The 288,358-nt window shown below is 35.3% G+C and overlaps 6 protein-coding genes across 10 annotated transcripts; 2 read left to right on the forward strand and 4 right to left on the reverse strand.

Annotated features, from left to right (window-relative positions):
- Positions 1-12,053: 12,053 nt before the first annotated feature.
- On the reverse strand, positions 12,054-56,022 carry NHLRC2 (NHL repeat containing 2). The gene is made up of 11 exons (XM_026670371.2): positions 55,608-56,022; positions 51,043-51,195; positions 46,705-47,160; positions 45,830-45,951; positions 43,602-43,731; positions 27,768-27,861; positions 26,782-27,013; positions 22,923-23,045; positions 19,674-19,883; positions 16,633-16,858; positions 12,054-16,036 (listed from the first exon to the last, which is right to left on the reverse strand). The coding sequence occupies exons 1-11, from the start codon at positions 55,771-55,773 to the stop codon at positions 15,780-15,782; spliced, it is 2,169 nt and encodes a 722-aa protein (XP_026526156.2). The 5' UTR covers positions 55,774-56,022; the 3' UTR covers positions 12,054-15,779.
- A 58-nt stretch (positions 56,023-56,080) lies between these two features.
- Positions 56,081-73,621, forward strand: DCLRE1A (DNA cross-link repair 1A). The gene is made up of 10 exons (XM_026670392.2): positions 56,081-56,356; positions 58,355-59,130; positions 59,915-61,459; positions 62,360-62,493; positions 62,966-63,084; positions 63,196-63,339; positions 64,191-64,336; positions 65,295-65,449; positions 72,446-72,587; positions 73,232-73,621. The coding sequence occupies exons 2-10, from the start codon at positions 58,671-58,673 to the stop codon at positions 73,396-73,398; spliced, it is 3,012 nt and encodes a 1,003-aa protein (XP_026526177.2). The 5' UTR covers positions 56,081-56,356; positions 58,355-58,670; the 3' UTR covers positions 73,399-73,621.
- A 2-nt stretch (positions 73,622-73,623) lies between these two features.
- Positions 73,624-104,580, reverse strand: PLEKHS1 (pleckstrin homology domain containing S1). Of its 3 annotated transcripts, none has more exons than XM_087964522.1 (15): positions 104,437-104,580; positions 99,490-99,536; positions 96,999-97,072; positions 96,799-96,905; positions 95,855-95,989; positions 94,887-94,941; positions 93,074-93,178; positions 92,492-92,602; positions 90,188-90,274; positions 89,099-89,199; positions 86,365-86,556; positions 85,659-85,760; positions 81,945-82,080; positions 79,259-79,344; positions 73,624-76,494 (listed from the first exon to the last, which is right to left on the reverse strand). In XM_087964522.1, exons 2-14 carry the CDS (start codon positions 99,515-99,517, stop codon positions 79,276-79,278), a joined length of 1,302 nt encoding a protein of 433 aa, XP_087820648.1. In that variant the 5' UTR covers positions 99,518-99,536; positions 104,437-104,580; the 3' UTR covers positions 73,624-76,494; positions 79,259-79,275. The 3 variants fall into 3 exon arrangements, with proteins under 3 accessions (XP_087820648.1, XP_087820649.1, XP_087820650.1); XM_087964523.1 differs by having other exon boundaries at positions 73,624-76,497; XM_087964524.1 differs by lacking the exon at positions 99,490-99,536 and having other exon boundaries at positions 104,437-104,534.
- Positions 104,581-113,368: 8,788 nt separating this feature from the next.
- Positions 113,369-132,555, reverse strand: CASP7 (caspase 7). The gene is made up of 7 exons (XM_026670474.2): positions 132,504-132,555; positions 128,437-128,543; positions 120,154-120,302; positions 118,849-118,977; positions 117,558-117,733; positions 116,517-116,655; positions 113,369-114,513 (listed from the first exon to the last, which is right to left on the reverse strand). The coding sequence occupies exons 2-7, from the start codon at positions 128,514-128,516 to the stop codon at positions 114,260-114,262; spliced, it is 927 nt and encodes a 308-aa protein (XP_026526259.1). The 5' UTR covers positions 128,517-128,543; positions 132,504-132,555; the 3' UTR covers positions 113,369-114,259.
- Positions 132,556-133,677: 1,122 nt separating this feature from the next.
- On the forward strand, positions 133,678-200,573 carry NRAP (nebulin related anchoring protein). 3 transcript variants are annotated; one of them, XM_087964525.1, is made up of 42 exons: positions 133,678-134,010; positions 134,337-134,431; positions 137,236-137,323; positions 139,576-139,677; positions 141,433-141,537; positions 143,584-143,691; positions 145,786-145,890; positions 146,121-146,228; positions 147,081-147,173; positions 148,021-148,125; positions 149,534-149,650; positions 150,256-150,360; positions 150,900-151,004; positions 151,751-151,855; positions 154,936-155,034; positions 156,788-156,892; positions 158,314-158,421; positions 159,127-159,228; positions 165,518-165,712; positions 167,040-167,144; positions 169,060-169,158; positions 171,017-171,121; positions 171,752-171,859; positions 172,088-172,399; positions 173,702-173,806; positions 175,407-175,505; positions 176,878-176,982; positions 179,007-179,114; positions 179,780-179,890; positions 181,182-181,379; positions 183,547-183,651; positions 185,127-185,225; positions 187,612-187,716; positions 188,593-188,700; positions 190,594-190,905; positions 192,260-192,364; positions 192,635-192,733; positions 193,568-193,672; positions 196,696-196,803; positions 197,943-198,254; positions 199,422-199,574; positions 200,107-200,573. In XM_087964525.1, the coding sequence occupies exons 1-42, from the start codon at positions 133,939-133,941 to the stop codon at positions 200,203-200,205; spliced, it is 5,187 nt and encodes a 1,728-aa protein (XP_087820651.1). In that variant the 5' UTR covers positions 133,678-133,938; the 3' UTR covers positions 200,206-200,573. The 3 variants fall into 3 exon arrangements, with proteins under 3 accessions (XP_087820651.1, XP_087820653.1, XP_087820652.1); XM_087964527.1 differs by lacking the exon at positions 179,780-179,890; XM_087964526.1 differs by lacking the exon at positions 139,576-139,677 and having other exon boundaries at positions 133,822-134,010.
- Positions 198,104-227,222, reverse strand: HABP2 (hyaluronan binding protein 2). The gene is made up of 14 exons (XM_026670455.2): positions 227,126-227,222; positions 217,909-217,948; positions 213,846-213,962; positions 213,511-213,621; positions 210,384-210,500; positions 209,642-209,761; positions 209,128-209,299; positions 208,227-208,321; positions 204,770-205,016; positions 204,099-204,241; positions 203,509-203,643; positions 202,432-202,577; positions 201,347-201,544; positions 198,104-200,163 (listed from the first exon to the last, which is right to left on the reverse strand). Exons 1-13 carry the CDS (start codon positions 227,189-227,191, stop codon positions 201,368-201,370), a joined length of 1,686 nt encoding a protein of 561 aa, XP_026526240.2. The 5' UTR covers positions 227,192-227,222; the 3' UTR covers positions 198,104-200,163; positions 201,347-201,367.
- Between the last annotated feature and the right edge of the window lie 61,136 nt (positions 227,223-288,358).

Raw genomic sequence — 288,358 nt, forward strand, 5'->3', positions numbered from 1 at the left:
TAGTGTATTCCCCTTTATGTGCCGTTTGCAAATAAGTTGTTGGCAACAGGCTAGTAGGACATAAATGAGAAGAAATGGCATTCATTCTTCTTCCTGTTTTGAAAAAAAAATGCAGTTAAGTTGAAAAAAGTCAAAGAGCCACCATAGAGACCTGCTTAATGGGACATATACTATACTACAGGACAAAACCTATGGCAACCAATTTAGAAATGTGTTTGTTTTACTATAATAATCCCAATTATTTATATTTATTGAAAGCTACGTTGGGGCCATTACTAAACTGAAAGCAGAATATAAATAATTATAATAAAGAACTGAATAGCAAGCAAGTAGTGGGAAGAAATTAATTTATTCAAGTTGTCAGAGCCATTTTAACTGTATTACTGTTTGAAGACATAGAAAACTAGCTGGTTCTAAGAGCTTTGATTCTGTCTCATCAGTGATGTTTAGATTGTGATCCCGCATATTGTTTGTGGGGGTAACCCTATGAAATCTCATGTTTGACTATGCACCTAATATAATTATACATTGCACCTAATTAAAGTGTTCCAATCTATTTGAAGAACTGATCTGGTGTACATTCTTTAAAGAGTGACCAAGAAATTGTGCATTTATGGAGATTTTGTCTAGGGAGGCATAGTCAACTAATGAATATTCTTGTTATGAACACAGGAATTCTCATTAGCATTAGTTTTAAGATAACAAGCATGTTATGAAATGTCAGTAAAACAGAGGGAAAAGGTAAAACAACTTTGCTTGGAAAAAACAATAAAAGGTTACCTTAATATTTCACAGAATATTGCCCTGTTGAAGTTAATATTAATTGGGAAATGTGATTTAAAAAGAACACTACTGTGTAGGAAAACAAAACACTGCCAAGCAGGGGTGGGATTCAAAATTTTTAACAACTGGTTCTGTGGGCGTGGCTTAGGTGGTGGGCATGGCTTGGTGGTCATGTGACTTGGTGGACATGGCTTGGTGGCCATGTTATTAGCTGGGTGTGGCCAACTCAATATCACATTGAGGCACGCATCTCCTTGCCTGGCCTCTCATGACTGTGGGGATGCTGCAACAGTCATAAGTGTGAAAAATGGTCATAAGTCACTTTTTTCAGTGCCATTGTAACTTTAAATGGTCACTCCACACAAGCAAAGTACCAGCAAAGGAGGGGGAAAAAACTCCAGAGAGGTTCCTGAGACAGGAAATCTAGTCCTGCCAAGAATGTAATAAGGGTTAACGGAGAGGCAGTTTCTGTAAGCAACTCCAGAATGTTTCCTTCCTGCCTTCCTTACCGGATTAGGCCAGTAATTTCTTCTAATAACTGGTTCTCCGAACTGCTTAGAATGTTAACAACCAGTTCTAGCGAATAGGTGCAAACTGGTAGAATCCCACCCCTGTTGCTAAGTTGTGCATATCAGCCCCATACTTTTTTTGCTTTACAACAAGGGGTATTATCTATTTTTTTCCAGCACATTTTATTGTGATCAGCCAGGATTCAATTCACTGGGTATATCAGTCATGAAACAGAATAGTAAAGCAAGATCAAAGACAAAACTATTTTTAGCATCTGCTATTTTGTTGACATGATGTTTATTTTTCAGCTATTATGTGATATTAAGCAGTTGGTTTATTGAAAGGTTGCACTGAAACAGACATAAACAGCTTTGCTGCAAAGTATACACCTGGGATTTTTTGGTCTGATTGTCGAAAACAAAGAACTGCTAAAAAGCTGTCAGGTACAATCTCTATAGATTATTGTTTTTATTTAACACATAAGCAGAAAATAGCTGTGTTTTTTCCAAGAAATTTCAAAGTTCTCTATACAAGGGGAAAAAAATCTACTACTAGGCTAGATGCGGAGTGAGCCAAAATATTAAAGCCATTTCCAAAATTACTAAATTAACATATCAGTTTTGCATAAATCGAATGCAGATGGATGAAAGAAGAAAATGAGAGTAAAATCATCTGTTTATTCTCAAACCATATTTTGAATCTCGTCAATGCTTCTTCTGCTATAATGTACTGATATTGCAGGGAGAACAACATTTTAAAGTTTACTCATACCTCAGCTAAGGGGAAAATCCAATTCATATCCTAATTAATTATGCTTTACATAATTACATATGATGCAAAACAACAGTTTGGGGGGAGGGAGTTCAAACGTGACATGAGGATATGCAAAATATACTAAGCCATCCACATTTATAGCTTGGCTTTTTTTAAAAAAAATGTCCATTTTGGCAGAGTGGATAGGGAAAGTCTTTGATTACAAATAACCTAATGCCATACTTGTTCCCAAACATTCAATATTCAATGCATGGATATTGGAATTCTTCTGGAAGATTTCAACCACTGAGGAAATGTGGCAACGAAAATGTGAGCAATACTTATTACAATTTTTACTATCCTAAGGGAAAGTTGATTCAATTTCTTTAATTATGCCAGTGAATGTCAGAGACCGAAACATAAAAGTTCATCTTCAATCTTCTTCTAGAGCAGGTGAGTCAAACTCATGTTGTCATGGCAGCGTCATGTGATGTATCGGGACTTTCCCTCCCCTTCGCTAAACTGAGCAGGAGCAGGGCCAGCACAGGTGCCGTGAGTTTGACACCCCTATTCTAGAGTGTATCCTACTTATTTGGAGGGCTAACCCAAAGTGCACCTCAGATTTAATAACAAGTTCCTAAACTTTTAAGTATAATGTTTTGCTTTACATAATTATCAAATGCTGTTTTATGAACACAAAACTCTGTTTTGTGAGCAGTAGTAGATCCTGAGATTTCACAGGCAAGTCGTAGAGATAAGAAAGTCATTTCCTGGTCTGAAATGTAAAAGTCCGGAAACATTTTGTTATTTTCTGTCATATTACTTTTTAATACAAATTAAAAAACAAGAGCATGCCTTGAGCCAGTCTTTAGTATTAGGAAGTATAATTATAAGAAGTATTTGGGACGAAATGATCAAGTTGATGAGCTGTATCTCAAACAATTATATATCTAAGTATTTCTTTATTCCAGTGTTAAGAGGGACCTTGTTGTCACAAAAGGCTCTAGGAAATTGTAGTAGAAACTGATTCAATACCTCAGATGGATAATGTGCAAAAAGAAACATTATTCAATAGTTTTAATCAACCTCTCAACATGTTGCATTCTTGCTAGCTGAGACTGTACATCATAAACATCTAGATATTTTGTATGATATAATCGTTCCCTCCTAAAGAACTGATAAATTGTTCCAATGCCAGAGGTCTGAATGAATGAAATGTATTGTTAAGACATATCTAAAGGTCCACTGAAGGAATAACTACTTTATGTCCCATTTTTCTTGGTTGTCCAGTTAAGTCCAAATCGAGCTGAAAATAAGAATGTAAGAAACAAGACCATTGGGTGATTTTGAAATTATCCATCAATTGCCCAAGCACAGAGTTCTCAATTTTTTCAGAGTAGAAAGACACATGATCTTTTCATCCAAATTTTACTAATCACTTCTAATTTACATGCACATGTGCAAGCATGTGCGCATGTACACAAGTACATAAACACATTCATACACATGTTTTATGCAGAAATCTGTTGTCTTGTAAAAATAATTTTATTTATTTAATAAATGTATATGATGACCCAACTCATTCTCAGAAGGTTTACCATAGTAAAAATCCACTATAAAAACAATAAAAACAATAAAAACAATAATTCCCACCCACCCCTATTATGCCTGGGAAATAGTTATGGACCAGAATTTATAGGCATTAGTAATGTTTTCAATTGTTTCCATTGATCTTTGTGTGTTTAGCACTGGTATAGGTTTGTTCATGTGAGTAAAAAGAGGTAAAAGAATCTGGAAAATTCTAGAAGATTTCTGTTATTTTACCTCCACTTCACATCAGCAGCTGTCCTGGGATAGGCTGGCAGAAGATAACTGTGCTTCAGTTTTTATAAATTAATATCAGCTCTGGAACTAAAAGCCCTTGTCCTTCACCTTCCATTTTTCTCATGTTGGTATCCTTGACATTTATTAGTTTCAAACCAAGTAGCCCTTTCAAGATTATTTGGTGCCTCATCATCTGTTCCTGATCTTCTGACTTTAATTTGAGGCCTGCTCATTTAATAAACTTAATTTAATAAACTCATTTAATAAACTCATTTAATAAATCTTTTCAGCACAATACTGTAGGTCAAAGAAAATGGATTTATATTTGAAATGTAATTATCATACATAGTTAAATGGTAGCCAAATGGAAAAAAATATAAATATTTGGGAATATGTAAGAAATCTGAATGCTTAAGAAGAATTCTTAATAAGATGTGCCATCGTGCTAAGATTTTTTTAAAAAATGAAAACAGATTCATAAAGTAACAATAATTTTTAAAACTCACATGCAAAATCAGTTCTTTTTGAAAGTTTCCCTGCTGCTGTAAAAGGAATTATGAATCATTACCATTCTAAAAATGAGCTTCAAAATTATTAGGTCAAATTTATAGCAAACTTAATTAAAATCAACAATCTAATTTATTGCATTATTTTCATGAAACATCATTGTCTCAAAGCTTTATTTTTTTTGAGGGGGGGGGAGGGATATAATTTGTCTGGGTTAAGCAATAAGAAGAAATCAATCACATTATTAAGAAATATTGACCTTGAACATATGTCAGTATATCCTTATAAAGTCAAATGCATATAAAAGAGTGTGTTGACCTATTTTATGTCACTGCAGTATTTACAATTATGCACGGTTAGAATATTATTTGTAAGGTTCAGCAAATGTACAGATATTCCTCAATTTACAACTACAATAGAGCCCAACATTTCTGTTGTTAAGTGCTACATTTCTTAAGTGGAGTTTCCCCCCATTTTATAATCTTTCTTGCCACAATTGTTAAGTGAACCACTGCAGTTGTTAAATTAGTAACACAGTTGTTAAGTGAATCTGGTTTCTCCATTGCGTGTCAGAAGGTCACAAAAGCTGATCATTTGACCCCATGACATTTCAACTGTCATAAATATGAGTCAGTTCCCAAGTGGCTGAATTTTGGTCATGTGACTGTGGGCATGCTGCAATTGTAAATGTGAAAAATTATCATGTTACTTTTTTCACTTTATTTAGAATGGTCACTAAATGAACTGTTGTAAATCGAGGACTACCTGTAATTGTAAGCTTCATTTGGTATCTTCATGTTGCCATCAAGTCTGTACATGTATACACATTTATAAATATCCCAGAAGGAAATGGTAACTGAATCCTGGAATTAGTTCGATTGTTTTACATATAGGTGAAACTCGAAAAATTAGAATATTGTGCAAAAGTTCATTTATTTCAGTAATGCAACTTAAAAGGTGAAATTAATATATGAGATAGACTCATTACATGCAAAGCAAGATAGTTCAATAATTGAGATGATTATGTCTTACAACTCATGAAAACCTCAAATCCACAATCTCAGAAAATTAGAATATTGTGAAAAGGTTCAATATTCTAGGCTCAAAGTGTCCCACTCTAATCAGCTAATTAAGCCATAAAACCTGCAAAGGGTTCCTGAGCCTTTAAATGGTCTCTCAGTCTGGTTCAGTAGGAATCACAATCATGGGAAAGACTGCTGACCTGACAGTTGTGCAGAAAACCATCATTGACACCCTCCATAAGGAGGAAAAAAACCTCAAAAGGTAGTTGCAAAAGAAGTTGGATGTTCCCAAAGTGCTGTATCAAAGCACATTAATAGAAAGTTATGTGGAATGGCAAAGTGTGGAAGAAAAAGGTGCACAAGCAGCAGGGATGATCGCAGCCTGGAAAGGATTGTCAGCAAAAGGCCATTCAAAAGTGTTGGGGACTTTCACAAGGAGTGGACTGAGGCTTGAGTCAGTGCATCAAGAGCCACCACACAGACGGATCCTGGACATGGGCTTCAAATGTTGTATTCCTCTTGTCAAGCCTCTCCTGAACAACAAACGTCAGAAGTGTCTTACTTGGGCCAAAGAAAAACAGACCTGGTCTGTTGCTCAGTGGTCCAAAGTCTTCTTTTCTGATGAGAGCAACTTTTGCATCTCATTTGGAAACCAAGGACCCAGAGTCTGGAGGAAGAATGGAGAGGCACACACTGCAAGATGCTTGAAGTCCAGTGTGAAGTTTCCACAGTTTGTGTTGATTTGGGGAGCCATGTCATCTGCTGGTGTTGGTCTACTGTGCTTCATTAAGTCCAGGGTCAACGCAGCCGTCTACCAGGAGATTTATTTATTTATTTATTTATTTATTTGATTTGCCAATTGTTTACAAGATAATAAGTATAAATGTATACATAGTTGTGAATACATGAAATGGTTACATATAAGAAAAATAAAAGAATAAGAGAAACAATAGGACAGGGATGGTAGGCACGTTGGTGCGCTTATGCACCAACTTCATTTATTTATTAATAAACTTTATTAATATTTATTTATTAATAAACTTCATTTTTATTCATTCATTTATGCCACTTCATGCTTCCTTCTGCAGATGAGGATAGGGATGCTGACTTCATTTTCCAGCAGGACTTGGCACCTGCCCACACTGCCAAAAGCACAAAAACCTGGTTCAATGACCGTGGGATTACTGTGCTTGATTGGCCAGCAAACTCGCCTGACCTGAACCCCATAGAGAATCTATGGGGCATTGCCAAGAGAGAGACCGAACAATGCAGAAGAGCTGCTATTGAAGCATCCTGGTCTTCCATAACACTTCAGCAGTGCCACAGACTGATAGCTTCCATGCCACGCCGCATTGAGGCAGTAATTGCTGTAAAAGGGGCCCAAACCAAGTACTGAGTACATATGCATGCTTATACTTTTCAGAGGTCCGATATTGTTCTATGTACAATCCTTGTTTTATTGATTACATGTGGTTTTCATGAGCTGTAAGCCATAATCATCTCAATTATGACAAATCACAGCTTGAACTATCTTGCTTTGCATGTAATGAATCTATCTCATATGTTAGTTTCACCTTTTAAGTTGCATTACTGAAATAAATGAACTTTTGCACAATATTCTAATTTTTCGAGTTTCACCTGCAATTCAGTATCAAAAGAGGCCAGTATTGTAGATAGTGAAAATAGTGTTAAGTAGAGAGCAAGATTGGACTATCCCATAAGATTTTCCTCTTACCCCTTACTGCTTGTTCCTCTTACCACCTGATCCTTAGAAATAGGAAAAAAATTCTCCCCTGCCACTGGCCCTTCATTGTGCTGGGGAGTTTGATATCGAAGCTAATTGGGAAGTTAGTTAGTGCTTACTTTATTGATAGTATGTGGCCACATGAAAGATGGGCAGAGAAATTCTCTTTTGTAAGATTTTTAAAGAGACTGCTGTACTGAGGTGCAAAATATGCAACATAATGACAGATTTGATTAAACATAAAAATCATATTCAGCATGCTTCTGGCCTCCGCTCATTAGCCATGATCTTGAATAAACCCATACTGATCTTTGTTTATCTACTTACTCATAAAGACACTGAATTGGCAACTAGCACATATTTTGTTCAGACTTAAAGCTAATGCTTTTATGTGTTTTTCAGGTCCCTGTAGTGTTGGATATCCCACATGAGAGAACATCTCTTGTGTTAAGTGTCCATTGATAAATACATTTGCCTGATACAAATACCAATATTATCCATGTTAAAATTCTTTGAAAAATCAATTTGTGCTCAGAGAATAAACAGTTAAGAGGTGCTCAGCAAGAAACTGTAAAAGTGAAAACAACTTAGTTTTGAGGTTTATAATGCAAATGAAGCTGGAAAAGGGAGAAAGTGTGTCCTCTGAGAGAATGTGAAGTCGCACAGGTATTAGAGCAAGTAGACAGAAATGTCAGAGTCAACAGCTTAGCATTCTAAGTTTATTTTTAATAAAGAGTGTTTAAAGTTTTTAAAGTGCTGTGACATTTTACAGTGAAGTTGTATTGTTGAAAAGATGTCTGGAGTGAAGCTAGCAGAAAAATTGAAAAGAAATACAATTATACACAGTACAAGCTTAAAATCAAGTCTATTCTGTATCTGTAAATGCAGCAAAACAGGTTTCATTCTCTTACTAAATCTACAAACATTCACAGAATGTTAACCCAGTATATTATTTAGAATATCCCATATCATATTAAGGAAGGGTGGACTGAAAATGTAATTAAACTGTAATAATCCAGTGCAACATGTCATGGATAAAATTACTAGGTAATTACTGATCTACCTTCAGTACAGGGCACACTAGAGATTATAGACCAATGGAGCTCATAACAATCTGCACTCAGGTCTGGAAAATATAAAAACCACATTGGTCATTCTAAGGAATAACCTGTGGAAAGATTTGGATGATGGAATCATGATTATACTTAATTTTTAAATGTCAGTCATAATATCCCTCTATGAAGGTTAGGAATTGGAGATTTGGTTTTGCTGTGATTCTTACCTGAATAGTCTCAGGAAGAGAGGATTGGCCTTTGATCATTCCATTCTGGAATACTCAAAGGCTTGGTTCTTTTTTCTATTCTGCTTAATATTTTTATTTAGCTTCTGGGATAGATTATTGAGAGTTTGGAATGAGTTATCATCCACATACACATAATGCCCCTTATATACCATCTGGCTCACCCAAAATGCAGAAGTCTGCATGCCTACTGGGCAGTCTAGGTAACATTGTATTATACCACTGCTGCAGGAAATATATTAACAATGTACTTCCAAGTGTAATTGAAAGTGTTGGTCTCTACTTACAAAAATGTGTAGCTCAGAGCTTGGACACCAGGCCTTTCTTGATACATTCTGCCCACCCAGTTTGGGTGACCAGGGCATGTTGAGAAATTCTTATCAAGAAGTATAACAGGAAGTGGCTTGAATTGGGTGTTTGTTATGGGAGCTGCCCACCTTTGGAATAGTGTCACAAGGCAAGGGTAGCTTTCGTTTTTAATATATTCTGTTAAAACTTGGCTTTTCCAGAAAGCCTTTGGAGAATGATTACTGTGGAACTACTTACAAGGGCACTGCATTATTAATTTTGGATGATATACATTACTTAACTATAACTGGCAATGAAAATATCGAAGTGGTGAGTAGTTTCTGTCTTTTAGATGAACCATTAAGAGTAAAGGGAACCGGTAGTCCAGAAATTTGCTGCATGAATGCCTTGGAAAAGTTATTCAAATGCCATGATGTGTCTATGGCTGTACAGATCAGAAATGTGCAAGCCACGATAATACCTTGACACTCTATGGAAACAAACAACGGACTTGAGGAACCAAGCTAGGAAGAATATTGATGCTTTTCAACTTTGATGTTGGAGAAGACTCCTAAAAATACTGTAGAGAGCCAAGAAAACAAACAAATGGATCATTGAACAAATAAACTTGAGGCACAAGTTATTTTACTTTGGACACATTATGTGAAAACCCAGCTTTGCGGATATGGCTTTAATGCTGGGAAGGTGAAAGAAAAGAGGGGAAATGGATGACCAGCAGCATGGTGGATCGATTCAGTTACAGTGGTGCCGAATGCACCATTTGAGGATCTGAAAAACTAGCTAAGGGTAGATCATCATGGACAAAATCTATGTGGTTTCTAGGAATAGAAAGTGACTTGATCCAGTCAAAAACATTACTTTTGCTGTTCTAATCAATAGTTCCTGAAATAAGGTGATAATGCCTCCTGAAATAAATAAAGAACCTTAAAAAATTCAGATAGGAGACAATGCAGGAGAATGTAAATTTTAGTAGGCTTTTTCCTTTCCTGTATTTTAAGTGGCTAAGGACTGTTTTAATAGGTCATAAACATAGCCATATTTAAGGCCTGTGAAAGAATTAAACTGCTCATATTTTCTTTCTTCTCATTCTTTTGCAATGAATTATTTCGGAATCAATAGCCTTAAATTGAAACGTTAAATTGAAATTCACTGTACACAAATGAATCTATTACTGGCATTCATTTTATTTCTATTGTAATTGCATCTTAAAAGCTTACTCCTTTAGACTGAGTGGCATAAATTAACATTAAATACATATATTTTCCCAAACCCCAATTGTTTTGTTTTCCTTTTATTGAATATTGTGACAATATCATAATGGGAAGCATGTAGGATAGATTTTAAAAATGAGGTATGACCTGGTGTGCTGCTACTATATATTGCAATAGTAACTATAAATTAATCCTCTCCTGTAATTCTTTATACAAAATAGTTAACACAAGTTATTCACTGCATTTAGTGCATGCAGAATCTTTCTGCAGAATGGACTGCTGTGATGATTTTCTCAGGTGTAGCTGTGCTATTTTTTAATCAACAACTAATGGAGCAAGAGCTGAACATAACACCAGCTTAAAGGGAACCTTGGTAGCTGAATGGCAGGGTCAGGTCATAAACACTATGACTTGACCCTGCCATTATATATCAAGCACTCTTAGAGAAAACCACAGCTTTGCTTTCTTAAATTTATGTAACATCACATGTTGAGTGGAAAACTGTGGGGCAATCATGCAGCCAACAACTAGAGCAATGTATCTTAAGCTTGGCATCTTTAATATGCCTGGACTTCAAGTCCCCAAAATTCCCCATCCATCCATCCATCCATCCATCCATCAACACTAGTATACAAAAGGGAATCTCAGACAGATTTAAATAGTTATCTACACTTTGGTTATAATCTGCCTTGAGTACAACCATCTGTTCCATGTGTTGTACAAATGTGGCAGTTAGGCTGATAATCAATGGTAGCTGCATTGCAATTAATATAATACCCATGTTAAAAGATTTGCATTGCTTGCCAATAGCTTATTGCATACAATTTAAGATCTTTATGTTGGCAACTTAGGGCCCAAGAACCATATCCCTTCCTACAAACCAGCCCAGGCATTTGGATCATTAAGAACCGGCGGATGATCAGGACATCTAATGCTATTTTGAAGGGGGTACTTTTGGTACCGAAACTCCACTATTAAGAAAATGATAAATATCTCTTTCCCCAAACTTTTAACTTAATGGAGTTTAATGGTGGTTATTTTAATCTTGATTTCTATTGTATTGACATTATTCTTCTGTTTATATTTAGATGCATTGTTATGAATCACATTGAATGCTTATATAAGATGGGCTCTACATTCAATATAAATAAATCTAATGGAAAATAAGAAACATTACAGGAAGCCTTGGCTATGAGTTACACATTTTAAAATGATCTGGTTTTTATACGGGAACAGATTTTAAACTAACCGGCCAAAAATAGTTATGCAAATTAAAAACCCATGAAATATTTTTGTTTGGTGAAGTGAGAAAGAAATGAATAATGGGAAGAAATGAATAATCTTTATATTGCAATGGTGTATAAAACACTAGCTCCAAGAACAGCATAATCCTGTCCATCAATTTAGCAAATTGATTCTATTTTGTACTGCCCTAGAAATTATAACTGATAAATAATATTCTGTATTTCTTGCAGTCTCAAGTTCTCTGCCTATGAAATTCTCCTTGAGGATTTTAAGGTTCAGGACAAAGATATAAACAGCCACTCTGCATTGGAAACACTGTCCTTCAGAAAGAGGGCATTAAGATAAAATGATTAAGAAATGCCAACACTGAAGAAAATGTGTTGTTGTTTAAATAGTGTCCCACATTCAAATCTATTGTAATAGGTTTGTCTTTCATATTTACCTTGATAAAGTTACCATTGCCAGATCTACTTTTTATTTCAAATTTGTTTTAAAGGAAGTTTTTTTTTTGCAGATGTATTCTAAATGTAGGGTATCAAAATACAAAACACGTGGATATTTCTCCATAGATTTCCAATTCCAGTCTACATCACCCAGAGATCTTCACCAAAACAAAATACTCATACAATCTAATTGTTTTTCCTAAGGCCATCCAGTATCTGTGTGGGCATGCTATGATTTAGGCTTCCAAGTATAGCTTGAAATTGAATGTATCTCTTCAAAATTGAAGTAACTATCTGTGTTCACTGAATTAGGACTACAATCCTTGACATTTAGTAGACATTTCTGGTTAAGAATGCTTAACAGTGAAAAATCAATTGGAATGATGCCAAATTTGCAATGTAAAAGTTTAAAAATGGAAAGAGTTTATTGCCACACATTTGTTAATATAACAGACCATGGTACCATTGTCTGGAACAAACTGGACTATTTGATATAGGAATAGGTCCTGCAAGATGCGAAGTGCTTCCCAAACTGATAATAGCTCCAGTCTATTCATGTGTTATGAATTCCTCCAATATGAACCAAGTGTACAGGCCTAAGAGCACTCCTCATCCGCAAAACAATCAAAGGTGCAATCTCAATTCAAATCAAGGTCATGTCAATAGTTAGGAAGAACTGTAGAAGCCTCTGGAAAGATTTCCTGCAGTGATTTTTCAGAAGAACTCAGATATGCAGTGAGATTATGATGCAGAACTAAAGAATCTAAATGTGTTGGATAAAGTGGAAGCCTCATGTGGCAAGCAAAAATAAAGTATACTAAATGAAATGGAATAAAGAAAGTTAAGAAAAAGGATAACGTCCACAGAAACCAAGGAGCTCCATGAAAAAATGTTTGATCTGTGTGAAGGAATTCATACCTACTGATTTTTTTTATCCACAAGGAAGGTTTCTTTAGAAAATTTAGAATGAGTTTTGCACAGATGCACAACTCATATATATAAATCACAGAAAGCATGTTTATCTTGATTTACAAAGACAACAATTTTTAAAGAAACATATAAAAATAGAATGAAGATCTAAGTTTAGATAAATAGGATACGTATTTGAATAAAATATCACCAAAAATGTGAAGTAAGAGATATCAAAGGCAACTGAGCAAAATTTGATTATCTTTCATGAAGTTAGAAAAGAGCTGTTATTTAAAAGGAAGAGTAATAACAGAGCTCCGCAACAAACTGTACAAAAAGGATATAATGGGAATATGTATGAAATAATATCTATTATCTGCACTGGGTAAAATTATAGACACTCACAGGCTAAATCATATTTCCAGTAGAATGACCATGGAGTTTGTGAAAACTGAAAGCTTTTCTATGAACACAAATGTTTACTGAATAATTATCTTATATAAAGGAACATACACTTTGATCTGCCTACATATTATTATCAAAAATCCATTGCTATAGTTCCAGTAAGTCCTTTTTGAGGCCAAGCATAGAACTCATATGCAATGGATATTTTGAATCCAATATATGCTTTTCTTCTGCACTAATAGTTAACCTGAAAAATCAGGGAAGCTACAGAGTTTTCAGTAAAAACTAACACTAATTTAAACCAGAATTTGAAGTAGTAGAGGTTCATGTAAAACTCTTTTCTCTAGATATGAGGAAGGGAAAAGGGAGAAACATACCTGGGGTAAAAAGATCATTATGAGAATTGCCAGTAACAGTTTTATAAACTATCCTATAATTTAGAAACAAGTGAATCTGAAATATTTAAAGAAAGCTAAACTATTGAAATCAACATGCATCCAGTTTAAATACACTAACCTACTGGACAAAGACTATATTTTACAAGTGAAACAATTATGCATCATACCTGATCCAAATACTTACATTTATTCAGTGAAGAATGATAATCTATGCTATGAGATTAGAATCTCATAGAATGATTTATAGTGACAAATTGTAGTTTTTCCTTTGCTTTCACATTATGCACAATTTATTAACTTCTAATCCTGACATAACAAGAACACTGAAAGAAACCACTTAAACACTATATGGTATTTGAATACGTGTTTAAAGGTTTCTCATCTTGGATCTAAACCTATTCTCCTATATTATCCTGTCCTGATAAAGCAAATAGGATAAAATCATGAATCATTTAGAAGGCTTCCAAGCCGCTTTGTCAGTGTCTAAATACAGATGTTATAACAGTAAGACATATAATGTATGAAATCAAATATAAAATCTAACTTTAACTTTTAAAGGTTATCATGCAGTAACTTCCATTCTGCTTAACTGCCAGTGAAACTTTTAAAAATGAATTCATAGCATAGGTTAAATCAACATCTTTACTCTCAGTCTGGTGGGAATAGAGAAAGTCTATTAATTTCCTGACCTAAAAGAGTGGTTCTGTTATTTTACTTCTATGTAAAATAAGATTTTTTTTAAAAAAAAATCAGTGATTGAAAATGTATGAGTAAGTTTCTGGTTTTTATCTAAGATGGCATTAAAAATAATGTAAAACATATTATTTGAAGAGGTGCTATTGATTCCAAGTATTATTCTACTGATTTTTTTCTCTTTGACTGCATAAAAAACCTATAAGGGGAATAAACTTTTCATAAAGCAAAGAATAACACCATGCCTGCTATTTTTTATCACACACAATTGCACTTTTAAGAGTTCTTACAAATAGTTTGCATGATAGGACAGATTGTTAGTGAAGTATTAAATTCTATACAATGTTGACAATTGTATTATTTTTGGAATGTAATATGTTTTATATCTTTTCTTTATGATAGTAAATATTATTTAAAACTTTTACTATACCATACCCCATACTACACCATACCCTACAATACCCTCCCACTACACTCCCCCATACTAGTGTCTTTCAAAACAAGCCTTGACAAGCAGTAAGAAATTAGAATGTAGAATTGTTTTAAAAAAAAAACTAATTATTTCAACCTTTTAATTGTTTAGATTTTATTTAAAATATTGTTTTTAGCTATAAATATCAATTCACTTAGCTTTTGCATAGAAATTACTCTGTATAAGTCATTAGCAAATATATGTAGAATGTGTGGTTTAAATGTCATTATTTTTTTAAAAAAACGTAAGTTTATGTTAAAAACTATTTTTCACTGCATATTTTACTTGTCATTATTTTGCTTTTATTTGAAACAAAAAGCTGAAGACTTATTTATAAAACCTATAAGGCAATCTTTCTTATATATAAAAATCCTAGCAACTAACCAACTCTCACCACCATGTAGTCAACCACACTGCTGCAACATTCATAAACTTACATTTGCTGGCTTACTTCTATCCTAGCCAAAAGTCTGAGTGAAGAGCTAGGTCTTCAAAGCCCTTCAGAAGTTAAAGGGTAAATCTCAAGGGACAGGCTGTTCCAAAGGGTCAGGGCAGCTACTGTGTCTTAAAAGTCCCACCAGAGGTAATATTTAAGAAAAGGGACTTAGACAAACCATGTTATCTGATCTGGTAGGATGAACAGAAACCTTGAGGTGGTCCTACAGCCATTTAAGGCTGGAAAGTAGTAATCAACATTGAATTGCACCCAGAAAACAACAAGAAGTTAGTACAGCTTGTGCAGCAATGGTAAAACATAGGCAAAGCTCAAGCACACACTGCTGCATGCTGGACCAGTTGTAACTTCTGGGTGATCTTCAAAGGTAGGTCCATATAGAGCACACTGCAGTAATCCAACAGATAGGTGATTAAGGCATGAGTGACAGCGAGCAAGGCCTCCTGGTCCAGAACACATGTGATGACAAATGTTTATATAACACAGGGAAAAAAATCAAACAAATGTGAATTTCCAACATTAAGACTGTGCTCTGAAGATAGAAATTGATCTTTTCTATGTTTAGATTTTTCCCCCCACAGTGATTCCAACTCTTTAGTATTTATTGCTTATACAATAAGTTAACAAGGTACTAAGTTTTAAATAGTTTCATGATTTCTCACATTCCATTTATGCAAACATGTTTTTGCAAGGTTTGCTTTAAGTTCATACATGTAATAACACATATAGTATTGCGGTAAAAATTAGGCAATAGTAAATATGCCTATAAATGTTTTTCTGCTTTGCTGTGCTTAAAATTAAAATGTATATGTGAGCTCAATTGGAGCTATACTTTTTTGGTTTACATTTGCTATATGGAAAGGCTGGTTGAATGAGATTCCTTTCATCGTGCAGGCATTACTGTCTTTGCTACAGTAATAGAGGCACACATTGATTGACAATAAAGCGTCGGCTGACAGGCAGTTAGTGGGTAGCTGAAATGGGATTATAGGCTGTTCAAATATGTCTGCAATTGTCCCAGATCTATGAGGATCACAAAGTAGCCATTCATTACCTAGAAAAGAAAATGTAGTCTATTACAATTTGATGAGTTCATCTAATCATAAAACATTATTATTAAGGTTTGTACTAAAACAACTATAGAGGAACTAGTGGAAGACTTTCAACAAGACAGAATCAGATTAATGCAGGAATAAACTACAATGTGAAGTATATAATTGTTCAAGTGCTTCAAAGTTTTATAAAAATGTATATGTAAATGAAAAAACTTGGTATTTACATACAGGTCATTTAAAAAAAATTAATCCTTTTTGGTTACCCTAAAAGCAGCCTCCTTCTCAATGCAATAAACGTTTCATTAGTTCAATCAGCTTCATTTTTTCCCAATTGACTAAAAGATTGTAATTAAATGTAGGTTACAAAAATTGTTATAATAAAATGTTTTAATTGTGGGCTGTACATTCTATTTAAAATTGATGTTACAAAGTCAGGAATAGGTTTAAATGAAAATTCTGTAAGATAATAAGGATATATCTATCCGTAAGGTTTTTATTTTTTTTAAACCAGGCCTCTACCACCTAAGTATTTGGATAACAGAGAAGCAGAAATTTAGCATGTATCTCCTATAAACAGGAACATGGACTCTTTTACCTTCTGCAGTAAAAAACCAGGAGCTAGGTGCTTCTTCAGTCAGTTTGGCATTTGGAGGCAAGTTGAGCATCAGCACGAACTGAAGAGCTTGGCCTGGACTTACAGTCAATGAAGGTAGCTGTAAATGTGAAGCCGATTTAGGGAGCCTTGGTAGTTCTGCTTTATCAGTCATTTTAATACTCCCTGTAGTTATAGTGTCTACTGTGTCAACGTGTAGAAGGGGAAGCTATCAAAGCAATAGAGAACATGTTAATTTTTCAGATATAATTTCATATTCTAAAATTTGAAAAAACAAATGTCATTATCATGCTGATTCAGATGGGATTTTAAGAGCAAGTATTGCAAATTGAATTACTGACAACCTCAGCAAAGACCAAGGGAATGATGCATGGGCTGGTTTCTTGGATCCTTTCTAGATAAGGAAAGGATGGGATATCACCCACATGTGGTCCAGACGGCTGCTCCTCATGAGGCAATGCGGGACAGTGGTGATGGCTGTGATCTGGAATGTTCTCTATGCTCATTATGATGATACATTTTAGACCCTTGTTAATAAGTCTCCACGTTTACTGTATTTACCGGACTATAGAGCGCATTGGAATATACACCACACCCACTAAATTTTAAATTGAAAAAATATTTTTACATATATTAGCCGCACCAGACTATAAGCCGCAGATATATACATTGTGAAATGAGATATTTACACAGAATCTTTGCATGTGGCCAGACATCTCCAACGTCTCACCATTGATTCATTAACGCCAAGCTTACGTGCAGCAGCTCTATTTCCTTCCTGGATAGACAGATTGATTCTTTCAACTTAAAAGCTGCATCATATGCTTTTCTTCGTGTACTTTCCATGATGAGGGTATGAAAAATATTTTGGGTTTGTGCGTGTCGTGCTGCTTGCGTCGAGTGCGCCAAAAACTACCAGTAGCGTCTTCTTCTTTGCATTGACCTCTTGCGTCTGTCACGTTTTTGCACCCCCTGATGGCAGTTAGCGAAGAAAAATCTATAGATAAGCCGCATTGTTGTACAAGCCACAGGGTTCAAAGCGTGGGAAAAAAGTAGCGGCTTATAGTCTGGTAAATACGGTATTCTATTTATTTATTTATTTATTTTTATTTATTTGTCAATTGCTTACAAGATAATAGGTATAAGTAAAAAAAAGTTATGAATACATGGATACATATAAGAAAAATAAAAAGAAAAGAAAAGAAACAATAGGACAGGGATGGTAGGCACGTTGGTGCGCTTATGCACGCCCCCTACAGACCTCTTAGGAAAAGGGTGAGGTCAATAGTAGACAGTCTAAAGTTAAAGTTGTTGGGGTTTGGGGAAAAAACCACAGGGTCAGGTAGAGTATTCCAGACATTGACCACTCTGTTGCTGAAGTCGTATTTCCAGCAATCAAGTTTGGTGTGATTAATCTTGAGTTTGTAGCTATTGTTTGCTCTAGTGTTGTTATGGTTGAAGCTGAAGTATTCATTGACAGGTAGGACATTGCAATGTATGATTTTATATACTATACTTAGATCGGACCAAAGGCGGTGTAGTTCTAGGTTTGCTAGGTTTAGAATTTCGAGTTTGGTGGTATAAGATATTCTGCAACGAGTAGAGGAGTGGAGAACTCTTGTGAAATATTTCTGGACTTTCTCAACTGTGTTAATATCAGATACGTAATGTGGGTTCCAGACTGATGAGCTGTATTCAGTATTGGTCTAGCAAATGTTTTGTATGCTCTAGTTAGTAGTGTAATATTACCAGAGAAAAAGCTACGTAAGATTAGGTTAACAACTCTTAATGCCTTTTTGTCTATGCAGTGGGCTCTAGCACTTAGGTCATTTGAGATGAGTACTCCAAGATCCTTGACAGAGTTTGGATCATCAACAAGGTCTTGACTATTCAGCCTGTATTTTATTTTCTGATTTTTTTTTGCCAATATGTAGGACAGAGCATTTATTTGTTGAGATTTGAAGTTGCCATTTGTTTGACCATTCTGATACATAGTGAAGGTCTTTTTGAAGGGTAGCAGTATTGTCTGTGGTGTCAGTATTGTCCTCACTTCCTGAGGGCCTTCTTAGTATGAATGTTGGAAGAAAGCTTTCTCCCCTTTCCCCCTCATTTTTAATCAATATATATTTGTATTGAATAAAATGTACTGTTTATGTTGTGTAATATAAAATTTTATTATGTATTCATTTAAGTTTTTATTGTAAATTGCCTCAAGATGCTTTGACAATGGAAGCACTCTTCAAATATTTTAAGCAAATTACATTTTAAAAATCGATTTCAATGCATTGAAATAATGAAATGAAATAATGTTGTTCAGGATAATGAAATACTTCGTTTCTAAATGCCATGAAAGGTGATTTCCATGACATGGCCAAAGCTACAGAAGCAGCACTGTAGAATATTCTTTGAAGTACATTGGGAATAGGCAGGATTGTAATCCTTTCTGAACATCGTACAAGCAAGTCTTAGAGTGGTATCGATAATATGAATTGAAAGAGTATCTGCTGGATAACATCTTCTGCCCCATCCCTTCTCACTCTTTTCCTAATAGTCTATTTCTGTTGCAGAGGTTCTTAATTTAGTAGAGTACAGGCTGATATTAAAAAAAATCCAAATATTTACTTCATTTGCATTCAAATGATTCAATAATATGGGCCTTATTTCCAGTTTATGGGGAAATGAACCGAAGGAACATGTGGTTCTTAAAGAAGCTCAAAAGAGCAAGATGAGATTAAATCATATCTCCAATATCTATGTCAAAATAAGTTCTGAAAGCAGAGGTTTTTCTATTTCAACTTATTCTAATGGCACTAGTGTCCTTTCTAACCTCTTAAAACAGATGGAACATTTATTTTAAGCTTAACAGGATATCCTTAACACAAAAGCAATTCTGTTTGCCAGGCCATTATAAAACACTGCAATAATGCATGTATAATGCAATCCAGGTATTAGAATTAAATTTAGTTCTAATAATTTATTTTCAAATAGAAAATTCTATCCATATTTTTTATATAGTAACTTACCAGTGAAACAGTACGGGTTTCTAAATCTATCACTTTAATTTTATGGTTGTTGGTATCTGCAATATAAAGGAACTGTCCTCCATCTTCAACACATAGCCCTCCTGGTTCATTAAAAGTTGATGTGGTAATGCTGGACCCAATTATGTTGCTTGCTTCTCCTGTACCTGCTAAAGTGGCACAATTCTTCATTTTGGGATCTACAAATTTAATCTAGAACAAAACAAACAAGACATTGTAGAACATAAAGTAATATTATACTATTTTTGAATTTTAATATGAATGTCCTTATAAATCATAGTCCTATCCATATTTAAAATGACTACAAAGAGATTATATTGTTAGGTTGATCCAGAAATTTACAAAATACTTTAAAAAAACATATAGGAACAAAGATTGACTAATATCAAAATAATTACTAATGGCAACCCAGTGATATTAGCCTTTGTAGTGCTTCATAACTCAAATTAATAATAGTTCCCACTTTTTTGTACATGCATAACCACCACACTATTCTCTTTTCAGTTGAGTAACTTTATAATGTACATAAAAATAGTAAAAAGTAGTAAATAAAACAAATTAAAGACACAGAACAATAAAAAATAAAAGGAAATCTAAACTCAGTTTTCACCAGCAATATTCATTATCCTCTTTAGCATATTTCTGTTCTTGAAACAATGCTAGTTTCTACATCCGTGCACTAATTCATACATTGCTTCAGTATTTTACTTTTAAAATATTGTTATTTATGATTTAGGTTCTACTTTAAATATCCTGCTATATGAACTTACTATACTATAGTAAATGTCATTTGCACTCTTACTGGTATCTTAGAAATTGTTTAGAGCAGGGGTTGCCAACCTTTTGGACCTCAGGGACCACCAAACTCATAATTTTAAATCCCGCGGACCACTAATATGAATTTTGACTGACGATTTGCTGAAGTTGGTGGGAAAGTCGGTCCCATATTCCAGAGCTGCAGTAGTCACAGGACTGTCCCTTTGGTCATCCTGGAACATCTGCTCCTCCACCTGAGTGCATTGGCCTGCCATGAATTGGAAGAGCTGCTCCAGGATGACCAAAGGACCAGTCTTGTGACTACTGCAGCCCTGGAATATGGGATTGACTTTTCCACCAATGTCAGCAAGCCACCCTGGGGCAGATTTCCCTCCTCCACTGTTGGTCTTACCTTCCAGTTCCAGCTTGCGTGGCTCTAGGTAAGGCTCAAGGTAAGGTTTGCACTTGGCCAGCGGGTGAGGGCCAGCGGGTGGGCGGGCCATGTGGGTTGAAGAGGAGTTATGTTCCCGCACAGTCTGGATTAATTGCTTTGGGGAAGTGCTTTGGGGGTGACATTTCTTTGAGCACCACCAAAATTTTCTCGTGGACTACCAGTGGTCCCCGGCCCACCGGTTGGCGACCACTGGTTTAGAGTTCACAGTGTTTTTATTGTCCTTTTGCTTTCTTTCCTATCTTATGGCCTTCTATGCTTTGTCCTTTTATTTTTTGTGTGTGAAACTGGTTGTTTTATTTGAGACCAGTGATTGTAGTAAAGATTATCACTCAATCAACCAATCAATCATATATTCTTTTGTTTTTTAAACTTCTCAATTGATACGTTGAGAAGATATTCTTTAATGATATTTAGGATTGGCCGTGGGAGATGGGGGACAAAGAGATGCTACCTAGGAAACCATCAGGTAAGAGAGTGCACAGTCCACAGCTGGACAATGGAGGGCAAGAGGCTCATTTTTCTTGTGCTGTAAAGGAAGATCTGTACTTTCAGGCTTGTAAGATTCTGTTAATGTGGCCTTACAAGAAAATAGAATTAGCTCATCAAGTTGTGTTTCCCGTCTGGTCTACCTGGTAAGGCTCATATAACCCTCTCTTTTTAAGGATTCCATCAATTCTGTTGAACAATAGCTTTCTCAGTCTTGCCCTTCCTCTTGACTATCATTTTTCTGTTATATATATTAGGTTTTGAGATTCCAATAAAGGAGAATATTTGTAGCTCGGGGTTGAAATGAAGGGTCCCAGGATCTCTCTGAGTTTGGATTTTTTTTGTTGCAGACATTTCAGTACCCAAATTAGATAACATTATTAGTCCTAAGTTGATGGGTTTTACCTAGTTTGGGTAATGAAATGTCTGTTAGAAAAGAACTAAGATCAGATAGCTCTAAGGATCCCTCAGTTTTGAGATGGTATCACATCAGTTTTAACATGTTCCTTTGTCTGAAATCTCATTTCTATGTTCAATCCACATTAATTCAGCACCTATACATTAATGATCTTATATTTTCTTATTTTACCACACATGTTTCTTAAGTAACCCATTCCCATTTCATTTAGCATTTATTTATTCTCATACCAACTCTCACTTCTGTATAATAAAGCAGGAAGAACATTCTTATGTACAATCTTTCTTCTTTTTTTTATCAACATTAATTTCCTTTGACAGATCATATTATCCCCTTCTTTTCTAACATTATTTTGACATCTTAAAGTATCTCCATCCATTTCCATATATTTAATAACATTTTACCAAGGAACACAAATTCATCAACTTGCTGTAATGTTTATGGGTTAGATTCATAAACGTGACTAGTATAACATTTACAAAGCGGGGATTAAATCATAAAGTAATGGAGACTTTAACCTCTAAGAGTAGGAGCTAGGTTTAGGAGGCTAGATTTTTGCAAGTCAGAAACTTTGGCTATTTCAACAATCAACAGCTGCCAAGATTCAAGGCTGCAAAACACAAGGCTGCAGGAAAGGCGGGAAAGAGAAACACAGATGTTAACCATTGGGCTACAAGAACAGTCTTCTTCTGAAGCTGACAGAAGATAATCAACTGTTTATCGTCATTTCATCCTAGTATGCAATTAAAAGTCCTGTCTAGCTCTGAATGTGCTGTGGATCTGGCTAGGCTTTTAGTAAGTTGAATCATGGGAGTCTGACACTAACCTTTTTTCAGTTTGTTGGGTAAAAAAAAAAGAAATATTTTTATCATTTTGACTCCATGTTTAGTACTCTTTACCTGTTATTCATCAATTGTTAGAATTCATTTGTTTGATTTCAATCTAAGAAACTTTCCTGAGGTACTTTATACAAATTCAAAATATGAAATATAAAAAGGAACTGCAATAATACATGCAAATATACAAAGAGATGTACCATTGTATTCTGCAATACAAAGTTTTGTATTACTGAATAATAAACTAGATTTTCTAGTGAAAATGAAGTGTGCAACATCACCTTATGATTATAGGAATCTGCAACATAAAGGAGGCTTCTTTTCTTGTCCCAAGCTACTCCTAGTGGGTGCTGTAGTTTTGCATTCGTCCCAGCTCCATCAACATCACCAAAAGCAAATAAATTCTTAAAAAAATATTTGGGAAGTATTGTAATTATTATTAAATTACATTTTTAATCAAACTTAGTAATAATCAGTGTGACTTGTTAAAACATTAACTTGAATTAAAAGTAGACTCATAAAAATCATTTTTTTCTTGACAATAAACGATAATTTGGCATTAATCTCAGAACTAACCTACATATATCTATTGGGTTATCGCTAGAACTATGAAAAGTATTACTGTTTCAGGCCAGAAGGCTATGCAGAGAATGATGAGGACAGCAGAAAAGGTTATTGTGAACTTCCTTCAATGTAGGACATGGCATATAAGCGATGCTTGATCCGGGTCTGCAGTATTGTCAGGGATTCTACATATCCTGTCCATGACTGGTTTTCCTTGTTATCTTCTGGGAGAAGACTTTGCAATATCAGAAGCAGAACAACCAAACTCTGTAACAGCTTTATACCATATAGTATCAATCTTGTTAACTATATATTCAAAATTGGCTATGATTTACATATGAACACACACATGTTTTGGTGTAATTTTTGTATAATTTGGCATTTTTTGATGCTGCTGCTGTCAGTATGTATGTATGTATGTATGTATGTATGTGTATGTATGTATGTATGGTATTCAGCTTTGTTTGGGTATTTTCCCATGTCATTATAGTTGTGCTTTTAAAGTTGTAGCAACATTTCGGCAGAATCTCATCTGCCATCATCAGGCTTCTGTATAGTGTTCGTCTATGAGCCAGACTTTTACAGTTGTTTCAGTTTTAAATTTGGGGCTAGCCTACTGCTGTGCCAGAATGGTTTTTTCTTCATCCTGATTGGTTGGGAGTCTTGGTCTGTGTTTATTGGTCTTGGAGTTTGCTGTGGTCTGCTTGATTGGTGTTTCTAATATCTTCTGTCTGTTTTGTGGCTTTTTTTTGTCTTGATTGGCTGGCAACATTGTGTTTCCTGTATTGGAGGCTTTTAGTGCGGCTTGGCTCCGAGTAAATGGACGGCTATCATTTATTAGGAAGCTAGGTTTCATCTGGGTGCCTGGATGGGGTGTGTTTGAACTGGAGGTATCAGGGGGAGTCTGTTTGCCTGGCTTGTGTTTGCCAGGCAGGTGTTTGCCTGGCTTGTGGTGTGGAGATTTTTTTATTTGAGAGTGCAGGTTTCCAGACAATTGAGAGTCTGGTGGAGTCATCTCTTCTGTTCATGCTTTCATATACAAAGGACAAAGATACAAGCAAATTGAAAGAGCCCCCATGGGATCACCACTGTCACCTGTCATTGCAAACCTGTTCATGGAAGAATTCGAATCCAGAGCCCTAGCCAATGCCACCCACAAACCCAAACTATGGCTAAGGTACATCGATGACGCATTTGTTATTTGGCCCCATGGAAAAGAAAACCTAAACAATTTCCTAACACACCTAAACAGCACACACCCAAAAATCAAATTCACCATAGAAACGGAAACAAACAAACAACTACCATTCCTAGATATACTAATCTACAAAAAAACAGATGACACACTAGGACACACCATATACCAGAAGAAAACACACACCAACCGCTACCTCAATACCCAATCCCACCACCACCCAGCACAGATAAACTCCGTGGCCAAAACACTAATTGCCAGAACCAAACACCTGGCAGAAAAGACACACATAAAGACTGAACTATGCACCCTGACTAAAGTACTGACAGCCAATGGCTTCCACAAAAGCAAAATCACCGGCTTGATCCACAAAAACACACTGAGACATAATGGAGACCTAGAAGATGAACAGACGTATAGAACAGCTGTCCTGCCCTACATAAGAGGTACTAAAGACAAAATCAGTAAGATACTACACAGGCATCACATCAAGACTGCCTTCAAAACAGACAGAAAAATAGCAGCCATCCTAAGAAACCCCAAAGATAAAATTGACCTGGAAAACCAAGGCATATATGAAGTCCCCTGTGCATCATGCCTGGTCACATACATTGGACAGACCAATAGAAGAATAAGTACCCGCCTGGATGAACACAAAAATGCAGTAAAAAAGCTGGAACACACTTCCTCACTAGTCCAACACATGAAAGCAACAGGTCATAGCATCAACTTCAATGGCACCAAAACCCTAGCCACTATAGAAAACCCCAGCTACAGAATTATCAGAGAAGCCCTAGAGATTGAAAAAAGACCTGAAAGCATGAATAGAAGAGATGACTCCACCGGACTGTCAATTATCTGGAAGCCTGCACTCTCACCACAAACACCTGGCACAAACAGACTCCCCGATACCTCCAGCTCAAACACACCCTAACCAGGCACCCAGATGAAACCTAGCTTCCTAATAAATGATAGCTGTCCGTTTACGCGGAGCCAAGCCACACTAAAAGCCTCCAATACAGGAAACACAATGTTGCCAGCCAATCAAGACAAACAAAGCTACAAAACAGACAGAAGATATTAGAAACACCAATCAAGCAGAACACAGCAAACTCCAAGACCAATAAACACAGACCAAGACTCCCAACCAATCAGGATGAAGAAAAAACCATTCTGGCACAGCGTTATTATCATTTTCCTGTATACACAATGACACACATTAAAATAAAATTCCTATGAACTGCTCTCTCTCTCTCTCTCTCTTTCTCTTTCTCCATATATTATATATATCATCAGGCTTCTGTATTTGGCTAGAACCAAAATTAAAACAGAAACGGCTGTGAAAGCCTGACTCACAGACGAACACAATAAAGAAGCCTGATGATGGCAAATGAGATTCTGCCGAAACGTTGCTACAACTTTAAAAGCAGAACTATAATGACGTGGGAAAATACCCGAACAAAGCTGAATACCATACATATAAATATCCGTGAAAACTTAAGAAAACAAATCTATTTATCTATCTATCTATCTACCTCTAAATGTATGTATGTATGTATGTATGTATGTATGTATGTATGTATGTATATGTTCTATTTCAAAGAGGAGGGGTTTGGTTGATCTTGGAAATGTGGAATATTCCTAAACTAGCTCTCATGTATCTGTTTTTATGCAACAGAACAATAAAAGCTCTTCCAATACCTATGTTTTGCTGATGTAGGGTGAATTGTGCCACTAATCATGATTTTCTTTTTAAATTATTGTGGTTAGTTTTTTAAAAAAATATTCATTTTAATTTGTCTTCATTGGCTTGTTTTTATCTGTTATGAGTTGCCCAGAATCACTTAAAGATGGGCAGATAATAAAATAAAATAAAATCTCAAAAAAATGAGTTTGTTTTTTCTTCTGAATCAGTAAATGATGCAGACTAGTCCTCGCCATTTTTTGATTAACCTTTTTAAAAAACTTATGTCTACCTTCATTTCAAAATATTAATGGCTATTTTAAAATATTTCGATTAAAGGATGTGAATGGCAAAATTCAACTTTTTGTTAACCACTAATAAGAGAAGATTGTTTATTATTTAATATTGCAACTATTTTTTCCTAAAACAAAATTTGAAAACAAATCTTCATTGTCCCTTCTGGTTTCACAGCAGATATATCTGCTTACTGGCATGAATCTGAAGATTATTAGCAGACTAATTCAACTGTGCTGAAAGTTAATCTTTTTTTAATGATCTCAATTAACTATTGTAATAAGTAACAAATAAAATGTGACCAACTGGCATTTAAAATAAGCTTTTATCCATGGGGATCAGAGATTTTCTGATCTGGCTGTGTAGGATCAATGGAAAACAGAGAAATACAGATTTAGATTACCATTGGATCTCTCTCGCCTCCTACAAGGAGTTTCACACTGCCATCTTTTAGACAAATTATTCGCACAGTACTACTCTCACTATCTGCAACAAAAAGGCAATTCCATGGATCTTCAGCAGCAACAGAGAGACCAGAAGGTTGAGCAAAGCCTGCTTTGTGGGGATATGCATTGTTTCGGTTCTCTTCATTTCCACTTCCAGCAAATCGAAGACAAGTTCCTTTCTTCAAATCACTTTTAAAAAAGGATAGGAGTGAGATTTACATAGGCTCTACACGCACTTGAACCTACAATTTATACAACAAGTTACATTCAACGTGTTTGATGCTATGAACAAAAATAAGCTTTCTTTTCCATATTTTTTAAACTATGAAATAATTCAAAAAGTATTTTATGCAATGTTCAGTGATATAATACAGACAGAGAGGGAGACAGAGATCTCTATATTGTATGTAACACTTGCTAATCTTTTTAAAAGTTATTTCTTTTATAACTTATTTTTCTCCAAGAACTCAATTAGCTTACAAGATAGATTTAGTTCATTTTACCTCCACAATAGCAACCCTTTCCTAGCAACCTTAATCAAGAAGACAACTTGATTACAGCAATGATAAATGTACTGTTGGAAGATTTGAAGGGGCAGGTCAGGATAGATCACCCAGGATAAGGTCCATCTACATGGTCATTAAGAATTGACATCAATTTGTCGGTGCATCATCATCAATGAATCAACATTGCTTTAATAAAAACAGAACATGCCCATTCAAATCCTGATTATTCCAAATAGTTTGCATTTCTTTCTGAATAGTTGGATAAACTAGACTGACCTAGACTGAGAAGGTATGTATAACAATATTTAGTAGTGCAATCAGATTATCATCACCTATTCTTAGGCGAATTGGGTAGCAAACAAGTCTAATAAATAAATACTGTAAACAAATAATATGATCATAGGATGATGGTAAGGCAGTCTAATATTCTGACTTACCTTCCTTTAGGTAGTTTTCCACATTCCAACATAAGCGCCCAGATTTGATGTGTGCCTGCCATGGCAATCCAAAGAACACCATCTTCGTGAGTTGCTGAAACAATAAGAACACATGAGTAAAAGTGACAATAAATGACCTTTTGGTAGCAAATTGCTTCATTCCTTATATAACAATAACTTCAAATTGCTCTGTAGACATCTTTTCATTCTGCATTTGGATAATTAAAATGCTCTATATAATTCTATTTTTATAATACTGTACAAAATTTATCCCCACCAGCAGTTGTGCCTGCGTTTTGCAAGTTAAAGTAGTCTAGGCTTTAAATACTTGACAGGTACTTATGAAACAGGTGATTTCTAAGTATATGCAAAAAAAAAAAAAATCCAGAACAAAAAATGCCATTAAACATTTACCATTTCCGGAGTCCGGTTTCGCGCGGCTTCGGTGGCAGCAGGAATTCGCGACTGTCCGCGATTCCTGCTGCGCTTGCTGCCAAGGTGCCCCCGATCCAAATGGGTCAGGGGGATATGGCTGCCCTGTAGAGGCAGCCGAAGAGAGAGGGGAGCCAGACAGGGGGTTGGGGGGTGTCGCAGACCCCCTCCCCGTCCGGAAAAACCCCTTTTTCCCGAGGTGGTGGAGCAGCGGTCAGTAATGGCCGCCATGAAGAAGCCTGCAGCCGGGTAAGATTGTGCTGGAGGAAGCAGGAAAAGTGAAAGTGCTGTCAATCAACAACTTTTAAACACCCTGGAAACTGAATCGTTTGAATTGCTGGAAGATACATTGTATCCCTAAGAAGCGGAAAGCGGCGGAGAAAGCTGTCAAGGGGAAAAAAACCTTTTTTTTCTCTTCACTCTCCCACCCCATAGAAACAGCAGATGAAGATTTGGAAAATTTATCTGGGCACTGAAGGTAAATTATCTTGAAAGTTAAAGCCAAGGGATAAAGGATTCCTGGACATTGGATTTAATAACTTAAGAAATCGGAAAACCCTTATTGGAGGTATGGATTTCTGAATACTTAAAAGAAAATTGTTGTTGTAAGTGGGAAGGGAGAGGAAAAAAAATTGGAGCAGAAGTTGAAAAAGGAGGAGATTGCCTAGAATTTTAAAGAAAGATATATTGTAATTGGATCTCTTTGATCAAACAGTAACCCCAGAAAGAGAAATAGAAGAAAGAACTTTGGTAACTTTGGAATTTTTTGCAATTATTTTTGATTAAAAATACTTGGGTGGTTGTTTTGGAAAAAGTTTTTCTCTTCACGATGGCATCGCTTGTGGATGAACTAAAAATTGAATATCAAAAATATAAAAAAGAAAAACAAGATGGAAAAGATACTTTGGGCACTCTATTTCAATTTCTAGAAATGGCGGTATGCACTTATGAAAAGTTGACTACGCAGCAGGATGATTGGGACAAAGAAGAAGAAGAAGCCATCTTTGATGAACAATGGGTTCTTTTTGGGGAGGAGGAGAAAGAGGAAAAGAAAAAGGGGATTTTAAGGTTTGAAAAAACAACCAAAAAAGAGAAAAATGAGATGAAAGGTGGATACAAGGTTAGAAAACAACAGAAAGGGAGTAAGAAAAGGGAGGAGGAGAGACAAAGGGGTAAAAAGGGCAAGGAGAAGAATAAGCAAGAGAGAAAGGAGGGGATGAGAAGCCTTAATGGTGGGAAGCAAGACTTAAAGAAACAAAGCTTATTTAGAGACAATGGGTAAATCTAATTGAAAAAAGGGATTCTGGAAGGTACATAAGATTGTGTTTTTATATGTGTATTTAGAGTAAAATGCTTAAGATATAAATGAGTATCAATATATATGGTTAGCTTTTTAATGATATGGATAGTGGTTATATATGATTTTACTTAGTTATTGTTATGTTTTTACCCCTTTCATAAAATTTATTGTGTAACTTTAGAATGTACTAAACAGAATCCCAATATAAATTAAGTGTTATATTAATTAATTTTAAGCTAGGGGAATGAGTCAAAGGCGTCATTCCAATCAGTGTACAGGAGAAGTATATTAAAAGAGAAAAGATGAATGGATAATGGAAATAGAACAGACAAAGAATGATAAGTATTATGAACTGAATTGAGATAAGATAAATAAAACAAAATTAAGAAAGATAAACGAGGGAAGAAGCTATATAGAAAGTTGAAAATGGTAATAAGATATGGAACGATATATAAAGTGAATATGATTTTTGAACTTGTGTCTGTGCGAAGAGTCTTTAGCCCGGGATCAAACAGCCTTCACAAAAGATGTTTTATGTGGTTTTTTTTATGTTTTATGTTTTGTATGTTTGTGTATTGTTTATGAAAGGCAATAAAACTTTAATTAGCAAGAAATATAATTTGGATAATAGAATGAAAAGGAGAAGTTGGGATAAGATACGAAGTTGAATAGATAACGTAAATATCTATATTACAATTTGGAACTATTTTGTACGTTCTATTGGTTTTTTTAGAAAGGATTTTTTATGTTATTATGCCTTGATTGTTTGTGTATTGTTTTTGTAAAACTAATAAAATTTGTTGAAAAAAAAAACATTTACCATTTCCTAAAATGGGAAATGTTTGTAATAATTGTGCAACTAATGATACATCAGTGGTGAGTATTGTAGGATGGAAGCTCATTAACAATTTCAACTGATATGAAAACTAGCAAAGGACTAATATTAATTCTAACTATGAATAGAAATATTTTGTGGCACTGGACTGCTTAACACTGTAGCAGTTAACAGTAATATTTAATTGTGTTTATTGTTGTTCTAAGACTCTAATTCAGCAAAGGCTTCTGTACTACAATATTAAAAATATTTTTGGTAACTTCTACCTCTTTGATTCAGAATTTTGTGGTAATCTCAGAAAAAAGAGTCGCTTTGAACCCTGAGATGAACAACAAATAAATTCAATACAAATCATCATCATCATTAAACATCAACATCTGCCAGGTCCTGACTTACTAGATAGATAAAAACGTGAAATCCAGTCTAAACATCTGGCTGAATGTACAACAAAGAACAACAACAACACAAAGGTAATTAACACTTGGGCAGTGCCTGTAATATAATACTCAGCTGGGATAATTGATTGGACTCAGCTAGAACTTGATAACCTGGATTGAAAGACAAGAAAACTAATGACAATGCACCATGATCTGCATCCAAAAAGTGACGTTGATGGATTGTACTTGTCAAGATCTCAGGGTGGCAGAATTCTCTTACAGGTAAAAACAAACTGTGGAAGAGGAAATACATGGCTTAAATGACTACTTTAAAAAAAGAAAAAGAACCTCTGCTGAAGGAGATGAACAAGGGTAAACTCTTGAAACAAGACTGAAAGCAGAATATCGAAAGGAAATAATTGAGCATTGGGTTTTTAACTGGAAAAAGAAGTCTATGCGCAGTCAATACCTGAACATCATTGAAGGAAAGGTAGATAGAAAACTAACATGGAGTTTGAGATTAGGTATGCTGAAAAAAGAAACTGAAGGCTTCATTTTGGCTGCCCAAGAACATAACTTGCAGACCAATTCCATGAAAGTAAAAATTCAAAAATGTCAGCAACAACAGCAAATGTTGCTTATGCAATGAGAAAGATGAAATAGTGTATCACCTTATCAATGGCTGTAGCGTCTCACAGCCTGATTATCTACATAGTCATGATAGAGCTGTCAAAATTATACATTGGAAGCTGTGGATTGAATGTAGCAAAAATGACTGGAAACACCAAATTGACAAAGTCAAGATCCTATGGGACTGTCAGATCCAAACATATGGCCCACAATACCATGACATCACTATTGTGGAAAAGAAAAAAGTCTGATTCATTGGTATTGCAATACCATATGATGCATGAATTGAAGAGAAACAGCTAAAAAAAATAACAAAATATCGTGATTTGCAAATTGAAATTGAGTGACTATGGAGAAAGAAATGAATGGTTGTTCCAACAGTAATAGGAGCACTTAGAGCAATACCCAAAGGGCTGCCTAGATAGATGGAAATTTTGAACTTATTAGGCCTGAATATTCTGACTTTGCAAAAAAACCATCCTACATGGAACTGCTATATATTCAGACACTACCTTAATAGCTCTTAGGTCCTTGGTTAGAACTTTTTATTTTATTGAATTGAATTTTATTTATTGAATTGAAGATTAAATCTTAAAAAATAATACAAGAGTTAGCAAAGAGAGATAGAAAAGAATTTAAAAATTAGAAAACATTGATTTAATATAGTAGTCTAATGCCAATACTAATGTCATTGCAAAGGTTACCCAAATCATAAGCGCTAGTGATGTCTTACAAAGGCATATGCTGTGTATCATTAGATTATACCATACACTTTCTTGCATTACTCAATCCAGTAAGGTCATGAGAAGGACTATTTAGACTTCCCACACTTGAAATCAGGGCTAAAGATCAACAGTCCTTCCCTGCTGTTTCTCCTGTATTTCAGAACACTTTGCCCCCAGAGGTTTTTGAAGGCCCTTCCCTCTAGGCATTTTATAAAGCTGTTAAAACACAATTCCATCATGCTTTTAACTACTACAAATAGTTCTCAATTTATGGCCATAGTTGGGACCAGAACTTCTATAGCTAAACAATGCAGTTGTTAAGCGAGTCATTCTTGATTTTACCTTTTTGCCATAGTCATTAAGTGATTAACCATGGTCATTACTTGAATCACATAGTTAAGTGAACCTGGCTTCTTCCATTGACTTGCTTGTTGGAAGGTCACAAATTGTGACGTTAGGATGCTGCAACCATCATAAATACTTCCTAGTTGCCAAATGTCAAAATTTTGACCATGTGACAATGCTGTGATAGTTACTGTAAAGACCAGTCATCTTTTTCAGTGCTGTTGTAACTTTGAATATCATTAAACAAATGATTACTGAGCACAGTTGCCATCTTGAGGATTTCTATAATTCTAGGTCTTTTTTTTTGATGCAGAAATCTTTGCGGTCGTGCAGTATATTTCAGCAACTTAAATATCTGATTATATCTTATCAATTTAAGAATTCCAAAAAGATAAAAATGAGCTTTGATCAGAAATGGCATATTCTATTAAGGTGGCCAAGTTTGTGATTTTAAAATCAGAATGAAGTATATTTCTAAGCAGAAAGCTATTTCTTAGAAATATAATTTCCTATTTGCTTTTCCCATGTCATGAGTTCAGGCAAAGGAAAGGGAAGAAATCATTTTAATTTCTTTTGTGGAAGTAGCCTTAATTTCCAAAGGCTGTGTTGTCCAATAAAAGCAACAAGATCAGGGGTATGGATGGAAAATGATACTGTATTGACGCAATACCATTGTGTGCGTGACTTGAATCTTTTAAGAGCTGATGGGTTTCCCTTGTTCGTCCTAAATTATTATAGAGGAAAATATGTATTAATTATATAATACCACACATCTGAGCTTCTAAATTTCCTTTTGGAATTTATTTACACTGTACAATTAATAGCTCTGAGAAACCTTTGTGACCTCAGTGCTTCCCAAGGGATTCATCATTTCCTGAAAAATAATAATTCTTTTTCTGGGAAAATATTTTAATACATTTAATAGATATAAGTGAACAGTATAAAAGTAGAGCGCATTCTTGTGGACACTATTATGAACTGGTACTTGGTCTTATAACCAAATATTATAACAAAAAGTTCTTATTATGATACAAATATTGGGGATTTCCAAGTCATCCCTGGTGAATTTTTGTCATGAACAAAATGTCATTTGTCATTCCTTAAAAATAAAACAAAATACATGAACTAATCAATAATGAAATAATAACAAGGTGATTTAAACAGAAATGCCATTATCATCCAATCAACCCTCTAAAACACCACATATCATGACCAAGGAAAGAACCAGATCCTGACAGACTTTCTGAAAGGACAGGGCCAACTTTGTGGCAAGAACAAAGTTGTTCATAAGAACTAGCATTGAAAAGGCATTCCTCCTGGAAAGTTCTGGAACATGCCTATCCTGTCAAATTTTGTGGACAGGCAGATACCATAGGGAGAAGGCAATCCTATAAAGTCAGCAGTCACCAACCGGTGGTCCACAGCCCACTGGTGGTTTGCAGAGAAATGTCACCCCAGAACACCCCCCAAAGCAATTAATTCACTGAGCAGGAACACAAGGCTGTGCCGCCCACATGGCCCGCTCTTCCCACCCACTTACTCTTTATCTGGCAAACATGCCTGCTAAATTGCTATTTTTCCTTTTTCCGGCATCAGCTTTTCTGCTGTGCCGGGAAATTTAGATTAGCTAGAAAGCAGGAAATCATTGGATTTCTTGCTTTTTAGCTAATCTTTAGATCTTTGGCTTAAGCAGAGCCAAACCTTCCTTAGACCGAAGCAGTGCAGACTAGCTAGCTGATGGCAGAAACACAGATCTCTAAGTGAATCTGTGATTCAATCTGCCTGCCTGATTTTGGATAAAAGTTGCTTTTTTTAATAAAAAAAAATCAATATTTACATACATGGTGTGTTGTGAATTAATTTTGTGAGTTTGCTTGCAAGCAAATTTTATGCGACAGGCTCAGGTAGTCAATCTCACAGATCTCTGAATGAATCTGATTCTGTGAGCAACTCAATCCGCCTGCATGCTTGGTGTGATTTTGAGTAAAAGTTGCTCTTTTCTTAATAATAAATTCAATATTTATATAAATATTTATAATATTTACATACAAGCCATGCACAGCGAGTCACATTACCACCAAGCCACACCCACAAATTAGGCCACGCCCACAGAACCAGTTGTTAAGAAATTTGAATCCCACCCCTGCCTGTGTGTGTGTGTGTGTGTGACTGAGAGAGAGAGAGAGAGAGAGAGAGAGAGAGAGAAGATCAGATCTGTCTCTTTCTCTCTCTCTCTCTCTCTCCCGCCAACGTCAGCAAGGCACCATCAGTCAAAATTCATATTATTGGTTCCCGGAATTTAAAATTATGAGTTTGGTGGTCTCCGAGGTCCAAAAGGTTGGTGACCCCTGCTGTAAGTAACCCAATTGTGTGCCATGTGGGTCTTTAAAGATGATATATAGTATCTTGAATTGCACTCAGAAACCAATTGAGAGATCATGTGAATTCCTCAATAACAACCATCTGGTCCTGAGGTTACAACAGTATAGGATCGCTGGGATTGCAATCGCTACTTAATGCAGTCGTATGATGTCACATTTTACGAATACATCGCTTAGCAATAGAAATTAGACTCCCAATTGCAATCATAACCTGAGAATTACCTTTAGTAGCTATGCCACAGTCTTTGTTTAGAAAAGTTCAAATGCAAATAGAATGAAATGGTACCATCAGAGAAGAAAAAAGAAATATTGCTACTGAATTCCTCAGGGTGTTCAAAGAAACTGGCAATGTGAGTATGTTCCTTTCATAAATACTACTGCATAATAAAGGAAGTAGGAACCTGCTGTATTTTTAAAAATCCTTTATGATAATACACAAAATGTATTATCATAGCTAACCTGAAATGAGCTTTCCTTAAAGAAATGGACCAATGGCTGTTCTAAAACCACTATTATCTGCAATAATATTAACACATTATCTGTGGTTAAGGCATTGGTTAGAATCTGGGAGACTATGAGTTTAGGCACAAAACTAGTTGTGTGACTTGGCCAATCACTTTTTCTCAGTCCTAAGAAGAAGCAAACCATTTGTGAAAAACCTTGCCAAGAACAGACAGCAAGAACTGAATATTACTGAACAGGAAAAAATGTGGAATATATTGGTCCATTGGCCAATGTTGGTTGCTAGAAATCTTTCTTTTTAAAATAATATCAATAAAGTTGGCAAACATTGACCCAAGATATATCTATATTAAACTCCTTAATGATTTATACTGTATCTGATAGTTTCTGCTATGGAACATCTGATTTTATTTTTAAATAAAAATGAGAAACTATTGCCAATAAACCATTGTTAGAAGTAATTGTAGAAGATTCTGCAATAATATCTATTTATTTTTGGAAAATAAGAAAAAAAGATCAATTGAATTGAGTTTAGTTGCAGAATCAGGCATGTTATGCATCTAAGTCCATGAATGTGAAGAGTGATGTTTAAATCACAAACTGTCTTTTAACTAGGACAACTATACATTAAAAACAGTTGTCATTTTTTTTTTTTACAAAACACTTAAATACTGTCGTATGTTGTGTAGTATTATATACACTTGCCCTTCACCAGGACTTTTTCTCATATATGCATATATGCTGCATATTTCAAAATTATTTATTTAAAATCCTTATTTTATGGGGCATTATAGTGACTTTTGCTAGCTATACACACAAAAGTGTGAATCATAGCTACCCTTATAGATCATAACACTAAGGTCTTAGATCTGTGTCTTTCAGAAAGAATGCAGCTATCAAGAACACTTCACACTTCAACCAAAAATGCGTTTAGCACTGCTTGATTTCAATAGCACTGAATAAAAATAGATGAGAATGGAAAGAACATCCTCTGCATGTACATGTCGAAAAGCACATGGTCAGTAATAAAGTAATAAGATGTCAATGCTATTCAAAAGCACTAGAGCAGGAAAATTTATTATTTTAAAAGTTAACATATAAGTATTTCTATTAAATTCAAAAAAAGATTAAACTATTTACATTTAAATTGTATTTGTTGTTACAAAATGAATGCATGTTCCTAAAAAAAATAATAATTGCTTGTCTTGATCTCTCGAATGAATATACATATGTCGTCATGTAATATAATTGGAGACAGATTTTTGTCCTTATGACCATGTAATGTATATTTTGTACTACCATTTTGTTTAATCTTACTGAAAAAAGCAATGTAAATATACATTTGACTGATTCCAATTCTGCAGTCAGGTTTTACGTATTTGCTATTGAAAAGAACATTTTACTCTTTAGGATTAAACTCCATTAATTAAAATGGATCTGTAACCTTTCTCAAAAAATTTTCCCCTTTCACTTACATATCTGAGAACAAAATATTTTGCATTAATATACATGAATCAAATGAGTAGCAAACCATTTTAGAACATTAGTCTTAAACACGAACTCTCATGAATAAACTGTATTTAATATTAAAACATGAACAATATTCTACATTTTAAACTTTATAATAAATGTAGCAAAATTATTTTAGAATCCAATCTGAATTGGTCATTGGGACTAAATGTTTGTTCTTCCAAGCTTTTGGACTCATACTTAAGCCTATTCCCAGCAACTTCTGTTTCCAGGATGTGTTTATTGATCTGTTCTATGCATAGTATTTATATGGTGCCTTATTGTATGTGGCTGTTAGTTGTTGAGTGGGTTGTTGATAGTTGGCTTTAAAATCTGCATGATACAAAGATTATTTGGAGGTAGGAAAAACTTCTAATGTAATTTACCAGATTCCCTGCATGGACTGTCACTGTAGAGGAAGTTAACTACCAGATCACAAGAATACAAATGAGCGATTAGACGAGAAGACCTGAATTCACTGGTAGTCTTACATTGCAATGAATAAGGACATACATTCAATTTCACAGCTACTAAGATTGTTGGCTGAGCAGGTATAAAAAGAGTCAAAGAAATGATTGGAACCTGGGGAAACAGGCTTCTTGACTGTCAACAGGAGTGTTGATTTACCACCATCTTACCAGGTACGTAAAACCAAGATCCCAGCAGCACAAAGAAACAACAATCAACGACTTAATACTGGCCATCATCATCCCAATCAACAACTAAAAGCCATACACAACCAAGCACCATTTAAATACACTGCTCAAAAAAATAAAGGGAACACTTAAACAACACAATGTAAATCCAAGTCAATCACACTTCTGTAAATCAAACTGTCCACTTAGGGAGCAACACTGATTGACAATCAATTTCACATGCAGTTGTGCAAATGGAATAGACAACAAGTGGAAAGCATAGGCAGTTAGCAAGACATCCCCAATAAAGGAGTGGTTCTGCAGGTGGTGACCACAGACCACTTCTCAGTTCCTATGCTTTCTGGCTGATGGTTTTGTCACTTTTGAATGCTGGTGGTGCTTTCACTCTAGTGGTAGCATGAGACGGAGTCTACAACCCACACAAGTGGCTCAGGAAGTGCAGCTCATCCAGGATGGCACATCAATGCAAGCTGTGGCAAGAAGGTTTGCTGTGGAACTTCCGGTGGCAAGGCAAGGACGGTCAGAGGGGCAGAAATCCGCTCGTGATTCTAGCCATCCTTTTCTTGAGTTTGGTGCGATCTTTCGGGGTGCTCGAGTCTTGGAGAGACCCGTGCCGGTGTGGGGGAACCTTGGGCCCGAAATTAGGAAAGTTATTTACCACACCAGCAGATGAGGAGAAAAAGAAGGGAATCGCAGTATATGTGAAAGAGGATTTGAAATCTGAGCTAATATGGTCAGACTTAGAAGGAAGGATTCTGGGTTTGCAGATCTGGATTAATGATATTCCAATTCTTTTAGTAGTAATATATGCCCCAAATGGAGACCAAAAAGAGTTTTTTAAACACCTATATAGAAAACTGGTTGAATTGCAAAAAAGAAATATTTGCATAGTAGGGGACTTCAACTCCATTGCTGATTTCCAAAATGATCACAGTAATGCCGGGAAGAATAAAAAGGGGAAGAGAGAGCTCCCCAAGATTTGTAGGGAAATGATGAAAGAGCTAAATCTGACAGATATATGGAGAAGATTACATCCTGAAAAATGACAATTTACATTTTATTCAAATCCCCACCAAACATGGACACGGATCGATATGGCATGGATGAATGGGGAAATAGCAAACGAGACAAAAGAAGTGGAAATTTTGCCTAATGAATGGGCAGACCATAATCCAATACAGGTAATATGGAAGGGCAGGGTAAAACCAAAGAAAAGATGGACCTTAAACACTCAATTAATAAGAGAGAAAGAATACATTAATAAATTAAAGGAGGAATTGAATTTTTTTATAAAAGAAAATGATAATGGAGAAACCACGAAACAAAATGTCTAGGATACGATGAAGGCGGTTATAAGAGGCATAACAATCTCTTGTAACGCCAAGTGAAACAAGGAAAAATATTCCCAACAAAACAAATTACAACAAAGAATTAAGGAGCTAGAAACCCTTCTACAAAATAACCCAAAAGAACCCAAAATCAGATAAGTATAGCTGCAAAATCAGATAAGTATAGCCAAACACAAACTGAATTTAATTGATCAAGAGAAAATGACTATGAATTTGAACTTAACCAGACAAACCTATTTTGAACATGCCAACAAGCCAGGAAGATGGCTATCTTATAAATTAAAAAGAAAGAAAGAGAAGAGATTGATATACCAGTTAATAGATAGCAAAGGAGATACATACCAGGAAATAGAACAGAAAAAAGAAATCATTCATAATTACTTTGAAGATTTATACAAAAGAGAGGACGTCAGTGAAGATAGAATAAGGAATTATCTAGATGAAGTAAAGGATAAGGCAATTGGGGAAGAAATGGCTGAACTATTAAATAAAGACATTACTGAATTGGAATTGAAATCAGCAATAGAGAGCCAGAAAAATAATAAAACCCCGGGCCCAGACGGGATCCCAGGGGAGCTGTACAAGGCAATAGCAGATCAAATCAGACCACTTATGGTGGAAGTCTTTAATGACGTTTTACTGGCAGCCAGGATGCCGGACTCATGGAGGGGGGCGTTGATCTCGCTGATCCCGAAGGAGGATACAGATCCCAGATATATAAATAATTACAGGCCGGTTTCACTTTTAAATACTGATTACAAAATATTCACACTTATTATAGCAAACAAATTAAAAAGGATCTTAAACTTGTATGTACATGTAGACCAAAACGGATTTCTCCCAACTAGGCAAATAAAGAACAATTTAAAAATAGTATTAGACGTACTAGAATTTTACGAAGCTCACCCCGAGAAACAAGTAGCACTTATGTTCCTAGACGCAGAGAAGGCTTTCGACAATCTAAATTGGCAATTTTTAATTCAAAAAATTTATAATTTGAATTTGGGCACCAAATTTGAAAATATTATAACAACTATATATGATACACAACAAGCTAATATAATAGTGAATGGGGAATGCACCCGCCCAATAAAGATAGAAAAAGGAGTGAGACAGGGTTGTCCACTCTCTCCCCTGCTCTTCATATTAGCATTAGAGACATTATTAACATGAATTAGGCGGAATTCAGATATAAAGGGATTAACAGTTAAGAAAGAGGAATATAAATTGCAAGCATTTGCGGACGACATGATTTTCTTCATTGAAGAACCAAAAGACAGGGGACCAAAATTGATGAGTGAATTAGAGAAATTTGGAGCAGTAGCTGGCCTTAAAATAAACAAAAAAACCAAAACCAAATTAATGACCAAAAACCTAACAGAAAAACAGAAAATAGAACTAGAAGAAATAATGCATATACAAGTGGCAAAGAAAGTGAAATACTTAGGAATTTGGCTAACCCCACACTGTAAGACACTTAAAGAAAACAATTATGATAAACTGATACACCAGGTAAAGAAAGATTTAGAATCGTGGGGGAAACTTCAAATCTCATTACTAGGCCGAATTGCTACTATTAAAATGAACATTCTCCCCAAATTCTTGTACCAATTCCAAACGATCCCAATTAAATTACATAAAAAGTTTTTTGAAGAACTCAATAGAATAACCCTGAAATTTATTTGGCAAGAGAAAAAACCCAGAATAAATGTAAAAGCAATGCAGGATATGAAGAGCAGGGGAGGGTTAGCATTTCCAAACTGGGAGTTATACCATATGGCCACCTCGTTAGTTTGGTTGAAGGATTGGGTGAATTTAACCAATAAAAGAATACTATTTCTAGAAGGCCACGATTTACAAAGGGGGTGGCACGCTTTTCTATGGGACGTAGGGAAAACCAGTCAAAAATATTTCCATAGACATTTAATTAGAGACGCACTATTAACAATTTGGAGGAAAATAAGGAAAAAACATTATACAAAAGTACCAGTATGGATTTCAACAATGGAGGCAATGATTCACTCAAATAATCTGGAGCTTACCAAAATGATTAAATACAAAGACTTATTAGACCCACAAGGAAATTTGAAACCGAGGCCGGATCTTCAGGAGCAAGGACATAAAATTGATCAATGGGTTTACCTTCAGATTCAAAGCAGATACAAACAAGACAAAAAAGAATTTGGAATTAATAACAAACTGCAACAATTAGATAAAATTTTATTAGGATCAAATAAAAAAAACATAACAAAATTTTATAACTACTTATTAGAAACAGAACTAGAAGAAGAAATTGTAAAAGGAAATATGATTGCTTGGAGTAAGAACATAGGGCGCAGCATCACATTAGCGGAATGGGAGAAAGTTTGGGGCAGAAACAATAAGATTACCAAATCGGCAGCTTACAAGGAAAATCTTTATAAAATGTTTTGTAGATGGCATCTCCCCCCTTCGAGGTTAGCGAAGATGCACCCCAACATGAATCCGCATTGCTGGAAGTGTAGGAAAAAAGAAGGAACCTTTTTCCATATGTGATGGTCTTGTGCAGAAACCCAAAAGTATTGGAAGAAAATAAAAACTTGGTTGGAAGAAATCAGCAAAGAGCAGATCGAATACAAACTAGAGTCCTTCCTACTAGGGATTTTTGATAAGCAAATTTCCAAAAAAGCCAAATACACAACAATACACATTTTAACAGCGGCCAGATTAGCCTTCGCTCAACACTGGAAACAACATCAAATTCCATCAGAAGAAATGATTATTGAAAAAAACTCAAAATGCGCAGAAATGGATAAATTGACTTTGGCGCTAAAAAACAAAGACACTTCACTATACTACGATAGCTAGAATTGTTGGTATAATTGGATTGACCAAAGATAAATTATATATCATAAGTCATAAAAGAAAAGTATCAACCCATAATAACGAGGTAGCGATATAAGTTAAAAACAGGTGTGGTTATATGACACAAGTTAAGGTTATGAAAACAAAAGACCTTGCAAACTGTTAAAATAAGAATACTTTTAACCTCTTTTTTTCTTTCTTCCCCCTTTCTTTTTCTTTCTTTTCTCAAAATTCTTTCCCTCTCTTCCTCTCCTCTCTTCTTTCTTTTTCTTTCTTTTGCTTATTTGTGTATGTATTGTGACTGGTTTTAATTGTAAAAATTAATAAACTATATTTTTTTAAAAAAAGGTTTGCTGTGTCTGTCAGCGTAGTGTCCAGAGCATGGAGGCGCTACCAGGAGACAGGCCAGTACATCAGGAGATATGGAGGAGGGCATAGTAGGGCAACAACCCAGCATCAGGACCGCTACCTCTGCCTTTGTGCAAAGAGGGGCAGGAGGAGCACTGCCAGAGCCCTGCAAAATGACCTCCAGCGGGCCACAAATGTGCATGTGGCTGCTCAAACGGTCAGAAACAGACTCCATGAGGGTGGTATGAAGGCCTGACATCCACAGGTAGGGGTTGTGCTTACAGCCCAACACTATGCAGGACGGTTAGCATTTGCCGGAGAACACCAAGATTGGCAAATTCGCCACTGGCACCCTATGCTCTTCACAGGTGAAAGCAGGTTCACACTGAGCACATGTGACAGACGTGCCAGGGTCTGGAGATGCCATGGAGAATGTTCTGCTGCCTGCAACATCTTCCAGCATGACCGGTTTGGCAGTGAGTCAGTAATGATGTGGGATGGCATTTCTTTAGGGGGCCGCACAGCCCTATATGTGCTCGCCAGAGGTAGCCTGACTGCCATTAGGTACCGAGATGAGATCCTCAGACCCCTTGTGAGACCATATGCTGGTGCGGTTGGCCCTGGGTTCCTCCTAATACAAGACAATTCTAGACCTCATGTGGCTGGAGTGTGTCAGCAGTTCCTGCAAGACGAAGGCATTGATGCTATGGACTGGCCCGCCCGTTCCCCAGACTTGAATCCAATTGAGCACATCTGGGACATCATGTCTCGCTCCATCCAGCAACGCCATGTTGCACCACAGACTGTCTAGGAGTTGGGGGGATGCTTTAGTCCAGGTGTGGGAGAAGATCCCTCAGGAAACCATCCACCACCTCATCAGGAGCATGCCCAGGCATTGTAGGGAGGTCATACAGGCATGTGGAGGCCACACACACTACTGAGCCTCATTTTGACTTGTTTTAAGGACATTACATCAAAGCTGGATCAGCCTGTAGTGTTTTTTTCCACTTTAATTTTGAGTGTAACTCCAAATCCAGACCTCCATAGGTTGCTAAATTTGATTTCCATTGATAATTTTTGTGTGATTTTGTTGTCAGTACATTCAACTATGTAATGAACAAAGTATTTAATAAGAATATTTCATTCATTCAGATCTAGGATGTCTTATTTTTGTGTTCCCTTTATTTTTTTGAGCAGTGTATTATGCATAGAACAGCTCAGTGCATATATCCTGGAGATTCTCTCAAGATGGGCTTCCAGCATGAGTCCAAAAGCTTTGAAGAACAAACCTTCTGTCTGGATGATCAACTCAGATTGGATCCTGCAACAATAGCCTGGGACATGTATATTTGCCTTCATTTGCAAAGTTATTTTGCTGCAAGATACACAATTATATATTTAATATACAGGTTCTATGTATCTGGGCATATAACTGAGCACATGAGTAAAAATGTGATTGCCTTCAACACATAGAATTTATTGTAAATAATGATGACTCATAATCTTCTGTGCTCATGAGATAAGGGAAGGGGTAAGTAGAAGGAAAAAATTAGGTGGTAATCTACCGGCAGTGGTATTAAGCAGACTACAATCTTTGAAAAAAGCATAATAAATATAAAATATAAACATCATAAAAAATACCTAAGCTTCCAAAAGTTATATCCCATGGTGAACTAATAGGCTGCTCATCTCCTTTGGCTCCTCCTTCCTTATCAGTGCCTTGTATTCCAACTCCTGCAACAGTGCTCACTAACTCCAACCGCAGGTCAATCTAGAATCAATTATTGATTTATTTTAATAAAAGAGAATATGTGTAATTCAGGGTTGATCTGTGGAATTCTTGGCATTTTTCTGAGCTTCTTACTAATTACAAACAAACAAACTCAAAAAGCACAAAGAATTCATATTAATTTAGTTTTCTAGTAAACTTATAAAATGGCACATCTTTTTATACTGTTAACCATTTTTAGCAAAATATCTTTAATACTGTAATATTTATTTGGAATATACTATACTTGTGAAAGCAGGGAGTTAGTTTGTGCCCTGCTTTATAGTTAGTATCAGAGTAGCACATATCTTTAATTTTGAAATAGTTTATATCTTTAGTGAAGAATTTATATCTGTCTGTCAGGGATAACAATGGTTTTCTTCACTCAAAACATTGTATGTCAAAGTATAGTCAGGGGACCCTGGGGGTCCTGAGATCTTTTCAGGGAGTCCCTAAATCAAAGATACAAATACTTTAAATGTTATAAATCTTAAATTTATAATATGCTAATCCAGAAATATAAACCAAACTCTTTGATATCCTCCATCATTTTTAAGAATGATTGGTATCCTCAATCATTTTTAAGAGGTCCTGAAATAAAAATGTTTGAGAACCACTAACTTGCGAGATCAAAATATATAATGCAAATGACTTCTATGAAATGAGAAAATAAAGTTCATTAATTAATCCTAATTCAGTATCTATAGGACTAATCCACAATATAAATTAATGACAATTTATTATGTACAAAAATATAGAGCAGTATAAATGAAAAGCTGGCTTTTTAAATCTTAACTCTAAGAGTAGTGAGTAGGCATGGTAATCATTTCAGATGTTACAACATGGAAAGTTTGGAACGTATGACAATTAGAGATGATTTCATATATGCAGGATCCATTGGTTGGATGTGATTATCAATCAGCACCAAGATACTGAAATTTTGCGATGCCAATGAAAATAAGGTTTGAAATGGAACATATTAAAAAGTTACAAAATGGTTTCCAATGGAAAGAATATGAATGAGATACAATGGACATATGCACACATTGTTCTGTGCAGAGTACAACTGGTATCTAATGGCCCGTGCTCTTGTTTAGCAACTGCTTCAGACAGTGATTGTTCGCAGTTATGTTAACAATAATAAAAAATAGCTTTTGAGACCAGTGTCTTCATTTATGAATAAAAATATATGAAAAAGAGATTTTGCAGCATCTCTTGGTCAAGTGTATTAAAATCAGCTCATATGTGTTGTCCTATGCCTGACCTGTTTTCTTTCCCCATCCCACCTCTTTGCAGAGTGAAGAGATTGCCTGAACATGCTCCTTCTTCCCGAGTTGCTTTTGTCTGCAGTGCAGCTCTTTCATGAAAGGTGCTAACTGCAAGTTAACAAACTCAGATCTGTGATTTTAATTAGTTGATTAGAACCCTCCTGCCGTCTGCCGCTGACAAGAATGTAATCAATTTCACAATGAAGGCTTTTTGGCTCCTAAGTGGCTCACAGATGTAAGTGTGCAGTGGGTGCTTATTGACTAATAATTTTTTCCTTTCCACTGAATGTAAACGCAAACATTAATTTCCTTCTTGCTAATTATTCTAACATTTTGGGAGTGTGTTCTAAAAGGTGGGAGAGTGGGGAAAAAAGACTGTTAGATTTTCCCTTTTACTCAGCTTCCTTGTGTGTGAACATTCTTCACTGTGGGGACTTGCTCCATTGTTTGGAGCCATATCCCTCTGATGCCATAACGCAAAGGAAAGTTGAAGTAAAATCATAACCACACTGCAGTCATGTGATTTTTCATTTAGTGACCACTTCATGTAATGACAAGGTAGTTGATCCCAACTGCAGTTGCTAAATGAAAATTACCTGCATTTGGTAAATTGCTTTCAAAGCTTAATACAAAAATAAAAATAATACTTTTTTTATCTACGTGGAATAAAAATATACTTAGAAATACTATTGCTGGTCACATTGCATAGCCCTTTGTGTTGGCATTGTTTTTTATCCATAAAAAAATTCAAGGTAAGGACCAGGTTAGGGACACATTGTCTATGTTGTTGCTAAATTGGTACTGACATGATAGAACATAATCAATCAATTTACCTTTCTAATTAGATGGTTTTCTGTATCTGCTACATAAATAATACTGTTCTTTATGGCAACTCCTTGTGGAGAACTGAATGATGCTTCTGAAAATTTTCCATCATTTCTTCCTCTGTCTGGTCCTTGAACAAAAATAACATAAAACAAGAGTATAACTTTTTCTAGAGGTCAACAATGGATACACAGACATGTCAGATTTAGGTCGCAAAGAATTTTATTTTACATTAATTAGAATAGCAACAGCTGTGGACCTAATCAAATCAATATTAGTCAATATGTTTAATATTCTTCCACAAAAAAGTGTAGATTCTTTTTAGAAAAGCAGAATTTTTAAACTTGTAGAATGCCTAGCAATATAATCTATTAATCTTTAAACATTATCACATATTTATTGCATCTACAATAATTTCCTTTAAAGATTCAGCTTTCAAACACAAGGAATTATATAATACAATACAAAATGGAACACAGTGCCAAGAAAACATGCAGTCAGCTACGAGCTAAAATAAACAACTGAATTTCATAGAATCTACTGCTCAAGTTATTTTTAGAATACCAGTTTCAAGTCTGAAAAATGTGGTATCATTTTCATGACTTACTAAATTTTGTATGGTTATTAGAACTCAGAATTAGATAATTATTTATTTGCAGCTCCATATACACTCAAAGAAGCATTTTGTAGGACTGGAAACTAATTTTAATATAGTTTTCTATGCAATATTGAAGAATTGTAGAAGACAGATAGAATTAGGATTTGCCATGAGAGTTGTCAAGGTAAAATGCAAGGTTTTAAAACAATTATTATATTTTAATCATTAATCAACAAAACAAAACAATACAGTATAAGATCTTTAAATATATTTGATTACCCTTACCTCCAATGATGTGCAGAATGTGACCATTTTTTTTCACAACCAAAATCCTATGATGTCCAGTATCTGCTATTACCAAGGTGTTTTCCGAACTATCTACTGCAATTTTTCCAGGGAACAGCAAAGGTGAAGGTGACAAAGAGTCTCTATATAACTGTGTTCTAATTCTATTACTATTAATTTCCTTTTGTTCCTTGTAGTATTTTAAAGCTATAGATGTAAATAGAAATAGTTTGTCCTTGTGCCCTTCACCAATCAGACTGAACAAGATATTGCCACGAGGTCCAACAATTACCAAGGTTGGCCAGCAGGACACTTCTAGCTCATGCCAGAGGGTTGCATTAACATCATTTACCACAGGATGAGTGATGTTATATCTAAGAACAGCACTTTTGATGTTATCCAAAACTTTTTCATTTGGAAATTTTGCTGAGTGAACACCAATAACAAGGACACCATCTGAAAGCATAGATAAGAAACAAATAATGAGATTTAAACCTAGTTGGAATGCTGTACTGTTGCTGGGATATATGGGATAAGCTAGATAGTTGTACTATGTATGTGGTTTTCAGCAAGAGCGAACATATAAAGTACTTTATTGTAAAAATATATAGGCCTCTACTACCAGTGTTATAAAATGTGGTAGAGATTTATTGCTCTTATTAGATCAAAACGCAGCTCTTCCCTGTTGGCTAACCCCTCTAATTCTAATAGATAACTTTTCTTCACCCTGGAAGCAGACAATATAGCATAAGCTGACTTGGTATGGGTTATCTCTATTACAATATGTATGATCAAAGTAAGCAATTAAGTATTTAGAGAATAAGGGGCAAGTAATTCCAGATGAAAGTTAATAGGCTATTCCAACATAATAGAATTTAAAACTAGATTCAACATATTTCCATCTGCATTTCTATAAGGCAGGTACAGCAAAATCCCTGTAGCTAAGCGCATTTGCTCATGTGGGGATGGGGACTGTAACTTTCTCAGACTTATTATATTGAAAATTTTATGGGGGTCCACCCACATTTGTAAATAGTAAGAATAATATTTTTTTTATATTGAGTTAAATTGATTTACAACACCATTTGATCTAGCTCAACGCTGTCTATCTAGATGGCAATGAAAACTTTTAAGTTTCATACACAAGTTTTTTTTTTACTCAATCAGGAATTAATCATGGCCTTTTTGCATGTAAAATAAAGGGCTTACCAATGGTATTCACAGAGGTTGGTGATGTCAAAAGAACAAGATGAAAGCATTCTGTTCAGAGTGATGCCTTTGTTGTGTGTTGATGTTGTACACACCAAAGAATAGGGCTGTGACCGTAATGCTTTAGCTGCCATCTTTCCCCACCCTGCCTCTCAAAGCCGTTGTCTGCTACTGAGCTATCACTTTTTCCTTCATCACAGAAACAGTACTGTAGTGATGTTCTGTGAGACTAACAATGAAATCTAGAGGCAGTCTTTTGCAATCGAGACTAAAGACAAATTGATACACTTAGCCAGGATTTGGATCCTATAATTGTTTTAGATCTGTTTAATTATAATTTTGGGTTTTTTAATCTTTATTTTTATTATTGCTACCTGCTTAGAGCAATTTCAAAAGAAAACCTGGATGTATATCTAATTAAAAATGTGTATTTTCCTGTTTTTTCTTTAAATATGTAACAGCACTTGGGCTCAGATTGCCCCTCCCTAGTATATATTCTGGGGGTAACACAGAAGAGATCAAGGATTGTCAAAACAGATTTCTAAAATTCATAATAAAGCATTAAAACAAGAAAGGCCAAAGCTACAACCTCAGCATCAAGATTTAAGATAAGAAAGAGAATAGGCTTAATCAAGACAAAGCAACAAATAAAATTTGGAGTCTTGCTTAAACACTGAACATTCTATAACACACCTTTATGGTGGTTAACATACTAGACAGCTTATATAATCAACTTCAAAATGACCCCATACAGTACTTTTTTAAATGAAACTTTACAAACCAGAAGACTGGATAACAACTCTGGACAGTTCAGCGGGATGTCTGAGGCTATGGTTCTTTATCCTATCTCTCAAGGTTATTCTTGCAGGCCATTTTATAAGACAGGATGAGACAGATACAGAGAGGAACTGTTCTAATGACATTCTGAGAAAAAGAAGTCCCAGAAATCTTGTTCATTTTTCTATTATGCAGAGTTGACACAATATCACCGTAAATAACCTTGTGCTCTGTAAAGAGACAGAATCCTAGATCAAAAGGACTGAGGAAACGATAGGTCTGATTTCAGTATCCTTTCCCACATGCTTAAGTGACTTTTATATTGTATTTAATTTATTACCAAGTAGAACAAAGGCTTTTAACAGTTTATTTGGTTAGAATTCAATTGTATTTTTCTGTTATAAAAACAACCTGATAAAAGAGAGTATCAAGGGTACTGCAATAAAACATTTCATGCACTATCTTTTCATTTAAATTTAGAATAAGAGTTCAAAAAGTGATACAAGGATTTAATAGGAATAAGGATAATGCTGCACTCTGCTTATCATTTTGAAGACATACAGAAGTCTGCAAGAATTTATAAATTATTCTTCCTTCCTCTTCCTATTTTAAGAATTGAAGATAAGCAGCAGAATTAATGCAGAGACCTGGCTTCTAGAGCTGCTAGCATCTATACTAAGCAGAATTTAATCTTACTCCACAAGTGAGAGTTGTTATTATTATGTTTCCTTTCACTAAATAGCCAAAAGTGAGTGCTATTTGGTTATGAGTACATAAGCATTGAAATGAAGGAATAATAGCAATAGCAATAATATACTGGTTCACAGTGCTATACATCCCTCTCTAAGCTGTGTACAGAATTAGTATATTGCCCCCTACAATCTAGGTCCTCATTTCGACTTCAGAAGAATGAGTCAACCTTGAGCTGGTCAGGATCAAACTGCTGGCAGTCGGCAGAGTTAGCCTGAAACATTGCATTGTAACTACTGTACTACTGTACCATAACATAATAACAATAACAATGACACTAAATATATCTATTAAAATCTGAACAGAAATATCAATGAGATATCATAAAATACCAAATTTTGTCATCTCTATAAATAAAAATACAACATAAAATATAGTACATACGTTATTAATGAATATGCAATGCATTCTGTTTTAAACTGCTGCTATACAAATATAATTTTGCTACTGAAATGGGATCTGCCAGTTCTATCCCTATTTCCCTGGCTCGTAATTTCATCTAAAAGATAAACAAAACTTCACAATTGCTTCAATGCATAGTGAAGCAGTAGACAAAAAGAGAACGAATGAAAAATCATAGAACATAACCTGTTGTGTGTTCTGATTTTGTATAGATCAAAGCAATAATCCACTAGCAATTTGTATTTAGGCAAATCAATTTGATTAGAATAATATGTTTTCTGTTTAAAAGAAAAGTAATCTATATTTTAAGACAATTTCATTGACAACAGAACAAAAAGAATAAAATATTGCACAGTAAAATTCTAGGATCAGGCTAGATTTAAAACTGCATTAAAAAAGAACTGGCTCTATCCCAAAGTATTTCTGTCAAGAAGCATTTCCTCATACAGCAGTCCAACAGGTCATTTCCAGACTGTCAATGTGATAAGAATGTGCATTAGGGTTTAAAATAACCTTGTGAATACCATTATGAACTCAGAAATAGTCCTAGCAAGGATAAGACAGGAAAGCATTAGACAAATGTTAGTTGACATTAATTCATGCATGTATCAATAGAAACCTGCAATTTTTAGGTATGGCATAATAGTTAAAAGATATGCACTAATATTGGCAATGTCATGAAACAATTCTCTATATTTAAGCATATTGGCATTGGATTTGAAACAACTACATTTGAGGACTAATGTGGCATTTTGTGAAATGTATATTTCAGGGCATAGCATTGTACTTGAACTCTTAGACATTTTTCAGACTTTCTGCAATCACAAACTACAAGATAATAATAGGATTTTTGGAAAAGGCACACACCACCCAATCAAATCTCCAGGTACTCCCTACATTTTCATCTTTAAAAGGAACATTTTTTTTGCAACTGAGAAAACAATTATATTTATGTATAGTTCCTATCTTCATTGTTAAAGGATTTAGAAAGGAAGGAGCAGCTAAGGAAGGAAGGCCAAAGTTTTAAGGCTGACACATCAAGCTGGCTCTAGTTCATGAATGTGAAGAGTATAGTCAAAGGAGAGACAGAGCCAAGAAGGGAATCCACCTGGAGTTGTTATGTTCCCACAACAAGTCAAAGTCCAAGCCCTCTTGAAGTCTGTTATCTATCTTTGAACAAAGTATTGACTGGTTTAATACCTTTATCAGAGTACTTCTCCTCTAAATCGTGAAGATCAGGTAAAATATGGATGCAATTGATGCAGCAGTAGGTGAAGAAATCTAATACCACTACTTTTCCACAAAGATGTTCATATAAAGAAAGTGAACCTTCAGTGTTCAGCCATTGTAAATCTGAAATCAAAGCTCTAATTAGTACTTTATTTTAAGACATTAAAAGAACTAAGCGTATTCTGAAATAACAACTAGTGATTGTATTTTTTTTAAAAAAAACAATTCATGAATTTCTAACACAAAAATATTCTTAATATTCAAAATCTGTAATTCTTCATAGCTCAGTTAATCTAAAAATATACTTTTTATCATTCTATTTAATATATAAAAGGATAAAATAAAACTATTCAAGTTAATGTTAAAATAATATAATTATTTGAAGATAAACAAGAATCCATTTACAAAGTTTCTAATTATAAAGCATAGCACAGATGACATATGTTACAACAATATCAATGTTTTGTTTTCCTATCTGCTTCATCAAATGTAATTCAATATAATGAGATTAGGCAGAGAACCATCATTAATACCTTTGTTGAAATAACAAAAGAAGTCTCAAGCGTTTTCAAAAACAATTTTTTTGAAATACATGCAATAAGGTCTATGCAACATAACTTCTAATACAAAAGAAATACACTGAAATGATTTCAGTGTTTAGGGAAAAAGTATAAGGAGTGAATTATAAAACAGTGTACGAAAGAAGAGTGAATGATTGAGATGAAGGGAGAGACTTAAAAAGGAGGTGGCTTGATGGAGTTGATGCATTATTTAGAGAAAGATACCAGAAAAATTTAAAGCACGAGTAATGGGTAAATCAATAAGGCAGAAGCAAGGACAGTATGTGAGTAGAAATTTTTATGCAAATAATAAATTCTTGTTGCTGAAACTATTGCTTTGCTCTGTATGTATAGAAGAGCAAACAGCTTACTCTCTTGACATCTCCTTTCTCTCCAATCTCTCCATCCTTTGATGGAGTAGGGAGGAAAAAAATAAGCAATTTCTGTTGGCAATTTCTCCTTTGCCTGACCCTTTCCTGCTTCCAGGAGAATTACACTACTCTTGATGTACAGAAAATCAAACATCTTAGAGGTAATTCTTAATTTATGACAGCCATTGTGATTGTCTTTGCTAAGTGATCAGATCAAAAATAGCAATAGCACTTAGAACAGCCTCTCTAAGTGGTTTACAAAGTCAACATATTGCCTTCAACAATCTGGGTTCTCATTTTACCCACTCTAGGAAGGATGGACAGCTGAACCAACCTTGAGCCTGGTGAGATTCAAACTGCCAAACTGCTGGCAGCGGGCAGAAGTAGCCTGCAGTACTGCATCCTAACCACTGTGCCACTTTCCTTAGTGATCGCAATCTTGGCAGTGGCAGTTCTCACCATACCAAAACATGTGGGTCATTAAGCAAGAAGTGAAGAATGTTCTAGAGAAGGAGTATAAGAGTGCTACATGGTACAGGAGAGGGGAAACACAGTGCAGGCTATGCACAGGTTGGGGAGGAGAGCTCAGGAAGGCTGGGAAAGAGGGTGTGGAGTTCATGAAAGTTTGAGTGAAAGGCAGAGAAGATTAGAGAAACAAGATGTGGAAGGTACTAGTGGGTACAAACTAGCAAAGAATGGCTGGGGTGTGTGTGAAGACTTATCCAAGGGATTTCTTACCTTCTCTGCTGGCTCACCCACTGACTTTGCTTGTGGGAAATCAGAAGAGAAGGTCAGCAGTCACATGACTGTGGGATGCTGCAACCAAATGTGCATACCGCTTACTAACACCCAAATTTTGTTCACATGACTGCAGGGATGCTGCAACCAAATATGCATGCTGCTTACTAACACCCAAATTTTGTTCACATGACTGCAGGGGTGCTGCAACCAAATGTGCATACCACTTACTAACACCCAAATTTTGTTCACATGACTGCAGGGGTGCTGCAACCAAATGTGCATGCTGCTTACTAACACCCAAATTTTGTTCACATGACTGCAGGGGTGCTGCAACCAAATGTGCATACCGCTTACTAACACCCAAATTTTGTTCACATGACTGCAGAGGTGCTGCAACCAAATATTCATGCTGCTTACTAACACCCAAATTTTGTTCACATGACTGCAGGGGTGCTGCAACCAAATGTGCATGGCGCTTACTAACACCCAAATTTTGTTCACATGACTGCAGGGATGCTGCCACAGCTGGAACTTTGAGGACTGTTCATAAGACTCCATGTTCAGTACCATCATTTCAAACAGTCATTCAATAAATGGTCATAACTTGAGGAATACTTGTACTCTCTTGAAATTTCTTCCTCTCTAATCTCTTCATTCTGGGGGAGGGAAGAAGGATGGGTCAAGCAAAGGAGTTTTTTTTTACAGAAATTGCTTTGTTTCTGCCCTCTTCTTGCAGAGTGAGGAGATTAAAGAGATTTCAAAGGAATATTATAATCTGTTTGCATAATGCACCTGTGGTTCTCAGAGTGATGATGTGGCTACATTGATTTCACTATGCATAAGAGCAGTTTATTCTCTTGAAATCTCTTTCTCTCCAATCTCAGCTCTGCAGGGGGGAGGCTTCAGAAGTGATTTCAGTAAGCAATGTCTCCTTTGCCTGACCTTTTCCCCATCCAAGAAAAGAGCAGAAGGATTGGAGAGGAAGAGATTGCAAGAAAGTTGTTTGCTCATATACACACTGAAAGCAATGAATTGCTTGCTTCCCCCTTACCGGCAGAACTTATAAATTAATGAGAGGGATATCAAAAGAATAAGTTGTCTATGTAACAAGCCCTTGGCTCTCAGCCCAAGCTGCTGGCTTGATCAAATTGTTTTTTATGTGTACAAGACACTAAACAGGTACTCAATATTACAAAGCGTAGGGGAATGGTTAGGAGGCAACAAAAACAAAGGTGTAAAACTAAGTACTCTTGTCTTTTTCTAGCCCACAAGAATTGTCAAATCATCCATCTATGTGATAGATCAGAAGGTCTCAACCTGTGGTTCCCAGATTCCTTGGGGTAGGGTGGGATCGTAATTTCATCACATAAGGTCTGCGAAGGCTTGAAATTTATAACATTAAATGTTATAAATCTTGAGTTAAGTATTGGATCCATGGTGAAGAAAAGGTTGAGAATCACTAGGATAGATGATATGACAAATAAAACAGAGGGTTCAAAATCATACAAAAATGCTTATCAATGTTTTTCCATTTAACTGAAGAAATAAGCAGAATGCTATAAATTTCAGTCCTTCATCTCAAACTTTTCAACGTTTTATTAATATACACATACTTAAGAAAACGTAAGTTTTCACAGGTATTTATATGTATGGTATTCAGCTTTTTTCGGGTATTTTCCCATGTCATTATAGTTGTTTTGTGAGACAAACACTATACAGAAGCCTGATGATGGCAGATAAGATTCTGCCGAAACGTTGCTACAACTTTAAAAGCACAACTATAATGATGTGGGAAAATACCCGAACAAAGCTGAATACCATACACACACACACATATATATATGTTAATGTTAAATTTATTTGATCACTTTTTTCTCTTTTTATACAGTTTTTTTTCTTTTTGTTATTGTTACTGTTTAATATATGCTTTTGTTTCATTTTGGGTTTTTTTCTGTTTTGTATTTTACTTTTTATGATAAAACAATAAATGTATAAAACATTTTATTTATCATTTGAATGCTGAGACTGAGACACTGCTTATGTAACAAATAGTGTAAGACCACTAATTCTGCAGAAGAAAAAATGATATTCAAAACAGTATTGATAGGCTGCTAAAATAAGCTTAAAATAATTGATTGCAAATTAATAGAGAAAAGTAGTTTCCAAATTGTGGTGTTTACTAAACATAATTCTGAAGGATCCTTGGTACTCTGAGTTGGTTGTTTTCTTGTAGAGGTTTCATTACTCAAACTAGGTAACATCATCAATGTTAGTAAGGAATGGGGTTTGCTCTCAATTTATATTATAGTCAGTGTTGGTGATGGTGGTCTTAAAGGTTCTTTGGTTGGGCTGTTTACTATTAGCTAAGGTACTGTTTACTTCTTGATTGTTGGGACCATTCCTTACTAGCACAGATGTTACCTAGTAGTTTATGTAATGAAACATCTGCAAGAAAACAAGCGGGTTCAGGGAGTACCAATCATCTTTCAGAATTATGCTTAGTGAGCAACATAAATCTATTATTTATGGTATTATTTATTATTTGTGGTATTATTTACCACAATTTGGAAATTACTTCCGTAGCTCAGAGAGCACCAAGTACCCCTCATTTTCAACCCAAGCTACAAATATTCTCCTTTGTCAAACAGGATTCTTTAAAAGAAACGATTCAGAGAAGATCAGGGATCATATGATGCTTTTTAAAATCCCAATAAAGTCGCGCGGGAGAAGAGCAAAGTTATTAGTTGACAACCAGGACAAATCTGAAGACTGGAAAAGTTTGGACGGCTCCTGCAAAGAGATCAGACACCCGTGGACGCCCAACTACTTAGGGTAGCTGAGCCGGTGGACAGGGTCTGCTCACCTGCTCCAAACTCGGGCACTTTCAAATCCCGTTCCCATCCGTCCACCTTTTTCACGTGCTGATACACCAAGTTTTCCTTCTCTTGAAGCGCGGTGGCATCCTCCAGCGCGTAATCCAACTGGCTCTGCCAAGGCAAAAGAGCCGGCAAGCCGCCAGTCGCCGCCATCGCTTTTCCCCTCCCTGCCCGCCAGAGCACAAAAAAACGGGCGTAACTCTAACTGCTCTTCCGTTTGGCTTCCAGCACTTTCCAAACTCAGCTCGGTGCGGTCATGTAGCGAACTCCAACCCGATCCCCCATATCCCGAATATTTAAAATCCCGTCGCCCCATATTTTCATGCCCAATAAAAACTTTGGACCAAAGATGGATTATTATTCCTTTGTATCGCTACGATGCTTCCCACCCCCCAAAATAGCGCAAGAATTCGCACATTCGACAACGGATACCCGGCCGGTATTTTTGTTTCCTTTTCACAGATTCGCCAGAAACAAATCTGAGTTTGCAGGCCAAACAAGTGTAGGAGTGGTTTTCTGGCCCCGAAAGATATTAAAATAGTATTTTTAAAAAAAAATTAAGGAAAAGCAGGGAGGTTAGTTGTTATGAAAGTGCGGAACTCATCGCAATGATACAGGAGGACGAAGGGAAGAGCCGCCAACAAGGGATGAAATCAGTGGCGGCGACTGGAGCTCTCGAAGGCGTGAGGGATTTGGAATGGAGCTGCTGCTTCCTAAGGGGAAGAAACCTGCTGAGGTAACGTGCGCAATTATCCCCCTCTCTTGGATGGAGAAGCCATTCATTTCGATGCGGATATTGTCCAAAGGTCAAGATCATAGTTAACAGAATTACAGAGTTGGAAAGGAGCTTGGAGGTATTATAGTCCAAGCCACTGCTCAGGCAGGAAACTCTATATACCATTTCAGACAAATGGTTGTCCAATCTCTTAAAAACTTCCAGTGTTGGAGCATTCACAACTTCTGGAGGCAAATTATCCCACTGATTAATAGTTCTCACTGTCAGGAAATAGTTCCTTAGTTCTAGGTTGCTTCTCTCCTTGATTAGTTTCTGCCCATTGCTGCTTCTTGTCCTACATTCAGGTGGTTTGCAGAATATCCAAGGATTACCGAAATGTAACACCTAATAATCCTTGAAGCTAAAATTCTGCCCACATATACTGGGGTTAAAACTAAACAGAATGAACTATGGGAACACACCATAGAGCTAAATGTTTTGCTGAATGCAATGTGATTTAATTTCAAGTAAGATTTGCATGCAACTCTGAGGGAGAAACTTGGAATACAGCCACCTTAGCTCTAAGATGGCTGCCAAGGACATGTCCTCACTCAAGAACCTAGATCAAAGAGATTGAGTAGGAAAATAGTGTTTGCTAGTGCAAAAATATAACTTTCTCCCATATTAAACTTCTGATTAGCATGGATGCAGAGCTGGAGACGGGTCAGCACTGCAGGAATTTAGCTGCTCTACTGCAGGACTAACCACTCTGCATCCAGCCACAGGAATTGTTATTTCTGTGGCCATTTCTTTTGGTTGCTGGAGAGCAGAGAGACTTATTGGGCAGTTAACTGATTCTTTTCTCAACTCATTGAAGGTGTACAGGTAGCCCTTGACTTTCAACAGTTCATTTAGTGGCCATTCAAAGTTACAACGGCATTGGGAGGAAAGTGAATTATGTGATCAAAATTCAGATGTTTGGCAACTGACTCATATAACGGTTGCAGTGTCCCGGAGTCATGTGATCCCCTTTTGCGACCTTCTGACAAGCAAAGTCAATGGGGAACCATTCACTTAACAACCATGGTACTAATTTAAGAACTGCAGTGATTCACTTAAGTGTGGTGGGGAAAGTTGTAAAATGGGACAAAACTCACTTAGCAACATAAATTTTGGGCTCAATTGTGGTCGTAAGTTGAGGACTAGCTATACCACAAATTTGTTTCCCACTGGTAACGTCTGTCATCTTCCACAATGATGACTGGAGGACTGCAAGTGCAGGGATTGCTATGGTGAGCAAAGGCATGCTATTCACACTTGAAGAATTAGAGAAAGAGGCAGGCAGTGGAAAAGGGAAATGTTTCACCTGTTTCTTGCATCTTACTTCCCCAGCACAACAGAGGAAATTGTCCCTTGCAACAGCTTGTGCGGCCTTATTTTCAAGGCAAGACAAGGCAGAACCATTGGGATAGCAGCTGTTTTCTACTTTCTTTCTGTCTTGAAGGGAGGGAAGAGCCCTTGGTGTTCTCCCCAGCATAAGGAAGTTTTTCAAAACAAAAATATTGTAGATCAGGAGTGTCAAACCCATGTTATCACAGCAGCATCACGTGACATATCGGGACTTTTTTCCCCTTCATTAAACCGGCCAGGGCCAGCACATGACACATCTGGCCCACTGGCCACAAGTTTGACACCCCTGCTGTGAATGGTATTACATTTATGTCAGGCTTATATTGAAAGAACATGGGGAGAAAGCAGAAAGAGGGAAAATACTATTTTGCTTTTCTGAGACCAACTCTTAAACCTAAAGTGTGCTTGGAGATATTATCTATTGTAAAATGTTATAAAATGAAGTAACAATGCAGGGTTTATTGAAAGGTATTTGAAATTTAGCTACTGTTTTTCAGTTCAGATGATCAATAGGAGACATGATTCTTTGTGTTTTTAGAATATTTAGAATAATTTCTAAATGAAGAATTGTTACAGGAATTTTGTTTTATTTTATTATTTGTATTTCAGGATCACACAGGAAGAAAAGAAGTCTGTGGAACAGTTCTAAGATTTTCTAGTCAAATTTCTCAAAAATAAGAGGGTTAAAAACTGGCCTCATTGTTAGAATTGTAGATTCTAATCTAAGTGCACCTTAATATTTGAAATGTCAATTATTGCACTTGAACGTTAAACTATATATTTGTAACATTTATATGAGTGGGATAGCATGATGTATAATACGGCAATTGATACTTATTATTTTATAAGTATAGTAAAATAATGTAACTGAATTCGATGAAGTATTTTTTCCTAAAGAAGATATTTCCTTCATTGATGGATTGTGATGGGTGAAGATGGCTTTTTGGAGGAAGACATTTGGGAATATAAATCTATCAGGAAGCAAAAGCCTACAAGCCAACATTCAGAAGTAATTGCTACTGAAGAACAAAAAGTAAAGTTTGAAAATGGTAAATCACAAAGAAATGACAACAGAAATGGTGGGAAAGCACCCAAAGGAAAAGGTGTCCCTAAGAAGACAAAGCAAAGGCCAAGACAAAGACGTAGTCAGACCCCCGTAAAGCCAAGAGTTTGCAGTGGTGATCCTATTGAATCATCACAGGAAGATCTGTCAACAACTTCGGCGAAAGAAACAAAAATCTGCAAGAGGCAAAACTCTGCAAAAGCTAGACCAGTTTTTGAGGGGTACTGTCCAAGTTGTCAAATGCCATTCTCTTTATTGTTGATCCAGACACCTCAGTGGCATGTTACCGAATGTTTGGATGTCTCAGGGACTGCTGAAAAAGGTACAGTTTTAATGGGAAGCAAGGGCCCTTCTACTTTGTTTTTGAAAACAGGCTATGTTCCTTTAAGAAGTGCAAACAATATAATCTCGCCACGCAACTCAGTATCTGAAAAACATTGACTAGATTTTGATTAATCAGAGGCCAGAGCTAAGAAAATGGCAACCATATATTGAAACAAATCTTGGTAGTCTTTAAATTAATTCTTTAAAAAGCTAGATTTTTGAAATTGTATTAGGAAACTATAGTTTTAAGGCATGAATTAAAAAGCATGTACTAAATTTTAAAGAACAAAATCCTGTACAAGAGATCTGGTGAGTAAAGAAAGTCTGTGATGCATTTTTTTTACAGAGAGTAGCTTACCAAATTAAAAACAATTGCAGATAATTCAGTAAAATAAAACAATTCTGTTCCAACCACCATTATTTGAATTTGAAAATTGTCATTAAAAAATCCCCCATAGCCTATTGAAGTTTATTAGAAAAGACTGGTTAACCATTATGTATTTAGTTAAGTAATTCAGAAAAAGTAGACATTTATACCTGCACTGAACTCTTTTTGCTACAAATCATGTTATGTTTCCATCAGGCATTGTATTAGAAGGTTTGCATTCTCATAGATAAATTCAATTTGAAGAAATAAAGATACAATATGAAAAGTTGTCTGTATTAGCCATGTTTTTTAAAGCATAACTTTCAGGATTGTAATATTTGTTCAGTAAATCTTGTTTTTCATTTGTGCTATATTCAAAAACATTTTGCTAATACTTTTTTCCTTCTTTTATTAGAATGTCCTGATGGCATTTTGTGCTCTTCAGTCATTCCTTCTCATTACAAACGCTACAGCCATTTCCAACTTGCAACAAGTAGAGCACAGGATTTTATCTTTGCACCCTCATTATTTAGTGCAGAAAATTATTTCATTAGACCTGGTGCTGCTGAACATAATGAATTCAGTTGTAGAGTATTACAGGATGTGAAGGTCTCTCAGAGTATGGAAAAATCAAAACAGTCTCTTTTATTACCACAACAGAGTTCAATGACTATGAATTCCATCAATGTAATCAACATCATGGCTTCATCTTTGGGAAATATTAAAAAAACTGAACATACAATACAGCATATAGATGAACCAAAGCTGTCTGAATGCCTTAATCTTTTTTCTGAAGAAACTCAAACAGAGAAGCTAAACAGTCAACTTTGCTCTTTTCAACAGAATACCTCTCTCTTAGATGCTGATTTGAATGACAGTGACATTTCTTATTCCCCACTTTATACTGATAAAAATGCTGTAGAATCAGATGAGGCAGATAAGGAACAATTGCAGAAAAAGATAGAGATAACATGTAAAAAAAATCTATTTGATACCAGAAATTTGGAAAGTCAAAGTAGAATTGTTGAAAGTTTATCTAATAGATCCCAGCAGACACAACTTCAACATAAGAGTGTTAAAATGTTGCAAGATGGAAAAACAATCAATGAATCCTCTAAAATTTTACCAGCAAGTGTGAATGAATCTAAGTCTCTCCCACAAAAGGACATGCATAATAGCATTGACAGTTCAACAAGTTTTCTTGATCAGATGAAATGTCCCACAGGAGATTTCAATTCAAGAAAAACTAAGGATAAGTTTGACTGGCTTAAAGTGAACTCTTCTAATTTTGATGCAGATGACTATGGGCAGGGCAATTCTAGTGATAGTTATTGGTTCTCTGAAGATTCTGCTGTTAAGGATCATATGCTTTCTTCAAAATCTAAAAAAGAGCCTCTGCAATCATTCTGGCTAAGTCAAAGTGAAGGAGTAGAAAAGTTCAATAACTTAGATGTTAAAGTTAAGACTACTATTAACACATGTGGAAATAGAGCACTTAAGAACAATTCGTGTTTGGTGGAAAAAAAAGAGGAAGGATCTTGTAAGAGTATTGCAATGCCTATTTTACCCAGTACAGTATCTAAAACACAGCCGCATCCTACTACAAACACTAAGGTCCAAATCAGTCCTCCCAAACACCTAAAACAAATGGACATTGGTGTTTTCTTTGGGTTGCAACCAAAAGTAAAAAGTAAGACTCCCCCCAAAAAAAATCTTTTTGAAGAAAGAGTGATTGTGAATCCATCAGCTGCAAATGGAAACAAGCTCCTATCTCGAAAGAGAAAGGCTGAAGGATCAGTAGGAGAGACTGATACAGTCACAAAAAGTTCAAGCATTAAATATGACACCAAATCAGATAGTATTTCTGGTGGTCAGAAAAGACAGAAAAAAAGATACAGAGAATCATATCCTGGTGAAGATGGAATAAAAAAGCAGTGTCCCTTTTATAAAAAGATACCAGGTAGTGCTTTATTTATTTTGTAAGAAAACAATTTAGGATTGTTGGGGGGGGGGGGTCCCTTTGCATCATTAGTTTCTCCTAAGAATGTGAAAATAACTTTTGCTATATATGTAAAATATTTTTTTACTCAAAGCCCTGCAGGTGTTCTGTGTTTAGCTGTCCATGAAATGATCCTGTAGAAAATTATTGAGAAGTAAATTATATTGCATTCAGTAGTAAAATATGATCATTTGTTAATGGCAGGAATAGCCAGTTTAAATCTTACTTGTAAAGAAATATGTAACTCAGGAATAGAAAGGAAAAGTTATTATATTATTTGGCTGACAGATCTAAAATTACAGAAAAAAATTTAAGGCTGTAGAGAGATAAAGTTATTTAAGTTGTTCTAGCGTCAATGCAATGTGCTAAGGCTGCAGTCTTGTACATACTTGAGGGTGAGTTCCACTAAATTCAATGAGGATTGCTTCTGAGTTAACATTTCTAAGATTGTAGTGTAAGTTCTTTGATATGTTATTTGTTTCTACTGATTATAGCTATTTTTCCTGTATTTTTGGCTCTTCAGATATTTATAATTAAAATTTCCAGAATTCCCACTAAGTATATTAAGTAATCCTCTTTTTTTCACTTAAACTTAAGGAAACAAACATGGTTAGTAGTACTGTTCTGAGTGTAAATTCAAGAAAGAATCGTCAGGTAAAGTTTTAACATTTATTCTGGCATAAACTTTTATGATTAGCATGGGAACGTGAATGTTGATGCATTGGCACATAGTTCACAAAAGCTTATGCCCTAATGAGTCTTGACAGACTGTGGAGGATTCTATAATTCTAAATGTACTAATCAGCTTTGGCAGTTACACTGTGTAAGAAATGACTGTGTTATTTTATTAATTTGTTTTAGGCACAGGTTTTGTAGTAGATGCATTCCAGTATGGAGAGATTGAAGGCTGCAGTGCTTATTTCCTTACCCACTTTCATTCTGATCATTATGGTGGCCTAACTAAAAAGTTTACATTTCCAATATACTGCAATAAGGTATGTATGGCTACTTCAGACTCATTTGGAAAGTACAAAACATGTAAGATATATCTTGTCTGTGCATATGATATTAATAATCCTATGGAATTTTGGAACTAATTTTAAGACATATCAATCAACAAATTGTGGGTTGCACGAGTGCCTTACATTTGTGTCATTGTAAAGTTATTGCTGCCATTGCTAAATTATTATACTTTTTTCTCCATTGGACTAGTATTGTGCCCTTCAGGATTTGTAAGGTATAATGATGAAGTAGAGATTCCAAGTATGGAAAATACAGTATTGTCTGGCTTCAGTCAATATAAACTGCCATGAAATGTAAATCATATATTCAACCGCAACTCTTTCCTCCTTTTTTCTTCCCTCATTTGTTTCATTTACCATCTTGCCTAATTAATACCTTGTAATTAGGTCCAAATGAAATTGGTGCAACAGGTGTAAGTAGCTGCAAAACATTTTTGTATTTTAGATAACTGGAAACTTGGTAAAGAATAAACTCGGAGTGCAAGAGCAATATGTCCATATCCTGCCAATGGATAGAGAATGTATAATAGATAACATCAAAGTAGTGTTGGTTGATGCTAATCAGTAAGTATTTTTTTAAAAGTATATGATTAATTTATGTCAATTTTGTTTTGGGTTTGAATTCAAAATGCCATTTCTTCTTCTCTTTCTCTCTTCTACTCATTCTTCTTGCAGTTGTCCTGGTGCTGCAATGATTCTTTTTTGTCTTCCAAATGGGACTGTAATATTGCATACAGGTGACTTTAGGGCAAATCCTTCCATGGAGCGCTGTCCTTTCCTGAATAAATTGAGAGTTCATACTGTTTACTTGGACACAACGTAAGTTTTTGATTAAATATTTATAATATTGAAATATGGTGAGAACACTTTGTAAACTACAAAAATGTGCCAGGGTAGAATCATGGAGTTGGAAGGATCCAAGTTATCTAGACCAATCTCCTGCTTGCTTCTAGGTTATATCTAACATACAACTGTCTCCCTCTGTAACAACTTCATGTAGCAGACTGTTCTGCTAGACAGAGCATTCTTCATGTCTAGCCTGAACGTCTGTTCTTGTACTTTTAACACTTTGGCACTGGACATTTCTACTGTGGGACAATAGAATACAAGTATCTATGCCATCTATTTCTTATGCACAGAACAATTGTGTCCTACTAATTGAGGCAACAGCATATTTTTGTCAACAGATGTGGCAAAAAAAATAAATTGAACAAATGATTGATTGATTGATTTAAAAGTTGTGCGCAAAGCAGTTTACTATACTTGTTCCATTAATTATTTATTCTTTTGCGGAAAAAATGAATGTACTTGTACTAGCCTTTTTTTATCACAAAAATATGCAAACTAAAAATATAAGAAAGGACTTTTAATTCAAATTATTCCCAGAAGTATGATTGTTGTCTTCTACATGTTTGTATATTGGCAGTGGAGCTATAACTTATGTGTACTAATTGTTCTCTATACTAGAAACCTCTACCTTGACTTATAGTAATCCCTTTGAGTTTGACACTTTTCACTTTTGAGTTTAATACTTTTCACCATATTGTATATTGATACATATTTGTGATGCTGTTTATCTGTTCCTATAAATAGAAGGCTAAAGATATTACTTTGTTTTTTTCCCCATCAAAGCTGAATTTTCTAATATGTCTTTTATTACTCTTTCTTAGGTATTGTAGTCCTGAATATACTTTTCCTTCCCAGCAAGAAGTGATTCAATTTGCTGTCAATACTGCATTTGAACAAGTGACTTTAAACCCACGAACTTTAGTTGTTTGTGGAACATATTCTGTTGGAAAAGAAAAAGTCTTTCTAGGTAAGGAAAGGACTCTTCTATAAGAACTACAGAGATACCATATCGTAAATATTTGAGCTGAACCTTCTATTCAGCACAACCTAATTATCTGTTTCTACTCATAATGTTACTTTCACAAAAATATCACAGCTCTAAAATAGTTAAAATCATACCCTTTTGGACTTCTTGGCAAACAGTTCAGAGGCAAAGCAGTGTATGTCATGAACAATTGAAGATGCCCCATTTTAGTAATGCTATAGTTTACGAATGGTTTGGAGATATTAATAGCCTTGTAAATGTAAGTGACTTTTTCAACTTCTAACTCAGCTTTTTGGTATGTGGGTAACTTTCCAAATGCAATGTAATTTATTTGAATGCTAAATTGGAAAGTGTTGAAACACGCATGTCGGCCTTCCTAACACTGATTATCTGGAATGAAATGAATATTTTACCCACTTTTGGAACTCTTCATAGTCTATCCTATTACTATTTTTAAGCTGGGAAGCAGATACAAATTTTTATAGTTAAACAAAAAAAAGAACAAATTAGTGATTTGAACGCTTTTTTAAAAAGATGTTAATGAAAAATTTGGTTTCTTCTTTAAAGATAACAGAAATGGTATAAGCTATCTGAACCTTTCACTTATATTTGAGCTATTTTTTTTCTTAAAAATCTGAAGGTGAATTCTGAAATCTCAATATAAAAAAAACGCTGATTTTGTTTGATAGTTTCTTTATTGCCATTTTAAAACAATTGGATGAATTGGCATGCAGCAAGAGTAGGTTTTACTAGTTTAGTCAAATTTCCTGGGAATCCTCTCTATTCCTATTGGATTAGAATATTTTTATGAGTAATCCACAGAAGATGTGTTCAAAACAAACATATAGGCAAATACTACCTTTAGGGAATTATCAGTGAAATACAAAAGTAAGCTTATATTATTTTTCCTATTTCCATTTTCATGATGTCACTTCTGCAGCTATTGCTGAAGTTCTGGGCTCAAAAGTAAGCATGTCTCAAGAGAAATACAAAATACTTCAATGCTTAGAATCGGCAACAATAAATTCCCTCATCACTTTGAACTGGAATAATTCTTTCCTACATCTTCTGCCCATGATGCAGATAAATTTTAAGGTAAGATTTAAAGCTGAATCTCAGAGTAAGAAAAGTCTCAGTCTTCTACCTTAAGATACTATAATTACAGTAAATAAGATCCAGTTGCAAATTAATAGCTGAAAGTACAATTTACATGATCTATGTAATGTAAAGCTTTATGGTGCAAGCAGGATGGCATTTATCCAGACTTTGAGTCAATGTAATGATTTCTTTTGTTAGACATGCTGTTATATGTTCATTTTGATTTTTTTGCTTCCAAGGAATTTCATATCTTCCAGAAGTCAAGTTGTGAATTTATTTAAAGCAGGGGTGTCAAACTTGTGGCCTGCGGCCTGGATACATCACGTGCTGGCCAAGCCCATGCTTAGTTTAGTGACGGGGGAAAAAAGTCATGATACATCACATGACAACACCGTGATGACGCAAGTTTGACCCCCTTGATTTAAAGCAATTTTTTCACGAGATAGATATAAAATATACCATTAATAACTTTCAGAAACCTGGTGGTTGCAAGATGCCAGCTGATGAACTCTGAACTGATTATGTCAGTTTATTATTACGTTATATATTTTTTTATCTTTCCCAAATCTGTTACAATAGAAAATAATGTTTTGCTGTAACTACAATGGCAGATACAAATTTACTTTATTGTCATAAGCCTTGCAGCAGCCCAAAATGGAAATGGTTAAAGCAAAAGAAAGGCTCACAGTTACTTGTTCTGTATTGCAACAACATGTTAGATGCAAAACTGAATTTGGGAAAGAAGAAAAAAATTAATTATTATGCTTTACTGCTTAACTTTTGTCATGGTTTAGGAAGTTGTGCAGAATTTCTTAAATTTATCATATAAATCTAAAGCAAACCAAGACACTCTTCCGAAACAGTATATCTCTCAAATACTTGCAACTTGATATCTTTTGGTATCCTTTTGCCCAGTGATTGAGAAAGATCCTGTTGCCTTTTAAAACAAATATCAATGGAATCCATGACCTCTGGATTGTTAGAGTTGAACTTCAATTCTCATAATCCCTAACCAGATGGCCTTTGGACATGATGATTGGGAATTTTGAGACTTAAAAGTTAAATATATTTAAAGAGCACCAGAGTGAGAAAGCTTCTATAGACAAACAACATTGATGCCATTACCATACTGTACTGAAGTCATTAAGAAAATGTAGTTAAGAATATACCATTTTTAAAAAGAACTAAGGTTGGTCTCTACTGAAGCTACTTTCAGAGAGTAAACATAAAGTAAAAGATGGGTTAAGTTAAAAGGCCATCTTTGTGTTTTTAAGATTCTTAAAAATAAGTTTCATTTGTATCAAACATTTTGTTGTCTAAAACATTTTGATAGTTAGTATGCATTGATCCTTGCCTTTCTCACTTTGGTATTTTCCTGATAGATAGACAGAATAGATAGAATTCTGTGTACATAAAAGAAGAGATACATTCATCAAGAGTCAAGAATCATAAGGTACAACACTTAATAATAGTCATAGGGCACAATAAGCAATCAAATCATATTAGGAAACTGAATATAAATCGTAAGGATACAAGTGGCAAAGTTACAGTCATACAGTCACAAGTGGGAGGGGATGGGTGATGAGTGATTAAAAGATTAATAGTAATAGTAGTGCAGACTTTGTAAATAGTTGGAAAGTGTTGAGGGAATTATTTGTTTAGCAGAGTGATGGCGTTCGAGAAAAAACTGTCCTTGTGGCTAGTTGTTCTGGGGTGCAGTGCTCTATAGTGTCATTTTAAGGGTAGGAGTTGAAACAGTTTATGTCCGGGATGTGAGGGGTCTGTAAATATTTTCACAGCGCTCTTTTTGACTCGTGCAGTGTACTTTTCGATTGAAGGCAGATTGGTAGTAATTGTTTTTTCTGCAGTCCTAATTATTCTCTGAAGTCTGTGTCTGCCTTGTTGGTTTGCAGAACCAAATCAGACAGTTATAAAGGTGCAGATGATACACTCAATAATTCCTCTGTAGAACTGTATCAGCAGCTTCTTGGGCAGATTGAGATTTCTGAGTTGGTGCAGAAAGAACATTCTTCGTTGTGCTTTTTTTAATGATGTTTTTGATGTTAGGTGTCCATTTTAAGTGTTGTGATATGATAGAATCAGAAATTTGAAGTGTCTACTGTTGATACTGTGTTGTCTGGTATTTTAAGAGGTGGTGGTATGGGAGGGTTTATCCTAAATTCTACCCCCATTTCTATGGTTTTGAGTATGTTCAGTTCCAGATTGTTCCGGTTACACCACAAGGCAAGTTGTACAACCTCCCCTCTGTATGCGGATTCGTCGTTGTTTCAAATGAGACCAATCACTGTTGTATCATCTGCAAACTTCAGTATTTTAACAGATGGATCATTTGAGATGCAGTCATTGGTATGTAGTGAGAAGAGAAGTGGAGAAAGCACACAGCCTTGGGGGCCCCCTGTGCTAATTGTACAGGTATCAGATGTGATTCTGCCTAGCTTTACCTGCTTCTTCCTGTCTGTTAGGAAGCTTATGATCCACTTATAAGTGTGTTCAGGTACCGCTAGCTGGTTTAGTTTAGTTAGAAGAATGTTTGGAATGATGGTATTGAATGTTAAACTGAAGTCTACAAAGAGGACCCTTGTGTAGGTATTCAAGGTGTTGTAGGTTGTAGTGCAGAGCCATAATCTGTCGATTTATTTGCTTGGTATACAAACTGCGTGGGATCTAACAGCAAATCCGTGATGGTTTTCAGGTGGAACAGCACTAGCCTTTCAAAGGTTTTCATAACTACAGATGTTAGAGAAACTGGTCTGTAGTCATTCAGTTCCCTGATGGAGGGCTTCTTTGGCACTGGGATGATAGTAGAGCATTTGAAGCAAGAAGGAATATAGCACATGTCTAGTGATTTATTGAAGATTCAGGTGAAGATAGAGACCAATTGGTCAGCACAGACTTTTAAGCAAGAAGTAGTTATCTTGTCTGGCCCTGGTGCTTTTCCTGGCTTTTTCCTATTAAATACATCTTGCAATTCTTTTTTTGTGATCACCAGAGGTTGTGAACCCAATGGTTGGGATCAGTTGTAGGACGCTTGGCTGTTTTTGGTATGTTTGAGATGGGGGTTGTGGAGATAAGTGGCTGTAGTTTCCTTTCAAACCTACAGTAAAACACATTCAGGTCATATGCTAGTTGTTGATTTCCTTCTGCCTGGGAAGGAGGTTTGCTGTAGCCAGTGATGTTTTTAAGAGTTTTCCACATGTTTGCTGGTTCATTTGTTGAGAACTGATTCCTTAACTTTTCATAGTAGCTTCTTTCTGCTGCTCTGATCTCTCGTTAATACGTTTCTGGCCTGATTGTATAGCATTCTGTCACCTTTTCTGTAGGCTTCCTCTTTGGAACGACGTAGCTGCTTAAGTTTAGCTGTGAAACAAGGTTTATTGTTACTATATATTCACAGGTTCCTTGTTGGTACACATAGGTCTTTGCAGAAGCTGATATATGATGTATCTGTGAGCTCATCTTCAAAAGGTATTTTGAAAAACATTCCAATCAGTGCAATCAAGGCAACCTTCAGCTTTGCCTCATCAGTCCAAGTCCTCATTGATTTAATTGTTGGTTTCATGGTTTTAAGTCTTTGTCTATAGGCAGGTACAAGGTGAATCATGCACTGATCAGAGTGTCCCACAGCTACTCATGGCAATTTAAAATTCCCGCTCTTTTAGCTCATCTCCTTTTTCAGCGCTGCTGCTTCTTTCCTTTGTTTGTTGCAATCCATAGCACCGGGGAATTAGTTAGAATCTTCTTCGTGTTTGCAAAGACAGGGGGGGGGGTGGGGTGGGGGTGAGGAATCAGAAAGCTGCTCCTTAAAGAAACATTGCCCAATTCGTAGCAGATGGTCTCCTGGGTATAAAATCCATAGTGAATTGCAGACAATAATAAAGAATAAAGAAACCGTTAGAGAGCATTTCACCAAGGCAGCCGTTGTCAGAGCCATCTTGGAATCTTGATGACTTGGTCCCAGAATTCTCAGCCAGCCTGTGAATTATAGTCCACCATATCTGGAATATATCCGATTGGCTGAAATTGGAATTAAATGACAACAGTTTAGGGAAAAGGAAAATGTGGTAGTTCAGGAACAGAACACTTTGGAGAACTCTAGAATGTTCTGCTCTCTGTCTGAATCATGAAGAAGAGGGAGGCTAAAAAAGTATGGAATGTAGCAGAAGGAGAACAGAATGTTTTGGAATTCTCCAAAATGCTACTAAATCACCATATTTTGCACACTCCCATAAAAGTTCTTTAAGGTTTCAGAGGTCTTTATGAATACTATCTGGAGATGCCAAAGTTTAAGTTGTGTCTGTTTTACACACAGAACATTTATTTCACTGTACAATAATCAAAGAACACACAGTACATTGAGATATATTGAAAATGACATTCTGATTCTAATTATTCATGGCAATATACTCCAAAATTCTCCAATTATTTGGAATAATATTTTTCCAAAATTTCTTTGGGAATATTTTGAGTTTAATGTGCTTCAGATTACTTTGAATAGTCCTGTATTTATTAACTCTGTTTTTTTGAGGGTGTGGGAGGAATCCATATATTTTCTATATACCTTATATACAGGTAGACTTAAGACCACAACTGAGCCCCAAATTTTTATTGCTAAGCAAGATAGTTAAGTGAATTTTGCTCCATTTTATGACTATTCTTGCCATAGTTGATAAATGAATCACTATAGCTAAGTTAGTATCGCGGTTCTTAAGTGAATCTGGCTTTTCCATTGACTTTGCTTGTCAGAAGGTTACAAAAGATGAACCTGGGATACCGCATCCATCATAAACATATACCAGTTACCAAGCATCCAAATTTTCATCATGTGACCATGGGATGCTGCAATGATCCTAAGTGTGAAAAATGATCATAAGTCACTTTTTAATGCTATTTTAACTTCAAATGGTCACTAAACGAATGGTTATAAATCAACAACTCCCTGTACTTTTGTTCATTTCTGTAGTTCTCATGGAACGAAGAATTTTAGTCAATTAAAATTGTTCCAAATAAGTATATGTCACAGAAGTATTTTTAGGATTGAATCCTTATGGACTAATTTTACGTATGTTTATTCTGAAGTCACAGTAGTCATGCTAATTTAAGTGGTAAAATAAAAAACATTGCTATTTGAACAGTTTAATCACAAACAGCTTGTTCTTTATCTTTAAGTTAAAGTGTATGGATAAACTGTAATAAAACTACAGGAAGTTCTCTACTTATGATCACAATTGTACTGGAATCTCAGACATTGAACAAAGTATTAAGCAAGACATTGTGTGACTGCTTTGGATCACCCCAGTTGCGGTTGTTAAGTAGGAGATAAAGAGTGTGGGGTGCCTTGGGGAGAGAAGACTCCAGAAGGCTCTGTTAAGGAATGACAGTCTTCCCTGCTAAAATTCAAGCCGGATTTTCAGCCTCTGAGTGAAGAAAAAAATTATGAGACTATTATGACTTCAAACACTTATTAAATGAGTTGAGGACTACCTGTAAACATCCCAGTTAAATAGTATATATAGATAGTCCTTGACTTACAATTACAATTTAGAATAAAATTTCTGTTCCTAAGTGAGAAATCTGTTAAGTGAATTTTGCTTCATTTCATGACTTTTCTTGCCACATTTGTTAAGTGAATCACTGCAATTGTTAAATTAGTAAAGGTTGTTAAGTTAATCTGGCTTCCTCATTGACTTTGCTTGCCAGAAAGTCACAAAAGAGGATCACATGACTCTAGGACACTTCAACCATCATAAATATGAACCATTGTCAAGTAAATCACATGACCATAGAGATTCTGCAATAGTCATAAGTTGTTCTGACCCAAGAACCAAGAAACAGAGTCCTTATTCCAAAAAAAACCCTCTTTATTTAGTTACTATGAAGTCATGCCATTTAGTTACAGAAAAGTCCCAGCAATAACCTTTCTAAAGGTTAAGTGCAAGAACAGACCTTATCAGTCCTTGGATAATTGCCAGGCTCAGAGCTTCCAGTCGCAAAGCTGTAAATTAATTCCTGGCAAGGAGTCTCTGAGGCACAAACCACGATAAACAAATCTTCATAATAATAAGCAAACTAATTGTCTCCTACAACTACCACTCCCCTTTTGCTTCTATTTATTCCCCAGGGAGAGACCATTCAGGGTCATTCCTTCCGAGTTGGCCTCTGTTCCTTAATTGTTCTCCTTTCCTGACAGCTCTGGGCATATGCGCATCTGGAACAGGCTCCAACTGTTCTTCTTCCTCTGATTATGAAGGCAGCTGGGAAATATTGGACGGCCCTGGCCCTATCTCTGTTTCCGACACACCACATCAATCAGAACCTTCCCCAGACTTCAAGACTAGCCCAAGTTCCTCCCCAACCTCCTCACTGTCCTAGTCTGCTGCCAGCTCTGTATAAGTGTGAAAAATTGTCCTAAGTAACTTTTTTCAGTGCCATTGTAACTTCGAATGATCACTTACACTCTTGTAAGTTGAGAACTACTTGTATATTGCTTTGTATTTGCTTAAGAAATGTTTCAAATAGAAGTGAAGTCTGTCTCAGTACTAAATAGCATGATGTAGTTACCTTTTTGTTCTTTTTCAAGGATATTGCTGTTTTAATAGTATTTACTGGTCAATTTGTGTCACTGTGGATTTTTTTTTCATTACTGCATATTTTTGCAACTTGTTTCACTATTTTCAAACTGTCTAATAATTGAACTAATAATAGAAAGTCCTGAATTAATATTCTGACACTTTATCATGCATTTTCTCTAATGGTAATTCAGATTATGTAGATGAAACTTTGACCATTATTTGGCATTTATGTTCACAACAGGGATACTGAAAATTTATAAAACTATAATAACCTTTTCTTGTAAATATTTTTATTCCTGCATATTAACAAAATCTACAACATATGTTGCCATTATTATCTAATAATCTGTTACCTAAAAGCTATTTGTTTTCAAATGAAATAAATTTGTTTTTTTGTTTGTAGAATTTGCAGAATCATTTGAATAAGTTCTCTGAGAAATTTGATCATATTTTGGCTTTTAAGCCCACTGGGTGGACATATTCAGATGGATGTTATTCTTTGAGTGATATCAAACCTCAGACAAGAAGAAATATCACTATATATGGTAATACAATTTCAAATTATTCATATGCTTAATTATCTTGTCAGTTTTCTATTACAGATTGGAACCAAATAACCCATGAGCTAGCCAAGAAGTTAAAGGGATACAGAATAAATGTATGTGACCTTTAAAAGACAACTTATATTAGTCAGGCATTGTAAAATGTTTAGAGGGCGCTTACATTTTGGGAAGGATGAGCCCTTTTCCCTTCCCAGCTATAGGCTTGGATTCAGACTTTTCTAACAGGATTATCTGTAACCAGAATATCTCTTTGCATTGATCAGAAACAGAACCATGTTATTTCTAATACACATTTTGATAGTGAAGTAGATAGGGAAATGTTTTGCTTGTTTCATATTAAATAACCAATAACTTTTCTTGAGGAAGCAGTATTTATTTCATGGTTTCACTATTTTCTTATTTTCAGTCATCCTCTTTCAGCATTTGATAGGAACAAGAAGTTATTAAACAAAAAAATAAAAATAAATATGAAGCAGATTAATGAATTTTCCCCAGAATTTAGCTGGACATTCAGTATGTAAATTTAGTTAAAAAATCTGTTTCAAGTTTTGTAAAGCACATTATGCCAAATTTATGCCATTTATGCTCATATTGACCATTTGTTTTTGTTGTTGTTTTATTTGCAGGGATTCCTTACAGTGAGCACAGCAGCTTTCTTGAAATGAAACGATTTATTCAGTGGCTGAAACCTCAGAAAATTATTCCCACTGTAAATGTAGGTAATTGGAAAGTTAGACATGAAATGGAAAAGTATTTCAAGGACTGGAAGATGGAAGTTGCAGAATGGAATTAGGAAAGTAGGATCTTTATTACAATTCAGATCAATTTTTCTGCATTGTTCTTTTGACTCTGACCTACATGGAAACAATGTAGATGTATAGAAACAAACATCTGCTGCACTTGCAGAATTTACAGCATTCAGAAGAAATAAAAAATGAAATCAAGTAATATAAACTTATTGTTTTTACATTTTTATTTATTGTACTTAAAATAAATAAACAATCTGAAAGAGTCTAGATAAGTGTTGCAATGTTTTAATAATTTGCAAACCAAGCACTGATAATTTCAAGATGCTATATTTCCTTTGGTCTCATATGTCTCCAGTTGAAATACTGGTATAATTTTTTTATTTGTGTGTTGATCTAAGTTTTGCCAGCTTGCATCAATGGTTGTATCCTCCACATAATTATTAGTAACTTATTGTTTAATCCCTAAGGTTAATGGCCATCAACCTGTCTCTATGCATGCCAACACCAACTTTCATGTTTTAATCAGTTTTAGTTCTTTCTGGAGTAGGAAAATCTATTCACAGTAGAGTATTAAATATGGATTTATACATCATACATTTAAATAAATGTGCACAACATTTTATTTTAAACCCCTTTCATAGGTTCTAATGATTGATCAGACAAAATGCACTGTAGATGATCTTTCTTATGAATCATTCTATTTTTTCATTATTTTTAGCATGATGAAGATAGAAAGACATCATATTTGCTTTTGCATTCATAAACGAAGCAACCAGAATTCAGTTAATGCCTACAAAGGAGAGAGGGAGGGAGGGACGGACAGGGAGGCATCTATCTTTTGGATCTGTTTTCAAGTTTGTTGAAATTTAGTAAAGGTTCTGCAAGTCAGAGATTAATTCTCTCTCTAACTCCAAGACTAATAATAATTTATATGCTGCTGAAATCCCCAAAAATGTGGGTTGGTTTCAGATTGTTAAAAACTATTAAAATAAGAAACAATACAAAAAACGTAAAAGCATAAAAAAAGGAAAAATGATGATAGAGGCAACAAACCCAGATGGGAACAAGAAAACGAAGAAATGGGTCTCAATGCATTCTTGTCAAAGAATTGGGTGAATTGCCGTATCTTCAAGACCCTACATGGAATCATGAGTAATCTTCCAGAGATTTCCATTCTGTCTACCCTAAAAGGTAGCTGCAATTAATTTCCCAGAATTAATCAAAGATCTGATTAGAACATTAGAATTAGCTAGAAACATTTCATAACTAGCAAAATTTGGATCTTCTTTCTTCATATTCACTTCTCTTGGATATCTGTGTTGATAGGCAGGATCATATTTCAGGTCATGTTCTGTCTATTTAGTTCAGTTTTCTTTTTAATTTGGGTACATCTTCAGGAAAGAAATTGTTCTTATGATAAAATCAGAGTAACATGACTTAGAATGGGAAAAATTGATTAAAAACGGAAATTGTAAGTTTGATTACTCAACAGAATTGTCAAAATTATGGAAAATTATATTATTACTGAGATAATTCTACTTTTTCCGTCACCATAACTACAGTTTCTCAAAGTTAGTATCTTGTAGATTAGAAAAATGAGCAAAGATAGAATTAAACATTCACATGAATGTGATTATAAAATGCATGTTTACAAAAGTATTTAAATATTGGAAAATAGAAACAACATATTGTATTATGTATTGTATTATATTGTATTATGAATAGAACACATATACTGTGAGATATAAAAACTAAATCATATTTAGTCATCTGTACTCTTATGTCAAAAGGTGAGTCTCAGTATTTTTTTTAAAAAAGGAAATAAGTTTTTCCTCTCTTTTTTCCAGAATCTTTTTTTTGTAGGTAAAAAATACAGAATTGAAAAATACAACTTGATGCACTACTAAAGTTTTCCTTTTAAATATATAATTTGGATTTTAGCACAAAGGCAGCTGTTTTAACTGAATCAAGAGACTACATACCAAACTCTTATTTATTCACTAGGACTTTTTTTAACTAGGCTTGGAAGAATTTAATTGGCAGAATGACATGATTCTTATGTAACTTGAGTTTTAGCTGTTAGCTACTTCACTGAAAGCTCAAAAATAGAAATATTTGAAATCTTTCTCCGGATTTTTTTTCTTTGAAGCTCAAATTTTTAATTATAGATATGGTTCAAAATACACATTATAAATGTGTAAATGCCTGTTTTTAAAGGAGTGAGACTACAGTGCTACTTTTGATTTAATGAACAGATAAGACCACCTGTCAGTCTGGTACCTTTCAGGTGTGCTTGACATTTCTAGTGGCATATGTTGACTAAAAATGAATGTTCAACATATCTAGCAGATGTCAGATTATGGACAATTACCAAGATAATGGGACAAATATTCTTATATTCTTGGTTAAATTTGTTAGGTGAATATTTTCTGGAAACCTTTATAAAACATTCTTATAAATCTCAGCATTTTGGAAATAAAATGCTCTTGCCTGAAAGTGGCTATAAAAGTTATTCTTTCAATAAAAGAGTATAATAAGATGACTAAGTCATACCTTAAGATTTTTTAATATCTGCACTGAACCTTTGATAAATGGATTTGCAATTAGTCATCTTTAACCATATAATAATTAATCATTTATAAAAATACACAGAAGGAATTATACAATTTTCTATAGTACTTTGAACAAACTGTTGGATTTTCTATTTACAATCAATTATTTAATCTTGGTTAAATTCTGACAGAAGCAATCTATTTACAGACCATTACAGGCTAGATAATATGGGTTAACTTTTTATATAAAAATTTATATCAAAATAGTTTATAATATTTTCCTATGGCATGAAGACAATATTGCAATGCAATATGGGAACATCCTGAAGAGGATTTATTTATTTAGCATATGGCACTTGTTAGCCAGGGATCACCAAGGGATGCCTTTATGAAAGGATTTTTTGGGGGCGGTGTTATTTTTATTTCCGTGGGACACCTGAATGCGGAAAGGCAATTGGGAGAGGCTTCTTTCTTGTCCCTACGCGGTTTATTCACTGATGGAACCTCAACTTGGGACCATGCGCTGCCAAGCTGCCGACATCCACGATGCACAGGCTCAGCGTCTTACCATGTGAGTCACCACGGCCCCTGCTGAAGAAATAAGCATTTACAGTTTCTACTCATCCAAATCATTAATAAACATAATAACTGAACACTGACTTTATGGAATCCCACTTCTTAGATTAGGTCATGCAGTACATACTGTTGCAATTTGCAATTTGTGTTTATTCGTGTTAGAAGATGTCGCTTAAACTGAAAGCAAGAAAAATTGTGATTATGTGAAAACATACTTCTAATGAATTCTATTACAGGCAGTAATAAATAAAATAATATCATTAACTATTGTTAGTAACTGTTCCAGCTACTAATGCTAACTAGAAATATAGAAAATGTAGCATACTTGTCCATCAGAAGATCACTTTTTAAAAACAATATCCCTTGTGGGCAGTTTATAAGGGTTCCTGAAAATGACTTCGTGGTTGAAAAGCTGAAATAATTGTATTGAAAAATGACTTATGATTCAGCAAATGCACCTGAAAAACCTTTTCTATTTTACATGCTTTGATCTTTTGTTTTTTTTTTATACACTGTCAGCTTTTTATCAAGTCTATGATGACTACCTAGACATGAACAAATATTTTCCACTCTTGTGAACATCTTTATTCCTTTTACATGAGTGGCAGTATCACTGTGTTGATAAAGCAGCTCTAAAATAAGTACTTATGTAAAACAAAATACAGGGAAATATTATGCCTCTCTTTGCTTCCAGCACATTACTTACAGAATCCCACAAATCTCTCAGCAGAAAGGATTGTTTGGCTTCCCAGCTCGCAAAAGATAGCAAAGAAAGTGAATTTTGAATTATCACTTTCCAGAAATGATATTAAAAGTTAATTTAGATGTAAAATCAATTTTCTTTTTAAATTTTATTTTAATCATTTGATGAACAAATTGGATTTTTAAAAAATGTGATGAATAAGAAGAGGGATTTTTTTGTATTAGATATAATTATGGAATGTTTCGCTTGTAAAAGAGGAATAAATAGTGTCTTGATTTACATTGTAAACATACAGGAAGGACAGCTGCTTTCTAGTTCATTGCTGGTTTCTTGATTTAACCCCTTAACACTGAGATTAAAAGGGGGACATTAGCAGGAGCAATTCTGGAGGACAGTTGTAGCAGCTATGCATCCATAGAAATGACAGAATGAAACTATTTTTTATTCTGTTCTTAATGAAACAATTGAAACAATTATCACACTGATAGAGTATTAGATATGAAGCAGAGATAACATAAAAGATATTTTGGAGAATGAAAGCAGCTGGTAAAAGGCGAATAGGGCAGAAGGAAGTCATGATCCAATGTGTGTTTATAATTAAATCTGCAATTCTTCATATTTGTAAGTAAGAGATTTGAAAAAGATGACTGGTGCAACCAATGACTGGTGCAACCGTTAAATAAAAATGAGGGTTAATTAGGAAGATGTCAGGATGGAATATTTGCCAAGCGACAGAACAAAACAATTTATGTTATTCACATTCCTAATTAGCAGATGTTAATAATATCTCATCTTCCACTAAACTGCACTTCACTTAGGATTCTTCCAGATTCAGACAACTTTTATCTAAACAGTTGAAACAAACCCATGTGCAGGAATATAAATTTACACAGAGAAAGCCACACACCCACACACAGAGAATAGGTTCAAACAATGATAGCTATATAGATCAGAAGCAGCATGCCACTAAAGTTTAGCTGCTATGAAATTACAGAGTTATTGCCCTCCTATTCCCAGGGTGTCAATATAACCACTCTTTGAACAAGATGATGCACATTGGGTATCACATTCGCTGCCCTCCCCCCAGGTTTAGTGAAGGGAAAGTTACAATATATCACATGACAACATGACGCCTTGAATTTAACACCCCTCATGTTCATGGTTCATTTTGACACTGTAACTTTTAGGGTGTATAATCAGAAGAAATAAGGTAAAAAAGATGAATCCTTCCTATATATTTATAATCAAATAAAGGGTTATGGGAAGCTACATTCATGAGATTGGAGCATTTTCCCAAACTTGTTTCTGGTTTTACTTTTTTCAGTTTCCTGCAAATCTTCATGCAGTTAACTTCTTGTTACCATGCTGTTGGGAAATTTATGTAATAATTTAACAGGGTTGTATTAATTTTTTTAAAATCATTTAAAATAATGTCACTGAAAACAATGATCTGAAAAGGGAAATTAACTTAAAGGAAAGAATTGGCAGATCGGTAAATTGAACAGTTGTCACTGAGCTCATCTTTATTATTGATTGATTGATTGATTTGATTTGATTTGATTTGTCAATCGCTTACAAGATAATAGCTAGAGGTATAAACATGAGTAAGAATACAGGAAATAGATATGAATAAATGGGACAATAGGACAGGGATGATAAGCATGAATGTGCACTTATTACCCTTACAGACCTCTTAGGAATGGGATGAGGTCAATAGTAGATAGTTTAAGGTTAAAGGACATTTAAGGGATGTAACAACAGAGTCAGGTGGTGCATTCCAGGCATTGACCACTCTGTTGCTGAAGTCGTACTTTCTGCAGTCAAATTTGGAACGGTTTGAGTTTGTATCTGTTATGTGCTCTTGTACTGTTGCAGTTGAAGCTGAATTACCTTCTACAATTTCCTACCAGTCAAAGAGGTAGTCATTGACTGGTAGGACATTGTAGCAGATAATTTTGTGTACTACAATCTTTTCATTGATTTCTTTCTGCAGATAGGATAACAAGCCAGTGAAACCACGACAAAACTGATTGCTAAGCATATGGAAAAGATATACTCTTATGATATACTTACACTGTTCTTTTATGCCATTATGGACACGTGCATCCTGGAACATGCAAAATCTCTGAATTTGGGAGTCGATTTATTGTCACTTTTACCTTGGGGGCAAAAAAAAAAGTAGGAATGGTGATTATAACATTATATCTGACAGTTTATCTTATACTTTTTGAGTTAGTAAGATAATAAAAAAAAATTCAGATCCAAACTATGAATCAGCATGCATTTCTATAATAAACACTGGAGTTGAGAAATGTATACAATTCTGGTGATTTAGGCTTGCAGACTTTTCTTGCCAGACAGTTTTATGAAGTTGTGTATCATTAGCATCTTGATGGAGTCCATGAAAAATCTATTGGCAACAAAATCCTGAAGTGAATAATTGCTGCAAATATTTCTAATGTTAAGACACAGAAAAATATATGGAGAAAAAGCCAGGAATTACCATTGCCATAACAATGGACTGATCACTCTGTCAGAGTGATTTTAAAGCGGTGATAAATTTGTCTTACAATTTGACGGGATAGAAAGGAATGTTAGTTTGTTCCTTGCTACAAACAGAAATTCTACTGGTTCTGTCCGGTTCTATAGAACCCTTTGTTACTTTCTAAGCAGTTTGCAGAACCGGTAGTTAGAAGCAATCTCCTTTTGTTTTTTTCCACCCTTATTACATTCTTGCCAGTACGCCTAGACTTCCTGTCTCTGGAGCTTCTGAGACTTGGCTTTCTTAAAGGGGGAAGGGAAGGGGTGGGATTCAAATTTTTTAACAACTGGTTCTATGGGTGTGGCTTAGTTGGTGAGTGTGGCTTGGTGCTCATGTTATTGGCTGCGTGTGGCCAACTCAATATCACTCACATCAAGGCACACATCTCCTGGCCTGGCCTCTCATGATTGTGGGGATGCTGCAACAGTTGTAAGTGTGAAAAATGGTCATAAGTCACTTTTTTCAGTGCCATTGTAACTTCGAATGGTCACTCCACACAAACAAAGTACCAGCAAAGGAGGACAAAAACTCCAGAGACGTTCCTGAAATAGGAAGTCTAGTCCTGCCAAGCATGTAATAAGGGTTAACAGAGAGGCAGTTTCTGTAAGCAACACCAGCATGTTTCCTTCCTGCCTTCCTTACAGGATTAGGGCAGTAATTTCTTCTAACAACCAGTTCTCCGAACTGCTTAGAATGTTAACAACCGGTTCTAGCGAATAGATGCGAACTGGTAGAATCCCACCCCTGGGAAAGGGTTGTTTTAAGTTTTTTACATGCTGTTGGGAGGAAATACTTCCCTGGACAATCAGCACTTTGAAGAAATAATTGAATATTGAAGCAGAGCTTTTAGTGACAGGGAACCAAGATGAGTAACATTCAGCAAGGCTTCTTGGCTAACTAGAAAGATTGACATTCAAACGTGAGTTTACATACCCTTTCTGAGTTTTGGTCTAAAACTGGTTTTTGGTGAAGGTTAATTCTGTGCTTGGTGACGTTTAATCCTGTGTTTATTTATGGGATAATTTTCCCTATTCAGCTTCAACAAGCAATAGCTACTGTTGTGATTTAATTATTTGTATTGTGTTTGAATTTTTTCCTGCCTCATGGTTTCTTTTTCTATCTGGGGAGGGGGTCTTCCTCACTGCTTTAGTACTATCTGGCACTGTCCTTTTGGGATGTACTTCTAAGAGGCAGGATGCTAGCTTGGCACTGATTTTTTTTTACTGCCTTTCTGGGGGGAAGTAAATCTTCCTTAAATCTGGATGATTTCCTTAGGATATCTTGTGAGCTAAGTGAGACCAGCTGGCATCTTTAAGTGGTGCAGGATTGCTTTTCCTAGGTGTGCTTTTTCTGGGGAGCTTAAATGACCTCTCTGCTAAAGAGTTTCACTTATGAGCAAGAGATGGCTGCTTGATAGTCATCACTGCATTTTAACTATTTTCATTCATCAAGGTGCTCTGGCACCCTGCCTGATTTGTAACTCTGACTTGCAGGTAGTTTGAATCTAATGATTGGTATTTAGGGCAGCTTTTTGCAAGTAAAGAAGCTTTTTGTATTTTTGTACAGGTAACCATTTTTCACAATTATGACCGTTGCAGCATCCCCACTGACATGAGAGGCAAAGTGAGGAGAAGTGCCCCTTGACACGAGTGATGTCTAGTTGGCCACGCCCTCCCAGTCACATGACTACCAAGCCACACCCACCAACTAAGCCACACCCACAGAACCATTGTTAAAAAAAACTGAGTCCCATCCCTGCGACAGCCCTCCTGCTTGAGATTTATTTCTAGTTTTAAAAAACAACAATCTATTTCAGTTTGCTGACCTCCTTCACCAGGAGTTAGAATATTCTGGATATTTCACAAAACCAGTTTATGTGTTGTTGCTGATAATAGTGCTGGGATTTAAAAAGATTTAAGTTATTGAAAGGAAGTAGTATGACAAAAAAGAAACCCTTTCAGTTTTTACTGTGCTTTTTCATTGTCACTTTATTTCTAAGGTCAGACTTAAGTTTAAAAAGGGATCCTATGGCAAATGAAACCAAGCTGGGGAGGTGAATGGGGAGAGAAGGGTGATACAGGATCACTTATCATCTAGCTGGACATTTCTAATTGTGTATTTATAAGCAGATAGATAGGGCAAAACATCTAATGATAATTTTGCATAAAAATCTCGTATTGCCTAGTGCTAAGCTTTGCCTCAATTGCTATTTCTTACCTCCTTTCTTGTGGATCTACTTATGAACCAAAACATTTCATCCATATCTTTGATTTTCAAATCATTCACAGCCACTATACAGTCCCCTTGATGAAATATGCATCCTAAACGATATGGGTCTTTCCACTGAGAAATGCTGCAGTAAATTAGAGAAGGGACAAAAAACAAACATTTCAGACTTCTTATCTAACCTGATATGGAAATTAACAGAGGAAACTATCTTAGACCACAGTTTTAAGGGAACATTTCCTTACTATTGGCAATTTTTGTTGAAGTTAGTGGGATCTGATCATGTTGAATTTTCATCGCACAGCACATCTGTCAGGCTGGGATTAAAAATGTTAGAAAATTGAATGAATCTGAGAGCGGTTCATTTATTAGGACCAGGAAGAACAATTAATTAAAAGTAAAATTGTCTGAAAGAGGAGAGTGGAAGGCTATTACTATATTAAAATATTCCACACCAAGTTATTATGCAGTCATATACCAATTCTCTTGTGATCTTAATATCTTGCAGCACACTATACTTCAATAGGTTCCAAAAATTAGCAGCAGAAAAGTTGATTCTCAATAAATGAACTGGGAGCAGAATTTGTTTTGTTGTGCGTGTATGTGTGTGTGTGTTTGTGTCTTTGTGTGTACTGAGTTTCTCAGTCCAAGAACAAACAGAAGATCTGTTATGCAAAGGTTTAAAATGATTATGGACCCAGAAATTGACTGCTCTATATCAATTAATTAATTAAAAACATCAGACATACCTTTCTGAATTACTGAAAAGTATCAGGTATTAAACCTCATATTAGGTCTGTGAGGTAGACCAAGTTAGGAAACATGCTCCTCAAGAAATACTGAAATTCTACTATATTTATATAGAGCAGTGTATATGCTGGCTGGGGGAATTCTGGGAATTGAAGTCCATATATGTTAAAGTTCCTGAGGCTGAGAAATAGTGATTGAAGGTCTGACAGTGTTTTTCTTTTCCTACTTTTTATATCTGACAAAGTCAGTGCAGGATCACTTTCAGTTTCTTTATAACAACTTCCTTTTTCTGTGCGTAATACACGTTATGCTAACTGCCACAATCCTGATGGAGAGCTTTGAATATTGCTAATCTCTTTTCCATTTTATTGTTTGGATCCTTCCTCCTTTTGTCAGTGCCTGATAGGCCAGTCATTGATACCAATATGCCTCTTTGCTGATCAACAAGGTGGGTGGGGAAATGTCCAAGCCTTCAATACGAAACACTCAATTTCCCATTGGTTTGAAAAGAAAAGAAAAGAGGTGAAACATGTGATATTAGAAGCTGACCGTTTTGTTTGTAGCTAATCAAATTTCCTGCTTCATTTTGTTATTAACTGATATCTTGAGGTGGCTGCTAGACTAATGGCAGACTCCCCCACCCCACCCCTGCTCCGCTCTCCATCTGACCACCTTTTTTGGTTATCATATTCTCCTTGTGTTCTTTTCCATTGTTTATTTTATTTCTCTATTATTTTATTTCTGCTCTGTTTACACTTTCATATTCTTCCTTTTTATTATTGTAAGCTGTCTACGGCAGGGGTGTCCAACCTTGGCAACTTTAAGACTTGTGGACTTCAATTCTGGGAGTTGAAGTCCACAAGTCTTAAAGTTGTCAAGGTTGGACACCCCTGGTCTACGGCATCCCTATGGCAAGACAGACAGCAAATAAATTTAACGGATAAATAAATGAATGACATATACATTATTGTAGTTATTAGACAGGTATATTATGGCAGTCTATGAATGATGACAATCTAAAGCTGTAGGATCTTGATAGTTTTATTGATGCATTTCCCCCCACACTCTCCTACTTTTGTTGAAGGTAAGCAAGCAATGCAATGTTGTTAAGAAGAAACCTGTTACTTTATGTCTTCATAATCTGGAGAAAGATTGTGGTAGAGAAAGTGTGACACCTTGTGGTTTACCAAGGCAGTGGAATTTTAAAAACTTGCCAAGTTTTTGGTTTGTTTTTTTAATTTCATCCTGAGTGTCTATTGTGGGAATAATGACGAACCCTGTATCAGGCCTCTGACAGTTATTTTCTGCCAGATAAATTACTTTAATACTGATGATAAGATACCCAAGAGCAACAATGCAGTTCAGGCAGCCTGGACTGTACAGTTCTGTCCACCAATTTGGTTTCTTCATATGTATGTTCCCCCTGAGGCAAACACCTAAATTTCCTTTTATTAGTATCATTTCTGATACTAGGAGATATAAATACAAAAACTATTTACTACTGCATTGACTTCAACAGTTAACATTTTTGCATTTGAAGAACTGTTCTCACATATTTTCCAAGTTACTTTTTGATTGCTTGAAAGAGCTATGAAATCTATTACCGATTTCTAAGATCTACCAAATGTTAGCTGGAGACATTATGATAACTATGGAAGAGAATGCACCTTCATATATCTTCAGCCCTGACATTTCTTTTCACAAGAACTGAGTGCATAGTCTTAATGCTTAAAGTTATCTATCTTAATTTCCATATCTTAATTATCTACACAACAACTGCCTGAAAAACTCTTCATTTTCCAAAGATAAACATTCCAGTATCCCAATGTCTTTTGGCAGGATTTAGTTTTCAGATAGTGTTTGTCTTTGTTTTCAGGGAAGGGTGGCTCTTTTTGTGAATCTATTTTACTTTGTTTCAATGCTTCTTAAAGCAATAATGATGCCCTGTTGATTAATTAAATTTATCTTGCCATGATTTGCTGCAGGTAATCCATCTGAGATCTATGAAACTATATTCCTTTGCTTCTTATAAAATATATATCTATTTTTCCCCTTTGGGAGACTTAGAATCTATGTCTAGACAAATGTACAATAAGTGTAGTAAATAACAATGTTAAAAAGCATGAAATATTAAATTTTTTAAATAAATAAAGGCCATAAAATTAACTTATTAATAACTGTTCAAATTAAAAGAATTAAGAATTAATTAAGAAAAAATTAAAATTAAAAGAGTTACTTCGTGACTTTAATAAGAATTTTTGTAATGTTCTTTGGACAAAACTCTATAGAAAAACCTGAAAGATTTTTGGTAGGGTTGGAACTATCTAATTAAATTAATTAACTTTAGTTAATGAAGTTAAGAATCTCTCAAATGATGAGCCCCTAACTGGCCTTTTCTGGACTTGAAAATTAAATTAGGCTAGATTATGGAAAAGAGATCTCAAAGGAATATCAGTGCTGTAGGACTGAGAAGTTGAGGGAAAAATATCTTGGAAGATGGCAGTCATAAACTGTTTCCATAATACTGCCGAAAACAGCAGTGGGAATAAGTCCATGAGTTCACCAAAAATTGGACTCACTTTGAAAGTGACTTTGCTACTTTTAATAGTTAACCAACTGCACATTAATTAGTTGGAGCTGTCTTTGTGAAATAATATTTGGTGATGAAAAGATGGCATTGCTAAAAATAACTCATGCATTTATTTTGGCCTGACAGCATATTAATTATGATAAAGCAATATATTTAGTTAAGCCAGCAGGAGTTTTATCAAAGTCCCTTCAATGTAATCGTCATTGAAAACCTGTAATTTGAATTTGATCATTTAGTTAGCTGATCCATTTTAAGAAGGCAAGTAGTTAACACATTCCCCACCTCCCAAAACAATTCATCTGATTGTTATTTAGAAATTTACATAATAGATACAGTAAATAATTAATATAAATAAAAGACTTTACCATATGTATCCAGATGCTTTTACAAGTGTTAAATAGGAAATAAGATTTTGTTGAGGAAGGAGAATATCCACCTTCTCCAACTGGTTATAATCTGTGATTTTACTGAAAAAGAAATGAATGAAATCCAGAATGTAAGGCTGTTTGATCAAAACATACACCATTGCAAACTATTGCTATTCAAGCTAATTCTTAAGATAGAAAACATATACTGTAAGCAATAGCAAGCTATATAGCTGTCTAGATTGGGCTGGGAAACATCCAGGAAACATGTATGGTTTATTTAAAAATTTATCTTTACAAATTTTAAACAGTATTAATATCTCTTTCTCCTTTTGGCTAGGGCAGGAGTACAGGATGCTGTCAAACCAAATACAGATAGACAATTACATGTCACAACAAAAGAAAAGGCTTCCAGTAAGAAGGAAAAATTGGGCCATTTTATTTCTCCTCTATGTCTACTTAATATGTAAATTAAGGAACAAATTTATGCTTTGCTGAATTCAATGAATAAGATGATGGAGAGATAAAGTTAAACATTACTTCCTGGTTCACAAAATGGAACAACATGCTAACTTAATTTTTTTGTTTATTAGCTACCAATATGATGTTTATCTATTTAGAATTGGAACAATTTAACAAGGTTTCCTTTTAGATCTCAACATTTACAGTCATGAAAGAAATGATTCTATTCAAAAGAAATTCTTACCTGAGTATAATGGACAATTGAACCACTGATAAAAAAAAGAGTTTTGGTGTTTTTTCCAATATTCTTGGTAATGGCTTTGGTTTATGTTGACTATCTTCTGCCACTTGTAGATCCATCTGATTTTGGGAAAGGACCACTAATTCATTATTGACATGTTTTGCCTTTATTTTATCTTCCACCATCTCTGGAATCCTGAGGAACAGATTATATTAACCTTAAAAGATATTTATCAGTCAGGTCCTCAAAAATCTTACTTCTGGACAATCACCTGAAGAGCAACAGTTGAATGAAAGTAGATCATATAAAATTAAGAACAAATTTAGGATAATGCAGGTAAAGTTTAGTTTAGAAATGTGATGGTTTACTCACTGACCTCATAGCCATAAGTCATTAATTTCTGAAGTCAGTCTTTTGACATGTATTGAAAGTACATTGAGTACACTGAAGTATTTGGAAATAAACTTATTTATGTTGCATTGTTATGCTTTCTTATTTCCCCCCTCCCCAAATTGAACATTCTTCCTTAATTTTTCTTTTTCTGGGCCTTCACATATTTAGAGATCTAGCTTTTTATTTGCTTCTTGTTCTAGCTCAAATAATTATGGATGATTCCATATTTAGACAGTCATATATGCCTTTAAGTCAGTGTTGACTCCTGGCAACTGCCTGGACATATATGAACTGCTTATAGCAAAACCAGAAAAACAAAACAAAACATATTACTTCCAACGTCATTATTAATAAACTTTAAATACCATGTTAGGCCATACAACAAACATCAAGGTCATGTACTTCTCTTCTTATTAGCAGGTTTTGCTTAAATCCATCTTGTTATGTCATTCTCATCAATAATATGTAGTCAATATTACATACAGACTAAAATAAGTTTTAGAAACTTATTGATTACAAGTTAAATATGCGATCAATATGCAATTAGAATTATTGGTAATAATTAGCATCTTTCTGACTGTTCTAGTATTAATATCAGAAATTAGATTTTACTTTTGATACTGATCTCCAATCTTACATCAGTTTGAATTCAGGAGATATAGTTAATCAAATGTTCACATGCTGATAGTCCTTTTGAAATATAACTGTATATCAGCAAGACTGAATGTACAATAAAGATTAATTTAAACTAGAAAGAACAGTCAAGAGGAACACAGGAGCCCAAATTCAACCCTGGAATTTTCCCTTACAGTCCTAAACTCCTTCCTCGTCCTCTAAATCTTTGACCTATCTCTCTAGTCTTCATGCTTTCAGAATTCTCATTCTCTCTCCTATCCAGATTATTTGCAATAAGCAATTAGCCAATTGAGAGAAAATCTTTCGGGGGGGGGGGTGTATTTTGACATAAAAAGAGAACCCAGAAGGAAGTGCTTTGTGCCATTTTTTTAAAGGAGAAAAGACCAGAATGGGACACCTCAGCATGACCAACTTGCTGAGGTTGCCCGGATGGAACTGGGCCAGCGAGCAGGCAAGTGAGCAAGTGAGAGGCAGGTGGACGGGCAGACGAGTGGGTAGTCAGAACACATAATGGTAGTGGCAGCCATTCTCACATCTCCCACCACCTCTGCCTCCACTGTGCACTCTGGCCACCTCCTCACTCACTCACTTGTTTGCTTGGCTCTCCATTTAGGCACGGGCAATGAGTTTCTCCCACACTGAAAGGCACATATTGAGTGCATACTGCAACAACCTGGTATCAGTGAGTTGGCAGAGGCAATGTGATAACCTGGGGCATGGCACAAAGGTAACACAGTGAGATAATTAATAAGAGTCCCTTTATTATCTCCAACTTTTCCCCAATGTCTAGGTTACCTTCTGGCTGGAGAAAAACTCTCCCAGGAACAGCCTTTGACTGCAGAAAATTAAGTCCAAAACATGGTCAACACAAACTGTAACTTAAAGTCCAAACAAGCCAAACTCAAGTAATTAATTTGGTAGGGCAGGAACAAGAATTTCAGATTTGAAGGCATGGCAAACCTCACACAGTTGGGAAGATGCCAGGAACACAGATAAGCCATGACAGCACCAGATAAAGTCACGTTTGCTCCTAACAGCCTGCTGCACGCAGCCTGCCTTTCTTATCAATTGTCTTCCCAGCTGTGCTAATGAAGGGAATCAGGGCTCTTTCCTCCCCATAAGCCACACAACCCACTCTCTTCTCTGTTTCTTCCTCTGTGCCCTGGGATGAAGAATGGGTGGGCCTGGTTCTTCCTCTGAACTCCTTCTCCCTTGTTCTATCTCTCTCCTGCTCTGCCCAGCTGGACTTTGCCCTTCCCCAGTCTCCTCCATAGTCAACAGAGCCACAGTCCCATTCCCTGTCAACTGTCTGGCTTCCTCCTTGGATTCAGACACTGACAGGGGCATGACAGGCAACTTGCGGTGGCAGTGGGGCTGCCCCTAGCTGGCCATCCACAGCTGGCTGCACCAAGTTGCTCTAGATCAGAAATGACTGTATTGTCCAGGGGACAACAGAAACCAAGCACTTCTAGTAGAACTACTAGATATGGGCTGCCAAATAAAGGATTGGTTTTTCTGTCATCTATTGCCATTCTAGTTTTGAAGCCAACTCTGGTGGTCTTACCTGCAACATGCATAATCAGGAAAACTTTTAAAGTATTGCACTTATTGTTGACTTTGACTTTGTTACTCACATGGAAGGAAAGTTGTAAAAGAAATGTGTAATATTTGTTTCAGGAGAGAAATATCTTATTGCTAGTATACTTACAAATCTTTCATGAACATGTATTCTTCATTACTACTGAGCTTTTCATTGTCTGAGATGCTAGGTTTTCCCGGAGTGTTAAACCCATCAATCACCTCATCCAACTTTGAAAATAAATGATATGCAATTAATAAATGTATGTCTTATGCACTGTTTATATACAAATGTCATCAACTAAACTTAACAATTTCTAGATTTGGATTCTGCTATCATGGGAATATTGATACACTTAGTTAAAGCTAAAATTGTTTCTTAGTAGTGAAGCAAAATAAAATAGTAATTGTTTAGTAATCAATTTAGTTTCTTAAAAAATCTCAGTAACTAGGACTGCTGAAAATCTTAGAACATGGTTCAATTTGATTTAGACAAAAAAGATGGCAAAAGGAAAAATAGGCTCATTTCATCAGCCCTGCTCAAATCAAGCTTTTTTCTCAAAGTGGCCCCTAGTGAATCAGCATTATATATATCACAGTTGGTCTGTATGGAATTGCCCTTTGGATGACAAATTAATGACAAAGAAAAACAAATCTGTTTTTTTTCTCATTTATGGTTTTTTTTCCTGCTGTGGTACACATAATGCTTAAATTATCTGGGATTATGTTAAACATAAATAGATGGAATATGCATCTGTGTTAACATGAGATGTATTGGGGACTAAGAATCTACACTTGAGATACTAAAGGAGACAAGTGTGTGTGTGTGTGAGAGAGAGAGAGAGAGAGAGAGAGAGAGGGAGGGAGGGAGGGAGGAGGGATGGTCACCATTCTCTTGCTTTGGAACAGCTTATTTCCTGAGCTCAGAATGTCTGCTGTTAACATTCTATTCAGGATAGCAGTTAAAACTGTGGATGGGCAAAAACTTAGAGATTCTATGTTTCTATGTTGATTATATTTCTGTGATGAATTCAGATATTTATAGCTTATGATTATAACCCTCCTAAATTGATTAAGCAGCACACAAATAATTTACAAATAATGAATGTGTAAATAAATAACATGCTACATGATGTATTTATTAATGCAAACAAATGGATTATGCATACTCCATGGCTAGCCTAATCAATAACATGGGAGATCATGCCATTCTGCTTACCTGTGCTAAAATACTTGTTGGAGAAGCATAATATTCTTCTTTGTCTTTTTCTTCCAGTTCTTCAACAGGAATATTTGTCATTTGCCTCTAAAACAATAATTTAATTATTCTTTACTTAATACCATTTGACAAGATAAAAATAAATGTTATCTATAAAAATAAGCACAAAACAGTGAGGTATCTGATTTTATTAGAAAATCAGAAATGAAGTGCAGAAAATGGAGGTCACTGTCTAAAATACACTGCTCAAAAAAATAAAGGGAACACTTAAACAACACAATGTAACTCCAAGTCAATCACACTTCTGTGAAATCAAACTGTCCACTTAGGGAGCAACACTGATTGACAATCAATTTCACATGCTGTTGTGCAAATGGAATAGACAACAGGTGGAAAGCATAGGCAGTTAGCAAGACATCCCCCAATAAAGGAGTGGTTCTGCAGGTGGTGACCACAGACCACTTCTCAGTTCCTATGCTTTCTGGCTGATGGTTTGGTCACTTTTGAATGCTGGCGGTGCTTTCACTCTAGTGGTAACATGAGATGGAGTCTACAACCCACACAAGTGGCTCAGGTAGTGCAGCTCATCCAGGATGGCACATCAATGTGAGCTGTGGCAAGAAGGTTTGCTGTGTCTGTCAGCGTAGTGTCCAGAGCATGGAGGCGCTACCAGGAGACAGGCCAGTACATCAGGAGACATGGAGGAGGCTGTAGGAGGGCAACAACCCAGCATCAGGACCGCTACCTCTGCCATTGTTCAAGGAGGGACAGGAGGAGCACTGCCAGAGCCCTGCACAATGACCTCCAGCGGGCCACAAAAGTACATGTGGCTGCTCAAATGGTCAGAAACAGACTCCATGAGGGTGGTATGAGGGCCCGACGTCCACAGGTGGGGGTTGTGCTTACAGCCCAACATCGTGCAGGATGTTTGGCATTTGCCAGAGAACACCAAGATTGGCAAATTCGCCACTGGCACCCTATGCTCTTCACAGGTGAAAGCAGGTTCACACTGAGCACATGTGACAGATGTGACAGGGTCTGGAGACGCCGTGGAGAACGTTCTGCTGCCTCCAACATCTTACAGCATGACCAGTTTGGCAGTGGGTCAGTAATGGTGTGGGGTGGCATTTCTTTAGGGGGCCGCACAGACCTCCATGTGCTCGCCAGAGGTAGCCTGACTGCCATTAGGTACCAAGATGAGATCCTCAGACCCCTTGTGAGACCATATGCTGGTGCGGTTGGCCCTGGGTTCCTCCTAATGCAAGACAATGCTAGACGTCATGTGGCTGGAGTGTGTCAGCAGTTCCTGCAAGATGAAGGCATTGATGCTATGGACTGGCCCTCCCGTTCCCCAGATCTGAATCCAATTGAGCACATCTGGGACATCATGTCTCGCTCCATCCACCAACGCCATGTTGCACCACAGACTGTCCAGGAGTTGGGGGATGCTTTAGTCCAGGTGTGGGAGAAGATCTCTCAGAAGACCATCCACCACCTCATCAGGAGCATGCCCAGGCATTGTAGGGAGGTCATACAGGCACGTGGAGGCCACACACACTACTGAGCCTCATTTTGACTTGTTTGAAGGACATTACATCAAAGTTGGATCAGCCTGTAGTGTTTTTTTCCACTTTAATTTTGAGTGTAACTCCAAATCCAGACCTCCATGGGTTGCTAAATTTGATTTCCATTGATAATTTTTGTGTGATATTGTTGTCAGCACATTCAACTATGTAATGAACAAAGTATTTAATAAGAATATTTCATTCATTCAGATCTAGGTTGTCTTATTTTTGTGTTCTCTTTATTTTTTTGAGCAGTGTATATTTATATGTTATAATATGGGAAAACAAATTCAAATTAAAACCCCTTTCTGTCAGTTGGTATATATTTGTCTATTAAGTACAGTGATAAAAACTGTTGATATAATTTTAAAAGGCAGTAAAATGCTCAGATATCTACTGAACATTATCAAGCTAATGCCTAGATCCCACACACATTTATTTTGTATAGATAGTCTGGCCAAAAGATAAAATATCTACATACTGCATTGTTTTACTAATCATTCATCAATACTAACTCCTTTGTCAAACATTACCATATTTGGAGCTTCACAAGAGTAAAAAGAACCAGAAGTAAAGTAACAATTGGTAAATAGGTAGGTAGGTAAATGGGTGGGTGGGTGGGAAGGAAGGAAGGAAATACAGTTTGTGAAATTGTTCCCCTTAATGTAAATAATATTATTAACAAATATTTCAGATAATCCTGATGGACAACATAGCCAGTATCAGTTTCTGAACTCACCAGGCGTTGTAGGAGTTTTCTTGGTGATTCATAAATATGTAATTCTTTCTGGATTTCTTTACAAGTCGGGTCTGAGTTTGGCCTTTTTTTGTAAGCTGCTGCTGCTATGTTCTATGCCGCAAAGAAAATAATTAGTCACTTAATGGCTTTATTTCAAGGTGCTTAATTAACAGTGATAGCTGAAAATTTGAGATAGAGTTTCTGATGAGAATTAATATAGACACTTTTGCTTTAATTTCCTTTTAATATGTTAAAATTGTGGAAAAAGAAAAGGATAGTGTTCATTTTTAAAAAAACTATGCTTAATCACCAATTTTGAATTTTAAAAAAATCATAAATATCTAGGGTGATAAGAATGGAAGAAAGTCTGATCAAGTACATCCCTCCCAAAACTCCTAAAACAAGCTAATAATGACTAAGCATGCTTAGTGGGAATATAAGACTGACTATTGGGAGAAAGAATGAAGAATGAAGTCAAATTTCTTAGGAGAGGGTATTTCTGGACTTCTTAATACCTTGTTCCTTTATGGCTTGCAATTAAAGTGGATATGTCTATAAAAGTCTATAAAATTAAACACTTACTTCATATTTAGTGCCAAGACACTGATCCTTTTTGGTGATAGAAATAGTATCCAAATCATCAAGACAGGCTGGGACAGATTGGGACCGACTTCTGACTTTCAGTTTCTGAAATTCAAAATTTACACAACAAACTTTATATACTTTTATATAAATCATCCAACTGTTGTTCATAACAGCTGAAGACATGTTTCTTCAAGCATTTAGGGGCAAGTAGTGTGCAGGATATCTTTTAGGCAAATTATTAGTTGTTGCTTGTATTTGTTTTTTTTTACACATTCCTTACTTTGTAAACCAATTAACAAATTACTTGAGATCCACAAAAATGGGCAGCGAATAAACTGTGTTACAAATAAATGGACATATTCTTTCTCTGAAATGCAGATGCCCACAATTAAGATCCACATCACATTCCATCCACCTAGGGTGGTAAGTATCTTCAGAAAATTATGCAAAAGTTAGCAAAGCACTACTTGCTTGTTTATTGTATTCATGGTCATTTAATCGTCAAATGTTTTGCAGTGTTGAAAACGTCCAAATTGTCTTTTCTAGGTGAAGACATATTACTTTGGGATATAAAATTGCATTATTTTTCTGTGAGCTCTTGCTATTAAATATTTTGTGACAGGGATCATTGTGGCTGATCAAATAAGCCTTTTTCTGTCCTGGTGCTTTTCTGGAAACAATGCAAGGATTGTGTTGCAAGGCTACAATAGTCTCAGGTGTGCTGACCTTTCATCATCTCTTTTCCAGGATGTGCCCTGGAGGAAAATTGATTAACACTTTAATGTTTTAGTTCTTGGGTTTTCACCTTTTTTTTTTTTTGCTTTTTACCACACTGTATATTATTTTAAATTGTATGCCATCCAGAACACTTGTGTAAATGTGATTTATAAGTAAACATTAAACAAAGAAAAGTTTTCCCTTACCAGCAAAGACTCACTAGTAATCAGTTCTATGATTGTTAATAACATAGGAGATTGATGATTTAGTTTAGACTGTCTCAAAATTTCATCTAACACTTAAGGAAGTTGCTAAATATTAACAATAGCCACAGTCTGCATAAACCATCTGGTGCCTTTCTTACATTATTTTGTATTATTTTCTGTATAAGTTTAATTTATTGTTTTACTGTTTTTATGATTGCTTTATAGTTGTTACCTTTGATTGCTTTATAGTTATTGCTTTCATTGTTGTTGTGTTACTCAGAGTTGCTTAAGATATAACTATTTTTTCTTCATAACAAAGATTGGCAGCCATATAAATATTTTAAATAAATACAGTACAAGACAGTTTATATTTGATATGTTGTAATTCTGTCTTTTAAAATTGGACTTGGATCACAAGTAAAAATCAAGAATCAGGTAGATATTATCTTGTCAACATTCAGGAGATTTAGAAGCCCGCTTTCCTCACAGAAAATTTTAGTGAAAGTAAAATGTGAATCGGGTGGAGAAAAATTGATTCACATCTTAACTAAGGAAATTTTTAAAGTAAACTTGTCTTTAATGAAGGCAAATAAAAAAAGAATGAGCGTATCATTATCAACTTCAAAAGTTGACAATGTGGCTTGTAAAAGTGACATTTCTTGAGTTAATAATTTGAAACTTGACTTCTGTAATCTGATTGCCTCATTAAAGCTTTTGGCAACATTTGCTGGTAAAAATCCCATTTGTGTATATGCCACGTTTCCTTGTGAACTAGAATATGGTTGGAAAAGGACAGAGGCAAATGATAATTAACAGTTTGGCTCCCCCCCTCCCTCCAGAAGCATTAGATATGGTATGGTATATCACAAAAGACAACATTAATTTACCTGTTTTTCTGAGCACAATGTAAACATGAAGGTGGCCCATTCCTCAACTTCCTTGCTAGAGTTTTAAATGTTTTACAACAGACAAAAGAGTAACAGAAGTTAAAAATTAAGTCCAGATGATGCTCACAACATTTAGCAATTGTCTCAGATGATGACTGTGTGTCATTCTTTGCCTTTGCCTATGAATTGCAGAATTAATCAAGACGCATGCAACAAGCTGCAGCACCTATCTGGACTTGGGTTAAGGTGGCTTAGAAGAATGGAATTCTCTTGGATTTGGATGCTAGAATAGGAAATTTTTAAAAATCCCAGAAGAAGACACAGGAAAACCACTTCCATATTTTTGTCCAAAAAAGCAATGCAAGTCCGAACTTCAGATAGTTTTCAAAGGAGCCATGCAGAATATTTCACTGGATTTGATTTCACTTAAGAATTAGCTTATGTTTCCCCTCTCATGATTGAATTTCCTCTATTCTAGAATAGTGGGAAATGGTTAGCTCTTAGAATAATCTCTAATTATAAAAAATATCTTTCTTTCTTTCTTTCCTTTCTTCCTTCCCCCTTCTTTCCCATAATTGTGAGAAAGTGTTCATCATAAGTTGTTTTTCTCTTTTGCAGCTTTATGACACAAATCTGGAGAATCTAACTCTGTCATAAACAGTATTGAACTATGCCCACTGCAGTTAATATCTCTTTTCTATGCAAGCTGCAGAATTCAGAATAATGGTCTGAAATTATAGGGAAGCAGATTATAGGTGGATGCTAGAAAAAACATCTTATCAATAAGAGTAATTTCATAATACATGCAGGTTTCAAGATAGTAAAATACCTCCATCACTGTATGTGTTTAAACACTGTCATACCCCAGAAATATTTAGTCTGAGGATCCATTTTTAATATTTGGGTGTTCTTTTTTCCAACATTATAACAAATTAAAACTATGTCCCATAAAAGGATTGTGAACTTACCTATCTTTTCCAATAAGGTAATATATTCTGTTCTCTGTAGTAATACTCAATACTTCGGTGAACTGGCACTTGAACATCTTTTTCACTGCAGACATTTTCTCAAAGTCACCTATGCCGAGTTCTATTTTTGAAGCCCTGTCAAATAAATATAAAATAGGTAAACAAATATTATAAATTCTTCTCAGATATGAGAAGAGAGTCTGTAGCTTATATCTGGTACAGAAAATTCCTGCCCAAGAAGTTTCTAGACAATCAGTAGAGCTATCATACCCAGGCTACAAAACCCAGGCAACCATTAAATAGTTCGTCACTCTTTGCTTGTAGTCATCTAGGGTTTTCAAGCCCAGATACAGTAATTGTAGAATCAGGATTGTGTCTTCACAAAAAGGATCTCTTTGTGCATAATCATATTAGGTCTCTTTTCACAAGTCCACAGAGTCAGAAAGCGACTAAACTCATGCAATTCTGTTATACCCATTTATTTTAATGCATGAAAAGTGTAATTTGACTGTTCTCTTCCACCTTCATCTCTAATATTTACTTACTTACTTACTTATTGAATCATGCCTCAACTAAACATCAAATAGAAATTAACTAAGATGTTAGAAATAAAAATGATGATAATGATCCTACAGCATAAAACAAAACCTAGCCAAGCTTATTAAACAGAGATTCAGTATCAGGGACTGTTTCATCCTGTGCTAGGGGTCATGGAAGAACTAGGTTTTTAAATATTTGTGGAACAGGGTTAGGATCACAAAGAATAGGGGGTCAGGGAGCTGTGACATAGGGAAAGTGCAGCCTCATATCATGTAATGTAGACCAACATTTGTTAAAGAACCAGGGAAAAGTACAGTAACCTTTATTATTTAAGCATCAGAAATGTTGTATTTCACCAGTAAGTCAGCTAAAATAAACTGTGATCCATTTGTTCAAATACTTACTCATTAATTTCAATGTGGCCCTTTATTTGCTGGCCTTTGTGATAGCTCAAGATATAACGATTTTGGGCAGAATGAGAAAGAATAAAATATCTCTTTTTCCAGGAAACCTACAGAAAGGGGAAAAATCAATTTCATATATTAGTAGAAAATCAACACATTAGGAATGCATTTTGATGATGCTATAATTTTCCTAACTGTACCTGATTATTAAAAAGCTGAGGTGGTGGTGATTTTATGAAGAAACCATGCTTGTAAACACTGCTGTCACAATTTTCTAAGAAAGAAAAACAAAAGGTCATGTTTTATAAAAAGATATTCTTGCACAATAACTAATGCTAAATGCTGGGCAACCAAATTTTGGCCTTGAAATATCATCAAGCCATCTCTCTTTTTCTTACTCATGCTCTACCTAGGCTTTAAACATACATGAAACAAACTAATAACTGCAATAAATAAGAAATGGCATTCTTTATTTTTTTTAATGAACATCTCCAAAATATCTTGAATATGTCACTACATAGCAAATACTTCCTAGACCTAGAAGATGGGAGGTAAGCAAAGTGTATATTGGAACAAGGAACAAAAAAGATGACAAGAGACACGGAAGAGCAATTTTGTGGAAAATAAAAAATAAGGTTCTAATATAGTGTTTTTCAACCTCAACATCTTTAATATGTGTGAACTTCAAATTCCAAAATTACCACAACCAGAATTTTCTACAGACCAAAGTTGTAGTGTGGGACAAGAAAAATAGAATGAATGATACATAAATTGCAAGATTAGAATAAGATGATTAATTTGTGTAGCTTGGTATAATATTTCCTAAAAATTGAGAAATGAATGGAGAAATTTTCAGATTTGTAAATGCTGGAAGAAGACAGTGGCTAGCTCATTGTGAAAAATGAAGATTTAAAAAAGTAAAAATAGTTATACATATTAAACTGATTCTGTCCATTGCATGAAAGTTGAAAATTTCACAATTGGATATGATGTAAAGGATAGAATGCATAAAGAAATTTGTTTGCTGGGATAGAAATATATAGAAAAGTACAGAAGATGGGGTTTATGAAAAGTAGTTTCTTTGGGTTTCCTTTTATCTCCTGATTTTAATTTGTGTTCCATACTATTGCTTACACTTGCATTTGCAAAATGTTGTTTAATCTAAAAGGGAATAATATGATATCTATATATGTTTGTGAGAACACTCCAAACACAGCACTGCCTATTGTATGATTTCCAATTGACTATATATCTCAAAACAAATAAAAATTTACACTGTGGCAAAGCATATTAAAATACTTTGGGAAAAACATATTTGGAAGAATAATGTATCATCTAATCCAGTGGTGCCCAACCTTTTTTGTACCAGGGACCAGTTTCACGATTATTCATTCTTTGCGGCCAGGTACAAAATGATCCACAGACCGGTACCGGCATCAGCACGCACGACCAAGGCAAGGCGAGCCGAGCGACCGGCCAGCCAGCCGTCCCCCGCTTCTCCCCGCCACCTTCAACTCCTCCTTCTCGTGGTTGATGGGTTTTTCAGGCTCTTTCTTAATCTCCTCCTGAGTAATGCGAGACTCCACCGCCATTGGGATGGCTCTTCGTTTGAAGCCCCCCCCTTTCGACGAAACTAAGGCACGAGGATTCCTTCAGCACCCAAACGCTGCTTTCCAACTGACGACTGACAAGCTCACCCGGAAGCACTTTCTCAAGCGCCGTCAAAACAAGGTGGCGGCACCCAAGCAAAGTAGGCCCTACTTTCATTCTTTGCGGCCTGGTACAAAATGATCCACGGACTGGTACCGGTCCGGGGCCCGGTGGTTGGGGACCCCTGATCTAATCCTAATATAATAATTTTATATAGTTAAGCAATGATGGTGGTTATAAAGAAAATATGCTGCTGTAGACACTATGATCTGAAGCTAGATACAAATGAAAGCATGAGGAAGCATTTTTTTGTATAAGCTCCTTTCATCCTCTGCATGATACATTTTATTGATTACTATGGTACTATTGCATATCATCAAGGCCCGTGAACAAGGTCAGGAACTGCCCCATTAGTTCTTAAAATCAGAAGATAGCCTGAAGGATTTGTATGAAAGTGGCAGACTACAGTTACAAGCAGAATTTCTCTTTGTTCTTAATAAAATTCTACCAAATTAACCTTTTGGTTCATAAAAATGGTTAAATGTGTTGAAATATGCTTGGTATTCACAGAAAACTCAGAGCAGTATTTAAAAAACATTGTCAAGTAAAAATAAAAATGTACGTGTAGAGCTTTTTGATGAATGAGAAGCAGAGCTCAGTGTGAAACAAACTCCGTTAGATCAGATCTCTGAAGTGTATAATAAATATAAAGGGTAAAATATAAAGCATGGACAAGATGCATTTTCTGCTTCATTGAGTAACAATTTAATGAAAGGAGCAGGTCTTTTAGTATGAAAATCTGATTGTAGGGTGGCTTAAGAATGTCCATTGCCAAATTCTTGATTCGGTTTGAAATCTGGATCAAAGTCAACCTGAAAAAAGAGTGGGAATATAACCTGGTGACTGTGTAACAAATTGTTATAACTTTATAACAGAGACTTGTTCTGCATTTATTGAACAAGAGACATATTGTCAAGTATCAAGTATAAAAAATGCTGTGAAAAGAGGAATCAGGCAAAAACATATTTAGAATTTATGTACCAATACTAGTTCTTCTTGTAGAATCCATATTTGATTATTAGTTCAACCTGAAAAATAAACAAAGAATGAATGTTAAAGATGAACTTCACTGTTTCTCAAGGCTACCATAACCAAAGGATTTCTAAAAGATAGACCTTTTCTTTTCAGGATTCACTAATCTATTTAATGCAAACAGAAACTGTAACCACACAACATATTATCAGATGGTAACAATATTGTTTGTTAATCTTATTTAAATTTAAGTTACTCATATACTTGGAATAAAATAAAATTATTTCATATGCCAAAAAAACAAAAACTCATATGCAATAGTTGTCAGTTTCCCCCAAAGAACATGGTTTTTGCCAAGAATAAGAATGTGATATTTAATTTCTATAATTTTGTCCAGTTGCTACTTGGAATGTTGTGCAAACAAAACATGGAAGATTCAATTACCATCCTGGAAATTCAACAGAATAATAAAATGCAACAAAAAGTCCCTTGAGATTAGAATTGTAAGAATTACATTGATAAAAGTTTATAAGAAGGAAAAGAGATTTAGGAACTGATATATAGTGCTCTTTAGCAATATATGAAGTTCCTACATTTCTTTCATCTTGCAGATAAAAACATCAGTATTAACAAAATGAACAATTTATATGGCATTAGTATTATGCAAAGATTTATTTGTGATATGACTTCCCTTTTTCCCCTTTTCCCTTTTGCCTGCACAACGACCCTTTAATATGCTTCAACTATTCTGGAAAGCCTATTTAGATACAAAGGGGAGAAAATATATAGTAGGTTTGCTAATAAATGCCACTTTACTAGCAGAATTATAGTCAAAATGAAGTTTTCAAAACTAATTCTTATCTCTATGCTGAACAGAATTCACCATATTTTAGAAATAAATTGGATTTGTTTGAAGAAAAGAACTATGGCTTTTAAATACTAGTGCCAAGATAAAAGAAAAAAAAATAGGACGTGTTAAATTTGAAATATAGTCCATAATCATTGCAAGCTAACTCATGTGAAAAATGTTCTTTCGTTTCTAAGTATTTAGAAAACACAGTGCTTTCAGTGAAAAGTATCAGACAGACATGTTCTGTACACCAGTGATGTTTCAGCAAGAAGAATTTCCTATTCTTTTCATTAGACATTGCATTTTGTGGATACATACAGTTGTTACACTGGACTGAACTTTCTCTGTTTTTCTCTATAAATAAATTCAGAACATCAACTGTTCACTAAAAATTCAATTTCTACAAGGAATTAATTAACTGAAGAAAACTGCAGTTTTAAAAAACCCTATTTTATCATGAGATTAATCATTCACTGAACTAAAACCCTATTCTTCTTCCTCTTCCCATTCCACCATATCTGTGACTAGTACATAACATAATTCTTTGTTTGCAAGGATTGAAAGGAACAAATATCACTTCTTCTTTTTATTTTATTTATTTGTCAAAAGCTTACAATACAACAGAAACAAGAATAAACATAAGTTTATTCTTGTTTAAATACAAGAAATAGGAACTAATTGGGGACAATAGGACAGGGACGGTAGGCACAATTGTGCACTTATGAATGCACCGTACAGACCTTTTAGGAATGGGGTAAGGTCAACAGAGGTTAGTTTGAGGATAAAGGAGGGGGGGCTTGAGCAGGTGACAACAGAATCAGATAGTGAGTTCCAGACATTGACCACTCTGTTGCTGAACTTCCTGCAATTGAGTTTGGAGTGATATACATTTAGTTTATATCTGTTGTGGTTAAAGCTGAAATATTCATTAACTGGTAAGACGTTGTAACAACAACAAAAAAAAGTACTATGCTTAAGTCCAATCTTAGTTGGCATAGTTCAAAGTTCTTTATTCACTTTTTTACCACTTCTTTATTCATTTCTGCTATATGACGAATATATTTTACATAAGAATATATTTAACACCAACCTCCAATAAAGGATGCCTAAAACGAAATTTATAACTGGGTGTATTTTTCCCTCCTTGTCTTTATTTTTCCAGGAAACTAGGAAGTATTTTTTTCTATGATGCTTACTATGTCTGTCCATACCTTGTGGACTGAGATGTCTCTTATCTGACTATTGCCGAGCCTTTGGATCTTCATTCTCCTGACTTTCAAAGATATTCCCACAGACCACTACACATGCATGCGTATATGCACATCCATAAATGTACATATGCCCAATAAAACCTGCCTACAAGAAGCAGTGCTACTGGTGATTAGTGGTAATCAGAATGGTATCAGGTGAATTGTCCAGTGGGAGGATATTGTATCCTGCTGCCTGGATTGAATGGCTTTCAAACTGTTGCCAAAATATCTCAGTCTGGACAGGATTTTCTTAAATTGGTTTAGAATAGAGGTCTCTAACCTTGGCAACTTTAAGCCCAATGGACTTCAATTCCCAGAATTCCCCAGCCAGCTTGGGTTGGAGATCCCTGGTTTAGAAGATAGCCAGTATAAGCACAGGGTAGGTACAGATTGAGGGTTTAGGGCTGCAAAGCTCTTTATAACTGAATATTATGTTTCAGCTTTGTGGGCAACTGCATTTTACATTCAAGATATTCAAGTGACATATATTTCATATTCCTAAAAATATTGGTTTTCTACTATTTTAAAATTAATCTTTGATAGTATACACTTCTTGGGAGTGGAGGGATAGCTTCAGTCACAGATGGCACAATGTTATTACTATTTCCGCACCTAATTTTTCTATTTATTATCTAATTGAACCGATATCCCACAAAAAACAAAGAAACACAGCAAGTCTAGAAGACGTGCTCAATCATTCAATAAGTTGATCAGATTATACTTTTAAGAAAGACAAGAAATTGATAGTCATTTTCCAATGAGAAAGAATACAAAATTAAAATGCAAATCACTCTTAATATAGTATTTAAAAGAAGATTTCAATCCAATCAAATATTTGTTTAAAGAATTGAAACAGAACCTGAGATGGGAATGGGGATGACTTGCCTTGATAAAAATATTTTTCAGATATTTCTGAAAAAATTAACAAACAATTTAAGGTCTTATCAAGACAGACACCAGACTTTGCTCACAGAACTATTCAAGTTTATGATTGCCTAAACATGCAATTGCCATGACAAAGAAATGAAGAAAATATCATAGATGTTAAAATATCTCAGGTAGATGTTGAAAATTGTAACATATGAAGCAGCATCTACATCAGACATGTTGAGAATGACAATAACAATAGAGTACATTGTATTGTAATAAGAGTTTATGATCTCTCCCAAAATTGCATGTATCTGAAAAGAACATAGTATAAGTTCATTAAATGCAAAATTCAGACTTTTGAAATTTAATAAACCAAGACAAAAACATTTATTGATGACTATAATCCTCTTTAATGCAGTACATTTTCCTCAATTTATTAAAATAATTTAAAACATTAATTCAAGAATGAAATTATTCAAAAATATGAAAAAAGAAAGGATATGAAAATATGGAACTGGAGTTACCATAGCATTTCAAGCCATATTACAATAACTAAGGTCTTACATTAATGGTATCAAAATGTGATAAGTATAACATATATATTTCATATATAATCAGTGAATTTTTGGGGATGCAGTTGAATATTCTTTAACCCTGCTAGACTATGATAAGATTGTAGATTTTTGAACGAAAGTATTTAATAATATGTACACAGAATAATATGTACAACAAACAGAACAAACAAACAGAAGTTAAGAATTATTATACATGTAAATTAGAATAAAAGTACTGCTAGGTAAGAAAGCATTTTCATTTTTAGCAGTTAAATTATTGCTGAACAATGAAATATATATATATATGTCAAGAGTTAAATAGTATGATAAGTTCTAGTTTACATCATTGCTTGACAAAGTTTATTGTAAAACCTATTATTTCACCATAAAAAATAGCAAATCATTATTTTATAGAGAATGGTGGGATATTATTGCTTATATATATAATAGAAATTATGGGAATGTTAAATTTTACTAAGATCATGTAAATTTACTTTAACTCTAAATATAATTTTGGTTGTTTCGTATCTCCTAGTAATCAATTATTATGCACATATTATATTCCTGTTACGATAATCTAATAGGTATTGTACAAAAATTATTTTCAAACTATAATATTGTAGATTGAACAATTCTACTACTGAAAAGTTTTAATTATAAATGTTTGTTTTACTTAAAAAATAATGATTTAAAAAAAATAAGACTGTAGATAAGCTAAAGGAAACATAAGGTACCTTTGACAGTTCCTTTGTCTTCTTCCAAATGGTAAATCTTCCAAACTAAGTGCCAACTCTTAGTCTTATAGGGCATACACCAAATAATATTAGAGTAAGCTAGTGTCATTTGCTTTAATCATGCCATTTGTATATTAAATTTTCTTGAGGCTGAGAGAAGGTGAAACACCTTTAAAATTAAAGGATGTTATCTTAGGTATGTACATCTTTAAGTGTTGTATGTTATGATTCTTGATTCTTAACGAATGTACTTTTTCTTTATGTATATTGAGAGTATTTACACCAAGACAAATTCCTTGTGTGTCCAATCACACTCAGCCAATAAAGTATTCTATTCTATTCTATTCTATTCTATTCTATTCTATTCTATTCTATTCTATTCTACATACTTGTGAATTTACAAGAGGGTCTATGGCCAAATTTGGAATACTAAAAGAGTGCAGGACTATTAACTGCAGATAATGTCCATGCACAGTTAAACTTTTGTACAACTCTTCCAAAGATGAAAACAAAGAAAATTCCAAGTTTTATTCCTGTTTTAAATTTTATTTACAGTATTTATAAGGGGGTTTTACCCAAATTTTGTGACAATAAAATGTAGTGAAACAATTTGCACTTTAACTACTGTACACAGAATAAAATTAAATTTTAGATATTGTCAGCTGTAAATAAATGTTATGATTTTTAGCAATACTTACAGGATAGGATGTTTTCTATGCTGGAGATAAGCAATGCCCAATCATGTCACTGAGACAGTTGTTGAAAATTGGATTATTTAGAGTGGCTGTCTTTTTATATCAGTCTTAATTATACCCCTAACTATGACTCATAAGGAAATACCCAATTTTTTTCATATGGGAAATATTCTCTTTTACTGTCAAAACTGAAAGTTGTTTTAATGAGAAAATACGGGAAGTTGCAGTGTATTTAAAAAGCTTTTGACAGGGCACAGAACAGGTGCAATAATAATAATACTAAATCCAGGTTGGCACTTGGTTTGCTTTTCTATTTCATTTCCTCATAGCATTTTAAAAAAAAAAGTAACACTACTCCAACAGCAAGACAGATATGAATTGCTACGAGGATATAGTTGGCGACTTGATTGCTATTATTACAATCCAACAAAATACTTTATTTAATGAATGACACAGGAAGGGAAACTTTCAGAAAACAAATCCATAGACCTTTCCTTATGGTTGGGGAAAAATGTTTTCTTAGAATTCCTATGTTATCTCATATAATCTCACCCAAACTCATACCAGAAGCAGCCACACTATTCTGATGTTGCTGAAACATGTTAAGACAATTCTAAAATGTATAAAATCTGATGTGTATGTCTGACAATTCTGTTGTTAGTGCAGCTGATTGACTATAGCAGCTGATTGACTACTAGTGCAGAAGACTGACTGCCACTGGTACCTGTTGGCAATGTTAGTCTGGTATAGGCAAATCCCACCATATTTCCATTCTTTCATAGTTCTCTCCTTATAGCAAGAACCTGGCACAAATGTAATGGGACTTTGTGAGATGACGGACTCCAGAATTAATAGGAAGAACTGGCTTTTTCAAACCGCAGATATTGCCTACTGTTTGATAAGATTGCCACACGGCTCTATCAGCCTACAAAGCCTGTTTGTCTGGCTTGTGTACGTTCTGGTTGAACTGGACTGGCCCAGCAACACAGCCATCATTCATGATAGAAGGAGAAGTATAAGACACAAATATTAAGATAACTTTTGAAAGTTTTTCTTTATCTCACTTCTGCTGAGAGGCAATGTGCCCCCCCCCCCGAAAATATCTTGCTCAAATTTGCCAATCAAGAATTGTGCAACAGATTAAGACATTGGCCGGGGGACAATAAAGGTGACATCAATGGAGAAACAATCCTCAGTACCGGTAGTCCTCGACTTACGATCAAAATTTAGTCCAAAATTTCTGTTGCTGAGATATTTGTTAAGTGAATTTTGCCCCATTTTATGAATTTTTTGCCACAGTTGTTAAGTGAATCACTGCAGTTAAATTAGTTACATGGTTGTTAATAGGTTTTCCCCATTGATGTTGTTTGTCAGAATGTTACAAAAGGCAAGCACATGACCCTGGGACACTGCAACCGTCATAAATATGAGTCAGTTGCCAAGCATCTGAACCTTAATCATGTGAGATTAAGAATAGCTTTAGTATTTTTCCTCCTACTGACGCAGTGGTGAGACAAGACCAAGGAGAAGGGAAGAGTGAAAGGAACTTCTGGTTTTTATTTTCCTCAGGTTATCTGTCTGTCTGTCTATCTGCATTAATAGACAGGTTCCCATTCATGTCCTCTTGCCCATTATCCCTCAAACAAGCAATAAAAGTTTACTACTGACAATGCATCTTTATTTTTTTTTTGTTTGAATTTATAAAATAAATTTAAAATGTAGGTTTAAATGAAAAGCAGAGTATGTCTCTTTTCCCCGTACCTTTGTACCTTTCTCTTGAAAAAACTTGTTTTTTGGAAAAGAAATATTATGAAGAGTACAATGTTAATTTTTCAATATTCTTACCCACAAATATCATAAAATAGGATGTTCTGAAACCTTAAATGAAATATTGATCTCCTTGCTGTGTCTTTTCAGCTGATCAGGGAGACACTTGTGTCAGGAGTGGGGTTTTCTGCTGCTTGCTTTACTTTTAAGGACTAAAAACTAGTTTCAGTTACTTGGATACCTCAGTAAAAGTATTACATTGCAGACATGCTTAACCAATCAACCAATAGTAAGCACCCAAATAGTATGTGCTAATCTCGTCCTAAATATTTCTGGAATAGGAAAATTTCTACAGCAAAGCAAAAGCAACAAACCAAAAACAAATTAGTGCTTGGTAGCTATTATCAAGCCCTACAAATACCATTATCTCAATAAATGCCATTTTTGGTGGCAAGGCAAAACAACTGAACAAAATAACGAAATGTGTATGTGGAGAGAGGGAGGGAGGGAAACTTGCACAGGATAATATGTAGATGTGTTTCTAAAAGGAGGAGGAAAAAAGCAAGAGAAAGTTTATGGAAATTAAAACAAATAGACAAAGCATTCTCTCCTACACTGCGTTATTCCGGTTTTTAGAATTCAGAACTTAATTCTGCCCACACCCTGAAAAAGGCTCCTTAAAGTCACCATTTCATGTTTCACATTCGTACAATTTCCTGAACTTTAATACTGCTTGATATTTTGCTTTAGTGCACCCAAGAAATAATTCATACATAAGCAAGAGTTCTGCCTACTGCAAATTAGTAGTGTGTGTGCCTGCAAGTCTTTTTGTCCCTCCTTCATTATTTTCCAAGACTTTAAACCCAAATGTTCCATGTTTGCGAAAGTTCTCTGGTTCAAGTAGTGCTGTTTCCTATCTCAATTTTAGCTCATATGACCCTGGTGCTGTCCATGTCCCAGGTTTGCAGAATCCTATCTTGCTTCCTTCCACTACCTGCCTTAGCTTGTCAATGTCCAGCATAGCAGTACTTACCAGTCCAGGTGTCCCAGATGCCCTTGTCCTTACTCCTTTCCAGGCCACTTCAGCTGTGCCTTTAATAAGTGACTGTTTCTCATTCATATCTTTGAGTCACTTTTACTGTAAACTAATGCATTTCAGTCCATCTTGATCTCCAGAACAAAATAGAGGTTTCATTCCAAGACCAGAGTTGCCCACACCTGCAAGGCATTCAAAACGTAGCTTTGCCATTTCATCTGTGAAACTGATAGTATGGTTGAGTGGGATCTATGAATGTTCTTAGATACTATTTTATGGTGTTTTATGTTTTTAATTTTATTAGTTGCCCAGAGTCAATTATTTTATTTGTCAAAAGCTTACAATATAACAGAAACAAGAATAAACATAAGTTTAAATACAAGAAATAGGAAATAATAATTGGGGACAATAGGACAGGGACGGTAGGCACGATTGTGCGCTTATGCACGCACCTTACAGACCTCTTAGGAATAGGGTGAGGTCAATAGAGGTTAGTTTGAGGGTAAAGGAGTAGGGTTTGAGCAGGTGACAACAGAATCAGGTAGTGAGTTCGAGACATTGACCACTCTGTTGCTGAAATCATACTTCCTGCAATCAAGTTTGGAGTGGTTTACACTTAGTTTATATCTGTTGTGCGCTCGTGTTGTTGTTAAAGCTGAAATATTCATTAACTGGCAAGATGTTGCAACATATGATTTTATGTACTATGCTTAAATCTAATCTTAGTCGGTGTAGTTCAAGGTTGTCTAAGCCAAGAATCTCAAGTCTGGTGCTGTAGGGTATTCTGTTGCGAACTGAGGAATGTAGTACTCTTCTGGTAAAATACTTCTGGACTTGCTCAATTGTATTTATGTCTGATATACAATGCGGGTTCAAGTTATGTAAAATGAGCAGCGACGTAATTAAAGCCATCCAAACACAATGCTTTTATTCAAAAAGACCAAGAATCAGGCCTTCTTAGCAGTGAATACATTGCACTTTGCTCCAGAAGTATGACTGGCTGTTAGTTGGATAACTAATACTAGACCAAAGTAAATAGACCAAAGTAGCATTGTTCCGCTTATCATTTGGCCCTAAGTTGTACTGTTTTTTTTCTATTGCCATTATGTGTTTTTAATGTAATTTTAGACTTCTTTAACTTCACCAGGAGCCAACCTGATTGAGATGGCAACGAATACTGCAAAGTAAATGAGTAATAAATAACTAAAACAATTGTTGTGTACAAAGAATTAGTGCAGAGATTTATTTTTATTTAGCAAGTTTTCCCTTCTTTTCTTGTTATGCTTGTTGGAGTCTGAGGCAGAAGTAGGTTTTTATAATGGAGATGCTTGTGCTTATTTGATGTCTCACTGATCATATTAGAATTGATTTTCAGAGTTTCCAGGCCTGCATTTAACAGAGCTTGGAGTTCTTTCTCCCATACTTCCCTGATAATTGTCTTAAAATAGATTTTTCCTCAGATGTAGTCCACAAGTTTGCAGACATTGAAACTCCATTCCAGCTCTCCTCCTTTTCCCAAAATTATTGAGGTAAATGACTGGCTCAAGGAAATTTCTAACTCACATTATGTGATGCATTTTTTTTAAAGTCATCAGAAGATCTATCTCATTTTACTGGATGTAACCTGGGCAGTAAAATAATTTTACAGAAGTTGGGCTGTAAACTGCTAGCAACTGCTGGTCTTGGTCCTATCTGGCTTTTTGTGTAAATCGGTTGATTAATTTGGCTATCTTTCAGAGAATGATGCAGATTCACCTAATATTTAAACTGGAGTAAGACATTACTGTCTTATTCAGAGTCAACAGCAGGCAAGAGGATTGGTTTTGGAAAGTTGAAGCTGGGTTGACCAAGAGTAACAAGTTGTTGAAATTGTCAAGCTTTAAAGAGAATCACTCAGAAAATGCACGAGAAAATCCAAGTGAGAATTAGTAATATTTAAGAAAATTGAAAGAATGTTAGCAATGAAAATAAATACTGAAGTAGTCTTGTCACTGATGCAACTGGATTGTTTTCAAATGAGGTGATATTTGAAGAGAGGGCAACCAAGTTGGAGAATTCTTCTACTTGTTTTATGAGGCATGTTCTCACATGTGAAATCAGAGCATCATCCAACAATAAATCAGGGCAGATGCAATGGGATTTGATATGGGGACGATAAGATGCTGCTGGTTTTCTGTTGGTTCAAGTGCGTATCGAGAACTATAAGAAAAGGTCAAATGCTTCTGATAAGGCATTATCTGCTGTCAAATCAGGAAATGTTTTCCATTGTTTTAGCTTCCTTGTCCATATTTGCCCCAAATAAGCCCATGTTGTACCGAAATTGTCAGGAGACAGCAAGATCCTATGTAAATGTAAAAATTCAGTTGGGATCCAGTTTGGTACAGTCATCAGGATTAAAAACATTGTCTAGTGGTTAGGGTACCAGGATAAAACTATAAAACTGGAAGTTCCAGCCATGCCTTAGGCACGAAGCGAGGTAGAGGATTCTGGACTCCTTTAAGCCCTAGGAAGCAGGCAATGGCAAATCACTTCTGAAAATGTTGCTAAGATTTGTTTGGCAATCTAGTCAAGATTAACTTGAAAAAACAAAAGAAGCAAATAAGAAAATAGATTGCACAACTGGAAATTGTACTGTCTTGCTGTGAAGCACAGATGGAGAGAGAAAAGGAGGAAATAATTGTTCAAATATTTTTCATTATTAACAATAGCAGTAACACTTAAACTTGCATACTGCTCCATAATGCTTTACACTGTTTGGGAGGTGTATGACATCAGCATATTGCACCCAAATGTGTCCTTCGAATATATAGGATCACTACTATAGCAGTTGGCCATCCTTGCTAGGAACTGCTGTCCTTTTCCAGGAAGATAGCTATGAGCACTAAATATATATTTGGAAGAAACAAAGCAAACCTAGAGAAGCACATATTGTAATGACAGCTGGATTATAGTAATACAACATACTATCAACGATTTCTCCAGATGTGAGGTGCTGAATATGCCTTCTTTCAAAAGTCAAAACAAAAAAAATCTTAACATGCAGATTTGTTGTTTTGTATTATCTATAGATGAAACTCGAAAAATTAGAATATCGTGCAAAAGTTTGTTTCAGTAATGCAACTTAAAAGGTGAAACTAATATATTAGATAGACTCAAGATAGTTCAAGCCGTGATGTGCCATAATTGAGATGATTATGGCTTAGAACTCATGAAAACCCCAAATCCACAATCTCAGAAAATTAGAATATTGTGAAAAGGTTCAATATTCTAGGCTCAAAGTGTCCCACTCTAATCATCTAATTAAGCCATAACACCTGCAAAGGGTTCCTGAGCCTTTAAATGGTCTCTCAGTCTGGTTCAGTAGGAATCACAATCATGGAAAAGACTGCTGACCTGACAGTTGTGCAGAAAACCATCACTGACACCCTTCATAAAGAGGGAAAGCTTCAAAAGGTAATTGCAAAAGAAGTTGGATGTTCCCAAAGTGCTATATCAAAGCACATTAATAGAAAGTTATGTGGAAGGGAAAAGTGTGGAAGAAAAAGATCAGGCATGATATTCCCCTCTGAAAAAAAAATCGGGGCCGGCCGAGAGACCCCCCCGCCCGCCCACCGCCCGCCCGGGCTCCACTCGCGCCGCCCGCCCACCTGGGCTCAGCTCGCGCTGCCCACCGCTCGGGCTCAGCTCACGCCGCCCGCCGCCCGCCCGGGCTCAGCTCACGCTGCCCGCCGCCCGCCTGGGCTCAGCTCACGCCGCCCGCCGCTCGTGCCGCCCGGGCTCAGCTCGCGCCGCCCGCCACCCAGGCTCAGTTCGCACCGCCCACCGCTCGCGCTGCCGCCCGCCAAAAAATCGGAATTCCAATTTTAATCGGAATAATATCATGTCTGAAAGATGCACAAGCAGCAGAGATGACCGCAGCCTGGAGAGGATTGTCAGGAAAAGGCCATTCAAAAGTGTTGGGGACTTTCGGAGTAGACTGAGGCTGGAGTCAGTGCATCAAGAGCCACCACATAGACGGATCCTAGACATGGGCTTCAAATGTTGCATTCCTCTTGTCAAGCCTCTCCTGAAAAACAAACGTCAGAAGTGTCTTACCTGGGCTAAAGAGAAACAGACCTGGTCTGTTGCTCAGTGGTCCAAAGTCCTCTTTTCTGATGAGAGCAACTTTTGCATCTCATTTGGAAACCAAGGACCCAGAGTCTGCAGGAAGAATGGAGAGGCACACAATGCAAGATGCTTGAAGTCCAGTGTGAAGTTTCCAGTCTGTTGATTTGGGGAGCCATGTCATCTGCTGGTGTTGGTCCACTGTGCTTCATTAAGTCCAGGGTCAATCCAGCCATCTACCAGGAAATTTTGGAGCACTTCATGCTTCTTTCCGCAGACAAGCTTTATGGGGATGCTGACTTCATTTTCCAGCAGGACTTGGCACTTGCCCACACTGCCAAAAGCACCAAAATCTGGTTCAATGACTGTGGGATTACTGTGCTTGATTGGCCAGCAAACTCGCCTGACCTGAACCCATAGAGAATCTATGGGGCATTGCCAAGAGAAAGATGAGAGACATGAGACCGAACAATGCAGAAGAGCTGAAGGCCACTATTGAAGCATCCTGGTCTTCCATAACACTTCAGCAGTGTCACAGCTTATAGCTTCCATGCCACGCAGCATTGAAGCAGTAATTGCTGCAAAAGAGGCCCAAACCAAGTAATGAGTACATATGCATGCTTATACTTTTCAGAGGTCCGATATTGTTCTATGTACAATCCTTGTTTTATTGATTGCATGTAATATTCTAATTTTCTGAGATTGTGGATTTGGGGTTTTCATGAGCTGTAAGCCATAATCATCACAATTATGACAAATCACAGCTTGAACTATCTTGCTTTGCATGTCATGAGTCTATCTCATATATTAGTTTCACCTTTTAAGTTGCATTACTGAAATAAATGAATTTTTGCACGACATTCTAATTTTTTGAGTTTCACCTGTATGCTTATCCCATTAATTTTTTCCTTCTTGAATTCATTAACATATTTTCAAACATGGTTTTTGCTTATATAGAGATTGGTCATATGTGACTTACATAAATAAAACTTAGAAAATATACCCTCGTCGTAACTGGGTATAAAGGGTGCCTGTTATTGTTGACCACTAAATCAGAAATTACAAAATCCACAATTCATAATGCAAATGACACAAACACAGTAGAAAATTACTGTTTGGTGATAAACTTAAGGCATTTTTCTATATTCCTTTCCTCTGTTAACCACTGGTTAACTTAAACATTTCAAAGTATTTAACATTCTTATAAAGTTAATGGAGGTGCTATGATTTTCAACGCTATGATAAACAGCTTATTAATACATCTTCATAGAACAGAAATGTAAACTTTTAAGAATTCTTAGGAGTCACTGAGAATGTGTTAGTACTGTTGCAGTACCCATTACTAATGCTATTCTGTATGTACATTTTCAATTTTATTTTGTATGCAAAATGTAAGAATAAGGAAAATAACTACGTTCTTTAGTACCGAAATGTAATCACTTTACATCCCAAAATAACACCTACTTTGATTGGTTGTCATGTATTTCATCAAGGTCATCACAGAGCTAAGATCTTCTCTTCTCTTCTCTACCGAAAACCAAACAACATGCTTGATCCCAAAGATTCAAGTTCAGGAACTTTCATCAGTTCATATATGTGTTTGTGTGTGGGCCTTTGAAAAGTACTGTATATTGGGCCAAAAATTACATGAAAAGGGACAAGTTCTTTTACAAGCAAATCTGGCTGGGGTATTCTGGGAGTTGAAGTCATCCAGGCTTAAAGTTACCAAGGTTGGAGACCCGTGTCTTAAACTGTCAAGTAGCTACTCTATTTGTGAATGTGCAAATCTATGAAGAGAATCAATTGTAAATATGTACTAACAATACAGGCTTTTTTTAAAAAATAAAAAAAACATTATGTGTTACATTATATTGATTGTATATTAAGAAAATAAGAAACCAACAATTACCAAAAGGGATGAATACATTGCAAGAGAAACTTGTTTGGGCAAAGATTATGATTACGCATAGAGAATGATAACAAAACCAAGGTTTTTTAACAGTGGCAAATAATTACAAGAAAATAGAATTTTAGAAATAATTTTCTATTCTTTTACTAGCTTTGTAGAATTATGCATTGAACAAATTAACAACCTATAATACTTTTCAAATTATATACTACATAACTACACTACCAAATGTCTGATACAAAATTACTTTTGTGTAGAATAAATTGTACATTGTATTTGTTGTTTATTGATGTCAAAAAAGGACAAGGGGCATTTTTTCATTCAGGGTAAAAATAAGCAATTCATATGTATCTTACATTTATAAGAACTGGTTGCCAAAATAAGGAACAGGAAGATGTTCATCGAGTCTTACTTAAATTAACAGCTGATTTACTGTGAATAGACTGGACCTTACTGAAATTATGAAGTTTAAATTAATAATAATGAAATCAAGTGATACACAAAATAATGGATTTATAATAAGACTAAATATGGATCCCACCTAGTGATTCTATATGTTAGACTGGGATGAAAAAGAGCATTTAAGCATCCTTAGATGATTTCTCAACAATTTTATCTCTGAACATCAAATGAACTTTGCTAATACTTTTTTTCCTATTGCAGATATCACTGGAGTATTTGACAAATATATACAATTATTCTTATAAATTAATTATAAAGCTAAAAAAGGTAATTAATAGAGGAAAAATGAGCTATTTGTATGATGGGGAAAGAAAGACTCCAGAGAAATATTGTGATTGCTCCCGGTGAAAATAGAAACAAGGAATAGGCACCTCCAACAATACAGGAACATGTGGCACCGTGAAAATCAATATATTAATCGACTGAGGTAATCTTGGCATTGTGTATTTTAAATGCCCTTCATCAATTTTAACTCTAGGTCTATGAGTGCTTCTTGCTGGAACAGCTTAGATTAAAAATGTATTGCAAGTTATAATGCATTATGTATTTTAAATTTGTTGTGCTGGTGGCACCAATTTACAGAAATAAAGTTCTTTGGTTAGCATGGATACCACACAAGGAACCTGCTTCTTCCTGCAGAAGCGTGGGTCATCAGATTGAGATTCATAGTTTCTTGCTACTCTGTAGTTAACCAGGGTCAGAATCTGCAAGATCTCCAGATTTTTGCCATACTCATTCAGCACTGAGCAAAGAGACTGCACAAACCAGGATCCCCTTCCTGAATTCCTCCAGGAATAGTAACCTAGAAGTAAGAATAGGGAAATATACTTTAATGACAGAATTAATATGTTTTTTAAAATCAGAAAAGGTGAAATACAGAATTTAATACACAGTGCAAATTTATATTGTAAATTTAATTATCTTATCCAACAATCCAAAGGCAGAATAACACTGAATTGGAAGGCAGAAACACTGATTCCAAGTGTCTTTAAAGCTTCTGGTTAGTATAGTTAGCGCTCATTTACAGACTGCAATTTGGACGGGCAACTTAGTTGTTAAATAAAATGGTCGTTAAATAAAACCACAATTGTGCTTATGATTTTACATCAACTTTCCTTTGGTTTACAAACCTGCAAGTCATAAATACAAAGTAGTAATTGGTTGCAATGACTATCTGTACATGTTTTATAGCCCATACATGAGAAACCACCTTTTCCTGCATAGATTTAGTGAAAACTGGTATGCTCCATATCCCATTGAACACTTGGCTTCTCTGTGGCCACCTATGCTCTTTGGAACGAAGTTTCTGACCCATCTTAGGAAAGTCTTAAAACTAGATTTACAGTAGGCCCAGTCACACTGTTTTGTGATTTCTTACTGACACCGATATTGAACATTTCAATCCCTTGTTATTTATAGTATTTTCTTCCCTGATGGACTGCATTGTGTTTATTATTCCATTATTCTATTTTCTTTTGCCTTATTCTAAAATATTTATAGTATTGTTTATCTCCTTGAATCACTTGGTTGATGGAGGCAGCTTATAAATTGATTGAATAAATTAATAAAAAGTAAAGTACAAGGAAAAATGATATCCTCTCTACATGTAATAAAACCTTACGATTGTGGGAAATAAATCATCTCTGGGATATATATCACATAGGAAAGGAATTTTAAGAATTTTAATAAACTAGAACTTTTTCTAAATTTAAAAAGAATGTGAAGGTTAAGATATGAAAGGTATTTTGAAAGAGACATTGGTTTTCTTGTATGATGAATATCATGATTTTTGGTTCCATGATATTCATATTCATGATATATGGTAATGAACTTGTGGAATAAATTGTTACACTATGATCAACATTTTTACAACTAGCTTGAGAGAGAAAATAAAAATAATTAAAAATAATTCAATTAATGGATATGAGCCATGTTAACCAAAAATAGAATTTCCACTTCTGTATGAGATGGTTCCTTAGAACACGCTTCTGAGTTCACCAAGGACCCTTGCTGGACCACTGATGAAATTACACTAATCAATCATGGCAACTCTCCATTTTTTAAAATTCCTGGTAGTTCTTGACTTATGACCATTCATCTAGTAACCACTTGAAGTTGAATTTGATGGTACTGAAAAGTGTCTTATGACCAGTCTTTGTTCTCATGACTATCACTTGACTCATTGAACAACTGTATGACTTAGCAATGGAAATTCCAGTCTCAATGGCAGTTGTAAGTTGAGAACTACATAAATGATATTAGGCAGAGGTATGCAGCCCTACTGAAAGATGCTTTTTATGAGCATGGACGAAATTGCTTTACTTGCCAACAGCTTGGTAAAGAAGTTGTATATTTTGCTAGACTTGCATAGAAGATCGAAGATCCCAGAAAAAAAATATGTGTTGGAGTTAAGGAAGAATTGAAAAATTTGCAACAGAGTATACACAGTTTTCACTATCCTACCATTCTCTCTTTCATGCACTTGTATGTGCCTGGGACTGCACAAGTTTAGGAATAGGCATGTTTTGACAGAACTGTTGATCTTTTTCCTATTTATATAGTTGTGAGATAACAAACCTGCCCCAATTATATAGTTATCTCTCTTATTGTCTTAGCACGCATCATTCAATACCTGCTAGATGTTTAATCATCACTAATATGTAGCATTTGCCTCTAAAATTCACTGTAAAAAAATATGTCGTTCCCCCCCCCAAATAGTTTCTATTCAAATGCCTACATTTTCTGTCACACTTTACGTCTGACTCATCCTAAATCAAATTGTTACTTTTTTCTTCCCAAGTGTACCTGGTACAGTGGAATATGCATACAAAAAATCTGCTTCAACTGGAATCTTGTATCTTGGATTGGCATCCATTTCCAAAGTGTCATTTGAAGAACCTGAATCTGTCTGAATCCCATCATCAAATTCAGAACCGCGGCATGCCTGAAACCATATTAAATAGTAGGTGTAATTCTCATATGTATGAATGGCACATAGTAAACAAAAATCATACACTGACTGAAGAAATAGTTACACTTTGTAAAATTAAATACTGTACATTAACGAATTCTACCCAGATAACCACTGAGGTGGCTTTTATCACTGATAAGCAGTGAAGAGTTCCATTAAAAATGTTTTAAGTCTGAGAGCTGCAGCATAAATGTTCCAGCTGCATTTCATTTACTAGACTATGCAGAAATGGCCAAGCTGTAGGTAGTGGGCATATGATTTATTATTTATAAAGTATTCAAAATTATACTCACACTTAGTTTTGGGAAATATATTTGCCCTGGGCTATCCAAAATGCATAATAACGAAGAGAAAGTCTTGTCACAAAGATAAACAATAAGAGGAGAAGGTCTGGAGAGATAAAGCTACACAGATTTGGCAATTGTACTTGATATGTGAAGCTTCCTTATACAAAGCCAAATTTCTAGTCTATCTAGCATAATTCTCATTGATAGGATTATACCTTATTTTTTTTTTCAACAAAATTAATCTCAGTCCAGTTACGCTTAGTATCCTTCACCACACTGAGAAATAAAGATTATAGAACAATGGGCCACCGCATCCACAAAAGGGTAAAAGGAGAACAATCAGGTACTTTCTGTGACCTCTTATGGTACGTGCAATACAAAAAAGGAAAGATTTAGACTTTTCAAGGATCATAAGTGTAAGTTATATGATATTATACAAGAAAATGTCTGTGAATTTTGAACTCTTTTTATTTGCAGTTTTGGTTGTTTTAAAATCTATGGGTATATCAGGCTATTTCTAGCTTTTTTTCGATAAACATTCTAAACATTCTATCCCTTAAGAACTAAAATCAGCAAACGCCTTCTTACCTGAATAAAGAACAATTTGGGTTTTCCAATTAGGCTTTGGCATTTGTCTCCTCTGAAAAGTATTGTCAAATCCTTGATTGCCATGAATGCATCTGTGCCATAGATACGGCCTTCATCTCCATGGCTTAATAATATGCAGGAAAAACAAGCAGCGTCACGATGGTCTTCATTGGCAACTGCAAATCAACCACATGTTCCATCATTAAATAGCAATAGCACTTAGGCTTATATACCGCTTCACAGTGCTTTACATCGCTCTCTAAGCAGTTTACAGTCAGCATATTGTCCCCAACAATCGGGGTCCTCATTTTACTGACCTCGGAAGAATGGATGGTTGAGTCAACCTTGAGCTGGTCAGAACTTAACTGCCGAACTGCTGGCAGCTGGTAGTCAGCAGAAGTAGCTTGCAGTACTGTGTTCTAACCTCTGTACCACCACAAATCAAATGAACATGTCACTCAGCTGTACTTAGTAATAGTGTTAGGAATATAAGTCACCTAACAGGTATTTGGGTTAGAAATATATAAACCAGGATAAACATTTTAGTGCTATATCTTTAAGGGAATGCAAGAGCATGCAATTGGGTGTGGTTTCTCAAACAGCCATAAGATGGAGCCAGAAACCTGGGTTGTTTAGTCTGAGTCTCAGAAGAGAGTGCAAGTGTATCTCTGTTTCCTTCTGTTGGAAAGTATTGCCGTTGCTCCATTTCGTCTAATTGACTGATATTACTAGATTTAATGTAAGTCTGATATTGAACTGTTTTTGACACTGGAATTTGATATTTGGATTATCCCTGGATGAAAACTGACTGATTTTACCTGTGAATGACTTTGGACTGCTTATTTTGGACTTTGCTTAAACTTTTCTTGAAGTAAAAACCTACATTTACTGTACAGTGTATCTGTGTGCTCTGTGTGTATTATTCCAACACTACTTTCAAATACGTCTCCCTGTATGCACTCATTCTCCTAAGGGGGAATTACCTCAACAAATAGCAACTAAAAAGGCCATTTTTCTTTGTATAAAAATGGGCCCATAATATTAATAAATAATCCTAAAACATGAGTATTGAAATTGGTATCCAAAGTCCCAGAGAAGGAAGTTGATATGTGATTTATTATTTTTCCTCATTCTGTGACTGTGTCTTGGAATTTTTGGAATTCCCAGACACCTGGTAATGCATTTTTAGTAGTTATTCCAATGTATCTGGTTGGCATCAACTTAGAAAAAGTTCTCCAAACTAGATTTTAAGATAATAGTTAACAAGTCAAGTTAAAAAAACAAACAGTACCTTCACCAAGAATTTCCCTCATTTTCTTACAGCTAAGATCATTATAGATGGAAACGTCAAAACCAATGTCCCGAAAACATTTTTGCAAATCACCAGCATCTTGGTCGGTACCATTTCGTACACACATCCCTGAGCCAAAACAAATAATTGTCACATCTGGCTGTGTGAAATAATATGTATTTTATACAAGCAGTCTTATAAATTCTACAGTCCAATACAAATATCCTTGATTAACAATCACAACAAACTAGTGAACATTTGAAGTTAAAATGACACTCAACAAAGTAAAAGTCCCGAGGATCCTGTATCCCATAGTGAATGCCCATCATATGGCTGCAGATTTGTTCTTGGGCACAATTCAAGATGTTGGTTGTCACCTTTAAAGCCCATTAGGATTGGGACCAGATTATCTGAAGGACCATCTCTACCCAGTACTTACACCTGACCCACCACAGTGACAAGTCAAGCAATGTTGCAAACACCTGACCCACCACGGTGACAAGTCAAGCAATGCCCTCTCTTAGAAGGTACATCTGGTGGGACTCAGAAGGATCTTTTCTGTGGTGGTTACTTTCCTTTGAAACACCATGCCCAGAGATTAGACTGGCCTCTACTTTGACACAGTTTTGCAAGGCTATTTTGCGAATGGGTTTGGAGAAGCTAAAGAACTGTTTTTACTCTTTGTATATGGGTTTTTATTTTTTGTAAAACTCCCAGAGTCGTTGAGAGTGAGTGGCTGTCCATATAAACTCTCTAAATAAATAAAAATTAAAAAAATAAATCTATTGCCTACACTACATAGTCAACACCTGCCTTGCACAGCACTGTGGCAGCCACTATGTACTCTCCTGCACCTGGCAGCAGCTCCATCCAGCAGCCACTTATCTGCCTGCCAGACTACTTGCAAGCCATCTGGTTCTTGTGACTTCCTGCTGGCATTACCATTGACACTGCTTGCTTATTGGAAGCAGGCAGGAAGTCACAAGGAAGTTCTCGCTTAATTAGCTGCAATTCTAAATAACAGAAACAGGAACTGCTGCTGTTAAACAATGTGGTCACATGACATCGTCTCTTACAACTGCATTGTTCAGCAAATAGAAATTACAGTTCCAATTACTGCTATTAAGGTAAGGACAACTTATAGATTATTTTAACCTATGTCAGGTTTGTACTAAAACAAGATGTCACTTAACATCAGCACATTGTGATATTACCACTTATTAAAAGTATTCACTTTTAAAAGTTCACATTTAAAAAAAAGTTATTACAAGAAATTAATGCACAGAAAAAAGAATAAAGATGTACCTGTCTCTTTTGCAAAATTCTTATTGTTTATAATAATGCATTTACCAAGCTTCTTATAGGCTATATTATATTGGAATGTAGGGATAATAATCCGATATTGGTTACCAGATGAATCCTCTGGTTGACCTTCCCATTCATTCTTCTTTTTTCTGTAGAAATAAAACTAAACGTTATTGTGGAAAGAATGATCTCCAAACAATCCAACAATTAACTCATCTATTTAGTGAAATTAAAACACATATAATTAAAATGGCTTGCAAAAATATGAATGCATTACTCACAATGTCGTGGGGTCCAATGATGGCTTCTTGAGAAAACCAAAGCCTCCTTCAGAGGTAACAATCCTTTCATTCAAGAATTATGCATTACTAAAGCTCTCATACAACATCTCCAGGCCATTTTAACTAGCCTGAAGGGCCATGGATTTAAAGAACACATGAGAATATAGCCCTAAAGATCCCATCCATTTCCTCAGGCTCAACACGTTCAAACCACTGACATATATGTAAGTATGTACAGGTTCAGAGAAGAACAGGCAATGAAGATTATCAGAAAACTGAAAAATAAGTCCTACATAACTATAATCCTATTTTCCCCTGGTAACTTCTACAATACATGTTTTAGCTGTTAACAAAGATAAATGTTCATCACAGTTTTTGCTAAGTTTGTTACCTTTGAAGGTTAATCCTTGTTCGGTGTTGAACATAGTCATTGACTAGTGCAGATATTATTCCTTTAATTGAATTATAATTATTTTTATTTTGTTCCTTATGTATGCTCTTTAACATTATTGGTCTCTTCACCATAAAATATATATTCTTTATAATATCTTTATCATCACCATTATGAGTGTAGAGCATTGAACAATGGAATTATAACACATGAAGATATATTTCAATTGAGTTATAATAAAAAAGAGTAACAATTCAACTGTGTAACCAATTGCAAGATAGGTAATAAATAGATTTTCATTAATAGTGAGTGCAAGAGGCTAGACTTGCCAAAGATGTTTCAAGTTTAATTTTTTAATGTCCTATATGGCCCTTTTCAACTCAAGGTTTTTAGGATATACCTAGTTACAGTCTTCCTGTTAGTCTTTTGACAAACGACATCCACTAGGACAAACAGGATCCCACCCAATAGGCAGACCTCATCAATTTGGCATTTGTTCAGATAATCAATCTTGATAATATCTCGGGAATATTTGAAATTACATTTTATCTAATAGGTGTTATTAAGAATTCAGGGACTAGTTCTCAAAGATAAACTTGTTCTTCACCTATTTTGGAATAACAGTTTAGGACCAGACTCAGATTAGGGGAAATCACCCAAATTTTATGAATAATGTTTGGCAGGACATTAAGGAAGTAATGTGCACATCACACATTTTGGAATTTCCTATGTTTATCTGACAAAGCAAATGAATAATAATTGAAGATCATTGATTTTTTAAAATTACGTAAGACAGAAAAAAAGTTTCATTGTCTTCCAGCAACCAATAATAAGGCTAAATTCTACCAACAGAAATACAAGTGAAAGTTTAAGAAAAAAGATATCTGCTATATAACATTTCTATTCCTGAACAATTGTTTCCTCCTTAAACCCACGACAAACTGATCTTCTGCAATTGTTATCAAAATCAATTTGGTAATTAATAGAATATATTTTATCTACTTTACAGCCTTTTTTGATATCTAGCCATGTTACAAATAACACAAATGTAACATCAAACATATCCGACTACTGCTTTATTTCACACGTTAGTTTCTTTAATTCTTCTAACAAATGTATGATTCTACACCATACCCTTTTATTGTCAACCTATTACAAAATGATTTTTCAAATTTTAATTTCACTAATATTTAACATTAGCTAAACATCTAACATTAGATAGATGTTAGATATCTCCTCTCCCATCGAGTGAATAGGAAAAAGAAAGAACGGTACCTTGGTTCTTCAACAAGTGTTACACTACTCTGCATCTGAAAAATACGTCCACTTTAAGCTGAAGGATAGTTATGATCTTTTCTAATAACATCTAAGCATCTCATCATGCTCACACAACACCCGAAACTGAAGCAAACTGCAATGTGTTCACAGACTCAATAATTTGTCTGTGTCAGCAATAGGTTACGCTGGACTTTTCTATAAGGCTATTGAAAGGGCCATTACTATGGCCTAGCGTGTAGCTGAGGTCATGTAAGCCTCTTCTGCTCCAGCTGAAAAGCAGAAAAGATGTACTTTCATTAATGTTCTTTTATTATTGCACTGTTGTTAGAGTGGAAGAATGCATACAAAAGGCAGGTGCACCACAATGCACGTTCAAGCAGGATGATATATCCTTTAAAGCCAAGATCCAACTTTGAATGTTCACTCTCACAATTTACTAATTCAAAGGGGATAGGAAGAAACCTTTCCAGTACATTTAAGTAATACTATAGAATTTGTTTGTTCGTTTATTTATTTTTCATATTTCTTAACTACTAAGCTTCCTCAAAGAGTACCGCAGGGTGGTATACAATATAATATAACCAATAAATAAAACAACATATAAAAGTTATCATTAATTACCATTAAAAATTAAATTAGGATTAAAATTTCAAAATGATAGAATAATGACAATTAAGCATCAAAAGGTGGGGGTGACTTCTGAGATGGCCATTTAGCATTGGATTATTACAGGTGGGGGAGGTTTTCAGGGGACTTACTTTTAAGAGTTACTTGTAGATTTATTCATTTACGTCCTTGTTAAATACATGTTATCTTCTTCAGCCATGTGAAAATGTTATATTCATTATATTCATTTACATATTTGCAACTATTTGCTTTCAAACCTCAACCTCAATTGAAAAACAATTAAATTAATTAACTACAAGGGGATATGAATTTGATTGAAAGAGGTAAAAGAGAACTCATATAATCAAGTATAGAGAAAATAAATATTCCACCAAAATAATATGGTAATGTAAATATCATAGGGTGCAACAATTTAGGCCTTCCCCACAACATCTGAAGTAACAAAACAGTAAAAACATAAAAATGTAAAGAATCATCTCACAAAAAGCATTGAAGATGAAATAATTTAATTTTTGAATGTGATAATCTTTAAAGTTTAAACTTTGGATGTGTGGATGTGTGTGAACACATACATACATACATACATATGAATGCTTCGTTCATATAGTGTAACAGATATAAATGAAAAACTTTTTAAAAATAGTATGTAATTGCCAACTTCTTGACAAGTATTTCATTATCTGAAAACAAATGTTTTGTATGAACTGAGACAAACTGCTTCACTTCATTTAGATCTGTTGTATTTTCAAATAAACTGTTTTGCATGCAAATTAAAATGAAAATAATAATAAATGATATAAACCCTCCACCACCTTTTCTATTTTTTTTAAGAAAAAGAAATGCTAGGGGAAAAGGGACAAAAAAAGCACCTTTCAAGGAGACCCCCCCTAATTTTTCTTATTTATTTTTCCCGAGTATTATTATTTTATTATATTTTTATCCTGCTATTATAATTGATTACTTGATAAGTAATTTAAGACAGTGAACATATATAATATTCATTTCTCCTATTTTCCCAACTACAATCCTGTGAGGTGAATTGGACTGAGGGTAAAGTCACCCAGTTGAATATGATGTTTGAACAAAGCTTCTAACAGAATTATGCATACATTCTTTATTTCAAAATAGTAAAAATAGTGGACATACATATGTATGATATAAGAATATGAACTTTTAGACAACTGACACACAAAAATCTGATGTACGTGTAAATTGGTCCTAAACCTATTTGAAGATTTGTCATATCCCTTTACCATATTTCATCAGCTGAGTTTCTAGAGAAACACATATAATCGCACACTTGACAGAATAAAAAACTGTGCTATTTTTATATCTTTATAAAACTATATCAAGATTCCTGCAAAAAATTATATTAGCCTGCCACCTTGTGGGCAAACCATGTACTTTTTTATCCCTTTAAGTTTTGTTTTTTTTAAATGAATGGCCTTAGTGATTTTTTTTTTTTCATTTTAAAAAAGAAACCAGGCTTAAGACTAATTGTTTAGATTCAAATCTTTTTTTTTTAAATGACGGAATAGCTTATTAAAAAAAGAACAAAGTAAGGTTTAGTTTTATAATCTGTGCTGAAGTAAGATTTTAGCAATGTTTTGGGAAGTGACCTGAAAGGGAAAAGATAATTTGGAGCAGTGGTTGCCAACTGGTGGCCGCCGAAAATTTTTGGTGGGCTGCAGAATGGTCCCCAAAACCAATTAATCTGGGCCGTGCAGTTGTCACGCTTTCCGGCTCAAGGGACCCTGGAGTCAGGTCCCTGAGCTCCCACTCATGGCGGGCGACGGCAACAACAGTCACCACCCCAGCGCCCACTGTTAGCTTTACCCATTAGTTCTCTAGTTTTGAATTGCTCCTGGCTCTCTTTCTTTCCTTCTCCCTCTCTCCCGTGCCAACATGCAGGCAGCCAAGGAAAGGCAGATGGAGCCGTGTGCAGCTCTCGGCTCCTTCCAGCCCTCGCTGCCTCTCCCAACACTGAAGCTTTGGAGATGCAGGCAAAGCCACAACAGCGGTAGCGCCCTGAATTGCCTTAGCATGCTCAGTTAGTTAAGAATCGCCCTACCCAGAGAAGGAGGTGCTGGAGGAGGAGGCAGTAGTGGAGAAGTAAGCAACTCAGGGTGCTATTGCTGTGGCGGCTTTGACTGCATCTCCGAAGCTTCAATGTTGGGAAAGGCAGTGAAGGCGGGAAGAGCCGAGAGCTGTGCACGGCTCTGTCTCCTTTCCTTGGCTGCCTGCACGTGGGTGAGGTGGGGGGGAAAGGGCAAGGAAAGAGAGGTGGGAGCAATTCAAAGCTAGAGAACTAATGGGGAGAGCTAACAGTGGGCGCTGGAAGAGGGGACTGCTGTTGCCGCCGCCATGTGTGGGAGCTGGTTGGTGCGTGCATCTCAGGGACATGACTCCGGGGTCCCTTGAAGAGCTGAGAGGTGCGAGAACTGTAAGTGGGAGCATTTGGTGATTTCGAAGAATTCCTAGAATGTGGTAGATTGGCCTTTTGTAGGTTTCAGTAAAAGAGTGAGCTTTGTTTTGCCTCCTTTCCTCCCCTGGTAACGTGAGAGATGCTTTCTTTCTCTCCTCCCATCCCCACCCCCAAATAATCACTGGCTGTGGCTGGGTTTGGCAGCGAAGTGCTAAAGCGATCGAAGAGACCCCAGGGACACCTTTCCTTGCCTGTCTCCAGGTGAGGCTGGAAAAGCCCCCAGCTTTTCCTCAGCTGCAGATCTGAGGTCTCTCAATCCTTCACCCGGGATCTGAAAGGAGCTCCCACTTTCTCCCCCCAATTAATTACCGAGGGCGGCAGTCCTTCTGTAGGCAGATGCCTGCCGAGAAGCCCCTGGAGTGGCAGCCGAGGGGCACTGCCCCCCAAGGAGAGCAAAGCCCCCCTTCTGCCTCTGCTTCTCCCAGTAGCAATTGCCCCGAGGCCCCTCAGCTCCGCTCTTCTATCTCTTTGGAAGGTGCAGGTGGGGAGAGGCTTCCAGCCCGGAATGTTTTATTTTGTTATCATTACGTTTTTGTTATAATTAAATAAGCATGTGTGTGTGTGTGTGTGTGTGTGTGTGTGTGCATGTGCGTATATATATATAATTTATAATTAATATAAATTTTAAAATTATTTTATTTATATTTTATACAAATTATATAAAAAAAATATTAGATATATTAGCTTTTTTAAAAAAATCATGTTAATAGTCCTCGGGATTTAGAAGTATGAGTTTGGTGGTCCTTGGGGTTGAAAAGGTTGGCAACCCCTGATTTGGAGAGCACACAATTGTGCGCACACTCGGGTGTGACTAACTGCTCAGTACAGTTGGTACTGAGGTACAACAAACATGCCCACCCAAGCTTCTAATCACCTTTCGCATCCCTGCTACAAGCCATATCTTGCATAGAGAAATCTCTTTTTCTGAAATGTTCAAATGTAAGAAATCAGGATAGGCTTACAATTGAATTTTATCTCACTTGAATACATGTCTCTCACTAGAGACATTCTTATCAGAAACCAAAACACATTCCACTTTTCTTCTCTTCACTTTCCTAATCTCTTATGTTGTTAAGCCATGTTTTAGCAATGAAAACAAAACCGAGGTGCCTAAAAACATGCTATTTATTAGCAACAGAGTGCCTGTCCATGCTTGTAATACTAGTGTTTTTCTTGTCCAATAAAAATGCTGCTCCTGGTTTTTGATATTCACATGTGAAATGGAAGCTATTGAACCTTAAAGTCAGCTTATTGATCATTGTTTGTATGAAAATATAAACCAAGTTATAATGAAATAAAAAGCATAATCCTGGCAAGAGAATCACTTAAGCCAACCTTACACCCTCCAGTTGTGATTGCTAGTGTACTTCCATACCGATGTTAGCTGAAAACTGCAACATCCAAACATGTTGATGTGGTGGTTATCAGTTGGGAAACCTGTAATTTCACAGTATGTATGACCCAAGAAAATCTTCCAAAATAAAACATAATGCATTCCTAGTCTTTGCCTGCCTGTTTTGAGGAACAGATTTGAGGTTGCTCAAATGATTTGCATAGGTAAACATGAAACCCTAGTTTGAAATTCCACTATACTACAAGTAAGCCCATCTTAAAGAGTAGGACTTGGACTATTGCATAATAAAAAGAATAAAATAAAAGGATTCATATGGTATGCCTGGCAAAAAAGTAAATCCATTTTAGTTAAAAAAAATAAGAATGTATATGCTGCTTTTTAGAATAAACATTTATTCCAGGATAGCTGAGTCAGTACTGTAACGTTATGTTAGAAAGCATCTTAAAACCACTATCTAAAAACATTGAACAGGAAAATAAAACAACTCTTCATCCCTGTTAATAAAACTTTCAAAACAGAACAATTTAAAATCCAGTCTATTTCCTTAAATGTCTGAGATGAATGGTTGTATAAATCTATATATATAAAAGTGAAATACCACTCATGCATCATCACAAAATCTCCAGAACCATAAAGCCTACAAACTTGAAATTTGGCACGTATATATTCCTCTTGGCTTCTAGGTGCTCACTAAGAAAGGATTTTTCGAAATGACCATCAGAGCATTAGTATTTCATATATTATTATTAACATGCTCTGATGCTAAAGAGTTCTACTTCCCCTCCTCACCTGAAAAGAAATCTGTTCCAAATGCAAAACTCAAGTAGAGTTTCAGTTTCAGAGCACCAAGCAGCTTTAGTGCAGAACAGTTGAGCTAAGCCATGTCCAGGCTCCTTTCTCTCTCCTTCTTGCTCACACAGCAAATACTGTTTCAGGTTCCAAACAGCCCTCAACTCTCTCACACACTGACAGGACACTAGCCAGATGAATACCGATGGATGTTGGTAGGCAGAGGCAGAATTTTGTTTTCCTTATTTTTCTCCCCAAAAACTAAGCCCGACCAACATAGTTTCATAGTGAAAAACAGGTATCGAGCGACTCACATATATAATTGGGGATGATAATAAACATTTCTCTCTAAGCAGGGATTTTCATGTAGCTTGCAAAAATCGAAGTCAAACTATTTTGAATTTCAAATGTTTTATTTCAATGAAGCTGGTTCAGTGTTCTTATGTTTCACCTTAAAAACAGCTGTTTGAAAGTGGCATTTTGAATTTAAACTTGCAGATGTATAAACTTTCATTTTTATTATGTATCAATAAAAATTGGAATGCAATAATGCAATTAATGGTAGGCTAATAGTCTCATTTTAAATACAAATTTGATCAGGAGTTGCTGTTCATTTATCTCCAAATTCTTAACAATTAGGTGCCAGACACACATAATGAATGGCAAATCCCTGTTTGTTAACTTTCTCTTCATGACTTTTAGTATCACAAATAGCAGACTACATTATGAACATATAATTGTATGTATAGATTAATGGTAAAATATCAAAACTTTCAAACTATCAAAACTTATTCTTCAGAATATATTGCTGTTTGGACCCCATAGTCATATGGATACAGTTTAAAATGTTTTCATAAATGACCAATTGCGGTAAATATTCTCAATTGTTTTAATTTACAAAAAAGAAGTGTTCAAAAAAATATGAAAGTGATTATCTGTCAATAGATCAAAATATTCATAAACATTATGTCACAAAATAATTTGTTCACATGTAATCTAAACATGAACTGTTATCACAACTTTTTGTATACCTATTTTAGAGTAATTAAGATTTCTTATTTAAAAATTATTTTCTTACTTTGCAAAGATAGATAACCGATCAGTTCTCGAAGGTTTTGCATCCACTGCATCAGCATAATGTTTAGTATCTTCAGCCATCAGTGGCAACACAGGAATAGATATCTTCTGCCAATATTTAGATAAGTAGCAGACTCTACAATCAATATTCTTACAATTAATATCATTTTAGATAGCATGATATATTTCTTTTTTTAAAATGATTCTAAAGATTAGACATTTGCGTTCAAGGTTGAAATGTTTTACAAAAGTATTGAAATCCAGTTTCTTTGTTTCTTATTTATTATTTAACATGGAGAAATGAAGAGAAGCACATACATATGAAGAGAACATACTTGCTCTAAGTTACATTCCACTGAATTGTATACAACTTAATTCCAAACATGCTGCTGTGTTCCCAAGAAAAGATACAATTGGTTTAAGGGGTGTGGTCAAATTTGTGCCTTCATGACCTTTGAAACATTTTGGGAGATTGAATATGAAGGACTGCACAATTCTCATAATGTTTAGCATTTTCAGAACATTATAGAAAGAAATCATTAAAAATGATTAAACATCCGTTCAAACAAATAATAGTGTTATTCTCTGACTCAACTTCTTGTATATTTTTTTCAGTAAGAAACTTTTCACTTCATTTCATATCTAAAAGTAATAATATTGAAATTTGCAAGATACAAGCTGATTTAAACATTAATGGTTCACTATAGTACAGGGTGGATAAAAATCATTTTTTAAAAAAATAACTTTAAAAAATCATTTTTTTAAAAAATTAAACTGGGTTTTTTATTTAAATTGTTTTTTTTTACTTTTATCAAATTTATTTAAAAATGCTTTTGAAGTAAAAAAAAATCTATCTAAAGATAGTTTTCTATTTGAGATACATTAATAATTTAGTTTATTCAGCATGAAAGGGAGCTTAGGTATGTAGTATGAGGCTGTATATTCTGCAATATTTACATTTAGTAAACTCATTCAATGAATCCAAGCTCTGCAAGCTGAGAAAACATGCACTGCATTGATGCATTCACACAATTTCACAGTAACTATGAGATAAATCATAGAACAAAGTTCAGGAATATTCCTTTATGCCATTGTTTTGCACACTACATCTATGTACACTACAAACTGTATGACTGTATGATTGTTTGAAGAGAAATGCATCTGTACCACCAGGCTCTAAGTGTGAAGAGGAAGGGCAAGCAGTAAAAATGGAAGTGAAGCAGCTTATATATTAAAGAACACCTGTCATTTCAGATCCATCATGGCACCTGTTAGCAGATATCCACTCACCTGCTACGTCCCTAACCTTGTTGTATCATTGTCTCATCACTCATTCACCATTAACGTGAATGAAACTGTTGGTGAGTCAATAGCATGTCAGAAGAGGAGCCGCTGTAGGACAGAGATGACAATGCTTTTTAAAAATTATAATTTAAATCGAGTTGATTTAAGTAAGCCTTTTTACTAGTGATTTAAATTGACTTGATTTAAATCAAATCAATCCTGCTTATAGTGTTTTTCAAAGTTAGCAAATTTTTGATGTGTGGATTCAACTCCCAAATTGCTGGCTGTAAAATTATTGGAGTTAAAAGTCCATACATTTTAATATTGCCAAATTTTAAAAAACACTAATTACCTGAATAAAAGGTAGGAAACTAAACAACTATTAGTCACTATATTCATAATGGACAGCATTAGGAAGGAAAAATCTACATGAGTTACAAGAATTAATCTTCCAATTTTTATCTCAACTCAAGACAATCCCATTTGAGGTTTTTTAAAATAAATCAGCTGGAAGAAATTACACAGATTTAATACTAAGGTACTTAATTTAGACTGTTCCCTAGCTTTATGTACTGTATATTTATATATCAATTTAGATATTTTATGTTGTTCTAAGCTCAGTTAAAGAAGCAAAGAACAGTGCTATTTTTTCATGTATAAGTGGATCTAGGTTATACAGGTAGTCCTTGACTTATAACTACAATTGAGCCCAAGATTTCCATTGCTAAGCAAGAGAGGCTAAGTGAATTTCTACCCATTTTACGACAATTTTTGCCACAGTGATTAAGTAGATCACTGCAGTTAGTAACACAGTTGTTAAGTGAAATGCTTGTTAAGTGACTTTGCTTGTCAGAAGGTCGCAAAAGTTAATCGCATGGCCCTGGGGCACTGTAACCGTCATAAATACATGCCAGTTGCCAAGCGTCTAAATTTTGATCATGTGACCATGGGATTGTTGTAATGGTTATGTGAAACAGACCTTGGTCAATTTTTTTCAGTGCTGTTGTAACTCAAATAATCACTAAATGAATGGCTTTAGGTTGAGGATTACCTGTACTTTTTAAACAGGACTCCCACAATTTGAAGATACCTGTAATACCCAGTAATTTATTTGTGCAAAAATAAAAATGAATGTAATAAGTACAATGATCCCAGCTAATATGTGGCGTGGCTGTTATAGGTATGCAAAAATGTCCCAAGGCTACTCTAACATTACTGTTGTGTCTTTCACTTAGGTTCACAATATATTAGGGAAAACTTGTGCCTAATGAAGTGCATTACGATCTGTAAATACAATAACATATTGTTGACTGTACCAGTTATTTACTCGGCACAGTGAGGGCCATTGAAGAGTTTCTAAGTGTTGAAAACAGACATATTTTTTGCAAACTTTGGGGCATACAGAAACAATATGGAGATTAGGAGATATCATGGGGATAAAACTGCACGTACTTGAATAATTCCAATCATACCTCCTAAAGACAAAAAGGCTACTAAACCAGAGAGAACTCAACTTTATTCTGCTTCTACAAACAGAAGACATATATCCTGCCTGCTATTACTGTATCCTTGTCAATTTGGAAAGGAAACTCTATCTTGAAATCCTCTGCATTATCCCAGCTTCTGCTGCAGCACTCTCTTTTCTTAATGGGATAGTTGCAAAGTAGTAAAGCAGTAGAGGCAATTCTCCCACATCCTTATCTTATTTATTGCCTTACAGCAGCACGTTTTGGATTTTACCATCAGGTTGCTTTGATTAAAAGACTGTGACAAGGAAATAACCATTCTGATCCCATAACTGGCAGGGCAAAGAGCAACCCCCCAGGGCGTTTCTTTTTCTTTCACACAGAAAAATCTACTTTTTTTTTCACTTCTGCTGACAAGTTCTTTTTCTTTCATTTTAACCAGAAACCTTGAAAATGTATTCCGGATAATCTCATCAACTGATCTTTATTAGCTTTTTCCCCCCATCAGAAAATAGGCAAGAATGCTTCAGTTAGTAATATTGGAGGAAATGATGTTAAGACTGCTCCTTTTTTTCTAGCAAGCACGCCGTTTTGTATCCATTAGTTGAAAAAAAGAGCAAGAAGCTGCAATTTCTACAACACACTACAAGTTTCGTTTCTTCCAGACTGTAGATAGCTTATAGTTTTTCATGTTGTGCAATTCTAATCAGCCGAGTGAAGTATGGATTAGTTAGTTAACCACGGGTAAGCTTATCAATCAATGCAACCATGACAGCATGCTCGAAGAGCTGGTACTAAGCATCTTGGCATAGAAAACTGAAATTACAGAACTAACTGCGCTTTAATCCTAATTTTCCTGCCAAGCAGAAATTTCCCAGATGGAAAAGGAAAAATAGGGTATTTTCTGGAATAGCGATCTGATACCGGCCGAAGAGGACTAGCTGCATGAAACTAATCAAACAGGCAGAAGTCCAACAGGTGCAATTACCATTAGTTTCACTATTAGTTTTTAAAAGCAAAAAATGACACTCCCTCGGCAAGAATAAGTACGATACGGTGGGAGGGAGGGAAACAAAGCCTGCAAGATTCCCTCACTTTTTGAAAGTTTTTACGAGCGAATTCCGGGTCCCAAAATGTTTAACAGCGAATTAAAGCACAAGGAGGAGAACTTAAGCACAGCTTTTTTTAAAGTTTTGAAAAACAGCCCGTCGTCTACCAGGCAGTTTCCGAAGTACAGAGAAATCGGCATAGAGGTTGGAATCGAGCCTTGGGAAAAAAAAATTGAGGTTCTTTCTTTCTCGAAATAAACTATACTTGCCCGCGGCGAACACGCTCCCTTCCCTAGTCCTCTCGCTCCGCCACGCTTCGTCGAAGGTAAAAGCGAAACTAAACGGTAAGACTTTACTCCTTGCGGCAACACAGGAAGTTACCGCGGAGAGACTTGAATTCAGCGTTCCGCCTTCCCGGTCGGCCCAGTCAAGTCTCTATAGCGCCTCCTTTGGGTTGAGCGTGAAACAAGCGTTTGTTTTCACAAGCCACAACCCCGGGCGATGGCTTTTCCTTCCTCCCCACCCCAGGGAACTGATTTTCAGTTTTCGCCAGCCGGATTTCCCCCCCGCCCTCAGTTTCGGAATAAACTGCTTTATCGTCCAGTTATGGTCAGTTCTGTCATCCTCACATATCTTGGAGAGGACCAAGGACCAAGGAAGGCGACATGCTTTTCCGGCGGTAGATAAGAGTTTGAATTAGCAAACAAGGGAAAAGACTTTCGTCTTAATTTTTTCTTCCTAGTGTTATTCCTGCGCTATTGCAGGGTCCTCTTAACAGAGGAAATCTAATTAAATCTAGATGTTCAAAGTTACAATGGCATTGAAAAAAATGAGTTGTGACCACACTTATGACCATTTTCACACTTATGACTATTGCTGAATCCCATGGTCATGTGATCAAAATTCAGACTCTTGGCAATTGACTCATTTATGATGGTTGCAGTGTCCCGAGTCATGTGATCACCTTTTGTGAACTTCTGATAAGCAAAATCAATGGGAAAGCCAGGTTCACTTAACAACAGATTTATTAACTGAAGTTAACAAGTGGCAAGAAAAGTCATAAAATGAAGCAAAATTAACTTAACAAATGTCTTGCTTAGAAACAGTAATTTTGGGCTCAATTGTGATCGTAAGATGAGGACAAATAGGTCCCCATCTTTCTTTCAGGCACTTCTGTGCCATACAGTGCCATACTTTATGAAAAACAATAGGTATTTTTTTTACATCTGCATAGGACAGAGGGCAGGAGAAGAAAGAAAGCTTGGGAATCGGTCTCTGCTCTGAAATGCTTTGGCCTTTTGTGCTTTCCTTAATAGACTCTTAGTGAATACATAATAATCTGAAGATGATCTGAAATATATTTAGAAGGCAAACCTTGGACTCTGACAAATGAGCATTGAACTTCCTATTTTATATATTACCAATTAGATAGCCTTCATTTTCATATGACCAAGATACTTCGCTCTGACTTCACTCATCTATTTAGAGAAAGGCTTCATTGAATTCTTGCATGTCTTTCCCTCTGTGAACTCTTAACACAGTTGCCAAAATAACCTCTTAGTAAGTGACAGCTTTAAAAGCCAGACAACAGCTGAGTGCAACTCAGAAGCACAGCACAAACAGACTGGAGAGTCTTAGGAAACAAGGCATTTTTGTATATTACTGGACCGTCAGAATTTTTAATTTTTTAAATATAATTTCAATATGAATATTCAATCTTGTGCCAGGTGTGGCTATGGGGTCTATCCTGCTGAGAAGATTAATTGTATCGATCAGGTTAGTGGTTAATTACTATCTACCATTATTCTAAATGTTCTGATATCTTGAAGAAATGACTTTTAGTAACTTTTGTTCAAATAAATATACTTGTCCTAAAGTATACTAATCAATATAACCATTGGATGGCCAAGTTAGAATTGAACATTTGATAAATTTGTTGCACTGCTTTGTTTTTGTTTTTTTAAGATTCTAAAGGAGAAATGGATTTACAACATACCTCATGTGTATTAAATTGTCAGGAAAAAAATAGTTACAAATTTTTAAACTAAATTTAAAAAATCTAAAACAAATAATTTTCATCCTATTTCTATCTGCTTTTGTAGACCTGGCATAAAGCCTGCTTTCACTGTGAAGTTTGTAAGATGATGCTAACTGTAAATAATTTTGTTAGCCACCAGAAAAGGCCATATTGTCAAGTGTAAGTATTGTCAAGTGTCAATTTTGTTTTATAATATTATATGACCCTGTTATATATATATATATATATATATATGCATTCAATTGAACTAAATTCTGATATTGTTGCTCAGATGATTTTCAGATATTACTGGTTTAGTCAGTCAATAAAGTGCATCTCATTTGTGAGGTAAACAAAACCTGTTCATAGAATTAATGATAATAATATAACAAATACAGTACATTATGCATTAAAACTAAGTTTTCTGTTTAAAAGTACAGTTGAAGATATGATAATTTAAAAGAGTAGGATAGAAAGCAAAATGCCCGATTAGATTTATATCCAGTGGGTATTCAGTAACTGTTTACTTAGTACCAGGCTGTTCTGTTTTCTCCCACCTTCTAATCTCCAGACGTGTTGAGTTACAACTCACAGATTTACCAACCAGCCTGCTCAAAATATGACAAGCATTATAGTTCATCAGAATTATAATTGGTTATTAGATTAAAAACCAAAATAGGTGCACTCTAAAACTTTCAGTTTATATAAAGCACACAACTTGAAACTCCAAGTTGTGTGCCTCTATCTGAAGTTTCAGAGGAGAATGGAACAACTCGCCATGGCAAATTTGCAATGATCAACTCACCACGACCAATTCACCATGGAACAAATTCACCATGGGACAACTTGTTGGTTGTCATAGACCCTTTTACCTGAAAGTCATTTCTAATAAAAGAGAAAAATAATTCCATGCATATCTGGAAGATAATTATAATCACCTATGCCTAGTTTAATTTAAATCTAAATGCCATTGAAATAGACTCAAAATTAGATTTCTTTTTGTCTTTGAATTTACCCATTTTGTTTTGCAATACAGTCCTATTCTATTTGAAGACTCACTGGACTGTGTATCTTAACCCAGAAAAAAATATGTTCTCTTAATTTAGAGCAGTTATTAGCAACAATTGATTTTTTAGTTTTTAAATTCCTCTTCCATCAAAGGAAAAAAGTTAATACTTCTAGTTCTATAGTCTCACTATAAATCACCTCCAATCCTATGGGATTATTTAATTTGGAAGCATTAGAGTGATTCTAAATTGTATTAGGAAATGGACCACTTTGTGTTAGTAGGCCTGATTTGAGACTCTTCAGTTGGCCAAATGATATTCTCTATCCCTCTTGTAGCTACTAATACCTTCTCTGGGAAGATAACTGTCTAGAGTTACTTGCCATTAAAGTGCAGTTAATGACAAGTAACAATGTTTTAGAATGTTGCAATATTGTGCACATCCTTTTATATGTATTTTTTTCTAAATCCAAGCTGACTGGTAAATATTTTTCAAAGTTCGCATGCATAACTTTCGAAGTTTCAAGTTTAGTCATGGATGCCTATAATGTGTCACATTGTTATCGCTTTTGTTAGCATTTTTTGCCCTAAAAATCAGCAGTTCTAATGAGTATTTTCTGGTCACTTTTAAAATAAGTTCTTCAGAACTGGCACAATTCTGTTTTCCTGACTTCACTTCCTATATTGGCACATATAATCAGTCCTGCACTGAAGGACTCTCTGAGATATTTCATTAGCTTAATTTGAGAAAAGACCAAACGGGATGGGCAAACAAACCAGCTTAGAGAAGTTAGGCCATTCTTAAACCCATTCCCACATCAGGCACCATCAAGACTAACTGAATTAGAAAGCTCACAGGTAGAGGTTTGAGGACTTAGCCTTGATAGTATACTCTTAATACAGGCATTAGAAAACCACTAGAAATATATTATCATAGCTAGTTCCTTGAATATCACAAAAAAACAAGACAAACTCTCTGATTTAAGAGAGAGGCAACGAAAAGAATCCCCAATTAAAATCCCATGTCTCTTTCTCATCTCTTTACATTGCAATGGACTGACAGCCACTTATTTCTCAGTCGGCGAAGTCCTGAGATACCTGGGAATAGTTATTGACACCTGGGAATAGTGATTGTAATAGCTCAGATCTCAGGTCCTTGGCTTCTGATCTCAGTGTAACAGTGCCATCATGAGAGGACATTTTCCTTGCTGTATGATGACACACGGAAAAAAGGATGTTGGCAAAGTCAGGATATAAAAATAATGCCCTGGCCTTCTCACAAATTAGAACACCATTTAGCAGTGACTCAGAAGAGATGCAATACAGACACAATAGAGACTAGTAGGAGAGCTAGCACATTTTAGCGCTATTTTGGTTTCATGATAACTAAAGGATGTCTGGATGATACTTTAACTCAGAGTAGTGAGAAAGGCCCAACATCTTGATTAAGAGCAGAGACATATAGTGTTGTATTTCCTAGTAATATCAAATGAGTTGTTTCCTTTATGCTTCATTAAAAGGTAAAAAAGGAAATCCTGCAGATTTATTCTGCTAGTTGTTGCTCATATAGAGGGTGATGCTCACCTCCGTTTCAAGCCCATTGAGCCAGTGCTGTGTTAAGACATTTCCGTGTTCATATGGCAAGCATGATGTCATAGAGTGCTGTTATGTACCACTGCAGTGGGAAGGTAACAGTGCTCCTTATGCTTTGGGACCCACCAGATATTTAAAAAGTTAAATATTCAGTGCCTGAAACATAATCATTACATTTTTTACATTTTTTACACTTATAATAAATGTATCAATTGTTGCCAAAGTTAAATAATAAACACCCTCCCCCAGTTTTTTCAAGTTGGAATTTGTTCAGTGATCAATTAAATGTCAGGTGATTATATGAGTATCTTTATTTAAAAGAATGCTATTCTTTTAGAGATTATTGATAATAATTCTATAAAATTATGCCTCTTTTCTTTCATAGACATAACCCCAGAAACAATACATTCACAAGTATTTTTGAGACACCAATAAATATGAATGTGAAAAAGCAGTCTGAAGCAATAAGTGAGGTAAGATGTGCTTTGTATCACATTGTAACATTAGATTTGTTTTTTTAGGTAACTATAGAAATAACAATTTCACTCCTTCCACTAAAATTTATATTTGTTCTACTTCTCCAAGTTGCTAGCTAACTTAAAAATAAACTATTATTTTTCTGTTGAATTTGACATTGACCCTGAGGTATTCTATTTTAAGCAGAAATATAAAGTCAAATGGGTTTTTCATAGTTGCAGTGGGAAAACCTGGTAAAACAGTATGGAGTTTGCTAGATACCATTCCGCCCTATTCAGCAAAAAGAATAATTTGAAATATGTCCAAATACTTTTAATAAATATTACTGTGCTATCAGTTACAGCTTTTCTAAATTTCTGGCTTTGGTTCTTTTTGTACTGCCTATGAGTTTTCACTATTGAAATGGGAAATACCTCCTACAATCCAATATGTGTTTGCTTTGATATAAATTCTCCTAGTTCACTGGACTTATTCCTGAGTAAGCGTGGGACATTTGCAGATGTAGTATGTATGATATAGATATATATTTGATGCTTCTATTTCATTTGAAGTATGATGGGCATTGTTGTTACAGCTTTATGACTGTCATTCTATATTGCTTTCTCGGGTAATTTCTTGAAATTTCTTATATATATTGACAAAAAATTAAAATTATACTTCTGAATTATCCCTTCACAAACCTTCACAAGAACAACAATTATATTTCTTTTAAACTGAGCATGAAATATCTGGTCAGGAATAAGTCAGGAATCAAAAGCAATATCTATTTTCGTTTGAAGGTCATGATAGGATATCTTGTTACTTCCAGTAAATTGAGTGCTAGAAAAACCAGAAATTACTTTTCCTTTCCTTTTGCCATATAGAAGATATCCTGCTCTATTTAGTAAAAAAAAAAAAAGAAGACGCTTAAGAGAAAATTTAAAGGGAGTTTATAAGAGCTGTTTTTCACAATGTCATTTTTTAAATGAAAGATTTATTTTGGTAAGCATCCAGCTTATTCAGTTTGGAAGGATTCTGTCATAGATACTATCAAAAGGTGCTGAGAAGTCCAAAAGAAATAACAGCACCATTTTTTTGTCTCAAGAAAGCTGGGAAGGCTAATTAAAGAAGATCAAATTAATTTCATGTAAAATGCCTAGAGTTGATAGAAAGCTACACATTCCAATATTTTTCCCAAGGAAGTCTATAGTTTACTACTTGAGGTGACAGAGTAATGTTTTCCGAGGAAAGTCTGAAAACAACTTATTTCAAAGTGCAAAATTAATGATCTTGAGAACTTAACTATCTCTTCCTTTCTTATAAGTCCAAACACACCAAAATAGACAAGGATTGAATGCAGTGGTGGTTGTCAAGATTTGTTCGAGACCCTTGTCCACTTTCTTGGAATTTACATACAACATCGGAAATGGTATAGGGTCTCCTGCTTGAGCAGAGGGTTGGACTAGATGACCTACAAGTCTCTTCCAACTCTGTTTTCTTGCTATTTAGCAGTCACTTAATGCAACTGAACAATATGTTGTTATGGAAATCACTGCTGAATCTGACCATGTAAAAAATTCCAAATGTTTGATAGGATAAAAAGTATATAAAAAAATAATTCTTCTGGATAGACATTTCCAATAGTAAATCAGATCTAGTATACGATCTGCTACATGTGTTCAGATAATGATTCTTAAGATATTTCTGCAGATCATGTTATCAATGGTTTTTTAAAAATATCAAATAGAACAGCTTTGGCATGCACATTGCAATTCCCCAGAACCTCTAGCCTGAAAATCGTTGGCACCAAATCTCAAAGCATATCTTAGTTTAGGCATTGAAACTGATAAATAGTGAGGTATATAATGTTTCTAGAAAGTCTAGGATCACATGCAAATATCATATGCTAGGATACCTTGTGAAGAAAAGGATGGAATCTGGTCTGATGCAGTACCGAGTACTCTACTTGGCAAATTGGGTTCTGTTGTCAACTGTTTTATGTACATTTCCAAATTATGAAGTGGTAATTTTTTAAATAAAATAACTAAAATTTATTAAATATAATTTGCACTGTCTTATGTATCTTTTCTAAAATTAAATCTTAAAACCTGTGCTTTCTGATTAATGTCTCTTCGAAATATACGGTATAAACTGAAGAACTTGAAAATTCAAGTTCTAGTACACTAAGATAATGTATAGTTGCTTTATAGCTATTATTTAATACAATGCCTTTTTTATTCATTACAATTGAATCTGTATGTTTATACAGGTTAAATATAGAGAAGAGGGTGAGAAATTCAAGTCTGTTTTTCACTGGGATGTAAAATCTAGAGACATGGAAGCCATGCAGAAAATGCAACAAATAAGTCAGGTAAAAAGCTCTTAAGCTTTAAGTCATCAAGACTTAATACTTTTCACAGAGTACGGTTCACAAAGACTTCAGCTCTTCACAGTTTTATTGTACTGTTTGTGCCACCAGATAGTTAGATCAGAAACCTGGCTGTTCAGATTTCCCAATGGCACATCCTTTGTTGCTATAGTTGAGTTTCTAGCATGCCCCCTGTTGAGGTAATTCCCCATTAGGAGAATGAGCGCATACAGGGAGACGTAGTGAGAGTGGTGAAGAATAATACACACACACAGCACACAGATACACTGTACAGTAAATGTAGGTTTTTACTTCCAATAAATGTTTAAGCACAGTCCAAGATAAGCAGTCCAAGTCATTCACAGGTAAATCAGTCAGTTTCCAGTCTAAGGATAATCCAAATATCAAAGTCCAGTATTAAAAACAGTTCAGTAACAGACTTACATCAACGATCAGTAACAGTCATTAGGAGGAACGGCAACACTCTCCAACAAAAGGAACAGAAACTCACTGAGACTAAACAACCCAGGTTTCTGGCTCCATCTTATGGCCGTTTGAGAAACCACACCCAATTACAGTTATAGCATTCTCTTGAAGATACAGTATTAAAATGTCTACCCTAGTTTATATATTTCCAACCCAAATAACTGTTAGGTGACTTACATTCCTAACACCCTCCCCCGCCCCATATTTTTCAGCATTATGTACTTCTCAAGAGTGCTGGGTTTTTGCATAATGTTTCCAAAATATGATAACCTGAGCTTGGTTATTTGTGCCTTGAGTAAGAAGATGCCTTGCTCTTCTTTGAGTGTTATCCAAAGAGTCCATTGTCTGGCCCTATATTGTTACTTTATCTTGTCTATCCATGTGCTTTTCTTGATAAGAAACTGAGTAGTTTCTGGCTGCAAGCAAAGCATTTACTTCTGAGTAGAGGCATAAAGAATTTCATGTTTATTTATACTTATGTCACATTCATCTTCAGCTGTTTTGGTTAGATATTTATAATTTCATTTTAAAGATAGAAAAAAGTTAATTCTATCATATATTAAAAGTAATTGAGAGGGAAGATGAAACTCAAAGTGATTTTTTACTTACAGGATAACTCTATTGAGACTTATTTATGTAATATACAATATCACCAACAGCAGCCAGCCATCTTTTTGCTTATGTGATTATGTGAATTTAGACCATGCGGTTAATTTATATTCGAGTCCGCAAATGCATAACATATAGATATTTGAGCAAACTATGCTGTAGTTATGGGATATATGTTTGTAAACAAAAAAAATTGGTTGCTGAATTTTTAAAGAGAGACTCTATAGTTAGATTCATGAATATCAAATTCATCAATATCAAAAACAAAATATGAAACTGCCTTGCAATTACATAATGTTGTATTTCTGGCAGATGTACTAGACAGAGAAGATTAGGATGTTACTTTATTGGTTAGGCATTCTAGTCTATATCCAGCTTGCTGAAATGTCCTGGCACTAAAATAAGAAACAGTTCTATGTAATTCACTCTTCATGTTCAGTGTGAATAAACAGAAGAAAAGGGGAAATGATATTTTCAGATCCTATGCAAAAGCAATAAGATCAAAAAGTGTAAAATTGATTTTATATTTTACATAAAATAGATATGCGCACATCCAGTCTTCTATTTATAAATACAACTTAGAAAATTAATTCATTTTTGGAAACCTAATAAAAATTGATGTAATCTTTTACTAATTTCTTATTATACATCTATTCTTTTTAGAAAACCTACCATGATGTATGTAATGAAAGCAAATCTTGGCATAGAGAAACTATCCCACAGTTGGAAATGATCAAGATAGCACAAACACAGAAAAGTCTTAGTGATGTAAGTTAATCATTACTTTATGACATTGATCTGTCATGCAAGTTTAGCTCCTCAGCTAACTAGCTTAAGGAAATATGTGGAAATAAAATGCTATCCTTTTTCTTCCTTTCACATACAGCCTTCAGAGACTGTATTCACTTTGTTTAAAATATAGGGGAATTACCTGTACATTGCCAACAATGTATGGAACTGATAGAGAAAGAATTATTTGAACCTCAGTGACTGTATATCTGTTTTTAAAGAAATAATTTCTTCTCTATTAGCTTCTCCTTCTTGTATTCATCTCACCACAAAGGTTTTTTTAAAAGCATAGGTGATTATAAAGAAGAAATAACTTTTTGTTGGTAATGTTTTATTAAAATTATTTAGAATCCTGGTAATTATAATTAATTACCCAGAGGTGATATTTACATATCATATGTAAATTCACAGTTAATTCTCATTCTGTCTCCTGTCTTATTCCAGTGTAAATTTTAAAATAGTATCCCATGAAGTTGTATTTAATCAATGTTATTTATTAATAAGATTTCAACAGTTGACAATATATTAAGTTTGATAAATAATTGTGACATTTTGTCTGCTGAATTTATATGTGAAAATAATCCATATTGAAATTTTTGCTATATCATAAAATTCACTTCTTAATCTGAACAATCAGTCTAAATTAAATGAAATGTTATCAATGGAATCAAATTGTTGTATTAAACTTGTGGAAAAAAAGACATGATACAAATGAAAGTAAGTAACAAAATCTCTTGGTAGAAATGGTAATTTAAATCTAACTAGAAAATGAGCAATGGATGACTTTTTTCAGTATTTTATTTCATGACTTTGGAAAAATCTTCTGATTAAGTTATAATGAAGACAAAAGAAGTGAAAATTTTAAAAACTCTGAATTCTGCTCTTTTTTCAATTAAAAAAATAAGCTTGCTTATGAGTATCATGCAGAATCCTTGGAGTTTTTATTCTTTCTTGTCAAATGGAATAATGGAAATAAATTTTGTAAACGGAGTTGGCACTCTGTCCATTCCAGGACAGCTCTCTGAAAACTGAGAAACTGGTAAAAGAAATACCGTGTTTCTCATATAATAAGGCCAGGTCTTAATTTTTTTTGAGCCCCGAAAAAATGGCTAGGCTGTCTTTTTGTGGGTGACTTAATTCCCCCCCCTTGCATCTTAGGGCGGGCGATGATGGCTTGGATGTTGACCTCAGCGTTGGTGGGGCACTTTGTATCAGGGTCAACGCAGGCAGCACCATATCCGGGTGTGCAACAAAAGTACTTCCTAACAGCAAGCCCCCCCCACCATTTCCCCCCCCATTTCGCATGTTTTAATGTAGGCCTTAATTTGGGGGGAGGGATGAAATTTCATTTCATGCCTATAAAACATGCTGGGACTTCCTATTGGGGGAGGCCGTATTGTTGGAGAAACAGGGTATTATTTTTCTGTGAAGAAAAATGCATTCACCAAATGTATCCCGATCAAAGGATATTTAGACAGTAGCTTCAAGGGCAGCTTCTAAACTCTTTTCTCTTACTTCACCATCACATAACCCTAGACCAGTTTATGTTCACCATATGCTTTCCAGTACACACATACAACAAAAACATGTCAATGTAACACAAGGGGAAAGCGGAAGCACATGAGCATTACATATAGGGAACACATATAAATCTACTCCATTAGACTGTCATGCATATATAGAGAGAGTGAAAAAGAAGTGCAGACATGCAGACGCATTGATTAGTCCAACAAGTGCACACATATATACATAAGTATCTTGTTATTCTGAGGCATTGTGTCAATGCGTTCAAGTCAGCCTTAACTCTCTGCAACTGGACATATTATCCAGCGGTTTTTTGGGGAAACATTTTCAGAAATGTTTTTACATCCTTTCTAAGACTAAGACCAGTCCAAAAGCAAGACTAGAAGTGAATTCAGAGGTTCCTGGTTTCTAAGCCAATGCAAATTTAGGTGCCAATAAATCACGTATTAGAGGAAATAATTTGATGGTTATGTGTAAATGCATACAATTTGTTTTGTCTAGCTGAAGAATAATCAGGAATATGAACAGCAAAACATAAAAGGAAGCTTTCCAGTTTCTATGACTCCATCGTATCAGATTGCCAAGAAGGCCATAGGACTATCCAGTGATGTGAGTTTCTGGGAATGTATTTGAGGAGAGAGCAATGAGATTTCATTTATTTATCCAATTTAAGCTAAAATTGTGCTATGGGATAGGATGATAGTGGTTGGGAATTCTTTAAGGATTTAATCCAATTCTTATAAAATTGTCTCTCTCTGTGTATGTGTATGTGCATATTTACTCTTTGGCCAACCATGTGTCTATTCAGTCTCTGACTGGTATGCTGCCAAGAGTCACTTCTCATGACATGGGTGACTATATAAAGTTTGCTAATAAATAAACAAAACAAACTAATATAGCATTTTGATTAATAAATGCATTTATTTTGTCATATGAACAAAAATGTTTTAACAGTTGAGTATCAAAGTATTTAAAATTATCATTGCTTAAAAACTGGGTAATGTTACAAATAGTTATTTCTATCCCGTAAACTTTTCAGAATTTCCATAGAGTTTTGAAGGACTTTTTTCCTTAATATCAGGCTTTTGCTATATGACATTTGTGTATCCATTGTCATGTCCATGTTTTAAAATGAACATCATTGGCAATTAATTGGCCTGTGGAGAATAAAATCAGCATAATGGTTTGACAAATAAGGCCAGAGAATGTAAGTTCAACATCCTTTCATCAAAACAAGATGGCACTTCATATTCACCTGTCTTATGAAATAATATCACCTAGAAAACTGTATAGCTCACACTGTACTTGTCATTAAATATTGTTTGAAACCCTTGAGGCTTTTCCCTCAGGCCTTGGTTGAGATGCCTTAAGAGTTGCTAAGGTTGCAGAAGGATGGTTTTGGTCCCCTAACATTTGCTATTTTATGGACTTTTTTTGGTCATATAATACTGTTGTTTTTAAATTCTGTTAAGCCACCCAGAACCTTCTGGACTGGGATGACTTGGAAAATAAATAAATTAATTGATATTGAGTCCAACTAAAGTAATAATACTGAGAGGACTTGTTAAAATTTTGTAAAAAAAAGAAATTTAGATGCTATTTTAAAATTCTGATTACCTCATTTTCATATTTGTTGTGGTCCAGTATTCTGCACACTTGCTCATATGCACATTTGTTGACATAAGCACAGATACTGAGAGTGAATTCCATACATACATATATCCCAATACCTGCATACATCCCAATACCATAGTAGAGTCTTATAATAATAGAAAACCCAAAGAGAAACTGAATTCTGCTTCTGATTTAGATTGTTCTGATTCTGAACAATTAAGGTGAAAGTATGCAAAATTATATCAATTTATCTTAATATATACTTGTAATGTATACAGAAATTTTTTTACAGGCTGGCCTTACCAAAGAAATGTGTTCAGGATTCTGACTATTAAAAGAATATTGTGGTACAAATATTGATAATTTTTATTTCTTTCAAATTACAAATTGATCTTATATTAAGTAGTCATCTTAATCATTTCTATCTTGCCTTAAATATCACTCAAGTCTTGTTTGTAGATTTTCTTTCAGATCTGTCTAGAACTTTTTTCATGTATGTCTAAACAGCCAATAAATTCAACTTTAATAGTTGAGAATAACTCAAAAAATATTGTACCAAGATAAAGGAATCAGACAATAACTAAAACTCTATAATCTGTATCAATTTAAAGACTCACCCTGAGAAAGTGTAATTAATTCTGATTTATTTCAATTTATTTAACAAAAATACAGGATTTCAAGTTAATGTATTAATGACATAAGAATAGTAGACATCTCTGTTATATAAATAAAACAAAAATCAGTGCTTTTAACCTTTTAGTCCATGAGTACCACCGGTGTATAATAAAATCTTACACTCAGCTCTCCATGGTAATTTTCAGAATTTCCAATTATGCAGGTTAGAGGCTCTAAAAAAAGAAAAAGAAAAAAGAAGAGTGGGCATATATTTCGACCTAAATCAAACCAAGTATAAACAGACTATAAAGGTATAGGTACAGAAGTTGAATAAATCATTTCAATCCAAAATATAATACTTTTCAGAAACTGAAACCAAATGAAAATCCATTCCTTCCCTTTTATGTTTACTAGCAAGAAATAAGATCTTTATTTATTTATTTTCAATAAATATTGTCTTCTTTCCATCTCTAGGTGGAATACAAACAGGGACATAAGGAGCATGTTTCCAAATTCAGCAGTGTTATGGATACTCCAGAAATACTTCATGAAACGTCTGGGGGCCAGTTCATGAGTGATGTAAGTGTAAAGAAAATTTATAAAGTGGGTCTTCTTACTATTTCTTACCTATTTTTCTATAGCTAGACTGATATATCATGTAAAATAATTATGTGACTTGTTTAATTTTGACTCAATCAATATGTATTGTATTATATGTATTGTTTTATATATTAACCTATGCCATGATTTATATGAATTGGGTTTATAGCACTATTGCTATAGCTTTACACATTCTTGACTTTTTTCAGTTTAAATATCCAGAAGAGTATGAACAACAAAGAGGAAAAGGAAGCTTCCCTGCTATGATAACACCAGCTTATCAGATTGCTAAAAGAGCCAATGAACTTGCTAGTGATGTAAGTTCTACAAGTCATGAATAGAACACATTCTGTCTATAAGATAACATATGTTCTGTAAGTCATGCTAAATCAAAGCTATATCTGTATCACATTTTTTTAAATATTAAGGATTTTCTTCAGTGGGAAAAATTACAAATATTACGGCACCCTAGTTTTGAAAGGACAGATATCCTTACTATGGAACATTTATGCTAAAAAAATAATTTTTAGGATGCAAGAGAAGGACAAATTAATCCCAGAATGGTGGAAAAATGGCACTCCTAGATATACGAATTAGTTGCAAATGCTTATGTTTAGTCACGGAAGGAATTAAATTCAATCTCATCAATCTTTTGGCTGATGTGAGAACAGTGTCATTGGCTACTTGTTTTTTTAAAAAATATGATTTTTTGGGAAGTTTTAGGAAAAGGAGATAATCACCAGTATACACTAATGTAAATGAAAAAGAAACAAAGAGAAAGCAAAAAGTGCAAGAAAGCAAAACAATTGAAGAAAAATAGAGAAAAATGAAAAAAAGTTACAGATGTGGTTTCCAATTTCTTCACTGCAAAATTATATTTTAAGCTTTCTCTCTTAACTTGTGTGTTCTTCTTTCTATCTCCTTTTTAATCATGAAAGCCATAAATCACAAGCTCTTTTTTTGCATTTTTACACAAAATATACACAATAGATTTATTGTAATGTATTGTAATGTAGGTAATGTTTTCTCTCCTTTTCTTCCACTTTTTTCTTTTTTGTACATTATTTACTTCTTTATGTTTTGCACATTTATATAGAAATTAGTCAATCAGTCTTAGACTTAAAAGAATGTCAGAATAAACTCATTTCTTTTATTATGATTTCTTTTAGGTTAAGTATCACCAAAGATATGAAAAAGAAATTAAGGGAAAAGCAAGTCATTCTCTTGGCACTTTAAGAGAAAATGTAGATCAATTTAATCAGGTAACAATCAAATGTATTCACATGTATTCTATTTCACTCTGCTTCTAAAACAGTGGTTTCAGTCTATATATTATGAGTAGTAGTTCCTCTTGTAGTTTAGGACTTTTGATTCCCTTGCATTAGTGCACCACATTCTGTACCTCATGCTACTTATTGAAATGGTGAATTTTGGAATAAAATGAAATGAAGATTTGGAGGTTCAGCTAGATGCAAAGATTAGGTATGTCAGCTGTTTGTAAGAATTTATTAGATAGTATTTTTATTTTCCTTCATTGATATGGCAAGATAAGAGAAAGGTTTCTCCATATCCTTAGCAAGGAAGTCATTAATATGTTCCACTATATTAATATATTAAATTCATATACCATATTTTCTGCATCACATGGTTGTATGGCTTTCTTAGAATAGTATACGTGACCTATTGCAGTGCTTGGGTTTATGTAAATAATATCATGCAAAAATAAGAAAAAATAAGTAAAGGAAAAAAAATTAAAGGTAGATAAAGAAAAAATCTAGCTAAATTTACTTCACACCACTGTACACTGTACACCACACTTTTCATTTTGTTTCCACCACATATATCAATTCATACATTGCATTTAGTGTGATCTTCAAATAAATGAATGGATTAAAAAGATGATGTCTTCTATATGGGTTATAATTTCTTATGTTCATGTTAGGGATTAAAAATATATTGGTAAAATGATGTTTTCAAGCTCTTTCACTGTCTACTCTCTTACATTGTCCATTTGATGTTGCAATATATGGAGGCAGTACTTACAAAGGCTAATATTAAAATGAGATATAAAAATCAGTAAGTAATTGATCACTGCTAAATATTCTTCAGGATTATATGCACGAATACGAAGAGCATAGAGGAAAAGGCAGTTTCCCTGCTATGATCACACCAGCATATCTAAATGCTAAGAAGGCAAATGAATTGGCTAGTGATGTAAGTATGAGTTTGAATATCTCAGATAACATGGGCCAGATCCAAAATGCTTGCTATAGCTCATGTGGTGTCATATTATTTGAGCAACTAATGGAAACCTATAAAAAGAACAAGTCCTTTGAGGACATTAGCTGTTTTTTTGTGATCTATCACATTACCTTTTGTTTGAGTTCTGATTATGTTCTAAATACATGCTTTCAGAACTAGAAGCAATATTTTAGTTAGAAATATTTCATTACTATTAAAAGAAGAAATACTCATCTTCTATATTTACCTTTAAATAAACTGTTGGTTTCCTAGCACTCACCTTGTGGAAGGTCGGTCTGTGTGGTTTCCAAGAAGCAGCCATAACTCATGGCACATAATCAACTACAGAATTCTAGCATTCTACATGTTTTAAAGTCTGTAGTAATGATACAGATAAAAGATCTGAACAGGTGGTTCACACACATCTTGCAATGTTTTCTAGTTATACATATTCAAAAATAAACTGACATAGTTTATTTACTTTTTCAATGTATGCGATTAATGAAAATTATTTTTGTATATTTTGCATAAAGAACTGACACAGCATTTAATATCTAAACTAGTATTTCAAAACAATCCTGTGAAGTATGCCAAAATGAGATATAGCAACTTGTGTGACATGGGTTACAGGATTGACTGGGAGCTGAATCCATTTTTTTTATCTCAAGATTGTTATAATGTTTTGGTTTTCATATTTTTCAACTGGATAGAACAAATTATTTTTATACTGAAAGACATTTCCTCAAATATGTTTCCAAAGTTTCTTTGATTTATTGGACAGAGATATGATTTTAGTATAAAGTTTATCTCATGAATAAGAACAAAAGAGTCCTGGAGTTTTATGGTATATTTTTCCAATATATTGTTGCTTACAAATATACAAACATTGCTTTTAGAATGTAATAAGATTCATAAAATAACAAAATTGCAAACATATCAGATGCAGCATGATATGCAGTCTCAAATATTGTGATGAACAGTGAAAGAAAATTTTAAGAAAATAATATATCTTGAAACTGTTACTTGATACAGAACCTGCTATTTGCTAAAGCAAGTTGCTAGTGTGGAAAAAATATATTAGCATATTCAGCTGCCCACAATTTAGTTGACATCAATCACTATGAAGCAGCTATTCTTAGTTTGAAAAATGGAAAAAGTAAATCAAAAATATTGTATTTGAAAGCAGGTTAATAGCATGATCAGTTCAACCTGACTTTGTACCTGACTTTGTCTTTGTATATTCTAATTTCTTTTTCATAATTTATTGACCAAATAGAACCATGGGGTAAATTATAGGTTCACTAAAATGATTGTCTCACCAATCTTCAGCCGATGAAAAGTATGGTTTGCCTGTAGTTGTTATACCATGTTTCTTTTTCAGATTAAATACAAGAAGGATTTTTTACAAATGAAAGGAGCAGCCCATTACCATTGTCTTTCAGCTCAAGAAAATCTAGCACTTAAGCAAGCACAGGATGTGAACAAGTTGTACAGTGAGGTAAAATCATATATCTTGATTGACAGTAAATATAGATACAATGTTTATAGTTAAATTATTATTATTTTGTTTTTATTATAGTTATTTACATGTAACTTTGTTATACTTATCACAGTTACATTCTACCTCTGAAACATTGATAGCTTCTTTCTAAAACTACCACTGTTCCACCATCCCTTACTTTTTCATATAAAAATATTTTTTATTTTAAATAAGTGCAAGAGAATGTAATGGTAAAGGAATAAGTAAATACATATACTGAAAAATGTGAGGAAATGCAAAAGATGTCTTGATGATAACAATGTATAAAGTTTTGTTTTATGTTTTTTTAAATTTGGAAAATTAATAATTTTTTTTTAAAAAAATTAAATTAGTGCAACAGAAGCTTCACCAGAGCAAATAAAATTCTGCAGTTGTATGAAAGTGATAGACAATAGGTTTGGGCAATATTGTCAGAGTCTAGCAGCTGTGCCAGTGTCCTGAGATGTGATCCTCTTTTTCATCTGAAAAATGGTGCTGATATATGGGCATTTTTTCTGTCTGTCTGTCTGTCAGGCTGTCACCTTACATACAGCTTTTTGTTGTTGTTAATTCCAATTTTTAAGGTTGAATATAAGAAGGATCTGGAGAACAGTAAAGGCCACAGTATTAACTACTGTGAGACTCCTCAATTCAGGAATGTTAACAAGATCTCAAAATATACCAGTGATGTAAGTCTGAGTTATTTGTGTGCACTTCTACAAAAGCTTAATTTAGGTACTGTTGAAATTACAGTTTCTATATAAGTGACTTTCATTAAAAAACAAATAAAACACAAAAATAATTGCAAAAGAGATTGCATATAATTTAATCACTAATCCAATAATTTATGTTAATTTTAAAGTTAATTATCTTCATCTACTATGTTTGTTTATAGCCTCAATTATCAAGTAGCCTTAGTTATCAATTTTGAATTCTAAATGAAAGAGCAAAATATAGGCCAAACAGATTATAACTCAATAACATTTTGTTATCAGTTTTCGATAACAGCAATTGAATTTGGATATTATATGTGTTATGATGAGAAAGGTTCTTAATATCAACACTGTAATATGTATTTGGGAAGACATGATATTTTATTAAAAATCTATACTGAAGTTGTAAATCAGTATGGTTAAATTGGTTTTGCCTGTGGCCTTTTGTTCATAAAAAAGTGGATGTTTTATAAGTACAATAGCTTATACAATAGATTATTTGTGTTTGTGTTCAGCTCAAATATAAAGAACATTACCAGAACCAGAAAGGCCATTATGAAGGAGTTGGCATGGACCGACGCACACTGCATGCCATGAAGGTTGGAAGTTTGGCAAGCAATGTAAGCTGTTTAAATCAGATTTTCTTTAATTGTCTATATCTCATTTCAAAATGATATCTACTCTGCTTCCTGAAATGAAGGAGAGCCACACTTTTAATTATTTCTTAAGAGCTGCAGGAATGACTGTATATATTTCTGTACTGTTCAAAAGACATATTAAAAATTATTTTTGCATAAGGATATATCATGCCAGTAAACATGTATTTTGGATTACTAGAAGAAACAATTATGTGGCAGGTGGTTCAATTCCTCTTAGAATGTATTTTGTTAATTGACATGTTATGAGTCTTGGAACTAGGCATTAAAGGAATTGAATTAATTTTTAAGGAAGAGCGTTCTCTTTGTTCCCCCATGCTTATAAAAGTTCAGTTTCATAAACTGCTGTTTTTGCCACCTGTTATTTTGATACTGCAGCATTTAAGAACAACTGTACTTAATCCAATATTTATGAAATTGAGTGAGATGGCATTTCTTACTTACATCCCTTGAAGCATGTTATTTACAAATGTACAAGACACTAAAGAACTGTGACACGTATGGAAGGGAATTCTCCCATACCTCATAGTGGCATATATCCGCAGCTGAATGAGATTCAGCGTTTAAACTCTGTGAACAATTTAGTTATCTTGGATGATCCTGATCTTGCTTGTTGGTGAAGTTTAATAGTTTCCTTTTCCCCTTGTCTTATAACTATTTAAAAATGGATGGTTTAAAAAAGATGATTGTTTTTGTGCTTTGTGTTCCAGATAGTCTATAAATCTGACTATGCACAAGATGATGCTAACTACAATTACCCAGTGATCCTGACCCCCTCCTATCAGACAACAAGGAAACTGGATCATCTAAAAGATGTAAATAGCTTTCTCAGTTCTCATCTTATTTTTCATGACTTGCCATCTCCTGTAGGGAAAAGAATATTTTGTGGCCTTTCTAAAACAGTTGTTTATTTGTAGTGACAGACATAGCCAAGGATAACTGAAACCCCTAGAAGAGCAAGTTGTTTGCTAGGCTCATGAACTGTCAAGGGACTGAGAATAAGAGATACAATACGCTGCATTTAGATAGACTGGCATCAGTCCTGTTCTCATTGCTTGCAACCAAATGTCATTACTATAATTATCTAGCAAAGGGAACTCTACGCTGTGATAATTGTACTGGTTCTATACCAGTATAAAGAGATACTGGTTTAATACCAATATAAGAGGTATGGCACCCACAGTTTTCTATATCTGGGTTTGTTGGTTTCGTTGCACTTTATGTGGGTTCCCTTAAAAATGGTTCGAAATGCAATAGCTTGGATGTTATGTGACATATGGTACCCAAATCATAAGAGGGTGCATGGAAATATGCTCTGTTTTCCTGTTACCTAGCCCTAGATTACCCAGGAACTGATCAACCAACCCCCCCCCTTTTTTCCCCACATTAGGATTATGACTAGTCAATGAAAATCTCCATGAAAAGCCTTTCTAAAGATGCTCCTGCTATCAGGAACTTGCTTATTTGGCATACAGAAATTTTGCCTTGCCATTACATTTTTTAATCCTTCAGAAAAGCAGTGAAACAGTGAATCTCTCTTAAGAGTCTTTGATTTCTAATTGATATTTTTATTACCCTTAATGAACTTAATGAAGCCTTATGCATTTTATTTATTTATTGCTATCCACTTTAGTGCTCAAATTTAGTAGACAGGGAGAGTGTAATTCAAAGTAGTTACATTCTGTATATATTCCTCTATAATGAAACTCAGGGAAGAATATCAGTTATTCTTGTTATTAAGCGTAATGGTCACAAACAGAAATTAATGAAATCTAATCTAATATCCTTCTTGGCTAGTAGATTCAGAGCTTTTTAGTTTCTAAAAGTTTGCTAAATCTTGCCTGGAATCTTGGGAATTACATTTTGGAGGAGGAAGGGGAAATTTTCTCCTGATTTCTTGCATACTGCTATAGTTTCCTGAACTGTAGGCAACCTAGAACTGCTTTCCTACACACACAAAATGCAAACATATCAGATAAATAGCTTAGGCAACAAGGGTAGCTCAGTTCAGGATATAAAGGCTTACATCTATTGTCAGTTATTTTGGATTCACCCTAATTCAAAGATTTCACATTAGCTCTCTAAATACTGTACTTTTCAATTGCAAATGTATATTCCATTTTGGGATTTTGTTGCTAGCTAAAATGGAGGAAAATGGTATAAAATAATAGTAAATAGAATAGTAACTAGAGTACTAAAATAGTAATTTCCTATTATGCTTCTAGCAGAAGAAAAGGTAGCCCTCGGTGTCTTATTTTTGTTAAAGAACTTCCAGACAATCTAATGCAGGGAGTTGTGTTCCACTGAAGAAGTTGCCTTCTTTTGTTGACCCATCTAACTGAGTTTGTATAGACCTCTGAAACTTTAGACAGTTAAATGAAATTAATATATATTATATTTTATAATATAATAATATATAATATTATAATATATAATATATAATATATTTTAATAACTATTGACTGGCTTTCTGATCTTGGATCTCTAAATATTTAGATTGCAATTTGTATTGCCCTGGCCATGAACCATGGTTATCAGGAATATGGAAACTGTACTTTGAAACCATCTAGACTAGAAACACAGTCTGGAGAAGTCTATTTGGTTGTGGCAGTCCAACATTTTCATACATTCTTCAGCTCAACCTAGAATGTTAAAAAGTGAGAGTCAAACTGTGCCAAGGTTTTAATACTTTTAGATTTCAGATAATGACTCTTATTCTTTAAGAATCAAAGGAAATAAAAAAGAAGAATCTGGTTCCACCTTAAATCACAGTAAGGACTCAAACATCCTTAATATATATAAAAAAATGATTTTAGCATTCTGTTAACTTGCTTTTCTGGCATATTTGTTTGAACTGGAGAACACATACGCAGATGATAAGAAGGTAATCTGCATCATTTGCTTACATGTTTTATCAAGCTGTAGAATAGAGCTGCCTCAGTAATTAAACAACAGTCAGTAGAATGAGCTAGTCCAAGAAAGACAGATTCCTATACATCTAAGCAGTGTAGATATGAATTTTAGATTTATTATTTAGTGTATGGCCCATGTTAGCCAGGGATCACCAAGGTGGTTGGCTGCCTCTTTGAAGGAATTTTTTCAGGCAGTGTTCTTTACCCGTGGAATGCCAGTAGGCATTCAGAAGATGCTCCTTCTTGTCCCTACGCAGTTTATTCACTCATGGAAATTGAATCGCCAAGCTGCCAACCTCAGCAGTGTGCAAGCCCAGTGTCTTGCCACGTGAGCCATCTATGGATTTTAGAGACACAGCCTTATATTCAGGGTTGAAATGATATCTGTTGAAAATCTACGGTATATAACTAAATGTCATACTTTCAAGCTGCATATCTTTTTCCCCTCAAAGCACTGACTCCTATTACAGGCACAAGCTGAAGGCTGCCCTTCTTTTCATTAAGTCATTCTGTTGACTTCCAACACTTAGAGTCATATTCTTATTTTTTTCCAGAAATTAGAGCCCATGAATAAACTTATGTGGAATTTCAGTGGATTTCTAGGTGATCTGCTGGAGCAAGAATGGCTTATTAAATTAAAAAGAATGCATTGGATGTGGATTACGTATATCATGTTAAGAGCTTTAGATATTTTATGGATGACATGGTTTAAATATAAGTCCCATTTTATTAAAAAAGAATCTCTAAATGAACTATTTTTAAATGATATATAATTTGCAGCTTAATAAGGAAGTAATTAATTGATCAATCAATCAATCCACCCATCCATCCATCCATCAGTCCATCCAGGAAGCAAATAATGATTAAGATCTGATAAAAATACTAATTGTACCTGCACTGTGATCTGAAAGTTTTTGGATGAGATGAACATTTGTAATTTTGAAAGTTTGTAAAATCTGAATGTTTACTTGTTTTAATTTTAGGTAAACTACAGGCAAAACATAGATAAATTGAAATATAGCTCTGTTACATGCACGCCTCAGATCCTTCAAGCAAAAATCAATGCCCAGCAACTTAGTGATGTAAGTTCTATTATGATTGTCAAATAGTTATGCCAAAACACAGCAACAGATATTTATTCCTGGAAAAGAATAATACAAAATTTATCAACGGCAACACTGTCTACTTGAACACATAGCTCTGATAGATGGGTGCTTTTGCCAGCTCCCTTTGGCAAAGGAATGGCTTTTCATCTCATTTCTAACAAGAATAAGAAGGATTAGCAGATTCAGTGTCTCCTTCTGGGTCATTGTGTGAGTTAGGCTAAAAGAGACAATTGCAGTGGATAGGATGAGGAAGAACACTGTACAGAAGGCAACTAGTCCCTCAAAGTATAGGAACTCAAAATATATTTTGGTTTGATGAGGGGTGTGAAATAGGTCTCTGTGGTTTGTTTGACACACATAATCAAAATAAAACTAGGATGCTATAATTCAGAAGTCCTGGTAGCATGGTGGTTAAAATATAGTATTGCAGGCTAACTCTGGCCACATCCAGGAGTTGATCATGACCAGCTCAAGGTTGACTCAACCTTCCATCCTTCTGAGGTTGGTAAAATGAGAACCCAGTTTGTTGGGGCAATATGCTATCGTTTGTAAACTGCTCAGGGAGAGCTGTAAAATGCTATGTCATGGTATAGAAGTCTAAGTGCTATTGCTATATCATAACTGAAAAACCATAGACTCAGGGGTGGGATCCAACAGGGTTAACTACCAGTTTGGTAATTACGAGGTTCGGTGATTTACGAAGGGCTTCCCTGCATGCTGCCGACGTGCACCTGTAAATAGTCAGCACGCCGCATGCAGAGAAGCGGCCTTTCAAAAAGCCCCTTTTTCCTGCTTTTTTAACTGCAGCTGTGCCTCACACGGCACCTGAAGTTGAAAAAACAGGAAATAAAGGTCAGGTAAGAGCCCGGGTGGGCAGAAACATCAGCAGACATAGAACCAGTTCTATGTCTGCTGCTCTTCAGAGCTACCGGTTCTACAGAGGTGGACAGAACCAGTAGAAACCCACCCCTGCATAGACTGTGCAATGACACAAATACTTCAGAAAGTTAGATGTTAATGAATCATGTCTACCAGATATTTATTTTTGTAATTATCATATATATATATTCTTAAGTTTTCGTGGGTACTTACATGTATGGTATTCAGCTTTGTTCGGGTATTTTCCCATGTCATTGTAGTTGTGCTTTTAAAGTTGTAGCAACGTTTCGGCAGAATCTCATCTGCCATCATCAGGCTTCTGTATAGTGTTCATCTGTGAGTCAGACTTTTATAGTGGTTTCAGATTTAAATTTGGGGCAGCCTATTGCTGTACCAGAATGGTTTTTTCTTCATCCTGATTGGTTGGGAGTCTTGGTCTGTGTTTATTGGTCTCGGAGTTTGCTGTGTTCTGCTTGATTGGTGTCTCTAATATCTTCTGTAATATAATGCTTTTATTTGAGAATGAGAAAAATCTAGTGCCGAAATTCATACATTAAATGAATATTTACTAATCACATTTCCCCACAGTATAATTTTTAATCATTCAGACTTTCCTTTCAAGCCATGTGAGAATATATTCTTTGAAAATATCTTCTGTTTATTCTTTGTTTATTAATATGCTAACAAAACACTAGCCATTATAATTTATATTTTATTTTACATTCATATTTTTAAATGACAAGTTGCTATATTATGGGGTAACATGAAAATTGTCCACCCTTTTTTGAAACCTAGGATTATGATCTTGATTAATTACAAATCTTTAAAAAATGTTTTTGATTTTTGCCAGCTGAATTATCGAGCCAACTATCAGAAAAACAAATCACATTATTCTTTGCCTCAAGATGTACCAGAGCTAGTAAAGGCGAAAGCCAATGCAGAATTATACAGTGAGGTAAGACTTTTCTTTATTGCAATCTAGATATTGGTTAAAATCAGGGATCTTCAAACTTGACAGCTTTAAGACTTGTGGATTTCAACTCCTAGATTTCCTCCTCCAGTCATGTTAGCTCAGGAATTTTGGAAGTTGAAGTCCACAAGTCTTAAACTTGCCAAGTTTGAAAACCCTTGGTTTAAATGAATGCAAGACAGAACTTCAAACATTTAGCAACTTTCCTACAACCTGCTTCATGAAAGAGAAAGGGAAGGCATTAGAGAAAGAGAAGTGGGGGGGATATCAGGGTTTTGTTTTTAGCTTTAAACTATTTTGCTTCAGCCAATCAGCCATGGCATGGAGCCTTGAAGATGTTCAAGGTTGCCCATACCTGCTATAGTCATTTGCCTGTAGAGTCTGCCAATCGAACCCTGTGAGAATTGCTTCTGAGTAAGCACAGGAACAGACTAGCTTAGACAGTACAGTAGTAAAATCTGAGCATTTTTTAAGCAGGAAGCTGTGGAGCAAAATTTTGTTTTTTGCTATTGGTGGGAGGGAGAAACAATGTTCAGATTATCTGGAAGAAATATTGCCAGGGTTTAGCACATGAGAGAAAGGGAGATTAAGTTTCTCCCATTTCTTTCAGCCAACAACTGCTGGCTAGGAGTTTCAGGAAGGGAAAATCCTCGTGTTTTTTTGTTCTTAGCTAGTATGATCATGATCAGTGGGAAACAGAAAAACCAAATTGTCTTTGTCATAGCTCCATGAATTGTAAGGAAGAGAGAAGGCTTGGGAATTTAGTCCTCAATCTAATAATATGAAATAGGATTCCTTTCAGATACTCTTCTCACCCAGGGGTTCATTTGCTAAAATGAATCCTGTCTGAAAGAGCATTTCTAAGAAGAACCAAACTCATCTGCATGCAAGTGATTCTGAATAATATACAGACAGGATGTAAATGTATCCTGAAACAGGATTTATATGCCCGTATGCATACAAGCAGTCATCAATTTAGGAACAAAATAGGAATCAGAATTTCAGTTACTAATCAATTTAGTCATTCAGTGAGCTATCAGGTTTGATTTTATCAAGCCCAGTCATTTTTACTGTAGTTGTTAAGTGAATAACCATGGTCATTAAGTGAATCTGGCCTCCCCAGTTGACTTTGCTTGTTGGAAGCCAGCAAAAAGTTGCAACCGTCGTAAGTGTGAGCCAGTTGCAAGCAGCAAAATTGTGATTTCATGACTGCAGAGATGGTGCAATGGTTGTAATTTTGAAGATGGGGAGCAAGTCACTTTTTCTGAGGCCATCAGAAAAACTATCATTAAACTATAATTTGAACAAATGGTCATAAGTCAATTGCTACTTAGTTCTCTATGTTTTTATATGTATGGGTTATTTTTATTAACAATATATAATATGCAACTATATTTTCTTCCTAGGTTAAATACAAAGAAGATTGGCAGAAAAGCAGGGGCCGCAACTTTGAAATGAAGTTAGATTCCAGATCTTTGCTTGCTGCAAAAGCTTCAGGAGATCTTGCCAGTGAAGTAAGTTCTATATGTTTTTAAAGGTTTTATTAATAGCAAAAATCAGCATACTTTATATAAATAAAAACAAGTTGTTTTAGAAATTCAGGAATATGATTTGGTTTTTTTAAATAATATGCCATAAACTATGATAAAAGTATATTAGATACTTTGTTCTTTTCCTGAATAATCTTTTCATTCTAGACACTTTGCATTCTACAGTAGATACTTTCTGAAGTGTCTAGAAACTAAAAAAATTAATTTAATTTTTTATTTAATTTTTTATTTAATTAAACTAATTTTCAGGGCTTAAAAATTAAGCATGCATGCAGATAAAAATAGGCAAAATCTTAATGGACCAAAACATATGTTTAATTCATTTCAAAGTATTTCCGGCAACATTTAATTAGTTACTTAGATTTAGTTAAAAATAGTGTATTTAAATATAAATATTCACAGTCCCTTTTAATCCCAGGTATACATTTCGGGCTTTGTAACTATTCTCATAAAATTGTTGCCCTGATATGTAGAGCCAGTTAGAAAGTACCTTAGAAAGCAAAATGTAATCTTCTCAGCTGAAAAACCAGAATAGATTTTTTAAATAGTTGCCTTCCCTCTTTCCAGGTAAGGATTCAGGTAAGTATTCAGTCTTACCTTGAAATGCCAGGAAGATATAAAGGGTCACAGTGTATGATTCTATAATTATTACTTATTTTCTCTATAAAGATTAAATACAAAGAAGACTATGAGAAAATGAAAGGAAAAGCTTTGTCAACAAAAGATTCAAGACTTCTGCACTCTATGCAAGTAGCCAAAATAAATAGTGAGGTAAATGTCCTTTCACATCCACTTTTATTATTTCTTTAGGATTTACAGAACTCAGTGGTTACAGTAAATATATATATATATATATATATATATATATATATATATATATATATATATATATATATATATATATATATATATATATATATAGTATTTCTTCGTATTAGACTTCTTTATTAAGCAAGGGGTTAAATGTTTAAATGCCGTAGAGATTGGAGACCAAATAGTAATAATGATCAGATCATGTTTATTATATTAGGAATCAGGCTCACATGATTTATTCCCTATTCCCTTGTAATTTCCTTTCACTGACTAGCAATACATCTTTTCTATCATTAGATATGTTAATCATGTTTAACGTTAAGCAGTGTTGGCAAAATGGATAATTCAAACTCTTCATGATTATTATAAATACAGTTGTGCAATATTTGTGGTTTGGGAAGATATAAGCTGTCCTTAAATTATAGCTGATAATATAATTTATTGCCAGAGTTTCAGATCCTAGTTCAAAGAAACCTGTAATGAAACTTTGGTTCAAAATAAGTTATTAAGGTTATTATTTTGGTATAAGATACATTGAAATAATTAAATTTATGTCTACCTAAATTGCATGAGATTGTGTGTTTATCTGAAATATGCAGAAGAACTCAAACACATTCAGAGGCCGGATATTGCTCTTCTTTAGCATACTGGATTATGCCAAGTGATATAGCTTTGCAATGGAGAAATCCTGAATTACCACTTGCAGTTATACATCTATTCTAAAGAAAGGAAGATCATTTTTCCTTTTCCTAAGCAGAAGAAAATTGAGAAAAGCCATTATATTTTGTCTCCTAAATAAAAGAATGCTGATTCTTGAAGGTGTCTTCAAGTACTGATTCTTTGGTCTTTGCTTTACCTCTAGAAGAAATTGTGTCGTAGCACAGCCCCAAGAAAAAATATGGCATGTTTGTGAGACCTTGAGCCACATCTGATTATGCAGGTTAAAGTTTTTGCAATAAAATCCAACATTTGCCTAACTTCTGCAGCCAAAGAATAAAACTTGAATTATTCCAAATGCAGTAATCAACATAATTATTTGAAAATAATTCAGTTAAGAGTAAAAATTTGTAAGCTATTATAAATGTAAAGAAAATTTCACAATGCTAGCAAAGAAACCTGTGTTAGGTATAACATTGATACCAAATATGGTTTGGGTGAATAAATATATAAAACTTAGATATCATGGTTTAAGTGCTTATCACTTTAAGCACAATGCAGCAGGCAATTAGCCGATTAAGGGTGCGGTTAGATTTGAAGGAATTGAAAGTTGTTTTAATCTAGTTATTGTTTGTTATGTAAAGGTAACTTGTTCATTCAAGATTGTTGTTTCATCAATCTGTTTGCTGAATTTTTTTTTTTTTTTTGTTCACTATATTGATATTGTTACTGCAAGCATATAAAAAGATTTTGAGAAGAATAAAGCACATTCCATTTACCACTGGATACTGATAAATCTGAAACATGCAAAGAAAGCCCAAGCTCTGGCTAGTGATATTGATTGCTATAGGAAGAAAATACATGAATATACAGCAGTTCCAGAAGACCTACTGTCCATGATATCCAGGCTGGATGGAACAAACTATGTTTCATGGTCAATGAAATGTAGTTTACTTCTACGCAGAGAAGGTTTGTGGGACATTATAGCAAACCCACCAGATGTGAGTAGCTGGGATCCTGCTAATGATGATGATAAAGAAAAGTTACAAGACTTTAAACTGAAGAATGAGCAGGCTTTATGCATCATAGGACTGACTCTCTGTGATCAGCAGCTTGTCCATATTCGTGGAGAAGAAAATGCTGCAAACTGCTGGGAGAACCTCAGGAAGATTTATGTTCGGGACAGTGTAGGAGCACATATAAATCTTACACGGAAGCTTTTCGAACGCATCTTCAGAGGAATGGAGATATGTTAGTTCATTTAAACTGTATGAAGAGCATTTTTCAAGATTTGCAAGAAAAAGAGCTTATATTTAATGAACTGCAACAAGTCTACATAATATTATCTTCATTAGATCAAAGCTATGATGACTATGTGACTTCGTTAGAGGTATTGCCAAAAAAGCCTCTCATTAACCGAGATTACAGGCAGGCTACTAGAAGAAGCCAGAAGAAGGCGTGAGCGTGACGAGCTGAGAGAAGATAAGAAAGAAGAGAAATTATCTTCAAAGCTTGAAAGAAACCAGCAAAGCAAATTACAGCACCCGGAAGAAGAGAATTTATCTTCAACAGCATACACAATTAAAAAGTGTTTTAATTGTGGAGGCAGAGACATTGGCAAGATTCTGCAAAAAGAGAAAAAGCCAGAATGTAAAAAAGCCAAAGAAAGCATTTGAACTAGCCACGTTTAGCAACTCTGATGTGAAGAATAATTTATGGGTGGTTGACAGTGGCGCATCCCACTGCATCACAAGAGATAAGACAAAATTTATAAAAATGTCTACAAGTTCTCAACATATATCTCTTGCCAATGGCTGGAACCTGAAAGCGAAAGGTCAAGGTTTTGCACGTTGTCCGTACATAAACCAGGATATAAAAATGTTGTATGTACCGCAACTAAAGTTTAATTTGCTTTCAGTAAGGGTATTAGATAAATTAGGTTATGTAATTACTTTTAAGGATAATAATTGCATAATTGAAAAAGATAACAAAGGGTAACTGCAGCTTTAAATGGAACATTATATGTCTTAGATAATAGTAAGAAAGGGGAGGCTCAGACTGTATTTAATAATATAAAGCCTCATGATGAATGTATCCATTTATTGCATAGGCGTTTGGGGCATGTAAAATTTAAAATGCTAAAGCATTACAGTTGAGTTATCTGAAGGAATAAGGTTAAAACCTTGTGATAAATATTTGCGTTGTAATGTTTGCTGTGAAGATAAGAGCAAGGTATTGCCTGCAAATAGGCTAAATGGTTTCAAAACAAAAGAACCTTTAGAAGTAGTATTTGCAGACATAATAGGTCCAAAGAAACCCAGTATGGGGGTGCTAGATATATACTGAGCATTATGGACCATTATTCTAGATATGGGTTTTGCTATTTAATGAAAAGCAAAACTGAAACATATCAACATTTTTCAATTGGCTTAGGTTTGCTGAAAGAAAGTCTAAACGACAACTGATAACCCTGGTGACAGATAATGGTGCGGAATTTATTAATAACAAATTCCAGAACAGACTTAAGGTAGCTGGAATAGAGCATAAGAAGTCTGCTCCATACAGGCCAGAACATAACGCTTTTATTGAAAGAAGAGGCCAAACACTACAGGCAATGGTTAGAACAATGTTAAATGATTCTGGGTTACCTGATTATTTGTGGGGGAGGCTACAATGTGTGCTAATAACATATTGAACAACGTTGTTAATACAACAACAGGTGAAATACCATTTACCAGATGGCATGGCAGGAAACCTGATCTAAGTTACCTGCACACATTTGAGTGCACCAGCATGGGTGCATATTCCTGCACAACTCAGAAAAAAAGGGCAACATAGAGCTAAAAGATTTTTCTTCGTTGGTTATCAGGCAAACCATAGGGCATATAGATTTTTGGGAGAAAGGCACATCTAAAGTGTTATGTAGTGCTAGTGCCCAATTTCTAGAACATGAAGGATGGGAGAAATTAGAACAGGATGCCAATAAAGATGTAATTATTGAATCCTATAGAAATCCCATTAGTTATCCCTGTAACTTTAAAAATAAAGTAAAGAGACAAATACAGGATGAAATAGTGCCCATAAAGGAAGAAACAGATTCAATAGCTGAACAGGATGAGGAAGATGAACAGGTAGTAGTTCAACAAAGTCCTCCTGTAAGCCCTGTAATTCCCAGAAGAACTACACGTATATCTAGACCGCCTGATAGGTACCAGGCTAACACAGTGTGCCAGATTAATGAAGTTCCTAATTCTGTTGAAGAAATTAAAAAAGTATCCTAATAAGGAAAAAGAAAGATGGTATGCAGCAATGAATAAGGAACTGAATTCATTAAGTGATATGAAAGTGTATGAGAATGCCAAATTACCTGCAGGAAAGAAATCCATTGGCTGCAAATGGATTTTAAGGTAAAAACAGATAAAGATGGTAATTTAATCCATAAGGCAAGGTTAGTAGCCCAAGGTTTTAGGCAGAATGCTAATGACTATGATGAGGTGTTTGCACCTAGTCTTAAGGCAGCAACCTTGAGAGCAGCTTTAGTGTGGGCAGCTAGTAAAAACTATATAGTTAACCATCTAGATGTGGAAACTGCTTACTTGCACGCCCCATTAAAACATATTATTTATATGAAAAAACCTGTTGGTATTAAAAGTGAAAATAAGGATAATAATGATTGTTGGTTGTTAAAGAAAAGTCTCTATGGTCTTAAACAATCAGGCTATGAATGGAACCAGTATATTGTAAAGGAACTAGACAATATAGGATTTAAAGCTAGGTTTAGCTGATCCATGTCTGTTTAAGAGGGAGACAAATGGGAAAGTATCATTATTATTACTATTCACAGATGACATTGCATTGATAACTGAAACTAATGATGAAGCAAATAAAATAATAGCATCATTAGGAAGGAGAATAAAGATCAAGCAATTAGGGGAGATAAAGAAGTATCTCGGTTTGAATATAAAGAAAACAAGGAAAGGTTTTAAGATATCTCAGGAAGATAAGATAAGCAAATTGCTAAAGATTACAAGATGGAGCTTTGTAAGCCAGCTAAGACTCAATGAGTCAGGAGTTTAGCAACACTGATGAACAAAGCCCTGAGTTTGATAAGGTGATTTATCAATCTTTAATTGGTAGTTTGAGTTATATTAGTAATTGGTCTAGACCAGATATTTCGTATTGCGTGAATCAGTTGGCTAGATTCAATTCTGCACCATGTGAAAGACACTGGAATGCAGCTAAGAGGATATTAAGATATCTTAAAAGACAATGAATTATTCATTGTATTTAGAACCAAAGGGTGATTTAATTCTAAGTGCATATGCAGATGCTAGCTTTGCATCAGAAAGAGACACTAGAAAGTCGACTTCAGGAACAGCCATAATGCTGGGTAATACATTAATAGGCTGGAAGTCAATTAGACAAAAGCATATAAGTTTGTCTACTATGGAGGCAGAATTCTCCTGTTTATCATTGTTATGTACAGAATTAATAATGTATAAACAAATGTTAATTGATATAGGTATAACTGTAGATTATCCTATAATTATACATGAAGATAATCAGGCAGCAATTCAAATGGCCACAAATATTGGAGTAAAAACAAGGAGCAAGCATACAGATCTAAGATACCTAAACGTGAGACAATCTGTAAGAAGTAAGATGATTCAGCTAGAGTACTGTATGTCGGAGGACAATTTAGCTGATAATTTTACTAAAGCCCAAGGTGCCAGTAAGCACCAGGAGAGTTGTGAAAAATATGGGATTAGATTGTAAGGTATTATATATTTATTTCACCCAAAAAGGGAGTATGTTAGGTATAACATTGATACCAAATATGGTTTGGGTGAATAAATATATAAAACTTAAATATCATGGTTTAAGTGCTTATCACTTTAAGCACAATGCAGCAGGCAATTAGCCCGATTAAGGGTGCGGTTAGAAGTTAAAATATAAGGAAGCATTAGAAACTGGAAAGCTGCCTGTTACTGTGTGTTGCTGCGACTTACTGTGTGCTGCTGTGACTAACTGTGATTACTGACTGTGAGTGCCTGTGACTGAACTGTTCTTGTTTGCTACTGTTTGCTGAATATCCAGCGTTTGTTTCTCTGGAGAGTGAAACCGGAGGAGGAAGATATCTTTATCGGCTGATAAAGATATTGCAAGGGAACTCTTAACTTGGACTATACTAGTGAGTCTTACTGGATGGAAATACTGTGAATGACTTAATGGACTGAATGACAATGCTTAAACTCTAACTGGATTAAAAACTATTTAAACTACAAACAGTGTTTGTATTCAGTGTGTGTATACTCTGGGGCCCTTCCGCTCTCCTTTGGCTTCCTGGCTTGACTACTGCTGCAATACTCTTCTAGGGGTTAATCCTCAAACCCTAACAACCTGGAACAGAAATTTAGTTTTTCAACTCTTAGTCAGATAAGCAAGATTTTGCAGAGATTTGAAGGAATTGAAAGTTGTTTTTAATCTAGTTATTGTTTGTTATGTGGTAAAGGTAACTTGTTCATTCAAGATTGTTGTTTCATCAATCTGTTTTAATTTTTGATAATGCACTATATTGATATTACTGCAGATTGCATATAAAAAGATTTTGAGAAGAATAAAGCATTTCCATTTACCACTGGATATGATAAATCTGAAACATGCAAAGAAAGCCCAAGCTCTGGCTAGTGATATTGACTATAGGAAGAAAATACATGAATATACAGCAGTTCCAGAAGACCTAAAGACACAGTGGGCCAAAAAGGCATATGGGCTACAAAGTGAGGTAGGATAAAAGGCATTTTGTTTATTATTTTAAAAAGGCTTTTTTTTTTTTTTTTTTGCTTTTTTTTGGTTTTTTTTTTTTCAGTGTTGGGTGTCAAACTCGCTGGATAGAAACATGTGGTTAGATCAGCCCACTGGCACCTAACAACATTTGTGTTTGAACAACTTTCCGTGGGGTGCCTCTGGCAGCAGTGTGCAGAAAATCCATGTCCCCTGGAGAGAGTTCGGGAGGTGGTTTTTTGGCCCTTTCCCCAAAAGACTAAGGGATGTGTTTTTTTCACCCTATTCCCTTCTTTCAAACTGACCCCACCCTGACCACACCTACTCTGGCTCCCCGAGGTCAAATGCAACCTTGATGTGACCCTCCATGAAATTGAGTTTGACACCCCCGATATAGATGGAAAAATTTAACATTTGGCCGGCTATCTATTGGTCATCCAGAGTTTTATAGTTTAGATGGTATAGCCTGATTATTGTCATTTACAGGCTATGTTAAGGCTCCATGAACCCCCAAATCCATCCATCCAAAATCAGTCTACTTAAAACTTGTGAATTACATATGCACTGTAAAAATAAAAATTATTTATTCTCACATAATATTTTGTTGAGCTGACCTCTAGTAGTACCAACAGTTTTGTGAATAAGAATTTTATATAATTTTATATATTTATAAAGTTGTGAATAAAACTTTATAAATTTTTTTTAATTATTTTTTTTTTTTTTTATCCTTTTTTTTTCTTTTTTTTTTCCATCTTTTTTTTTTTTTTTTCCTCATCCATTGGTAGCAGCAGCAGAGATGCTCGCTCGGCTCTTCTCACGCCCACCCAGCTGCTCAGGATTAAACAAAAATGCAGCATGCGGCGCTCCCAGGCAGTACCTCAAAATGTTTTTTTTTCCTGTTGTTACGGGATGGGGGGAAAGCAGGAGCAACTCAGATGCTGTTGTTGGAGACGGCGCTGGCGAGAGAGGCACCAGCACCGGTGGGAACCATGGAAGCTATGGAGGCCTGAGAAGCAGCTGAAATGCTGCCAGCGGACATCCCCACCCTCCCGCTGACCCGGGTCTGCAGCAAAGGTGCTTGGTGGGGGTAAGGGAGCCCTCCGCACTCTACCATGATTGGCCGTTAGGAGTGGCTGGTGGTGAGGCATAGTTGCCGGCAGGGCACCCTAGGCGAGGGTGCGTGGGGGAAGAAATTAATTCACCCCCAAAAAGACATCCTAGCCGTTTTTTCGGGGCTCAAAAAAAAAAAAAAAAGACCCGGCCTTATTATATGAGAAACACGGTAATACCAGTTTACTTAAAACTTGTGAATTTTCCTTTCCTTTCAGCTTCAGTACAAAACTGACCTTCAATGGATGAAGGGAGTTGGCTGGATAGCAGACCAAAGTATCAATATTGAACAAGCAAAAAAAGCAGGAGAACTCATCAGTGAGGTCAGTCTACTGATTTTATTCAAATATTATACTATGTAAGCTTTATAGAAAAGCACTTGTAAGTATGCTGATGGCATGACCCACTGTGTTATGGCTTTTCAAACATGTGATTGACTGCCTGTCAAACCACCAGCTGAGCTATATTAAATTAATAGCAACAAATTTTCTTCAAACAGGCTTGCAGAATTTAGTTAAAATATTGAACCTACTGTTCTATTGGCAGTATAAGCTCCATTCTTTTCTTATCCACAAGCAAAGTCATGATGGACTGATAGAAGTAGCAGAGGTTGCAACACATTGGCACAAAATTTCCTGCTTTTATCAGTTGACTTCCCAAACCATCTTTACTCTCCATATACCATATTTTTCGCACTATAAGATGCACCTGGCCATAAGATGCACCTAGGTTTAAAGGAGGAAAACAAAAGGGGGGGGGGAGAAATCAGGTGAAGCCTGACAGGACCACACATAGGTGTCCTCTCATATGCCAGCTCTGCCTATTGACTCCTCCACTGCATAAAAGAGATAGAAGAGGTGGGCAATGACAAGGACAGAAGAGGTGGGATTCAGCCCTTCCCAAGCCCCCACGTGTGTCCTGCACTTATCTGCATCCAAAATGAGCCGCGTGGGGACTCGCAGGTGGTATGCCCCAGTGGACAGTAAAACACTTATAAGTCTAAGAGCTATTTCTATTGCCATAAATAATAGGTAATTTGGAAGTCACAATTTTACAATTACCTCTCCTAGTGAGATTACCTATTATTCTGGTCCCAACAGTTAGGAAAGGATCATTTTTTAAATGCCTGTTTAAGGCTTCTAAGGATTGTAGATGATTGTATATGTGCTCTGACACAAGCCTTGTTCAAATTAAACACAAACTGTATAAAAGCAAACCTTTTTTTTAATGCAGCACTGGGAATTCTTTTCATTCCCAGCCAAGAGTCATTTAAACCTAATTGTCTGAGATAAAAGCAAGTCCTTTTAAGGTTGTAAAAGGCTGCCAAGTCTAATTGCTGATAAATATCAAGTGACAGAAGTTTAAAAAACAAACCGGAATTAGCAGGGCTTCAACGAGGACTCAGAGTCTAAATAATTTCTTTGCTTCCTGCAAAGAGTGCCAGTTTTTATATCTTATGGGAGGGCAATCACCTTCCAGCCTTATTCCCGAGTTGCCCTTGCCGCTTCAGCTGTTCTATCCTTTGAGCAGCCCTGCGCACACGCGCACTGGGCACAGGCTCCCCGGGGTCCTCTGCTTTACTGCTGCCAGATTCCAAAAGCTCCAAAGGCAGCATCCCACTCTCCGATAGTCCTGGCACCATCCCTCCATCAGACACAGGATCCTCGTCCAAGTCTTCATCAGTATCCCTGACTGGTTCTCTTTCATCCTCTGCTCTCCGCACCTGCTGCCGGTGAACCACAATATAGGAGATGAGAGCATTCAAAAGAGCAGGCGTTGCAATGGAAAAGGCATTCGCATCCTAATTCACATCAAGACACTATTTAACCAAGGGACCATATCTTGATCCCTCCACTCTGATTCACCCAGAATGAATGCAGCCATTTGCTGCCTTTTCTTTAGACACAGCTGTAGAAAGAGCAGACAGGAAATGTTTATCAAACTGTCTAAAAGACAAATAATCAAAACTGGGCCTTAGATAAGTATCCTTAATCTGTAAATTAATGAAACTCCATTATTTAAAATTACCAAACCTGGAAAAATGCATGAATACTATTCAATTTACATTTCATCAACAAATCTAGCTTTAACTTCTGAGTTGACAGCAATATTTTTAAAAAGAAACCTTGCAGTGCTATTGGGACCTAGACAGAAAATGAATGGAAGGCATACCTGGTCAATTTTAAAGTTGAACAACAGTTGGTGACAATGTCTCATCTTAACATGTATTTTAATTAGAAAAAGTATCGACAGAGGGCTGATGCTCTAAAGTTCACAAGTGTTGCAGACAGTTCCCAGATCCAGCACGCGAAGAAAAGCCAGGAACTACAGAGTGATGTGAGTCTGCTTTTCATCTTTTTTCTATATTGATTTGTTATTGTTAAAAACAAAAACAAAAAATCCATGAGGATAAATTGATGATTGGTTGATTGATTGATTATGTGTCACCAAGGCAGTGTTAACTCTTATTGACATCAATAGTTTCTTTCCAGTCTGACAATCTAACTCTAAACTGGTCCTTCAGGTCTTCTGAAAATGTACCCCTTGCCATTGTAAACGGAGTCCATCCACCTTGCTCCCGCTGCTCCTGTTTTCTTTCCTTACATCTTTCCCAACAGGAGAATCTTCCCAAAAAGCTAAGTCTTTACAAATACCAGCACTGAAAAATAGGAAGATTCAACAGTGAACACTTTTTGCATATCTTTCCTCAGCAAGACCTTATTGTTTGTTGCTAAGGTTATGTGTCTGTCCTCCACAATTCCAAGACAGAATTATTGAGAGTTAGGTTGCAAGTTTTATATATTCTCACTGATTGCATAGTTAGCAAGAGGTTTCAACTGGATCTGGCATTTTTATCCACCTACTGAGACCTTCCCCAGGACCTGGGATGGCAAGGTGGTATTAAAGGTTTGATGGTATTAAAGCTATTGTCACAAGGTGTAACCTGTTCCAAGTAAAGCTGCCTTTTGCAGTTGACTGATGTTGATTTCACCAATGCTGATAGTGTTCAAGTGGTGCTGTAGTTGCATCCAAGGCGTTTATTATTGTTGGTAATATCTTTGCTCCTATCTTTGTTTTATTTACACTTATATTCTATTTATAGGTTTTTGAATTTTGTGATATTTATCCACTTCTTTTTCTTTTATTCTGCTATCTCCAGGGACTGCAGTGTCTACTATCCAGACTTATTTTCTTTTTCTTAAGAATAGTTGTTAAATCTGGGATGCTGTGTGGCAGGTGCTTGTCTGTGCCAGAGACTTAGTTTCTTCATTTTCTATTATTTCATCTATTCTGTAGTCTTACCAGTTCTTGCTTGCAGGCAAAATAGGTGAAGTAATAGAAAATGAAGAAGCTAAAGTGCTCTGGGATACTATTTTTATTATTCTGAAATCTTTCCATTATTTAGAAAATAGATATCATACTACTTTGCATATTAGGGAAAAGCAGCCCATTCTGATGCAATATAATATGCAGAAGCTAGCATCAGCTGCAAACCAATTTTTCACATTGTGAATAAGAAATGGTTTCATTCTCCTACTGTAATGCTACTGCTTACACAAATTGTTATCATAATGATATTATTGACAAACTCAATGCTTTACAAACTAGAATTTGGAGAAACAAAGCATATTCATGAATCATTATGACTTCTTCATGAAGTTATAACTTCTTTATAAATGCTAGTCAACAATTCCATCATTGTTTTTTTAACAGGATTGCAATCTGAACTATATACTACTTTATGTCCTATGATTTTTCCCCCCTTTCCTTTCCTTTCCTTTCCTTTCCTTTCCTTTCCTTTCCTTTCCTTTCCTTTCCTTTCCTTTCCTTTCCTTTCCTTTCCTTTCCTTTCCTTTCCTTTCCTTCCTTTCCTCTCCTCCCCTCCCCTCCCCTCTCCGCCTCTCCCCTCCCTTCTTCCTTCCCCTTTGCCTTTATCCCTTTATAGGGGACTGGCGTATTAATTTATAGAAAAATTTATGGAAAGTCTCCTGTTTGTTATCCAACATTTCATGCTAGAGTATGAAAAACTCTGTTCTGTCTACCTGAACCACTGTAGCCTGTCAGCTAATGTCAGCATACTGGGCTAAAGGTTGGACCTAGCATAAGGCATGATGATATATTTGTAACAGCTTAGACACTTCTTGTTGTACCTTATGCCTCTGGATGTAATGATTTGGTCTGCTTTTGTAAACAGATTGCATACAAGTCAGCAAAAGAGGATTTTCTTCACAACTACACCATTAGCAAAGATGAGCCTCTATTCATACAGGCCAGAATAAATGCTGCAAATATTAGTGAGGTATGTTGAGATTTAAATGCCATTTTGTATGGAGTTTATGGAGAAAGCCTGAAAAGTAGCTTACGTTTTAAGTAATAGTAGAGAGTTGCTATGTTTGTGCAAGTTCTGAAACATTTCTACCAAAATATTTTAGAAAGATGCACAACCAATGTGGGTATCTATACATTTAAATATAATATATATTTACTGGTATATAAAATAAGAATTAATATCTCCCAAGAATTTTGTGAATTTTAATTTAGTGTGGATTTTGAGTCTCTGCTAAGACAATGTTAGCTAGTTGTTGTCAACTAGCGTCTAGTATTTATTAAGAGTGACAAGGTCTCTTTATTGTTTTGGGTTACAATTCCCAATTCCCCATTCAGCATCACCAATGTTGGGAATAATGGAAGCTGAAATTTAAAGCATTTAGATTCTCCCTATGTTGCTAATATTGACACCTTTCATAAGGATCTTCTTAGTTTGACCAATAGGGAAACCAACAAACTGGATTAACAATAGGAACTTGAAATGAATTTGAATAACTGGTAAAACAATACAAATCTGATTCCTTTTGGAGCTACTTGGTGCTATTATGGTGCCTGTGATTCATGACAGCAAGCAAAATAATTGTAATATTAACATTTTTAGAAAATCTACAAGAGTAGCTGGGAAAGGCAGAAAGAAAAAGGATTTGAACTTCATCTTGATGCTATACCATTCCTGACAGCCAAGGCAAAGAGGGACCTAGCAAGTAATGTGAGTATTGATTTGAAAATATGTTCCCTTAGGAATGATTAAAACTAAAATAAATGCACGCATCTTTGTTTAAGCTTTTTGCTAATCAATAAATTATATCTGATAAGCAAGAACCAGAATACAGGACATACCTTTATAAGGAAGGTTACCTGGGTCTGATTCCACAGTTAATAATCAGTAGACTATTCCATTCTCTTTACTGGCATAATCTGTTATTTTTATCAACAGATAAAATACAAGGAAAATTATGAGAAGACTAAAGGGAAGTTGATTGGAGTGCAAGATGTGAGCCAAGACTCACAAATGATTCACTTGCTCCATGTATCCAAGTTGCAGAGTGACCTGGAATACAAAAAGGCGTTTGAAGACATAAAGAATCAATATCATGTTTCCATGGATATGGTAAATCTTGTCCATGCCAAGAAAGCTCAAGACTTGGCCACAGATAGAGGATATAAGACAATCATGCACCGATATACAGCCCTGCCCACAGATATGAAGGTAGAATGGGCCAAGCAGGCTTATGGCTTGCAGAGTGATGTAAGTCCCGAAGTTCATTATTTTTATACAACTTTCAACACTTAGCCATTTGGGGCTAACCATAAAGAATAATTTTGGATGGTTAATCTTTGGTAGGTTTATTGATAACAACTATCACAGTCTGATTATACTAAGTCCACTGACACAGTGGTTCTATCAAAGGGTCAGGAGTTTGCTAAATTATAACTTAATACCATATGTGATCCCAATATGGTAGGAATTATAGTACAATTTGATCTGGTGTGGCACAATTCCTCAGTTAGATAAAATGTACACTGTTTATCTGGGATGAAAAATAACTTCATTTATGGAACCCTGAGGTGTTTTTTTTTCCACAACTTTGTATAAAATCCTAATGGATCTAGAAATGAGGTTAGTATTGCAAACTATGCAGATGAGTACTTTATCATAGTAATATAATGGTTGCAAACCAATATTATGCTCCTCATCCATGTTTATATGAATGGAACCTGTGCTTAATATTTTTGGGTGAGCATAGGCCTAGTAAACAGATCAAGAATGCAAAGGGGATGTTATTTTTTTCCCAGGGGAGTGTGTGCACAAGCATATTTTTTTAAAAATGGGGCTAATTTGAATTTGAAGCTTATGCTAAATATTTTTACTCTTCCCATCTTGGAATGGCAAGAAATTATGCCACCTATTTCAGCAACCATACCAGAGGAAGGTAGGGCCCCCTATTATAGAGGCATGTGTATTTGCCTTATGATGATGAGTTCACATATCCCTCTTTAGTGTAACTTAGGGTAGAATTAAATGGGTTATTTGCATTGGCCTTTACCAGCTATACAAAAAAGGGATTTAAATAAGTCATTCCTGTATGCACCTTCACTAATTTCCTTTACTGCCCCAAATCTTTTCTATGGCTGTAAGTCAATTCACAGTTACTTTGGAGCAAGTCTTATCATAGTCTTACTTCCAGAAAACAGACAAAAGATTTATACAGAGAAATCTTTTGAACCAGCCCTGATTTTCATGACTGATACTTTGAGAATGTTGTCAGAAACCATTTAGATATCAGTAAAAGAGAGTAAATAAATAAGTTCTTTCTGAATGAATTTTTTTTTAACCTCATAGCAAAAAGGTTCGCTAGCAGCACATTCACGGTCTCTTTTCTAAATCACCCTCCTTCCTTTCACATTTCTACCCACAGTTGCAAAGAAGTGGATAAAACAAAAGCAGGCTCTAATTTGGCTCAGTTGGTGTTCTTATGTGTGAGTTCTTTAGGTGGCATTTTTAATGTGTGAGCAGCCACAATAGAGCATTTTCATTTCCTTTTGTCAGAACCAATACAGAGCAGATCTGAACTGGATGAAAGGAGCCGGATGGATCGCCACTGGGTCATTAAATGTGAAGCAGGCTCAGAAGGCAGGAGAACTCATTAGCGAGGTGAGATTTCATGACAGCCGCAGCAATACCTGCCCCATAATGCATGTAAAATGTCGGTATAAAATTAAAATAATTCCACTGAAAGGGGGAGAAAAGAAAAAGGCTCTCAAAACCAGGCATTGTAGTCATAATTAGAAGGAAGCCAGATACCAAACAGAAAACAGTGGGAGTCCATATAGTCTTTCCAAAAGCAAAGGAGGTGACAAGTGATATCATGAATAATAATGACAATCAAACAATTGCTATCCCTCCACCTTGCCTTTTATTAATGAAGTGCATCAAGGCTTAACATGTATATTTATGACTCTAATATGACTAGTGCTCAAGCTCTCCCATTCATATACTTTTTTCAGTACAAAAAACAAAATACAGTTTACAGGTGCTTCTCAATGCTACTAAGACCATTCACAAACAAAATATTCTGAATTCTTGAATATGCATACCTAGCAAGTATGTTAAAAGGTTTTAAGAATTCAAAAGTACTTTTGTACTTTTGTCACACTAAAGATAGTGTGATGACAGGCATGGTCATTTATAGCAGAAATACAATTAGTCACAGATTTCTAGTGCAGTTTTAGTGTTGTTGAACCTTTTGACCGAGAAAACAAAACAAAATATTTTTGTCTTTACAAAATTGTTTTAAGCAAGCAATATTCAGGCACTTGGTATAAATATTTTGCAGCTTTAATATTTTCACCATTGAAATGGCAGTGTTTTGGAAGCTGTGATTTTTACCAATTAAATTTCACTTTTGCTTGTAATTATAATTTGAAGGAATGTCTTTTCTAAAAATTGGATATCTGTTAGTCTTTGTCCCTAGCAACCATAAGTCTTTTACGTAATTGTTCATGGTATTCTATACATCTGAGTGATAGGATATTTTTAGCTTTTGAAGCAAGTGTCTACCATTTTTAAAAAATATATTTTTAAATATTTTTATTACAACAGTTAAAGTGATGAACCAATTTTTTTCACTTGTGGGATAGCACAATAAAGACACACTGTAAGTGATGTTAATGTAAATGTCACAATCCATTGTCCTTGAAGTGAATGATCTGTATACAAATACAGGAAAAACACATGATCAAATATCTCCTTTTTTGTGTGTAACATAAGCAATAAGATAGGCTATCAGAAATGCCTCTTCGACTTGGCTTCAGTTTTTATTATTTATGTTCATGACTTAAATCATCAGATTTCAAATAATGCCCAAAATATCATTGTAGTATTATATTCAAATAGCTGTTTTACTTCAAGGACTTACCAAAATATAATGCTAGTTTGTATTTCAGACTTTGGGGGAATGCATGAGCTTTTTTTTCATGGGATTCTCGGTATTTTATTACACATAATCCTCTTGAAATGTTTTCCTTAAATTTTAAGTGGAAATGCTGTACACTAGTAAAAATTAGTTTTAAATGGAAACTAATTCTAATCTGGAAGTTCTTAGGTGATAAGCATGAAGAAATAGGAATAATAATTATGTTTACACATTCACTCTAATCTCAAGCAACCTATGATTTTTTTTATTTCAAATAGCATGAAAGAGCAGCACAAAATTCACTGCTTTGATCTTTTTTTTTTTTTTTTTGCTCAACAGAAGAAATATCGTCAGCACCCATATGCTTTGAAGTTTACCAGTATTAAAGACACTCCTGAGATGATCCAGGCTAGAATTAGTTATAACCAGGCTGTGGATGTAAGTTGTAATGTATATACATTATGATTATAAAAATGGTAGCCCCTTTGAATGATCTGATTGAAGCGCTAGTTTTCTCTGTCATTGACCTCATTCTCAGGAACTGAGAAACTTGTGTTAATGGAAACCTACTATTCTTCTAAAAAGCCTAGCAGAACATTCATATATATACAGATAAATTTGTAACCCTAACCAGACTCATACAATTTGGTACATTAAATGTTTACAATTTATAACCATATCAGCATCATAGTTGTAATATTAATTTTTTTCTCCTTAGGAAACATTTTAGATATGAATTTCTCTTTGTCTCACTGAAATAATTATTAGCAATTCTCTTTTTTTACAATAAATCAATGCTAGTAATACGAATCACTTCAATCTTATATAGCCATATACATAGATACATCTAATTTACAGCAAATTATTTCTTAAAGTAATAGGTAATTCTTTCATGGATATACTCAAAGACAAATACACAAGGAGATGAATAATTATTTATGTTCTTTTATTTATATTTAAAATACAGCTGTCCATTTAGAAATAATCCTAATATAATGCAAAATAAAGTAATAAAATAAGCAAATTAAATCATAAGTGCATAGTAAGATCTAAAGCCTTGGAAATAATTATTATCTCACACTGAAAAATAATACAGTAGGTACCAGATAAGCATTATTCGGAAGAGGCATTTTTCTAAATTATCACCACTAGCTGAGCAGAACATGTATGGTTGATAAATAAATAAGCTTGGGAACCATTCCATATTCATATTCAAGAGTTAAAATAATTATCTTACTCGGGGCTTATAAATGAATAAATCTGCCATCAAGGAATTTAAAACTCAGAAAACAGCAGGAGATAATTCCGTCTTTCAGAGCACGTTGTCCTGCAAGTGCTGTGTTTTAGAGAAGAATTTCTAGCATGAGACAGCAGCTTATTGATTCTCCCGTTCACAGTGAATTGAGGTAATGGGATGCTATCCTTTGACAGAAGCTAATGAATGCAGTCATATTTAAATTTAAAAAAACATTTACTGCTGTTGTGAATCATCACTTTATAAACTTTGCCACCGGTATATGATAAGCAAATACAGTATGGCTGTATGCTGAGGAAGTTATTCACAATTTGCCAAAAAGGTTTCAGTGACACAACTGGAAAGAGTTGACTCTAGATGCCACAACCAAAACTAAGATTTGAAATCTCCAGTTAATAAAGAGAATTACAAGAAAATCTTAATACCTAATGAATTCTTATATTGGCTATAGTTCTTGAATTAATTTGATAAGGATTTATTTGGGGAAGGATAGCGGGGCTACTATGCACAAAAACATGTAATGATGCCCCTCAAAGTATTTTCTGAATTTTGCAGAGGCTTTATAAAGAACATGGAGAGAATGTCAAACATAATTATACCCAAATAGCAGAACTTCCTGAGATCTCACAAGCTAAGCAAAATGCTTTGAATATCAGTGAGGTAAGATTTTTACGATACATCTTGACTTTCTTTATATTAACTATAGCTGTGATTTGTGTAAAATGTATTTTTTTCACTTTCTTTCTTGAGGATAAGCATGGCTGTAAGTAAGGAGTTACAAGACCAGTCTTATGAGTATGCATTTTTGCTGTTCCTCTCATTTTTAATAATGGCAACATTGCCACATTGTTGGCCAGTTTATCTTCTGAAAAGAAAATTCTAAGATGAAAGACTAAAAGACAAGACTGAACTGAGATGAAATTTGGTGTCTTTATAACAAGTACTCAATCATGACAATTAATCTTCCATAATCTCCTTAAATCAGAGGGTAGAAGTTGCAAAATTTACAGCCAAGTTATTTGTAGGGTAGTAACATTATGTAGTAGCAAGAAATAATTCAGTTTGTAGTTACTTTTATAGGTTCAGCACATCTATCCTATTATTTTGAGGATAGCCACTTTTATTCAAATGCCTCAGATATAGTTTGCATTGCAAAAAAATGGCTCCAATGTAATTTTCTATAATCTTCTACAATGCTATAATGCTTTTATTTTCCAGAATGCAATATGTTACATCTGGGGCATTTTAAGTGTTGATTTCTTCTTGCTAGTGCTATCATTCTGACACCTTTTATGATAACTGCATATTAAGATAAAAGAGAAGCTATTGCCAATACTAAAGATAAAAATTAGTGGAGATGGGGAAAATAAAAATTAGTGGAGATGCTGCCCCCAGACAAGATAATAAAATGACACATTGGACTGAATCTAGATTAACCTTTTTCAAATTAATCATAGTTCTAATTTGAATCAGTGGGTCTAACTGTCAGCTATTCAACAAGAGCCATGGTGGCACAGTGGTTAGAATGCAGTACTGCAGGCTCACTCTGGCTACCGCCTTGAGTTTGATCTTGACTGGGCTCAAAGTTGACTCAGCCTTTCATCCTTCCGAGATCGATAAAGTGAAGATCCAGATTGTTGGCGGAAATATGGTGATTCTGTAAACTGCTTAGAGAGGGCTATAAAGCACTATGAAGATGTATGTATGTATGTATGTATGTATGTATATGTATGTGTGTATATATATATATATCTTTGGTTATTCGGGTTTTCTCCCGAAGATTCGTATCAGGCATATATATCTTCAGGCTGGTGTTATACTGGCACTATAAAGCACAGTAAGATGGCGGTGGACTCGCCATGCTATATACTTGATTACGCGAGAACCAACAAAGATCCACACAAATACCGTGAGAACCTCAGAAAACAAATATATATATATATATATATATATATATATATATATATATATATATATATATATATATGTATATGTATATGTATATGTATATGTATATGTATATGTATATGTATATATGTGTGTGTGTGTGTGTGTGTGTGTGTGTATATATATATATATATATATATATATATATATATATATATATATATATATATATATATATATTTTTCTGAGGTTCTCGGGTATTTGTATGTGGATCTTTGGTTATTCGGGTTTTCTCCCGCGTAAGATTGGAATATATATGTGCGATTGCTATTCTATTGTCTAGGCAAGACATCAAAACCATGAATCCTAATATTAGCTTTATCGTAAGATTACAATAACAGAATCTACATTCTCCCGTCAATTGCCTTTACTTTCCAGAGAACCCAGGAGAGTCCCTTCTGAAATATTTCTTCCACCCTCATTTCTTTTTGGCTGAGATAACTCTTCTTTATCTGTCTTTTTCCTCCTCCTGTTTCCTAAGGTCATTCTGACATCCGTTACCCCAACTGAAGCAGATTTCAAGATTCTGTTGGAAGTCAACACAGCATCACATATGAATGATAACTCTAACAATGTGCAATACTGACCTAAGTTGAGAAGCCTATTGAATTAGAAACAAGTTAATTTATATAAGTTTGGACTAGACATTTTAGGTATAAGTACTTGTTCTTTGTAGGCAAAAACATGCTTTGAATGTCAATAAATGGATGTTGGTCTTACTTATTATTTCCAAACAGACTCACTACAAAGAATCCTGGAATAAAATGCAGCATGGTGGTTATAAATTAAAACTGGATGCCATTCCTTTCCAGACAGCAAAGGCATCTAATGAAATTATAAGTGATGTAAGTTGATTTAGTAACAATGGCAAAGAAATAATTCTAAGGGCATTTTGTTTAGATACTGGAAAAGAGCAATAGAAGAAACCTTTGGAGTATAAAGAATTTCAAATTATTTCTACAATTTTTGTGTGTGAATTAAATAACACTCTTGCTAAGTAGAATTTGGTAAATGTATCCTAATGTATCTTTGAACATTGTATTTGATAACTGTATTATATAATTTATGTTGGCAAACTGGAAGGGAGAAGGGAAGGTATTTTGAATCATCACTATTTTTAAAAAAGGGTTTATTTAATGTTAAAAGTCATCTTAGAGTTTGAATGTCAAAGTTTTCAATACATAAAACCAATGAGCAGGTGTGATGATCTATTGCAATGGGATAACATGCATCTATATTTTAAAAGGGTCATCTGAATAAATATGTTTTTAGTACCACTTCTCACACAACAATTATAAAACAGCTGTTGTTTAAGTACATGTTAATAAATGTAATTTGAATTTCTAAACCCACATTCCCTTTCTTGTAGAGTAGATTACGCTTCCCCTGAATATGGTTTTATGTAAAGTCTTCACTATCAGAGAAGACAACAAAAAGCAATGGAATAATATAAATATTTATTTCACTTTTCATGTTTTTGCTGTATAAATATTTTCTTTTTCCTCCTCAGTATAAGTACAAAGAGGCATTTGAGAAAATGAGGGGGCAATTGATTGGTTCCCACGGCTTGGAAGATATAAACATTTCACACTTCATGCATGCAGCTTTGCTTCAAAGTGATGTAAGTGGTATACTAAATAAACTTGTATTACCATATTTTTAATAAGCAAACATTTAATTGGTTAAGAGCAGCATATTCAAAATAATTTAAGTGGGTGAGACTTTTACCTCTGTTGGCATAAGAATATAAGATCCTTGACAGAATTATGTAGTCTAGTCTAGTCTAGTCTAGTCTAATTATCTATCTAATTCAGCATCCTGCTTATTACATCAACCAAGCAGATGCCTGTCAAAACAAAAGAAAAAACAAAATGCATGCATAAGACATAAATATCATAACTGCTTTTGTAATCGTTCTTCAGTATCTGGAGTCAGGGCCATGATGTCTCCAGAATATCCATCTAGCTATCATTGTTTAGCCTTGTCTTCCCTAAATAAGTTTTTAAGCTATCTGAGTTATTGTGCATCATAACAGGGGCTCCCAAACCCCTGGTCCATGGACCAGCACTGGTCCACGACATGCCAGAAATCAGGTTGTGCAAACAAGCTAAGCCTCATCCATGGCATGGAGGCAGAACACAAAATCACACACCCTCTGGACCATGGAAAAACCTCTCTTCACAGAACCGGTCTCTGGTGCCCAAAAGGTTGGAGGCTGCTGATTCATAAGATTTTGTTTCCGTGAGGATACAATGAAAGGAGACCTGGCATGTGAGATGCCTTAAGCTTTTGGAACACAAATCCAACAAAATGAACAAAAAAAATAACAAAATGAACAAAAATAGCTAACTTAATATTGCACCAATATTAAGAATGGAAGGGAAGATACATTCAGTAGCAATATCAAAAGAAGATGTAAGGAGAAAAATGAAGAGAACAAAAGATTATAGTGCTTTTAATTTTCTAGAACGATGATGATTGATGATATTCATTAAATCATGTTATATTTTTGGTGATTCTGTGGACCAGCTCTCTATATTTTCTGATTTTGCACTGCTTCTTTCAGTTGTTTTTTGCTTTGGCTAGTGTTGGTTTTGCTCACAAATATAATACAAGCATTTTTGTTGAAGAACAAGAAACTAGAAAGACTTCTAAGGCAATGCTTAGGAACAGGATTCAGCAATGTGCACATAATGCATGCCAAGCTTGTTGAGGACCAAATAACAACAGTACATTCCAGTGACCAGTTGTTTCCTGTGATTATATTATAATTTTCTGCCTGTTTCCTAGTTAATGGTTATAATAATAATAAATGTAAAGTAAATAATTTCAAAAGAATTTGTCAGATGACTTTTATTAATGTCTTTTAAGTCATGACTGAAAAATAGCATTTGTTTTTACTTCCTTCTTAGATAAATTACAGGAAAGATTTTGATAATCAGAAGAATAAATTCCACCTACCATTAGACATGCTGAATTTAGAACATGCCAGAAAAGCCCAGTCTTTGGTCAGTGATCAGGATTATAGGCAACTGCTTCATGATTATACATCGCTGTCGGAAGATATGAGGCTGCAGTGTGCTAAAAAAGCTTACAAACTACAGAGTGAGGTAAATTATGGTTTAATTTATATACCATGTTTAAATGGGGGTTGAACAGTTTCTGTTAGACAGACAGTGAGATCTATCTGTGAAGAAATAATGAAAATCACATTAGAAAATAATTAGGCAACATCAGAGTCAAATCAAAGTGGGGCTATGCCAAAAGTGGGCTGAGCCATTTAAGGTGTAGTTTTATAATAATAAATTACAGGTTTATAATCATTTATTTTCCTCCCTTAATCAGTATAAATCACGGGTCCCCAAACTCTGAGCCAACTCAAATTCTGAGTTGTTTAAAATCGGAAACAGTGGACAAGCACACATGCATCCCCACTTGTGTGAGCACTGGCCAAATGTGTGCATGCACACTTCAGGTGCGTATGCATATTGCTAGTGCAAACGGAACTGTGCCCATAGATGCGCTTGCCACCTGCTTGCACAGAACCATCCCCTCTCCCTCCCAGCCGGTCTGCAAAGCCGGAAAGGTTGGGGAATCTGGTATAAATATACCTCCCCATTCTACTCCTATGAAAATTTAAACCTAAGTTTTAAGAATATATTTTCTAATATATTTATGTACTGTATATTCTGGGTTTATATGCTGCTCAAATCCAATAGGTCTCTTGAATAGACATGTTCCTAAGATGACAAATCACTTTCTGGAGCTCCACAGTAGTCCAAGGAACTCTCCTTACTTGGTGGACAGAGAAATGTTGCTTGGATGCAATTTCCTCACAAGGCCACTGTCATCCTGACATTGCAGCTAACAATTAAATCTCAGTGGAATTGCTTAGGAATCTCCCCTAGTACCCTCTGGAAATGAGTTGGATTACACAAATTTCAGCAATAGTCCATTCCCCTTGTTGATGTCATTGATGCTGTGCAGTAGAAATCAGAGCTATTTTACTACACCTGAAGACATATATTAATCAGACTGTGTTGTGGGTAAAACATGCTACCTCCCATGTTAGTTTGGTCTATAACAATAATTGTCATGAACTTCTGGGATTCCTGACAGCCCAACCAGAAAAGACACCATTGAAATTCCCTAACACCATGAGCTAGAGAATGCTACACTATCCTGACAGTGAAATCTAGCAGCCCAAGAAAGGATCCTTCCCATCACCAGAAGAAATGGTGCAGCAACAGCAGGACTCACTTGGCCTAACCCTGTGACCCAATGCCTCCAGTCTCTTGTAGAATATTATGGATGCCAATAGCTACTCTATTTCCCTGGCCCTGAGATCATGGTTTCTGCCAAACTGAAATTTTAAAGCAAACAACTAGCTTTTGTTGGACTAAGCCAGATCCATCATCTCATCCTCATCAAACTGTGAACAAGAAGAGATTATTTGTTACAGATGGACTTGGCATTAAGAAACAGTAGCCAAAAGGGCTCCCCAAAACCTGTCTATAAAGGCTTTCAGGCTGAAATAAAATGTCCATAGATGTAGTCTGCTCTCAAATACTCTTTTGCCTAACTTTTTCTGACTCAGCAGTACCTAAAGTTTTGTATCTAGAGTTTTCATTAAAAATGTGTAAACTATTAAAAATGTGTAAACTATGTGTGTTTACTATGTTCATACACATGTAAATATGTATGTAATGCCCTCTTTTATAACCATGACATTAAAAAAGTCATCATTTAATGTTTCTGAAGTGAATGTAAGTATGATCATTTCATCCATCTAGGGTTTTTAATTGCTATGAATGTTTTTAGAGGAAATATCAAAAATAATTTACAATTATTATACATAATCGACCTCAGAATTAGGTATTGTTTTCTGCCAATATAGATAGATAGATAGATAGATAGATAGATAGATAGATAGATAGATAGATAGATATGATAGATAGATAGAGATAGATAGGCAGGCAGGCAGGCAGGCAGGCAGGCAGACAGACAAGACTGGGCTAATGTTTTGTGCATGTAAATGAAACTTTTTTTAAACGAACCATTTATTTGAAATGGTTTCCTACATGAGCAGGGGATTGGACTAGAAGACCTCCAAGGTTCCTTCCAACTCTGTTATTCTGATCATGAAATAAGGAAATTCAATTCCAGTGGTTAAAGGTTATATATGTTTCATGCAGCAGAAGTTATTTATAATGAAAGCATTTGAATAACCGCTTCTTAGTTTTATGCTATCAATTAGTTTTGATCGGTTTCTCATAGAATTCATACCGATCTGACTTGAACTTTATGAGAGGAGTTGGCTGTATCATACCCGGGGCCTTGGAGATTGAAACAAAGAAGAAAGCTTCTGAACTCATCAGTGAGGTAACAAAAGATGTTTTTGATTTCTTCACTACAAACAAGGTTTTGCTAGATGTCTGAGTAAAACTGACAAAGAGGCTTCCTGATTAAGGGTGGGCTCTCATTCCCACCCTCCCTCTTTATTTGATCATTCAATTTATATCCTGGATGAACTGAATGGAGTTCAAGGTTTTCCAGACCTTGATAACTACTTTCACAAACTTTCTGTTCTGTAATCAGGACCCAAGTGATTGGTACATTAGGGTGATCCTTTGTAGAAGGAAATGCTCCTTTCCAGATGAAAGGAAGCCTGTGTTTTTATATTAGACATAGAATCACATTTCTCAAAACCCAAGTGACTTGATATAAGTGGCCTTCCTCATTACTATGCACTCTCTCCCTCTCCTCTCCCTTTCCTGCTCTCTCTCTCATCTCACTCTTAAGTTTTTCTCCAGAGCAAAAGAATGGGTCAATAATAAGGCAAAATAAAGACCAAAATAGATATAATGGCAGAAACCACATTTTAAAAATGTGCATGTCATTTCCTTTCATGTATAAACATGGTGTAAATGTTTTTCGTCAAAAGATCCTAGAGGTGAAGATAACTAAGTCCTCTTCCCTTTTGTCCTCTTCTTGCTCATAGTTCCAATCTCTTTTTAATTCCCATCTGAAGAAGCCTCTCTGAATTAAAAAGGCCTTTAAAAAGGCATAAAAGGCAGGGTGAGTGAGGTGTTTGGGACATGTCCTATTCCATATGTGTTATGATATATGACTAAACAAACCCAATCAGCCGGCCTATTTATCCTTTGGAAGCCCTTTAGACTTGTATGAATGTAGAACCTCTCTGCTATTGATAAAAAGGTCCATTTTTTTCTAGCTCTAATATAAGTGTTTTATTTCTGTCAGGAATTTTAGTAAAAATATTAGATCTGAATTGATTCAGTTCAAAGTGATGAGATTATCTGATCAAATCTACTTTGAATTGAATCATACATTTGAGGCTCTACAGCACCACAACAAACTGATGGGTGGACCAAACTAACTAAGCCAAAAACTGGGTTGTATAATTTCCAGTCTAAAGATCACTGAAATGATTGCTTAACCAAGAAAAAGGTCACAATAATATTTAATGTGGAATAATCATTTCTACTTTACTTAGATAGTTCTGGAAGTTTTAATAATTTTGTTTAAAAATTGTATAAAAAGTATATAAAATATTTGGTTGTTTATCATTTCCACCAAAGTGCTAAGATGTAGTTCAAAAGAAGTAAGGCCAACAACTACTGTAATCCTTGTTTATTTTTTTAGGGAGTCTCTTGATTTTACTATACAGGTCCAGTTAATGATATGGAGGCAAGGGATTGAAATGATATACTGTACAGGTCAATAGATTGCTGCATGTAACATATTCTGTGTAAAGGACTAGTCAAATCGGTAGCATTGAAAATATAATGTCCTTATCTTGCATTTCTGCTTTTGTCTGCCTTGTGTGAATTCAGAATAAATACCGTCAGCAAGCAAATTCCTTCAAGTACACATCAGTGACAGACACTCCTGGCCTCCTTCATGCAAAATTCAGCAATATGATTGCTAATGAGGTAGGTTCTGCTAACTTGGATCAGAAAACATGCTCTTTAAAATGCAATATATGGAGAGGGAGGAAAGCAGCATGCTCTGAGAAGTGTAATACACTAAACAAAAAAAAAAAAGGGGGGGGGGGGGGAGGAGGAAAGCACCATCAATTTATCCTTTAACATTGTGAGATCATTTTTATTATTCCTAGAGAAACTTTTAATATCTCTTTGTCAATCAGACTGACAAAGAAAACAAATCAGAGCAGTTATTTCATAGGGATTCCTGCAAATGACTTCTCTTTTGTTCTTGAAAGCAGCCATAATGCAAAAGGATATACTGGAAGGACAGTCTCAAAGATAGTTAACATCAATGTGTTCAAAAACTCACTTAAAGCACCAGAGGCCAAGAATCTTGCTTCTGATTTCTCAAACTATTCAGAAGACCCTTGCAGATTCATTTCACCATTAAAATGAAAATAAAATAAAATCCGCATCGGGAAAATGTTTGGTCCCCTAAACTTCCTTGCTATGTTCCCTTCCCCCACCAAAGTAACATTGAATGTTTATGGAAATGTCATGAAATAAGGCTTTAGAAATCATGGATTAATGCAGTCTTATTTCTGCAGTTTATAGATTCATTCTTTTGAACTTGTTTTTTTAGCATTTGATTGTTTTTTCAATTTATAAGATTAATTAGTTAACAAAATATTGATTGATCCAAAACAGTAAATACAGAATATATTATTACATATAACATAATAAATCAGATTAATGGGCAGAAGATTTTGAAATCTTTTAAACATAAATGTTAGTAAAAAAAACAGGTGATGCAATGTCAGATTATGCTTTTATTTTGCATGAGAGAAATTGTACATTGCCTTTTTGATAAAAATTGCTATTTGCATGGGATTAAGATTTTATTTATTTTTATTTATTTCTGTCCTTTAAAAACTCTATCAGCTGTGTATTTGTTGACTGAGTACAAGGAATAAACCTTCCTCTTTACACACACATGCAAACTAAAATGTTTCCAATATCAGGAGGTTCAAAAATAGCACCCAGATTGAAATCTTTTCCATTTTGGGAGATCCAAGGCTTGAGTCCATTAACTATATCAGCTGCTTGAAGTAATTATTTTCATTTTATTCCAAGGGTAAAAGAAAAATACACCTGCTTTAGGAACAATCCACAAACCTCAGCCTTTTCTCTTCAAGCACAGAGCCCACTTTTTCAGATCAACTGAGTGATGATCCATTAGTGGGAACAGGAATTGAGTGACCAACTTTTCACCCAAGCCTGGCATCATAGGCTAAAAGCGACTAGCTCAAAATCACATAGTCAGCTTTCATGCTTAAGGCTGGACTAAAACTTACAGTCTCTGGCACGCTGCCTTAACCACTAGACCAAACGAGGTCACTCCTATAGCTATATGTGCCATTGAAAAATAAAAGGATGGATATGATTGACACCCTAAAATTTTGTTTCATCTGCCCTCATCCTTTCTCTTTGAATTATTGTGGACACTTTGCACCCAGTACATCCCCAGTCATTCCCGATATCCAGATCAGAGGAAGCATGTGTACTATTCAGTACAGCTAACAAAAATGTAGCTTGATGTTTATTTATTAAACATCAGCAAACATCAAAAACATTTGCTGGCAAAAATGGGATAAAAGGCAGGAAAAAACAGAGAAAGAACAAGACGTGAACAAATTACATTATTTGTATACTTAGATCTAGGCACAGGAACTTTCCAAAGTTATTAGTGGAGACTGCCCCACAATGGCCTGTTATTCCATTAGCATTAACCCTTTCATGTACACAATATTATAATTGTGTATATAATAGTGGCAGAATAAAAATGGAAAGTAGGACATTGGCAAATCCCTCTTCTATTCTGACCATGCAATGTAGGTGGAAATGATGTATCTACTGTGAAGAAAACAGTATCCATCCATCCATCCATCCATCCATCCATCCATCCCATTTCTAAACCGCCCATCTCCCTCAGATGGAAAATAGTTGTTGCAAGCCATAGCAATTGCGACAGTGCAGTAGGGAGCATTGCTTTTCTCTCTTTTTCTGCATGGAGAAAAATGATTACAATTTCATTAGGTGCTCTTGATTCTCTTCAATTGTGAAAATTCTTGATCAAAGCTTTTCAATTTTGGACTGGAGATAGTTCCATATTCTGTGCAAACATGGGAAACATTTTTGTACGTATGTACGTACGTATGTATGTATGATGTATATATGTATTTCCGTTAAAATAAAACCCATATTTTATTTAAAACATGTGGTATGTAGAAATACATGTTCAAAACAAATCCCAACCTGTGACTATTTAAGAAATGTAACTAAATAACATTTAAAAGGAACTTTTGTTGTCTTTTAAAAATAACTCTCCTAGCGCCTGTACAAAGCAGCAGGAGAAGACACCTTGCATCACTGTAGGGTAACCCTGGGACTTCCTGAGTTTCAAAGGGCAAAAATGAATGCAGTGAACATTAGTGAGGTAAGTGCTTACTTTAATCTTAGCCATATTTCCCCTTAATAAGTGTCTTTAAGCTCTGATTCTATACAGGAGAGGTTGACAGTTTTACCCATTTTACTGATATGTGTGAAATGTAATTGTTATCTTCTGTCCTTGATCCTCTGTCACAGTCATTGTGGTTTATCTATTTATTACAATTTTAACCTATGTGTTGTATTTTATATTTGCTGCCATGATTCTTTAGCAGGAAAATCTGAATTGCTCTGAGAGCTAATAATATTAATTCTCTTTTGCATCTATTATATCAGTATCATCAGTATCTTAATTCATTGGCATTGCTGCATTTAAATTTGCATATTAGTTTTTGTCACTTTTTATTGAAAACGGTCTTTATGCTGACTATTGGTTCCAATGTAGTGAATTTTCAGAATTAAAAATTCTGTGGTAAGATTGTTATAATATTGCAGTTGTTTTGGGATATTAATATTTGGGCAGAAGTATTATGTATCCTGAATTTTTCGCCTTTTTTTCCTTCTTATAGTAATGTAGAAATAAAAGGAGCCCAGAAAATGAATAAATGCATGCAAAAATAATATGTGTGAAAATTTCTATTCACCTCAAATATATGTTTTGTAGGTGGCTCATGGTTGTTTATAGGTGTAATTATTCCTTATACACCTATATAAATTAAGCAATCCATATAAAAATATTTACCATTTGATATGTTTATTGCATTGTTTTTATTTGATTTGATTTGAAGAAGCATCTTTCTACAAGTGACTAAAACTTATGTGAATTATTTTGGAACCTGTATTGTGACTCAAACAAATTCCTTTTGTTAATTTAGTTTTTAGTTAAAATTTAACCAAGAAATCTAAAGTTTCCATTTCCACTTAGGCAAAATACAGGGAATCTTGGCATAATCTTCGTGCTCAGGGTTATAAACTGACAATGGAAGCCATCCCTTTCCAGACTGCCAAGGCCTCCCGAGAAATTGCCAGTGATGTGAGTTGAATTATGCAGCCTTCCATCTTGCCTAATTTTTGTTAACTTCATGTAATACATTGTAGAAAGCAGATTTTACTGAATTAAAGCAGCCCCATAATCATGTGAGACAAGGATGTGAGACAGAATGTATTACTTATGAATGAGATTCTTTGTGTGAATTTAAAAAAAGTCACTGTTAATCAGAAACAAAGCAGGCCTGAAGCTCTTGCAATGGGAATAGGGGAAAGAAAAATATCTCTGTATGTTCTATTCAGATTTACCCAGAACATCCAAAATAATATCGATCCATGTAAATAGATAATCCATATATTTCCTTGGGTATTCCAGTAAAGCAGGAATACCTAAGAGGAATGAAGATAGATTTACATCTACATTTGACTGATTGATTTCTGCTTTTAGAAGCCCAATGCTTTTGTATGGGGATTAAATTCTTCACTTTCCTGAAACAAAATGCACACCTTCTCTCCCCAAAGTCAAGAAATAAGGCCACTAATGAGCAACATTCAAACTTTCACTATCACAAGAATGCTACTTTTCAGAGCAGCAGGGGTACCCCTACAATATGTAGATTTGTTCTCTTTGGTTATTGTGAGATATTTTGAATCCTTTTCCTCAATGCCAGTGACTTCATGCAAGTGCCATTTCCCTAGGCAATTTCATATATTCCAGGCTACATTCAAATATAGCATCTTTTGCATAACAATAAGTATTTTGGGTGCATCAAAATAACTTTGAGATAAACAAAACATAGCCTGAGTCATGCTGAGATATGCTTATGAACATGTTATCTCTTTGATGATACTGAAAAACCAATGTGGCAGCATACAAATAAAACAGATGCAGATGCTCTCACCTGTATAATGCTTCACCTCATAGTCATCTTGTTCCAGATTTCCTACTAGCAGCAAGTTTCTCAAATACTTAACCATTGAATTCAAAAGGACTTTCTACAAAATCTCACTTTTTCACATATACAGTCCTGTTGTTCATACAATACAATTTCTCTTGGCACGTGCTGATCAGAGCCAGTTTTTTGATATGTAAAAGATGAAAAGTGAACAGAAACACAACACCAATAAAATATGTGATGTCTCTTTCATGTATTTGAATTGTTCGTAGCAGTGAACACTTTCCTTTTATACATACATACATACATACACACACACAAACACACACACACACACATATATGTTTTCTTAAGTTTTTGCGGGTAGTTACATGTATGGTATTCAGCTTTGTTCGGGTATTTTCCCACGTCATTATAGTTGTGCTTTTAAAGTTGTAGCAACATTTTGGCAGAATCTCATCTGCCATCATCAGGCTTCTGTATTGTGTTCGTCTGTGAGTCAGACTTTCACAGCCGTTTCTGTTTTAAATTTGGGGCTAGCCTACTGCTGTGCCAGAATGGTTTTTTCTTCATCCTGATTGGTTGACAAAAAAGATCAAGACAAAAAAAGCCACAAAACAGACATAAGATATTAGAAACACTAATCAAGCAGAACACAGCAAACTCCAAGACCAATAAACACAGACCAAGACTCCCAACCAATCATGATGAAGAAAAAACCATTCTGGCACAGCAGGAGGCTAGCCCCAAATTTAAAACAGAAACGGCTGTGAAAGTCTGACTCACAGACAAACACAATACAGAAGCCTGATGATGGCTGATGAGATTTTGCTGAAACGTTGCTACAACTTTAAAAGCACAACTATAATGACGTGGGAAAATACCCGAACAAAGCTGAATACCATACATATGTGTGTGTGTGTGTATGTGTGTGTGTGTGTAGATAGATAGATAGATAGATAGATAGATAGATAGAGAGAGAGAGAGAGAGAGAATATATATGCAGGGGTGCAAGATAAATCCCGTTTTCTTTTCCATTACAGCTACAGTACAAGCATAACTTCGTTTCCGAAAGGGGGAAGCTCATTGGTGCCAAAAGCATTCTGGATGACACCAATCTGCTACACTGCTTGCATGCTGCTAAGTTACAGAGTGAACAGGAATATAAGAAAAGCTCGAGAAATATCTGTTCTCAGTACAATCTCCCTATGGACATGGTTAATCTAGTTCATGCTAGAAAAGCCCAGAATCTCATCAGTGACCAGGAGTACAGGAAAAGATTGCATCAATACACAGTGCTCCCTGAAGACTTGAGGATGAAGTGGGCCAAAAGAGTTCATTTACTTCAGAGTGAGGTAATGCACACCTGGACAATTATCTTGGATACCCAATAACAGAACAGTGCAGGGTGAATCAAATTAAGTATTGCTAACTTTACTAAATAAATAGGCTATAATAACTATAAAATTATACTATATTAAAGCTTTTCTGCACCTGTACATTCTAATGGACAGGGTTGATTAATAAATTCAGAATGTTTTTTCAGGAGTTATGCTAAAGGATTATATTAATTCAGTTTTGGATTTGAATTAATACATAGGATATTGACATAAATACTACAGGAAGTACTATTGGCTGAAGGTTTAGCCTAGATTAAAGTAAAAGCATATCCATTTTTTCCATACTTCACTGTACATTTGACAGATTCCAAATTCAAATTGGAATGCAGTTTAAAAGAGTTTACCAAACTGGATATTTTCAATGACAGCTAATGATAACATTGCAGAATGACTCTTGGATTCTTCCCTAGCATAGCTAATATACTAAAACAAAGCAATTTTGTGCTTTAAGTTACACTATAGTGAAGCAGCCCTTAACTGATATACTAACTTAGTTAGTTAAGGGCTGCTTCATTCCTTTTAAAGGATGCTATAGCATTTGTATAGGTGTATACACTAAGATTTGTATAAAGACAATCATAGATAGTTGCACTCATTGATCAGTGAGTTCTGACCATCCTCTGTTAAAATTGATTGTATTGCAGAGCAATGTTTCAAGCAGCATATTTCAAGATGTATCTTTTGAGATAAGCATCTATACTACTACAACTCTCCTGTCTGTTTATACTATAAAGTCTGTTTGCAACCTAGAGTCGCCTTTGCTGAGATGGGCAACATACAAGTTTGATTGCTTGATTTAGAGTGCACCATAGGGCAATGACTCTTTTTTTCAATCAATGTATCTCAAATAGGCTAACTTAAAGAAGGCAATCAAAATCCAAGATACATTACTCCTGTGAGATTGAAATATCAATCAATATTCTTTAGACCAGTAGTATTGACCATCTGCTGTGGACAGCCTCTGTTACATTATTGAGATTTCCAATGCTTCTTTTTAGCTTTCCACAACCAAAGTTAATGGGGAAGCTAGCAGGAAGTCAGAAATTGCTTCTGTTCTCACACCTTTTTTTGCCTGTCATGATTATTCTCTTTATCAGTTTAATTAAGGAAGCATATCTGAAAAGATGGCCCACAAATTCCTAAATTTGTCAGTGATACATTATTTATTCCAAAAGTGACAGATGAATATATTAAAAAAAATCACACCAGTGTCTCAAAAAACATAAATGTAATATTCAAATATGAATACAAATCAGGGATCATATCCTGTGATACATTCTCACATTTTGTTTTTGTTTTTATTTGATAGTTTTCCTACAAATCTGATCTGAATTGCATGAAGGGAGTTGGCTGGATGCCTCTAAGATCCCCTCATATAGAAAATGTGAAGAAGGCTGGAGAACTCATCAGTGAGGTACTGCTAACTCTTTCATAGGACTGACAATCTATAATATTTGTATGCTATCAAGATGCTTCCTTATACAATCATTATAATAAGGAAGCCTGGACTGAAACTGATTTCCTGGTCTGGTTTACCTAGTAGGGCTAATAGCTATATTATACACACAAAATCTATTAGACTCCAATAAACCTATAGTCAAAAAGATATGTTATAAATGACAACCTTGTATAGAATCTTCTTTATTATATACTTCATCATTATTGCCCTTAATTCTGTTTGCAGACAAAATATCGTCAGAAACCAAATCATCTCAAGTTCACGACTGTTACAGACTCTCTGGACTTCCTCCATGCAAAGAATAGTTACATTCAGTGCAATGATGTAAGTTAAGTATTTATGATGTAGGTCATAAAAATTGTTCTCAGCCTCACATAATATGAATTGTGTCCATTTCATTAGAGTAAATGTTATTAGTGCAAATAAATTGATTGTTGTTGGCTGTCTGATGTGCAGTAAATTGCAGAAAATAACAGTGGCAAAATATGTTGTGAATTTTCAAGGGTAGTAATTTATCCTTAATTTATATATTGGACTTTAGGAAGTTTTTTACTGCAACATTGAACTCTATGAACCAGAAGATACACATTTAGAATTCATTACTTCTCAGTCCATAAATTTGTTCTGCCTGTCAGAAGTGAATGAAGCTTATAATAGTTCCACCACAGTTACAGACAGACAGATGATAAATTCTGCTTATTCTAAATTTCCAAGTTATTTAGGGCAGGCATATAGCTTAGTTACTCTATTAACATTTGAAGATAAGCAGATCTCAAATGATCATGGATTTTTTAGAAGACTACTGATCATCATAGATCTGCTTTTCTGGCACTTGCATTGTAGGATAATCTGAGTTCTAGAAGTATGTGAACGGTGTCATGGGAATTTATTATCAGGCAGATACACAAAAGCTCTGTAAACAGATGTCGTTCATATTTTGTGTAGTGCCAAAGATTTTACAAAGAGCAAACTTCTGATTTTGCCTGAAGAGTTTTGCTTGGACAAAATAGAGATAGCATTTTGCATTTTAGTGAAAATAAAGCTTTGCCTAAAGTAAGCATAAGCATAGGCATAGGTTAGTGCTATATGCATTCTGTATTGGGGAAAATAGCATTTTAGATATAGTGGAACTACACTAAATATTGTTTGTCCTAACAGCGGCTATATCGAGCTGGCCATTTGGACAACATGCACAGATACACCCTACCGCTTGACCGCCCTGACCTCATTAGGGCACGTCTCAATGCTCTCCACATCAGTGATGTAAGTAATTGTTCTTTTTCATTTGGAAGTTAATCACATAATCAGTACAACGATAAGGATTACTTGCCTTATATGCAAGCTATTTCAAGTAATATAGTTTTGGAACTATACTACAGGTAAAAGAATATTGCAGGATCCGATCTGAGTTGGTCACTGAGACCAAGCTTTTGGGCTCATGCTAGAGCCCATCCTCAGGAAACTTCTCTCTCTCCAGAAAGTACACAGATTAGATCCTGCAACATTAGCCTGGGACAGGTATCTTTGCCTTCATTCATGTAAAAGAATACTGCTGCCTGCCATTAAATGCCATAGACTAATTGCACAGATTAAAACAGCCTGTAACAATAAATTGACCATGTTTCATTGTGAACAGTTAAATTATATGCATAGTCATGTGAAAAATTGATATGCAAATAATTCCATGAAGTGACCTGTTTTATCAATTACTGGAATATAAAAATAGCAGAGAACAATGCGGGAAAGGCTGCTCCAGCACACAAAGAAGTAGAAGCAGGTAACACATTTTGCATTGTACACTGGAAAACCTTTTCCTCTCATGTCAGAAGAAAAGAATAAGAGAGAGAGATATTTCTCATGCAGTTAGAGTGGCATTGCCATGCACAGATGAATGGCACAGTTGTATGTCGGGTATGTTCTGTTTCTTCTCAGACCATTCAAATGGATCAGCATGTATCTGAACTGAAACAGCCAGTGAGTGCATGAGGAGGTGGAGATGTTGGGGGCATCTCATTAAAAATGAAACTGCTTTCGGTAGATATACAATTGGATCAGATGCCACACACAGAAAGCTGTTGAGGGAGACTGACCCCAGAGCACAGAGAAAAAGAAGAAGAAAAAACCATGTTGGTATTTGTAAAGCTGCAAAGATAGCCATAAATCAAATGAATGTAATGTGTGAGGATGAGTGCAAAAACTGTGCAAACTGTGATAAAGTAAAATGATGCATGGGGTTTTGAATCAAAGGATCTGTGTTAAGAATGAACTGCAACAGCAAGGCCAAAGATTTGCAGATTTAAAAGAAAGAAAAGGAGAGAGAGAGAGAGAAAGAGAAAGCAGAAGGAAATGACAAATGACTAGAACTTGAGAAAAGGGTCTAGATTTGGATCTCATCCATACTGGGAGAGAGAATGCCAAATTCTTCTAATATAAGTTCTGCAAACAAATCTAAAGATTTATCTAAAACTGTTCTTTAAACAGGCCTTATTTTATAATTTTTGGATACATTCTTGTTTGTGTTCCATGCCATCTTATTTTAAACAAGCATACTACTAACCAGACTATAGGAACAAAATGTGTTAGAATTTCAGGCCCATTCAAAAACATGGAGGTTGTATTAATTTACCACAAAGTGGAAAAATATTCATTAATCTAAGTAACCTGAGAAGATGAGTGCAGGACAAATTCAGGACAAAGTGAGTGGTTATTTGAGACAACATATGTGTAAAGATGGCAGCAAAGTATGAGATAGCTGTGCAACATTATCATCCATGTCCTACTACCTCTAAAAGTAGGCTGCTCTCTCTGGTTGTAATGGAAGAATCCTACCATTGTAACAGTGCTTAAGATGCTACTATTATTTCACAGAGCAACTAGAGGACATTGAAAGTACCTTTCCTCCATGCTTATATCAGAGATATTCCTGGGTCATCACCCGGTACATATAAACCCTATCATGGCAGACTGTGGCATCACCCTGGGAAGGGCTTCCTTTCACCTGAGGCAACATAGGAGAGCAAGAAAGCAAGATCATCAGAGCTTGAGCCAGATTTAGGCCTTGCTTTGCTATGCACTGGTGCAGCAGCATCCATTTTACGGCTTGAGAAACATGATAATCCATAGCCTATTTTCTGTAAATCTTGGCTTTCTGGAAATTGACCATCTTTTCTCAATCTGAGTTAAGCATTTGAGAATGTACATAATAAAAATGGACTTCTGAGGGAGTATGGTGCCTTGGTTTTGTGAAATCAGAGCTAATGACTATGTAAAGATCAAGGAACTGATGAGTAGACTGATTTACTGAAACTTCTATGAATAAGGAGAAGGATGGGAGATCTTCCACATGTGCTCCAGCTGGCTGCTCCTTTTGAGGAGACTGTAGGACAGTGATTTTCCAAGGGTTTGAGATGATGGGATCAGCCACTTTGCTTGCATCCCCAGCAGAGGCTTTTAAAGGGCACTGAGTTCACAAAGCTCATTTTTAAAAACTATATATTGGTTGTGGATGATAGAAATGTAACCCAGGGAAGGGTATACAGCATCCTTATCTACAAGGATTTGCATTTTAGAAGGATTCAGAAGGAGAAGCTGCATTGGCACCTCTAAGCCTTGGCACCCTAGGCTTCTCAGCCTATCTCATGTTGGCCCTGAGTCAATCAGAGAGAACTGAATGGATTAGCTATAATACTTGCTTAGAAGATTTCAGGGCAAAGAACTTCACGTTACATGGTCCTCATGATGATTTGAGTCGAGACCTCTGAATTATGTGGCGATGCTGAACACACAAAAAGCTGTTCTAGTGTGAAACTGTCCATGTATTCAGCTGCATTCCTATGTTCAGCTCCTCATAATTTGCATTTAGCTAATGCCTTAATCCTACTTTCTTATAAAGCATCTCACTACTTTAGATACTTTGATGGAACCAGCAGGGTTTGGAGACAGCACAGAAGGTATTAAAAATGTTTGAAGTTTTACATAGTGGAAATGCAGCACTGAAATGTCTCTGCTGTAAAACCCAAATTCTACTGCTAAATGTTTCAACAGACAGAATAGGGGCAATGTCAATGCAATATTGATGTGTCTAATGCATCAAAGCAAACTTTAATTATGACTTTGTGACTCTTTTCAAATAGGACATTGTACTTTGTATGTGAAAACGTGAAGGGATGCATGCTAGCTTTTGAGTCATAAATAAATGATTGTAATAGAATCAAATATTAATTAATAAAGCCACAACAGATATGTAAATAAGATTAATTGATTTGCTTTTCCATTTCTCAATGCAGAAACTATATAAAACCTCTTGGGAGGAAACACGGGCAGCTGGCTATGATTTCAGATTGGATGCCATCCCTTTCCAGACAGCTAAAGCATCTAGAGAAATTGCCAGTGATGTACGAAACATTCCAAGATGGTTTTTTTTTTGGGGGGGGGGGGCATTTAAAGGCCTTTATGCCCAAGCATATCATCACTGATTTTTCCTATATAGTTTCAAGGAATGAACCTGTTTTCAATGCCATAAGGATCCCACAATAAGAACAGAACCATATATTAGCATTCACTAATATTGCCATTGAACTGCATATGTAAAAATTATGATTAATATGCTGTGGAAATAATTAGCATCTTTTTATTCCATGGAGCTTATTTGACCAAATTCTATTATTCCTACTCTGTCAGACTTGAGACTGCTAGAGAACAAAAGTGCAATAGAAAAACACAAGTATACATTTGGCCCAGAGAGTAACTGTCTCAAGCATACTTCACTTATATCAGTTGGGCCTGTATTTTATTACACAATAGTTTGAATGTTTTTATTTATAAATGTATGTATTTATTCAGTGTATCATTCAATCAGTCATTAAATCAGTCAAATGAAAAACACTGAGAAAGTTCAGGGAGAAATTAACTCTTCTTGCCGTTGTTCAGAGAGACAACATTAAGGTACATGTACTCTTCTTGTCAAAGGCAAGAACAATAATTTTGGCCCATTTTGGCCTATTTAATGAATTTGTGAAGAGTTTTAAAAAATCAAAACTGATGCCTTGAGCCTTCACAAACTTAAAATATACCAATGGAACCCGGATTTCCTTTTATCCTTTAACTTTTCTTAAAATTTGGGTAGCATTTGCATGTACAGTAACATAATTAGCTGTATACCTTGTGTAGGATACAAAGTCAGAGAATGGTTCCTTGCTGAAAAAGATTGTCTATTCTTGCTATGCCTGTGTGTGTTACCAGATTCTGGCTGAGCTCATCCTAGAGTTTTATTTTAAATTGTCTAATTATGTGTAATTGTTGCTTTCAATGTATGTTTCTACATATATTCTTCAACTACAATGAAATGTTCCCAATCTAAAAATAATTTCGCCAAAATAATGAGCATGTCGTACGATGATTTTAACATTGATGCACTAATCGGCTACAGCACGTACATGTAAAATGCTTATGGCATAGTATGAAATTATGTGAAAGTATGCTTCCATATGATTGTGTAATGACATAAACATTCCTCTGTCTCAATATTCTCTAGTTCAGATACAAAGAAGCTTTCCTAAGGGACAGAGGTCAACGGATTGGATTTTGCAATGCACGTGATGATCCTAAAATGAGACACTTCCTGCAAATGGGCTACCTCCAGAGTGACAACCAATATAAAAGGGATTATTTTAGAAACAGAGCACAATTCAAAAGTCAAACTGATCAGCCAGGATTTATTCATGCAAAGAAAAGCCAACAATTAATAAGTGATGTCAACTACAGGCAGCGCCTGCATCAATACACCTGTGACCCAGAGCAGCTGAATCTCAGGCATGCCAAACAAGCCTACAAACTACAAAGTGATGTAAGTATGTTAGGGTCTATGGCTAAGGAGCCCATTCCAGGCAAGGATATGTCTACTCAATGGATTCATTTTCAAATCCAAATCCAATGGATTCATTTTCAAATCCAAATTTAATTATTTATATTAAGGAATCAGCTTAGATTTTAAAAAGTTGTCAGTAGTTCTAATATTGTGCCATTCAAATGTGCTTGTCAGTAGTTCTAATATTGTGCCATTCAAATGTGCTGGATTTCATCTTCCATAAGGCCCAATACATCAGGTTTAAGAAAACTTAGATATCTATGGAAATTCTTGGTCATCCAAGTCATGGTTATGCCAAAGGTGCTTTTTCCAAAAGCAACTGGACTTTGTTTTTTCTTAAAGACATTTCACTTCTCATCCAAGAAGCTTCTTCACTTCTGACTGAAGTTAGATGATGTCAAAACTAAAGAAGCTTCTTGGATGAGAAGTGAAAGAGAAGCACCTTTGGACAAAAGCTTAGGTAGGAAATGCATTAAAAGGTGCAGTCACTGGGAGAGTTGTCCACAGTGATGTGATGTCATAGCTCACTTGTGGAAGAGCGCACGCACACACGGGGGGGAAGAGATATTAATGCATTTAGGAAAGAAAAAATAGCACTACCAAGAAACCAAGAAATTACTTTCACTAGTCCATGAGGAAGGCTCCTCCAAACAAATCCAATTCCTCTATGCATCTGTAATTATATATTCACTTCAGAAAAAAGAAGAAAAAGAAAAGACTGTAATACATGTTGGCATCTTGAGTCTTGCCCATCTTTTCTGTCTTGGCAACTATTTTCTTGTATTGTACAAAGTGTGTGTGTGGTCTTTTGGTAATAAAGTCATGTTTTCTATGTAAAGAAGAAACACAAGTGTTTTCCATGGCTGAGGTAAAGAAAAGATCTGGCTTCCTATTCTGTATATAAGACCAGTTTTATCTTAACATTCTAAGATGGAAGGACTCCGTAGCACCTGATTTTGGAAAACATCTAAGGTGGCACAGAATAGCTTGCAATACTCCTTCACCTATCCTTGCCTATCACACCTGTTTCCTGGGGTCACCATTTTCTTTTCTATGCCTTTAGTATATATATGGTTTGCTTTGTCTGATTTTAAGTATTATAGTCTTGGAAGTTCCATGCAATTAGTACTGTATTTTGTTTTCTAGGTCAAGTACAAATCTGATTTGAATTGGATCAAAGGGATTGGTTGGACTCCTCCAGGTTCTTACAGAGTGGAAATGGCCAGAAGGGCTGCAGAGCTGGCATATGCTCAGGACACAGAATGTCAAGAAACTCAGGAACAGCATGATCCAGATTATGTAAGTGAATGGATAGGTAATCTAAGCAATATTCATTGTACATTTTAGAAATTAGGTACAATAATTATTGTATTTGATCATCCAGCCTCTACTACAGAACCATTGTAAAGGAAATAGGATGATAAATGGCACTGGAACATAGGAATACAGGATCTGTTGGAACCAGATCTGATTCCAGTATGCATCTGGGTCATCTCATAAACTATTATTGGAAATAAGGACAGCTGAACCTGTACCAGGTCTATGAACATCTCAGCATTTCAGCTGGTTTGGATCTAAACCACTACTTGAAAGTCGTTATTAGAGTCAAGAAGATCTGTAGGTTATCCCTGGAAGAAATTTGGAACAACAAAGTTATAAATATATAGTAAACAGTTTTATACAGTTGAAGTACCCAATCTTAGCAAAGTAGCTTTAGAACATTATTTCTGCTACTTTAGAATATGATATACCGTTCACTATAATTGCTACAAATGGAATGACATAATAGTCTTTGTGAGGAAGTAACGTTCTGAATCTATTGCAATTGCAGGAGAAAATAAAAGAAGGATCCCAGCAAGTCCAGCTGAATCCTGATGCAGCAGAGGTTCTGCAAATGAAGAGAAGAAAAATGAAGCTAACTAAAAAATGAACAGAAACACTGACATCTGTCTCATGAAAATGCATATATTTTTCAGCTCGCTTTCCAAATCATGTAGCTATTCTAATCTCCTGAGAAGCAGAGTAGTGCACTGTTCAGAAATAGTTATTACAAAAAAAGACCTTTGCAAACCCTAAAGGAGTGATTTAATATTAAACTTTATACTTTTACATGAAAAAATGTACCTGATTTTTTTTTTTAAAGCTATGTATTATACAATGTAGTATTTATGATAGCAAATTAGTACTAGATGACTGGCAGGCTCAGCTTTGTACTAAAAATATATGAACCATGATTTGATGAAAGGAAAAAATATATATTTGTACTGAAAATAAATCAGTGGAATCGCTTTCCAAAAAGTCTACAGTTATTTTGTTGATTTGTTAATGATGTTCATTTTCTGAATTCCTATGTGACTAAATTAATTCATGCCAGTGGGCACTTTTGCCTCCTTTAAAAAAAAAATCCTGAGTAAAAGATAGAGAAAATTAGACATGCAGAGGCTAGAGGAAAAAGTTTAATCTCCCATCTGTGCAGAAGTCAATTTAGATTCTATATCTTCTACTGAAAGATGTTTATTATATAAAATAGTATATCATTTGATCAGCTGGCTTGATCATCTGTGATTACTGATATTGGAGATTTATTGTCATTCAATCAATGTTTGTAGAAATGAATGAAAATGAAATTCTGGGGATTTGAAAGCAAATATAAATAGGTTCTTCTGAGTCAAATGTGTGAATTAATACAAGTTTTGAGGTTTATTTGCACTGCATATCTCCTGGTTTCTGAATGTAAATTCTAACTTCCCTGTTAAAAGACTGAGGTGTTCTGGGCAAACAATTCTCAATGCAACTAGTTTTTATTATGAGGATTATGACACTGTTTTATAGCCTTAAAACCTCAAATGATTAAAAATACAACAATATAAAAGATAAGTTTTGTACATTACTTTAAGCAAAGGGTTGCATATTTACTTGGCCATCATATAAGCAAGAAAATTCTAGCCAAAATGCTATTAAGGTATTAAGAGTTTTCATTTCTGGGTAGAAATTTCGCTAAAAATACTTCAGTACTGAAATAGAAGAGAGAAAAGGATGACATTTTTGAAAGGATGAATTACTTCAACTACCTGTCTTCATGACTACCATTCTTAGTTTTGAAAATTAGACTCGCGTGTAATTTTTGTTCTAATCCAGTTGAGAAATCTTGTCACCCGAGTATAAACTCCTGGTTTATTTTTTAATCCGCACTGATCTCCCCAGCTCACAATTCCATAAATATAGTAAGTGTCATTGGTAACACATGTTAGGGGACCTCCTGAATCGCCCTAATGTAAAAGATAAAAAAAACAATTATCATTGACAACAATAAAAAACAATTAACATTTTATACTTGCTCCTGAAGAATAATATTTTTTTCAATTTGTCAATGGCAGGGATAAAGAAATAGGATCTTGGATTAAATAAGTTCATGATTTTTTTTTTTTTGAAATGTAAATCATTGCATTCAAAAGTGATGGTTTTAAAAGCAAAGTATCGATTTAGATTTAGAAGGTTATCTGGGACTAAAATTAAATACAAAGAAGACCAAATAAATGACAGGTAGAACAACTGGCCACAGAACTGACAGTGATCAAAATTGTATGTAGCCTTTCAGAATCAACCATCAAGTATAAAATAACAAGCAGTCCAGTACAAATAGTCCTCAACTTATGACAACAATTGAGCACAAAATTTCTATTGCTAAGTGAGACATTTGTTAAATGAGTTTTGCCCAGTTTACGACCTTTCTTGCCATAGTTGTTAAGTGAATCATTCCAATTGTTAAATTAGTAACAGTTATTAAAGGAATATGACTTTTCCATTGAGTTTGCTTGTTGAAGGTTACAAAAGGTGATCACCTGACCTTGTGAAAGACCAACAGTCATAAATACAAGTCAGTTGCCAGGCATCTGAATTTTGATCACATCACCCATAGGGATGCTACAATGGTTGTAAGTGTGAAAAACTTTGAATAGTTACTAAATGAACTTTTCTAAGTTCAGGACTACTTGTAGATGCCTTTGGTATTATGCTGAAGGGAAGGAAGTTGGGTGATGTTATCTGATATAAGGAATAGGTACATATGTAGCACCTTGCCAGTTTTTGTCACGTATACTCTGTTTACATTTGGTTTAAAGAGAAACCAGTCTTCAAATACCAAAAAGCAACACACCTGACAAGTATCTGCTCTTGTTCTCTGAAGACTTCCAGCACAAAACATGCTTTCCATCACTCTGCTATTATATGCATTTGGTGCATTACACTGCCTTTGGGAAATCAGTTTTACTTTGGCATCTAATAGCTGATGAGATGATTCACCTATAGAATGAATGCCAGAAAACACAAAAAACTTATTTCCCCTCTTCTCTTTTCTGTTTTGTGGCTGGTTTCAAAAATGATTGGTAAAAATACTGAATTTAACAAATGTTAATGTCTATCATCTGTTAACTTTAGATTTATATATATTTAACATTTTAAAAGCATACTTATTGCATTTGAAGCTACATATTATATTATGTCAACAAGACATTAAAATTTCTAGCATGTTAAACTTTCAAGATAAAATATAGGACAAATTAAGTCAAATTGTATTGATTCATTACATCAATAATGGTCATGAATGTATAAAATTGGGCTTTTCTTTGGGCATTACTAATGTCTTTCTGCTAAGATTATATGTTACATCTATAAGTTACATTCAGTTCCATACTTTGTACAGTCCATTAATGACTCAAAAATAGACATTATTTTAGTACCAAACTTCGTTTTGCAAATTTTTGCTGATACTAACAAACCTGTCCACATCCAGAAGTCAAGAGAAAATTGGAAAGGGCCAGGTTCCAATGTGATGAACTGGAAACCCTCTTCCATCCTCTCCTAGACCCCTAAAGTTGAAGTTGCAGGCAGGCACAGCACACTTGTCATCACACAAGTGGCAGCACTCAGCAAAACCTGATGGGTCCAGAGAACTCAGGGCAGAAGTACGAGAAGGTGGAAAAAAAGGTTGGGAGAAGAAAGAAAACAGTGCACTATATTGCAGCACACCAGATGACTATTGGAAGACACCAAAGCAGCTCTCTGGAACTTGAAGTGACTACAGCTATTTTGGAGCTTATAGGTGAAAATGCAGAGGGAGCCTTTGTTCATAGAGAAGATCCTTGTGGGGTGGTTTGTACAAACCTAGCAAATATCAGTTCTGATCCTGTCTGTATATTAATTAGAATTAATTCCTCCCATTGCCATGGCTTACTTATTTCTGTTTCTCCCCAGCCTGATATGTAACATTCTGTGTTATCAGGGAACGTAAAATCAGGCAAGCACACAGATTTAACATAACTTGTTTCCACAGCACAGTGCCCATCAATTGGCTTTAATTTCAACAAAGCTGAAAAGAAGAACAAAATACAATATTTTAAGGCACAGTTAATTATGTAGCCATCAAATTGCACTATAGCCTTAAATTTGCTGATAAGATTTCTTCTAATTTCTCTGGGTCAGAGCTGAGTATTTGTTCATTTTTTCTAAATGTTTCCAATCTATTTCATTAATGTATTTATATGCTTACATTAATAAAGTCATCTCTACATTTAACTTCTAACTTTGTTTAAAAATAAAACAGTAAAAGCAATAAATATATTTATACTAAAAAAAAACCCATCTCATAAATGTTTGGAGATGTATTTTCTAGCTTTCTTATTTGTAACAATCACAATATAGTTTAGTGTTTTCTTCTCAATATTTAACCTGTATTAGTGTTCTTAGGGTTCAGCTAAAGTTTTCTTCTTTCCATTTCTAATGGTAATGATTGGGATTTATCCATGACATAAAGTAGGAACTTGCCAATATCATTATATGGGATGCCATCCTGCTCTGTATAGTGTCCATGTTTAATGATCTTGTCTACATCAAACTTCTGTTCATGATGCTCTTTCCTATTGAGATTCTGTTCTCCAAGGGACACCCGGAGGTTGTGTGCTTCTGTCCTATGAAAGAAAACAGCCCATTCTCAAAGAACAATCGTCATAATTATAGGACTGTGGGACACTATAAATTACAGAGAACTGCACCAATTTCATATGAATTCATCATCATACAAATTGTTTCTAGTGGGTTACCTCATACTAAGAAGAGTATATTCTCTGTTATACAATTATACAATAACAAAATAATTATAAAATAACTCTACAGGTTGTCAAATTATAAAATAATAGAGTTTAAAGATAAGACTAGTCCAAACACATTATCCTAGAAGCAAAAGACAAAGTTGGTGTTTTTCGGAATTTTATATAGCTGTTATTCTATATAAAAGTAATAAGGCTATGTGTCAGATGAAAAGACATAGCACAATCCTATTTATTATCCACTTGACATGGCTACTTTTGCTGTATAAAATTATGCACTTTAGACTCTTCTATTTATAGGATGGATGAAATCAAACAGTTAGGGTGGGGCTTTTTTTGCATTTGTAGAAAATGAAAAGAAAATTAACTGAATCCAGCAAGTATGCTTACGTGATACAATGTGCTGCAGTAAGAACCCAGCATGGCTCAATCAATACTCCTCCACAATAATGTCCCTTTGGTACACCTGCTGAAATCTTCCTCTGAAGAGATGCTTGCCATGGATGTTTGCCAGAAACTGACTTGACACCTCCATATATTCTCTTGAATGGTCTTATTTTTTCTGGTTTCCCACATGTTCTGTATGTATTACTTATAGGATTCTTGAAGGATGTTGTTATATTCCTATAGAACTTTGCTGCAATGTAAAGAATGTAACTGAGACTCTGTCAGTGAGGTCAGACCATAGAGATTGGAATTGTGATTTTTTTTGTTTACCTCCCTCTTTCCAATGTAGCAGTATCTCTGCCCAAGCTCCTTAATTTTGTGGCTGGTTTGGCAAAAACATTTTCCACACTCAGAGATGGCTCAGGAATTCATGGCCATTATGGGAACCATGGACCTGATCCAACTTTTCAAAGATCCAACTCCACTGTGGAGATATGATATTTGTCTGAAGGTAGTGTTATTGTGATCTGGTTTGGGAAACATCAATATCAGCCCTTTGCCATGGACAAATCACTCCCTTTTGATTCCTGAGTTCTCCATACTAATCTCACACTGCAGGGATGTAGGGTCTATCATCGCATGCCAGTTTCCAAAAAGATTGTGTGTGTTTTTCTGGAAGCATAGTTCAATTGAGTCATTTGGTGTGGCTTCAAATGAGGATGTCATGTGGGCTCTGATTAAATTATGTCTATATAATCTCAATTTACTGAGGAGCTGTATGAGAGGAAATAACACAAGAGATGACTAGAGCATTACTGGCAAGAGTTGAAGAGCAATAACCATAAGCCCAGGAAATGTTCAGAAAAAAAGAAATTTAGCCCAGAGAAAACTTGTCAAAAATTCTGTTAAAGTAAATTTACAATAAAGCAGAATTAATTTATCTGGGCATGCATCCTTTTTGAACATCCATTAAATTTTGCCTTGTCAAAGGTCTTAGGCAACATCCCTTCTTGATAGTGGCTTCTGACCTTTGGAACATCTCACCTGAGATCCAGGAGACCCTGATCTTCCTGACCTTTCAAAAACCTTCGGCTTTTCCCACAAGAATTGGGGCAGTGCATGTCTGATGTCCAGAAAAGTTGTTTATTTGTTGTTTTGGGGGAACTGGGAACTTTTAATATTGATTTTACACTTTTTATTGTTTTGTTACCATTTGTATGCTGCTCGGGGTTATAACATACGATAGGTGGGTATATAAATCTTTTAAATTATTAAACAGTATTTGGACTTACTTTCTAAGTGCCATCTAATAATAATATTGTACCATCATAAATATATTATTAACAAATATTGGCTTTGGAGGCTCACTGACAAAATGATGACTGGCTTAACTTGGACACGTCTTCATCCATCCATTGCTCCTAAACATGAACAGTAATATCTAAGGAAGATATTACAGTGATGTAAGGCACTAAAAGCCTTTTCTGATTACAGTGATAAAAATATTAAATAAATAAATGAAATTACATAAAAATCTTAGCTTTAAAAATCCAGGCAGTCACTACATAAGAATTATAGATAGGATTGGATTAACCATGTCTCATTGGGTGATTGTTTCAGAGATATTTCCTTACCAAAAACAGAGAAACAGAATGATCATTGGTGAACAAAAAGCAGTGAGAGCAGCTTCTTATTTCTTGTCTGCTTCCACATTCATTTTCCTCCCTCCCTCATTTTTCTTTCCTTCCCTGACTCCTTCCTTCTTTCCTTCCCTCTCTCTCTCTCTCCCTTCTTTTCTTCTCTAGAATTCCTGTTAGCTTTTGTATTTACTATACTTGTGGAAAGCTTGTAAGAAGAAAGTCAGTTGGGAAAGCCAGCAAAAACGTGCTAGTGGGTATGACATATAGACGGATGGAAGAGATCCAGAAAGCTATATGGGAGCCATGGGAACTTGTAAGAGGTGCTCAATATTTGGGGATGGTGCATGGGATGGGAAAATGGCTTTGGTTGTCTGGGAATATGCAAAAGGTACTGTGCAGGTCAGGGAAGGTGGGGTTCATGGTTCAGATTGGGAAGGGTTCGTGGATGAACCCAAATGGTGCTGAATGGTTAAGGAAGGCATTTTGGGGTGGTTTGGATCAGAAAGATGTGTGTGTGTGGAGATCAGGAAGGGTGGGTGGGTCTGTGCTAGAAGTGCTACATAGGTTGGGAAAGCAATGTGGGCAGGCAGTGCAGTGGCTGGCATAGGTCAGTGGAATGTGCAAGGTGTAGCATAGATTAGGAAGGGTGCACAGGATATCCTTTTTCCTTTCCTTTCCTTCCTTCCTTCCTTCCTTCCTTCCTTCCTTCCTTCCTTCCTTCCTTCCTTCCTCCCTCCCCTCCCTCCCTCCCTCCCTCCCTCCTTCCTTCCTTCCTTCCTTCCTTCCTTCCTTCCTTCCTTCCTTCCTTCCTTCCTTCCTCCTCCCCTCCCTCCCTCCTCCTCCCTCCTCCTTCCTTCCTTCCTTCCCCTGTCCTTCCCTCTCCCTTCTCTACTCTTCCATTTCCAGGCAGGTAACTACCTGGGTGGAGGAAAGGACGAGGCATTGCAAGACAGGCTGGAAAAATGTCCCACAGAATGTTAAAAATGGAGAACACAGCAACAACACAGTCCTGAATTTTGGACACATTCTGTAATTCAGCCCATTTGAAGCCACTTGGTTAACAAATTGTTGCCCTGTGATGTGCCATTTTGTGCAGTTAAAGACAAAAAGTCTTTTAGCAGCATTAGTTAGAGCCTTTTTATCTATAACTCTCATCTGAATTTTTTGTCATGCTCTGGTAGGTCTACTGCAGGGCTATCAAACTCTCAGCCCGTGGGTCAGATGTGTCATGCACTGGCCATGCCCACATCCAGTTTAGCGAAGGGGAAAAAGTTGTGATACATCATGTGATGACACCATGATGACATGAGTTTGACAACCCTGGTCTACAACAATGCATTTCAACATATTCTGGTACACAAGTAATTTGGCACAAAGGGAAATAATTTATTCTTCCTATATTCCTAAAATATTTTTTAATTTTTATTCTTTCTTTATGCTTAGAAATAGTTCCATGCAAAAAAGAGTCCTACAACATCAAATAATCAAAGAAAGCCTCCTTAATTGCATTGTAAGAAGCATGCAGAATATTTTTTCTACATTGTGTAATTCATTTATTTTCTTTTTTCCTGTTTTAATTTTTATCTTCTTTAATATCTCTTAGTAATAGACACCTCAAGACACTTTCTTTGTTTGGTATACTTTTTGATGCTCTAGAAATGACAAATCTTCCAATATTATTAAAGTCTTGGCTATCATGTAAGCTGTGCTCTTGAGGTAGTTGGATGAGACAAAATCTACAGTGATTGCCAATCTAAATTAATGCCATACTAAATTAATGTTACACTGTTTATACACCATGTTATTATTATTTATTTTACCTGTTGACAAGCATGGGAGAACATCACAGAAATCCCACTTCAATTTGTTTTTCACATTGACAAAGCACCAGGGTTTGTCATCACCATCTGGATTCCTAAAAGAGAGAAGTTTCAAAATTCACCTGTCAGAAGAATGGATCTTCAGAACAGAAGTTATTAATTGAAGAACTGATAAGCAGTGGAACTGAACAATGTTTACACTGAAATATCAAGTCATTCAGAAATTCAGAAGACAAACATGATTAATAATGGAATCTTCTCAGCTTATTGTACTTACCTACTAATAATATTGTGCCAATGCCTAAGCTTAATTTCTATGCCTTTGTAGACATGCTGTCAGCATTCATTCTTTAGGAAAGTATTTGGGTATCAAAAAACATTACCCAAAGTAGCAATTATTTCAATGGTGAGACCAAATATTTCTGATCTTTTTCTGTAAATAAGAATGAATTAATTGTACTAATCTATTGTACTGTTATTTCATCACTGGTAACAGGAACAACCTAGCCTGTATTATACTGACATAAGGATATACAATCTGGTGTTGAGGAATCCTCATTTGCTAACCATTAGGTTCTTGGTGTCTCAACTGATTTTAAATGAAACTGCAAATTGGCAGGCTTAACATCCTTAAATTTAAAAATGAAAACAGCATCTAGGAAAAGGAAATGGGAAAGATGGTGAGCATTCCAGAGAACTAGAGAGTGATAATGCATCTGTCATCTTGTAAGTCAATATTTTGTGGCTTGTTGTTTTTTGGGTAAGGATGCTTATTAATGGCTGAATTAAAGATGTACTCAGAACATAACAATGACCATTATTTAGTAATATTTGATTTGAAATAAGGATATAAATAAGAATTATATTTGTGGAATTGGGATTTCTTGTATACATGGAATACCTGCAGAAGTTATGATCGCCAAGGCCATAATAGTCAGCATCTTCCATAAATGTGTTATAACTACTGTCCAAAAGAAAATGAGAATTCCAGTGAAGGCATCTTTTCTGGAGGATTGTTTGGCTAACATTTCCTCTGTATGTGTGGCCATTTTCTTCAAAGCAGTCTTCAGCATCTACAACAAATTATCATGTTTTGAAAGATGTTTTTGTTTTATTTTGGCCTATTCTGGCATTTCCCCCTCTTCATTCTTAGATATATTAACCCACACAAAATCTGAAAATGAGGTTTCACAAGAACCTGCATTCCACTGAGTTTAAAGTACCTAAGCTGGATATTCTGAATCTACTTTTTCCATCATGATGATGATAGCTCAGATCAGTTTTATATGTAAAAGTGTACAATACAAAGAATATTAATCAGTTCTTCATAAATTACTAATAGCTCATTAAAAAGATCAAAGGTTAATTTATCCACTATGACCCCATCACCACTGCAAAATACAGACTTCTCTTACCTAGTTCACAAAATTTTCCTCTGAAACCTTCAGGGCAGTTGCAGCTGAAATTATACCTTAAACGATGCCTCTGACAGGTGCCTCCATTTTTACAAGGATTTGGTTGACAAGCTGAGGATGCTAGTATTCAAGAATGAATTAGAATATTGTATTTAAATGAGATTGATAGCTTGTTTGAATAATGTAAGAAGCTATTCATTCAAGGACACTTTTTGTCCACACAAACAAGAAGATAAGTGGAATTACTTCTAAAATCTCCTAAATCACGTTTGCTCTGTCTATGGGCTCATTGGTACTTAAAATAACTCCATGCAGGGTATCTCAAAGGGAACTTTTCATATAAAAGCAGAGAGTGGATTTAATATGGGAAAATAAAAAGTCTCCCCAATCTAATGTCTATAGGCCCATTAAAATAATTCTATGCAGGCTGTCCTGATCATTGTTTGCATTTAAGAAATAAGTTAAGAAACAACTTTAGATTGAAAAATATTTGATTTTAAAGGATAAATTAGAGCAGGTGTGTCAAACTCATGGCATCATGGTGGCATCACATAATATATCGTGACTTTTGTCCCCTTTGCTAAACCAAGTGTGGGCATGGCTAGCTTGTGACACATCTGGCCTGTAGGCCATGAGTTTGACAGCCCAGAAAAACAGTTATAATTCTCATCCATAGAACACAGCAGCAGTAGACGTAATGCTAGAAATTGGCAACTAATATTACAATAATAATTTGTCTCACCTTTTCTACATAATGGTGGTTTATATGGATATCTACAACTGCATTGATAATAAGGTGCTCTTAACCTAACCAGACATTCTCCTTGATTGCAGTTGATTCTTTGGCATGTATTTTTCACTATAGTATATAATAACAGTAAAAAGAACAAGAAAGTTAGGTAGATTTTTCAAGTTTTGGATATTTGCTAAAAACAGACTTTATGTAGTACATGGATTGACAATGGAGATACACAAATGTGAAATTTCATTCTAATTCCTGGTGAAAATTACAGTTACAGAGTTGTAAAACAGTAAATAATCAAACAATCTCTACTCTTTCATCCCCCTGAAGATATGGAAATGCTCATGAACTTGGAGGAAAAAAAGCAACATTACAGCAATATAAATACCAATATCCAGTTGTATTTTAAATGTTTCCTCTTTTTTCTACACACAAATAATATGAATTTGTATGCCTTATCTTCACATTATAACAAAATAACTATGTATATTAATTATTATCTATCACTAAGTTGCAATGGTTTGAAACAGTATCACAAAACAGTATAGAAAAAATAAAATATTTTAAATTGGGAAGTCCCAGAACTCAACCTGATGGTCAAGCCCTAGAATCTGCAATACGACATTTGGAGGCAAGAAAAACTGGATGCAGATATTTCACAATCAAGGAATTAATTTTGTTTTTATTTATATTATTATTTAGTTATTTTGAGGAGTGAAATTTTATGCTCCTCTAGAGATTAATGCTCAGTCATGATCATTTACAATTTTTCTGGCATTACAGGTGCAAAGAGTAAGGAAGGTGAGCATGGTGGAAATATGTAGGTATCATTACCTAAGCAGAAGGAGCTAAAACATTTTTTAAAATCCTAGAACAAGATAACACTCAGAAGTGAATCAGGTAAATGCTTTCCTAATTAATTGAACTATAAGAAGGTGAAGGATGTACAACATAATCAGATTTGCAAGATTCTGTTACTATAGCTAATTTCAATAAAAGTAGTTTTGTATAAACTGAAATTGATTTCATGCTCTGTCTACTTTGTCTTAGTGGGACTGATTAGGTTGTTATACCTTACATATATAAATGCCTTTATCCTACTACAATTTCTTCAATGGACTGATTTTGAAAAGTCACATTCTAAGCAGTCAAAAGCTTTACAGATGTCAAATGTAACATAATGGAGGTAAATGTAAGTATTAAAATATGTTTAATTGTTTTGTGTTTAAAAACTGCTTCATTTATTAATGTACTGACTGGGAATTCTTAGTTTGCACATGATCTGACATCTTTAATAAATGTATTTAACTATTGTTATAGCTACAATATATAAAGTTTCATGCCTTAATTAATACAAAACTGATTTATATGACTGCACTGTATTGTGTACCACTATGGAGTCTTTTCATGTTTTATGAATTGGTTCATAAATACATAGATACAATTAAATAAATTCATAGATACAATTTTATTAAATGTCTTAATTTTTTTAAAAATGAGCTCACTTGATTAAACTCTTACACCCTCAAAATTATATTAATATACAGTAGTTAGTTCTTATTTATATTTTGAGCCAATATATAGGATTATGCTAAGGCCTATGCTAAGGAGAAGAGTTGCCATACTTATCTAACTTATTTGTGATATCGCTTTTAGTAAACTGGCTTCTAAAATGTGAGATATATTTGGATCAATGCTGTTCGTTGGTTAATCATTATATTATGGTTAGGTGCATTTATAAGATTAATTTCTATTTTATTTAATTAATTATTTATCAATAAGTTTTATGATGTATATATTTTTGTAACATTTAGCAAGTTCTTGACTAATTTCTGTAGTGCTCCATTATCATTTTGATTTGATTAACATTGGCTAACATTTAAGAATGCAATATTTTATACAGTTATACTTCAGCTATTTGGTTTAAAGCAATTCTTCATAAAATATTCAATTTTAAATATTTTCTCCTAAAGTTTACCCTGCAATAGTTATATGAGATTGCTATTAACTGTGTTTAGCTTAAAATGAAGATATTCAGTCTAATAACTGAAGATACTCATGTTTATACTCTACATTTAGCTATCGATCTTTTGGAATTTTAGAAGACTTCCATACCAGCCACACCTATTGGCTTGGTGCATTCATATTGCTTACCCTTTATATATTTTATTCATTTTTTTCCAAACAATTCTGAAATGTAATGAGACCTAAGCAGGGGTGGGATTCAAATTTTTAACAACTGGTTCTGTGGGTGTAGCTTAGGTGGTGGGCGTGGGTTATGTGACTGGGTGGACATGGCTTGGTGGTCATGTTATTGGCTGGGTGTGGCCAACTCAATATCACTCACATCGAGATACGCATCTCCTCGCCTGGCCTCTCATGACTGTGGGGATGCTGCAACAGTTATAAGTGTGAAAAATGGTAATGTCACTTTTTTCAGTGCCATTGTAACTTTGAATGGTCACTCCACACAAGCAAAGTACCAGCAAAGGAGGTAAAAAAAATTCCAGAGACGTGTTCCTTAGACAAAAGTCTAGTCCTGCCAAGAATGTAATAAGGGTTAACGGAGAGGCAGTTTCTGTAAACAACATCAGCACATTTTCTTCCTGCTTTCCTTACAGGATTAGGCCAGTAATTTATTCTAACAAACTGCTTAGAATGTTAACAACCAATTCTAGTGAATAGGTGCGAACTGGTAGAATCCCACTCCTGGACCTAAGTAAAATGACCACAACTGTTTTCTAACTCCTGAGTCTATTGTTTTATGCTTGTATAATTGTAGCAAGTTCTTACATTTTTCTTCTGCTGCATTCCAAAGTTGTTGTTTTTGTGTTATTGCTAAAATAACAGTCAAACTTCAAGCTACTGTTTTATATTCTATTTTGCTCTATTTCAGGACTAAATGTCTTTCTCAAGTACCGCTTCTATGTTCCATTATATTATATTCCATACCTGAAAAATCAAAATTATAGATTTAAACTGGAAAGTCCTTGAAAATATCCAGCTGACTTTTAAAATGGAATGTAAATAAATCTATTTTATATTTTGTAAAACTATATGATTTATAATAGTATCTACATTTTTCAGCTTTATGTAATAGTTGTGACAAGATTAAGATGTATCTTACCACGGTCACACTTTGATCCTGTGTATGGTTCAGGGCAGGAACACGTATAGCTGTCTCTCTTTCTTTTACAGATTCCATTATTCTGGCATGGGTTTGTCTGGCAGGGATTTACTAGCACAGAGAAGTAAATTTGAAGTTTATTTTTTAAAAACCTTTACCCATTTTTATTGAAAGCTTTTTCACCTAGAACACTGATGTTTGCTTGCAATAGCAGATTTATAAAGCGGTAGAAAGTTCTCCATTTCCCCCAGCTCTACATTTAGCTAAATATTGGATTCCTATCTTTCACTTCCCATATTCTGATTGTCCATCTTATAATGAGTATAATGAAGTACCGTCATGAGTGAAGAATTCATAAATCCAATCAGAGTCAAAGAAACTAAATCTGATTTCAGCCTCAGCTGGCTCTATATAATCAGTGCTGTATTCATCGTCATAGTCATCAACAGAACCTGCAGATATATCAGAAACAAAACAGACTATAACATGAATGAAGCATAGCATTTCAAAGTTGTTTAGTGTAGCAAATATGTATTGATCTGGTGAAATTACACTAGACAACATTATAGAAAAAACATGGTGATTATCAGCACATTCCTATTCCTTTGTGTAATCTACTGCAGAAAACAAAACAGCATGGGGTATATTTTGAGCCCTTGGAAGGAAGATGGATATAAATATAATAAATAAATAACTGCAACCTGGAAATGAAACTTCAAATAACTATCTTCTCTGAAGATGTAGTCTGGATCATTAATTGATCTTTAATTCATTTTACTTCCACAACAATTTTTAGAAAGAGTTGAAATCTGAGGCAATGACTTGGCATAGATTGTTTCATGCAGTATAATATTTTGAAGGTATGGTCACAATCCAATTGCATATTTGGGGAGGGGGAAATCACGCAGTATTGTAAAAGGCATGTGCCTAATATGCTGTATTGAATAACTAGTCATGTTGTTATGAAAGTTGTATTTAACTGATTGTCATTGCAAATAGATGAAAAATCTGATATTATACAAGGTAAATAACAAAAACATTAATGCATCAGCTTCCTTGGCACAAATATTGCTGGAATATTTTGTATTCATATCTTGAATTGTGTTCCTCTTTTGATCAGTCTTGTGTGCTCATTGTATCTCACATTATATTATGGACAGAATAGCAAACTGGATTGTCCAATAGAAAAAAATATTCCTGATAAAGAATGTGCATGATTTTCATTTCAACTTGAGAATAGCTCTCGGTGTTAAGTTCATATGAATCGATACATCTCCCACACACATATATAGGCATTAAGTGCATTTGCCAATTGATCTTCTGAAATCTTTGTTACTATATCTCACATATATTAAAAATAAATGTGTACACAAAAATCTCATAATGACATTTTAATATATATGGGAAAATGTTTAAAATTTCTTTTAAAAAATGAGATTAGTATATATATTTGTAGGAATAATACCTACTCTAATTGGGAAATAGTCTACATTCTAAACATTGGTCAATGACAAATGTTCTATTTATTGTTGCATTTCCAGACTGTATCTCAACTTTTAATCCAAACTCGCATTGTTCAAAATCTTTTTATAAGAGAGTTTATTTTTTCCCCCTTGATATCTATGGACTACTCCTATATAATACTGTGATGTGCCTGCAACATTTGTTATGGTCTTCGAGGTAGGAGAAATGCCTTGTTAAAAAAGTAAATAGAGTGCTTCAAAAATCCCAATTCCATTCAGAGCGCTGCTGGAATCATTTCATCACAATCAAACTAGTACTGGATAAAGTACAGGTAATTATTCTGGTGTTAGTAGTCGTATAAGAGAAGGGACATATTCATGAACAAAGGAAACAAGTAGGAGATTCTCCTTAACTTTGATCATGGTGCCACATTTCCAGTGCACAGAAACAGATCTTTGTTCATAGCAATGGCTCTCTGGATACCCATTGACAAATAGCTTTCTGAATAGCAAAGTAAAGATGGGACACAGTTCTTTCCATAGACTTTTCATAGAAGTAGTTGATTAAGATGGGTCACCGGCTCTTTCCGGCAGGTGTCAGTGTAGTTTGTTGGAACCACTGGTGAGTTTCAAAGAGCAGGTATGGTAATGAGAAGAGGGAAAATGCATACAGGGATACTTTTAAAAGCTGTCTCCTAGGGCTGGGCTGGTGGCCTGGTGAACAATGTGTCGCCTTGAACTGCTTATCAACGGCATTATCTTAGTTTTCTCAACTCATTCATTCGATTGCTGCCTTTATCTTTGTTCTTCCTTTGCTTCTGATGAAAAACACTTTTTTGTACAATGAATGCTTTATGTTCCATATTAAAATAGAAACTTTTTTTTCTCCTATGGACCAAAACTGGTTCCTTGACGGTTAAAAAAAAAAGTGTCACCTCATTTATCGTTGTGTCAAGTCAAGACTTCTTTTATTCACTCATTATTTTCTCAAGAGCCAAGCTTTTGCAATATGAAAGTGCTGCAGGACTGCACACCAGGCTGAGGGATAAGGAACTCATTCCAAGATAGGGCCATTGTCTCCATGGAGCAAATAAAGTTTAATGCAAGGTAATGAAAAAAGGAAAGGAGATCATATTTCAACCTGACAGTATGTGGGATTATTTTACAAAAGTTAGAACTTCTCTGTTTATTTATTAAACTTTGTGGTACTAAAGGTATCTTTGGCTTTTTATGTACTTTTCCCACCACTGTGTCAAATACTGCATAAAAGAAATAAAGAGTCCCCTCCCCTTTTCTAAACAATAGAATCCATTTTGGTTGTATGGGAATCATCTTTATAGTCCCTCAATATCCCATCATGCCCATGGATATCTTTTATGTTTATTGTTAGCTCAGTTTGTTCATTGTTCCTAATCAGGTATTAGGAATCAAGTGACATTATGTGAACCACCAAGATCCATTCAAAATATCTCTTTCAAGATAGCTTGCAAATGTTATTCTTTTTGCTACCAATGCTCATTTTTCTGACCATTTTTTAAAATAATTTAATTAGATTTTTTAGACTTTTTTCAAAGTTTGCTTAAAACAATATGTCTGCTATGTTTGCTCCAGTATTTATGTGGAAATAATAGAAGTCAGGTTGTTATTCTGTCCTTCCTGATCATCCATTGGGTTTATAGATTTTTCATCAACCACTTGGTATACTAGTGAGTACATGATTATAAATTTGACTCTCTATGCAATATTTGTCTTGATTTTAAAGGATCGAACATATGCAACATTCTATACTTTTTCAGGATTTAGCTAAAAAAGTAATCATCTAGTGTGAAAAATAAAACTAACCTCTGTGTCTATTATACAAATCTTTGTATGGTACAACTAGTAATGTAATCATCATATCCCTGCAACACTTTCTTCCAGAACATGTTTTTTTGCTTGTTAAAAATTACTTCCATATCTATTAGAAGAGTAGCCAAACCAAAGCTTACCATTTGTTCTCAGGTGCCATATGGAGTAATTGCAAAAATATCTACTTGGCAGTCATAAAATTTCTATCAACTCTGAATTCATTTGAATGAATCCAAGTGAAGATTAAGCATCAGTAGGGATTCTACTGGCCAGAAGACCAGAAAAATCCTAATATAGGATTTATATAATATCATTATATCTACTTGCCATCTTTCCTTTTTTATTTGAGAAAACCTAAGGTAACTTAAATATGAATGTATATAGGTTCAAAATGGATTTTGCCTGATATCTTACATTTCTAGCAACAGATAAGTTTAACTTCTTCACTGTTATGTTTTAAAAGGCCATTTTCTATTATTTAGTACTAACAGTACTATTTTTGATCACAGTTTTTACTTTTTGTTACTATGATGGAAACTTGCTTTAAATTCAAAACTCAAAAAGATCCTTCTTTTTGAATTAATTATAGAATTAATTATTCCATAATAGGAAGCAAACAAAATCTCATAATCAGTCCTGGTTTTTCTTTTCACTGCTGATGATAAATAACTACTTCAAAATGCAAGATCAACATATTTCTGAAATAGATCCCATGGTAGGTATTGGGCATGATTTCTACCAAAAAGTGTATCTGTCTGGAGGCTTAATTTTTCATATGATGTCACACAAGCCATCCTACTGGAATCAAAGACTTGCTTATATACTTAAAGGCAAGTGTAAGTTAAGGTTCTTGCCCAATAAAATTAGAGCTAGATTCTATAAGCCAACTGTTCATAGCCATGAGATACTCATGTTTTGTCAAATTTAGTGTAGTCATATAGTGCATGCACAGAAGACACTTTCATTGGTATTCTTCTCAAAGCAAAAGGGTGTCTGAAAGGGTCCTAATTATTCTTTCCATATTTTAACACTGTAAATGTTATGAAGTATTTGTCACATAGAACACATTGAAAAGCACATGGTTTACCAGGTTGTTGACTGAACCATGATGATATAATCTTCGAATGCTGAAATGAGAAAAGAGAGAGAGAGAAAAAAGGGAGATAAATATGAGACTTAGCAATGCTTTCTAAGAAAAATTAGATATAAATGCTATCTGTCAACCATGAGCCTTGGTGGTGCAGTGGTTAGAATGCAGTATTGCTCACAAATTCTGCACTAATTTTGCATTGAACTGCCAGGAGATTCAATTCTGACTGGCTCAATGTTGGTTCATCCTTTCATCCTTCCGAGGTAGATAAAATGCAAACCCAAATTGTTGGGAGCAATATGCTGACTCTGTAAACCACTTAGAAAGGGCTATAAAGCACTATGAAGCAGCATATAAGTCTAAGTGCTATTGCAGTTCCTTTAAAAAAAAATCAGTTTCAATACGTTCAATTCCTTTTTAAAATAAATTCATTGCATAGTTATAAATAATATATATTTCAACTAGCAACAATAATGTCATATTTAGTTAAGTCTTTTATAAACTACTTTTTCCTATTAACAATAAATATTTTAATTAGGCATAAGGTTAAAATTAAATAACATTCTGCTTATTAGGTTAGCTCTATTTAGTTGTTTAAATTTGGCTATTAAACTGTGAACTATTATATTGGGTGACATTTTTAAAGTATTGCCATGTTACACTTTGATAATGTCATATTGTTATTCTTATTAGAAAGTAGCATGATGCTGTACAATCATTTTGAATTATGGGGATGAACAAAAAAGGTTGTGTCAGAAGTAACTCTATAATACGTTGCCACATCTTGTCTTTTAGTTTGGACGATCCACACTTCTACTTGTTTTATCTCCTGGACAGGTTACTCAGTGTTTCTGAGTACAGCAATGGAGTGATACAAGTAGGAGCAGATTTGGTGGAATTTCAAGGTTACAGAAGTAAGATGAAAATCTAACAAAGCAAATATATTTCGGCCATGTGTCTTGAATGCTTATTATTGCACCATTTCTTTTGCAGGCTGCTTATTGTTCAGAATATATTGATGAATTGTGGGCCAGCAAGTTAGTATTAACTATTAGCAATGCCATGGATAGATTTTCTCCATCATAATCTATACCTAATCTGATATTTCAGGTCTTCTTTCATTGTCACAGTAAATGGTCACACTCTCTTGCTGCTGATCAGCTTTTTCTCTCTGTTTCAGAATATATAACAGTGGTGAAATTAAGCTTCATTAATTTTAATCCCCCCCCCCCCCCCCGAATCTCAATGATCTCCATTGATTGGTTTCCTGGCACCATCTGTAATATTTAATCTGCCAGGAACACATAGAGATTGAAATGAATTATTGGGTTAACACAATTCAAGGGAATCTAGTTCTGTTGTATACTTAATGCACTCAGAATATATTGTGAGCAATTGTCGACTCTATTGTAGAGATATGTAAAGAACATGTTGATGCATGCAAAGTGTTTCCTTGGTGATCCCTATGAAAATGCTTCTGTCTTTAGGAGATAGCATTCAGATGAGCTTGCCAAGCTTTCCAGAGGATGCAGCTGCTTTAAAGCTTAAAGGAGAGATGTGTTGCTTGTGCCAGCACACTTTGTAAAAGATTCTTATCGAATGCTTTGCGCAGTCATATTAAATAGTTACAAAAGTAGACATAAGCATGAAAGTAAAAACCTGCTGCCTTTTACTCTGCTCTCCATTCTTTAGGCTGTGATATTCTACATTGCCAGAAGATGGAGGGCTTGACTTATTAAGGGAGTACCACAATATGCATTGATATTTCTTTTCACAGTGGTCTGATGGACAAGATTGAAAAGAAGGATCAAAAAGCCCCTTCATCCCATCTCACTCTTTATTTATAAACAGATTCTAAAAACTTCAACATTTAAATCTAGTCAACAAAAGTCCATTAAGAATTATCAAAAATAATAACATATATTTATATATCTATATCTATCTATATATCATCTATCTATATCTTCATTAAATAATTCCACTTATATTCATTTGTTTTATTTTTAACAAACTTGATTTTTATTACTTTTTAATAGTGTGCAGGATTTTTTCCCATTGTATCCATATTTCTTCTCAGAAAGTCTTTAAATCTTTAACACATTTCTTTCGTAAATGAAAAATAACAAAAAAAAAAAAATGTCCAAGTCACCCTTCTGGTTTGTTATTTGTATATCTCTTTTAATTGTTAAGACATCTGGTTTCGCTTGTATACTGTATACCCAGTATAACATCTTTATCTATATCATTCTTTTAATCTGTAATTTTTAAATCCACATTCTAGTCAGCCTTGGAAGCAGTCTTATTAATAACAGACAAACTTAAAAATAACTTCAGAGTGAATTAGTCCCAAATATTCTTAAATTTGATCCATTAGAATAATTTGTTGTATTCTGTATTAGCGGGTCTATTTTTCTTTAATTATAATCTTTTTATTCTTTCTGTTTTCTTCTGGTCAACTTTTAAAATTCCGTCTTGTCACTTATTTTTCTGATCAATAACATTTTTCCACAGGAAGATTTCTTATACTTGATTTCAAAGTGTTTAATTTTTTCCCATACAACTACAGTATATTTTCCTGTTGGAATGATTCTTGGAATTAGTTTCAAAATCTTATTTCAAATTCTGGCTCTTAATTTGTAACTTTCCAAAGTCAATGTTTTAATCACCTTTTGCTGTTATTAAAAATGTTTTTCAAATTCTTAAACTTGCACAAAACTTCTTTCACTGAGGATTGAAGGAGACTTACACGATTTAATGAAACTTGCCAATATACAGGTTCTTAATATCCAACAAGCAGTGAACAAACAATTTCTAAAGGATATTAAAAAATGAAATATGTGGCTCCAGTGTTCTTTTGAAGGCTTTTGAAAAGCATGGTGACAATTCCTTTGGCTCTCAGTGCTCTAAACCACTGGAGACCCTGTTTTCTGGTTTGTTCATGGGAAATTATTCTCTGTGCTATGTGTGGGCAATCCTGAGTTCTCTCCTTATCTGGAGAGAAAATTCAAGAAGCCCATCCATTTGCCAACTTCTCATTCCATCATGGCCATCAACTCCGGTCACTATGGAGTTATCTTCCAGTCACCATAGCTTCCCTGAAATTTTTTCCCCATATTTCAATTATCCAATAAAAATATTATAAGAAAATTAGTTGTCTTTTTTTCAAGGATAAATCCTATTCTTGAAAAATTGTTGAATAATGTTTGCTACCCATGAAAACGTGAAAACAACTAATGTACAGGCTACAAATTGCTGGAAATTTTCAAAAGTATGCTGCGTTCTTGGTCTAACAGTAGAGCTATGCAAAGCATTTGAAAGCCCTGAATTACAAAATATGTTAGCAGTTGTGTGCTGTCATGTGTGAACAGACCATATTTCTTCTGGGAGTGCCAATGTAACTAAGCATTGAGCAATTGGGACAGTTTTTAAAGCTGTAGCATCAATTTTATAAAGAGTGTGTCTGTTTCAATGCTTTGTGGAAAAGTGATTCACTTTCACTAGCATACATTAGTAACTATCTTTTTTGAAGATGCTTTCTACTGAAATCCCAAGCATTCTTGATTATTCATGATATGACCCAGACAATACATTGAAGGTATTACCAAGAGTGACTAATAATAATGATAACCGTTACAACAAATACTATTATTTTTTACAGGACAGCCATGGAAAACTATTGTGCCAAAATCATCAAAGATTCTTCCAACATCTTAGAGACTTTGTTACTGAATGAGCTAAGGTACAGATACAGATAATCAGAGTTGGAAGGGACCTTGTAGGTCATCTAGTCCACCCCCCGCCCAAGCGGGAGACCCGACACCATTTCTGACAAATGGCAGTCCAATCTCTTCTTGAAAGTCTCAAGATGGCGCTCCCACAACTTCCGAGGGCAAGGTGTTCCATGGGTTGATTGTTCTCACTGTCAGAAAGTTTCTCCTTGTTTCCAGGTTAAATCTCTCCTTGTTCAGTTTCCATCCATTATTCCTTATCTAGCCTACAGGAGCTTTAGAAAATAGCTTGACCCCTTCCTCCCTGTGGCAGCCCCTCAAATATTGGAAGACTGCTATCATGTCTCCCCTGGTCCTTCTCTTTACTAGACTAGCCAAGCCCAGTTCCTGCAACCGTTCATTGTATGTTTTAGCCTCCAGTCCCCTAATCATCCTTGGTTGCTCTTCTCTGTACTTTTTTCTAGAGTCTCAACATCTTTTTTATAATGTAGTGACCAAAACTGGTCTTACTAGGTGTGGTCTTACTAAGGCTTTATAGAGTGGTATTAGTACTTCCCTTGATCTTGATTGTATCCCTCTGTTAATACAATTTAGGATTGCATTAGCTTTTCTGGCGGCGGCTGCATACTGCTGGCTCATATTTAGCTGGTTGTCCACTAAGACTCCAAGATCCCTCTCACAGTTACTGCTATTGAGCCTGGTTTCACCCAGTCTATATGTGTACTTTTGGTTTTTCTTGCCTAAGTGTAGGACTTTACTTTTCTCTATATTGAATTTCATTTTATTAGATACGACTCAGTGTTCTAGTCTATCAAGATCCATCTGGATCTTGAGTCTGTCTTCTTGGGTGTTAGCTATTCCTGCCAGCTTAGTATCATCTGAAAATTTGGTAAGTTCCCATTCTATTCCTTCATCTAAGTCATTAATGAAGATATTGAAGATATCCTTGTATACTGGTAGAACCTCTGAAAAGATAAGCCTACAGTCCATATTACTAAGTTCATACTCCAAGCTCTGGAAGTCTTTCTGAACTGAAAGTACATCCTTCTGGGACAGATTATTTGTACCAAGATGTATAATAGCATCAACATCACAGTCCTTGCTGGCATTCTTGACTATCTTAAGAATACGCTTCTTGTCTCTGCTGGCAGTAGCACCTGTGTTGATTTAGGGGTTGATTTAGGTTATGATTTCCAATTGAAAATCTGTAGCACATCAGTCAAACTTGAAGTTTAGAAATAGAGGATTATTCTTTTAGGTGAAATTGCTTTGTTTTGGAACACTGATTCTCCAGAAAACTTACAATGAAAACTTTGCAGAAATTGGCCCATGAATGTCTGCTTTTTTGCTATCCAATTTTTACTGAAGTGCAATTATATATAATTATGTTAGTTTGACTGTTTTGAAATTGTATGTACTTTTGTTCTTACAAAACTACACTACAGAAATAAAATATGGTTTGTGGTATCTACCTCTACCCTACGAAAATAAGAAAACAAACGAATAACTTTCTTCTTATTGTTAGCAAAAAATTGGGAAAAAAAACTCCTAAAATATTGGAAGACAGAAAATAACTTAAAGTGGCAATCTTATACTTAAAACTTTGCTTAGAAACCCATATTTGTTTATTTGTATCTATTATATATACAAATAAATGTATTAATACTTTTATGTACATAAATTTGGGCTGTCAGAAAATACTTGAAAACGAAACAATTACAGGAGACTATATTCAATAATTTATCTGTTGATCTTTTGGTTTCACCCTATTCCTTATAGCACCAGTGAATTAAAATAGCAACTCTGCATATAAATAATTGCATCATATCTCTCTCTCTCTCTCTCTCTCTCTCTCTCTCTCTCTCTCTCTCTCTCTCTCCCTCCCTCCCTCCCTCCCTCCCTCCCCCCTCCCCCCCCTCTCTCTCCATCTTTGATAGATTCATTTTCTCTAATGGAGGCATATTTGTAAGATTTTCCAAGCCTAGAATTGATGGATTCAGACCTGAGCAGCATAAATATTCCTTAAGCCTCCAGATGAAGCAGAAGATAAGGCAGATGCAGTTTCTTCAATCAGTATTCTCCCCAGCCCTTTTTTCTCCCCTTGCTGTAGTTGATCAGAGATCCTAGTATACGCCATAGCAAGAAGATTTATAAGAGAGAGAAAATAGTAGGAGAAAATTGTGACTTCTCTTCAATTGTTGAATTAAGAGATCTAAGAATTTATCTCTGGGGGGAAAATCCAGGAGTGAACAGTACATGAGAAAACCACTAGGTTGTGGAAATATGAATCTAAATGCAACCAGGAGCCACATAACATGGCCCCAGTTTCTCAACAACCACTCCTAACCCTACTGATGACAGGATCAAGAAAGGATTAATTTCCCATTTGTTTTGGCTTGGAGTTCAAATGATACTTCCCCATCTTTTCTCCACAATTTGCTACCTACTTAGATGCACATTTTTTGCTTGATGCTTTCAAAAGAAGTTTGCTAGTGACACCAACTCTGGTTAAACAACCATAAAGCTCTGTTTGCAATTTTTAATTTCAAACCCTAGAATTTCAAGCATTCACTTTCTTCTGACGTGCTACAAGTTTAAGGTTTAGTGACTCCCCCCCTCCATGAAGAATATGAAGTTTAAGCCAAAGTGAAATGAGTTCAATATTCCTATGAGTAGTATCACTGCTAAATCTGAAATTCTGTCTCATGCAACATTCTGAAGTTCTCCATTTATCTCATGTGATGGTGAGAACACACACACTTGGTTTCTTCTTCAGAATAGAACTGATTTCAAGACAGGAACAACAAAGCCTCTTCAGTCAGTTTCATAAGGCAGACCTTCCTATGAATCTGACACAAGATTTTTCCATTATCAAACATTTTGCTGTCTGTGCTGAGAACGTAGGCTACATAGCTCAAGTTAAAGCTTATGGAAACCCATTAAGAAGAAACTTAGCTGTAAGAGAACTCTCACGCTTCAGGGCATATGCTGAATGCCTTCAGGGGTCAGAAAGGAATTTCCCTTCTATAAGAGATCATTTCAACATTTGGTAATGCATCTAGCTAAGACATTTTGCAATCCTGTAGCTTCAGGCACACCCTTGCCTGTCCTGTAAAAAAGAGCATGTGGGGTTCCCTTGATCAATGAATAATGCTGAATTGGCAACTTGCTTTTTCTCTCTGGAGGCTGAAGGTTACAATGCAACACAACAAAAGATGTACACAACAGATGCTTGAAGCTCATGCAATTTTTTTAAAATAATAATTTTAACTTTAATATATTATTTAATATGTGTCTATATCCAATTATTATGTAGTTCCACTCAAAAATATGTCTTTGATTCAGGTCCTAGTTCTTATTAAAATTGGGTGAAGCCTATATTTATATGTTCCTCCTAATTTATCTCAACAATGCCTCATTTTTAGTTATTTAAAGTCAGATTTCTGTGATGTAACTTTTACTAGAGGAAGCTTCTGGATTTACATTAAATACCGAATGTCAAATATATGCATTGTCCCAACATAAAAAGTACATGTTTTTATTTCACTCTTTATCATTTCTAGCCACAGGTTCATTCCCTTCTATTTTGGCATCTATTCATATTTTTTAAAGACATGCCCAGAAAAAATATGTTTGTCATAGATTAATATAATCTAACAATATATTTCGTGTATTTTGTTCGTTTGAAAAACAGACCATTTGCAGTACATAATCTGTGCATATATTACACATTACATTTTACATACATACATTGTACATACATGTTCAAATTTTCCGATAAACATATTTTCATTATGATCCACCATAACAATACAGTATTTCCCTCAATGCATACATTTTGTACACACTTTGAAGAACTGCAGTACAAAATGAGGAATTCATTTACAGTCTTGTGGACCTCCAGATACTGGTACAAAAAGCAATGTGGGTATGATTTTCATATAAGTAAGTAGTGGCCATCATGGAATCTGTATAATTATATTGTATTATATTATTTATGGCTACCATATATTTCTGTCCTCTTGGGAGTTCATGGCAGTACATATGCACATAAAATAAGTGTCTTCCCTTATTTTAGTTTTACAAAAGAAATCCAAACCCTTGTGAGGTGGTAATTTTCAGTTGTCTCCCCTGGGAACTAATTGCTACTTGAATTTGCAGAATGTGTAAGCCATGGCTCAAGGGAGGAAGTGACAATGCTTAGGTATTGCCTTGCTCTTTTTATTACAGACTTCTGTTTGCAACTTACACCTTCCATTTTAGAGACTGTTCCAGGTAGGGCCAAAAATTATAGCTTCATTTCCTTTCATTAACTGAAGAGAACAAAGATGGTTGCAAAATCTGGAAGGAGAAACTGCTATATTTGATGAAAGAAAAATGATGGTATCTGTAATTTGCCCTTATTAGTTAATAGTTAAATAATAATTAATGTAAGGAATATATACTAACTTATAACTGCATGGGCTACAATTTTTACTTCCTTTTGTATTTTTGATAAATTATTTTAAGAGGTATTTAAGAGTATTGATTAATGGACTGGTGTCTGCAGCTGTAATCTATTTCAACCATTATACAAAACAAAGAGGGGGGATCTAATGTTGTTATATTTATCCTCCTCAACATGGGTAGTACAGCGTACTCACATTCAGGAGGGTAAGTATAACAACATTAGCTCTCTCAACACATACAGAGTACAAATGCACAAATATGCATACGAATCACAGTTTTATTAATAACTTAATATTTGAATTGGCAATTCATTTTGGAATGAAACATCAGAGGCAAATAATATAATCAGCTCACAGAATGCTTGCTATTCTTTCTTCCAGAATTTATTTTAAGAAATTTTGATCAGCTCAATTAAAACAAAAAGAAATGTATTTATTTTATTAAAAATGTTCCTGCTTTTGCATTTCATCAATGCTTAAGAAAATAGTTTTTCTATATATTCTATATAAAATATATTTTGATTGATGGAATTTTTTTTACAATTTCCCCATGAATGATAGACCCTGTTAGAATTATGTTAAGTATACAATATTCTACAATGATCTAGAAAAATGCAAAAATCTCATCCTATTACTTCAGTGCAAGCCAACGTTTGCTTGTAAGAAATTAATTAATGAAATAAATATTTGCATCTATTTTTTTGAAGAAGAAAACAAATATGAAAGGGAAGGAAGATATAAAAGGAATGCTGAATATTTGTTTATTGATTTTATTTGGTGGAATGCCATGTCTGTTTTCCAAAGGTTGCTTTTCATTCCCGCTTTAGATTAACTGACATTTATTTTCAACAAAACATTAATAAATCTGAAATCTTTAAAGATCTAGACTACATATATTTCCTGATTACTGATAGAATATTTCCAGTGCTAATGCTACTGCATTGCCAATATAGTAGTAGAACATAATGTTGTCTGATATGGGCATGACATTAATTCATCAATCTCTTTTAAATAAGGCATTAAAATAAATATACTTACTGAAACAGGAATATTTCCAAGAAAGACAAGAGAGAGAAGTGACAAATAGACAAACCAATTAACCATTCTTATTTTAAACAGATTTCTTCCTGTTTGTGAATATGCTTTTTCTTGTATCTATTTTTTTCCTGTTTCTCAACCTAAATTGTTAAATAACAGGTTTTGCAAATCATTAACCACACTTTCAATTTTGATCTCACTGGACTAGCAAATACAACTGGCATAGAAAGTTTTCTTCTAAGAAGTCTTTTCTGAGGCTAAGGAAGAGAGTCGCCATACTTATCTAACTTATTTGTGATATCGCTTTTAGTAAACTGGCTTCTAAAATGTGAGATATATTTGGATCAATGCTGTTCGTTGGTTAATCATTATATTATGGTTAGGTGCAGTTTAATCAAAAGTGAGTACTACTTAAATTAGATGGTTTGTTACTTTGAGACTTGTATATCCTGCCCTTTTGTTTAGACATTTAACACAATTATTGAAGAAAGAGGAATACTATACTAATACCACCAATTTCAATGGTGGATATTTGTTCTTTGGTTGCTTTCATTCCCTGAAGAACTTTATGGTGGTACATTACATAATTCATTTTGGAATAATATGTTGATGAAGATTCTCAATCATCTAGGTAGAGAGGTGTCTGGAAGTTGTGTCATGTCAACTGGACTTATTTTCTTTTTGGTTTGAAACATTTAGTTGCTTATCCAAGTAGCTTCTTCAGTCTGGACAAGTTCATTAGGGGGATCCTCTAAATGTCCACTAGGACATTTGTCACCTAATCTGAATAGACTCTTTAGGTGAGTAGGTGCAAAGAGACATTAAAAGTTGTTGTTCCTAAATATTTTCTCCTAGGTGGGTTGTTAAGTGTGACCTTCCTCATGAATCTGTGAAGCAGTCTTGATTTTCCTTGGGACTGATGCAAGAGCAGCATAAAAAACAGGGGACAGGTTGTGTCTGAAGCCTCCACTTCTATTGAGGGAAGGATTTCCATTTTGGCATAAATTGATTCCTTCACTCCTCTCTCAAATTATCTATGTTTCCCTATCCAAAATGTGAACATTGTTATCCTCAAAAGAGTGTCCCTTTTCTTTTAAATAAAGGTGTACTGCTGGTCCTGTGGTGTTGCTTCTTCTGTGTTGGGTCATTATCTTGTATTAAAGGCTGTCTGGTTTCCCCAATGCAGAGCTCTGAACATTCATCATTGCAATGAATTGTATGAATTTCATTACTCTTTTTATTTTTTAATCTTTTGGGTAGATATAGCTTTGTCTCAGTGTGCTGGTGGGTTTGAAGAACACAGATATGTTGTGTTTTCCAAATATCCATTTTAGCTTCTCTGGTACACCAATCATGTAAAAATGAGAGGTCCTTTTGTCGACTCCAAGTCTTAGCTTTGTCTGCCATTCTTTTGTTGGATCCAGATGCTAATTTAATAAAGGCCCAATTTGGATACCAACACAATGAGACTTGTCCAGGAGCTCAGTTCCCAGGAAGATCAAGACAACATTAGAGGTTCATCAAGGAGACCATTCTCAACAACCCATCTAGGAGAAAATATTTAGGAGCTTACCTACCTAACAATCTCTATTTAGACTAGGTAAGAAATGAAACCATTCTGGATAACATATATGGGGTACCCCTAAGCAACTTGTTCAGATTAAAGAAGCTACTTGAATAAGCAGCAAAAAGTTTCACACCAAAAGGAAAAGAAGTTCAGTTGCCATGACTCAATGTATGGAAGTATTATTTAAGCTTTAATACTGAAAACTACTGAATTTCCTTTGACATCATTATATAAACAATAATTTACAACTAGAAAAAACATGGACATTGATACTGATATGGTGCTAGCAGCACACAAACACACACACACACACATACACACACACACTGCATAAGATACCATATATATGTACCACTGTTTCTCAGTTCCATAAAAGTTTCCTAAATAAGTTTTTTGTAGTTAGAGAAACAGAAAGATGAAAGGACTGTAATAAATACAGTTCTATGTGATCTGTCCTTGACTAAAATGAGCTGCTCTGAATTTTAATACACTCCTGATTCAAGAAAAATCAGACTGAAGGGATAAGGTGTAACTAATATCAACATGCTTTATATCCACAAAAGATTAATTAAAGGGAGTAAAACTACTATTGACAAACATTGATTATATGCACTCTGAAAGACTTTGAAGCTGAGTCAGATGCTTTCTGCTAGCCTCCAATCTTCTCTTTTGAATTTCATTGCATAAGGTTTTACTTTATAATTATTTTTCTCAAAAGCTCTTCGATAAAGCAAAATATAGATCATATTTGGGTGATATCATGTCCTGTATGTTCTATGAAGTTGTGCCCTTGTGCATCATTTTAAATATATATTTGCAGCAGTTACATCATTTTTTGGTAAAATTTAATCTGCTATGTGGAAAACTGTTTATTTTTTAATCCAAGTTCTCAGATCTGTAGGCTGAATTTATCACATCATGAAAGTTTCTAATATAGTGTACCATGCATATGTTACCTTGTGCACATATTTATCGCAAATCTTCCATAGGTTAAAATTGAGTTTTATGCATGAAAATCTAAGTGAAATATTCTTGAAGTGTGCTCAATAATCTTGTTAGTTTCCTTAATATACAACATGTTTTGGGTCTTTTACAGATATGCAATCTGGAGCAATTGCTCTTGATTACAATTTGAAAGATAGTATGATCAAGATTCACAGTATTAATGATGCATATATGCTTTTGGGTGTATCCTTATAGTGTATAGTATAGCCATTATAGTGTTTGGGATCTAGCAAGAGATCTACTGTGCATTTTTCAGTCATGGGAACTAAATAAAACTAGACAGAACAATCAATGCCAGAGATGTGGATATTGTTGAACTTTTTATTTTATTTTTGAAAAGTGCAACAAAGAAGATTTTTGAGCAATATGGTCATTTTATTGTATGTTTCATTAAGCTGATAATTTTCCAATTTTTTTCTTCCATTTTATTTTAAAGATCATGATTATTAATATATACATTACTTATTAGGATAATGCTAAGTATTTTTCTCTTATTACTTTAAACAGTAAAATATTTTAAAGTCCCCTAAAAAAGTCAATTTTGAGATCTGGGTAGAACCACATCATAATATTTCATATATTAGAATACTGTTTTTTCAATTTTGGCAACTTTAAGATGTGTGGATTCCTAGAATACTAGCTAGCAATTCTGAGAGTTGAAGCCCACACGTCATAAAGCTGCCAGAATACTACCTTAAAAAATGTATTACAGCAGTTCCTACAGAAACTTTGAGATCTGACAAACAAAATAACAAAGATCTTTTCAAAAATATGTACTATTGTGTTTTGTAAGATTATTTTCATGATTATAGTTTTGCATGAGGCTGTTGTCAAACTTTGCTACATCTACAGTCATTGTCATCATGAAATTATAAATGAACATGGTATATTTACAAATGCCATTGAATAGATGACCAAAATACTAGATAAAATTATGATGGTAATTCATCTTCATTAACATATTATCATCCCAGTAATTTGAGATTGCAACTATTCCAGTATGGTGCAAACATTTTAAATGTCACCTTATAGGAAAGATAAATAGCACAAAAAGTTAATAAATAAATAAAACAAAAATAAATAAATAAATAATCTTCAAATACAGCATCCAATGTTGGTCCCCACAACATAAAAAAAATGTTGAGACTCTAGAAAGAGTGCAGAGAAGAGCAACAAAATGATTGGGGGAGGAGGGGGGGCTAGAGGCTAAAACATATAAAGAAGAGTATATTTTGGAATTGGGTATGTCTAGTTTCATGAAAAGAAGGACTAGGGTGACGTGACATGATAACAGTGTTCTGATATCCCAGGGGTTGCTATAAAGAAGCAGGAAAAGCTATTCTCCCAAGCACCTGAATGCAGGACAAGAAGAAATAGATGGAAACTAATCAAGGAGAGAAGCAACCTAGAACTAAGGAGAAATTTTCTGACAGTTAGAACAATTAATCAGTGGAACAGCTTGTCTCCAGAAGTTGTGAATGTTCCAACACTGGAAGTTTTTAAGAAGAGATTGGACTACCGTTTGCCTAAAATGGTATAAGGTTTCTTGAGCAGTGGGACAGCAGGTTTCCTGAGCAAAGGATTTCCTGAACAGGGGATTGGACTAGATTAGAAGACTCTAAGGTCCCTTCCAACTCTGGTATTCTTCTTCATCATCATCAGTCTTGTTCTGTACAGTCATTAACATACTCGTAAATGCCACGCGGCGATTGGTCAAGATGCGCGGCGATCTGATTGGCCGAGCGAGCCGCACTGATTGGCCCGCTGCGAATCTCCCGCAATTGGTGGAAACTAATCGTGGGAGATTCAAAGCATTGTCATTGGCCGCGGCCGCCGCGGCCAAAGAATAAAAGCCGCCGCTTTTCCCTTTTCGAGCCGAGCCGATCTCGGAGACCTAATACCTAATAAATGATCTGAACCAAGTCACTGGCTCCGAGTCTCATTCCTTGCGACGGACACGACACTGTCGACGAGGATGGGATACCAAAACTGATCCCCCTCATACATGTGTCCAGAGGAAGCGAGACCGACGAGATGGCCAGCATCGTACCGCCCGCACCTTTTAACCCAGCTACTGAGGATTGGGAATCGTACACCGACCGATTCCTGATGTTCCTCGAAAGTAGCAATCTAAAGGATGCAAACGGGCAGAAGGAAAGAGCGGTCTTCCTCACGCATTGCGGGCCCGCAGTGTTTAAAATGGCAAAAGCCCTCGCGAAACCAGAGGACGTGAAAACAATGGACTGGGCCGATCTCGAACCATTGCTCCGAAACCACTATGCTCCCGACGTGCCCACCCTCATCCGGCGGCACGACTTCTACCGACGAGACCAGCGAGCGGGCGAGAGCATCAGTGATTTCGTGGCCGATCTGCGGAACCTCGGAGGCATGTGTGGCTTCACGGACATAGATGAGGCACTCCGAGACCGCGTCGTCCTGGGGCTCAGAGATCCGGTCCTCCAGAGCCGATTGATGGCCAAAGGTGACATCGCCCTTGCCGACGTTCTCGAAGACGCCACCGCAGCCGAGGCAACCCGGAAGTCAGCGGCCCGAATGCGGAGACCCGACACCGGGGACCGAAACGCGACCACCAAGGCAGGCACGGCAACCGAGACGCGTTCCGAAGCAAGCCGCCGAGAGACCACTACACACCACGGCGACCTCGACTCCGCCTCCGACACCACCGATGGAGAAGAGGACGTGCACCGACTCCAGATGGACCGAGATCGATGCGATCGACGGGGTCATAAGTCGAAACAACCGTGCACCGGGTACGGAGGCGACCACCCTCGATCGGAGTGCCGGTTCTTTGATGCAATATGCCGGCACTGCGACAAGAGAGGCCACATCGCCCGAGTCTGCCGACTCAAAAAGAACTACAGTCCACGGCGGCAGGACGACTACAACTGGAGACAAGATGGCACCCCCCCTGGCCCAGGGACCGCCAAGCCGAAAGCCGAGGGAGCCAAGAGGGACGGGGCCGACGAGATGGCGGGAACTGACGGAGAGAGGAAACCCACCAGATGGTCGTCACTCCTCCAACACAGACGCCCGGAAAGTATATGTGGAGGTGGGCATCGAGGGCAAGCCATGCAAAATGGAAGTGGACTCCGGGTCCTACCTCTCCATGGTTGCATGGCGGGAAATCAAGCGCCTGGTGCCTGCCATCCGCAGAGGAGGGCTGGAAAGCCAAAGCCTGATCCTCAAGGACTACCAAGGGAATCGCATACCGGTAGTCGGGACAGGCAAATTCGAGGTAACCTTCAAGGGGCGTACAGCAAGGCTTCCCCTGACGATCGTGGACCGAGACCGCCCTAGCCTTTTGGGACTTCAGTGGTTCGCGCCACTCGGAATCGAGGTGATGGGAATTGACCACATCGGGGAGGCCGACTGGGGGGAACAACTCGCGAGGGACTTCCAGGAAGTGTTCAACGGCACCCTAGGCAAGTACCGAGGGCCCCCTATTTCATTCAGCCTAGACCCCAGCGTTCCCCCCATTCGTTTAAAACCGTGGCGAGTACCATTCGCACTCCGGCCAAAGATTGATGAGCAAATAGACAAGCTCATCAGACAAGGGGTCCTCGAGCCAATCGACCACGCCTGGTGGGAGACCCCCATAATCACCCCCGTCAAGCCCGATGGGTCAGTGAGGATCTGTGGGGACTATAAGGCCACCCTCAATTGCGCCTTGCAGCAAAGCGCCTACCCCGTCCCAGTAGTACAGCATCTCCTGCACTCACTGGGGGGAGGCAAGGTCTTTGCGAAGCTCGACCTGGCACAAGCCTATCAGCAGCTACCGGTCGATGCAGAAACGGCCGAGGTACAAACCATAGTCACCCACCGGGGGGCCTTCCGTTGTAAGAGACTCCAGTTTGGAGTCAGCGTGGCCCCAGGAATATTCCAGAGCCTCATGGAGAGACTCCTACAAGGAATCAAGGGGGTGGTGCCCTACTTCGACGACGTACTGGTGTCAGCAACCAACCAAAAAGAACTAGAGGGTCGCCTGAGGGAGGTCCTAACGAAATTCAAAAATGCGGGGCTGAAGGTTAAAAAAGAAAAATGCCAATTACACACCAAAAGGGTCGAGTTCCTGGGGTACCTCCTAGATCGGCACGGAATTCACCCAACCGAGGAAAAAATCAGAGCAATCAAGGAAGCCCCCAGACCGAAGAATAGAACGGAGCTACAGGCATTTCTAGGACTGCTTAATTTTTACAACGTTTTCCTGCCCCAGAAGGCAACCGCGGCGGAGCCTTTGCATAGGCTCCTGGACAAGGCGGCTTTGTGAACTTGGGGGAAACACGAGGAAGCCGCCTTCAACAAAACCAAGGACCTGCTCACCTCGGATGCCGTTCTCATCCAATACAACGAGACCCTACCGCTAGCTGTCACATGCGACGCATCACCTTTTGGCGTCAGCACCGTCCTCAGCCACACTCTCCCCGACGGGAAAGAAGCACCCATCGCCTTCTTCTCGCGAACCCTCACCAAACCAGAAAGGAACTACAGCCAGCTGGACAAAGAGGCCCTGGCCATCGTAGCGGCCATAAAAAAGTTCCACGAGTACATCTACGGCCGGAACTTCACCATCGTTACCGACCACAAGCCGTTGCTAGGAATCTTGGCAGGGAACAGGGCCACCCCGAACATTCTATCCCCTAGAATGGCAAGGTGGTCCGAATTCCTTGCTGCCTACAGCTACCGGCTCACACACCGACCCGGTAAGACAATTACCCACGCAGACGCCCTGAGTCGCACGCCGCTGCCAGACTTCGACACCGACCCAGCACCCACGACGACCACCCTCAGCATAGAGACTCTACCCAATCTACCCATAACCGCGTCAGACATTGCCCGGGAAACTAATAAAGACAAACGTCTGGCGCGGGTATTGCATTGGGTAGAGAAGGGGTGGCCCGAAAAAGACGACGACGAAACTTTCAGAACATTCCGGAACCGACAAACAGAACTGTCATTACAAAAAGGTTGCTTACTTTGGGGGGACCGGGTTGTTATTCCGGAAAAATTACAGGGAAAGGTTTTAGAACTGTTGCATGAGGGGCACCCAGGCATCGTTAGGACAAAGGCCTTGGCCAGAAGTTACGCCTGGTGGCCAGGGATGGACAAACGGATCGAGGCCTGGGTGGCAGCGTGCAACAGATGCCAGGAAACCAGGCCCAGCCCCCCCCGCCGCCCCAATCCTGGAATGGGAAACCCCTAGGGGACCATGGTCCAGGATCCACATAGATTTTGCCAGACCAACAAAAGGCCACACCTTCCTCATCATGGTAGACGCTTACTCCAACTGGTTGGAGGTAAGCAACATGAGAACTACCACCACGGAGGCCATTACCAAAGAACTCAGCAAGCTGTTCGCAACCCACGGCCTCCCAGACGTCCTCGTATCCGACAACGGGCCCCAATTTACCTCGCTGGAATTTGAAAAATTCCTAGCGGAACGGGGGATACGACACGCACTAACAGCGCTAGCACATCCGGCGGCGAACGGGAGGGCAGAACGGATGGTTCAATTTACAAAAAAAGCAATCCAGAAAATAGAAAACGGGGAAATCCAAGAAAAAATAAATAAAATGCTCTTAATACAACACATAACCCCGAACACAACGAGTAACAAAAGCCCGGCAGAACTATTAATGGGGAGGAAATTAAGGTCCCCATTAGACAGACTGCACCCCACATACAACCCAGAAAACCTCCCGAACTCCTCAAGCAAAGAACGAACTTTTAAACCAGGCGACACAGTATACGCAAGGAACCTTACGTAAGGGGACCCACTTTGGATACCCACTTTGGATTCCAGCAACCATAACACAAGTGACAGGTCCCCGCTCGTACCGTTTACAGACAACCGACGGACGAGCATGGAAACGACACATCGACCAATTAAGGTCAAGAACAACCACGGGAAACACAACCGACACGCAAACAGACACAAACACATTCCCAGAAAAAGAAGGGGACCCCCCCCCAACACAAACCAAGAGGGGAGGGAAGACCCCAAGAACCAAACCACACCAGAAAGAAACCAGGAATACTCACCTACAAGCAGCCAGCTCGAAGCCTCACCAGGAAGAAACAGTCAGGCCAGCTCTACCAGCCCAGAAAGACCAGGCGGGAGCGACGACTACCGCAGCTCAACCAGCCCGGGTAGACCGGGAGGGAGCTGCGACGAAAGGCCCGGCTCACCCTTCCAGGCGGTTCCATCAACGGGGCAGAGAGCAACACAGAACCCGACCGAACCGGCCGGGAGCCAAGCACCAACTAACCTGCGCAGGTCAAGTAGGCAAGTACGCAGCCCCGCCTACTTACGGGACTACGTTACGTAGGACCATACCAAGAGGGGAGGGGTGTTCTGTACAGTCATTAACATACTCGTAAACGCCGCGCGGCGATTGGTCAAGACGCGCGGCGATCTGATTGGCCGAGCGAGCCGCACTGATTGGCCCGCTGCGAATCTCCCGCGATTGGTGGAAACTAATCGCGGGAGATTCAAAGCGTTGTCATTGGCCGCGGCCACCGCGGCCAATGAATAAAAGCCGCCGCTTTTCCCTTTTCGAGCCGAGCCGATCTCGGAGACCTAATACCTAATAAATGAGCTGAACCAAGTCACTGGCTCCGAGTCTCATTCCTTGCGACGGACACGACAAGTCTGGGAGAAAAAAAAAGGCTTTGGATTAAAACTCATAACTTCCCTCATCACTTATCTTTCTTAGGAGCTCAAGGGAGTTCAGTTCAACAACACCTGTAGAAATATTGTAATGAAATTGCTGATTTTCTGATCTTAACCCAGATACAGTGGGAGCCTGGAATGTCATTGGATGATTGGTTTCTGTTCTGAGCCCAATTTGCCGCCAGAGATCATTGTTTTGGGGGGGGAAAAAACTAGAGGAAGGACTACCATGTATTCCACATTAAACTCCTAAAGAAGATGAAATATAAACCTGCCATAAAAATGAAACTTTGTCCCTCCCTTTCATATAGAAGTTGACAATAACAAACCACTTTTACACATTTCCAAAGAAAACTACATGGACATTTCTATATAGTCACCAGAAGTTGAATTCAAGGGATTTATAGCTTTACATAAAATATATTATCAGTGGCTAGTATGGCTAACCAATAGAATTTGGCTTTTAGTAACTGATTCTCCTCACTCTTTAGGTCTTTTAGATCCACTCTGTCCATCAACATTCTGTAGAAATGTATATTTCTTTTATTTAGCAAAATAAAGAAACAGATTAATGAAATAGAATGGATTTATTGCACATGATGTGTATGTGATAAATATACATCAGCAACTTTATTTTCAATTGATAGTGCACCCCTGACTATCAGGTATTTGAAAGAAAAAGTGTTTTTAAGTTCCTAACACCTAATTGGATGGTGTTCTCCTGTTGGCATCACTTGAGCCCTTATCATTAAGAATTCACCATGTCAGTATAAATGAACCTAGTTAATCTTTTCAAAAATGATGCAGGATCAGGCCTCCAGTTCACAACACTTACCTTCAAAGAATTGTTCAGTCCTATAGAATTAGATGTCAAGGAAAGAACTAAGAGGAACATCAATAAAAAAAGAAACTGTGAGGAAATGCAATGTAGCACAGATCATGATGAATTAAACAACATCCTCTAAATCTTCACACAGTAATTGATTTGCTCATTTGTACTTTTTTCCTATTCTTTAATCTTTCAGCAGGGCTTCACTCTTCCCTTCTTGCTTTTTAAATATTCTGTGTTCATCTGTTGTCTACAATATTGTTTCTGATCTCTCCTACTTTATCAGACATTTGTACACAGAGAGTAGTCTGCATAGGCTGGACTTTTATAATGACTAAAAAGGTAGAAAAAAATAATCACCTAGACTGAACAATTCACATCCATCTAAGTGTCTCTTTGATTTATTAAGCACCTCTGCATAAACTGTTCCTTCCTGAATACCTGAATGAAAGGATGGTTAGAGTGTGTTTAAGATCTATTAATTCAGCCAAAAAAGGAGAATTGCATCATAGGAGATGTCAAATGTTCACGCTGAACTAAAAAGTTATGTTAAGCATATTGTTTTGATATATTGTCTATTGGATGAGAGGATATGTGCATCTATTTTACATTAAACTAATACAGATGCAGACAATTATCTGGAGCCAAACATTACCCACAAGAAATTATACTGTATGAAGAAATAATCACCACTAACCTTGGCTGTATAAACCTTTCACTTTTCTGGTGGTTAAAATTCAGGGAATGTTGGGGATTTATAATGGAATTACTATAATTAAAGAGTTATTTTACATTTATATTTAGCCAGGAAAAATAGAATAGAAAAGAATAACAGAGTTGGAAGGGATCTTGGAGGTCTTCTAGCCCATCCCCCTGCTTATATAGGAAACCTTACACCACTACAGACAAATGGTTATCCATTCTCTTCTTAAAAACTTCAAATGTTGGAGCATTCACAACCTCCCTAGGCAAGTTGTTCCACTGAACAAAACCAAACGTATAAATACAGATTAGGTGGCTCAAAAATGGTATCTGAGAGGGAACTTAGAATCCTAATCAATGATTACTTGAATATGAGCCAGCAGTGTGCAGCAGCAGTCAAAAAAGCTAATACAATCCTGGGTTGTATAAACAGAGGCATAGAATTAAGTTCACATGAAGTATTAGTACCATTTTATAAAACCATAGTAAGAAGACCATATCTGGAATATTGCAACCAATTTTGGTCACCATGCTACAAAAAAGTTGTTGAGACCTTGGAAAATGTTTAGAGAAGAGCAAAGGCCTGGAGACTAAAACATATGAAGAATGGTTGCAGGATTTGGGTTTGTCTAGTCTAAAGAAAAGAAGAATTAGGGGTGACATGATAGCAATATGCCAGTATTTGAGGGCTGCAACAAAGAAGAGTCAAATTATTCTCCAAAACACCAGAGAGCAGGAAAGGAAACAATGGTTGGAAGCTAACCAAAGAGAGAAACAACCTGGAATTAAGACAAACTTCCGAAAAGTGAGGACAATTAACCAGTGGAGCAGCTTACCTCCAGATTTCATGGATGCTCCATCACTGGAGGTTTTAAAGAAGAGTCTAAACAGTAACTTGTCTGAGATGGTATAGGTTCTCCTGCTTGAGCAGGGAGCCAGACTAGAAGACCTCCAAGGTCCCTTCCAGTATTCTATTCTATTCTATTCTATTCTATTCTATTCTATTCTATTCTATTCTATTCTATTCTATTCTATTCTATTCTATTCTATTCTATTCTAATCTAATCTAATCTATTCTAATCTAATCTAATCTAATTCTATTCCATTCCATTCCATTCTATTGTAGTGTCATCAGAGAAGCGTTTACATTGGGGGTCCCCAACCCAGGCCGTGGACTGTTACCAGTCCCATGACCTATTAGAAACCAGGCCATGCAAGTGAGTGAAGCTTCATGTTTACACGCATGGGACCTAGGTAGCATGTCCGTGTTGAAATACTATTTTCTATGGAACCGCTCCCTGATGACCAAAAGATTGGGGACCGCTGATTTACACAACATAAGTTACGTGAAATCAACATGTATTGTTCAGCCAATGACTAAGTTCTTCAAGCAGTTCTGGTTGTCCTTCAGCAAACACAATATTCAAACCAGATTACACATTGATTGCCATGCTATCAAATCTAGATATTTAAAGAATTAGTATTTATGATAGAAGATTCTGTAAATACATTTCCTCACCCTGGAGAATAAAATGTTACTTTTACTTCCCCTCTCCTAAGATATCCAAGAAGATATGGACATGTCCCTCTGTTGACCAAAAAGGATAAAATAGGCCCTTCCATTGTTTTTTTACGTGAAATACTTATTTTCTTCACTGATGTTCTAATTAATCTATAGACAAGGCATTTACAAAAACATTACAATAACAGTTTTCTTTGTAGACTTTATCTTGCAGATAAACCTAGGAAAATGTATAGAAAAAAAACCCCATTATTTCAATGAATCTGAGCATAATTACCTAAGAAAACACCAGACTGGAAAAGTTGTTCCAAGGTGACTATTATTGCCTGCATAATAAAAATACTTAGGATTGTTGCACATTTATAGTTTTCTACAGATGCAAACCATTACTTTCATAGGACTCTTAAATGTTTCTTAAATTGCATTAATTAACAATTTAAAGATGTTCCGTTAGTAGATTTCAAGGTCCAAGATAAGGATGTTGTAGAGTTAGGATTTATTCAATTCCATCAGCTTATCCATGAACAGAGACATGTTGGCAGGCCAGATGTTACACTGCAACAATGCACAAAAAGAAATAATTACTAGAAGGATATTTAGATAAACGTCCAAAGAAAGAATGAACTTTTACTGAAAGTCCTATCTTCAATATACCTTTCTGGAAATGGATTTTTTTTTTTACTTGTACCAAGAGAGATATATCAAAATGGGCCAACTGTCTCTTAAGATTTTCTTTAACAAATCTTTCTCCAACTTGTGATAAATATTTGTGTATGCTTGTTTGGAAAGACTTACAGGCATACATAGCTTATACCTTGTGGCAAGGGAACATTTGATATTTGCTCTTGAATATTAGCAATGCACTTTCTTTTAAAAACCAAATAGCTTGAGGGCTTTAATTCTTGAGGGTGTTCTGCCTGAAAGGAGCCATAAGTGCTCTAAGTAGGATGGTGAAAGATGTGTGAAAAATACAAACTATTTTGTGCACCTCTCAGCCATATGCCTGGTTTTTGTGTGCCCATATAAAAACACATTGCTATTACCAGCCTTTGTCTGCCAGAGGTGGTGCATAAAAATGATCTTTCCAGCAGTACTAGACAGATTACTAAGCTGTGAACAGATAACTCCATACAAATAAGACGAAGAAGAAAAGCTTGGGGGGGAAAAGTAGAAATTGACAATTTCATTCCAGCCCAAAGTAGGAAAGACTTTCTCTCTCCCTCCCCCTCCCTCCCGTTCCTCTATCTCTGATGACCAAGGGGAAAGCTTTGATAAACGGTAGGGCAGCTCCTCAAATCCACAGCTCTGAAGTGGAGGTGGAACACTGCAGGAAATAATGTGAGCACCCCTGCTGTGGAAGTCAAGGGAGACAGGGGAAATAGTTGCGGTAATAAAAAAAAAAGTTAATATTACAAGAGTAAAATGCATTTGAGTATAATTCTGGACTTTAAGTTTGATTTTCCAAATCTTGGTTAAAGAAAAAGAAAATCTGCTGCTGGGTTTTACACATTCAGTTTTTAAAATATTGAATAAATTTTAAAAAAATCTCTTTAACTTACCTCCTGGAAAGGAATGCATAAATAATGTATGAAAATATGTTCCTCATACAAGTGCAAAAAATGTGGAATGCTACTTTAGAAAATATAAGGAAAAATTTTTTAAACTTGTGATTTGTGGGAGGACACGATGAGATGGGCGGCCTCCATCTACTCAAGAGCTTGTTAATGTGATAACCTAGACATCAAAAGCATTTGGTTGACTTTGGTTGTGGGGAAGGGTTTTGCGTTTTCAAAAGCAGGTCTTTTCAAAAGCTAGAGGCCTTTACTTCATGATATATTTTTTAAAAGGTGAAGGAAAAAAATGTTTCTAGCTAAGGGGATATATTCGTCATATGATCAGAAATATCCAGTAAAATTCAAGGAAAATAGATTTACAAGAATCAGTATCAAGCCTCATAATTTTAATGTTTAAGGAATCCTACCCATTTCGTAACTGATTCTGAAATGGTATAAGGACTCCTGCTTGTACGAAGTCCTCCAAGCCGTCCTCCAGTTCTGTTATTCGGTGTCAGATGCTCAAAGAATGGTGTGGGGGTGTAGATATGCAGGTGTTTAGATTAATTCTTCTTGGTGATTAAATACATACATAGATGCAGTGTAAATGAACAGTATGGTGTGTGGAGTCACTTAGGCTATTTCTTAAAAAAATGTCTGGGATTATTCCAGGAAACCATAGGTAACCTGCTCAAAACAGCCTCTGAGGCTGATAAGTTGTTGATATGGGTTACAGAGTGAGGCGGGAGAAAACAGCTGTGTTCTGTCTTGCTTCACCCATACTCAGATACCCTTTTAGAACAAATTTTATAAAGATTGACCACCATCATGATTGATGTCTACTACTGTTCTCACTACATGCATGCAGTGGGAACAAGAGTGAAGACTGTTCTTTGTGGGGGTTTTACTGTTGATCTTTGTAGAAATCTGGCTGCTGGTACTATTCATGAATGAATGAATGAACTTTTTATTATGGTCAAAGTCCAGCAATTTAAAGTAATCTACATGCATTAAAATGTCCAGACAATAAACAGTAAATAATAAAAAAATATGAATAAACATGACTTTGTAGTCATTTCCCTTGCAATCATTGCAATGTTTATGGAATGTTTATTTTCCTTTCTGAAAGAACTTGGCCTAAGTTTGCAGCAAGTCAATGTAACCATGGTCAGAAAAGCCAGAGGACTGCAGCAGTAAATAACCAACCACATTTTATCTCTTAATGAGGATTTCTCAGATCAAAACAAGAGAAATGCTGCACCAGGAGTTGACAAAGAAAGGTTGGCCATAAGAGTATAATCTAACAAAGAACCAGTCCAGTAGGAACAATGACAAACAAAACAAGAGACATTAAAATATTCTGCATTGCTGGAACTTGGAAACAACTTTCAAGTTCTTATAGAAGAAACAGTCTATGAGCTCTCAAGAGAAGAAAAAGGGATACGATGAACAGGAGACAGAATGATTGATTCTTAAAGGGAAGAGGGAATGCAGCAACAGCTGCAAAAAAGATAAATGGAAAAGTTGTGTTGGTTGGCGGCTCTGTACTATGAAGCACAGAAACAAACATGTACTCCAACAAATCTACTAAAATGCATTATGTGCTGGGAGTACAGATCAGAAATATGACAAAACAACTTCCAATGTCATTAAGCCTCTCCACATTTATCTCTTCCTGCTAATTCATAGGGGGAACAAATGATATTGCCAAGACTAGCCACAGTTATATCATTATGGACTTTGAAATTTTACGAAGGAAGACCAGGTGGTGTTCACATCCATTTGTACATGCTATGGGAGATATAGGGGAATACCGCAAATAGGGGAATACCGCAAGCACATGACTGTGTGAATGATGTCCTGGAAAAGAATTGGCTTCTGGGAAAACTGCAGGTTACATTTATTAAGGACTTCTAAGGCAGTTTTTTGCTGAATCATAGAGAAGTCTTTAAAGTAAATGTTATTACACATTGCATAAACAAATGAGAATCATATTTTAGTGGGGTCTATTAAATCATTAATTAAAATCAGAAGAAGGTTGAAATAGTATTTGTTATCTCTTCTTAGATAAGTAAGTTGAATTTGAACTCTTATTATAGGTTAAGTATAATTTTGAAGGAGTAATGAAAACATGATGAAATTGATCGGCTTAAATATTAAAAACCATAACATAGTTTAACAGTGAAATTATTTCAAAGTTTGAGCTCTTCTTTAGTATGTTCAAACATGGGATAATAGCTAGGTGTTGGTGCTATTTAACTTTTCATTTCTACCGATTTGACCCAATGGTCTGAATGATGCTATCCAAAACTAGGCTTACAAAAACAAAAGTAGACACAAACCCATTTCTTGACATAAAAGAAACATGATTACTGGTAGGCATACCCCCAACCATTACATTCTTTAGACAAGAAATAACAGATAAAGAGTTGAAAAATAATTTGATTAATAATTTGATTATCAAAATAATTTGATAATTTTATCATGGGGATGAAGTAACTTATTCTGAATACAAGGGTACCAATCAAACTGGCCCTCACACATCTAATTCCTTGTTTGTATTAAGGAAAAATGATTCTGCATGAAAAACTGTTTGCTCTCACACTCAAAAGAAAATATACATCTATCTTCAATTACTGTATTGTCAGTGAATCTGAGGTTATTTTCCCATATTGCAACAGAAGGAAAAACAAACTCTTCCTGTCAGATAAAGATGATATCTGATTCATTACATATTATTACTATGTGTTTTAATGGAATATTAACATAACTAGAATATAATTTGTATTATAGAATATGAACATACTTTGAGTCTCTTTTCAACCAATATGTATATTTCATAAAAATGTTTATTCCTTAAAATACTGCTAATGAGATCGAATAGACAAAATTTATACACACACAATGTGTAAACCTCTGGTTTTTTTTTGCATGAGGTGATGACAATTCATCTAATGTTTACAAAAGATAGGTCAGAGTCTTTGTTAGTATAGAGCTAACTATTAATCTGGCTAACTAATTAAAAAACTGGTTGAGTAATTCTCTTTTGGAAAGTATAAAATTCAACATATGTATGTTGAAAATACAACAACCATAGGGGAAAAATGCTAGCCTTGAGGTCTGCTTGTCTCTAAAGTGGAGCTGGCAATAAAGTAAAACCAATAAAGAATGAGTGACTTAGAATCTAGATGCAGGAATTGTACGAACTATTTACCTGGTGCCATTTATTTCTTACATTTTTTTAAAAAACAAATTTTATTCAGTTTTTCACATAAAAACAAAAAGCCCTTTTTAGTGGACAACATATTTCCGGGTAATCACTTTTACATACAAATATGACAAAAGTTATACATTCATATATGCATACTTAATTCTATTATTACCTTTTCCATTCCAAACTTTCAGAAAGGAAAGAAACAAGCAATTTAATCCTAGTTGCTTAGATTAATCTCAATCCAAACATCCTTTCATTTCATTTCAATTATTTCAAATATAATCCTTTGATATTTATTTTAAAAACAAAAAATAACAATATATGTTTTAATAATAATAATAATAATAATAATAATAATAATAATAATAATAATAATAATAAAAGTTACCAATATCTCTCCTTCCTTTTAATAGTCTGTATTAGCTTATCAATTTAAATAGTTCTTTAATCTGTCATATTTTCTTTCCATCACACATTCTTTCTATAAATTCTAAATTAATACAAGTTTTAACACAAAAGAAAAAGAAACAAACATAGGCTTCCCTCCTTTTACTGCTTTGAGTGTGACGCCTCAGTGGTTAAAATATACCTTTATTCTCTCATCTTAATTCCCAATAAACCTTTATTTTTTAAGTAGTTACAATAATAATCATTACATCTTTTCATTTGGATCCCGCAATATATTTCCCTCCCTTAATTTTATTTCTAATTTCAAAAAATAAAAAATAAAAGGGAAAGATTGACTATTTAATTACTGGTCACTGATATTGACCTCATTTTTAAACATCTTCACATTCATTTCAATTATTACAATTTCTTTAATAGACTTTAACTTTTCTTTTAAAGATTAAAATAAAAATGTATATTCATCTAATAAGTTATCAGTATCTATCCCTCCATTAATAATCTATATTACCCTATTTTCTAAGTATTTTTTAATTGCAAATATATTCTTGTTACCCCTTGTCACCCTGCAGAATGCCCCTGTTAATTCATCAACCATTATCTCTGAAAAAACAATTTCTTTTCATCATTTTACTATTTCCGTGTTTCTTTATTTCCTGAACCTGTTTCTTACTGCCTCTCCTCCCCCTCTTTTTCCCATATCTTTTCTCATTCCAGTTTATATCCCTCTCTTTCTTGATATCTTCCTTTCCCCTTTTCTGCTGCCCTTTTCTTCTGCCTCTCCTGATTTCACAGGTATTCCCCTTTTTGATTGTCTTCTTAAATCTCAACTTTTTAGCCTTCCTTCTTTCCCCTCATCTTTGTAGTGTTCTTTGTGTTAATTGTCTATTTAAAATGGCTTCTCCTTGAGTCAACTCCTCCTCCTCCGAAGTTCTTTCTTCTTGTTCTTCAATCACCCTTTCTATTTCTTCTAACACAGAGCAAAATGATTCACCTCTTTCCTGTAGTAATTCTCTCATATTTTTAAGTTCCATTCTTAATTCCTGAAGAGATATCATCATTACACACTCTTATATTTTATAATCGTTGAAGTCCACAAAAAACACTTTTACTTTCCTTCTTTCTTCTTCAAGTTTTCTAAAGTACTCAGTTGTTCCAGCCCAGGGTCTATACCAAAAACATCAATCAGTCCCACAGGCAGTCTTTCCTTGCTTCTTTCTTTATTCCGGTTCTGCTTTCACTTTCTAAAATTCTTACTTTGTTTCAATATTTCTTTAACATTATATTGACATAAATTCATACAGAAACAGGATGATTTCCCTTTTGTTTGAGTTTAAGTTATTTGTCAGAAGATGGCACGTTCTGTTCTACAAAGTCTTCACCTTTTCCCCTATTTTATTATTTAGAGTTTTTCGAACCTCAATATTCCAGCACAATCCAATCTCCAATTTGTAAATTTTATTATTATTATTTTTTTTGACAATCTTAAGTCCAGCTTTATTTTATGCCTTTTTATTGCCAAAATATTTTAGTCCAATTTAATTAAGTCTTTTCCGGTTCGAAGCCCCGCTTAGCTGTCAAAATTATTTTCTTATTTTTTCCCTATCTCTTTGTATTTCCGCCGCTCACTTTTCTTTTCTTAAAAGTTCAATGTTACCTTAATCCCGGGGTACTTTTGTTTAGTTGTTTTGCCCAATTGCCCCGGCTCAGATGTTATCCACCTCTTTCTTTATTCCTGCACAAATCTTAGTCCAGCTGAGTCCTCCTCTTCGGGGTGGCCATTTTGGACTACTGCTTCAGTTGTCTTTGGGGTGAAAAGAACCAAGCCTAGGAGGAGAGATGCGGCTCCCCTCAACCTGGCTTGCAGCTTCCCCTTACTCCACTGCCCCTCCAAGGCAGCTTCAGCAACTAATTGCAATGATTGGGGCTCTTCAACGAAAGAGCATGGACCATAGCTGCGGACAGTCGCGGTGTTTGGTCCGTCAGCAAGGAGGGCTCAACATTTTTTTAAACAGCCAGATATTTTAGTGGTATGACTTGAAATCTCAGATGGTCAGTATATTCAATGGACCCTAGGTTTGGAAACAAAACACCTGTCAATTAATATAGATATCTATACAAATGTGTAATATGCTGCTATATAGTATATGCTACTGAATTTGTTGTATTAAGTAGTTAATAGTATAGTATATAGTATATTGTATATCATATAGAATAAACAACTTAGTATAGATTTTCATTAAGCAACATGTAGAAAATTGTTACTTGCTATTTTAAGCTAATATTGCAACATTAAATCATAGAAACATATTGTTCTGAAAACCCAGAACAAAATTTAATATTTAGAAGCAGATTTTACAAAAAAATAAGATATCATAAAGAACAAATAAATTTACCTCAGTATAGGATGAACTTTCTAAAGAGAATTGAATTCTTGCTTGTTTCTTTAAGACAGGAGAAACATAGACTCAATACAGTATTTTAAAAGCTGTAGGTATTCTAGGAATTCACTTGTATCTTATAGCTGCATTGATTTATTCAACTATAATTCAGCATATTGGAGGTGCAAACAAGATGAGTCTGAGTCCCCTGATACACAATGTTCATATCCTTTTGATATGTGAAAATAGGTATGAATTGACTAATATTTATTTTGAAAGCGTACAGCTTCTTTATTTCTATATGTAATCAGCTAGAATGAAGCACTTTGACCCAATGGATAGTCATTGCTTTGTTTAATTTGAATCAGTGGTTTTATCTCACTATATATTTTCATGCCTGACTATGTGATATCTGCTGTCAAAATTTACCCTCCACCGGTGGGATTCAACATTTTTTTACTACCGGTTCTGTGGACATGGCTTGGTGGGCGTGGCTTGGTGGGCATGGTGTAGCTTGGTGGGCATGGCTCGGTGGTGTGTTGTGGCTTGGTGGGTGTGGCTTTGTGGGCATGGCAGGGGAAGTATACTGTAAAATCTCCATTCCCACCCCATTCCAGGGGAAGAATACTACAAAATTCCCCATTCCTTCCCCACTCCTGGGGGAAGGTTACTGAAAAATCCCATTCCCTCCCCACCCCACTAACCTGCTTTCCAGCTCCATTCTCCTTTGCAGGGCAATAAAAGAAGACCCAGCTGATCAGCTTGGACTTGGGAGGCAAATAAATAATAAATGGGTGCGGGCCCAGTCAGAGGTGGTATTTGCCAGTTCTCTAAACTATTCAAAATTTCCATTACCGGTTCTCCACAACTGGTCAGAACCTGCTGAATACCACCTCTGTCCTCCACTATCTGGACATGAGCCTTTATTATGGAATGCCTTTGTTATTGACATGTGCCTTTATTGTGCAATTAATATGTAAAAGTGTGTCATTTGATTGCTTAAAGTGTAAGAAAGGGATTTAATATAAGACGACAAGTCCTGAGTGGATGTTATTACATCTGAGCAGCAGAAACCAAACTTCTTTTAGATAAGATATAATTACCCCAAAAAGGAATGTAAAAGGCACTTAGTAAAAAGGTAACCAACCAGATCTGGGCTGTAAAAACCCAATGACCATCATATGGAAGCAAAGATTCTCTCTGTGTTACTGTTGTCATCTAGCAGCTATGTCAAAATCCAAACTGTTTAACTAGCTTAACTAGTTGTTCTTGTTTAGCAGCTGGTTTGTTTAGCAATGTTCACAGGGTGGAATTTTGAATGGACTAGAATTTTTTTTTTTTGATGAAGAGATTCCATTTCCAACAGAAGAAATTGGGAAGAGAACAAGAACAGTTCCTTTCCAGATAAATGAAGAAACATTGCATTCAACAATGCTTGGCAGTATCTTATCCTATTTTAATGTACTCTACAATGACATAATCTCCATTTATGTAAATATTATGAGGGTGACTAATTTTTATCCTGCAGTGTGTTACTGACAATTTAGCAGGAAAAATGCAGTGTATTAAATGCAAATTGTGCTCTGCCCAGTGGCTTAATACCACCATGTCCAAGTGCACTAGATGAAAAATGTATTAGGTATTTTAAAGTATTTAATCTGGTTTTTCTTTGTACATTATTGGACTGCAAACATGAATATGAGGTAAATTTTTCTCACTCTTTTCTCTCTTGACTTGGGAGTCTTGAAAATCAGATATTTTTTATTTCATGAGCCAGATGGTATAGACTTTAATAACTCTGATTCATCCATGCATACAGCAAAAATCCTTCCCAGTTGTTTCTTTAGGTTGACCTCTGATCTGCCCATTTTGAATCAATACTGGGATAAACTCCCGTGTAATAAATAAATACAATGCAGGCTTAGGTCCATAAATAGAACAGAGCAGTGGTGGGATTCAAAAACTTTTACTACCGGTTCTGTGGACGTGGCTTGGTGGGCGTGGCCATGTGACTGGGTGGGCATGCCTTTTTTTGCAGCCCCCACCCATTTTTGGGAGCTTCCTAGCCACAGAGGAGCCTCTGGGGGGGTCATTTTTGCTCCCCTAAAGCTCATCTGGGGCTCTGGAAGAAAAGGAACAGAGCATAGGAGGGGCGCACAGCACCCCTCCAAGCTCCGTTTTGGGAGCTTCCTCGCCTCAGAGAATCCCCTGGTGGGGCATTTTTGCTCCCCTAAGGCTCCTCTGGGGCTCTGGAAGGCACAAAATGAAGGGGGAAGGCTGAGCTCCTCCCTCCATTTTTTGCCTTCCTGGGCCTCAGCAAGGAAAATCCAGCACACTGATCTTGTCGGGAGGGGGAAAAAAGAAAGAAATACCTTAGGTAAATGTCAGGCAGGCGGGCAGGGTGAGCCAAATTCTTGCTACCAGTTCGCCTGATCCGGTGTGAACCGGCGGAATACCACCACTAGAACAGAGTTTCCACTATGTTGTAAGTTACATTAATGTCTTCAAGTTAAAAGATTATTATCTACAAAAGATGTCTAACTGAAACACTGGAGAGCCACCAATAGTCACCAATAGTTGCTAGAAAGTACAGAACTGGATGAACAGATTATTTGAATTAAAATATGTTACTTTTTAATGCATACTATTATAATTTGTTTCAATCGGTCAGCCTCAAAACTGGAGTTTATCTGTCTGCTATATATACATATTGAATTAGCCTTGAGAGACAGTTTACTGCCACCATTTGAAATAACTAATTAGCTTCATATAGAGTAAAATTCTGTCAGAAAGGATACAAGCTGCAAAGCAGCTATGCCTGTTTGCGTCCTACCTTTATATAATGAAATCATTTTTTACATAGGGCAAATTTCTTTGGTTTAATTTCTTGATGTCTTCCTTCCCCCTAGCAAAATTTATACAACTCCACCACAAGAGGACACTAAAGCACAAGCCTATACAAAGCAAAACAGCAGAACTTTCTAAAAAAGGATGAACTATTTCACTGAGAACTGATTTGCAGTCTGATATGAATTATTTTGTTGCTCTAGTCCATCTTCAGTTAAAACGGAAATGTGCCGATACATTCCCTGCTTTCTTTCAACCGGTAGGAATACGTTGAAACAAAACTAGGGTTCCATTCTTGTTGAAAATGTCTCCATGCAAGGCAAAGCTGTAAGGGAATGTCTGTTGGATTTGTTTTAAAAAGAACAATCCATAAAACAGACCTGAAATTTATTTTTAAGAAACCAAAATAGATTTGAACTGATTTTAGTACTGCTTGAAATAGATCTATTGAAATAACATAATTTAGACTGCTTGATTTCTATTTATTTCAATGAATTTAGCCATAATAAATTTGAATCCAAACAGATGAATCAACTGGTTTCCATGGGTTTAATTTATTTTCCACCAAATGTGTGTGGTAAAAGCAATACTGTTATTACACACAGTGATTAAATATTTTGTCTGTAGATCAATTAGATTAGCAGTGAATCTAAAACAGTAAATAAGCAGTGAATATAAAACAGTAAATTAGCAATACATAAGTCTTTTACATGAAAATACAATGAAAGTAGTGCCTGCCATCTACATCATTATTGGTAACAAAGGGTCAACAGACAGCCATTTCAGACAGCATTTGTTGGGTTCCTTAAGAATAAAGGAAATATTATTCTTTTCTTTTAGGAATATTCTTCTTTTTTAAGGTGGGAAAAGTATTCATAAAATGTTCTTTCAACAGATACTTAAGCTAACAGGTCAGGTGCAGACTTCAATGGATAACTACAGAAAAAACAATTGCAACCAGCTTGCCTTCCATAGAAAACCTGTTGAGAAAATATCTACATACAATTCATCTCATGAACGTAACCTGTTCCAATTCCTCCCCTCAGGAGGCTGCTGTACAGCATTACATACCAAAACAGCTAGAAACAAGGACCTGTAAAGGACCTTGGAATACTCACCTCTAATGATCTAAGTGCTAGAGCCCACTGCAACTACATAGCCAAAAAGGCATTAAGAGTTGTTAACCTAATCCTACGTAGCTTTTTCTCTGGTAATATCACACTACTAACCAGAGCATACAAAACATTTGCTAGACCAATACTCGAATACAGTTCATCAGTCTGGAACCCACACTACGTATCTGATATTAGCACAATTGAGAAAGTCCAGAAATATTTCACAAGAAGAGTTCTCCACTCCTCTACTCGTTGTAGAATACCTTATGCCACCAGACTTGAAATTCTAGAACTTGAAAACCTTGAATTACGCCGTCTTCGGTCTGACTTAAGCATGGTATATAAAATCATACATTGCAATGTCCTACCTGTCAATGAATACTTCAGCTTCAACCATAACAACACAAGAGCACACAATAGATACAAACTCAAAGTAAACCGCACCAAACTTGATTGCAGGAAATAGGACTTCAGCAATAGAGTGGTCAATGTCTGGAATACTCTACCCGACTCTGTAGTTTCTTCCCCAAACCCCAAAAACTTTAACCTTAGACTGTCTACTATTGACCTCACCCCTTTCCTAAGAGGCCTGTAGGGGGCGTGCATAAGCGCACCAACGTGCCTACCGTCCCTGTCCTATTGTTTCTCTTATTCTTTTATTTTTCTTATATGTACCCATTTCATGTATTCACAACTATGTATACATTTATACTTATTATCTTGTAAACAATTGGCAAATCAAATAAATAAATAAATAAATAAAATAAATAAATTTCCCCCCCTCATGACAAACATTTAATCCTCACAGTATTGCCATATGTCTAAGTATATGTACCCATGTTGTATGGCTGTAGTATTATTATCCCGCTCATGTTCTCTACTAACCCTTCTTATTGGTATTATTATTATTATTATTATTATTATTATTATTATTATTATTATTATTATTATTATTGTTGTTGTTGTTATTCTGTTGCTTTGCATGTACATTGAGAGCTTCTGAACCTGAGATAAATTCCTTGTGTGTCTCATCACACTTGGTCAATAAAGTATTCTATTCCAATAAAGTATTCAATTAAAATTTTAAAATATATGTTTATAAGAAACTGAAATGTATCTCTTTAGTTGTGCAGACATGTTCAAATGGTTCCATTTAAACCCATATTACTTAATTTTTACTTATTTCAGTGAATGATCAATTTGAATCCAAACGGATGGTTTCATTAACATCATTCAGTGTAATTGTGTTTAATTTACATTCAATATCATCTATTGGTAATATGGTAATTTCATAGCTCCAACTTTGGTGTATTTTTAAAGTAAAGACTTAAATTATATAGGTATATGGTTACATTATGAACACTTGTCGTTTAAACAGAATACACTGATTAATAAAGTAACGATATTAAAGTTAGTTGTAAAAGAGAAGCCATAAAGCAGTTGAGATTTCTCCAGAAAAAGATTTTTTCAGATGCCACTTCTTATAGTAATTATGTTGTAACATGCAAATTAACTGGTTTTTCATATTATATTTTAATCACACATAGGTATTAAGAAATAATGCTGAAAATGGGTTTTAGTTCCATAGAGCATTTTAAAAGAAGAAAAATTAACATATCTAAATGATGTCAAACTGACTTTCTCTGGAAAAGTTTTCTTAAGACATTTTATAGTCAAGCTAACATTAGTTCCAGACAGGAACAGATTAAACAGTAGGTGTATATGTGTCCTAAGCTCAATAGTCTTTTTAAAGTTTCTTTTCTTATGAAAAATTATGAATATTAACTTATACAGAAAGCATAAATAAAAATCTGCCTCAAATATGACCATATTCAGTCTATTATTAAAAGAAAATTCACTAAGGCAAACGTGAACATCCTTTAATATTAGGTTTCCCCCTCCAGGGTAATTCATTTGCAAAACATTCATCATCTTAACTCATCTTGCTATCTTGAACTGTCTGGAAAAAGTTGACTTCTTGAAACATTTTCTCCCCAAGCCCTAATTAGACAACATCTTGACTTACATATGTGTTCACAGCCTCTCTCCCTCTTTTGCACCACTACGAAATTTATGGACCTCTGTTGGGAACAAATATCAAAACAGCAGCACCTCTGACACAGATTGTTTGAAAAGAGAAAATTCCTGGGAAGACTTTTTTTTATTCCTCCTTGTTTCACTTTTTCTCCTGTTCAACTGGCCTCCTACACAGTAATTCCTTTAATATGCAGAAATTAATCATAATACCCAGAAGCAAAATGAAACTATAACACACATCACATATCTGATGAAGGAGAAGTTTCAGGATGTTAACCCCTTGGCTTAGACTAGTTTTATAAGCAATACTGTAACGTAATTTGTACATCAGTACTGCTTCCTTCTTGGTAGGGGTGAAGCTGATGATGTTGAAAGTAACAGAACATTGGTTACAGACTGTGAAATTACCCAGTGGGAGTAGATGGGCTACATTTTAGTTTCTTTCCTGAGCAAGAATTTGAACTAGTCATGCAGAACTCTAACAGCTATGGTAATTTCTTTCAATTCGTTTGCTTTAACAATGAAGCTTAAACAGAGGGTATTCAGTGGTTCTGTCTTTTTCCTATCTGAAAAGATCTTTGTTTAGCTTCTATTTTTAAGCAAGTCAACCAATTTTATTTACAGTGGTATCTAGATTTGCAACATCTTGACTTCAAAATGTACCACGCTTGTGATTAGTACATCTGAATCATTTTCTTCTTGACTTCAAAATGTGCCATACCAGGTTATTAATAAATCTGAATCACTTTCTTTCTCTGGAAATATTTTGGGTATTTAAAATTAATTTCTGGCAAATTTAATTTAAAATTTAATTTATTTATTTCTTTTTAGAAGATCTTTGCCTGAAATATGTATGAGGATAGATCAGGGATGTCAAACTCGATTTCATTGAGGGGATGCCTCAGGGTTGTGTTTGACCTTGGAGGCCGGGGTGGGTGTAGCCAGGGTGGACAAGGCTACCTTGATGTCACTCGTGTTGGGGGTATCTGTGGGAGCCCAAGTGCTGTGCCAGAAAAAATAGGTCCAGAGCTCCATTTTCATCTGTGACGGCCTCCTGCTGCCCTCTGTCAGTAAAAATGGAGCCTCGGAGGGCCACACGTGGCTCTCCCAAGGTCCATTTTCACTGGCAGAGGCACAGTGAGCTGGCCCTTTGCTGTTTCTAGGGTGGCCCCATAGGCCAGATCTAAGCACCCCACATATCAGATCTGGCCCCAGGGCTTTGAGTTTGACACCCCTGGGATAGATCCTTCTGAAATGTTGATACTTGGCTCTCCCCATTCTATCAAATGCAAAAAATAAAACAAAATCCAGGAATACAAAATGGGAATCTACATTTGGAAACTGGATTTCCTTTGTGACTGGTAAATGTATATCTTTGGTAATATTTCCCTGCCCTCTTCTGTGCCTTCCATCAAAGCTGCAGCCTGATGGAATGCATCCATATCTACTCCCACCTTCCTAAATGTTTTCTACTCTTTACTTGTAACTCTCTATCCATCTCACCTTTAACATGAAGCCAATCAAAAATTACAGAAAGCTTTTCTATAAAACATTCCCGTTGAGAAATGATCACTAGATAGTTGAATCTAAATACTCAAAATAATGAAGATGCAAAAGAGATGCTTGCTGCAAAAATACAAATCACTGCCAGATGGCAGAAAAGGATTAGAGTGTTCCATATCCCTTTGCTATCATTTAGTGATCTTGGCAGTCCAGGTTTGGCATCTGTTTTCATAAGGTTGCATTGGTAGAATGTATCAAAACCAGAGAGAACCAAGACTTTGGGGGAAAGGGTAGCTTTTCTAGATTCCATACAATGTGGGTTGTTCCATTTAAAGCATGGTTCAGTATTGGTAAAAGACTACAAAACTAAAATATAATTCCAAGAGTTATTTTAGCATTGTAACTAAAACATCCAACCAAATGTGCTATATGTATATTCCAATGTTGCTCAACTAATACTGGTTTCCAGAATGTGTTAATACTTGACAGTAGATAAGCTTGATGATATAGCTGCAGTTTGGAAAATGGAATCGTCCCTCATTTATTGGTAATTGTATTTTCTATAAAGATATTGTCAGAATCAAAGAACCCCATAAAAATGTACTAAACAAAAATTTTATTTTCTGAAAATATTTTCCAGATATTTCATCAGAAACTTCTCTCAGAATATAAATAAATCTGTTATTAATATACTCAATTTAACTTCTTATTGCATCATGGGTCTCATACCTTGGATGTATGACACATGATGTATTGCCTTGAGTTGCTAGACTTGTTAATGGAAGATAACTGGTTAAATCATAACTTAAATCAGCAAATCTTGTTATAACTGGAAACAGGCAGCGGCAACTAAAATATCTTTCTTGGGTTGCTCTCTAGGTCTTCTACTCAGCATTGGATATGATCAGGACAAAGCACTCATTAAACAGCTTGCAGAAAACATAGAGCGCCAATTGGATCTACCCAGGTTTCCAACATTTATTGCAAGTAAATGGAAGAAATACTCTGCTTCCTTGTGTCATATTTAACTAAACACTAAACACCGGAGGGGCATTACTCTGGCATGATGTCACACACAGACACAGACACAGACACAGACACACACACACACACACACACACACTTCTCTGCAGCTGTCCTTGAAGGCTGATATGGACAATTCCTTACCTGCAGGGAAAATGCTCTTATGAATCTGGATACATAGAAACAACACAATATGTGTTTCTCCAGGGCATGTTTTACAGACATATTGATACTAGTCTCATTTCACCCTTATTGCATAAGTTTCCAGGGTGCAGGGAGCAATTCTAAACCTACTGCTGCTTTCAGATAACTAAGCTCACTGCCACGTGCAATAACAGAATTGGAAAGGACTTTGGGGAACTTCTAGTCCAACCACTGTTGAAGCAGGAAAACCTATCCCCTTTTATATACCCCAGATTTTCATCATTTTTATTTTTAGACTCTGATATACCTTCTATGCTTTTTAATGGACTGTACACCATTCTTCTTATACTGGTCTATGAACCTGATAAAAGTTTGGTTTGATTAAGTCATTTTAGGATTTAAACCTGATTACTTCAGTGGAAATGACTTAAAGGTATATTTTTATCATTGCAAGAACATTCCATTGAGAGGAACTGGAATGGATTTTTGTGGCTTCCTATAGAAATCCCTTTATGGAAAAAATATTTTTAGGATATTTGATTATTTAGCTTTAAAAAAAAAACAAGATTAATATACATTCCATTATGCATATGTGTGGATTCCTTACCATTCTTTTTGTTAAAGTTCCTGTTTTCCTGAAATTTGGATTATATGCATTTCCTTAGAATAAGAGCTTAATTAGCTGAAGAGCCACCATTCAAGAATAATGAAACTATCCAACTGATTGTGGTTCTGTGTACTCTATAAACTTCTGCAAAAACATTCTGCTTTTGTCATAATTTACATGTAAAAGATGTTGGACTGTAATAAAGGTGTGACAGTACTTTGCTTATTCTGCTCTTTCCACTTTCCTTATTAATTATTTTGCACATTATGGAATCTGAACTGATAAAACTTTCTATAAAAAAGAATGTCAGGAACATAATTGCTCAACTGGATTTCCTTCTGAAACTGAAGAAAAGCTCTAATTAGATTTCTATTTCACAGATGACTGTATCGGATCCTGGAAATAGAAATCTAAAAGTTAGAAATCCAAAAGTAGAAGATAGGGATTGTCTAAACCAGAGGTGTCAAACTCGTGCTATCGTAGCATCATCACAGGCTTCAAGTTTGACACCTCTGGCCTAAACCTTTAACTACAGTAGAACAAGTTGAACTTGTTTATTTTAATCATGTCCACATTGGGAAAATCTGTTTCTAAAGTACAAAAATAATTTCAAGAAAAGCTAGAAATTTTCTGTGTTATGAAACTCTGTTTTCCTCCCTCGTTTTAGTGAAATTGTATCCCTTTTCAAGAGGTCTTCTATTCTAATGTCCAACACACGTTGTTGTTTGCTAGGTGCAATTGGTCTTGTGTGTAAGGTTAAAGTAACACCTGGAAAGGGAATACATGATTATCTCTCTTTTCCATTGCCTTATTAAACATATATGCATATTCTCAGTGTCAATGGAAATCTATGTGGCTTTAGGTATAGACATACTGCTCTACCTTTTACAATATTGCATTAAATGTGGATAGTAGGACTGGTTCATAGCTTTGTAGATAATTCCTGATTGTGTGAAGCCTGTCATGCATCTAGCTGGTATTTGTAAAGGCTCTCATTGTTAAATGACAGGCTGTGTCACATACAGAGCCTCAATTCTCCTTTTTGGCTATTTAATATTTATTAAACTTACATGTTGCTACAGTATAATGACTTTCAATAGTTTGCATAACAATAACTGAAGTATCCACAGCATGATTAAAACAATAATATTAAAAACCCCAAAAAGACAGAAAAGAGAGTCAAGAACAAATACAAGCTGGTGCAATGCTTGAATGAAGACAATGTCTTCCAAAATAATTCTGCTTTCAGTTATTTCCTAAAACCCATCAGGGAGGAATGGAGAAGGCCATTCTAGAGCATTGAAACAGTCATAGAAAAGTAGCACTTTTAGCTTTGCCACACTTCTCCTTCCCGCAGCCTACAGATGATTAGAAACAGCTGCTTCCTAATAGATCAGTGTTTCTCAACCTTGGCAACTTTAAGCTCTGTGGACTTCAACTCCCAGAATTCCTCACCCAGCATGCATTGTTGAGAAACACTGCTGTAGATGGATACACTTCTGGTTAGAACAGGTGGACCTGCAATTATTCAGGTAACAAATAATAAAGGGCTTTATATTTATTAGAATTTGCCAAACAAAATAGAGAACAAGTTTAAAAGAATAAAAATACAATGACAGGGACATTAGGCATGTTAGTGCACTTATGCATGCCCTTTCTACTATATTTTATAGACTAACATTGGCACATTAAATTGAACCACTACCAAATCAATGTTGTATGGGCCCAGAATTAGAGTGGTCTATACCAAAATTCATACATACATACATACATACATACATACATACATACATACATACATACATACATACATACCTCTATATTATATATTATATTAAATAGAGGTCTTTGCAGATACTGAAAAGCAGGGGTGGGATTCTACCAGTTCACATCTATTCGCTAGAACTGGTTGTTAACATTCTAAGCAGTTTGGAGAACCGGTTGTTAGAAGAAATTACTGGCCTAATCCTGTAAGAAAGGCAGGAAGGAAATATTCTGGTGTTGCTTACAGAAACTGCCTCTCTGTTAACCATTATTACATTCTTGGCAGGACTAGACTTCCTGTCTCAGGAACTTCTCTGGAGTTTTTTCCCCCTCCTTTGCTGGTACTTTGCTTGTGTGGAATGACCATTCAAAGTTACAATGGCACTGAAAAAAGTGACTTATGAACATTTTTCACATTTACAACTGTTGCAGCATCTCCACAATCATGACAGGCCAGGTGAGGAGATGCATGCCTCAATGTGAGTGATATTGAGTTGGCCACACCCAGCCAATAACATGACCACCAAGCCATGTCCACCAACTAAGCTACGCCCACAGAACCGGTTGTTAAAAAATTTGAATCCCACCCCTGCTGAAAAGCCAGACATGGTGAATTCCTGGAACACAGATTCCAGTGGTCAGAGACAAAATTTGAATCTAAACCATCAAAAGAAACAAAAGAGACTCAAATATAAGAATACAGAAAATAGGTTCGAGCCTGTTTCAAACAAGTACAAGCCTAATTCAAAGCAAAATATTTTCAGATAAGGATTCTTAGATGAGCTACATAGTTTTGTTCATCTTTTTTTTAAAATTTCAATCAAAATTGATTTGAAATACAGTAAAAATCTACTGAAATATTCAATCACTTTTCTTTTTGTTTCCTTTTTTGAAATAATACCCTTGTGAGGCTTGTGGCATAGTAGAGCAACTAAAAAAAGAAAGAAAGTAGAAAGATAATCAATAAACTATTTCCACAAAAAGAAGAAACTTCTTTTCTAATTGACTATAATTATTATTCCTTTAAATTTGAATCCACTTAATTCACTCAACTTAATGTAAGGTGCATTTTAAATCTTCCTGATTAGTATAAAAAGTAATATATTTTATTTATTTCCAAAGACAATAATTCCTGAGCACTGTTCTCAATTGTACTTCAGACACTATACTGTAAAGTTCCAATCATGGCAATCTCAGCTATCTTTTCCTACAGACCAAAAATAACTCAATAGTTTCTGCATAGAAAGCTTTCCAGTTACAACATGTGAAAAAAAATATCCTTCATCTGCTTGGACAAAAGTGCTAGACAAAAACACAGTATTTATTTATTAAATATTAGGATATCAGGTATTTTATACATGCCTTCAGGAACATGACGGCCTTTAGATATAATTAGGCTATTATAAAAATAACAAAATCTTCACAAATGGATGTTTGGGCAAAGAAAGACTGCATTTGTGATTGCATTTAGCATAGTCTTATCTCTCGCCTGAAAAGGACAGCTGTTTAACATACTGTAAATAAAAATATGAAAGTGGCTTGGGACTTTTGCTAAAATGGATTATGACCATGATCAGCATCATATGTAATCCATAAAAATTTATTTGCAATTTTTCAGGAAAGTGTTTTAGACTAGGACTGTCAAACTCAATTTCATTGGTGGGGCTAGGGTGTGTGTGTCCAGGTGTGTATGTCCATGGTGGGCATAGCCAGCTTGATGTCACTTGTGTCCGGGGTACTTGTGGTGTTTCGGATATCCTCCTGAGGTGCTGTTTTCAGCTGGGATGACCTCTTTTCGCTGGCAGAGACCCCACGGGCCAGTCATTCACTATTTCCCCAGTGGCCCCATGCCACACATATCTTAAATACCAATTCCACTAAATTCAACCTACTTTTATATTTAGTTCTCACTTCCATATAAAAGATAATTTTAAAATTTCCCCTATACATTATTTTAATTGTTTCAACTAATATTCATTTTAGACCAAGCTACATATCAGCATTTGTACATGTTAAAAAATCCTTCCATTTTACCATCTTTTGCAAGCATTCAACCAAAGTACAAAAATGTAATTTGAGCTTCATTTTTCCCCTTTATGCATTTTGTAATTGTTTACTTCATTCTCCATCTTAAGCATGATTACTTGAAATTAATTTTGTCATTCATATTCCTTGCTAAATAATACAGTTTATTTTCTATTCAAATTTCATTGTGAATCATTGGGTTTTTAGTCAAAATCATCTATATATACACATTGTTAAATTTCAGTACAATACCTCTAAAGTTATCATAAATGTTGTATTTATATTTATCTATAAATGTATTGAACAATATACGGGATGTAAAAACCACACAGTTGTCTTACTTCTTGATTGGCGTTAAGCCATTCCCTAAGCATTCTTTTTATTTTTATATATGCTTTATTTCCATTTTATATAATAATCTTTAGAAACAAATTCTCCACTCCATATTTATAGAAAGCATTCCATAATTCAACCCTATTCACTATTATACACACTGACTTGCTAAAGAGCAGAAATCTGGTCTGTACAGCAAACTAAAACGTCTTATCTTTGCAAACCAACATACTTCCCTTTCATTTGAGAGGTACATTCAGGTTATTTTGTATTTGAAAAAAATACTTTTTGGTAAGATCTTTTCTGTTCACCAAAACATCTGAAAGAATTGTTTATAGCTGCTTCAGGTTCTTCTCATAGCTACTTGTGGTTGAGCATTTTTGTAACTTTCAAAGCTTGAAGCCCTAAAATATAACCTTTTTTGTTTCTGTTAGTTTTAATTGCTCTGTCCTACTATTCATTTGTAATTGGTATCTTTATTTCAGAAATCTAGTTTTATTTATTTATTATTTAATTATCAGCTACTCAGAAAATACAGTGGTTATACAATTAATAAAGATTAATTAATGACTGAAAATCTCTAGCAAACTCTTCCAACATATCATATCATTTGCATGTTACACATTACTCTATTAAAATAGAATTTAAAAATGGTTAACTTTTCATATTAATGTTCTTTTGTTGGAATAGAGTGATGGTTTAGCTAATAAGCATTATAAATATTTCCAGCTTGTAACCAGGGGCTGGTAATGTTGATTACAGAAAATGACATGAACATAAAGAAAGAGGGAAATGGAACATCCTATAATTTCAAAATACATCCAGCTAAGATTGATTCAGAAAAAATAAGTGAAACAAAAATGTTTATGCACTCAGAATATGCTATTAAAACAGCATCAAACTCAGTGCTTTCTGGAGTGTTAATGAGCCCCAAATTTAAAAACAAATCTTAGCATAATAAGCTTATTTGCATAATCCAGTTTGTTCCTTGCAATTATAGCTAGCAAAGGCTTGTGTCCATAAGAGGATAAGAGATTTATTTTATTCTATCCTCCCCTTCCAAAGAAAGAAAGAGAAAGGGAGGGAGAGGGAGACGGAGGGAGGAAGGGAAGGAGGGAGGGAGAGAGAGTCAGAGAGAGAAAGAGGGAGAGAAGGAGGAGGAATATCTGGGAAATAGTTCCACATGAACTAAAAGCCTAAGGGATTGAAAAAAACAAGAATAATGAAGACTAGCTGCCAATTTAGGGATAGCAATCTGAGGAAATATAAATAAATAAAGCTTAAGTTAACATAGAAGCAGAATGTTTAGAATTTAAGATTTCAGCTACTGTTTGTCAACACTGACAAAACTTTCTGAACATATGAAATGAGTCCATAATTGAGAAAACATAGATTGGCTGCATAGGGGACTTTTTCAGGTCACTCTTCAAAGAGGAAGCTAGGTGCTGTAATTCCAAAAGGGAGGCAGAGTTAGGAGAAAGAAAGCCTTAATTACATGCAGTGAATATCATTACTCATTTTATTATACATCTTTTTCCTTCAGGCACATTAATATTTCTATTTTGTGTAGAATATTTAGAATATCTTGGGAGGTTCTTTGTGGGCTATATGTAGATTGTGCTCCCCTACTGTAAATATATTTTCCAGCAACAAGTAACTACTGTATTGCACTATTCACAGATTGTGAACATAGTTATTGTGTTATCTTTCATTTGTTAAGCAATGTAATAATTTAAAACATCTGGAGAAGGAGAGGAAAGTAGCTTATGATTGGTCAAGGGCTATTATGTAAAAGAATATTTCATTTCAATATAATAAATACAATATTGCATTTTAAACTGATAAAGAAAAGAAAAGGAAAAGTTGTTTTATATGAATTAATATTTTTCTACTTCTTCTATAGCTTTCCTGTGAGAACGGCAAGTTCAGTAAAAACAAAAACTGAGCTTCAAGTAGTTCTGCTTTTGTTTAATATTTATGAATGTCCTCTTTTGTCCCAGATAGGAACATTTTAAACATTCAAGGCAGTAGAAACAGGAGCTATATTTGTAAGGTTCCTTAAACAATAAATTGCCAAATGTTTAGCATGGCCTCTCAGCATGATATACTCTTTGAAATAAAAACGTAACTTTTTCTATACAGAGTGTTCAAGGATACATACCCACCTATGTGATGTTAAGATACCTAAGAAATGTCACAGAAGATTAATAATGATTTTTTTTTTGAAAAGGAGGTGTGTTCAGGCATCAGATGAAAATACAGAGCTCACATGCTTTGTGTCTGATGCATGGCATTTGTGCCCTCTTCTATGTGCCTATGTTCAGAGGTATCACTTCAGAATATAATTATTGCTCTTTATATTTTCGTATCTTCTTCAAAATGCAATTTTTCCTTCCATGGAATATTAGAGGGAGTACCATGACTTACAAAAGTTTTGATCTTTATAGGTGATAACTCTTCTAGTTCTGAACATTTGTTTATTTATATTAATATTTTCTAGATTTATATAATTGTCCATCTCAAGTATATGACTCTGGACATAGTATTTTGTTCAATTCAAAAAATTCCAGGTGAAGTGGACATTAAAAGATATTCATTGTACATATGTGATGATGATTTTGTTATGAACTGTTAACCTTCCTTTTTAACCTTTTTAACCAACTTGCACTTGTACAGTTTCTAATGTAAGTAGAAAGGTAGACAAGTGTATGTGCAAGTATCCTTGGAATGTATACACAAAACAGCACACATTCACTCTCTCTCTCACACACACACACATACAGACAGAGATTCACACAGACACACAGACACAGGATAAGTACCCTTGTTTTAAGCAAGAAACATGCAAAAATTCAAATACCTGGCCAAATGAAACTACATGGAATTTCTTCGATCACATTTGAAATTTTGCACCAATTTTGGTGGGATTTTCTTATTTGTGTTTTTGAGCATGTGTTTTTTCCCCTATCATGTTCACTATACTGCTTGTGTCATCCCTCATTGCAATTCATACAACTGTCATTTCTGAGTGTCACTAGTTCCTGCCATGCTAATTAAAAAGCGAACAAAAAGAGAGAGAAAAAAAAGATGTATGGAGCAAAGAATAGCTGCATAAATAAAAAATTACAGACTGTCGCATTTGAGAAAGCAGCTCATGTTTTAAACACCAGCTTTTATTTTATGGCTTAAACAAATACATGTTTTTTTTATTATCACTAGCTTTTGGGGGGAAGAGAAGGTAGGGAGCACAGGAAGGGAAAGAAAGAGAGACAACTAATGGCTTGCACTTAGCAATTAAGTGGTTAATGACTTAATAAACTTTTAAAAAATCTCATTTGTTGCATCCCTTGAATTGAAGGAGAGAAAAAACCTCAAAGGCCTGATTTTCTCTGTACCTCAGTCCAATATTGCTACCTGCTGGGTTATGAATACAATCTCTAAATAAATTGCAAGTGGCCATGGGCAAAAGGAAGAGCTTCTATTTGATCTTGCTAGAGAGAATGAAGTCAAATGTTCAATCAATCAATCAAATTCATAACTTCTAGCTACAACTGGCCTGACAACAGTCTATTATTTATTTTTAAAATCTTATATTTCATTATTGCAAAACACAAGAGCTCTCATGAAGGGGAGGAGGAAGGACTAAATTATTGATAAACCTTATATGTGACTGAGTTTCTTGTTTCTGAAATGCTTGTCACTAACAATTGTCAGAAAGAATTTACTAAGATGTTGCTCTGGAAAATTTGGCAGCAAATGTGTGTTGTGCCAAATTTAAACTGGGTAGAGTTACTTTGCTGTAATGGCCTCTTTCTTGCAGAATTCCTAGTTGGTAAAGACAGCTGAAGGCAGAAAAGCTTTAGAGCATGAAAATAAAATCCACAATATCATGAAAAAAAGGACTGCATTCCCTTCTCCAACACTATTTTATTTATTTTATTTATTGGAAAGTGATTAACTTATACTTAAAACCTGTGAACCTAGAAGACGTAGCAAATAATTAACTGATTTCTATCTTTCTAGCAAAAGTTATTGCTAATTTGTAGAGGAATTATGAAGCTGAGAAAAATAAAGACAATTACCTAGCTCGAAATATCTCTTGGGCATCTTATTACAGTACTATCTGTCAAAAAAGAGGAGAATAACTGCAAAGGATGTGGGGTTCAGGGCGGGGAGAGGAAAGAAACACTTAAGGTATAAAGTCAGAAGATTCACCTTAGGTATGTTGCAGGAAAAAAAATGGGTTTCTATAATTTTGATTAAAACATAGCATTGCTAATCTAGGGTAATTTGTCTATATTATGATTAATATTTTATTAAACATTTAATGTTTCATTTATTAAAATTTTATTACTATATTACCATATTTGATTTTATTATTTTATTATATTACTATAAAGTGACTCTGGGTGGTTTAGAGATGATAAAAAGACAAATATATTTCAGTTAAAGGCAATTTATATTTTATGCTACATCCAGAGAAAGAATTCTAGATCAGAAGTAGAGCATTAGAATAGAATAGAATAGAATAGAATAGAATAGAATAGAATAGAATAGAATAGAATAGAATAGAATAGAATAGAATAGAATAGAATAACAGAGTTGGAAGGAACCTTGGCCGTCTTCTAGTCCAATCTCCAGCTCAGACAGGAAACCTTTACCATTTAAGACAAATAGTTGTTAAACTTTATAAACTTCTTTAATGTCTTTTTTGCCTATTCAAATGAAAATTAAATTACGTAACTTCCAAAAAGAAGAAAGATAGCTCACATTCAAATTGCCAGCCTATAATCTATTCTAGCTGGCTCAGCAATCATAATTCTTGCATCTAGATCTTTATTCATTTAATTTGCAAATTTAAGCCATCTGGAGTTTGTTGTGTGAGGAAATGTATAAGTTATACAATAAACAAACATGCATGCTAGGAATAAAAGCTACATTTCTTCAGGTTTTGCTTAAAGACATTGGAGCAGAACAAAAGGAGAAACTGGTCATCTTAAACTACATTTAGTTTTTTTTTTAAAGATGGGGTAATTTTTTTCAGTAAGTAAATTAAATATCCAATGAAACTGAAGTAACAAATTCTAGGCATTCTAGCTGTTATGAGGTTTACTCTGAAAAACCGACCAGCTGATTTTTAAGAAGCATTTTTGTTCCACTCTTCTCTTTTAACACACATTCAAGCCTTGGTCACTGGATTTGGCCAGCTGTTCACTAGTGACAGTGATTGTGCAACTTGACAAAGTGAATATTTTATAGCTATGATAAACAAAAATGGATTCATTAAAAAATAACAGACACATACAGTATTTTTTGCACTATAAGGCACTCCAGACCATAAGGTGCACCTAGCTTTTGGAGAGAAAAAAACAAGAAAAAAAAATCTGCATCTGCCTCCCAGCAGTATTCATCTGACTAGCATCCTTGCAACAAACAGCAAACAGCCTGGTCAGCTTCAGTAGGTTATCACAGCCTGATTTAGCTGCCTATCGCTGCCTCCATACAGCCCATTTTTGGCCTCCAAGCTTCCCGTTTTTGGCCATATTACTTAGTGGATTAATTGCAATTTTGTTTAATCATTTCCTTCCACTTTTAATCAGATAGAGCTACTTTAGCTTATTCTGTCTCTATATTTAATTATTGACAGTACTAAACATGGTTACTGCAGTTTTGAGAAAATTGCCTATTTGCTATGCTTAGTTACAGAAAAGATTTAAGTTCTTGGAAAAATTCTAGAGTTCGTAAGCAATGGCCTGAATGGATATTGGTAATATCCATAATACTGAGTAAGATTTTATTTTATTTTAAGAATATAAGTATGAATATTTTGGATAAAGTGAAATCATACTAAGCTATTCAGTTTTTACAATCAATTTAAACATGTAAACAGCTTTACGAAATATAAAAGTAACAACTTACAGTAAGAATTAAAATTAAATATAATTATAATAAATATAATTTATATAAATATAATTCAACAATTGTTATTTTAAAAAATATATTTTGCTTGTTTAAATTCAGTTCCACAGCAAATACTATCCAGAAATCATGATAAAATATTCTGTTCACCTTAGTTTTGATGAACTACTTTATTATTGCTTTTAAAAGGTTATTACAGAGTGGGAATATGCAGAAGGCATATTTTAAAAAGAAAGGTTAAAACACTGGAACCCTTCAACTTAGTACAAAGACAAGGGAATCAAAAAGAAAGAGATGCATAAAATTGCTAATAATTTGTTGACGGTATATAGGTCACACATTTCCTTTTCTTCCATAATGTTGCGATTACTCTATGTACTGAAAATAATAATTATTTACAGAACACACCATTTTGTAATATGGTATCCTGTGTTTTTATTATAAAGTGCCATGGTCTACCAAACAGACTACTGATACACTCCTTCTATCTCCCTAGCTTAATGTGGATCTACATAATTATCTTTAACCCTATATTATTTATTGACTTTATTCCATATTTCTCGTGGAGCCATTTATTATTTCAAATATTTAAGAGACCAGGTTCTCTAAAGTAGAGGTTCACATGATCATCAACAACTGCAGGGATCCTATTCCCTGAAATCCTTGTGTGGTTAAAGATTTTCAATTGCTAAGAGAAAAGAAAATTATTAAGTAAATGACAGAGGGTAATTGTGCCAATTGTCAAAGAAAATTGATTTAAAGATATAAAATCAAACAATTAGTGAACAAATGAATTTGATTAAGGGTATTTAGTGCACAGGTGTCAAACTTGCAATGTTACACTATTATCATGTGACTTTTCCTTCTTTGCTGAACCGGGATGGGTATGGCCATTGTGTGATGCATCCGGCTTGCAGGCTGTGCATTTGACAGTTTTGATTTAGTATGTCTCCTATCCATCTTCAGTAAGTATGGCTTTTGACTTTAAAAAAAGTTGTACATTCCTGTTCTTTTATGTCCTTTTTTTGGTGTAACAAAATAAAAAGAAACTATCTCATTATTTAATTCTAGAATATGTTAATATAATACAAATTTATCCAATAATTGCTTATGAGTCCAAAAACAAAGTATTTAGAGTAATAAGAGTATTTAGAATGAAAAAAAACCTTAAATTTAATCTGGCATTAAATGAAATTCATGACACAGAATATGACTGAATTTGCTTTTAAAGGATAAATATTATAAATGATACACAGTTGCCATCAAATATTAAAAAAACAAGTATGCCTTGAACTATCAGTACTTATTGTTTGTTTGTAACAAAGCCTTGGCTTGAATGTGGTGCAGATGTCTTTTATTTTTTTCTCATGGAAAACTTAAACCAGTTCTGTCTAGTACTGAACATTAAGCAAAAAAGATCTACTGACACGATGGAACTGAAATACAAAGACAGCTGGAGAAATGAATGCTTTCTTTGACATGGAGCAATTGCACAGTTTGAGTGTGTAAGTCTGGGCATCTCTCAAAAAATTATAGATGTCTTTATCACAAACATTTTCATTCAATTATTTGGAGCAGACATAAGTCAACAACACATTCAGTTTTCAGTGAATAGATAAATAGTGGTGGTGAAGATACAAAATTAACTCTCCTGATTGACAAATTTGCCTACTTTTCTTAAATATTCAAAGTCTATAAGCTAGTTCTGTAAATAAATCTTCATTGTTAGGCATAATTGAGATGCCACTTAAATTTTGGAATGAACATAGATTATCATCTACCTTATTACATTGTGCTCAGAGCTGGTTATGTTTATGCTACCTAAAAATATGTAATAACTATGGGAAATAGGGAAAAAGCATAAGAAAGAGAGCATCCACTGTGACAAAAATAATGAGTGAAATGAAAAAGGACAAATAGTGCAAGAATAACAATATAGAAGTTTCAGTTCTGGCTGATTCTATGTGAAAGTTTAAGTACTGATTACAATTCATTGCTGTTATCACTATCAAGATCAGATCTCTATCCTGATATGATTGTTCTGCTAATATTTTTATTTATTTATTTTATTTATTTATTTATTTTGTCAAGCAATTATAAGATAACAGGTATAAGTATAAACATGGTTATGAATACATGAAATGGATACATATAAGAAAAAAAGAGAAAGAAACAATAGGACAAGGACAGTAGGCATGTTGGTGCACATGCACACCCCCTACAGACCTCTTAGGAAAGGGGTGAGTTCAATAGTAGACAGTTTAAGATTGAAGTTTTTGGGGTTTGGGGAAGAAACCACAGAGTCAGGTAGAGTATTCCAGACATTGACCACTCTGTTGCTGAAGTCGTATTTCCTGCAATAAAGTTTGGTGCGGTTTACCTTGAGTTTGTATCGATTGTGCTCTTGTATTGTTATGGTTGAAGCTGAAGTACTCATTGACAGGTAGGACATTGCAATACATAATTTTATGTACTATACTTAGATCGGACCGAAGGCGGCATAGTTCTAGGTTGTCTAGGTCTAAAATTTCAAGTCTGATGGCATAAGGTATTCTGCAATGAGTGGAGAACTCTTCTTGTGAAATATTTCTGGACTTTCTCAACTGTATTAATATCAGATATGTAATGCGGGTTCCAGACTGATGAGCTGTATTCGAGTATTGGTCTAGCAAATGTTTTGTATGCTCTAGTTAGTAGTGTGATATTACCAGAGAAAAAGCTACGCAGGATTAGGTTAAGAACTCTTAATGCCTTTTTGGCTATGTAGTTACAGTGGGCTCTAGCACTTAGATCATTAGAGATGAGTACTCCAAAGTCCTTGACAGAGTTTGAATCATCAATAAGGTCTTGACTATTTAGCTTGTATTTTATTGTCTGATTTTTTTTGCCAATATGTAAGACACAGCATTTATTTGTTGAGATTTGAAGTTGCCATTTGTTTGACCATTCTGATACATAATTGAGGTTTTTGAAGGGTAGCAGAATTGTCGGTGGTGTTGAATAGCTTTACATCATCAGCGAAAAGAATGCAGTTGCTCTTCATATGATCACAGAGGTCATTTATGTAGAGTATGAAGAGAGTTGGTCCTAGAACACTGTTTTGGGGGACACCACTGTTGACAAGTACAGGATTTGATAGGACTCTCCCAATTTTGACATTTGTTGTCTGTTTGACAGGAATGCTTCTATCCAGTTAGGTAGGTGTCCAGAGATACCATAAGATTTTAGTTTTAGGAGTAGTTTGTCATGTACCACTGAATGAAAGGCTTTACAGAAGTCTATGTAAATTGCATCTATTGCTTTGCCCTGATCGAGTTGTGTAGCCCATATGTTTTTTCATTGTAAGAGTTGAAGATTACAGGATAGTCTTTTTCTGAAACCAAATTGTTTATTAGAGAGTAGGTTGTTTGTCTCTAAGTGGAGGATAATGGATTGGTTAATAATTGACTTTACAGGTGATGCAGCATAAAGAGATTGGTCTGTAATTTTCAACTAGGCTGGGGTTTCCCTTTTTGAAGATGGGGATGACCGTGGCTTGTGACCATAGTTTTGGCAAGGAGCTGGTCCTGAATGATTTTTCAAATATTATGCTTAGAAGTTCGGTTATGGCAGTGGATAGCTTTTTTAAGCAGTAGGCATATATTCCATCCAGTCCAATAGATAGAGATGGTTTTAGATTACGTAGTGCTTTTTCAACATTGTCTTCTGTAATATTGATATGTATTAGATCATTGTAGTTGTCTGTGATTCAACTAGGAAATACTGGGCATGTTCCATTGCTGTTTACAAATACTGAGCCAAAGAATGTGTTAAAGAGGTTGGCTTTAATGGTGTCATCATTGCAGTCTTTACCATTAGGTCCTTTCAGGGGTGAGATGGACCTTGAGTCTTTTAGTTTGTTGTTTACAAATTTTCCTTTATGAATTGATGAAGTCATTTATCAAAGTAGCCAACCAAAGAAACAAAAGTAGAAAAAATGTGTAACTGTATTTAAATAAAATAATTTATTATAGGAATGAAAGCAATAAGAATATATATTACATTAAAATATGTAGCAATTATCTGTAGGATGAGGTAAAAAAGTTACAAATGAGCTTGATTTCAAGAAAAGATAAAAATCATTCCATTTTTAAAGACCTACAGAAAATAAAATCATTCATCCTGTCTCAAGAACTTGGAATTAGGTATTTACGTGTGTGTGTGTGTGTGTGTGTGTGTGTGTGTGTGTGTGTGTGTGTAAATGGGTAAATGAAAGTAAGCAAAAATAAGCTTTTAAAGTTTATAAAAATAAAAAGTTACATTATTTTAAAAATGTTAATATAGGCATCCAAAACTATATCCTTTCCAAAAACCCAAGGAAGTTTTTTTTTAAAAAAATTAAAAGCTCAGCATTTTTTCATTCCTTTCTTTTGGCAGGAGGCCTCCTGATATTCAGTGAAACATCAGCTTTGCTCACAATATCTCAGTCTGACCCCTTCAATCTCTGTATGACGTTATTATACATTCTCCGGTTACAAGCAGAAGACCTCTAATTTCAACCCTTTATTCTCTTTTCTTTCTTTTTCTTTCTTTCCAAAGGGATGTGACTGGATTTCTAAGGCCTGAGATCACCTGTTTTATTGCCCCTATGCTGAGCACAGTGCGGATCCAAGCTTTCCTCTCATAAGTCACAGCAACACATTGATTTTTGAAAGTCCTCCTTTGTCATTGTGTGCATGCATACTGTGTCCCCACTGAACTTTTCATTCATTACCTGGCGGAGTACTTTTCTGACTGCAGGCACAGAGCAGTAAAACTTTGCTCCTTTTTCACAGAGGAAGCCAGCTGCTCAAGAGACTTACAGCCTAGATAGTGGGTGGTCTTTGAGGCCAAGGCGATAGATGGAAATTCAACACAGAGCCTTTTGTAAGCCAATATTTCTCTGTTTTCCTTTCTGTTCACTTTATTGCAGGCAGACCTGAATATCTTACACAAGACTTTATAGAGGTGTACTGGTGTAACTACTGTAATGACTGGTGTAAAAACATTGCTATTTTGTGACCTGAATAGAAAGACCTTAATGGCTATTAGCGATTGCTAGTTCATAACCAAAGAAACTGTATGAATTATTTAAGAAGAAGAAAAATAAAATAAATCGTATGTCTAGTCCAATCATAATTCATTATTCTTTAAAAATGTGAGGCATATATGTGGGGCAGAAATATTTTTTTCTTGAAGAATGATGGAAACTTTCTTTTAATAAAAACAAGGGATACACATTTTGTAATTTCTGCAAGGGGTTCATCATGGATTGGAAGTTTTTGGTTTTCTTTTGTAGTGATGTGAGTTTTGTTAGGCTCAAAACATACTTGTTAAGCTTAGAGTAAACTTTAGTCCTTTGTTTATTAAAAATATCAAAGATTGTCCTATCAAAACTCCTGAATTCCTGCTCCATAATAATCATAATTTCAGTGCAAATTAGGAACACAAGCAGTAAAAAGTTCAGGACAGGATTAGTCAGATAATCTCACTGAACCATTGCCTAAAACTAAAATCAATATTATTTCCATATTAAAGTCACCATGAGATGAGTTTTATTGATGAAGAGTCACATTATATGAATAGAAAAAAAGATTATGTTGTGTGTGTATAGTATTATTGTATCAGGTAATATTTGAGGAGTTGATTTCCATTGAAATTCAGCTATCCTATGCCCAAATTCAATGGCACAGTAAAGGGGAGGTAGTCAATATTTTTACATATGGTTTATATAAACTTAGTCATAAGATTCCCTTCCTATCTATTCTCTTAACTGATGATGCTTTATGTAACGAAAGCCAGTGCAGGTGGTTAAATATAACTCCTAAGGGGGATACATTGCAAGACTGAAAATAATAATTGTTTGACAGAGGAACACTGATGATTTATAGAACTTGAGCTATTTTTTTAAGGGCTTCACATTTACAGAACGGGCAGGAAGCCAGGCAATGCACAGCAAGTAATATAATGAGGTAGAGTTTCATCATGAAATTTTCATAGAGATCATCTCTCTCTGGCTTAGTTAATAATACTTTATCAAGCCACACATGAAAAGTTGATTTCACAATTGCACTGGAAGTTAAACACATATGACTGCAGCCCTAAAGGAAAGAGAATACAACACAGAAAGTTTTGGAATATTCCTATCCTTAGTTTAGATAAATTTTCTATCCTACTTTCAGGCAGATAAAACAATGGATTTGGTGGAGCCAAAGAAGCTACTTTATAGAATCTCTTCAGAAAATGGAGAAATCCCTCAAAAGTTTTCAAGAGCAGTGGTCATCATTAAGAGGGCTTCTTCTTCTTCTTCTTTTTTTTTTGCTATGCTCTCCTGTCTCTTCTTGCAAATGGCATCCATCTTGCTGAAATTTGTTTTTGCTTTTTGTACATAGACTCATTGTGGGGAAACAGTGATGAACACAAGATAAATGGTGGAAAATGTCTGGAAAGAACTCTACAAGGGATATTTTTTCTTTTCTAGCATAATTAAAATATTTTTTCAGAAAACTGCCTCCTGAGAAATTTAAATTAAGCTCTACTAATAAACAAGAGGAATAATAACAGCTGTTCCAAAGTATTGGAACAATCTTTTTTTTCAGTAATAACAATAAGAGCTAGTAGTTTGAGAAGGAATTAGACTTTATAAGTGGAATGATCTGTCCTTTCTATCTAGTGGTGAACTGAAACGCTATTTTTATTCCCAAGCCATGACATTATTTCATTGCTGTTTGGGCTACAATTGTACCCACCTCACCTTAGTACAAAGCGGAACACTGTATCTCTTAATCCTTATGTTGATTGTCAGTGTTGACAGTCAGTAGAATAATTTGCACAGTTTTTGGCTTTCCCCTTGAGACTCTTTCTGAAGCCCCGGCTGTGGGGCAGATGTGGTAGCTCTCTTTGCCTACTCCTTTCATCTGCTTGCCCCTCAGCTATGGACAAGAGAGGGCACTGCAGGCAAGCCAGCTGTCTTTGTTCCCCCACAGCTCCCTTTCTGCTGCCAACTGACTAGATTGATTCATATTCTTTCATAGTAACAGAAGTGAGCAGCAGTAATCTCTTTCTTCTCTGTGCCAAACCACCTGTTAGTGCAGTTTTATACTTTCCTCCATTAGGTACCATCATCTAGAGACTCCACCAATTTCCCCGTCATTAATAGTAACTTATCAAAATATGAAATTGTTGGTTTAAAAAAAAACATTAGAACCAATTATTCCTTCAACTTTCAATTCTTAGAAACAGATATGGGTGTAGAGTTATTTAATAACAAATGAAAATTCATTTGATTTGAAGAAAATCAACTTTACATTACAATGTACTTTTTCTTTTTCAATAATCATTTTTAGCTACTTTAGTCAAAGTACCAGTTACATCAATTACACAAAGCAAAACGAAAGGATTGTGGACAATCTGTAATGTTCTTTAAGAATCAAAAAGCCAGTAATGCTGTAAATCCAGGAGGGAAAAGCCATGTATCATCAGAAAAAAAACTGAATAATTTCTGGGCAAAACTCACTTGTAGTGTAAAGTATAGAAAGTGACATACTATCAATGACAATATTCTGATTGATAACATGACTGAATAGTTGATGTAGTTTCTATGTGTCTTTTCCACTGCATTGGTAGGGAAAATTTGAAATTTCTTAACATCAATTTTATTTCATGCTTTTAACTTCTTTAATTCACTATTTTGTAATTTGTTTCTGTGTTTTGCAAAACATTGCTCACCCAAAATGGAATATCATGATGAGCATCTTCATATGACATGATAGTTTAAACTGTCTCTACACTCTATAGATATGGTAGAATTTTAGATACAAATTATATTGATTTCAAATGTCTGAAATAATAACTTTGACTGGTTTGGTGCTAAAGTTACATGATTATCTGAGAGTAACTCTATCAAAACTTAATATTACATATCTAATATTTAATATTCTGATTACATTGATTCTACGTTTCTATAAATTATGATTATTTGACAAAACACTAAGCATTATTTACCCTAAAGGTGTTTTTTTTCCAAAAGGCAAGTGGGCTTTCTTGGGTTTTTTTCTTTGAAATGTTTTGCTTCTCATCCAAAAAGATTCTTCGTTGAGAAGCAAAATATTTTCAAAGTAAAAATCAAGATACAGTTGCATTTTGGAAAAAGTACCTTTGGGACAACCATGACCTGGATGATTGAGAATCTCCAAAGACAAGCATTGCTCACATTTTCCCACTCTTTCTTCCTTCAAGAAGGTCAAAAGACACATTTTGTTCTCTCATTCCTTTACATCACTGAAACAGTTTTGTTAAGCAAAACAGACTTTTTGTGATGGTTCCAAGATTATTCAGTGAACCAAATTGGAATAAAAATCAAGGCTTTCCCAATTCTAGGTTGATCATCCAAATTCTATCCTAATTTTATACCTTCCAGGATTTACTCCTCTCATAATTCACAATCAACCTTTAATTTATCACAGAATATCAGACTGGAGAAAGATTCTGTGATTTCTTCATTTCACAGTACTATGTAAAACAAACAATATGCCAATAGTTTCTGCAACTGTAATAAGGAACTGTAGCAGTAGCACTTTACAGCCCTCTCTAAGCAGAATCAGGATATTTCTCCCAACAATCTGGGTCCTCATTTTACCGGCCTCGGAAGGATGAAAGGCTGAGTCAACCTTGAGCCTAGTGGGATTTGAACAGCCAATAGTCCACAGAAGTGGCCTGCAGTACAGCATTCTAACCACTGCACCACCAAGGCTTGCTTATCACCAAGCATTAACACTACTTTGTTGAAATTTATAGCTGTTTTGTATCAACCCTGTGGCATCAACATTGTCACTGGACAGAAAAAAAAACTGATTCAAAAAAAGGCAAAGACATTTCCCTGGGGTGGTATTCTATCTGTTTGGACCAGTTCGGGCAAAGCCTTTGTTCCAATGATCAGCTGGCTCCAAACCAGTTCGCTGCGATGAGCATGTGGGCCCGTTTGCCCGCTCCTGCTATTTCCTGTGCTTTATTTTCTTTGTTTAGAGCACAGCTGATTTGCGCAGCAGAGCGGTTTGCCGCTCGTCAGCTGTTTGAGTCACAGAGGGTACAGTTGAAGGTAAGTATGGGTTTATTTAAAAATGTGGAGTGCACGATCACCGAACCAGTTGTTATACTGGTGGAATCTGAGTTCCCCTTCCCCCCAAAAGTAAAAAAGCAGATCCAGTGCCTTGATATGCAGAAATCACTGGGTGAATTTGCAAAATAGAAACATATATCTCCAAAAGAGCTGGTAAACTTCCTTCTAAATATCACAATGTCCTTCTTCCCTATTGTATAGTAGTGTTTTTTAACCAGAAAAAAAGACTGATAAAAGCTTCCTTTTTTTGAGATACATAGCTTTAGCATATACAAACAGAGTTAGAGGGAAAAAACTGTTGTTGCATGCCTTTTATATTATGACACAGTTCAATCTTTCCTCTTTTGTAAAGGCATTGCCTAAAGTGGGAAGAGATTAAAATAAGGTGCCAGGTGATGAGATAAAATTTGAGTCTCTTGGAGATAGGCTAAATGGTAACATGTTTTATTCTAAGGATGAAAAATAATGCACCTAAACCCTCTGGCATGTATACAACAATTTGATTTCCATTTCTTTCTAAAGGATTATTAGCTACTTCACTTTTGCAAAACAAAAAACAAAACAAAAAAACCCCTAAGCTTTATCATCTCCAGAGTAATTTTTTAGTCCCTAGGGACAATAAAATCTTGCATTTGAAAAGCCCTTGGTTATACACATGTTTACCTAATGTAAGATTACAATTCTGGATTATAGAGCATACATTTCACATGGTAACAGCTGTTAACACAAAATGTAAACAGTGGTGGTTAATTATGTTAAACCTTTTATAAGCATACCCATGAGTGGATGGAATTGGAATCTAATATGGAAAAGACATATCTGAATAATTTAATACTAGGTCAGTTGGTTCGATAAGTGCATATTATAAGCCATTCTATCTACCCACATAGAATAGATAACAGAGCTGGAAGGGACCTTGGAGATTTTCTAGTCCAACCCCCTGTCTAGGCAGGAAACCCTACACCACTTCAGACAAATGGTTATCCAACATCTTTTTAAAAATTTCCAGTTGGAGCATTCGCAACTTCTGGAGGCAAGTTGTCGGTGTCATTATGAAAATAATGGAAACTGCCATGATGATACACTTTCGCATTTAGTGGACTTTCCTCCTGCAATTAGTCTATTAAATTAGATATGTGCTTTCTTTTCAATTGTATTTCAATATACTTTTTGTACTAGTACTCTTCGACTTTTGATCATTAGTAATTGTGGTCGTAAGTTGACTGACCACATTCAGTTTCATGACCACTTTTACCATGGTCACTAAGATCACTAAGAAAATCAAGTGGATGTAGGTCTGAATCCAGCTTATCCAATGGGTGGGGGTTTTTTTCCTGAAAAAAATGGCAAAAAAGTCACAAAATGTAATAATGTGATCATGGGACTCTGCAATGATGGGATTCAATTTTTTTTTACTACTAGTTCTGTGGGCATGGCTAGGTGGGTGTGGCAGGGAAGGATACTGTAAAATTTCCAGTCAGAGGTGGTATTTGCTGGTTCTCCGAACTACACAAAATTTCACTACAGTTCTCCAGAACTGGGCAGAACTTGCTGAATACTACTTCTGGGACTCTGCTATGTCATCAAGGCCAAGCAGTTGCCAAGCACCTGAAATGTGATCACGTGTCCATATGACCCTCTTTAACTCTGAGGATAGGTTGAATAGTCATTAAGCAAGCAGTCATAAGTCAAATTTGTACACTGCTTTCTTAAGTTAATATATATTTCTATCTAGTTTTTCATCAAAATTTTCACATTGATGTGAGTGGACTTCATGAGCTGCATGTCATTTAAAACAATAAGAAACTATACTCAATATATCATAGCTAAAAATGAAGAAAAGAAACAGAACTTTACATATTCTATAGACAATGGTTTATTGGAGTTGGTTCACAAAGCTCACAAAACTCAATTGTGAAATTTTCTGAAATTTTATGAGCCAAGAGGTTGAAAGCAAAGTTAAGTCATGACCATGCCTATTAGGTTATTGGTGATTAGTGGCACAGACCATTGGGAGCAGTGTCATCAGATGATCCGTTCATAAACATTTACTAGCGTACCACTGCCTATAACAACAGTATGTAAAATTGTTCCTCTAGCAGTTCTGAAATATGGACCATATGATACAAGGTATGATTTTAAATTTTAATTCATCTTTTGAAATTTTAAAAACAATTCATTTTCAAATTAATTCATTGAAAGTTTTAATTACAACAATTAAAGATTATGGAAAATAAATAAAAAATGCAAGAAAGCAAAAAAAGAAAACAGAACATGAAAACATAAAAGGAACTTCCTAATCTCCTCACGACAAAGTAGAAACAAATCAAATAAGCAACATTTTCTCCAATCCAGTTATCAGCAAAAGTCCAAACACAGCTCTAAAATAATAACATCAATACTGTACATATAAAATTCCATGTTTCACATCTCAGCTCTTAACTGCAAGCCAAACTCTATTTAAAAGGCATAAAATAATCCTGATACCTAATGTAAAAAAACAACAACAAAAACTCTTAAATTTCAACCTGTTTGTTAAAACTTGTTTTTTTATATATACCTTTGGTTTTATATCTTTTAGCTTTTTATAAAGTAAAGAGTATAGCTTATTATACTCTGATGTATTTTCTATGTTTTTTAACTTTGATTATACCCTACTTATGCTGGTCTTTGACCATAACAAAGACAAGATTCAATACACAAAATTTCTCCATTCCAAATGCCAACAATTTCAAGGAAACCACCACAAATAGCAACATAACCCTTTCAAATAAACATTCCATATCTCAAGTCTAAACAAACCCACATTTACCAAATATAAAGTAATCCCTAATATAAACAAAAACCCTAAAATTTAATGTAAGAAAGAGGTCTAATTTTTCCTTAAAAAAACAACAACTTCACAAGTAAAAACAGATATAGATACAGTTTAAATGCTACCAAATTAGCATTTGCAGTAACTGTAGGGGTAAAGAACTTAAACATGACATTCATTGTTCAAAATGCAATATACCACATTTTTTAAAATCCAGATAGAATAGAATATTTTATTGGCCAAGTGTGGTTGGACACACAAGGAATTTGTCTTGGTGCAAATACTCAGTATACATAAAAGAAAAAATACATTCGTCAAGAATCATAAGGTACAACACTTAATGATAGTCATAGGGTACAATAAGGAATCAAATCATACTAAGAAACAGTCAATATAAATCATAAGGATACAAGCAACAAAGTTAGTCATACAGTCACAAGTGGGAGGGGATGGGTAATAAGGAGTGATGAGAAGATTAATAGTAATAGTAGTGCAGACTTTGTAATAGTTGAACAGAGTTGAGGAAATTATTTGTTTAGCAGAGTGATGGCTTTCAGGAAAAAAACTGTTTTGTGTCTACTTGTTCTGGTGTGCAGTGCTCTATGGTGTTGTTTTGAGGGAAGGAGTTGAAACAGTTTATGTCCGGGATGCAAAGGGTCTGTAAATATTTTCACAGACCTCTTTTTGACTTGTGCAGTGTACAGGTCCTCAATTGAAGGCAGGTTGGTATAATTGTTTTTTCTGCAGTCCTAATTATCCTCTGAATTCTGTGTATGTCCTATTGGATTGAAGAACCAAACTAGACAGTTATAGAGGTGCAGATGATAGAGTCAATAATTCCTCTGTAGAACTGTATTAGCAGCTCCTTGGGCAGTTTGAGCTTTCTGAGTTGGCACAGAAAGAACACTTTTTGTTGTGCTTTTTTGATGACATTTTTGATGTTAGGTGTCCATTTTAGGTCATGTGATATAGTAGAACCTAGAAATCTGAAGGTCTCTACTGTTGATACTGTGTTGTCTAGTATTGTAAGAGGTGGTAGTATGGGAGGGTCTTCTAAAGTCTACCACCATTTCTACGGTTTTGAGTGTGTTCAGTTCCAGATTGTTCCGGTGACACCATGAGACAAGTTGTACAACCTCCTGTCTGTATGCGGATTCGTTGTTGTCTGGACTGAGAACAATCACTGTTGTGTCATCAGCAAACTTCAATATTTTAACAGATCGATTGTTTGAGATGCAGTCATTGGTATATAGGGAGAAGAGAAGTGGAGAGAGCACACAGTCTTGGGAGGGAGGGTGTGCTGTGCTAATTGTACAGGTATCAGGTGTGATTCTGCCTAGCTTCACCTGCTGCTTCCTGTCTTTTAGGAAGCTTATGAACCACTTACAAGTGTGTTCAGGTATTGCTAGTTGGTTTAATTTACTTAGAAGAGTGTCTGGAATGATGGTATTGAATGCTGAACTGAAGTCTACAAAAAGGAAATTTAGGGTGTTGAAGGATGTAATGCAGAGCCATATTAACAGCATCATCTGTCGATCTATTTGCTCAGTATGCAAATTGCATGGGATCTAACAGTGGAACTGTGATGGTTTTCAGATGGGACAGCACAAGCCTTTCAAAGATTATCATAACTACAGATGTTAGAGCAACTGGTCTGTTGTCATTCAGTTCCTTGATGGAGGGCTTCTTTGGCACTGGGATGATAGTAGAGCATTTGAAGCTGGAAGGAACATAGCACATCTCTAGTGATCTATTAAAGATTCGGGTGAAGATAGGGGCCAATTGGTCATCACAGATTTTTAAGCAATAAGGGGTTATCTTGTCTGGCCCTGGTGCTTTTCCTGGCTTTTGTATGTGAAATAGAACTTGCACTTCTTTTTCTGTGATCACCAGATGTTGTGAACCCATTGGGGCCAGATATCAGCAAATACAAAAACTGCCACTCAAAGTAATAACATATTCCAGTTTAACCCTGGTCAAATAAACCATCTAAAACAACGAACTCTTTCTCTATAATCCATTCAGATGGTTGTTACTTCTTGTTACCAATCATACCAACATAGTTGGTGTAATTAACTCAGACATTCCTTGTGTAGTTTCTGAAAGATATATCAGAATGCCATAATGTGTTATTTGTCTTATTATGTCATCATATAAAATCAAATTTCCCCCCCCAAAATTAATTTAGTCTTTAAAATTAATTTCAAAATGCAATATTCCAACATTTTCTGAGCCTTAATCTGTTTAAAACTTTCTGTAGCCAAAACATCATTTTGCTTTTTGCTGTTTATTTTAAATTCTTAAATATCATAAAGATACATCTTCACTTTCTTATATTAAGGAAAGCACTTATCTGTTGTCACTTTGAAGGCATCAAGCTTCTTTGAAGCAGTTAATAGTAATTTCTGAAAATGGTTAGCAAGTAACTTTGAACGATCACTAAATGATCACTACATGTTGTAAGTCGAGGACTACCTGTATCATTTCTTTATCTGGACAGAGTTGAAGGAGCTGATCTACTTATTGGTTTCCTATTCATGGCCACAAGTGTCAGTTCCACTTTTCACACAACCATCTTCAATCTGCTATCTGTTGTTGGTTTTTATATTGTTAAACTGTACAAATAAATGTTTGCCATTCATAATTTCTTTCAAACCATTTAGAACATTTCTCTTTCAGCCAGTGAAAGCACTGATAGACTAAGTACTTATTAGGCTTAGTAAATCAAGTTGGAATATGTATGAAAAAGGCTCAATGTATTGTTTTCTTATTATCAATTATAAGCTTTATCTTATGTATTATTAGTATTGTTAGGGTTAGGGTCATGTACTGATAATATCTAAGATACATTATGTATTACATTTACTTTAAAATGTAAATTTAAAATATAAAGTAGCTTATGGAATTAAAAATTGGTGCCCACAGGTTTATAGATGCATCATAGTAAATGATGTGAAATGATGTTTAGAAATTATGACTGAGCATGAAACCCTAATCTTTAGATAATAAAAATATACAATTTAACAGTGAAGTGTTAAGTAAGCATCTGTTTAAAAAGCAAGAACTTTTATTTCACTTTTAAACATTCACCCTAGCAATCTAGGATAAACAATTTTCATTCAAATATTTCTTCCCTCTCTTTTCTTTTTCTCTTTTTTTCCACCAAGGGATTGAATTTTTTTTACCTTCCAATATTAATTCCACAATTAGCCTACAGCAAAAATTAGTTCTTTATGTAGATTTAGATATAAAAATGGGGCTGGATTGTTGAAACTACAGTAACACTTTAAAACATATGTAGCCTGGGGTGAAACAATTTCTTATGTCTGGGTTTAAAAAGCAGGTGATAAAAATGCATAAAGTAAAACATTCCACTATGTATACAACTAAAAATGCCAATTAACATTTCTTTTTATCTATAAGCACATCTGCAAGCAACTAATCAGACTTACTTTTCACCACTTGGTGAAATCAGATAAGTGGTGGGATTCAAATTTTTTTACTACCTGGTTCTATGGGTGTGGCTTGGTGGGCGTGGTGAGGCATGGCTTGGTGGGTGTGGCTTGGTGGACGTGGCAGGAGAAGGATATACTGCAAAATTCCCATTCCTTCCCCACCGCACTAACCTGATTCCCAGCTCCGTTCTCCTATGCAGGAAAACCAAAGAAGACCCAGCTGATCAGGTGGGACTCAGGAGGCAGATAATAGATGGGGCGGGGCATTTGCTGGTTCTCTGAACTACTCAAAATTTCCATTAACAGTTCTCCAGAACTGATCAGAACCTGCTGAATACCACCTCTGAATCAGATGTAATTAATTTGACAGATTTCAGGCAAGCTATAATAGTTATAGGACTTGGAATAGGATATTGAAAATGTGTGAACAAGCTTTTACTGTTAGCAAAGTTCCAATATCAAATGTTATTTAACTTGGTCATAATACCTGATAAAACAATTTTAGAATAGTAATCAACTATAAATTGAAGAGTGAAAATGTGATTTGGCTGCAAAAAAAAGCAAATGCAATTTTAGAGTTCATCAATAAATATAATTTCCAAGGCACAAATAAATAATTTTTTAAATTTTATTTTATACATACATACATACATACATACATAAATACATACATACATACATACATACATATATTGTGACTAGAGAGTTACAACTAGCATGTCAGATTAAACTGTGCAGCAGAATATATATTATATGAAATCTGTTGCATAGCTTAATCTGACACGCTCTCCAGTCACAATTATACAGTCCCATGTATCACATTCCCTTATTCCCAGTGGGCTTCCAGGTGCAATTCAAGTTGGTAGTTATAACCTATAAGGCCTTCATGACATAAAACCAATTTATCTGAGAAATTATCAATCTGTCATGGTTTCTGCCTATCTGAAAATACTAGGCAGAATTAGTGTACTCCTGGTCTTCCTCATCAAATAATGCCATCGATAGGATTCAGAAAGTATGCCCTTTCTCACAGTGTCTGCCCTCCAGGGATCCATTTGGTTCTTGCCATGATGATCTGAAATGATGTTAAAATCTTGCTGTTCTGTCAGTCCTTGGGTAAAATAGTGGTGCAATTCTTAACAGTTGTGTCTTCTGATAGATGGACTGTAGTCTTTGGCACATATATGATTACTTTTTATTGTTCTCTGTTCTTTAAATGTAAGCCACCCAGAGTGATTCTAGAGTCTGATGGAGACTAAATTATAAGTATTAATATTCTATTGCATGTTATCTTTCCAACCTACTTTTGAAAATTAAATTGTGACATTATAACAGATTTATAGTCTATTGAGTTCCAACCCAGAGAGATTAGATGTGAAATAAGGCAAAAGTACTCATTAATGAATGAAAATCTGCAATATTAAAACATTTCAAGAAAAAAAAGAAAAACTTTTTTTTTAAAAGAAAACACACTAGCTTTGTTTTTTTAAAAAAAAAAAAAAACAATCCCACTTTGCTGTGAATGGGTGTATAAATCTAATAACATAGCATGATGTAGCCAGGATAATTTGATTTGACTCCTGAATCCTGCCCACTAAATAGCTAATAGGCATAGCTGATCTTAAACTACCACAAACACTGTAATTGACATACACAACTTAGTTATTTCTGTACATCATGAGTTGATGGCTATTGCATAATTCTCATATGTCTTTTCTTTTGCCACTAAGATACACAAGTTTTTTTACCAAACTATTTCTAGAAATGAATAATCAGTAGTAATATTATTGTGTCTAAAAATAATAAATATTCTCAAAATAAAAAAGTTGGCATTCATATAATGGCCTGTTGTTTACTCTTCAAAATAACTTGTAATGCTGGATACAAGACCAAATTAGAAGTATGATCTAGAATTATACAAAAATGTGGGTATAATGAAAATATGAAGCACTGACTCCTAGATGTTTTTTTGCTTGTTTGTAAAATGATTCAGTGAAGAGAGTAGCACAAATGGAGCACAAATCTCTTATTTCTGGTGTATTTAAACCACAAAACTCAAATAATAATAAACAGATTGCAAAACAAACATACATAAATATTTTGAACATAAGTAACATGGTTTTTTTACCAAGTCCCTTAGTGCAGCTTTGCTTGCCAGACCATTGCTTCTCAGTGGTGGTTTGGTGTTCTGTTGATCTATCTTCTCTTTGAGAAGTGGTTGAATATATTAAGCTGTACCCACATGCTACATAACACCTGCTTTTATTTTCTTTCACAGATCTTACTCAGCTAAAATATTTGCTTCTTTTCTAGCTAGACGTTTCTTACACTGGCAACTCAACCACATACAGACTTCCTCTTATTTTTGACTTAATGTTATTTTGTGGCTGCCGTAGAGAGAAAGACCTGACAATCTTGCATGTTATTTACAGGAATATGTACATGTAATGCAGCATCTTCACATTTATTTTTTGCAAGCCCACTTTCAGAAACATGGTCCACTATGGCCTTCTTTTTCTCTCAATGATCTAGTAAACATGCAACTCATTTTCCTGGAAGTTCCATGGTTGTACTCTCAGAGAAGAAGAGGAAGTTTAGCTGAAATGCTATAGATGGACATGGGTAGAACTATTCTGAAATTGGTATGTTATAGTCCTCCTGAAGATTTGAGAACAATCTTTGTTAAGTCCTGCCTTAGCCATGAAAACCAACTGGGTGACCTTGAGCCATTCACTATCTCTCAGGCCAGCCATCTCACAGGATTGTTGTGGGGAAAATCAGAAGAAGAAGGTGTGTTGGATATGTTTGCTGCCTGGAGTTATTTGTAAAAATAATAAAGGCGGGGTAGAATAGAAATAAACAAATAAATAAATAATGGAAAGTGCAAGAGTGAATAATGGGAAGATATATTATGCACTGGGTCAACAGTCCATTTTGATTTTCATTGTAAAATTTCCAAAACAAATGTGAACAATTTATACAAATTTTTTTGCATATGTATCATAGCAGATTGATAATGCACTCTTGGATATCTTTTTTCTATGATACCAAAGTGGAGTATGCCCTCTACAATTTCTATGATCTATGTGGATTCTCTTGATAAATTATGTAGCTTTACATGGTATATATGCTGTTATTTGATAATCTACTGTTGAATTGCAGGAGACAAAATAATAGGCATATGCAGACTATATTACTATTAATCTTTCCTTCATAGTTACACTGAAACAAAATATTGTGGAAATATAATTAACCATCTCTCAAGCAACAAATAAAGTGGTAGAAATTAGAATTATTCATGATGTTTAACCTACATTATCACCAACTTTCAACAAGCAAAATAGCAGCATGAAAACTGCAGTTCTCATGCAGATTCAGGAATAGTTGTGATATGTATCTGGTGAACAATCTCAGACATACATTCTTATTTTTGACCTTTATCAGCCAACTCCTTGATGTGAGCAATGCCTGAAATCTCAAATGCCTTACATTTGCTTTCACATCTAAGAGACTCTAAATCCCACTTCCCACACAATAGCTCTCTCCAGTGGCAGAGAGTCAATGGCCCTTATGAAATTACAAAAAAATATTTACAAGATTAAATCCATTGTCTTTCTCTTTCACCCCAAATAGGATATCTGGAGAGAGATTCTAGACAAGGATTCTTCCCGATGTGCTATTTTATTATATAAAGACATCTTTTCTCATGATCTATTTTTCTACTACACAAGTTTCCAAGCAACAAACATCCATTTTCTAAAGAACGACTATTTGTGAAAATTATGACAATGCTTACAAAGTGCATGTGTCAATGTGCATATCAAAGAGCATAGAAGGAAACAATAAAGTTGCACACCAGCATGGCTAAAATTTTATACATGTGATCAACTTCCATGTCATAGATATAATTCTATTGTATTTGGCCTTAATTAGAAATTTCCTAATATCTCTGTCCAAAAAGTATCTGGTGCCTTCTCTTGTTGCCTGACACTAATTCCTGCATTGTGGTTGTTGGTCTACTTCTTTGTTCTGAACTTTTTTCATTGGATATTAATGTATAAGCAAAAATGTCAGTTAGCTTTACATTTTCTCCTTTATATTAATTCATCTCATATATATATATAATTATAAATATAAAATGGTGTGTATGTTTGTGTGTGTGTGTGTGTGTAGGCTCATGAGGTTAGAACACTGAGCTGATGTTGGGCAGCCTTGCGTTTTGAGACCCATTGCTGTCATAGGACGGGGTGAGCTCCTTTCACATGCTCCAGCTCCTGCCAACCCAACAGTTTGAAAGCAGGTGACCGTGAATATATGAATGTGTACCATTTCAGTGGGCAACTGCGCAGAGACATGAAAGGAGCCCGCAAGTGAACATCCCCTGGAAATGGTGATATCATCAACAAATCCTTTCACAGATATATATATTTTTATAAATGCATGTATGCTCATTATCTACAGCATTATGGAGATTTTAGGATGCTTGGAAAAGCAAAAAACAGGACTGGTTTGGAACAGTTATTTTGGTAATTTCTCCCTGAGCAACTCAGTTAACAATAAAAAATATAAAGAATTGAAACTCTTTAAGTTTAATCTGTTAATGTATACTGTTTTCATATTATTTTGTTGGTTGTAAAACACCCAGAGCTGTTCTAAAATGGGCAGCTATACAGAAATGTTATAAATAAACAAATAAACTGCTGGCATGAAATGTCAACATAACAGGAAATAGCCATACCTTTTGGTCCAGTTCTTCAGGTTTGGATATGATTTGATTTCCCTTGGGAGCACAGTATGAACACTGAATCAGTTCCAAACTCATCTCTGTTGCATCCATGCAGTCTTGTGATTCTTTCTTTTCAGAAAAAAAAATCCCGTGCTTGTTGAGTGGCATACAAAAAAGAAAAACACCTCCTACTAAGAGAACTAGAACCTGGGGAGGCAGAGCAGAGGAGAAGCTGTTGTGTCTAAAGTTCAGAAATAAAAAATGACTTTTTCTTTTGAGCTCTTGTTCCCTGATGTGACACTGTGATCAGTATCAAATGCTTGGTGGCAAGGATTTTTGTCAAGCTTTCTGTGCTAAAATAGATTTAACCTACCAGTTGCTCTTTGTGGATTTAACAATGTATGTGACAATAATGGGCTGCCTCTGTTATATTGTTAGTATATGAATAGTTCCAATTATATATAGTTACCTTGCCCTCTATACTTTCCAGTATAAATGTTTAGTTCCTTGTGTACAAAAAGGCTGCTTGTAAATGTCAATTATTGTTGTTATTGTTGTTCTTTTTATAATCCAGGGTAATTAGTGAATTTAGAAAAATGCTTGAGATGAAGGTAAATTCAATGTACATGTCACTTTTTTTTTTACAATTATAGTAAATAAATCTTGGCATATATATGATAGGATAGAATAGAATAGAATAGAATAGAATAGAATAGAATAGAATAGAATAGAATAGAATAGAATAGAATAGAATAGAATAGAATAGAATTCTTTATTGGCCAAGTGTGATTGGACGCACGGAATTTATCTTGGTGCAAATATTGTACCACATTATGACATTCGCTTTTCTCTAGATCTCATATCACCAGCATGAAATCTTAGAAATATAATACTTTCCAACACAGTGGAAAAAGCCCAATATAGAAGCTCCTAAAAGTTTCATGAGAAAAATCAGTACATGACAAGAAAAAAAATGCATGGAACTCTGTTCCCAAAAGCATTGAAATTCACCTCATTTTTCCTATCACTGGTCATCTGAATGCAGCATGGCTATTCTGTATCTATAATGGTGATTATTATCCTTCAGTTAAGATACCAATATTCAAAGGATGCCATCAGCATGCTCTCAAATGAAATCCTGTCTTGATATAAAATGAGATTCTTACTTATTCAGGTCTATAACTGTAATAAAGATTTGATTTGTGGTTCTTAACTCCAATGTGCCATTCACACAAACCAACAATGCTTTCATACTTCCATGAAAATATAAGACTTGGTAGTCTGATAGATAGATAGATAGATAGATAGATAGATAGATAGATAGATAGATAGATAGATAGATAGATAGATAGATAGATAGATAGATATACTGTATAATAGTACAATATATTGGAATGTTCTGATATCCTTTATTGCTGATGCTTTGATGCCACTTCAGAAGAAAGAATCTAAGCCACATACGAAAACCATATAAAGCTAATTCTCTATAATACAATTTTCAAAGATATTTGATTTTTTGTTCCAGTAACTTGAAGATGTAGCATGTAAATATAGTTGCTTTTTCAGCACATATACCATCAGTTCATGCAACATATCATGAAGCATTTATTTCTGTTTATTTACTGATAGATAAGCTGTTCAGATAAACTGATTTTTGATTCAAATGTTTTAATTATTTATTTTAAAAATCATTTAAAGTATAACTTCAAAGCCAAAGTATAAAAATAAATAAAAAAGTTAAAAGCATTCTTAGTTCTGCATGTGAATTGCATTTTATTTTTTTTAAATATAGCCAACATCTGTGAAGAAGAAAAAACCTCTCATGAACTTTTCAGTTAATTGTACCTAAATCAGAGTTAAATTGGATTTTAAATGGTTAATTTTGAGTCTTGAAAGAATTATTAAAGCAGAATAT

Source organism: Notechis scutatus, chromosome 4 (genome assembly GCF_049901735.1).
Source record: "Notechis scutatus isolate UNSWTSFEM ecotype Mainland chromosome 4, rNotScu1.2, whole genome shotgun sequence".
NCBI lineage: Eukaryota > Metazoa > Chordata > Lepidosauria > Squamata > Elapidae > Notechis > Notechis scutatus.

Coding starts and splice junctions, on each gene's coding strand:
- NHLRC2 (XM_026670371.2), bottom strand. CDS start 55,773: ATGGCGGCGACTGGCGGCTTGCCGGCTCTTTTGCCTTGGCAGAGCCAG. Junction 27,862..43,601: donor TATAACTTTTGGAAGCTTAG/GTATTTTTTATG, acceptor TTATTGTTTCAG/CAACTCACGAAGATGGTGTT. Junction 27,014..27,767: donor GGAAAACTACCTAAAGGAAG/GTAAGTCAGAAT, acceptor CTTTTTTAAAAG/TGATTTGAAGAAAGGAACTT.
- DCLRE1A (XM_026670392.2), top strand. CDS start 58,671: ATGGGTGAAGATGGCTTTTTGGAGGAAGACATTTGGGAATATAAATCT. Junction 61,460..62,359: donor CTTTTATAAAAAGATACCAG/GTAGTGCTTTAT, acceptor AATTTGTTTTAG/GCACAGGTTTTGTAGTAGAT. Junction 63,340..64,190: donor ACTGTTTACTTGGACACAAC/GTAAGTTTTTGA, acceptor ACTCTTTCTTAG/GTATTGTAGTCCTGAATATA.
- PLEKHS1 (XM_087964522.1), bottom strand. CDS start 99,517: ATGGATTCTACAAGAAGAACTAGTATTG. Junction 94,942..95,854: donor TACCTTATTGGAAAAGATAG/GTAAGTTCACAA, acceptor TTAAAACTCTAG/CAAGGAAGTTGAGGAATGGG. Junction 92,603..93,073: donor GTCTTGGCACTAAATATGAA/GTAAGTGTTTAA, acceptor TTTGCGGCATAG/AACATAGCAGCAGCAGCTTA.
- CASP7 (XM_026670474.2), bottom strand. CDS start 128,516: ATGGCTGAAGATACTAAACATTATGCTGATGCAGTGGATGCAAAACCT. Junction 118,978..120,153: donor GAATTTTGCAAAAGAGACAG/GTACATCTTTAT, acceptor GTTTTGGCTCAG/GGATGTGTGTACGAAATGGT. Junction 117,734..118,848: donor GAGGGAAATTCTTGGTGAAG/GTACTGTTTGTT, acceptor GTTGATTTGCAG/TTGCCAATGAAGACCATCGT.
- NRAP (XM_087964525.1), top strand. CDS start 133,939: ATGAATATTCAATCTTGTGCCAGGTGTGGCTATGGGGTCTATCCTGCT. Junction 147,174..148,020: donor ATGTAGATCAATTTAATCAG/GTAACAATCAAA, acceptor AATATTCTTCAG/GATTATATGCACGAATACGA. Junction 185,226..187,611: donor GCAATATGATTGCTAATGAG/GTAGGTTCTGCT, acceptor TAACTCTCCTAG/CGCCTGTACAAAGCAGCAGG.
- HABP2 (XM_026670455.2), bottom strand. CDS start 227,191: ATGGTTAATTGGTTTGTCTATTTGTCACTTCTCTCTCTTGTCTTTCTT. Junction 213,963..217,908: donor ATGGTTCAGTCAACAACCTG/GTAAACCATGTG, acceptor ATATATCTGCAG/GTTCTGTTGATGACTATGAC. Junction 201,545..202,431: donor CAAGAGCAGATACTTGTCAG/GTGTGTTGCTTT, acceptor CTTTTACATTAG/GGCGATTCAGGAGGTCCCCT.